A 263,161-nucleotide genomic window follows, 5' to 3' on the forward strand; every position below is an offset into this window, starting at 1 on the left:
GGACGAGGTTGATGGGGAGAAGTGAGCCTCTGAGGAGTAGCTTTCTCTCCTGACTGCGGCCAAAGGAGGCATTTCTTTCTCTTCTTGGCCTTGCAGGAAATAGTGGTGGGGATGAGAGGAGCAGAAAGAAAGGGCCAGGCCTTCTATTATTTTGTTTTTCAGATTGAGAGTCTGTTATTAGCAATTTATGACGACCAGGTCTGCAGCCAAGCACATTCTGTTCTCCACTGTCGGGGGGTGGCGGGGGAGACTCGCAGGGCCATGGCAAGAGGCCGGACAGGAAAGATAACCAGGTCAACACTTTTATGATTGACCGTTCGGTGCCTCGGCCTGTACCAGGGGCAGCTTTAGCACGGGGCCAGTTTGAGCCCAGTCCTGTGTGGGGGTGGCATGGCCTCCCCATGTGAACCCAAATGGCTTCAGTGAGTGGGGTGAGCTCCCCTCCCACATCGTGCCCACTGAGGCTTGGGCTGCAGATTGCTTTCTGTGAAATGGGGTCAGGGCAGTGACTCTCAGAGCAGAGTCACTGTAGAGTTTCTCAAGACGGCAGGGCCTGGGAAGAACCCTACAGAGAAAGAGCAGCTGTGTGGGAGAAGACCCCAGAAGAGGGGGAGTGGGCAAGATGACCACCCTTGTGGAAACAATGGTGCACAAGCAAAACAACCCCCTCTCTGCAAAAGAGCTGAGCTGGTGGAATTTAGCTCGGCGGCTGCGAGATCGGGGCAGTAGATAGAGCTCTGCGGGCGCCTGGGCTCTGTGTGTGCAGGTTGCTGTGTGGGGTCCCGGAAGACGATGGAGAGGGCAGGAGCAGCACCCGCGGCGCCCCCTCCACCAGGCTGGCCTCTACGCTTCCCTGGACTCATCACCAGTCCCCATTCCTGGAAGCAAGCCCCCTTCCTCCATCCACTCCTCATGTAAGTTGGTTTCATTCTTCCCTTGATTTCCCCTCATTCCCCTCCCAACTGTTTGGCTTTGACTAGAAGTAGCTACATTAGCCATTCTTCAAGGGGTCAGCATCCCCCAGGGGGCCAAGGTGCCAAAGGGCAGAGAACTTTGGTCAGTGGAGGGCTTCTCAGTGTTAGGGGCGGTGGTGCCTGATCCCCGGGCCTCTGCTTCATGGCTGGGAGGAGCCCAGGCTGCTTCGGGGAGAGCGAACCACTCAAGTGGCTGTTTCTCGCATCCCAACTATGTCCCCAAGCTTGGTGCGGTTGGATAGTTGTTGAAGGGCAGACTTGCTGGAAGGATAAGAAGCTTTTGTGGGACTCTGGAAAGAGCCAGGGCAGAGAATGTAATGCGTTGGGTAGTGGGGGAGAGGGATGTTGGGCAGTGAGAGAATGGGCCTGGTTTCCAGCTGTGAGGATTGGACTATTATCTTATTATTATCCTCACACAGCTGACAGCCACTCAGTCCTGAGACGGGTTCCTTGTCCTCTGTTCTATGGGTTGACATCCTCTTGCCCGGCCAGCTCAAGGCTCTTGCCAGGGGTTCATGAAAGGATGAACTCTGAGATTTGATCTGGCATGGATAAGTTCATTAGGTGTGTATGGAACACGTACTCTGGGCCCAGCACCAGACTCGGGGCTCCATTAGCAAGCCCCTGTGTCTTGCTAAGACAAATGTCGGTAGGGCTCCTCTGTGCCAGGTGCTGTAAGGAACAACGGGGACTAAGCTACCAGCCGAGAGGCTAAGGAGCCCTGCTGCGGTAGAAAGGGGGGCGGGGGGCATTAGCTTATAGTGCAGTTAGGAAGAGACCTCCAAGGTCAGAGGGAGCCTTGAATGCAGGCCAAGGAGCTAGGACTTTGTTGACAGCGAGGAACCAGAGAGTGTCTCAGAACTTTCAGAATGGGTGGCTCATTCATTCAGGCTGAAACTTCTCTCTCATTATTCTGCAACAAACCTGTGCTTTTTCTTTCCATTCAAAGACATTTTTGCTGCCTTCAGGTCGTGCTGAACCATCTGGTAATCAGACAACTTCCCTTCCCCTGCAGGGCTGCGGCTTCCCAGGGTGTGAGGCCAAGCCTGGCAGCCTGCGGAGGGGAGGTCCCTTTTCCTGGTCTGCCCTGACCCACACTCACCCCGGCTTTGGTCCCGCAGGGGCTCAAGTGAGTGAGTGTGGCCAGCTTTCCTGGGATGTGCCGTTCCTCGATGAATGAGCAAACTTATTTTGTTCAGGATTGATCAATATTAATCTCTGGATGTCTTTTTTAAAGGCAGTGGTTTGATATATATTTTTAACAAATAAGGTATTCAGGGATGAATAAGCTCTACCAATTCCTTATTATGTGAAGGCACTGGGTGAGGCGGGGGGGAGGAGGCCAGACCCTGCCTGCAGGGAAGCTGTAATCTGTCTGGGGAGGTGAGACAGGATCATGGGAAATAGCTGCACTGTGGGAACAAGCCCTTTCAGCTGAGTTGGCCTGGGCACCAGGACTGCTGGAGCTGTTTCTGTCTCCATGGGCTTGGTTTCTGAGGCTAGGTACAAGGTGGAGTCAGACAGATCCCAGTTTGAGTCCTGGCTCTGCTTCTTCTGAGCTGTGAGATTTCTGGCAAATACTAGAACTTTCATAGAGCCTAGTTTTTTCACCTACAAAGTGGGAAAAGATTAATACCTACTTCCCAAGGTTAAAAGGATTCAGTGAAGTGAAGTGATGTATATATTACAGTGCTTAGTTTCGGGGCCTGGAGTATAGGAGACTCCGGTAAGTGGGAGCTGGTATTAGTATCGCGGCCACCGCGGTGGTGGTTGTTAGGGCTTGTGCTGGGGTGGGACAGTGCGGCTCTCCTGGGGCCTGTGTGGATGTGGGGCAGCTCCTCCTTTGGGTCATGGGCATGACCTCTGTGGGATTTGGGAAAGGGGGAGGAGCACCTCTCCCGAGTGTGGTGGGTACAGACTTTGTCGGCTGTGACACCTCTCTCAGCCTCCCACTGTATTCTTCCTTCAGATTTGGCACACACATGTGCTGTGCGACCCTGGCCAAGTTACTTAACTAATCTGTGCTTCAGCTTCCAGAACTGTAAAATGCTGCTGACAATCATACCTGATACTGAGAGGATTAAATAAAAAGGGTTATATGGAAAGTGTTCAGACAGTGTCTGGCACAGGGGTTGTGTCTTATCCAGGCGTTTGCTGCTGTAATTATTGCTGTGGTTATTCTGTTACAGGAGTGACCCATGCACTCAAAGAAGCAAGGGAATGAGCTGCTGCCCCAAGTGTTCCAGGAGCTTGGAGCAGGGGTGGGGGTGTGGGATGGAGGTGGGCCGGGGCGTGGACCCCAGTGTGTGGACCCCGCTGTGCTGGCGCTGGGGAGCAGCCCAGAAAAGGGGGTGAACTCTCTCACACACTAGCTGCAGGCAGGGTGTTGCCAGGTATAGAAGGAATGATATGGCTCAGAGTGCACTGCCTTTTGTCCTTTGCCCAGTGTTGTCCCTTAAACTGGTCACTAAGGGGGACAGTTCTACACCAGATAGAATGGATTTTTGCAGAACTGGTGAAATTCACGTATAAGTTGGGATCGTTTGGAAGCATGAAACCACCACATTCACCAAACCCAGCTGCTGGTGAATTTTAATAATTCATAGTAATAGACAGCCTTTAACTAACCTTTGGACTCTGGGCCCTTGGGAGCTGCCTGCAGGAACCCGGCAGGAAGTGGAGGCTGTCCCCCGGCACCCAGCCCCACAGCCAAGAGGGCTAATTGGGTTGGGAGTGCCTGTGGGGAAGCGGCCTTTTCTCCAAGGTCCTTGTGCTGTGGTTTTGGACTTGGAGTCAGGTGGACCTTCAGTGGGATTTTGCTTCCACCCCTTAGCTTCAGATGCTTCAACTATAAAATGGGTTTTGTTGCTGCCAAAAATATCTGTGAGGCACTTAGCTTGTTGTGCTCACTCGAAAAATGGCAGGTGCTGTCACGATCTTTCTGCTGATTTGGGCTGCAGTCTGAAGGTAGAAACCAGGGGCTTAGCAGCACTTATATTTCTGCAACATCAAAGACCTTGGAACCCCCACCCCCAGCTTAAAATTTTATCTCTGAGAGAAGAGGTAATAATTTATCCCATGTGCAAATGGAAAAACTGAGACCTTGCAAGGTTGGGTGGTGTGTCTCAGGCCCCACAGTGAGTTACAAGCGTCCAAATCCCTTATACTTTTATGGGGCTTTCTAAACCATCAAGTGTATTAAGTGCTTTGACATTTAGAAAATCACTGTGCTGAGGCTCCAAGCAATCTGGTGGGGTGTATTTTGACTCCCAATTTACAGATAGGAAAATTGAGGCTCAGAGAATTAAGACTTGCCCAGGATTGCACCTTGATTTTGTGGCAGAGCTAGGGCTCAAACTCAGACCTTCTGCCTCCAAATCCAGGGCTCATTTCCACTGTGCACTCAGAATTATCACGGGGGTCTGTGTGATCCTCTCTGCAATAACTTTTTCCCTCCATATCCGTAGATCTGCTAGGGTGGATAGTCATGAGCCAGGAGGGAGAGGGTTAAATTCCTTCCTAAGCGAAGGAGCTGGTTTTGAGCTAGGCGCCTCCAGTGACCCCATCATTGACCCTCACCCCCTGGATCAGGGCGACAGGCTGTGGGGGAAGGGAAGCAGAGCAGCTTTAATGGCCCTGTGCGGGCAGAGGGAGGGCCTAGGGAGGCAAGAGCAGGGGAGGGGACACTCATCTCTCTTCTTCTTTGGACAAAGATGGACAGAGATGCCAGTGGCTTTTTTCAGTTTCCATAGAAAATCCCTAAGGTTCTCTTGCAGTAGAAGGCCATCAGCGTGGCCTGAACTCTTAATCAGGCCATGGAGCACAGGCAGCTCTTAGATACTGGAAACGCTGGGATGTGTTCTTGGGTAAGTGGGAACGGGGATAGTTTTTACCGGTAAAGGTACCAGTAATAGAAAACGGAAATATCAAATGAACCTTAGGGCAGGATGGGACTTTGGTCCCAGCCTGTCATTCATTGAAGAGGAAAAGGATGATTCGAGTGGCCCACAGAAACCAGCACCTGTGCAATAAGTGGATGACTCTGAAAACTGGGAAGGCTTCTCCTTTCCCTCCTTCTCTCCCCAAGGTGGCCCCACCCCAGTCACCCCCTCTGTTAGCTCAGACCTCCTGCTTTAGAGTCTCTGTCCTCCCCAAATGGACCTCAAGGAGGTCCAGAGCTGTAGAGTAACTGCCCAGGGTTGTTCAGCAAGTCGGGGGTGGGGAGGTGGGGGGAGAGCTGTTCTGGAAACCAGGCGTCAGCCCAGTGCTTTCCTTGAAACTGCCACCCTAAGAAGGACAATTGAGGCAAGCATTTCCAGGAAAGCCAAGGAACTGACTTAGAGGAAGTGAGCAAAATCTCTTCCTCTATCCCCATCTTCCTGCCCCCAGATCCCTTTCCCTCCCTGCTGAGGAATCCTGAATACACCTGTCTCTGCATGGCAGGTAAAAGCCTTTCATTGTTCCTAGAGGTGAGGGAGGCACTGAAAGGAAGGCCTAGCTGGTGGGGCGGGTCTGGCCTTTTTAGACACTTCAATTAGTTACGTTAATTATGGCTTTGTGAGCAAGGGGCTCTCTAAAGGCAGCCGGTCTCCAACCTGCACGCTCCCTGACCCCTGGCCGGACGTGAGTCCCCAGCCTGTGAGTCTGTGTTACGTTCTCACCTCTGCCTGTCTGCAAGATTAAAGGTGCCATGAAGGTGTAAATTATTAGCAGTTTCATGTTCTCCCTCTTTTTTTTGTGGTAGCATATACAGTAATGAAATGTACCATTTTAATCATTTTTAATTGTACAGTTTGGAGGCATTAAATACATTTACATTGTGCAACTGTCACTACTGTCCATCTCCAGAAGTTTGTGTCATCCCAAACTAAAACTCTGTATCCATTAAAGAATAACTTCCCCTTTGCGCCTCTCCCCAGCCCCTAGTAACCTCTGTTTTACTTTCTGTCTCTATAAATGTAACTATTAAGGACCTCATATAAGCAGAATCAAGAAGTATTAGTCTTTTTATTATTTCACTTAGGCTTACTTCACTTAGCATAATGTTTTCAAGGTTCATCCATATTGTAGCATGTGCCAGAATTTCCTTCCTCCTTAAGGCTGATAATATTCTGTTGTATATGCATACCACATTTTATTTTATCCATTCATTCCTCCATAGGCACTTGGGTTGTTTCCACCTTTTGGCTATTGTGAATAATGCTGTATGAGAACGGGTGAGCAACATCCCTTCAAGGCCCTGCTTTCCCTCCTTTGGGTATACACCCAGAAGGGGAATTGCTGGATCATATGGTTATTCTATGTTTCAGTTTTTGAGACACCACCATATTGTTTTCCACAGCAGCTGTATCGTTTTACATTCCCACCAGCAATTGTCTGCAACCTTGCCAACACTTCCTTTTGCTTTTTCTTTTCTTAAAAATAATAGCCATCATAATGGGTGTGAAGTGGCATCTCATTGTGGTTCTCCAACTTTTTATGGGGAAGTCAGGCCCCGAGAAACGCTGAGACGTGTCCTCCCCATTGCAGAAGCAGTCAGGCCCTGGGCCCACGCTTCCGGGCCTCTGTCACAGCCTCCATATTCCGTCCTGTACTCCTTTTGCTACATACTTGTCCCATCAAGAGGAGGCAGGTGAGGGGAGGGGGTATAAATTAGGAGTTCGGATTAACATATACACACTACTAAATATAAAATAGATAAACAACAAGGACCTACTGTATAGCACAGAGAACTATACTCAATATTCTGTAATAACCTATAAGGGAAAAGAATCTGAAAAAGAATATATATATATATGTATAACTGAATCACTTTGCTGTACACCCAAAACTAACACAACATTGTAAATCAACTATACTTAAATTAAAAATTGGAAAAAAAAAAAAAAGAGGCAGGTGAGGTCCTTCTGCTACCTTGCTCTGTCTGCTGATTGTCAGGGCCCTTTCCTTCCCATCTGTCATAGGAGCAGAATGGCCCTGGCCCACCAGAAGTGTCTGGAGGGTAGATGACCTTGTGGGTGAAGAGGAGGTTTCAGTAATATAAGATTTAAAGAGTTGGATTGTTTTAACCCTCGGCATTGGATAAAGTAAATTATGGTACAGCCACTGAAGAGATGTGCAACCGTTACAAATGACTTCATGAAGAATTTTCTTTTCTTTCTTTTTTTCTTTTTCTTTTTTTTTTTTTTTGGCTGCGCGGCTTGTGGGATTTTAGTTCCCTGACCAGGGATCCAACCTGGGCCCTCGGCAGTGAGAGTGAGGCGTCCTAACCACTGGACTAAAATTCCCTAAAGAATTTTAAATAATTTCCAGTTTTTTTTTTTTTTTTTTTTTAATTAATTTATTTATTTTTGGCTGTGTTGGGTCTTCGTTTCTGTGCGAGGGCTTTCTCTAGTTGCGGCAAGCGTGGGCCACTTTTCATCGCGGTGCGCGGGCCTTTCACTATCGTGGCCTTTCTTGTTGCGGAGCACAGGCTCCAGACGCGCAGGCTCAGTAGTTGTAGGCTCACAGGCCTAGGTGCTCCGCGGCATGTGGGATCTTCCCAGACCAGGGCTCGAACCCGTGTCCCCCGCATTAGCGGGCAGATTCTCAACCACTGCGCCACCAGGGAAGCCCAATAATTTCCAGTTTTTAGTAACATGAAAACTTCCCCTGATATACTATTAAGTGTGTGTGGGGGGGGAATAGTACAAAAGCTTGCTTATGAGCTGAATGATGAAAAAGAAAACGACACACAGGAAAAATATTTGATGGAAAGAGGCCAAATTGTTATCAGTTGCCACCTCTGGATTAATGGGAAGTGAGTGACTTTAATTTCTTTTTGTCTTCTTTATGTTATTCTAAATTTGCAGATTTTCTACAATGAGTACACATTCCTTTTAGAGTCAGAAAAAAATTGATAAGAAAATAAGATGACTGCAACAATAGTTAGGCACATATGTTGGGGGAGCCTATGAAGTGCACAGCTCTGCTCGCTGCTGTTGGTGAGAAGCTAAGGGAGAGAGAGTGGAGGTGTCGGGGTAGAGGGCAAGGAAGGATGGCCAGGAAGCAAAGGAGAGGTGATAGCTTAGGCGGCCCTCCAGTGCTGCCCCGAACTCACTTGGAGGATGCTATGTTAGGACCCTGGCTCTGAGTCATTTGATGTCTGCATGTGGCGTTTGCCTTTGACTTTTCTAACATCAACTGAGCTAGGACCTGCTTGGGTCCCTTGACACCCCGCATCATGAGAGCAGCAGAGGGCCAGCAGAGGTTGGAGTTGAGGGGCAGGTGATTCAGGCTCCAGGTGATGATTTTCCATGGCTCTTGGGACCTCAAACAAGTGGAAGAGAAGCCAGTGTAATCCAGTGCTTGAAAGAAGGGACTCGACAGCCGGTCTCTGGGTCAGTGTCTTGCTCACCACTCACTGGCAGTTGCTTAGCCTCCTTAAGCCTTTGTGTCCTCATCGGTAAAACAGATGATAACAGTAACTATTTCACAGGGCTGGGGAAAGTAGTAAAAGAACTAATGCCTATCCGTGACCCTTAGCTTATTGTGTGCCTGATTCCTGTTGTCTGGTTGAGAGGTGGATTCTGACGCTAGACGGCCCGGGCTCAGATCACCTCTGTGCCTCAGTTTCTCCATCTGTAAAATGGAGATCATAATATCATCTACCTCAGATGGTTATGGTGAAGATCGATTAAAGTGATTCAAACAGTGCTCAGCACATAGTAAATACTCAGAAAATGTTAGCTATGATCAGAGGGGTACACACCAGAGTGGCAACCAGTAGTGTGTGTCTGGCATCTGCCAACTCATCTGATTGTCCCAAGAGTCCCATCTCACTGGTTAGTGCGCATCATTCAGTTGTTAAATACTTTGAATGTCACCATTGTTATTTTATTATTATTACCATTTGGGACTCCAGATGTCAAGATCCCTCCCAGAATCATACCATATCCCACCCCTTTGCCAGATCTGGCTCTTTTCTGCCTCAGTTTCCAAAGGGTGCTGGTGCTGGAAGTTGGGGTCCCAGGCAGACTGGGGTGCAGGCTGGCTGCTTTGGGAATTGTTTGATGAGCATTTTAGATGAAATCAAAGACTATGAAACTGTTCTCCTCCCCTTGCTCCCCTGCCCTTTTGAAAAGGAGCCAAAGCCAAGAAAAAACAACCACTCATAAATAAAGGGGAACATGAAAATAACAAAAAGAAAGAAGAAATCTTTTGTGGCAGGCTTGTGTGCCGATGTGGTAGATAATGGGAGAGGAAACATGGCCTTTGCAGAGAAACAGAACGGAACACTTTGTTCACTGGAAGAATGAACGCTGCTTGAGCAAGAGCTGCTCAATTGGGGTTTCCCATGAGTGAGCTTGTCTTGGGGGAGATGGTGGTGATTAGGTTTTCATAAGGCACAGGTGGCGTCCCGCGCAGAAACCCTGGGATGGGGGAAGGGGAGGCTATGGGGGAAGAAGCAGACCCGAGCAGGATGCCCAAAGGTGAGGCTGATGCATCCCAGTTCAGCCCATGGGCCCCGGCCACCATGACTGCAGTGCTGCCAGCCACCTTGTTCCTCCATTGTCGCCCAAGCTGGGGAGCTGGATGCTCAAGCCCCTCTGGAAGCCCCCAGACCTTCCCTCAAGGTGTATCTTTTATGGAGCCTTAAGGAGGTACATCCCAGGGAGGAGAAGATGAGGCCAAGTGTATTTGCTGATTAATTGCATGCTGAACTTCTGGGTCAAGACCGTGTCCTGTCAACACTTGCCTGGTGGCCTTTCTTGGTGACTGGCATTTATTGACTCCTCTTTCTTGTACCACTCACCTATCTTGATCGCTGCCCCATTTCCCCTGCCCCTGCAGTGGCTGGCTGAGGCAGGAAGAGGGAGAAGAAGTAGGGAAGGGATCAGATACCTTTCCTGAGCCCTCAGAGACCTGAGGATGTGGTGTAAAGGTGCCCACTTTGAGAGGGGGCTGTGGGCTCGCAGATGTGTGGAGGCTGATATTTGAAATACCTTTAAGAAGGGCCTTCACAACGTTCACTGGCTTGGGGCAGAGTGCTCTGGCTGGCAGAAGTTCCCTGCCAGAAGCACAATCATTCATTCATTCGATCACGATAACAACACTAAGTGCCAGTCTGCTTTGTGCCAGGCATTGCACTAAGTATTTTATATACAATACTTACTAATTCTCCAACAACCACGAGAAGTAGCTATTGTTGGCCCCCTTTACAGATAGAGAATCTGAGGTGTGTAGAGGTTAAGTCTCAAGTATTCACTGGGCTCCCTCTTGGAGCAGCGAGGAATTGGCTGACTCTCCACTTCTCAGCCATCGCCCCCAGCTCCAGATTACAATGGTTATACACGTTACAGCTGTTTAGCACGGCTGTGTTCAGGCACTGGCCTTTGCCTGTTATACTGTTTACTCCTCACAACCACACTAGTGGGTATATATTACTGATCACATTTATAAAGAAAGTAGTAGGTTTGGAGAGTTGAATAAGTCGGCCTATCCATGCCACTAGTTAGAGGGCTGCTGGGGTTTGAACTGACTGCGCGTGTCTCCAGAACCTCCATGTCACCATAGACCCTGAAGGCCTAGTCCACATGGCTTGGACTTGTCACCAAGCAGAAGCCAAATGCTGCCTGGCCCACACCAGCCCCAACAAAAGGGATGTCTGCAAAGATGAGACTTTGCTCAGCCTGGTGTTTGCAGGCCATTCCCACTTGTCCTTTTCCGCCTCTGCAGTCATCCTTCTAGTCTCCACCTTCCTGTCCCCTCCTGGGCTTGGCAGGGGATGGCAGGGGTTAATGGAACAACACTTTACCCTCTAGCTCCGGCTCTGGAGGAGATGAGGGAGCTTGTGAGGGTCTGCAGAACTTCAGTGCCATTGGGAAGGGGAGGCACGGGGGGTTGGTCAGGTAGGCCGTGGCACTGAGGATGTGGGTTTCCTGGGCAAATTCAGGTCCTTTCAGCCTGTCTGCGCTGTGCGTGGCCTGGGTGTCTGGCTCAGTGTAGGCACCGGCCAGGGGAGATTTCAGGGTGGTTGGGGACACCGATGGAACATGCAGACAACCTAAGCAGGGTAGTGAAACAGCGCCAAAGAGAGGGGGACCTACAGGGGACAGGCGGAGATGGAAGAAGATGACACTCCCAGTTGTCCTTTGGGTGTGGGTCTTCTGCGTGTTTGGCATGCAGGGGTGGGGGAGGCTTCCCCAAAAGGTGAATGAGAGGGTTCAGTGAGCAAACATTTTTTTTGTTTTTTACAAACATCACATTCAGTCTTCTCAATAATTCTACGAGACAGTTATTATTTGTTCCATTTTAGTGATGGAGAAACTGAAACTTCCCCATAGTCACACAGTAGTATATGGTAGAGCCAGGCTTCAAACACAGGTCTGGGTGACAATAAAGCCCATTTCTTTTAGCCGTATCAGGATGCCTCCCAGCAATGCCAGAGGGTCACACATACCTGCCAGCCTCTGGAAAGCCAGGGCCAGGTAGGGGTAGGTGTCTCACTCTGGGTGGTCTGGGAGTAGGTAGGGAAAGACAGCCTCCTTGCTTTAGGTCTCTCTTCCTCTCTCCTTCCCTGAACATATATTCTGTACCAGATTCTCTAAGCTTGTGATTACCTTCTAATCACAAAGTAGGTATTGGAATTTACATTTTACAATGAAGAAACTAAGGTTTTCAGAGGTTGAATCTTTCCCCCAAGTTTCCAAAGTGGCCTTGGTTTCTTTCGATTAATTCTTCCTTGGCCATGACTCAAGTCAAAAACAACTAGAATCCTGTAAGCAGCAAAGACAGTGGCAGATCTATCTTTGCTGGACCGGATCCTGTTATCTGGGGTAGAGGAAGAGCAGCCAGGGCACCAGCCGACAGATGAAAAGACGTGGGTTTGGGCATCAGTGAGGCCTGAGCTCAGATGGCTCCACTGGGCCTTGGTTGGGTCGGAAAAATGAGTGGCGAGCCCCTCACCCAATGCTCTCAGCCAAGTGGGTGTTCTGTCATTGCAGGCTCTTTTTCCTCCTTTCCCTTTGGTTAATGTTCAGGGCTATCCCAAAAGGGAGGCCTTTGACAAGGCCAGTCGGCCTCAGCTACACCATTTCTGCTGTATGCCTGCTCTGGGCTGGGCACTGCTCGTGTAAAAGGCCAGACACTCCCGAATCCAGGACATAGGCTTGGACCTGCACTGGGAGGTAAGGCCAGAACTGCGGCTGCTTCCTAGCATTGTGGGTGGGCTGCTGATGGGGCTTGGGAGGGGCTGGAGACAGCATCAGGTCCTGAAGGCAGGAGGGCCCCCAGGGAAGGGAATCCTGGAGACACAGTTTACCTCCTCAATCTTACCCAGGCCCGTGGGGCAGGCACCCATCCTGCTGGGAACCTCAACAGTCCTTCCACGCTGCCCTCTCTGTCTCTTCCTGGACTCTCCAGGAAGAGAAGACTCAGATGGGGCTGTGAATGGGAACAGCACAGCTAGTTTCTCCTTGGCTTCTTCAGTCCTGCGTGCCCTTGGGCTGGGGTCAGCTGAATCTTGGCAGCTGCCAAGGCTCTGTCTGGAGCTGGGCTTCTGGGCCAGAGGTGCGGGGGAGGCTGCCTCCTCTTGCTGACTGGGAGGACAGGAGCTCTTGGGGGTTCAGCAAGCCTCAGTCTGGCTGGTCTTAGCTGCTTGATCAGCCCAGAAACAGCCCAGGAACGGGAGGTGTTGGCTGTGGCCTCCGCCTGAGCAGGGCTAGGCCAGGCTGGGCCACGCCATGGATCTGATACCCCAAGGGCCCACAGAGGCTGGAGAGGGTGAGGGGGCCTCTCAGGAAAGCTTTGTTCCAAGCCTGCAGCCAGCCCAGCTCTCAGCTCTGAGTAAACAGCAGAGATAGGATCGGGCGTAGCCAGGAAGGGTGGCAGGGTGCGGCCTGGGAGAAGAATGGCAGGATGTGGCACCGGGGCACCGTTCTGGGCACCCACGCCTTGGGCTATTGTTTAGGGCTGCCTGAGGCTCTCAACTCTCTGGGGCTTTGAAAGGAAGTGACATTCCCCTGGGACTCAGGCCCTGCCCTTCTCTGCCACGTGGTTCTTTCCCTGGCAGTGCCCCTCGGCACCACCTACTCAGGGTCAGCTTGGGAGTGGGAGTCTCAGTAGAGAGGTTAGGTGGGTGCCCGGTGGGGAAGTGTTGTCATTGGCCCTCCTGGGAGGGTCTGCCTGTCTGTTCAGGCTGTCTTCCTGTACCCCTGGGTCTGAGTCACCTGTCATGCTCCGATGACTAGAATTTATCTCTATCTTGATCTGTATCTAGATATTTCTGGGGGGAAAAGGGCTGTCGCTGTGGAGGGAGAAAGGTCTGAGAGCAAGAAGTCCTTTGATTCCAGTCCAGCTGGGCTGTTGTTGGCTGATTGGGAGAGGAAGTGGCTGGTGATTTGTTTGGGGGAGAAAGGGGCTTGGTGTGTGTGCGCCTGGGGTGGGTGGGGGTCAGGGGCTGGGAGAGGGTTGGTTGTGGGGAGGAGAAAAAGGAGATCAGCACCTGTAGTCTGCTTTGTCGCGTAAGAACCGTGCTTTGAGCCATTGGCCCTCTGTGGAGGGCAGGCATCTCTCTATGCCTTGTCCTAGGCGCTGGATTTGGGGGCCCAGGGCCTCACAGACATCAGCTCAGAGACTCAAGACGCTGCGGCATCCAGGTTGAGGCTGGCCAGAGTCCTCTCTCCCTAGGGGCCTTCACCTCCTACAGATGCTCAGGTGAGGTAAGGCCAAGGAGAAGAAGACAGCAGAGGGTCTATGGGTTAGGTTCCCCAGAAGGGAAGGGAAGGCAGAGCAGGAATACTGTTCCGTGTCCCAGCTGGTTGAAGGTCTTCTGACTCTGTATTCCTGAAACAGTACTGCCCAAACAAGCCACGTGAACTTGACCTCTCTGGGCCTCAGTTTCTCCATTTATAAAATATGAGTAAGGCTGGGTGAGAGGGAGGAGATTGGGTACATGGGAGCACTTCCACCTGAGTGAGAGTCCCACTGGAGAGTCCTGTGGGCTTGCGGCCTCTGACCAGGACCTGGGTGGGAACTGGGGGAGTCCAGTAATTCACATCTCCTGTGTACTAAAAGAGTCTTTGACTTCTGGGCATCTGGGGAGAGGGGAGGATGTGGCTGCTTGACCTTAAAACCTCCTGAAAAACCATGTGTATGATTGAAGCATGGAGCATGCTTTGTAGGGAAAGGGTAATAAGGGAATTTTTTTTTTTTCAAGTCTCTGGAAGAGACTTAAGGGAAGACTCCAACAGGGTCTTTAAATTCAAAAGGTGTGGAAAATGTTTCTTACCTGTCCCAAGGTAGGAGCAAAAGGAAATGGACTTGCTTTGCTACTGGGAGATTTGGGTCACTCATAGGAAGAACTTAGATGCAAGGAAGATGCAGCTGCGGATAACTGGGTGTGGGAGGTGGAGATGTGGGAAATAAACCACAGAGAGCAACATCTATCTAATAATGATGATAATAATAGCTGTCACTTATGCATTCAGGTCTGCCTTGTGCTGTGCTGCTGAACTATATTAAACTCTCTGAGTGTTGTACAAGGATTTATTGAGCACCTGTATGTTCCAGGCACTGTGCTAGACTCTGGGGCTACAGTGAAGAGCAAAAACAAGCACATTTCCGCAGTGTGAGGTTGGATGGATTCTCAGGCTACAGGGCGAGTCAGAAATAAAACATGTGAAGGTATCATTACCAGCTGTGAAAAGTACTTTGAAGGCCAAGTTTCAGGGTGCCAAGAGAATGTAAAACAGGCACATCTTATAGGGTCTGGAGTGTTAATGGAAGGCTCATCCCTTCATATTGGGGGGTTTTATTTCCATTTCACTGAGGAGGAAACTGGGGTTTACAGAGGTTATGTCACGTGCCCACCGTTGCACAGCAATTAATTAATCAGAGTTGGGATTCATATGGACTCAGGTAGAGACTTCTCTCTCAACCACCTGGCTCTAGGAGCATCCTGGGCTATATGACAACTTAATGGATGCTCACCCTGTATTATTTAATTTTCATGGACACCTGTGACATATGGATTATTATACCCATTATATGGATTAGGAGATGGAGGCTCAGAGTTAACTTCCCAAAGTCACACAGGTCAGCTGGTGGCAAAGCATGGATTTGAATCCAGATTGTTGAACCCAAAAGCCTGCACTCTGCATCAAGCCTGGGCTGTTGCTTCTCCATAAACCAATGGGTCCAGAGAGGGGACCAACGGAGAGCCAGTGCCAGTGCCTGAAGTAGAGCCAGGCGCCTGTGGGAATGAAAGGCCCTTGTCTGGGCTGCTAGCAGGGTCTGGCAGGGTTATCTGGTGGGTACCACGCCCTGGTGAACAGACTGACACCTCCACGCTACCTTGGCTGGTCACCAGGAGCCATTTTCTTTGTTACCAGGCGCTGTGCCAGAAGCCAGGGTGAGTTGGGAGCTTCAGGAGGCAGACTCCCCAAATAAAGATAATCCCAGTACCCAGGTGGAAGTGCTCTTGGGGGTTAAGTGTGGGTAGAAAAGGCCATCAAGCTTAAAGGGAGGAGATGTCTTGGTGCAGCACGCTCCAACAGAAATATAATGTGAGCCACATATATAATTTTTTTTAAAGACTTTCTTTTAATGTGGACCAGTTTTAAAGCCTTTATTGAACTTGTTACAATATTGCTTCCGTTTTATGTTTTGGTTTTTTTGGCCACAAGGCATGTGGGATCTTAGCTCCCCAACCAGGGATTAAACCCGCACTCCCTGCACTGGAAGGCGAAGTCTTTAACCACTGGACTGCCAGGGAAGTCCTCACATATATACTTTTAATGTTTTCTCGTAGCTACAATAAGAAGTGCAAAAAGAAACAGGTGAAACGAATTTTAACAATTTTATTTAACCCAACAGTATCCAAAGTGTAATTTCAACGTGTAATCAAAAGCCAGTTATTAATGAGCTGTTTTACATTCTGTTTTTGTACTAACCCTTCCAAAGTAGGGATGTAGTTTGTGCTTAGCACGTTTGCATTGGGACCGGCCGTGGTACAGGTGCTCAGGAGCCGCGTGGCAAGTGGCCACGGTACTGGGCAGTGCGGTCCTGGAGTTCATTAGGGCAGATCATCATCTCCTCTGCCTCCGCCTTCAGCTGGGGGGATGCACAGCGGGTCCGCAGCTCTGGGTGGGCGGCTGGCGCTGGGGGCCCAGCCCGGTGTCCGACGCTCCTGTAACTGTGCGCCCTGCGGCTGCCTCCGGGGTCTCTGGGCTGCAGTGGGAAGAAAGGCTTTGAGGTAGGCGCTGGAAGGCCATGAAGTTGGGACCGCCGGGAGGAGAAAGCCCTCAGGACCCCAGCCCCGAGCGAGGAGGCCACCCGGCGGCTTGGCGGGCGCAGTGGCGCTGTGGGTGTGGGCCCGCGGGCGGAGGCGGCCGGGGATCAGAAGCCCACAGGCCCGCATTGTTCGCCTGTCACACTTCCTTTGGCTTTATTGCCTTTGTCCAACACCCTATTGTCTGGTTTCCTTTTGTCCTCATTTCAGCGCTGCTGTCTTTTATTTTCCAGCCAGCCTGGTTGTTTTCATTTCTTTTGTCTGAAGTTCCTGAGAGGAAGGTTTTATTTTCAGCGATTTGATTAATTCACAGCTTGAGCCCCGGGTTTGTTTGTTATGTAATTGCTGCCCTCAGCTTCAGGATAATACCCCTCCCCGACTTCCCCTCCCCCACGCCCAGCCCCCCTGCTCGGGGCCTGGCTCTGCGCCCCTCCCTGTGCCCGGATGGGCCGAGCGCCTGCTTCCTGGCCGCTCTCCGGGTCCCTGGGTGGTAGGAGGGGACCCAGAGCTGCACCCTAAAGCCTCAGGGTGAGCTGGGCTGGGGTGTCTTCTCCTGGGCTGACGTATGCCTCCTCTCCTCATCCTGCAGTGCCCTGTCCTGGGTCCCACGCCAACCCCCAGGGCACCCTGCCCTTTGAAAGTGGCAGGAGAGTTTAGTCTCGTCTGATCTGTAGGATGGCATCAAATCAAACATTCAGTTATTTCATGTAAAATACTGTACATGTATTGTACACAGTGTATACATCTATTGTACATGGCACATTGCATCATTCATTATACATTACAAGAAACATTTTATTATACAGAGTTGATATAATATACAAATATTATACTGCACCTGCAGTTTAATTTAAGGGATGTTTTACTATATATAATTTTTGCCTTACACTCCCCTCCTAAAAATTTAATGCCCATGTAAGCAAAGTTTTAAAAAATTTTTATTTAACAGTGCTTTTCATACTAGGATGTATCAGAATCACCTGGAGGGCTTGTTAAAACAGATCCATGCCCTCACCCACAGAATTTCTGATTTGTGGGTGACCCATGACTTTGTCTTTCAAACAAGCCTCCCACACCCACCCCCCCCAGCTATGTTGAGGCTGCCGTCCTTGTGCTGCATTCCACCCTGCAGTGCTTTAACAAAGGCTACTTCGGTGCTTACCAGTACAAAGCATTATTCTAAACACCTTGTAAATATCAATTCATAGCCCTCACACCACCCATTTTACAGATGAGGAAACAGGTGTGGAAAGGTTAAGTAACTTGCCCAAGGTCACTCAGCAGCTAGTGAAGTAGCTGAGGCAAGACACGTGCCTGCTTGGAACCTGCTGTGTGTCCCCACTGGTCTTGTCTCAGTCACTTTGGAGGGTGAGCAAGTGAGCTCTGGGCAACTGCTACTCTGGCCTTGAACTTGGCATAACCACTGAAAACTTCTCCCAGGATCCTGCTCATCTACGTAGTGATCCCACGCAGTGGGGTGTCAGCAACAGGAGGCAGGGGATGCAGTCTCTGCTTATATTACACCAGGGACTGCAGAGGCCCACAGGGGCCAGACTCTAATTGAGAGACTCTAATATAAAAAAATATTTTTCTGAAAGCTACTCATCTCTCAGCTTACTTCATTCCTCACTTTTGGTAGATAGATACACGGATATAAGAAATTGTTCCAAATAGTTCACTTTTATCTTGCCTCTACTATAAGGAAAACAAAGAATAAGTGTATAGGGTAGTTGATACTTGGTTTCCCTTTTTGGGGAGTAGGAGGGAGTGGTGGAGAGTAAGGCAAACTGGCCTGTTCATAGGCTGCTCAATTCCAGCCAATTATTGCCACAGACCAGCTTCAAGAGAAGTTCAAATCCAGATTTTTATGGGATATCTCTTGATTTTTAAATTTTGATAACTAATTACAAATACGTACATACACAAACATACACGGACACGTACTGTATATATGATCTTGGCTTTATTGGGCTCAGAAGGAGCCAGTTAACAATCTCTAGCCTTCTCAGGGAGACCCATCAGCCCACTAGTTCCAACATTGCAACAGGCAGGGCATGCCAAATGTTGGCCCAGTCTTCTCTAGACCTTTCTGTTAAAAAAAAATAGGCGGGTGGGAGGGGACAAGAATCTTTTCTAGTTTGTCACAGTGAGTTCCAAATGGAAGCTTGCCTTTTGCATGAGTGTACCTGTTTGGGGCTGGGGGAACAGTCACTGCCTTGGGGTTCAGGACTCGCCTCCCTCACTCTGCCCCTCCTCCCTCAGGATGTCCATGAGGAGCCCCGGCTCTGCCCAGCTGGCCTTGGATGACGTTGGCACCATGGTGAACTGTACTGTCAAGTCAGAGGGGAAGAAGGAGCCCTGCCACGAGGCCCCCCAGGGCTTGGCCACCGCAGCTGAACCCCAGCCCGGAGATCCAGCCCGGGCTCCCCAGGATGGTGCTGACCCTCAAGCTCCAGCCCAGGTGCCCAGCACTCTCCTAGGGGCTCCTGGGTCAGTGTCCCCACCCCGCCTCTGTAGCTCCTACGCCTGTGCCCTTCCCTCTAGTGGGTGGAGCAGGCACCCACCAGCCTAGCTGGGCAGAGGGGCAGGCAGAAGCATTCTCCTCTGGGGCAAGACTTAGGTGGGTGGGTGGGTCAGGCTACCTGTCTGAGCAGGACATGGATGCACTTCTGCCCTTACTCACCTGATATTAACTGCTCACCTATGTGTGAGCAGTCCTTACCCTTGAAGACTAGTTGAGAAATAGGATACACACGCTCACAGTCTGGCTTAAAGATAATCTACTAGCTTTTTCATATGTAGGATTCGAGAAAAGCAGCCTTATTAACCAAACCAGAGTTAAATTGTTATTAAAGACAATACAGTTCCTCACCCTTAAAATGAAGGAGCTGAACTACATGAGTGGTGAAGATTCTTTCAGCTCTTAAAAATTCCATGATTCCATGCAAGAGATGTAAAAAGGGAATACCTAATCAAAAGCCAAATGAGTGAAAGTGAGGAGAGTTTTAGGGCTCTGAGGAGGGATCCAGCCAGGAGGAGTATGTGAAGGTGGGCTGAGGGGTAGGGGTGGTGGTCGAGGAAGACTTCCTGGAGAAGTAGGGCTTTAAGCTGGGTCTTAAAGAATGGAGAGGACTCAGATGAGAAGAGGAGAGAGGGGACAATGTCTTAAAGAGGGTGAGGTGGGGGCCTTGAGAGTAACCTGCCGGGCTGGAGTTAGGTGCGTACAAGGGAGTAATAATTAATAGCTGGCTTTTGGCCTCTAAGTCTGCAGTGGCAAACCTCATTCACATGCGTTATCTCCCTTGATCCCAGCAACAATCCTATGGCAGGGGACGTATTAGTATTTCCATTTTCGGAAGAGGGAGGTCAGGTTCAGAGAAGTTCAGGGACTCGTGTGGGCTCAAGCACCTTGTGAATCACTGAGCCCAGGTCTCTTGTCTTTAAACCTTTTGTTCTTTTCACCGAATCTATCAAGCCAAGTCAGAGCAAAGGTCGGGAAGGTGGGAAGGGAGGGAGGGCCCTACTGGAGGGTGGGGCTGGGTAGATTCTGGAGTTCCCCCAGGATACACATCCCCGGGGCACTCAGCCTCCCACAGTGCAGTCTGCCCCCATTCCCTTGGGGGTGACAGTGACATTCAGTGTGTTTTACAGGACAGCAGCTCCCTGGAAAGCAATGGGTCCCCAGAACCCAAGAGACCAGGAGGCTCCGAGGCTGCTTCTGGAAGCCAGGAGAAGCTGGACTTCAACCGAAATTTAAAAGAAGGTAAGACGTCTGCTCTAGTTAGACACGGGGGCCTGGGTGGGGAGGTGTTAGGACAGTTACTCCTTAGCCCTTTGGTATCTTCCAGTCGTGCCGGCCATCGAGAAGCTGCTGTCCAGTGACTGGAAGGAGAGGTTTCTGGGAAGGAGCTGTGTGGAAACCAAAGATGTCAAAGGTGAAGGCCCATGTGGGTGGGCAGGGGACAGATGTTTGAACCCCTTTCCCTTCTCCAGGCCTGGCCCTGCAGTCTAGACCTGTAGGGCAATTTCTGGGGCTCTTGGTGCCTTCACACCCGGCCTGTGCCACTCTGGCTCCTGCCTGGCCCTAGGGGTCTGCACCATCCCTCACCCGGGGGGTGCAAGCACTAGGCTTATTGCCATGCAGCAGAGGCCTGGTGGGAATCAAATCCCCTGGGACCCTTGTGACCTTGGGGATGTCTTTGCCACTTCTCAGATCTCACTATAAAATGAGCCGAACGTTCCCTTTCACTGCTGGAATTTAATTCTAGGCCACCAGGACCTCACTAAGTGAATTAAAGTGTTGTTGCCTCGGTTCATCAGGGTGATAAGTTTCCCAGTGTGGTTGATCACACTCCCAGAGGAATCCTTAAAACAATGCAGATCCCCCGGTTCCACCCCCACCTACTGAATGAGAACCCCAGAGGATGGTGGCCCAGGCATCTGTATTTTTCAAAGGCTCCCCGAGTAATTCTGATGCAAATGGTCTGCATCCTGGTACTCAGGAGTAACTGCTGCATCTGACATGAACTGGATTAGAGACAAGGAAGCACTGACATTGCTAGTTGAGGACCATGTGCCAGATCCGGGACTAAGCTTTACATTCAATACCTTTAACCCTCACAGCAACCCTGTGAAGTGTCAATCGTTGTGCTCATTTATAGATTCAAAAAACTATAAAGTGCAGAGAAGTTGGTAGCTTGCCCAACAGCTCCCAGGAGGGATGAGTTAAAAGGGGAGTTTGAGCCCAGATCTGTCTTGCTCCAAAGCCTAAGCGTGTCACTCTGGGACCTCCTGTGGGTTAGTTATCCACCCTGACCCAGTGGCACTGGGCACTTAAGGACATCCCAGAGGTGGGCCAGGGCTGAGATATGCCCCACCATCAGCACTTCCAGGGCCTGGAATCAGTGACTGATGGTGGGGACCTTCTAGAGCAGCTAGTTGTCAGGTGACAAGATGAGGAGCCGCCTCCAGGGCAAGGACTGTATCTCAGTCGTCTCTGTGGTCCAGCCCCTGACAGGGGCCTGGGGCATAGCAACTGCTCAGTGTCATATGGATGGACTGGTAACAGATGAACAAACAAAAATCCTCAATGGTGCTTGCGTCCGTATGGAGCAGGGACCCAGGAGAGCCTGGCAGAGAAGGAGCTGCAGCTGCTGGTCATGATCCATCAGCTGTCCACCCTGCGGGACCAGCTCCTGACGGCCCACTCGGAGCAGAAGAACATGGCCGCTATGCTCTTTGAGAAGCAGCAGCAGCAGATGGAGCTGGCCCGGCAGCAGCAGGAGCAGGTAGGCCCTGCTTGGTGTCTCAGGGCACAGAGAGGAGCGTGGTGGGGGCAGGCCTAGCTGGTGCAGGCTGAGGCCTGGGGGCAGGCGGGGAGGGGGCCGTGGGCAGGGGCTGGGCGGTCCCACCTCTGGCGGTTCGTCAGCCCTTGTGAGGGGACAGGGCGTGGAGCGGCGCCGCGGGGCTCTGAGTGAAAGCAGCTGGCTGCTTCCTGCCTAGCCTCCATCTCTGGTCTCTGAGGAAGGGGTGAGCTCTCCACAAAAGGAGAATAAATTCTGAGGGTTGGCTGTTCGGCTTCTTGCCCTGTCCAGCTGTCCTCCATGTCCTTGCGCTAGGCATGGGAGGCAGGGTGTGGATGGGGCCACAAAGGCTTGTGGGAGGTGGGATCCTGGGGCCTAAGGTACATGCTCCCATCACCTACTCTTTCCTTCTGCCAGATCGCTAAGCAGCAGCAACAGCTGATTCAGCAGCAGCATAAGATCAACCTCCTTCAGCAGCAGATCCAGGTAAAAAGAGGGGAGGGCTGGATGCTGGGATCCAGGTAAAGGGGCGGGAGGGCTGGGCTCTGGGGGAGCAGGGGCTTGAGGGGTTGACACCAGTGTGGAGAGGTACTGGAGACAGGGAAAGGCAGGGAGTGTGGACTGAGCAGAACCACTCAGGCATGACCCTAAGGAGGGGGGCTCATTTGTGCTCTAGCCCCCTCCCCTGTTTTTGTCCCCTGTTTCAAGGGCAGGGCCCAGAATATCTTCCTCCCAGCTGGGACCTGAGGGCAGGAAGACAGAGACCCACAGAGGGGGCATAGGGTCAGATGGATCCTTTTGAAAACTGGCCCTGCCCCAGGCCTGCGTCTCTCATCCCCAGGTCCACCCTCTGTGTCCAGGGATGACCACAGCTGGGTAGCTGGTTGGGCCCCCCAGGGACTCACACAGGGTTTCTTTGCCCTCAGCAGGTCAACATGCCTTACGTCATGATTCCAGCCTTCCCCCCAAGCCACCAACCTCTACCTGTCACCCCCGACTCCCAGCTGGCTTTGCCCATTCAGCCCATTCCCTGCAAGCCAGGTGAGTGTGGGAGGGGAGGGTTGACCTGAGGTCAGGGAAGGAGCCCAGGAACCACTCTCATCCATTAATGTGCAGTGCGGCCTTTCTGGGCCTCACTTTGGGATCTGTCTAGTCAAAGAATAATCCCTTCTTTCTGAATTTCACTGGGAGAATGAAAAGAAATAGCACATTGAAAACCATAAAGTGCTTTCCAGACATAAGAGGATGTTGCCTATCTAGGTCTAGCCCCCCAGTTGTGGGACATTTCCTGTACCAGAATATTAATGTTGTGAATGTTAGCTGAGATTTACCCATCTCCCAAATTCATGCTCTTACTCTGCCCTGACCGTGGCACTGCTGCCTTCTGCCCTGTCACTGCGACTCAGTGACCACAGATTGAGCAGCAACAAGCGTCAGGTGCTGACTGGTTGTTGGGCAGCCACGAGGGTGATAAAATGTGGACTTTGAGCTCAAGGAATTTACGGTCTGGGGAGGGAGACAGAAGGATACCAGCAGCCGGGGAATCTGGGAAGGCTTCTTGAGGAGGTGGTGCTCGCTTGGGTGCTGGGGGAGTAGACTTGTGAGGGTGAAGCTGGGAGCTGAGGGTGGAGGGCAGGGGCCTGGGTCCTGAGGCAGGAAGCCCAAGGGGGTGTTGGAGTTGAGGGGAGCACATGGCAGCTAGTGGGATATGCCTGGGGCGGGCAGTCGGGGCTGAGCACGGACTTTGGGATTTATTTTCTAGAATGTGGGATGCGCGGGAACATTTCAGCAGAGGATGTGTTGTCACACTGGCTGTGGGTGGTGGGGAACAGAGGGGTACCCACTGGAGGTAAGACGGGGTAGGGGCTGCTGAGGGGATTCTAGAGATGGGGGATGACAGCCTGGACTAGGGCAGTGACAGTGGGATGGAGGCAGAGATGGAATTATTAGGCTACGATCATTGATTCCTTATGAGAGGTCCTGGGGACAGGGCAGAGATGCTGCCCATAATTGATCCAGGAGGGGAAAGGGTTTTAAGTCAACTCCCTCTGGTCAATGCTCCCTGCTCCATGTGAGAGAGAAGGCAGGGGAAATCTAGCCGGGTGAGTTCCTACGGGTCCACCAGCAAGGCCTTTGGGCCGTGGGCACAGTTCATAGGCCAGCACCACTGACTCCTGGGTGGGGGAAGGGAAAACACAAAGGACTGAGAAAGTCAGGCCCTACTTTGAAGGCAGTTTCTCATTTGGGGTGAAGGAGTGGGGACTGGGAATGGGGAGGGGTGAAGGGGGAGGACAGGTTGCACAAAACCATTGCACCTACAGATGTCCATAGAGCCGAGCTGCACGGGTGAGGAGGGCAGGGGCCTAGTTGTGGGGAGGGGGCCACACCTTGCTGGACAAGGGGGGCAGGGGGCAGGAAATAAGTTGTGGAAGACCTGGACTGGCTAGGCTGCCCCCTGCTTTGTTTGCTCCTGAATCCTAGTAAGCAGGAAGCCTGTGGCTGCCAGATGTGCCACCACCTCCCCGACCCTGGCTGAGTATGAGTAACACCTCTCCCAGCTCACAAGCCTTAGGTGGTGCCTGGGTGCCTATAGCATAGGGTCCAAACTCCCGGGCTCAGCCTTCACAGGCCCCGAGCCCTGCTTGCCCATCGAGCGCCAGCCTCATTTCCCACCTCCCGCTTTCCCACCTGCCCGCCTGCCACGCCCGCTCATGCCTCCCCTCCCCCCAGGAAGCCTGCTCCAGTCACCCCAGCTGAACAGAGTTCTCTGGCATGCCACCCATGCAGCCCATATCACCGCCAGCCATGTGGTCAGTGGTTTGTCTACATGGCTTATCTCTCCACCTCAATTGTCAAGTCAGGGATGCTGGTCCTCCTTGAGGGAGAATGAAGCCAGCTAGGTAGCAGAGAGAGAGTGCATATAGGGGGGAAGGATCTAGAGGATGCGGCTGGGTTCAGGTCTCAGATCTCAGTGCTCCCATTTATTAACTATATGGGCACCCATGTAACTTCTCCCAGTCTTCATTATCCATAAAATGGGATGATGTATTGAGTACCTCTTATATGCCACATACTAGGGATGATGTTGAGATAATGCACATGAGGCCGGCTACAAACCAGGCAGCTGCTTTTGTACCCTGCACGTAGTAGGTACAAAACACAAGTACCCGCAGAAAGAGTAGATGGTGTACCTGATCTTGTTTCACCATCGAGCGGGAACTCTGCGGTCAGTGGGTTGGGAAGGGCAGGAACAGGGTGAAGATGCTGAGCAGTGTGCCGGGCAGTGTGGGACGAGGGCATAGGAGGTCCTCAGCAGCGCTTTGGGGCTGGGAGGGCAGTGGTTGGAAGCAAGCTGGGCCAGCTCCGAGCCTCTGCCCACTCTGTGCTGCCGGGACCTCGTCAAGCAGGGCGTCTGCTGTTCTGTGCTCATCCAGGACTTTTCTCCTTGCCGCCTTTTCCGTAGTGGAGTACCCGCTGCAGCTGCTGCACAGCCCCGCCGCCCCAGTGGTGAAGAGGCCTGGGGCCTTGTCTGCCCACCACCCCCTACAGGTACTGCTCCACCCACTGGCGGGGGGCTCCCGCCCTCACCTGTGGTGGCTGGCTGCCCACCTAGGGGACCATGGGGTCCTTTGTTCTTGTTCTGCTTCTTCTGTCTTCCTTTCCTGTCTCCTTGTCTCTTCTGGATATGCTTGTCTCCTCTGTCCCTCTGTCACCCTGTGTCCCCCCAGTCCCTCCGTGGAGGTGTCCTTTGGTGTCTCTAACCCTCTGGGTCTCCCTCAGGAGCCCTCCCAACCCCTGAACCTCACGGCCAAGCCCAAGGCCCCCGAGCTGCCTAATGCCTCCAGCTCCCCGAGCCTGAAGATGAGCAACTGTGGACCCCGTCCTCCCAGCCATGGGGCCCCCACACGGGACCTGCAGGCCAGCCCTCCCAGCCTGCCTTTGGGTAAGCCCCCTACACCTTTCCCTTCAGCCCTCTTCTAGGAGAGAGCTAAGAGGGCAGGATATGACCCTGAGCGTGTCCCTTCCCCTCTGTGGGTTACAGTTTTTATAAAACAAGGGGTTAGACTTGCTCTCTTTGGCCCCTTTTAGTTTCAGCACTCAGTGTCCCTGAAGAAGATCCCCTTCCTGCTCTCCCCACTGTATCTGATTGGGCACGCTGAATCAGGGATTCAGGCCATTCTCATTTCCAGTCTACTGTCACCAGGACTCCAGTGTAAATGGCGCCCCCTTGGGGATGTGCAGTGCAACAGAGGGGAAGAGGGAGCATCACCCCAGGGTGGCAAGACATGAACTGGGTGTACCTCCCTCAATAGCCCCTCCTGTCCCTTCCTTTCCTTCCCCTGTCCCATAGGCTTCCTTGGTGAAGGGGATGCTGTCACCAAAGCCATCCAGGATGCCAGACAGCTGCTGCACGGTCACAGTGGAGCCTTAGAAAGTTCCCCCAACACCTCCTTCCGTAAGGTATGAGCTCCCACTACCCTGCACCTGGGTGGGCAGGGGTGGAAGACACAGTGTCTGAGGCTACCAAAGGGAAGAGCAGGGGAGGGGAGTGGGGTGCTGCAGAGGGGGCTGATGTACAAGTTGTCCTGTCTACCTAGGACCTCATCAGCCTGGACACATCCCCAGCCAAGGAGCGGCTGGAGGAGAGCTGTGTGCACCCACTGGAAGAAGCCATGCTGGGCTGTGATGTGGACGGTGAGGGCTCCGGGTACTGGGCTGATGGGCAGGAGGGCCCACCTCTGCTTCCCACCAGGGCCAGGGTGGGTCAGGTTGTGTCTGTCTCCAATCCCTTCTCTCCCTTAGTCTGTCTGTGGAGTCCCCTTACATATCTGTCCCTTGTCTGTCTCGGGGCCCCTGCTGGTCTTACTCCTGGCCATCCCTGGCCCTGTGGGAGCCTCCCGGCGCCCTCTGGTGGTCAAGTAGGGGATTTTTTTCCTGCCAGCCCTGGAGGACTCTTCCTTACCCCACACTGGCTGCCCTGCCTGGCTGACTCCTCCCCTGCTCCCCAGGCTCCCGCCACTTCCCTGAGTCCCGGAACAGCAGCCACATCAAGAGGCCCATGAATGCCTTCATGGTGTGGGCCAAGGATGAGAGGAGGAAGATCCTCCAGGCCTTCCCAGACATGCACAATTCCAGCATCAGCAAGATCCTTGGTAAGGGCCCAGTGGGCGGGGTGGGGTCTCGGGGGGCTCTAGGGTCTCCAGGAGCCATAGTCCAGCAGGATCTAGTTGCAGGAGTCAGCTGGGTCTAACTGGGGCTTTCTGGGTGATGGTCCACGCCGTGGTGAACTCCAGTGGAATCTGATGGTGCGTGGGAGGCAGGCAGGATGTGGGACAGCTGGGTCCTGGAGTCTTGTACCATTGTAGGGCTCTTCTGCTAGCACCTGCACCGAAGAACTCAGGCGGGAGAGAGTGTGTGTGTACATTCTTTAGCTCCCCCACCCCATCTCTCCCTAACCTGTTCCCCTGTTTGCCCAGACCCTTGGAGCTGGCTCTGGCAGGAGACAGGAGAGACTGGTATTCTTGGGCTATCAGTAGAAAGGTTTTTGAAATTATATGTCCTCTTTGGAGGCCAGGGAGAAATGTGGGGCAGGGCAGGTGGAGCTAGAAGAGGGCAATTGTTTCCAAACCTCAGCTCCTCCAGTTCAGGTCTCTTGTCGACTGAGACACCAGGTATTTTGTCCTCAGCAGGGAGCCTCTGGGGTTTGTTGGGGGCCTGGGTGGCTACTCTTTTGTTTATGCAAAACATGCAGACCAGAGGCCTCCCAGAGTCGCTGTGTAGTTTGGTATGTGAGTGGGTGCTGTGTCTTAAGCTAGCAATTGGATATCCTTATACATGCCAACCTCATTCATTTGCTCAGTATCCATGGAGCACCCACACTGGGCCAGGCACTTGCTGTGTATAGGTGCTTGCACATATATCTAGGGGCCAAAACCTTCTCGGGGCCTCCAGGGTCTGCAGGGGGCTGGGGGTGTCAGCAGAGCCCAGCGCTGACTGCCTGCCCCTGGGGGCTGGGCCAGGCTCCCGCTGGAAGTCCATGACCAACCAGGAGAAGCAGCCTTACTACGAGGAGCAGGCGAGGCTGAGCCGGCAGCACCTGGAGAAGTACCCTGACTACAAGTACAAACCACGGCCCAAGCGCACCTGCATCGTGGAGGGCAAGCGGCTGCGGGTGGGCGAGTACAAGGCTCTGATGAGGACCCGGCGCCAGGATGCCCGCCAGAGCTACACGACCCCGTGAGCAGGCCTCCCCAGTGCCTGAGACTGTGTGTGTGTGTGTGTGTGTGTGTGCGCGCGTGTGTGCAGCTCTTGTGAGTGGCAGGGGTTAGCGTGTGGCCTTAGTGTGGGATTCCAGGGGAGCTGTGTGTGTGCACGCATGTGTGTGCATAGGTTTGTGTGGGCATTATGTGTGTGTGACTGTAGTGGTGATTGTGACTATGGTGAGTCCCTGGTGGCTCAGGATATAGATTTGTGACTGACTGGGGACTAGTGGGTATCTGGAGAAATGTGTCCGTGGGTCCCCTTGACAAACTCAATAAAAATTCAGGGGTACTAAAAATCAAGGTACTAATAATCAGAGGATTATTCCGGAGTTGACCAAAACAAGCATCCTAGTGGATTTCTTTAAATAGGAAGCTCCCTGGGACATATGAAATATACAGTTTCCCAAAACTGGATTTACACACAATCCTCTGGGAATGTCTGGACCCGTGGCCCTGGGGCTGCCCGTGTGTGGGGGCTTGTAGCTGACAGTGAATTTGCCATCAGAAAGCAGCCAGGGAGCAGGGTGTATGTGTCTTGGAGCCAAAAGGGTGGGAGCTCGGAGGACACGACCTGAGGAAGACCGGAGGAGAGCAGGGTCGGGCTTGAAGTGCGGGTGCATCTGTAACCATGCCTTTCTTCTGTCCCGCAGCCCGCAGGCCAGCCAGGTGCAGATGAGCCCCTCAGATGTCCTGTACCCTCGGGTGGCAGGCGTGCCCCTGGCACAGCCCCTGGTGGAGCACTATGTGCCCCGCGGCCTGGACCCAAACATGCCTGTCATCGTCAATACCTGCAGCCTCAGGGAGGAGGGCGAGGGCACAGAGGACAGGCACTCGGTGGCTGATGGCGAGATGTACCGGTACAGCGAGGATGAGGACTCGGAGGCCGAGGAGAAGAGTGACGGGGAGCTGGTGGTACTCACAGACTGATCCCGGCTACATGGGCCTGGCCCTCCTCCCTGAGGAAGACTGGGCCCCACGCCAGCAGGCACAGCCACCCCACCTGGACTACATTGGTACTTGGACTTGGGCACGCCCGGGAGATGGGCACAGCTGTGCATTTGTAGATACATTCATGATGGGAGATGCCCCCTCCCCACCACACCTGTGGGCACACCTGAGGAGCTGATGGCCTGAGTGGGTCCTGCATGGCGGTGATGTGCTGGGCTGGCTGAGCTCCGTGGTGGCCCTTGGGGCTCGTGGCCAGGGGACACTGTATGACCCTCCCCTCCTGCAGGTCTGCCCATCCCAGGGGTATGGCAGCTACAGACCTGTTCCCCTAGGGCCACATGCTTTGTTTCCATTCTTGTCCTGGCTGGACCAGCCACCATGGGACCAACACGCACCCCCCACCACAGTACCCCAGATCGCTCCTCTACCACGAGGATCGCTTTGTACTTTGTGCAAAAAGGTCTGGCTCTCCTCCATGTCTCTATCTTATGCCAAGCCTTTCGTGCCTCTGGCTGGTGTGTGTGTATGTGTGTGTGTGTGTGTGTGCGTGCGCGCGTGTGTACCCATGTGCGCAAGTGCACATGTATTTTCATCTGTTCTTTCATTGCACAAGGTATTTATTGAGTGCCAGGCACTGTCGCTGAGTTCCTGTGGGTGTGTCTCTTGATGCCATTCTTGCTTCTCCGGGGGGCTCTTTCTGTGCTTCTCTTTGTCCCCAAATTGCTACCTCTTTGTCAGTCTGGGTGTCTCAGGTTCTCTGTGTCCTTGGTGCACTTCTCTGTCCTTGTTTCTCTGCAGGGCCTTTTTTTGTGTCTCTCCCTTCCTCCGTGTCTGCCCTTGCCCCTTTAACGCCTGCTGGGTCTCTGTAAGCCCCTGGTCTGCCCTGGGCTCCCCAGCCATCCTGACCTCCCCTGCCTGCTCCTTCACTCCCTCCCTGACTCTGCATGTCAGTTCCCATGGAGCCATTTTTAGCTCCCAGCAGCATGGGAATGTGCTCAGCCTCCAAGGGGCTCCGTCATGGTGCCCCAGCCCCTGGTCCCAACCTGAGTGCCAGGAGGACTGATGGTGACCCCTTCTGTAAGTGACAGAAGCCCTGGAGAGGGGGCTCTTGTGCAGCTGGTCTCCACTCCTCCGTCCTGAGCAGGGGATGGGAGCTCCCCACCCCCACCCTGTCCTTGGAAGGCTTCATCCTCTCCCACCCAGCTCTGCCCCTACACCTGCCCGCTCCTCTCCCCTCCCCCACTCTACACCCGTAACTTGCCTCAGCTCCTGATCCCTTTCACAAGGTCTTTCCCTAAGAAAATGAAATCCCGTTGGCACCTGACTCCAAAGATCCAGAACAGCCCTGGGGCAAGGTGGGAAGGGAACCCCAAATCCTACAGGGACAGATGTGGAGTCTGTGTCCGTTCCCCCATCTTCTCCCCTTCTACTTCCCGGAACCCAACTTCTCTCCAGGCTGTTTCTTTTTTTTTATGACTGTAAACATAGATAGTGCTTTATTTTGTTAATAATAAGATAATGATTAGTAACTTAACCAGCACATTTCTCCTATTTACACTTGGGGGAATTTTTTTGTTTTCTGTTGACATAATAAAGACAGACCATTTCAGAATCTGGCCCTTGCTCGGACGGGATGGGGTGGTGAGGCTGGCCCAAGTCCAGAATTCCTAAATGTGCCATCAGCCCAGGCACCACTGCCCCCGGTGGCAGCTCCATGGAACTTCAGGCATGGAGCCAGGGAGGAAACATCCTAGGCAAGGGAGGCCCAGGCCAGATGCCACCCCCAGAGCCCACACTCGAGTAAGACCCTGCCCCTGCCTCAAGGAGGTGAGCAGACCTCACCGCAAAGTGCCCACGCAGGTCCTAAGAAAGAAGGCAGTGGTTAAGAGTACTGTAATAGGAGTCAGGAAGCTCAGGTTCTCCCCAGAACTAGCCACATGGCCGTTTGTGTGTGTGTGTGTGTGTGTGTGTGTGTGTGTGTCAAGTCTCCCCTTTGGGCCTGATTGTCCTCATCTGAAAACAAAGAGGTTATGCCTTAGCCATGGCTCTTATCCTCTTTCGGAGAAGGAGCCCTTTGAAAATCTAATGAAAGCTGTGGACCCTCATTCCAGAAAAGGGCTCACATGGACACCACGAGCCCATTTATGAGCCCCCCAGCATACTGATTAATGAAGCAGGGTCTCTATTTATGTACTTCAGGGCTCTGTGACCTTACGCTTTGAAATGAGATTTCAAAGACCTACGTGTCACACTAAGAGAAATAACAGTCCCATAGACCTAAAAGAGCTAGGTGACTGAAACTCAAAATGCAACAAGAGTTGATAAAAAGACCAACTCTTGTAGCTGAAAAATTAACCCCATTAATATGGAGTGGGGGCAACAAAGCTGAACAGTACCGTGTCAAAGAGTTGGACTTGGGTTGGATTAACAGAAGCATGTGTTAACAACAAGCAAGGTGATGGGCCATTGTACACCGCACAGTCCCAGGCCCCTCAATAGAAAAGGCCATTCTCACACTGGAGGGGCCCAGAGGCAGGCATCCTGTACAGAGGACTGGAGGGAGCCTAGTGGATGGACATGTCCTTCAAGGAATGGTTGAGAGGGCCAGGGATGTTTAGTCCAGAAAAAGGGAGACTAGGGTAGGGCAGAAAGGACAAGATTGCTTTCTTCAAAGCTGTCAGGTGGGCAACACATAGATATTTGATGTAGCTCATAAGGTAGCACTAGCACTTGGCCTTTTGATGAAAGTCTCAAGGGTCAACATTTTTGGCTTAACAAACTTTTTGACAAAGATGGTCAAAAGTGATAGTGAGCTTCCCAACACAGAAGTATTCAAGCAGAGGCTCTTGAATGCTGGAAAATGGATTTCTAAATAGGAGAGGGTAGTGGTGAGAGAAGGTAGGTATGGTTGATTCCCGGGCCACAAACTTGGTAGTAAAGACACCCCAAGAATTAGCGTCCCGATCTTTTGATCTAGGGAGGATCCTGGCTGCTAGCCTTTGCTGGTTTTTCCCAGCCCAGCCTCCCAGAGCTTTGAGTCTCCTTTTCCTTGCCCTCCCCACCCCAGGTCACTGGCAGGGCAGTGGCAAGCAGCAGAGCCCAGCCTCTTGGGCCCCTTGAGGAAAAGATGAAGGTGATCTTTGGGAAGAGGAGCTTGGCTGACTGTGGCGCCTGCCCCCTAGTGGTCACAGGGGAGAGTTGCTCATTTCAACTTCCCTGTCCATCTCCGCAACCCTCCAGTCCCCACCACCACCCCTCACTATGTTCCAAACCAAATCTGGGCAGTCTGGTCAGGACACTCCTGACCAGGCTCGCCCTCACCCCCTGCCAGTCCTGAGTTCCTCTCACTTCCCTATTCCCAGGTCCTCTGTGGCCTCAGGAGAGCCTGAGGCCACTACTACCCACCTCCTACTCCCTCCAGCAACCCTTGTCCTGTCCTCATTCCAGCTGCTGAGAGAGAGTCATGTGCCCTGCATCCTCCTAGGGTGGGAAAAGCTCTTCGCGGGAACCTGTGGTTGCTGCCCTGGAGCCCCACCCCCCTGGCCCCCGGAGAGGCAGGACCGGGTCAGATGGGTTAAAAGGCCAGGAACAGAGCGTCCTGGACATTACCATTACCGGGAAGGGTGGGGCACGAGCTTGTTCTCTGCCCTCTCTGTGCCTCTCCAGAGGTTAGGGGTGAGAGCCCAGCAGAGATGAAGAGTCCAGGAGTGCTTTGCCCGGAGAGCCTGCTAAGTGTCAAGAAGTGGCCTGAGGGAGTGGAGCCAAGGCCACCCTCGGAGAGTCAAAGGCCTGGTGCTGAGCCCGGTGGGCAGGGGGGCTGGTTAGTGCCGGGTGGCAGTGAAAGGCGAGACGGTGGGCCTCCAGGCCTTGTGTGGGAGGGGTGTGCCTAAACTCCCCTGCCCCCACCCCTGCCCCCACCTGCCCACTCCCCTGGAGAATTGGAGGAATGAGGATACTTTCTCAAAGGCGGTAGTGGGATGGTGCCTGCAGGTCAATTCCTTTGGTGCTGGTGGTGGCCGGGCCGTAGGGGCACAAGATGATACCTGGGGGGCCCTGTCCCAGCCATTCCCTGCTCACCGCTGTACCACCATCTCAGTGCTGTGACATCAAGGCCCCAGGAGGCTGGAAACGAAGTTGCCTTCACAGTGGTTATTTCTGCCCTCAGATCCAGAGGTGGATCTGAGAGGAACAAGGAGGGTGGGCACTGCCATACAGACTTCAGGAAGGTGGTGCCCATGACCACCTGACCCCACAGATGACCTTCAGAGGCCCTACCTGCCCAGCCCTGGCACCCTCCCTATGCCGGGGCAGACCTTTCACCCATGGCCTCCACTAGCACCCTTCCTAGATGTGATACTGCTACCCGTCAGGGGCCTGGCCACCCTGGATCACCATGACCTTGAACAAGGCCCCAACTGCCAGTGCCAGCTCAGCTCCAGTGGTTGCCATGGCACCCTGGTACTTTTGCAGGCAAAAGGCAAACAGGCAGAGTCCACCTGGAAGGCAGCTGCTGCTGTTGTGGTTGCTACCACTAAGGGTGCCAGGCACCTTCTGGGGGCCCTGGGAGTGCAGCCTGGGAAGCTGGGAGGGTGCCCCACTCACCTTCGAGCTTCCGTTCTCCCTCCCTCTGGCTTTCTGAGAAAGTGACATATTGGGTCCGGAAATCACCCTTGCCTGCTCTCAGGCACAGCAACCTCCCGCTCAACTCCCTTAACAGCTTGGGGCCAGTGAGGACCAAGGAAGAAGTCCTGAGCACTTCCATTTGGGGTCTTACTGGTCCATCACCTGGATAGGCCAAGTTCTTGGAATCCACAGTCTAGTTCCCTCGAAGCTGTGCCCTCTCAGGGTCAACTTATTCTAGCAAGATGGTCAAAAGCGGAGGAGCTGTGAAACCACCAGCTCTGCCCAGGTCTACCCCAAATCAGGACCCCAGGCCTTGTGAGCCAGGTAAATGGAGGGCGTGGTGCAAAGTGTGCAGCCCAAAGGGACCCCAGAGAGGAGGGACTGGAGCACCCTGCCACCCCCCCACCGCAGGAGAACTAGTCACACCATCCGAGTCAAACCCTACCAGTGGCACTCAGACACAGAGTGGTCCATAAATGGCCGTTTTAATGCAGAAAACCATGATAATTTACAAATGAATAATTTTATAGGCCAGAGCCGGAAAGGCCTGAGGCTGTGAGGGCAGAAAGGAGGTGGAGGCCACTGGGAGTCGGGGCAACAGCTCCTTCAGCACCTTCACGACCGATCCCACCCAGGCTCCTGCAGGCTGGGCAAGCCCCGGCGGTCCCTGGCCCCTGCCCTTTGACTCCCACTAGTCATTCCCCAGTGGGGAGACCGCGGGTCAACTTCAGGACAGAAGGTGGACATGGAGAGACTGTTCCTTGGAAGTGAGGGCCTGGAGGGCAAGGGAGGGAACAAGGCAGGAGGCTGCTGGCTGTTGTCCAGCCACCCCACTCTTGGCTCCGTCCCCTCTGGCCAAGCCACAGCAGGAAGCAGAGCCAGGCTTTGGTGGCCCATTCCCTTGCCTTCCCTCCCAGCAGGCGGCAGAGGTATAGAACACAAGCCTGGAGCAGAAATGGCACTGGAGGAGAGCACATGTCCTCAGGCTGAGGTTTGGGAAGGGGTTATTTGATTGGATATGGTTTGGAGAAAGGGAGTAATCTCAGATGAGGTGGCTGCTGGGGGAGCCATCAAACCCAATTCTAGACCCCACCCCCCCAAGATATGTACATCCATCTGTCAGAGTTGGCAGGATGCTGGTTTGGGCTCAGCACCTCCCATATGGGGCATGCAGGGGTAGACAGGCTGGAGGCTCAGGGCCCTGGAGGTAGAAAGGAGCCCTCCCACCTTCCCCCTTCCCCAAGCCAGGAAGGTCAAAGACACATCTAAGGCAGCCCAGATGCCAGGATGGCGCGGGGCTGGGAATGCTGGCCTTTCCAGGGTGGTTGTGGTCTGAGCCCTGGCTGGCTGCAGGCACTCCCCACCACCCAGTCTGGCAAGGTGAAGAGGACCCCCAGAGCTGGGGCCTATCAGCCCCTCCAAACAAGAATGGTCACCAGAAGCATCACTGGGGGCTGGCAACAGGGGCAGAGCCTTCTCCTGGGACACCCACCTGTCCCCTCGCCCACCTTGTCCAAAGGTGAAGACCCCAGAGCAGAATGGAGCCCTGGAGAACAGGTCTGGCCAGGCAGATGGGAGGGGAGGGATGGGAACGCTGGTCACTTTGGCATCTCCAAGGCTGACACTTGAGGCTTCACCTTGAAATACTGGTTGAATCGGATCACTGCATACCTGCCAGAAGACAGGAAAGGGAACTGGAGGTGAGAAGGGTAGCCAGGTGAGCCCTGCTGGGGGCACTCACACCATGAGGAAAATTTCTCACCAGCTCAGCCCATCTAGGTCTGGGCAAATGGACCCTAGCCCAGGCTGGGGTTTTTTGTTTTGTTTTGTTTTCACTTCAACTATAATTTTATTTTTCTTCTTAGATTAGACTGGAGCAACCCCTCCCCAAACACATTGGTTTGTTTGTTGAGTCTTTACAGCTCAGTGTGGTCAGTACGTTCACCTTGTTGAGCAACAGATCTCCAGGACTTTTTCATTCTGTAAAACTGGACTCTTATCTCTCCCACACAGCAACTGCCCAGCCCCCAGCACCCATTATTCTACTTTCTGTTTCTATGGATTTGACTACTTTAGTTACCTCATCTAAGTGGGATCATACAGTATTTGTCTTTTTGTGACTGGCTTATTTCACTTAGTACAATGTCCTTAAGGTGCATCCGTGTTGTAGCATGTGACATAATTTCCTTCCTTTTTAAAGGAATAACATTCCCTTGTGTGGAGAGACCACATTTTGTTTATCCATTCACCCATCAATGAACACTTGGGTTGCTTCCACCTCTTGGCTACTGTGAATAATGCTACTATGAACATGGTTGTGCAAATATCTGCTTGAGACCCTGCTTTCAATTCTTTTGGGTATATACCCAGCAGTGAGATTGCTGGATCGTACAGTAATTCTATGTTAACTCTTTGAGGAAGCACCGTATTGTTTCCCACAGAAGTTACACCATTTCACATTCCCAACAGCAGTGCGCAAGGGTTGCCATTTCTCCACCTCCTCACCAACACTTGTTATCTTCTGTTTATTCAAAAGTAGCCATCCTAATGGGGGTGAGGTAGATGTGATTGTGGGTTTGACTTGCATTTCTCTAATTTTTGTGAACACTTTAAAGCCAGCATCCTTTTCAGCTGAGGGTGGGTGGGCAGGACAAAGACAAAGAGACTGGACCAGAACGGAAGACAAAATGATTCCTGGTTTTAGGGACATGTGTATCTCGCGCGACAGGGCCGCCTAAGTAGTCGATACTCAAGTACAGTCTCGGTACAGCCCCTAGTATATCCCTAGGGGCCACTAAAGGAGCAGTTGGGTCTGATACCCCATGCAGGGAGGCAGCATAGTCAGCTAAACCACCAAGGGACCTCAGCCAGTCATCCCCCCTCTGGAACTCTGGCCCCTCTGCTATAAAGTGAGGTTTGGACTCATGATCTTTCAGACTAGTTTCCAGCAGTTCCCTTCAGCACCGGGCTCTGTGGGGAAGAGCACTGGCAGAAGAGCCGGGCAGTGAAGCAGACAGCAGGCTATGATAGGGAAAGAGGAATCAGGAGGCAGGGTGCAAGGGCTTCTGACCACTTCCAGAGAGGTATTCTGGGCACACGCACTTCCCCAGGCATCCCTGGAGCAGTGACCCGCCTCGCGTGGGCTGGCTGGAATGTGGATGGTGAGCAGAGCAGGGCAATGGACCTGGACATTCTGTTTGGGGTGTCCTTTACCCCCACGTACTGGGCTCAAGGCTCTTCCGTTCCTCCACGCCCGCCCCCACCAGCCCACTGACTTTCAACTCGCTCCCTGCACTCACCTGAGGAAATTAAAGTCGATGGTGGAGAACTGGCTCTGGATGAGGGCCCAGAGTGCCCAGAAGAAGTGAGACGCCTGAAAACACATCAGAGAAGATCAGTGTAGTGAGCCCCCCAAAACTGTCATGGACCCCATAGCTGGAGGGACACAGTCACTGTGGAAGACGCAGAACTAAGACACTGGCAGAGACACAGTGGGGTCTCCCCAGCACAGGTGGCAGATATTCCAGAGGTCAAGTCACTGGATGGTATCTGGGGACTCCACTCCTAGAAAAAGGCAAGCAAAGTAGGTTCTACCGCCCTCAGGCTTAAGCAGACTTTCAGCTTGTTCCCCAGCCTAAGCCGGATCTGAACTCCAGCCCTGGCCGCTCCCCTACCCAGGAGAATCTTCAAGCCCAAGGTATCCAGGACAAGAGAAATCCCTAAGGCAGAGCTCAGGCCTGGTTGCCAGTGGAGGGGGTGGCACCCCATCTGCAGTGCCCTGGCCACATGGGCATCAGAGGTCCAGTTGCTGGAAGACCTCTAAAGTGACTTCTTTCACCCCTTACCCTCTCTTCTATCACAAGGTGGGTGAGGTTAGACAGTGAGTGTAGACATGAGCCGGGCTGCTGACCAAGGGTTCAACTGCCTCCCCAGAGCCAGATCCCCCCGGGGCCCAGGCCACCCTAGGCTCAAGAAGCTAGAGCGCCGTGGTTCCTGCTGCTCCAGTGACCCCAGGCCAGGGCCCCCACTCCTGTGGCTCTCCTGCCCCACCCCAAGTCCTGCTCACTCTGGGGTTGGCTCTATAGTACCTCCCCCCATTTTATTCTCTTTTCACGACTTAAAAGGAGCAGAGATCAATTAGCAAGTGGGAATGGTTACTAAAAATTTAGCAAGAGGAAGGCATAGGTGGAACAGTTAAGAGGAAGAACCTGAAAAAGAATCACTTGGTTGTACAGCAGAAATTAACATAACATTGTAAATCAACTATACTTCAATAAGTATTTTTAAAAAAAGGAAGAACCTGATAAGAATCAGTTTTACACCAATGAGGAAAATAGACTAGGCAATTTAAAATTACAGGTAATTAAAGATTTTATTTAAGTTCTCTGATGTATTGTGAAATTCAGGGCAGCTGACTTGTCTTCTTGCTTATGCATGGCTGACATTAGTAAGACTAGTTAGCAATCCCCTTGGTGCATACCAGTGGAGACCTGGCATGAACCATGTACCTTGGATAATCAGCACTCAAAATCAAGAACTGACAGTACAGTAATTTGAGAAGAAAGAGCCTGATGGGAAAGGCTTACACAGAGTTCTGAGTGAGTCAGTGGAGATAGTTAACAAGGAGGATTAGAACTGACATTCTCTATCTTCTCCAAAGACAAAAAAAAAAAAAAACAACACAAAACTTAAGGGATGTATTTAACTGTAGCATGAAAGGCTAAGGTTAGACACTGGAAAGAACTTGTCCAAATGAGAGACTTGCTAAAATAGGAAGCTGGGATCTTTCCTGGAAGTAGTTCTCTAGGAAGGAGAGAACCTGGACTTGATGGAATGGGAGGAAAGCAGGGAATAGGGTGTCAGTATTAAGAGGATGCCCAAGATGGCTCTTCCCAGACCCCCCCTCTGGGTTGGGGTTCAGGAGCATATGATGGGACTCCCCCAGGACCTCACCCCTGACCCTGGGCTCTGCTTCCTCCTCCACCACAAGGCTGTGAGAAGGCAGGAGCTGGGGGTGGGCCCTGAGTCCCTCCCCCCAGCTCTCCTTCCCCCACCCCTTCCAGTCACAAGCACTCACCAGGGCAAACTTGTTGACTTGCACATAGAGCCTCTCCACCTCCCTGGGGGTCACAGCCATCCCCTTCTGTGCCTGCAGGTAGTAGCGCAGCCACTGCAGCTGGGTCTCCCGCGCTGGGTACCGGCAGTAATCGACCTCATTCACACCTGATGGGGAGGCAGCCGCACAGAAGTTGCTGGGAGATGGGCCTACCTGGGGGTCTCCTCCAGCTCAGTAGGTGTTCCCTGATCCCCTCAAAACTTCCATGTCCTGTGCCCTGTGGGGCTGTGCAAAGAATGCAGCTTCTTTGACCACCAAACTCTAATGTGTGGAGGGTCGACCCCCATCCCAGCTGGGGGCACTGCTTTCAGTGGGCTGAGCTGGAGGAAAGCACAGAGAGAGGCAGACTCGTTGAGGGGCAAGGCACAGTCCTGGAAGTGATGGGGACCCCCTAAGACAGCACTACTGTGTCCCTGAGCCCTACACAAAACCACGGCACATTGGAGGTGCTGGGTCAAAGCCCTGAATCAGGAGCCTAGTTGTCTTAGATCTGATGCTAACCTCCAGTTAACTTCGGGCAAGCCCTTTCCTTTCACTGGCCAAAATCTCATTTGTAAAGCAAGGGCTGGACGTAGTGCACCTCAGATACTGCTTCCTGAAGCAGTGTTGAGGTGGTTAACCTAAAAACATCGCCTGGAGTGCTTGGCGAAAATACAGATTGCCAGGCACCCACCCATGTCCAACTCTCCAGATGATTCGGAAACACAGCCAGGCTTGGAACCCCTAAGATAAATGGCCTTGACTCCTTCTAGTCCCACCCTTCCTCGAGTCCTCAAACTGCCAGCCCCGTATGCACCAGCACATCTTGGGCATGATGGCAGAGAGCCTAGATTCAGAGTTGGTACAGAAAGACACAGTTTATTAACGACAGGACCAGGACTGGGCCACCTTGTCTGGTCTCTTCCTCCCTCTTCTTTTCTTCCTATCTTTCCCAAGCTTCCCTTATGTCCCTGGAGAAACACACTCAGTCTTCTGGGCCCCCAAGAGTATGGCTGGAGAACAAGGTCCTGGCACGGATGTAGACACTAAGGCCCAGATAGAAGAAAGCTGTTCAAGGTCACACAGCCAGTTAGAAGCTGGTTTTAGCTCCCAGGTTCCTCCTCCTTCATTCTCAACTTGGAAGCAGGATGTAATCTGCCCCCTTGGAGAAATTCCAGCTGGACTGGGTGAGAAGGACTTAAAATGCTTAAAAATTATCCCTTTTGGAAAGGCCAGTGGGTCTGGCAGCTGAGCAGTCACAGGCCCAGTGCCGTGCGGGTGCCAGCCTCTGCTCCAGGCCACACCCCACAGCTCAGCTGCTCTGCCCAGCTGAGGCCCCATCTGTCCCTTGGGTTCCTAGATGCAGCTGGTGGCCACCCTGGGGAGTCATACCTTCAGGTACAAGCAGTGCTTTACAGCCCTGGTCACCTGGGGTTCCAGAAGGGAGAGGGTTGGCCTGTATTGGCCTGGGGAGTGCCTCAGGCTGGCCCAGGTGCCGGCTCTACAGTTGGTCTGGGCGTGCCTCACCTATCCTAAGCCATAGAGACTGGCCACATCACGCCGAGCACCCCACACTGCTAGCCTGGGGATGTCCCTCCAGCCCCAGTGTCCACCTCCATCCACCAGTTGCCTCTTTAGCCCCATCGAATTGTTTAACAATTAAGCCCTCGAGCTGGAAAAACCTGCCCTGCTTCCTTTACACAAATGATTCTATTGTACACACCTACCTTTATGGAAGGACGGCCTACGCCAGGACACACCCCAAATCCAACCTCTTCCATGGCTGCTCCAGCCTCCCTCGGAGGCAGAAAAGCTCCCCTGCCTCTGACATCAGCAGTAAATACCAACGTGGAGCTTAGTATGTGCCACACTGGTGTGTGTATCGCATATCAATACTATGAAGTAGGCACTATTATCATCTCCATTTTACAGAGGCACAGAGAAGGTAAGTAACCTGCCCCAAGCGTCATGCAGCTAGTAAGCAATAAAGCCAGGATGTGAAGTAGGGGAGTCAAGTTGCAAAGTACACACTTTTAACTAGTTCCACCATGATTAATCTCATCAGGCCACCAGGCAAATAGCTACTTGCAGCTTGTTCTGCCCCTTATCTGCCTGCAGGACCCCTATTTACGACTGCACGGGTTGACTGGGCATAAAGGAGCTTGGACAGGGGGTGAGTGGAGGCCGACATCAAGCTGAGCTGGGCCAGCTGGCGTGGGCTGTGTCTGCCCAGCGGAAGGAAGGGGTCTCTTTAGAATTCACATGCCAAGCCGAATGTCCTCAGGGATCCTAAAGAGGGCACATTTTCCTAATTTGTACCAAAGTGCCATATGGGCTAGCAGGGGCTTGCTCTGTGTACGTGCGTCTGCCCCGGCCCACCCCACCCGCCCCATGAGACCTGGAGCTTTCTCAAGGCAGGCTGTGCCTGGCCCCTCCCTCAAGCTGTGATATCTTGAGGACAGGGGTGTCCACCCTCCATTCCCCATGCACAGAACCCCCTCCAACCCTTCCCCTGGACCTGGCCCTCCATCACAAGGAGGATATAGGCCAAAGAGTAATGACCTTCTCACCTGCAAACTCATTGAAATGGTTGCCAATGTCAAAAGCTTGGTAGTTATAGCCGGCATATTCATAGTCAATGAACCGTACATGACCTGTGAGGTGAGGAAAGGCAGTGAGGGTTGGCCCCAGATCTGGATATAGGGCTTGGTCAAGCTTCCACAGACCTCAGGAATGCACCCACTGACTCTCACTGGCCTCTGCAGCAACCCAGCCTAACCCAACTTCTCAGTGGCAACTTTCTTCTAAGTTGCTTCCTTCCATCTTTCCACCTGTCTGTCTGCCCTTTCCCCAGCTCCAGCTGTCCCTCTCACACAGCTGGGTCCTCAGACTCTCCCCAACTAAAGACATCTGTCCTCAGCATGGCTGAGGACCAGAAAATAAAGCCAAGTACTCCATGGGGGTGAAGCTATCATCAGGAACACAGGGAAGGCTCAGAGCAGCCAAGACTCCTCATTGTCAGGGGAATGGCTCCACAAACCATGATTTTGAGTTCTTTCTTGGCAAAGATTTTTCTAAGTAGGAATTTGTTTCTTTTTCATTTCTCTCCTACAAATTAACTTGAGACCTACACCAGAAGGTCTCACTTTGCTTGTCCAAGTACCAGCCTGAGGAGGAGAACCCCAACGCCAGCTGATCCAGCAGCCTGAGCCCTGCTGCTGCCTGGCCAGGGCTGGGGAAGCCGTACCTTTGGTGCTGTCGTAGATGATGTTCTTACAGAGCAGGTCATTGTGGCAAAACACCACGGGGGAGTCCAACTGGGGCAGGTGCTCCTTCAGCCAGGCCAGCTCCCGCTCCAACACCTCGACCTCAGGGACATCTGCAGAAAGACTGGGCAGTGGCAAGAAAGGTGGCCGGTGGAGGGAGGGCTGACGGCAGACAGGCACATGCTTGCCCTCAAAAGCCCTGGGCTCTGGCCCCATCACTACCTCTTATTGCAGAGGGACCTTGGACAAATGGCTGACCTTTCAGACCCTCACTTTTGTCACTTGTAAAATGGCCTTTCCTATCCTTCTGACTTCCTGTGGTTATTCTAAGAAGCTGATTAAAACATGGGCATAAAAGCATTTTGCAAAGCATAAAAGTCCCTGACCGAACAATGTCCTGATACTTCGTGAAAGGGAGAGGGAAATAAGGATGGAGGCACAAGGAGGTGTCAGGGGAGGGAGAATGAATGTCCAAACTCAATTATTCCAGAAAGAACAAGGGCAGCAGGGGAGGGATGCAAACAGACCTGCTCTTGGGACGTGCAGAACAATTCCTAGGGGGAGGTGAAGCTCTCTAAAACAAGACCCCAGAGCTCCTCCAGTGGAAGAGTGACAGTGCCCTGGCAGTGGCGGCAGCACTGGCGCCCTCTTGAGGAGACAGAGGGATGTTCCTGTGTGTCTCCCTCCTGCTCTGGTGGCTGGCGTCATGGTTGGAAAGGACTAGAGATCATCTAGACTAGCTTCCCATCGCACAGCAAGACCACTCAGGTCTACAGAAGAAAGCAGAACAAATTGCTTCTTGGGCCCACTCCTCCAAGGCCAAGGGGATACGAGGGCCTTTCAATTGAAAAGCACTTGCTCTGTTGCGGCTCAATAACTCACCTCTTCCCCCTTGAACTATGGGTGTGTTTCCCTGCCCCGGCCCCCTGCTTGTGTAGGAACAAAGATGCATGAAGGCCACCTGTCCCTCGGCCCACCCCATCCTGTGGCCCATGGCAGGCATTTCTGCTAAAAGTACATGTTGAGGAATGAATGAACAGGTCAGTCAGTGATGTTCTCAGAGGTCATGGGGAAGTTGGTGAGGGTGCACTGTGCTCCAATGCTCTGAACTTTGATCCCAGGAAGCACACAGTTCTGTGTGTGCTGAAAAACCAAATAGTTAGCAGAGCCCTTAAAACCCTAGCCTCCCTCCTCCCCTCCACCCATTGGTGGTTCCGGGCTTTTATCTCCATTCACATGACTCCTGTTTGCTTTCTTGCCCAGGGCAGTGAGGGTACATGCGGGAGGATGTGAATGAGACATGTCCTCTCTGACCCTCCCCCAGGACGCCCCATTGCCCCTCACCCAGCCCAGAAGCCAGAACACAGGAAAGAGTAGTCAGCGACTAAGGCATCCCCATGTTCCCCTGGAAAAGGATGAGCGGCGGGCTCCCTCCAGGCTCTGAGAAGGTCAAAGCTAAAGAGGATCTTAGGTCTCCAGTCTAACCCCATGGGGAATCGGAGGCTCAGGGGAGGGCAGAGACTTCCTCCTGCCTCCAGATGTGTCTTACACAGCTGGATACTCTACTCCCTCACCTAAGGAAAGCAGTCCTCAGCCTATCCAAGAATCCAAAATCAAGCTGAGCCTCTGAACTGAGGGGGCCTCAGTGCCCCTCAGGGGCTCTGCACAGGCCACTCTGAGTCTAGGGGTCTATTAGGGGTGGGATGGGGGAGGCATCCCCTCACCCTCGTTGGAATTTATCTGTGTTGACAGGTCTGCATAAGATACATTTTAATCTGGGCTTTTCTTAAGAAGCTACCTTTTCCTTTAAGATTCTTTTTTTCCCCCTTGGACTGAGACCATCCAAAGATAAGAATTAGGAGGCTTCCTTTGGTTTGCCCAGGTCTTAGCCTGAAAAACATGTCTTTGACATCCAAGATGCCTGCTGCCCAGGCCCTGACCTCTGTCTGACCCCTACCCTACCCACCCCAAGGCCACACAGCTGGTTACTGTGGGAACAGTCCAGGCCTTCTACCTCCCTGGGCAGCCCTGCTTCCCTCCCCTGAGCGCTTGAAACGTCACCAGCTTTGCTACCTTCAGCCCTGACATCACTCGACTCTCTCAAGGCTGTGGGGATGGCAGAATAGTAACCACCACTGCATCACAGAAACTTCCACATCCCAGGTGAAGGGGCTGGGGGCCCTACTCAGGGAAGCCTGAGGGTTCCCCTGAAGGGACTGCTGCCTGGCAAGTGTCCACTCGGCATTCAGGATCTGGGCGGGGGGAGGGGGAGGAAGTACCTTCTCCCCACAGGGAAAGGACTTTCTAAGTGTTCAAACTTACTGACTCATCACCTTTGCCCTCATACCAATCAACCCATCCAAAGCTCCTCTTGATGCCCCTTAAGCAGTTATCAACCCCACCTTCCCCAGCCATGCTGGGCTCCTCCATGTCCCACCCAACACCAAGACTATCAAATCTGTTTCCACAAGATCTGACTCATCCCCCTATTCTCCATCCCTCCATGAAGCTTCCCTAGGGCAATGTTCCTCAGAGCATGGTTCCTTGATCACCTGCCTCAGAATCACCTGGGGAGCCTGTCAAAATGCAGATTCCTAGGGTCTAATGCAAGACCTCCCAATCAATCTCCAGGGTTAGGCTCAGAATCTGTACTTAGCAAGCACACAGGGGAATCTCATGCTCCAATTTGGGAACCCTAGTCCTAGATGTTGCCCACTGAATCACAAGACTCCCCCAGCTGGCCTCCCTGCCTCGAAGCCCCCAACTCCCACCCAAATCTGTCCTTTACAATGAACCCCTGGCTCCAACACCTTTACAATGACTCTCCACTGCCTGATAAATTAATCTAGGCTCCTTAACCTGGCACTGAAGGCCCCTCACAGTCTAGCTCCAACTCACCTCTGCAGCCCCATCTCCCACGACCCATCCCCAATCCCTCCTGAAGATCTGCTCCAGCCAGGCCCTCATCTACTCAGCATCCACAAGCAAGCTGTGCTCATGCTGTCTCCTCCAGCTGGAGGCCTCCCTTCTCATCTCTGCCATACTACCTCTGCCAAGAAGACTTTCCCTGGTGCTCCCACCCCTGCATACATCACACACACTGCATAGCTAGGTCCTATTTACACGGACGGTTTCTAAGCTCCTTGAGGGCAGGGCCCATGTCACCTTCAAGTTTTTTGCTGTTTTAAATCCCAATCAATCAGTGTTTGTGAAATGAAGGACTGACTAAATCAGGGTTATTAGGCAATGACTGGAGCTCAAGTGCTTCACCCCATCCGAGTGATTGCTCATCGCTGCCCTGCTTGCGGCAGGTTAGACAGTTTAAGGCAGACATCATCCCCTCAAGAGGCTCAATTTAAGCAAATTGATTTGCCTAAGGTCAAAGGTGAGACAAGAGAAAAGGAAGTTGGCCAGCTCTTCCTCAGGGCACACTCCCCTCCCAACAAGGTCACACCCCGAGGTTACACAGTGACAGTACAGTCAAAAGAAGCTGCAGTAACAAGGGTCATGCCCGCGCATCAGGCCTGGACTCTAGTCCTTGAATTGCCACTGATCAGTATAACCTTGGGCAAGTCCCATCCTTCCTCTGGGCCTCAGTTTTTCCATCTGTCAAACGAAAGTGGTGGGCTGGATGATCAGAGGGTCTTGCTCTCCATGTGCTGTTCTAGTCCTAAGGGGGGAAGCAGTCCTTGTCCCAGAGCCATTTGACACAGAAGGTCTGAACAAAGGCCGTCCTAGACAAGTAGTCTCAAAGCGGTGCTTAATAATCTCTGAGAGGGAGGATCTAGATAAAGTCATGTGTGCGTGCATGTGACAGGGACACACGATCGGGATGGTTAATTATTACCATCTTAGAGGGAGAAGGAAATACCCTTCCTCCAAACCTCTTCTGTGCCCTGCTCCCACAAACATCTGGAGAAGAGTGATGCTCAGCCCCAGTGGGGAACATGGAGGAATCGGAGACCCCCTGTGGCCTTTTCTGGGGGAGGCAGGGATGATGACCTCCGTCCTTCCTCCACGCCACCATCCTTTTCTCAGCGCTCAAGGGTATGCTGGGGAGTCAGGCATCGGAAGGCTAGAAGGACTCTCAGGCTGCCGGCGAGAGCATAAGGATAGGTCCAGGGAACTGCGTCTTACCTGGGGGAAGGCAATGTCAGGATGGGTAGAGTGCACCCCTCCCTGGGAAGAGCAGTGAGGAAGCAGCGAGCTGTCAGCTTGAACAAGGTGAGGAACCGGGGCCCCAGAGCCATGTGGGGACAAGAGGTGCCCAGGCAAGTAGCAGGAATCTTGAAGTCCAAGGGCTTGTCAGCTGATGAGCTGAGTTCTTCTGACTGACTCTGAACTCAACCCCACCCCATTCTCAAGAAGGCCGGTCCCTCCCTTCTCATTGCTCAGAAGCCAGCTCAGGTAGAAAGGGCCCTGTGTGGAAACAGAAGCCCTGCCTCTGACTAGTCCTGTGACACTGGGCAAAGCTTAGTCTCTGAGCTCAGTATCCTTCAAGTGAAATGGGGAGATGCTGACCCTAGTCCCCGCCACAACCAGAAAACTGAAGAAGAAATAAGCACATAGGTATAAAACTGCGGAAACAAGTTCCTGAGATTTCGTCAATCAGCCCAACTCTGCTTGGAGACAGAGGCTCAGGAATCAGGACTGAAGCCACTAAACCTTCTGTCGGGGCGGGCTGGGGAAGGGAGGTCATATTAAGGCAGCAGAGACAGTGGTAGCCTTGAACCCTCTCAGATCTTTGTACCTGGGGTTGATCTCGTTCTTCACAAGGGTGAAGTAATTGTGCATCTTGTGCCAGAGGATGGGCTTGGGTAGGCTGCCGTTGGCGTGGATGGTGTGAATCTTTGCCATTTCTAAGGCAATTAGCCTACAGCAGAAAACAGAAGAGTAGAGTATGAGTGTGGGGCAGGCCCTCCCCAGCTCAGCCACTCCTGAGCATAAAGAAATGGCCCTACAAGGTCCACTGGGGCCAAGTGTAGGACTATTACAAATCTGTTAGGAGCTCTTGGTCCTGCAGAAGGAAGGTCTCAGCAGAAGATGTGAAAATGAGATAAGGCCTTCAGCTCAGCAGCTCCCCTTCCAGAACCAGAGCCAGCGGGGCTTCAGGGAGCGAAAGGGCACAGCAGTGGGCCGTTGGCCACAGGTCAATGACCCTGCCCCACCCCAAGGTTGAGTGCCTACAGCAACCCCTGAGGACAGAGGGGTCACCTGGGGAGGGGGGCGGAACCCCTCCCACCCCCCACCCCAGCCCCGCCCCCTTGGACTCAGACCCACGCCCTCAGGGGGAGGTAAATGCAGGGCACCAAGGAATCAGGGGGTGGTAATGCCACGCAGGGAAGAAATGCTTGTCTCTTATCAGCCTGGCCAAGGTGGGGAGGGAAGCAGGCTGGCCCAGGGCAGCCCCTTCCTCTGTGGCAGGGAGTTGATGCTGGCGGCTGGGTGCCAAGGACGCAAAACAAACCAGCGTTCTATTTTCAAGTTCTCCTGTGGACATTATCCAAGGTCCCGGGAGAGAAGGAGGGGGCGGTGGGGAGGGGAGAAAGCAGAGCTGGGGAAGGTTGCTGGGAGAGGGCGGGGGTGGATGGAGGACTGACCGGGCAGAGAGGGAAGGCCTTGATAAGGACCCCAGCGTCTGAGGCCCTGTGTCCCAGCTGGGCTCCCCCAGTCCTCTGCCTGCTCTCCCTTCTGGAGCCCCACCCCCCACTCAGCTGCCAAGCCTCCAGCATTCAAGCTTCCTTCGCCTCTGCCTGTTGCTCGAATAATAATCACTGGGAAAGACAACAAAGGCATTGGCTGTCTGAAACCTTGTTACTGAGCTGTTCCAGGGACACCCCCTCCCCTGGCCGGGTCCTTGGAAGGGACAGCCATCGCCCAACAGGATAGCAGGGCAGACTAGGGGCTCCTCCAGAAGCCCCCAAGGCTCCCACCTCCTAAAAGGTAGAGGGGGCAGGGGGCGTGGCAGCGACCGAGTGGGTGAGAGATGAAGGCTGTGCTTTCAGAGGCGAGAGGCCTTGGGGCAGGAGGGTGCCCGCCAGGGCTTGGGCAAGGCAGGGAAGCAGCCCCTGAGACCCGGGGTTCCCTTACCCAAAGGAAGATTCGGAAAAGAGCCTAAACAGAGTGTTTCCTTGAATATCAATAGGGCTGTTGTCTGGAATAGCAATGAAAGTAACCTCAACAGTCAGCGTTTTTATGCTGCAAAGCCTCGGCAGGAGGCGGAGGTCCGGCGGAGGTCCGGAGGTGAGGTTCAGGGGAACCTGGGGCGGTGGCTCCTGAGGCCTCTTCCTCCCTGCCTTTCCCTCAGAGATCCACCTTCATCCCAGAAGGATAATGGTCTATCCTGGGAAAATCATCAAGGAAGGGTCTACCTCCCATACTTATCCCAATTTCTGGCTCTCCCCCAAATGTAAAGTTCTTCTTATTATCAAACCTAAATCCATCTTCAATCTTCCTGACAATGGTAATTGTTTCCATGAAAGAATGAGTGACAGCATCAGATTCCCAGAGGTGGCGGGAGACTGGGAGTGGTGAGGACCTGACAATATCTGAGCTTTTTGGCACAAGACTGAGGGAGAGCTGGGAGGGGTACTGTGGGAGAAGTCAGGACATAGTTCCCCCAGCCCCGCTCTGACCTCACATCTCTAGCTGGGTGCATTTTGAACTATCACCTGGAGCCTGAGAAGACCCTCGCACAGGGCTGCATGTCCCACCCCCACCCCAGATACACACACATACAGCTACAACATACAACTCCACATGAATATCCTGAGGCTCAACCAGCCCGAGAGGCAGTGCTCTCAGATTTCCTTCTTCTAAGTCCCTAGAGGGCCTGCTAGGGGTTCACTGCAAATAGGGCCAGGCGCACTAGCTTGAGGTCAGCTGGGTAGCAGGTGACAGCTAAGAAGCTTCTTGGTCTACTCCCTGCATGGGCTTTCCTGTTTCCCTTCAAGATTTGAAAGGCTCCTTCCCCTTAGGTGGGACAGGACAGATCCCAAGGGTCTCAAGCAGACCCCCATGCCGTTGTTCCCGGTGTCAGGGGTAAATTTCGGTTTGCCTCAAGCCTCACTACAGTCTGAGTGCCCTGCACATGGGCGTGGCATTGTGGGGAGGAAGAAGGATCCTGCCTGACATCCCTGCTCAGCATGGTCAGAGGAGAGCATAATATGGGCTCTTCTTTGGTTCTCCCCCTTCCAGACCCCCAACAGTGGCATCCACAGGGCTTAACGGTTAAGTCCAGTTCCTGGGTCCTACACATCCAGGCACTTAATAGGAGCAGCTCCCTGGGGGCCATGGGTCCTTGTGAGCCTCTGGAAGGAAGCCTCAGCAGTTCCCCAAACCTGGGCTCCTACCTTGTCAGGAAGCCCAGAAGGAGCTCAGACTGGGGTGGGGAGGCATCTCTCTGGGTTGGTACAACCACACTCACCCCGGATAAGGCCCATTTTCCAGGAATGCCTGAGCCCTCGGCAGGAGGGGAGGAGCAGGAAACCCTGAGCACTCTGGGGATTTCACTTCCAAGGCCCTGAGATGTTTCCAGGTCAGACTTGGGATGGGTGGAGGACTGAGGCATGGGCCAGGAGGCAGATCCCCCTTTGGTCCCATGTTCACCAAAATTCTCACTTGCCTACCCAAGAACACATCCTTTCAGCAGACCCCACTGAAAATCTACACAAAACTATAGCTCCTCTCCGCAGAGCAAGGCACATAAACACACACACATTTTTCATGCAATTTCAGGGAGCTCACAGATCTTAAGAGTCTCTTTCATGGACGCCACTCCACCAGGGAAGCTGGCCAACGATTTCAAAGCCCAAGGCCTGTGGAATCATGGAGATGAATGATACACTGGGCACCCTCCTCACCTGAAGAGCCGGGGCTCACGGATGTGCTCTGGCCCCAGGGCCATGCCCCTCATGTACTCGTAGCACAGCCCATTCTGGAAGGTGCAGTAGAGTTTGGGGGCGCAGCCATGTGCTCGCAGCAGCTGGAAGTTCCTGACCTCACTCTCCCGGTCCACCAGCAGCTCCGTCCGCTCCCCGTACACCCGGACCAGCACACAGTCCCGCATGTCCTCCTCCACGTAGCAGGCCACCAGCTTGTTGGTAATGCCATCAGTGAAGCGCTGGCATGGGGGAGAGGGCAGCACAGGGACGTGTGGGGCAGGGACTCTGCTCTTGCCCCGTGGTGACCTAGCTCCAGCACAGGGTGCTCGTTTGAATGCTGAGCACAGTCGCACAGAACCCCCGTCCTTTAGCCCTCTCACTTAGTAAAGAGCTCAGCACTGCTCCTAACCCTCCACCCTCTCCCAATGCTTGAGGTAGACCAGAGAGTTCAAGAAAAAAATGGCAGCTTGGGCTCAGCCCAGGCATGCTTCTCCTGGGTCTGCCTCTAGTGGATGGGATTTGGCGGTGGAGGAATTTTCACACCACTTACCCCCCCCACACACTTTTCACTCTCCCATCAGGCCCTGAAAGAAACCTCCGTGGACCAGGATGCGGCAGAGGGCGGGGAGTCACCTAGGATGGGTACAGCCTGACCCAACTTGCCTCTCACCACCTGCCAGGCAGAGGGCTCCTTGCTGTCCCTCTTGCCCCACGCAGCGGCAGAGGTACAGGAGGATACTGAGGTTGGCACCCACCCCAGGGCCAGGTGGTCAGAGCTCCTTAGGGCCAGAAGAGACAGAGACAGTAGATCCTGGGCAGGTTCTCTGGGTAGGGTGACAAGGAGGAATGAACCATGGAATTTATGGGGCACGGTGTGAGAGAGCTGGAAGGGGCCTTAGGGGACATTCGAAGTAATAAAAGGTGGGGAAACTGAGGCCCAGAGAGGGGAGGGACTGGAAGACAGCATGTTAGGCCAGTGCTGGAATTAACCTCAGGCCTGCTTGATGCCCTGACGGTTTTACACCAAAGTTGTCTTTTATTTTGAAAATGTTACCCACTCACCCCTCCCCCAAAAGGGGTCTGTCAACCTTCACCATGGTCCTGAACCTCACTTTTCCCCACCCAGAAGGCCCAGCAGCATGGAGTCCCTACCACTCCAGCACAAGCTGCAGGTGCCCACTCGGGGCAGCATCCTCCACAGGCAGCTCCCAGAGGGAACGGGACAGCTGAAGACTCTTTACAGAGGAGGCAGGTCTGCTGGGAAGTCAGCCTGAGGCTCCTGAGGGGGAGGCTCTGCCCACGTCTGTCCCTGCCAATGTGCCCAGCAGAGCGAGGAGGTGCCCTGTGTAGGGGGAGCTGAGGCAGAGCTAGGGGCGATGGTGAGGCTTTCCACGCAGCTCAGGGCTCGGGGCTAGCTGGAATTCCTCAGGGACCAGCAGGAGCAGCTCGGAGCCCGGAGGCTTTGCTCCCACTACGGGGTGTTTGAGTGTGGGGGGTGCCCTTAAAAGTTCCTGCCTCCGCAGGCTTCTGAGCCGGATGGCTACTTGCTTCTGGGCAGCGAGGGGCACCGGCGCACAGCGACAGGGGGTGGGGCCCCCACGCACAACGTGCTGACAGTGGGCAGGTGGATCTCCCGCGTGCCCGAGAGCCCCAGGAGGAGGGGTGTGTGTGGAGGGCCGAGGGAGGCGGGAGCCTAGCTTTGCTTAGGGACCAAAATAGATGGAGAAAGAAATACATACGCAAACCACCATTTCAACCCTCTTCTGGGCAGCAGCCGCGCACCCCTGGGACCGACACCCGGAAGGATGCACGAACACACGTCCACGCATCCCCGTTCCAGCCCCGGCGGGGCCCCATCCCCTGCCCCGCGCCCGCTCGGCTACCTTAGTCCGAACTTGCTGGGGCTTCCAATGCGGCCGCAGCTCCCGGATGAGGCGCAGGGCGCCGGGGAGGATGTCGTCCTGGTCCACGGATATGCCGAAGCACGGGACGGCGGCGGCCCTCGGGGGGCCCGGCGGTTCCCGGCAGCCTGCGCCGGCCGCAGCCTTCTCCTCCATGCCCCATGAGCACTGCGGGCAAGGCGCCTGCCTCCTCAGGTAAAAGGGAGAGCACGGCAGGGGAGCCGAAGGGGGCACAGCCATTCCCTGCAGCCCCACCCCCTCGGAGCCGCCGCGCGGACGCTAGCCCCCGCGGGGGGGCCCGGCGCGGGAGTGGGAGTGGTAGAGGAGGGGCCAGGGGAAGTCCATGACTCAGGAGCCAGCAGCCCGCTTCAATCGCCGCCTCGCAGCCGGGCGCCCGAAGCCGACCCGGGAACGCCGAGGCCCGCCGCGATTGTGACATCACGGGCCGCGGGGCGGGGGCCGCGGGAATGCCCCCACCCCACCCCGCCCCGCCCCGGCCCGCTGGCCGCGGGGGTGCGCTGCCTGCCACCGCGGGCGGCCGCGGCCACAGTTACCTGGAGAGCCTGGCGGGGTGACGCCCCCGGAGAGGCCGTGACGCAGGGGGCGGGGCCGGGGTGGGCCCGGTGGGCCCGCCCCAACCCGGGTCTCAGGCCCGGTATCCCCCGGTTCGCTCCCCCCGCTTCCGTGGCAGCGAAGTGGCCTCCTCCTTCCCACCTCGGCTGGGGCCGCTCTCCCTGTGTAACCTGGGGCAGGGCCGGGGGAAGCCTCTTCCCGCCCCCCACTGCATCCTGGAGTGTGGAGATACCGCTGCTCCCAAGAGATCAGCTTAGGCTAGACCACCTGTCCCCCAGCTTCCTGCCCCCAATCCCTGGACTCCTGGAAGAGGCTCCGCGGGAAAAGGCCTTTTCCGATGGCAAGGGGACTTTGGGGGATGCATTTTGGGGGTGGGTGTGCCAATGGGGACCTCACTAGTCACCTGGCCGCGTGGGAGAGCTCTCACTGCACCACTCAGAAAAGTGCCTCTTTACCCACGTTGCCCCTTTCACCTATTCAGGAACCTCTCAACCACAAGCCTCCTGTCCTGATTGCTGTCCAGAATCCAGCTCTGCCCAGTGGAACTTCTGCGATGATGGACATGTCCTATATCTGTTGTGTCCAGTGCAGTGGCCACCAGCCACATGTGACTATCCAGCAATTGAAATGCGGCTAGTGTGACATTTAATTTAATTTTATGTTTAATGTAAATAGCCATATATGGCTGTCTTATTGAACAGGGTAGGAGATGATTGGGGGGCCTGCCTACTTAAGGTCATGGGGCCCCAGTATGTTGAGCTGGAAACGACACTGACTCCAACCCTTCCTGCAAACAGTGAGGAAATAAACCTAAGCAGGCAAGAAAACTCAGAGAATTGTGCTCTTGGCTCTGCACTGGGATGCTGGCAGATGTGGGAATGCTGCCCTAGAGAGGTCCTGGTGTTCTATACAACTCAAGAGCCTGTAATTCTAGAGGTATGAGCTTTGCTGGGGCCTGGGTGGGCCACTCAGTGCTTCACCCTCTTCAGTCAAAAGAAGGGTGAGCAGCTGTCATGAAGAGGGACAGTGTCAGTGGCTTCATTCAGGTAGATGCTGCCTCTCATTCCCCAAGCTACACATCTCCTGCAGATTGTCCAAGGGGTCAGAGTTGGAGAAGACATCAGCCTGAGTCCCAAGTCTTGTGAGACGGAGGACAGCAGTGCATACATCTGTGTGCTTGTGCACCTGGCCCCATACCAGGGTGGGTGAAGCTCTGAACCTGTGAAGGTACAACTGTATGTGGTAAGGTGGGAACCCCCAGACCTGAGTCAGACGGGCAGCTAGAAGGCTAGTCTGGATTTTTCACACTTCACTGAGCACTCTTGGCCAAATGCTTTCATTCTCTGAGCCTCAGTTTCTCCACATGTAAAAAGGGAGCATCGGTCGGATCTCTGGTGTTCTATGTTTTTAGGTGTTGGTGCTTTAGACTGCATGGGTAAATGGCTATGTGGGGTGGGGGGTTGCAGTGCCTGAGCGCAGAGCCTGAGCTTGAGGCTGGCTTCCATGAGTTGGGACCATCTTTCTGGCCCACAGTCCGCTGCCACAGTGCTAGCCCTGGTCCTCAAGGGGCTGGCTCTCTGCAAACTTCCCACCCAAGGTTGTGTAAACCTTCAACTCCACTCGAACCCCGCTGATGTCAGATGGATGGCATCCTCCCTGCACGCAGGAACCTGTGCTTGTGAGTGAACATATAGTTTGTCATTCTGTCACGTTCCTGTCTGCACATGATCTCTTGGTTGTGCTTCCCTCTGTTTCAAACCCTAGTGAACCCAGGTACAGTGGGGTTGTGAACATGAAGTCTTTATTCTGTTTGTCCTCAAAGTAGGGAAGAGCTGGTGCTGGGGGCAGGGCGCACATCCAGGAGGTGCTCCATGCCCCTGAGTGAGGGCACAAGCACAGGCAGCGGTTGGAGAGTCCCAGAGAGTGCTCTAGCTCTGGGCTAGAGCTGAGGGCAGGACCGGCAGGGCAGCAGAGGGCCTCAGCGGGCCAGGGCAAAGCCAATGCGATTGTTACGCCGATCAAACTCCGTGTAGAACTTGCGGATGAAGCTGGCACCCAGGACCCAGACTGGCCCCGTGGGCGGTGGGACATCCAGACCATGGAGGGCCAGTGTACACAGATCATCACTATTGTAGGGGTCCTGGCAGGAAACAAGAGGGTTTCCCCACTGCCCAGCTGATAACCACGTTGCCTGACTCCAGCAGCCATCCTCAGCAACATGCCCCCACCAGTCCCCCATCCACACCGGGCCTCCATCACATCCTGGCCCTTTGAACCATCATGGATCGCACCCCTCCGAGATGCAGGCACTAAGCTGGATGCTGCTAACAATGCGTCAGGCACAGTGCTGCCTTCAGGAGCTTACAGTCTGGCAGAGCTTCTGGTCCTAGACGAGGCATTTAACACCTCTAAACCCACTGAATATAAAAAGCAGGTAAGAGTATAGGAGCATAATATTACCGGGGGCATTTGATGAGAATGGAGATCAGGAGATGAGCACAGTGATCCCCAAATTTGGCTGCAAGTTGGAATCCCCTGGGGAGTTTTGAAAACACTGATGCCCAGGTACCACCCCCAGAGGTATCAATAGGTATGGGATGTGGCTTATTATGGGGATTTTTAAAAGCTCCCAGGTGACCCTAATGTGCAGCCAAGTTTGAGAACAACTGGTCTAGCAGGTAATCTGTGCATAACGACTTGTCTCTTTTTGAGGGCCCCTGCCCACCTTTCCTCCCTGTTGCCGAGGGGCAGACTAGAGCCTCACCTGTAATACATAGTCCGCACTGGTGAGCGTGTAGGCTCTGCCTCCGAGGTGGAAGGAGATGTCAGGGAGTGCGGGCACTTGGTTACAGTTCACGACGTACTGGTGGCGGGGAGGGTCAAGGGAGCCCCTTTGAGCGTGGGAGGTCCCCCAGCAGACACAGCCCTGTGCTTGTGGCCTGGCCCTTCTCCTGGAGAGGGCTGGGCACAGTCCCCAAGTCCCCAGTCCCCTCTCCCAGGGACCAAGCCACATATGGGAAGAGTGTGAGAGGCAGGAGAGGAAGGCCTGAAATGGTCTCATTTGGGACCGAATGTTTCCTAGGGTCATTTGGGGGCCTGGACCAGGTGATGCTCCCCCCACCCCTAGCGCCCTCCCTCCCAGCTCCTTACTTCATCTGTGCTCAGCTCCTTGGCCCCCAGGGTCTCCATGAGCAGCCTTAAGGAGCTGGTGGGACCCGAAATGTAAGATGCACCGGTATCCACCACTACCATGCAGCCCTCCTCACAGAGCAAAGTGGTCGACCTCACAGACACCCTGGGGGAGGCCACACAGTCAGACAGACAGATGGACAGCAGGCTGATGGGGCACCACCAGGCTGCATGGCTTTCCTGAGTGAGGGCAGATGATGGGAGGGAGTGCTGGCGGTCCTGTGATGCAGTGAAGGAGGGGTAATGCGTGAGCTGGAAGAAGAAAGGTGCTGCCTGTCCCTCAGCATGTGGCTTAGTGACCCTCCGCTTCCTCTCAGTGGGCCCCCTCCCCTCTGAACCATATATCTCAGTGTTGCCCATCCCTGGACGAAGCAGGCAGAGAGCAAATGTTGGCTGGACCTTAAGAAGCGGCTGCATTAGGAGAGAGGGCAGGATGGTAACCCTGCCCCTTCCAGACCCCACCCACAGCAGCAGCAGCATTTTTAGAGAGTGAGGAGGGCTGAGGATTCCTGACCCTTTCATTCTGATCTGCCAGGAGCCAGTCTTGCTGACGCTCACGTAGTGGAAATTCTCTTGGTAATACTGGGGATCGCTGCCTCCCAGCACGATCTCTCCCCCCAGCAAGTGGGAATTCCTAAAGGGAAGATCAGAGGCTCTTGGAGACCCACAACCTCGAGACTCAGTAACCCCAGGAACAAGGGAAGTTGGGCACAGGTGCAGGGTGGGGCAGAGGAAGGCGGGGCGGACGGCAAGGCTAGGGAGCTGCAGAACATGCCGCTTCTCCACCTTTCTTGCCCCTTCCCAAGCCCAGTCAGAGGTGGTTCCAGGATAGTCTGGCTGCGCCCAATAAAGCACCCCCAGAGAGGTCACAGAGAAGGAACAGGCACAAGGACAGTGAGTAGAGTGCAAACAAGACACAAATCAGCCCCACCCTCACTTGGGTTCGGGTAGCTGTGTGCTGCGCAGGGGCACGGGACACGGGATGGGCCTCTGGGAGCTGTCGGGTGGGGGTGGGCAGGGACATGAGGAGAGCAGGAAGGAGGAGCAGAGAACTTGGGCATCCAGCGGAGCCTGGGCCTGCTGAGGTGAGTTTTGGGCAGGTGGCATGTGTGATTCTGGGCCAGGTGCTCTGGAGGGTCAGGGCCAAGTGGGGGGGTTTCCATCTCCTTACTTGGAATTTCTGCAGAGAAAGAGACACAGCAGAAAGGAAGACTTTGTTTCAGGTGAGCCCCACCAGCCTGTTGTTTGGCAGGGTGGGTATTACGCACTCTTTTTACCCTACAGACAATGGAGTCACCAGGAGGTGAAGTCACTTGCCTGAAGTCACTTGCCTGAGTGGGGGACTGGAGCCAGGGCTCCTGGTGCCCAATCCGAAGTTGATGCCCCTTGCTTTCCTCTCCTCCAGGTGGCATGATGCCTCCCAAAGCTCAGGGCCTACCTTAGGGCTGGTTTCCTCTATGTGTGTGTGTGTGTGAGAGAGAGAGACAGAGACAGAGACAGAGACAGAGAGACAAAGAGAGAGAGAGAGATGGGATTTTCCAGCTTTCATAGTAGAAGGCAAGTGTGCATGCACATGGGTGCATAGCGTGTAGGTTGCACGTTATTGGTGCAAGTGCAATTAATTGCATTTTTATAAATCCAGTACATATGCATATGTGCTAGCACAATTTCCCTCTGCCTCTCTCCCAACACTTCAAGATCTCTCTGGATGTTCCCTCCTTCTCATCCCAGTGTAAAGGAAGAGGCAGGCCCTCTCCTCAACAAGGCCCGCCTTCCTCCTGTTTGCTGGGATCCTACTCCCTTCCATGGCCTCCAGGCTCCTATACCCTCAGTTATCTCCTCTTTTTTTACACATTTTCAACCTCTCACTTTCCACTGGCTTCTTCCTCCACCTGCAAGCATACTCAGGCATCCTCCAGCATTTAAAAACACCCACCCTTCTTTTCCCTGCTTCTCTGTGCAGCTCTGTCTGCACCCCACCTGGCATTCCCTCCCCTGACGAATTTCTCAGGGCAGCCTACACCTGCCTTTGCCTTCCTGACACACATCCACCTCTTCACTGCTTGCCATCTGCCCTTGCCTGGCCTCTAAAACACCTCTTCCCAAGACTGCCCCTGACAGCCAATTGGTGGCCTTTTCTCAATCCCTCCCTTTCTCTCACCAAACCAGACACTCCTTTTCATTTCATCTCTGTGATTTCTCTGGACACTGACCCTCCCCTCTGTCCTCACTGCTACTGGCCTCCTGTTCTCACCCTTCTGATCTCTTGTCTCCAGCTCATACCCAGCAGCTGAGAGCAGATCACATTTCTGCTCAACAGCTGATAGCAGCTTCTCCAAGATTGGCTGAACTGTACATAAGCTCAGCCTAGAGTTGAAAGCACGGGGTTTCAGCCTCATGGCCCCTGTTGTTGCCCATCACGTTGTAATGTTTCTTGTCTTCCCTGCCGGACTGTAAGCTCTGTGAGGGCAGGGACTCTGTCTTGTACACCGTGTTCATGGCTGTACCCCCAGAGCCTCGCACAATGCTTGTCATATCAGTGCCCAATATTTGTTGAATCAGTGAATGAGCAGATAAATGAAGGGATTAATGAATGAATGAAGTCAGCTGTCTATGTGAGAGGAGCCAGGGCCCTTACAGGGAGGTCCGCCAGTCACGACAATGCCTTACTTCCCATCATCCCCACCCTGCATTCTCCTCTTGTTCTAGAGCAGTGCTGAACTGAACAGAAAGTAAAAGAACTTTCCACAAAGATGGAAATGTGCTGCACCTGTACTATCCAAAGTGGTAGCCACTAGTCACTGTGGCTGCTGAGTACTTGAAATATGTAGTGTGACTAAGGATTTGAATGCCTAATTTTAATTAATTTTAATTTAAGCATTGGCTTCCATATTGGATAGTGTAGCTCTAGATATGGATTGAATACCACCTGATCCTGAATACATCAAAATCCTGGCCCAGAACTCTCTTCCTACTCTCCCAGCTCTCCTGCCTCCTTCCCTCTCCTCGCCTCTGCCCCTGGAGTCCAGGCCTACCTGCTGTAGTAGACAGAGAAGACGTCCTCCTTCAGCACCCTTTGGGAGAGGATGTGGTCAAAGACAGGGGTGACCCCCTCAATGGCCTGTGCAGGGAAGCCCATGCCCAGAACACCATCAAACTTGGCCAGCATGAAAGGTATCAGGGGCAGCTCCGTGACCTCTCCAAACGTCTGTGTGACTGTGATTCCACCCACCTGTTGGAGGAAGGACCAGAGGAGACCAAGCCCACGGCCTGTATCCTGGCCAGGGTCTGGTCTAGGCTTCCACACTGGGGCCCCCGGGCACACACAGGCCCTAGGGTGTGACGATCTGGGGTAAGACCATTTCATCAACACTGCATGCATATCACCTCTCCTAATACACATGTAGGCGGTAGAGTCCAGAGGGACTGGAAGGGGAAGAGGCTGAGAAGGTGGTACTGCCAAGCAGTCGTAAAAGAGATGCCAGGAGCTCCCCAGTGGCCCAGCTTTCACATCGGTAGGGCTGGGTTTTGGTCCCCTACCTCCATGATGGGCCGAGGATTTCTCCAGCACAGCCAGGCCTGCCCTTCATGCTCCTTTTTCCCTAATTTCACGGACAAGGGGGAGTAAGGGCTCACACTGATTTCCTCTCAGTTCCATTAGTACCCTTCCCCTAACTCTGTCAGAGCAGTAGCTGGAGAAACCCAGAAATGGAGGAGGATCAGACACAGGCCAAGTGACAATGAAAACCAGGACTGACCTTAATCCCAAACTCTAAACTCAACTATGACCTTAAAACCTAAGCCTGACTCCAAAAGTGATGCTGACCATAAGGATGACAATACCCCTGACCCTGACTCTGACTCTGGATTTCAGTCCAGGGTCTAGTTAAGAGCCCAGTCAGAGCTGGGTGACCTCAGGCAGGTTACTTGACTGCAGGCTGTGGGGCTCAGGACAAACCCTATGAGTGCATTAGATGTAAAGGCCTCCACAAATCACCCAGGTTGAGCCAGGAGCTCAGGTCTGCTCTGCCCCAGTGCTTTGCAGCTCTGGAGAGAAGTAGCAGGGGAGGGTGCTCTTCAGCTCTCCAGGCTCCACGGTGGATTGGCCTGCACCTTCCCCAACCACAGGCCCTAGGGTGGCAGGAGACGTCTAGGGACAAGAAGGGCAGGAGGTCAGATGACCTGGGACAGCCTCACTTACAGTCACCAGGTCCTGGCTCAGGAAGCCTTTGACCTTCCCAGATCCATAGTGGATGGTGAATTCCGTCCCATTCTCCACATAGCTGGAGGATTCCGAGGAGTCGTAGAGGCTGTGAATCTCTGGCAGGGAGACATAGGCTCAGGGCCAAGGGAGGCCCAGGCAGGGGGCTCGGGGGCAGGCGCTGGGTATGGCCCATGTATTGAGGCCTGAGTGCAGAGACAGGGTGGCCCTGAGCTTGGAGGCTTGGAAAATGTGTTTCATCAATCAAGGACTGTGTACCTTGGGCCCCTGTAATGTGCTCATATCTCTGAGAATTTTGTCTCAAATGAAGTATTTTAAAGTAATTGCTAACACTAGGGTGGGGAGAAGATTCTGGTCACGGTAAGCATTCAGTAAGTTCACTGAGGGTAAGGACGGCAAAGCCCAGGAGCCTGGAATGGGTCTGAGAATTCAGTCCTCTCCCAATCTCAGGAGGAGTGAGAAAGTGGCTTTCTGGGTGGGCTGGGGGCTCCTGGAGCCTGCTTTTTTTACCTTGGTGGCCATATAAGAAAAATGGGGGACATTTTCTTCTTCTCTCTTCTCAGGGGCAGTGGGAGCAGAGGCGGGGAGGAAGCAGCTCAAGTGGTAGCAGGAGGGATTTAACTGGGTGTGAGGTGGGACTGCCCAAGCATGACAGGGCAGGGGCTTTGAGGAGGCACCCCAGGTCCCGGGTCTCACCACAGGCCGTGTAGAGAGGGCTGCACTTGGTGGAGGGCACCCAGAGGTTGGCTGAGCCCGTGTCAAAGATGACTTTGAAGGTCTGTGGTGGGGTGCCAATGCCGATCTCGCCATAGTACTGGGTCTGCAGGGATGAAAAGAAAGAGGTGGCTTGAGGGGCTCGGGGAGCCTTGGGCCTTGGGGTCTTGCCTGATACCCCCTTGGGCACTTGGGGCCAGATGAGGCAGATCATGCAGCCTCTCTGGGCTTCCATTTTCCAGCAGGGATGGGGTGGGAGGCTTAGCACTGTCTTATGACTTCCCAGGAAGTGGGAGGCTCGGTGAGACAAGAGGGCAAAATAAAAGTACTGCAAATGAAGCAGGAAGGTGCCCCAAGCCTTAAGGAACCACTGATGCAGTAAGTAGTCAAGCTGCACTGAACCTGGTCACAGAAACCTGCATCTGAGGTCATACACCCCTCCTGCCCACCCCTGACACCTGGGCTTGGGGCCCAGAGCCTGGATTCCTGAGTGCCAAACCTGACCCTGCCTCTGGGCTCCTTCCTGCCCTCTGTGCCTCAGGCTTTCCAGCTGTGAAATGGGAATTTTGTGAGGTGCTCAAAAAGGGCAAAGAAAGCCTTAGGCCCAAGAGAAAAAGGAGAGGGCAGGTGGTGGGGGCCAAGGGACCGAGCTGGGCACTCACATCCAGGTAGTTGGTGAGCACCACGGGGGAGGTGCGGTTGCCAAAGGAGAGTGTCTTGGTGAGCTGGCTCCACTCAGCACCCAGCCTGGCCACGTCCACGCCTCGCTCCTTCAGGCTTTCCCAGACGGAGGGCATTTTCTTGAGGAAGATCCTGGCCCATGACGGAGTAAGAAAAAGTAGAAGGGCTCTGTCCTGCCCCATAATAATGGTAGAGTTCCGGAAGCTTCTGATACAACTACCCCTAACCTTAGCCCAGGCACCTAAGAATCACTCTTGAGCCCTTAGGCCTCTAAAGGAGAATTTACAAACCTCCATGGTCACCTACGCTGGTATTAAATAACCCTCAACTAACTCCTCCTGTTGTCTAATTTTGATCCTTATCACTGCAAGGCCATTTGTTCATTCATTCATTCCATAATCACAGGTTGAACACCTACTCTGTGCCTGCACCGTGCTGGATACTAGAGATATAAAGATCATCACTGCCTTCAAGGAGCTCCAGCAGGCCAGGAGACAGAGGAGGAAACAGCACTGACTTCCCCTCTAAGGAGGTGAAGGCTGGGAGTGCCCCTCTCAAGGCTGGGCAGGAGGGGGCAGTGCCACACGGGGCCTGCAGGTGGCAGCAGACACCCTCAGTGGCCTGTGGGGGCTGTGGGATGCTGCGGGCAGGCGCCCAGCCGGGACTGTGGGGTGCAGTGGACGGAATGAACTGGGTGCGGTGGGGGAGAGGTGGGCTTCTCCAGAGTGCCTGTGCAGCCTGTCCTTGGAAAGATGTGCCTTCTGGAGCCTCAGTGCCAGTCCCTCGGCTTCTTGTCCTGACACTTTCCTATCACCTTTGGGAGGCAGAATTAGACCTGGGAAACTCACAGCATACTGAGCTGCCACCACATGAGTGCCAAACACTGTGCACGCCACCCCACCCACGTAACCCTCATGACAACTCTGCAAGCTGGCTGTCGTTATCCTCACTTTATGATAAGGAGTGAGGTGCCTCAGAAGCGATGGAGCAGACATTCAAAGCGGTGTGATCGGCCCCGTTTCCCATATAGGGTCCCCTGGGCTCTGACATGAAGGCTGTGTGCCAGAGGCTGGAGGATGTCCTGAGCTGTTGGTGGGGGGTCCCAGGGTTGCAGCCCTCTTTCTTTTTCTGTACTTGCACTATCCTTTCCTTCTCACACCCCGTGTATTCTGTGTACCCCGTTATGCCCACAAACATGAAGGCAACTTTCATGCCTGTCGGTATAATATTTTAACGGAAATGACTTGTCAAATTCATAACATAGTCTGCTCTTCAACAAAGTATTTTCACAATTATGATCTTCTTTGATTCTCAGCCATCTCATGAGCTGGGTAATTTTACAGATGGGAAAATGGAGGGGCAGAGAAGGCTTGACCCCAAGGAGGGCTCATTTTCCACTATTTACTATGAACAACCTCCTCTCTGGACCTTTACTTTTACCTTTCTCCTTTTAGAAAGTCCCTTCCTTCTCCCCTTCCCCTTCCCTCCCCACACCCCAGCACGTTCATCCTTCGAAGCCTAGCATGCACCCCCGTCCCCAGGAAGCTCGCCCCATGAACTCCCTCCACAGTGGCCTCACCTTTGCTCGGGCTCCTGCTCCGTTTTCGCCGGATGCTCACAGCCAGCACTGCACAGCCTCATGCTGCCTGGTGCTGAGGGCATAGTGGTTGTGGGGACATGCTTGAATCCCTTCCTACCAGCGTGATTCTGAGCAATTTACCTAACCTCTCTGGGCCTTTTCTGAGCCCCCATTAACTCCTCTATAACAATGGACTGAATGGTAGTACCTACCACGGAGAAGCACTTTGCAGATTAAGCAAGCTGCCCACTGCTCGGTAAGTAAAAGGCACTTGTGTATGTAAAGGCAATGACACACCTTGAGAATGGGGTCTGCTGTTTGGATCTCCCAAAGAGCCTTGCATCATGCCCTGCACATGGCAGGTAGCAAAATTCCTGTAAGTATGTTTTGAAAGCCTGACTCCCTCTTCACCTTGGCCCAATTCCATTCTTCTTCTCTTTCTGAAGAGAACAAGGGAGAATGTTTCTACCTTTCCCTGCCTTTATCCTGGGGGTGGGGCCGCGCTCAGGCACACGCTGCTGCTGGGAAGCCCCCCGCTCTCTCACACCATGCCCCCACCCCAGCAGCTACTCTCCATGAGCCTTGGAGCAGGGGAAACCAGCTTTGGAAACAAAAGGCCCAGTGTGTGCCCAGGCTCAGCCTCTTACTTGTGACCTCCGGGAGCCTCAGTGTCCCCAGCTGCAAAATGGGACTGCTGAGTTGTTTGGAGGATGATTTGAGATGAGATATGGGACACGATCCTGTGAATTCCTCAGCATTTTACAGACTTAGCAACTATTACTGTTATTAAAACCTGCCCTCTTACCTTCAGGTCTTCTGGTCCCATCTGCACTCCCCAACCTGAAACCCTTTCTCCACAGGCCCCCCACCCCCCTGCCTCTCCCCTTCTGCAGGCTTCAAGAATTGCTTGTTCCCACAGGGCCTGGAACCAAACATGGATGTTAGGTCTCTCTCCTCCCACCTTCGGACTGCCTTAAGCCTTTCTTTTAACATTTGTGATAATCCACCCTGGAGTATAACAGCTGGGTTTTTACAGCGTTCCTGCACCAGGCTGAGGGATTTACATGCAGTATCTCATTCAGTCTTCAAAGCAGCTCTGTAAAATAGGTGTTTTAAAAATGGTAAACTGAGACCTGGAAAGGTTCAGCGTCTTGCCCGTGGTTCCAGAGCTAGTTGGCTCTGCTAGTGGAGCAGAATTTAAACCAAGACTACCCAATCCTGGAAGCCTTGCATTTAACCACTATGTTGTGCTGCTTCCCTGGTAGACTTAACCGTACTGTGCCCTTCTTAGTAATTAGGCTGTGAGCTCCTGAGGGGCAGGGAGTATGTCTCAATCCTCTCTGGGTGCCCCCACTGCCTAGCACGGTGATCTATGCAGGAAGTGAAAGCTCTGGTCGGGGATCAAAAGACACTGCTTCCAGGCTTGACTAGTGCCACTGCTGGCTGTGTGATATTGGGCGAGTCACCTGACCTCTCTGAATGGAACCATAAACTTTGCTGCCCTGCTGGTCGTGAGGACTGGGTGACATCACATATATGAAAGCCTAGGTGTTAGGAAAATGAGGATCCCTTCTCCCCCGCCACCCTCTCTCCCAGTTACCGTCTGAAGGCGCCAGTGTCTGCGGGGAGACCGAAGGTGCAGGAGCCCCAGAGCACCAGCAGGAGTCCCCAGCGAGGCATTCTGCTCCACTGGTCCACGCTTCCCCTGGGTCCACGCTTTGCCTGTGTCCCAGCTCTCTCTGGGATCCACTGAAGAACCCTTCTCCTTTTGTATGCTCCACACTTGGGATGGCTGCGATTCTGCTCTGCCCTAATTTATTACCGTGGGGCAGATGGCAGGGCAGCCAGTAATAAATCCCTCCGTGGGACTGAGCTAAGTGGGTGAAGGGTGATCAGGCTTCTGACGCGGAGCAGGGGAGCCAGAGGAAGGAAGGTTGTGGGAAAGCAAGGCTGTGCCCAGTGACGCCGGTAGCCCTGTCTCGGCCTGGCCCTGTGACCCCTCAGGGAAGACAGAGGCTGATGAGAAACAGCACTGCTAGGGGACAAGGTCAGGGCTGGGACAAGCATGGAACCCAGGTTTCCAGTCCCTCAGCCAGTCTCCGTCACCCCTTGCCTTTGTAGCTCTGTCTTCTGGGTTAACCTTGGCTGTGCCCCTGACTAGCTTCTCCTAGGCTGCATCTCAATGTTCCCATCCGGAACATGGGTGACCCCTCCTGGCTCGTTCCCTGACAGAGCCAGACCCAGGGGCCTCGATGCTGCCTCCCTCCAAGCCTCGGTCGGCAGTGGCTGTTTATGGGAAAGTGCAGCACAGCCCTTCCTCTGGAAGTAGGGACCTGGGGGCAGGGGGCATGTGTCCTTCCTCAGTTGACCTAGTATTGGTGGAAGGGAAGGGCAGCCCTGGGGGTGTGGGGAGGCTGCTGCCAAAGAGCGAGGTGGGGCAGCTGGTCTTCCAACCCCTCCTCCTCCTTCTGCTTGGCCTTAACTCCTTTCTGGGCTCTGTCTCTGCCCCCTTCCCTTTTTCTTGTAGTTTACAAGCAGTCAGGGGCAGCTCACCACACACTCACCTGGCCCCTAAATGCCAGGATGGGTACTATTTATTCAGCCTAGGATGTCCTCTCCTGGCTTCTCCCTGCTCGCTCTTAGGGCCCACTTCAAATATCACTATCTCCTCCGTGAAGCAGGCGCGGATTCAGCCTGGAATTGACTGTCTCTGCTGGGGTCTCCCACAGTGCGGACACGAGCCTTCTGTGAGAGCACAGACCTCAACTGTCCTGTCTCGGAATTATTTCTGTGTGTGTATATCTGCCTCTCGCCCAGAGTGGTGCTTAGTACTCATCAGATGAGTGCCCAGTGAGCCGTGATAAGCAGTGCAAGGAGCCCTGGCATCGCTGTCAGGGACCTGGCTTCTAGTTCTGACTCTTATCACCAACTTGCTGTGTGGCGTGGGAACCCCCTCCCCTCTCTGGGCTTCAGTTCTCCAATCTGGAAGATGAAGTAGATGCTGGGTGGCCCCAGGGCACCCTCCTGGGTAGACAGTCTGGTATCCAAGTCCTGTGTATTCAGGGCACTGCTCTCTGCACCGACTGTGGGCAGTAAGAACTTAACCAGAGGAGCTAATCTCTGTTACCAACGTGTGGTCTAATTAATGCATTTGGATCTCTGAAATTATAACACCCTTACCAAGTGATGGGAGAATTTGGTGTTTCTTGGTATAAACTCTCACTGGAGAATTTTCAGGCCCTGTGGTTGGCATTGGGGGAAGCATTTGAGGGCAGGGGAGAACTTTTAAGAACCCCTCAAAGTGGGAACATCTGTCTTGTCAGATTGAATAAATATTTATTAAGCATCCCTGTACGTCTCGGTGCTCTTTCATTTATTAGCAAGTATCCACTGAGCATTTCTTATATATTAGACACTTTTCTAGATGCTGGAGTTACAAAGGTGACGGAAACGAACACCATTCCTTCTGCACAGCTCTGTGAAGTGGGGACCCTCGTCCCCACTGCTCAGACAGGAAGCTGAGGCTTCAGAGAACTTAGGGAAAGACAAGCTGAGTGCTTTGCCTTGTGACTCCGGGCCCCTCTCTGGGGCTGTGTGTGTCACAGATGACCGGCAGAGCCAATGGGATGCGAAGGAGAGGGGTGCTGGGCTGTGGCTGAGTCTGCCAAGCCCACAGAGCTTTCTGTGGGGGAGAGGGAGCTCTGTAAAGCCCCGGCCTCACTGCAGTTTAGATGCCCGGCACAGTGCAGCAGGACCCTCACCTGTATTTCAGGTCAGTACTCAGGACTCTTCTATGGCAAAGGCAGGGCTGGGGGTCCCAACAGCCGGCCAAGCCCTCTGGGGCCCCAGGCACTCTCCAACCAAAAATGCCCTTCCTGCCCACATCCCTGTCTCCTGCCAGTGGGTACAGCACATGTGAGTACTGACCCTGGGACCAGCAGTGGGTACAAGTGTGAATAAGAAGAGTGAATAACTTCCCCAGGAAAGACACAACTGTCAAACTATAGACCAGAGTTGCAGGGACCAGAGGAGAGGAAATCAGCCCCTGGGAGGGTAGCAGGGCCCAGAAACGATGGTATCTTGTCTCTCCTGATGACTCCAGCTCAGAGGCTGGGAGGGGCAGCCGCTCCTTGCTCTTCTCACACGCTGCTCTCAGCCCACCGCCTCAACTCCTGTGGGGCTCAGATCCTGAGACAGGACAGTGGGTACCACATCCCAGCAAGACTGTGGCCTGGAGTCAGAATGAGCAGGGATCCTGAAATCAAGCCGTGAAGCTTCGTGGAGGGCAGCTCTGCAGAAGCTTAGCTGGGAGAGAGAAGCCCCAGGGATCTTAAAGCCCTTGAAGTTTCTTCCACAGAAATTGGAGTCAGACCCGTTTGTACAGCCTCATCGTACAGAGCTGAGGCCCTTAAAGGGTGGCAGGGAGAAAGAATCCGGTTTTAGTTCCGTTCTAAGGAAGAACTGTCGAGCAGTCAGCACTGCCCAGTGAGAGCGAATGCCCTGCGTGGGGTCACCTCCGACCCTGGGACAGTCAGCTCCAGTATTTTTTAGGATTCTATGTGTCCTGACTCCCTGCCAGGTGGCCCAGCCTGTTACTCCCCGTTTTCCCTGTCGGGTGAGGATGATTGGAAGGTGGGTGGAACTCCATGAGAATCTCCCTCTGAACTTGGGCCTGCCAGTGCCCTGCGCTGTGGGAGGGACGGCACATGGGTAGGGACCCTTCCCAGGTTATCTCGCAGGCCCCATCAGCCCAGGGGTCCAGTGTTTCTCACAGAAGCCCCCCAGGATCCCACGTCGAGGCCCCAGGCTGCGTCACCTGAGGTCGGGGGAAGCGGAGCTGGAGGCAGAGGGAAGGGCTGGGCCGCACCTGCCCTTTCCCCTGGGGCAGACCCATGACGTGAGAACCAGTCCGGAGAAGCATAAATCCCGCCTGGGTCCTGTCCTCTCCTCTCTCTTCAGATCCCACGCTGGGTGTGCAGAGTGGGGGGCAGGGGCATTCAGAGGGGTGATGGGGCTCTGGGAATCTCTCAGGAGGCAAGTGGTGCTCAGGGTTTCTCTAAAAATGCCCCCAAATCCCACTTTGCTCCAGGATAATCATCCCAAGGAGATTTGGGATTGTGATCAAGACTGGGAGGGACCAACGGAGCTGAAGTGTGGAGGGAGAGAAGGCTGTGTGGTACCAAGAGCCTGATTTCTGCTACTTTGAAAGGAGCATGGATTTATTTCCACCAGCATTAGTTTAGTGGAAAGCTCTTGCCATGGCCACTGCCCTGGGAAGGTGGCAAAGAGGTCAGACTCACTGAGGCTTGGAATTGGGGAGCTAAATATCTCTGGGCCGGTACTGCTTCTGTTCATAAAAAGCAAACGAGAAAGCAGGAGAAAAGATAAAAATGGACACGTCTTTTCTTCACCTGTATTCCTCCCCATGTCACACTTAACTCCCCAACCCCGGAGGGCCCAGCTGCTTCCTGGGAGGAATTTTTCAATCAGATGGGAGCACTGAGCTTGCAGAGATGAGCAGCTGGGGCCTTGAGATGAAAAAACAGACCCGGAACAGAGTTTAATAACCAGCCAGGGCAGCCTTGTGTGGGTGGACCCTCGAGAGGGAATAATTACTTGGAAGGCATTGGGGCTGGGACCGGGAGCACCTTGGAGCTGCAGGGAACCAAGTGTCCTTAGCTGTTTGTTCTGAGGGCCTTGGAGGAACAGGAATTCAGCCACAGGGTTGGGGTGATCCCAACCTGAGGCCTGCTCAAGTGGTGGCCCAGGAAAATTGAAGGCAGGTCACCCAGGTCTTGGGAACTACAAGCGCCTGGGAGGAGGACAGGATTGGCAAGGGGGCGGGGGGCTTGGTGGGAGAGCTTGGTCGAAGGAGTACTCCTGAAATGAGATGCACCCAATGTAGTGGGACCAGACACCGTATCCTGAGGCATGAAAGCTAGAAACATAATAAACTGCTTTTCCCCAAATGGCACTGGTGGTCTGTTTCATCATCAAACAAAGCTTAAACTGGAAGGTCCCTTTTCCAGAGGAGGAGTAACGGTGGAGCAGCTCAGTGGAGCATGTGTGTGTCTGTGCTGTGCGAGGGGTGGTGATGCAGGGGCGGGGGTTCTGATGCGAGGGTGCTAGCAGTTTGTGCGCTAGAGTGTCACCAACAGAAGTATAGGGAAGTGGTGGTATCCCGAGAACATTTCCTAGAAAATGGACCCCTTTCTTCCTTTCTTCTCGCTTTCCTTTTTTATCAGAAAAATAAATACTCTCGGGGTTTTCTTTTTGAATTTTATTTTATTTATTTTTTTATACAGCAGGTTCTTATTAGTTATCCATTTGATACATATTCGTGTATATATGTGGTGGTGGTGTGATGAACTGGGAGATTGGGATTGACATATATAAATACTCTAGTTTTAAAATCCAGTAGAACTCAGAGGCTTTTAAGGATAACCAGCATCTCCAGTCCTGCTCTACAGAGGCAACGCCTTTCAACTCTCTCAGCAATTTTGCTACTGATGGTTGTCCATATTCCTAAAGGTTATGCTTAAACTGCCATTTCTTAATTTTTCAATTTTATTCATTATTTCTTCTTCTTTTATGGTAATTAAGGATTTCTCTCTCTTATGCTCCGTCCCTCCAACTTTGGCAAAATCAAAAGCCAGTACTTAGATTATTATAATTAAATTAACATTCATGGTGTATTACAATGACATTTCCTTGTGTAATTTTTTGCTTTTCGTTAAGTTCATCATTGCTCCCGCCCCTTTCCCACTCCTTGTTTTTCTGTGCCCAGCTGCTCCACAACCCCTTTCGCCTGGTGTGATGCCCAGGTAATGCACCAGTGGGATTTTCTCCTGGGGGCTCGGTGCTCCTGGGTCTCCTGCACACCAGGAGCTCAGTGCTCGGTGCTCCTGGGGGATCTCTTTGCTGCTCTCCTCTGTGGCTTCCTATGTCCAGGTTCTGGGGTTTTCCTCTTTCTCAGGTGACACTTGTATTTAAGTGGAAGATGTGTTCCAAAGCTTGCTGAGAAAGGGTGCAGGAGAAGTAAACACTTCGAGTCCTGGCAGGTCTAGAAATGTTTCCATTCAACCCTTACTCTTTAGAGTTTGAGTGTGAATAGAATGCTAGGTTGAAACTTATTTCCCCTCTGAAATTAGAAGTTGTTTTTCCAATATCTTCTGATTTTAACAAGTATGGTGCAACTCTGATTCCAGACTCTTCTATGGTTTGATCTCTAGTGGGTTTCACCACCTTTCCTTACCCCTGGCATGGGTCTTTTTCCATTCATGTGCTTCATCCACTCAATGGATGCCCTCAACCTGGCAATTCGTGTCCTTCCGTTCTGGGAAATCGTCCTGCATTAATTCTTTGGTCATTTCTTCCCTTCCATTTTCTCTTTTTCTCTCTTCTGGAACTCATATTAGTAGGATATTGCAACTTCTGTTTGTTTTCTAAGTTTCTTGTATTTTATCTCCTGATTTTTTTTGTTGTTGTTCTACCTTCTATGAGATTTCTTTAACTTGACGTTCCAACTCTTTTATTTCTTAAAAAAAATATATCCTCCTGTAATTTTAACCTCTGAAGGCCCTTTCTTATTCTTTGATTATTCCTATGTTTATTGCATCCACTACTTGTTTTATGAGTGCAAAATTTTCTCTTATGCCCTCTGAGGATATTAATTACAGACTAATTTTTTTCATGGTGTCTCTGGTTTCTCTGTGTTGTTTGCTTTGGTCTTCTCTTCCAAACTAGAGGTTTTATTCAGGCTCCTGGGACAACTTGGCTCTCCATTCAGGGTTAAGACAGACAGGTGGAGGGGCCTAGAAACTCGGTGTGCAGGGGCAAGGCTCACAGCTGGTGTACCCCACTCTAGATGGGGGCTTTGAGCAGATTTTCCCTGGAGCACTGCCATAGACTGAATGTTTGTGCCCCCCAAAATCATATGCTGAAATTCTAACCTTCCATGTGATATTAGGAAGTGGGGGGCCTTCATGGGTGATTAGGTCATGAGGGTGGAGCCCTCACGAATAGGATTAGTAGCCCATATAAAAGAGACCCCTGAGAGCTCCCTGCTCCTTTCTGTCATGTGAGGATACAACAAAAGCATAGCCATCTATGAACCAGAAAGCGGGCCCTCACCAGGCACTGAATCCGGGGTCCCTTGATTTTGGACTTCCCAGCCTCCAGAACTGTGAGAAATAAATTTCTGTTGTTTATAAGCCACCCAGTATGTGGTACTTAGTTAAAGCAGCCCAAACGGACAAAGGTAGGTACCCTTCAATGTCAGTATCTGTCGGTCTTTTCTTTGGGGCTTTCTCTCTCCCATTTGGGGAGGTGGTCCTTGTGCCCTGCATTCTGGGAAGAAACTGGGAAAGGGCTCACCCAGGCAGACTTTCACACAGTCCACTCTCTTTTTTCCCTCTTTTCAGACACTCTCTTTATCCCCACCCTCATTGTGCTTGTGACCCCCTGACTAGAGGTCTCTACTGAATCCTCGAGAGAGAAAGCCTCTAGCTTCTTCCTCATGGGGGAGCAGGGTAGCCTGCTGTGTTAGCTGGAGATAGGGGACTCAGGAAGTCTAACTTCTCCATGTAGAGATTTCCAGCCAGTCCCCTGTTTTCAGTCTAGAAATTGTCCCAGGTAGCTCCAAGTACCGAGACTTGGTCCTCGGGGTGAATCAGTTATGGCCCTTCAGTAGACCTTTTTGCTGGCTTTGAGGTTGTAGCTTCCTTCATTCTGCCAAGCCCTCCATCTAATTTCCATCTTCAATATCTGGTTGTCATTTCTCATCTGCTGTGGTTTCTGTTCCCTTCTCTTTGTCCTTGGGAGTTTATTCCTTTCTTGTTCCTTTGCTATCTTTTAGGGGGCTTAGGGTGTGAGCAGACATGAATGTGTCAAAAGTGGTACCTTTAAACATTTTGTGAAGGTAACATGCAGATGAGACTGCTGTTAAGACTCTGTTGGACAGATAATAGAGAAAATATAGGTAAGCAAAACCCGCGAAGAGGATGAAACTGGGGGCTCTTTGTTCTGCTCTGGCTTTCCCAACAACCAAAACCAGTCCTGCTGGCCTCCAGGCTCCCTGCTCTGAGCTGAGTATGGAAGCCTGTTGGGCTCTGATGTTTTAAAATGGAAGAAGGGCGAGGAAGGGCATACTAACTCCCCTGGGACTTGACATCTTTTGCCTCCCTATGACCAAGTCTGGACCTGGGGAAGCTGCTTCCAGAGAAAGGAGACAGACAGGGGCAAAAGTCAGATGCCTGACCCCAAACAGGAGGTTTGAGGGGAAGAGACCTGCTCTGGGGATTGGTAACCTCACCTGTGTTGTCATTAAAGAAGTTGGAGAGGCATCGGGATAGAGTTACATTGGCTGCCAGAGACCTGCTACCCAAGACAAATCATTCAGGAAGAGGGTTGGCTCTGCCACACAGCAGGGCCAGAGAAAAAGGAAAGACTGTAGTGTATAGGAAGATTATGATACTTGGAATTAGAATGTGAGAGTCTCACTCTGGGCTCTCTAACTTGCCAGCCAACCTTGGGCACACTACTTGACTTCTCCAAGAATACTGCCCACCTCTTGCAGTTGTTGTGAGGTTGAAATGGAGTAGCCCTGTGCTTGGCACACTACAGGACTAAAAAATTGCTTGTTAATATATTACTAGTGATACTAGAGGCATAAATCCCCCTGCATCCCTCCCACCCCCGCCCCCCATATTCCTTTGCTTAGGGGCATGAGACCACTTCCCTACTAGTGCAACAGACTTACCAAAAGGAAAGGAATATGGAAAGAGATGCTCTTACCTCCCATTCCCCAGGGAAGGATGCCCAGGTCCTCCTGGTTTCTTGCCCCTTGGGGACTGTCTAGAGTTCCCAGGAAGGAGAGGGTTTGAGAGCCCCTAGGCAGCCCTACCTCCAAGTCTTTGGGCTCTGGTGCCCTAGCTCTCTAAGCCCACCCAGAAGTCTTGGGAGGTAGATGGGAGTCCCTGGGGCCCCTCACAGCCTGTACCTTCCCTCCAATCAGTTCAGAGTCAGGCTGGGAGCCTCATGAAACCAAAAAATCCCTTCATCCCATGGAGATCCCCATCCCTTCACAGCATATGGGGCCAAGAACTGCAAAGCCTGGAGTCTCACAGGCACAGTCCTGGGCAAGAAGACCAGGACAGGTGGATCCAGCTCTTCTCCTGCTACCCACTGAAGCAGCTGAACACAGATCCTGGAGAGCACTTGGGTTGCAGTGGGAGCTAGTAAGGCCTGAAATGTAGTTAGAGGGGCCACACCACACACAGCATCACACAGACACATGTATGTTTCTCACATTTACTCTTCTTACACATACCTTCTCACACACAGGCCTGCTTCTTATACCAGAGAACACATTTCACTCTCCTGCCCCTGAAGCAACATACACACACACACACCCCTGCCTTCTATCTGCCTAAACTTGAGGTCACGAGGAGAAGTTAGGGGGGATCACAGGAAATTTTGTAAAATTAGGTTGGCTAAGAGCAGATTTTAGAGATCCATTAGCTTCTTCCTACGCATAGACTTCATCAGAGAAAGGTTTGGTCCATGGAATAGGAGAATAACTCACTTAACAGAATAGCTGTTGAGTTTATGATTCCTCTCCCAGAGGTACAGAGACACACCCCAGGCCGTTTGGGGGATGAAATATCAACAGCATCACCCTGTCATGCATGCTAGGACATGAGCTCACAGCAGTACCAATAATTTGAGAGATCCTGGAGGACGGTTTCAGAGTAGAGATGGGGGTAGGGCAGGTTGTCGTGTTCCCATAGCAGCCTATCTCATTGCCATAGCAACAAGATTCTGCCTCCATTCTATGGAGTCCTGGTTTCTGTAATGGGTGGAACACTGGTGTTCCATGGAGTGGTGGTGGACCACACAATCCTTCTAGGAAAGAACATCTCCATTCTAAACCAAGCAAGGTAGGGACTTCCCTGATGGTCCAGGGGCTAAGAATCTGTCTTCCAATGCAGGGGACATGGGTTCGATCCCTGGTTGGGGAACTAAGTTCCCAATGCCGCAGGGCAACTAAGCATGTGCGCTGCAACTAGAGAGAAGCCCGTGCTGCAACGAAGAGCCAGCGCAGCCAAAACCAAGCAGGGTACGTGTAGCGTGAGGCTGTCAAATAGGGCTGGGTTTTCTTGTGGGCTTAGAAGCCTAGATTTCCTGGAGTTTCCCAACTGACAAGCTCTACTCCTTCCTACAGCAGTTTAAACTCCCCAGCTATTGGGGGCCCCCAGGAACGTCCCCACAAGGCAGATTGACCATTCCTGATGTTCACCACAGCTGACTCAGATGGAAACCCTGCCACGTCAGAGAGGTGTGACAGTGCAATGGGGAAGCCAGGAGCCTGAAATGGCTTGCCACTCATTGGCTGTGTGCCTTGAGTGAGATATTTATCTTTCTGAACCTCAGGATTCTCACTTGTGAAAATGGGGTTGATACATGCTCAGCCCCCTGGGTGGTTCAAAGGATGTAGAGAAGCGATGAACATAAAGCACTGGACCCATCCAGGGTTTCCGGGGCAGGGGGAGGGGGGGTTGGCAGATGGATGGCCCAGCGCACTGCTGACACTCCTTGCGCATGGAGTGGGGCTTCATTGTGGTTGTGGCCAAGCACCCCAGTGGAGGTCTGACTGGGGAACTAAGGTGTTATTTAAACCTCAGTGGATGGGGCAATGGTTGGCATCATCTTCCAGATCAGGCTGTCCGACTGGCTAAAAACTTCCCTGGGAAAGGGGAAGGTACTTAAGCCATCTGCCTTCCCCTGCCCTAGATCAGTGCTACTCAAAGTGTGGGTGTCGGCTCATGGCCCTCTGAAAAATGTTGGTTTACCCATCTGCAGTGACATAGGTCTAGGAATTAAGAGAACATCTTCAGAAATTTTTATAGCTATTTGATATTGCTGTAACACCACCCAAGCAGCATCCAATTTGGGCTTCTTTTTAGTTATTTTTAAAAGTCTTATAGAGATTCAGTGTGTGTGTGTGTGTGTGTGTGTGTGTGTGTGTGTGTGTTTAAAAGTACCGACGATCTGCCCCGAATTGGGGGAAAAAACAACTTGGTCCTTTACCTCTAGTTTGAAAATCATTGACCTTGATAACACTAAAGCCATCTTAAAACCAGCTAAGGATCCAACCGAGAGAGAAGGGGAACAATCTCATCCACGCCGCTTGCAAAAATTCGCCACAGATCACCAGCTGGTGAGACGCCAGCATTTCCTTTATTGCTTCAGGAAACAAGCTGCAGGCCCCTCCCACTGCCCCGCCCCCAGCCCCGGCCCCGAGCCACGCTCGGATCCGCGTCCGGGATTGGAAGGTCTAAGGCCGCACCTCCGCGCTCAGCCCTGCCCGGCGCCTCGGCCGCGGCTGCCGGGCGGCGCCGCCTGCCTCTTTCCGTAACGTAGGCCGAAGGAGTTCCAGTTGTAGGCGGACAGGTCCTTCTCCCGCTGCACCAGCACGCCGCCGCGCGGGGCGGGGATCAGGCGACTGCGGGGGGCGCACAGGCCCGGCAGCTGGGACCCAGCGGAGCTCTCGGGAGGAGGGCACAGCGAGGCCCCCCGAGGGCCCGGCCCGGCAGCGGCGGGCTTCCTCTCCGCGCACCGCGGGCTCTGCGCCCCGGAGGCCAGGAGCGCCGGGGGTCTGAGCCGCGGGCCTAGGACAGAGCCACAGGGAGAGGCGGACGTGAGGCCGGGGCCCGGGAAAGACGGCTTTGGAACACCTACTCACATCCCCATCCTCTGCTTCTCTTTTGTTCCTTGACCCCTAGGAAGCTCAGAGCTCAAAGCTCAGCAGCCTCTTAGCTTGTGTGGTGTGACCATTTGCTCCTCCTTCCTTCAACATAGCTTTGATTTCAAATGTTTTACAGAATTGTCTTGAATGTCTTTTATATTGAATTACTTTTTTTTTTGTTTTTAGGAAGCAAGCAGGGTAGAGCTTGGAAATAAAGAAAACTCAAGTATTTGCTGGACACCCAGCTTTGCTCCTCTTCGTGGCTCTCTGGCTGGCCCGCCCCTGCATCAGGCTCCCACTAGACAGAGCTCCTTGGGGCGGTTAGGGCCGTGTTCATTCATCTCTGAGCCTCTCAGAGTCTTGAAAACAGTGCCTTGCACATACTAGGGCCTCAAAAATGCTTGTTAAATATATAAAAGCTAATGAAAAGCTTGTAGTTACAGAAATGAAGAAAGTGAAGCTAAGACCTTTGTGCCTCCACACGCCCAACAAGTGTGAACCCTGAAAGGCTATATAAGGACTTCAACAAAAAAGGGAAATTATCTGGGTCACCTCAACCAGCTCACCTCCCCCGCTCCAGGTATAATCTTTCCCCTTCATACTGAGGGTTAATGAGGCTAATTTGGAAGGCACTTCACATGCAAGGCTCATTAAGTGCACTATACTTTTTAGCAGTAAAGTAGTGCAACTAGCTCTCAGCAGACAATGACCCCAGCGAATTGTGGCAGGAGATGAGTGGAAATGAGGTCTGGGGTGTGAGTGGGTGTGTGTTGGGTGGAGGGTAGTTGGCTTTGAGCCCTGCTCTTCAATGCCGTGGCATACTCTGGAGAAGAGTGGGCATGGTCCAGAGTTAGTTATAATCTTCCTAGGAGGGCCCTGGGCCTGGCTGAGATGGGAGGGACGATGACTTCCTTTCTAGATACAGCCACCATCCCAGCAGTAGGATCACTGCTTAGGCTATTGTTTTTAGCATCACCTAAAAGCTTTTGCCAAAAAGAGCCAAGAGCTCAATGTCCCCAGGGCAGTGATGATGTTATTCTCTGGGGGATCCTCCCTCACCCAGAAAGAACACCCGATCCCAGGAGAGAAGACACACTTGGCAAAGGACACCCAGGGCCATGTTCTCTTTGCTTTGGGATAGCTTATGGGCACAATGATATCTTGTGTATAGAGAGAATGCTGCAAGTTCCATAGCTAGAGGAACTGAGGTCCCCAGAGGCCAAGCTGACCACCCAGCAGTGTTAAACCCCCCTCCTGACTTGGGGATGAGCACCGTCCTAGCTCATGCCCTGTAGAGGGCACTCTTGGGGAGCTCAGTGCCTGCTGGGTTTCTGCAGCATTGGATTGAGTGACTTTGGGAACGTTTCTTTACCTCTTTGGGCCTCAGTTTCTCCAGGTCATCAGTTTCACAATGAACTCATAATGTTGACAGATATTAAGGATCTGTCCTTTTGTGTAGGTTATTATTTTTTTTTTTCAAATTTCCCATAAAGGAACTGAGGTCACTGATAAGACAAACTTGCATAGTAAATTCCTTCCTAGCAGATCTGCACAGAGAGGTGGTTGGCAGAGAGCAGAGAGAAAACCATGCAGGAGCTCGGTGGTTAACAAGCACCTGAACCTGGGTGAGCCTCCTGATGTCCGTAACAGTGGCAAGACATTCCTTGCTTGCAAAGTTAGTGAGGCCCCTAAATGTGTTGCATGTATCAGTCTTAGGTTTCCATTAAATGCAGCTTTAAATTCACGTCAAGAGACTAGCCATATCTGAAAAATATGGCAACTCTCATTTTGCGACAACTCACTTGCTCCCTCCCACCCTCCTTCCCAGACAACACATACCTGTGGCTCTAGGATTCTCCATGGGCGCCGCCTTTTCTAAGGTCTCCCTGAAGGAGACGGCACAAAGGAAAAGCATCAGCTGCCAAGAAACCAGTGAGTTCATTCTGGTCCTGGAAGTGCCCTGAGACCAAGACAGAGAGAGGGAGGAGGGACTAGGTTAGGCACGCCCTCTGGGCTGGGTGGTGGGGCAGATCCCAGTGTGCAGTGGGACCCCTGGAAGGGAGGAGACAGCCCCTGCCCTTGGAGGCCCCCAGTGGAGGGATGAGGCTGAACAGACACAGCATGGAAATGGGACTGAGACCACTTGCACCGTATAGTCCAAGCTGAACTCATGCTAGGTGAGGATCATAAGGGAGGGCTTCCTGCAGGTGAGGCCAGTAAGGTTAGGAAGGAAGGAGAGGAGGAAAGAAGGAAGGGAGGGAGGGAGGAAAGATTCATATCAGTGGAAGGGGCAGGACTGCTTGGGTTGGAAAATGGCCAGGATTCTGAATCTCAGGTTTGCTTGAGAGGAATGTTGGAGAAACAAGGAATGAGATGCAGTGTGGCAGTGAGCAGGGAAAGGTGAAGTGAAGTGGGGCAAGGAGTTCCACTGAATGGAGGACACCGAGCTCCCAACCTGCTCTCTGGAGCCTGGGAGCAGGCGCTTCTTCCTTCCATGCTGGGCTCTGCATAAATGACAACTTTCTGTGCTCCACTCTCCCCGCTAGAATGTGCCTTCCTGAACCTGGCCCAGTTCCCTCCTGCTGTAATGGGAACTTAATTCCTTTCCTTTTTCAAGAAAAAGGAAGAAAGAGGCAATCATCTTGCTCCCTCTCATAACCCTTCATAGCCTTGAAAACCGTCATTAAATTGTCTTATTGCCTGTAATTCAGGAAAGAGAAAAAAACTTTCCCTGATTTATCAGGTCACTGTCTCCATATTCTATTCCCTGTGGTCTGTGAGAGGATATGAATTTAATTGACTTCATGATTTTGGCTGTTGAGGTGGGAGCTGTGTACTCTGACCCCCTCTTCATCCCCCTTCCCCTCTCATCCCCACCCCCCCCCAGTTCTTCCAGCTCCCAAGTCTGATTTCTCTTTGAAAAAGTCATCAGGCACTTTGAGACTGTCCAAACGTGATTAAAGACAAATTGGTGGAGAGCCAGGCAACACTGCAGGCTGAGCAGAGGGAGTGGGTGCCAGATCTAAAGGCTCGAGCCTCCCTCTGTGGTCGAGGGGTAAGTGGGCAGGGCAGGCGGACTATCATTTGTGCCCATCAGCTCCTAACGGTGGCTCAGCCCCATCCATCCCTCTGTTGTTGCCCCCACTCCCCTCTCCTCTCCCTGCTCCCACCAGGATGCAGGCATGGGGTAGAGTAAGAGTGGCATCAGGAGGACTCAAATCTAGCCACAACTCCACCCTCCCTCCCTGTGAGACAAGAGCAAGTCACCTCCCATCTCTAGGCCTTATTGCTCCGTGTATAAAATAAGAGCATTGAGTCAGACTGGCCACAGACTGTCCTCTCAGATGGTCACTTATCCTTGCAGACTTTGACTCTGTGACACCCTGAAACCCAGACCATGGCTTTCTGCACCTGCCTTAAAGGCCTGGGGCGGGGCATGGAGTAGAGAGAGGATCAGTCCACTAGAGAGAACAGTGTAAAACCATTTCTTTTGTGGCTTCAGACCATGGATGCACAGGGTCCAGGTTAGTTCAGAAATCATTCCTGATCGCAGCACCTGGTTGGTGCTATGGGTGCACAGGTGTGCTAAGACACGGGGTTGCTTCCCCCAGGCCCTCACCTGAGATCTAGCACAAGAAATTGAGTCGTAATCAGAATCATCTCAAAATAACATGGTAAATGATAGGCTGGGGGCACGTGAGTACAGGGTGGGTGGGGAGGCCTGGTGGTGTGTCAGAGCCCATGGGAGCCTGATCTGGAGGGTCCAGGCAGGTTTTCTGCAGGGGGTGGCGCCTGAGCTGAGTTTCTGAGCACTGAAGGCAGTCCCAGCAAGGGAGCTGAAGCTGGGTGTGGAGGGAAGTGCAGGCCCTCCAGCCTGCCAGGAGGGTGAGACTTTGCTGGAGAGAGAGTGAGTGATGAGGCTGGGGAAGGGGCCACCAGGGGCCTCATCCCGGAGCGGTGTGAGCCAGAGGGGAATGTGTGTAGATTAGCGTTTCAGATGGAGCATTCAGGCTGCTCTTCAGAGGCAGGACGGTGAGTGAGGAAGGGGGCAGAGGGCAGGCTGTATGGTTAGAAGGTAGCGTTCCTTCTTTATGCTCCTCTCACCCATATTGCATCCTCCCCCTCCCATCATAGGTGGCACTTACCATGAGAACTTTGGTTTTCCCCCACTACCTGTCCCCAACACACACCTACACCCCTCCCCCAACTCTTGGTTCACTGCCCAGCACAGGGGCTTTTAACACATGTGGTAGAATTGAGTTGTTTGGAAAAGAACCATCAGCTTCCAAGGGGCCACTAGTGGCTGCCCTGCTGTGGGCATTTTTGTGGTCTCCCTGTCCCAGGGGTTTTGTACCTAGAGAGTAACAGGAATTCCAGGCTTGGTTGGAAAGCTTTTGGGGTGGGGCAGCTCCCTTCTGGGGTGATCCCATCTCTTAGTGCCAGGGCTGGCAGGGTACACAGGGGCTCTTTGTTTAGGTCTGTGTTTGCCATCCACACATCAGGGAACTGCCCAGAGGAGTCCTATTGAGCCTGTGAGCCCCAGGAGTTCCCCAGCTCCCTCCAAAAGCTTCTGTGGCCTCTCATCCCAGCCAGAGAGTTCATTCACTGTACTCATTCTTTCTACAGAAAAGAATCCCCAAGGTCCTGGTTTCATAAAGTGCAAGTCAATGTTATTTACCCGGACGTCCCAGAATAATCTGGCCAGCCGAGTAATCAGGGAAGATCGGCACCCCCTTGGCCTGCCTGGGACCCCTCTGTCAGTCTTGGAACTGAATTCCTGCTCCCAGCTTGGGAGCCTCCCTGTGTCCGGCCAGACCCCTCCCCTGGTGTGGGTGCTGCAGCGCACCTACCTTGCCTTGGCTCCGTCCTGAGGGGTCTCCGAGGTGATGACACTGCTTGGGTGAGTGAACACCTGGAGGGAGGGGAGATGGGCTCCTGGGCTCGCTGTCACCAGCTCCCTGGTCACGTCCCTTTTATAAAGCCCATGGTGACGTCTCCAGGCATAGGCGCACCTCTGCCTCCCCCTCCCTCCTCCTCAGACCCCCTCAGAGAGCACGGGGGATGACGGCTGACTCCCGCCTCCTGGTTCTCATGACTGACATCAGCCTTTTCCTGCCCCTCCAGAAGCCTTCCAAGGCTGGCTTTCTGATTGCCACTAGTTCTTTCCAGCCTTCTCACCGCTTCTCCCCAGACCCACTCCAAGACCCATTCTGCCCCAAACAACATGGAAGTGGACTGTTTGGGGGGGCAGAGTGTCGGCGTGCAATGTTCCCCCTCCAGACAAGTGAGCAGGATGCAAGGGAGGAATGGGGAGGAGACGGCACAGTCTGCCCCGGGGGCTCCTTGCTCCCCGTGTGCTCCCAGCTCTGGCAGCTCAGTTGGGGTCTCAGACCAGAAGGCGGCTCCTGGGCTGGGATCTGGGATCTGGGACTGGGTGGGGGGATTGTCTCTTTTTTTTTCTTCCTTCCTTCCTCCCTTCTTTCCCCAAGCAATTCCTGAGCATGTGCTCAGCACAGGGTTTGGAGATGAACATGCCGTGGTCCAATGGGCGGGACAGGTATGTGAGCAGCTGGCTAAGAAAGCAGCACCTTTGCAGCTCTAGAAGGTGGGCGTACCTGGGAAGCACTAAGGGAACTTGGAGGAGTGCCTTCCAGCTGCAGTGTGTCCGGAGGTGCTGCTCCTGGAGCCCCACAGTCATGTCCTGTGGCACCTCGATCACACCGTTTTGGAATTGCTGTGAGCCTTGCTTTGAAGTGGGGCAGGTCTCCTTCCCTTTGCACCCTCAGCACCCGCTCCTTTGCTCCGTACAGACACAGGGGCCCTCACAGAGACTTACTAAATGTACGCATTGCGGGGGACTCCTGTCTCTTTCTTGGGCCTGCAAGGATGCGCTTTACCCTTCAATGAAGTGCTTCCCAGGACAGAGACTGGGGCCCTTGGAAGGTAAGGGCTATGTCTCTACCTCAGCACAGAGGCTACCTGGTGAGTGAGCTGTGCAGACATCCACCTAATTAATGGTTGAGAAGCACTTCCCACCACGATGGGGATTAATACCCATCACTTGTTTAATACCTCCTGCTAACAGGGGCTTGCAAACATATTATCTCACTCATTAGGACTAATAAACACGAGGGTAAGAATGATAGGTCATGAGAGCAGGCCTGCTTCTTGCCATGTGTGTGGGCCTGCCCTGAGTCAGAGAACGGACTTCATGGGCTAGAGACACTGACTTTGAGTCTCAGGCACATTTACAGCTTGGGGATTTAATCTTTGCTTTTCCTCTGATAAATACAGGGTGGGGTGTGATCCCATTCAATCTCCATGGGAGGGACCCGGATCTCTGCTTCCAACAGTCCTGACAGCTTCTTGCGTTGACTTGGGGATTTGAGGTCAGTCACTCGGCTCCATCCTTCCTTCTGGACTTGGAGAGGTCCAGGTATGATGGGGAGATGAGTCATTGCGGGGTGGGGGCCTGAGGGGGTGGCCCCCATTTCCTTTCCAGCCCCTTCAACCAATGATCCAAGTTCAAGCAGCTTATCTCTGCTGTTCAGACCATTGAGCTGGTGCCTTGAAGCCTCTGGAACAGCTGTGGGAGCCAAGAATCATTACTCCAGACAAAGAGTGCAGAGCAGACTCAATATCTAGGTTATTACGAAGCTGGCCTTGAGAGCTGGGAGCAGTGCCAGGCGCAGATATGGAGAGGGGACAGCGGGGGTGTGTCCGGGGGCAGGCATGTCAAAGTGCTGGCTTAGAGCCTCTCTGGGCTTCTCAGAGAGCTTGTATTCTGTCAGGTGCTTCAGAGAAAGGGAGGGGCAGGGGCTAGGGACCACTGCCCCATGCCTGCCCCAAGGAGAGGACAGAATCTGCCACCTGCTTTTCCTGTTGTCACTGGCTGTCACACATCCTCTCTCTGCCTGGGGCCCAGACTCAGCCCGCTCTCCAGAAGTCTGGCACTTTCTGGCTGGGTCACCTAGACTCCCTAAGGCTCCGTTTCTTTGGCTCTAATAGGGAGCTACTGACAAACACCGTTCTCTACACCCACACCTTTGGCACAACTGCTCACACCCCTCATCTCATCTGCTGTTGTCAAATGGAGAAGGTACAGGGAGGGGAAGAGGAGCTGAGGCTGGCCCACCTGGGGAAGGGGCTTTGAGGGGAGATGGGGAGGTGTCCACTGCACCTGGGGCAGCTGTTTTACTAAGTCCGTGCGCTTCCCCCACCCCAAGGCACCGCCACCAAGCCACACGCATAATCCACTTACCATGCTCAGGAAGGGGATGTTGGAGGTATTGCCCAAGAAGCCAAAGGCGACAGAGAAAAAGCCCCTAGGAGCAGAGAGGTGGAGGGAGTGGTCAGTGATGGCCCCAGAGGGGAGGATGAGGGCAGCGAGGCTGAGGTCCCCCCAAAGGCTCCAGCTTTGGCTCCCAAGAGAATGGGCCCCTGGGCACTGGGGGCGGGCGTGGTTCTGCACCCCTGTTTTTTGAGAGGCAGCCAAGTGGAGTAGTTAAGAATGAAGGCCCTGAGGTCAGACTCCCTGGGTTCAAATCTTGGCTCTACCACTCACTGGCGCTGTATAAACTTAGGCAAATTTCTTCACTTCTCTGAATCTATTTCCACCTGTAAAATGGGGTTAATAATAATAGTATCTACATCATAGGGCCTTCCACAAAGAAATGCTTGGGAAATGTTTATTATTGTTACTGTCTTCTCCTCCCTAGACTGGGTGTGTACCGCCTGCCGCAGGTTTCCTGGGCTCCAGGCATGGATCGCCATTGGAGGCTGTGCTCACTTTATTCTCCCCCATGCCTCGGTGCCCCATTCTTACCACACACCCCTTGGCATGGATGGGTGATCCCCCAAAGGGCTTGGAGGCACGGAGGTTGGTGTGGGAAGGGAAGCAGAAATCTGAATTCTGGCTGAGCTACTTCCTTTCCTTGGGCCTCAGGTCCCTGAGGTTCGCTTGTGTCTCTGAGGTCTCTTATAGCTCTGAGTTTTGTGGGGTTTTTTTGCCCCTTCAGTGCTGCTGCAGGGTGTCTTTCTCAAGGTTTACTTTTGGTTAGAACTACTGAGTCTGCAGTGGCCCCACTCACACTTCCAAGTCTTCAATAAATGGTAACTAGTGTCAGAGTTAGTCTTCCTCACTAAACTGCAAGCTCCGCAGGAAGTTTCTCCTCGTTTAGTGCCATATCCCCACACCTAGCCCTGTATTTGGCACATAGTAGGTACTTTTTATATACCTGACTATTTGAATGAATGACTGTTTGAATAATGACATCGTTGAAAAATAATGGATGGCAGAACACATGTGAGAGAATTTCATTTCCTGCAACCACACTACATGATGTCTCTGAAGTCTAGGGCATCGGGCCGATCAGGTGTTTTCAAGGCTACACTGAGCAAGCTGATGGTTCTGATTAGCCTAGGGTTCCTGGTCCACAGCTCCTTCCCATGAGTCCATAAGCCATGATTCTTCTAGCCCACATCATCCCCATCCCACCCCTGTTCTCTCCACAGTGCCCCAGAGATGGTCTTCCTCAGTATCCTTTTCTTTCTTCTTCTTAAGGACCCTTCAGTCTTCTCTGAGACCCTACCCACCACTCAAGGCCTGTCTCAGGTCCTGCTTCCTCTGGGACACCTCCCTGGCCCTGATGGAGGCCATACACCTTCGCTGAGTTCCGCCGTGTCTTTCACCAGGCCCAGGCTGACACTGGACGGGCCGAGGGATATGGGAACATGAGCCAGAGACACCTGGGTCAAGTTCAGATCCTTTGCATACTACTTGTGAGAGCTCGGGCAGGGGCAGCCTCTCTGAGCATTGGTTTCCTTATCTGCAAGTAGAGGACAGTCCTACAATGGGTTGTGGAGATGACAAAATGAGAGGATGCTTGTGAGCATGCTTGGTGCATGTGAGGGGCTTAGTAGATTTTAGTTCACTGCCCTTCCTCCCTATCTGGATTGCTAGACTTGAGGGCAGGTCCTGTGTCTCCTCCCTGGTGACAGGCACAGTGATGGGTACACAGCAGGTGCTCCGTGCTTACTGATGGATGGGCTGATTCCCCCAACTTATCCTTCAGCCTACGGTTGGTGTCCACCTGATGCTCCTCCCCGTTTTCAACCCTTCCGAGGCTCCCGTCTCTTGCAGGATAAAGTCCAGCTTCTGTATGCACTGCTGGTCACGCTGCCCAAACCTGATCTCAGCCGTTCAGAGGCCCTGGTGGGCCCATCCAGGGGAAGGGGACCTGCACTCACTTGAAGAGGTTAAAGAAGCCATAGGTTTCCAGGAGCATGCCCAGGAGGGGCCAGCGCAGGAGCACAATGACCACGCCCCCCAGGAAGAAGCTGGTCCCCTTGAGCTTGTGCCTCTGGAAGAAGAAGGAAAACGTCTTCCTCAGGCCGATGATGAGGGAGAGGCCGGTCAGGAACAGCAGCTGTGGGAGAGGGAGGGGGTGGGTGTGAGAACAAACACACTGGCTCCCTCTGCTCCCTCGGGAGTCAGGGGCCAGGCCTGGAGCTGCGCCTCAGGCATGGGGCAGGACTTGCTAACTCTTCAAGGAGGGATAATATTGGAGAGGGTGAGTAATTTGAACTGCTTAGGAACAGAAGTGCCCAGAGGCAGGGTGGACCGGGAGACCTTTGAAGGTCTCTGCCTTGTCACCCAATTCGACCCAATTTCTTGGATCCCAAGCACTTCTTCTTATATGATATCATTTCTCATCACACCTCCTAAGTAAGATGGGAAAGACAGTGAGATTCTCTCCATTTTACGAAGGTGAAGGCTGAAGCCTAAATAGGTTAGGCAGCCACACCCAGTGTCACAGGGAAGTGTCAGGGCTCCTGCCTGTGGCAGCATTCTCCAGGCCCTCCACTCTATGGCCCTGTCACCACCTTCAGCTTGGCTCCTAACGATCCCTTAAGAGTGCCTGGCCTCCTGTCAAACTTAACTCTCTGGCTTTCTTCCGGCATGTTCCATGCTTTCCCTCCCCTTCTCCATACCTCTTCTCTTGTTGTTCCATCCACCTGGAAGTGCTTTATCCTCCCCACACTCATTTATTTTTCTAAATTGTTTTTCATCCTTCTCCCACAGGGCGTGCTCTCTTTTCTCCAAGCACCTTGTTTCATATTAGCTGTGTTTATCTTACAGTGACTTTACCACTGCCCCTGCCTTCCTCTCCAGTCGTGTATGTTGATGTGACATTCCTGTCCCTAGGTGGTGGGATTCTGACGGGCATCTGATTCATCTTGGTACCCTCAGGGCCTTGTCCGGAGACTGGCATGAGAATCCAGGTCCTTAGATTCTCTGTGCCCCATAGGCCTCACCATCCATCCCCAGCCACCCGTTGCCTGCCTGGGCTTGGTGGTGCCCAGCACCTGGATGGGCACGATCTGAATAAACTCAGGGCTGACCCTCCCGGCAACGGAGACCTCAGGTGTGTTCACAGGGCTTGGGGACTCACGTTTCCGAAGGCCAGGAGCACTGAATCAAAGTACAGGAGCATTCCAAAGAGGATAAAGAAGATGCCGAAGCCGGTGGTGCCCACACCAATCTCTGCAATGGGCAAGGAGGTTGTGGTGGGATGGGCTTTGGGGAGCAGCTTGGGATGCTGGAACTTCCCCCCATTGCCGCTGGACAGGTGCCCTCTGGGGGGCGGGGGTGGGGTGGCTCCGCTGCCATCCAGGAATCTTGGCTTCTGTACTCTCAGGGAATGACAGGAGGGGAAGGGAAGGATGGGCACGAATCGATGTTTAGCACCTGGAAACTGCTGGTCAGTTCTATATACTCTGGCGTCCTGTCCTCACAACGTCTAGTAGCTAGTGATACTCTCACCACTTTCTATTTTCAGTTTCCTCTTGTCTTCAAATGCCACGTCATCTAGATCATTATCAGGGTTGGGTCTCTGGCTGAACACAACTCTCTGCCTACTCTGTTCCTGGCCTCTGCTTTTGGGAGCCGCTTGATGCCCAACTCACACCAGGGCCGAAGGGTACCACTGAAAACTCACAGCCATATCCCCAAAGTGTCTCAGAACTGCCCAGCTGGCCTGCCCTATTTCTCAGGAGGCTTGCCCTCCTGAACAGTTCTTCACAGTGTCTCCTTCCTTCTCTAAACCGCCCCAGTTCCCAGCCTTCTGATGACCTCTCACACTTGACTGGGAAAGAGAAGTCATTGACCGGAAATGTGCTCATCACCTCGGAGTCTACACCCCAGCCAGCACCGTGGCTGCCCTGCCACACACCCCTCGGAACCCTAACTTCAACCACAGGTGGGCCCCAGCAACAGCGTGTCTTTTGCTTTGTGTCTCCTCGTTCTTTGAACTACAGGAGTTGGCTCAGAGCCAGGGAGCCCAGCACAGATACGCAGGCTATTTAGGATATGAAGTTCCCTTTCTCTTAAACCCTCTCCATCTCACAGAATTGTTAATTTTACTTTATCTGTGCCACTCTGGTAGTCAACAAATGACAATTCATTGTGTTGCTTCATTTTTAAATTGAATCAAGTTGAAAATTTTAAATTACAATAAAATACAAATAAAATATATCATCTTAACCATTTTTAGGTATACAGTTCAGTGGTACTAAGTACATTCACCTTGTTGTGCTATCACCACCACCCACATCCGGAACTCTTTTCATCTTGCAAAACTGAAACTCTATACCCTCTAAACAACTCCCTGTTCCCCACTCTCTCTGGTAACCACCATTCTACTTTCTATGATTCTAACTAGTCTAGGTACCTCATATGATTGGAATCATACAGTACTTGTCTCTGTGTGACTGCCTTATTTCACTCAGCATAATGTCTTCAAGGTTTATCCATGTTGTAGCATGTGTCAGAATTTCCTTCCTTTTTAAGGCTGAATAATATTCCATTGTATGCATATACTACATTTTGTTTATCTAGTCATCTGTGGATGGACGTGGGTTGCTTCCACCTTTTGGCTATTGTAAATAATGCTACTGTGAGCACGGGTGAACAATTTCTCTCCGAGACTCTACTTTCACTTCTTTTGGGTATATACCCAGAAGTGGAATTGCTGGGTCATATGGTAGTTCTATTTTTAAGTTTTTGAGAAACCACCATACTGCTTCCCACAGAAGTTACACCACTATACATTCCCGGTAGTGGTGTACAAGGGGTTCCAACTTCTCTACATCCTCACCAACACTTGTTACTTTCTGTTTTTTTGCTTTGTTTTGTTTTTGATAGCATCCATCCTAAGGGGTGTGAGGTGGTATCTCATTGAGGTTTTGATTTGCATTTCCTTGATGATTAGTGGTGTTGAGTATCTTTCATGTGCTTGTTGGTCATTTGTATATCTTCTTTGGAGAAGTGTCTATTCAAGTCCTTTGCCCATTTTTAAAACAGGTTGTTTGGGGTTTTTTGTTGTTCAGTTGTAGGAGTTCTTTGTATCTTCTGTATAGTAACCCCTTATCAGATACAAGATTTGCCAGTATTTTCTCCTATTCTGTAGGTTGCCTTTTCACTCTGTTGATTGTGTCCTTTGATGCACAGAAGTTTTAAATTTTCATATAGTCCAGTGTATCTATTTTTTTCTTTAGTTGCCTGTGCTTTTGGTATCACACCCAAGAAATAATGGTCAAATTCAGCATCATGAAGCTTTTCTCCTATGTTTTCTTCTAAGAGTTTGTTTTAGATCTTACTTAGAGCTAAAATGAACTTTGAGTTAATTTTTACATATGGTGTAAGGTATGGGTCCGATTTCATTCTTTTGCCTGTGAATATCCAGTTTTCCCAACATCATTTGTTGGAAAGACTGTCTTTTCTCCATTGAATGGTCTTGGCACCCTTGTTGAAAACCATGTGGCCATATATGCCAGGGTTTATTTCTGGGCTCTCTTTTATATTCCATTGGTCTCTATGTCTGTCTTTATGCCAGTCCCACACTGTTTTGATTACTGTAGGTTAGTAATAAGTTTTGAAATCAGGAAGTTTGAAACCTCCAACTTTGTTCTTCTTTTTCAAGATTGCTTTGGCTATTCAAGATCCCTTGAGATTCCATGTGAATTTTAGGATGGATTTTTCTATTTCTGCAAAAAACGCCATTGGGATTTTGATACATTATTGCATTGAATCTGTAGACTGCCTTCTGTAGTATTGACATCTTAACAATATTAAGTCTTCCAATCCATGAATATGGGTCTTTCTACCTATTTGTGTCTTTTAAAATTTCTTTCAGCAACAGTTTGTAGTTTCCAGGGTACAAGCCTTTTGCCTCCTTAGTTAGGTTTATTCCTAAGTATTTTATTCTTTTTGATGCTATGGTAAATGGAACTGTGTTGCTTCCTTTTAAAAAATTACTGATGAGGTACAACTTTAAGTTTATATTGTATATACAGTTTTGCAACTTGCTTTATTTACTTAATATAGCTAAAATGCCTTATTTTCTTTTTGTTGTAAATTATATGGTGAATAGGGTTAGGGCAAGAGTGTCTTTTTAAACTACAACATGTATAACTTTATTAAAAATGGCTTAACTTTTACAAAGAAAACACAGGTAATTTTTAAAGAGTAAAATTTTACTGGGCTTGTTAACTAACATCTTAGAATTGATCCTTACAATCTCTATGAAATTGGTATTATTGCTATGTTTCTACAGAGAGTTGTAAAAAGTTGTTAAAAGTCTGGCTGTTAAGAGGCAGAACTGTAAAAACAAAACAAAACAAAAACAAAATTATGAAGATTAGGCTTACCGGCTAAGTTATATTTACAACTGAAAGAAAAAATGAAACACAATCGTCTTTCAGGTAGGTAGTTAATCTTTCCTAACCTGTTACCATACAGATCTTAAGAGGATTAGGATCAGTTCCAGTATAGAAATAAGGCCAAAGGACTTCTTTAAAAGATCATTAAAAATACAGAGATGAGATTTATTGTTCAAATTATGGATTGAAACCTCGTGCAACTCATATTCTAGAAAAATGCCAGTCTAATTGGGTCTCCCTTTTGGCAGAGCTGGATTTGCTAGGAACCAGTACAACATAATTTCTCTCAGTATATCCCCCCGCTGCCCAGAATCCATCTGCTACTAATGGCGATTCCTCCTGTTTCTGACAAATCTCCGTAATCTATTCAAGTTTGTTTCCTATTTCCACCTCCTAGAATGCCTGCCTGAATTAAATCTCTTAGAACCCAAGACACTGGGCAGAGTACAACCCCCTTGGTCATTATGAAGGTTGTGTTCTGTCTTTCCATGTTGCATGATTTTTCTACCCTCAGAGACAATAAGTTGAGGGTCTAGAAGTACATCTATCTTGTCATGATAGTTTTACACGGGCCAGGGTACTGTGGAGGAAGACCACAACCATATTTCTTTAATCTGAATGACAAAGGTATTTTAAGTTTTTATGCCTGTTATAAAAATCTCTTATTAGCTTACACTCACCATAAAAATAGGTCAGTTCTGACAATATACCCTTCCGCTCTATCTCCCTTAGTAGATATTTTTGTGTGGAAACATAACATGGGCATTTTATTGGGTTTTCATTTTGTTTTGTTAAAATATCCACATGCCCATCCTGTAAACACTTTACAGCCTCTTACTCTTTTTGTAGAAATAGCATACATTTCTCAAATTCATATTTCATGTCTTCTCTCCTATATTATACTTTTTTCTGCAACAATGATTTGCTGGCTTATATGGTTATTACTTTTCCAACTTGTTCCACACTGCCCTTCAAGGGCTGGTGCATTTCCAGAATTTTTCTGCAATGGAGTCAGCCTTCTTTATGGGCCACAATTAGTGCTTCCAGCGTTCAGTGGAGAAACTGCACCATGAACACAAAACCCCATAGAAAAGGGTCAGAAACTGTGTTTCTCACACACAAGCCTCAGACCTTGCTCTGCCTCTCTCACCTGTGGAGTTGCTGAGGGATTTCAGTCAAATTACCAGCCAGGGGCTGCTCCTGAAGTTCTTCTTGGGGCAGAAAGCATGGCAGAGAGGGTGGGGGTGGGACACGTCACCAGGAGTGACAGAAGCGCCTGCAGCCCACCGTCCCCAGGATGCAGACAGTTGGGGCAGCACACCCCTTGCTGGAGGTCACCCAGTCTCCAGGCTCTGGGGCAGAGAACAGCTGGGAGACTGACGGAACTCGCCAGAGAGGCCTGGCTCTCCAGGGCACCGCCTGGTGAGAAGTGGGGCCCTCCCCAGACTGCAGAGAACAACCGGGCTGATGGCTGCTCCGAAGTCCTGTTTAGACCCCGCCCTGCAGCGCTAACTGAGGCCAGGTTCAATGTCTTTCTTGCTTCCAGAAAGCAGCTACAGCTCCAAGGAAAGCGATATCCCCTGGAGCAGGCGGATGGGTCCCTCTGGTCTGAGGCTGTGCAAGGGAGCCTCAGACACCATTCACTTTCTCTCTCCCTCTTTTTTTTTTTTTTTTTTTAATTTATGTATTTATTTATTTATTTGGCTGTGTTGGGTCTTCATTGCTGCTTTCTCTAGTTGCGGCGAGCGGGGGCTACTCTCCGTTGTGGTGCATGGGCTTCTCATTGCCGTGGCTTCTCTTGTTGCAGAGCACAGGCTCTAGGCACACAGGCTTCAGTAGTTGTGGCACGCGGGCTCAGTAGTTGTGGCGCACGGGCTTAGTTGCTCCGCGGCATGTGGGATCTTCCTGGACCAGGGCTCGAACCTGTGTCCCCTGCATTGGCAGGCAGATTCTTCTGTATTTATTTATTTATTTATTTATTTACTTACTTATTTTTGGCTGCGTTGGGTCTTCATTGCTGCACACAGGCTTTCTCTAGTTGCAGCAAGCGGGGGCTACTCTTCGTTGCGGTGTGCGGGCTTCTCATTGTGGTGGCTTCTCTTGTTGCAGAGCAGGGCTCTAGGTGTATGGGCTTCAGTAGTTGTGGCACACAGGCCCAGTAGTTGTGGCTTTCAGGCTCTAGAGTGCAGGCTCAGTAGTTGTGGCGCACGGGCTTAGTTGCTCCGCGGCATGTAGGATCTTCTCTGAACATGGCTCAAACCCGTGTCTCCTGCATTGGCAGGTGGATTCTTAACCACTGCACCACCAGGGAAGCCCGGCAGGCGGATTCTTAACCACCGCCAGGGAAGTCCCTCTCCCTCTTTTTTTAAAATCAATATCAAATGGACATAAAAGTTGCAAGTACAGTACAAAGAATTTTTTTCCTGAACCATTTGAAAGCAGTTGCCACCGGCTATCTCATCGCCCCTGAATACTTGGCTGTGGTTTCCTTTATTCTCCTTTACAGCCAGGACACAACGTCAAAGTCAGGAGATTAACACTGATACATTACTACCATCCAACCCTCAGACCCCATTCAGGTTTCATCAGTTGTCCCAGTCATATCATTCACGGCAAAAAGATCCAGTTCAGAATCACATGTGGCATGTGGTTGCCATGTCTCTTCAGGCTGTTTTGTCTGAAACAGTTCCTCAGTCTCCCCTTGACATGACCTTGACACTTACGAAGATTTGGGCCAGTTATCCTGTAGCTGTCCCTCTGTTTGGGTTTGTCTGATGTTTCCTCATGACTAGATTCAGGTTATGCAGAGATATCAACAAGAGGTGATGCTGTGTTCTTCTCACTGCATCTATTAGGTGATGCATAGTTCCAATTTGACCTGTTACTGAATGACGTTTCTTTAAGTACTTCATCAAGGCGGAGTCTGCAGGCCCCTCCACCATAAAGTTACTCTCCTGTTTCCACCCCAACCCTGCCAGGATGCCCCCCTCCCCCTGGCCTGGCACCAGGCAAACCCCAGTGTGAACCCACCAGCCTGGCGAGGGCCCTGACACCCGCCCTGGGCACCGCCCCCCTGCTACCTCATGGCTTTAGGACTGAATTGTTCAGGAAGAGGAAGGAGGCAAAGGGGAAGAGAAAGAGCCTTGTTTCTCTTTTCAAAATTAACAACAGTGATTAATAGTAATAATTGTTAACACTAATGAACACATGGTGCCAGGCAGTCTAAGCACTTTATGTGTATTAACTCGTTTAATTTTCATAACTGCCTATGAGGTAGGTATGCTTTAGCCCCATTTCACAAACAGAACGGAAACACTGAGAGGTCTTAACCTGTGCCCAGGGGTGCACAGCCGGCAGCTGGCAGAACCAGGGTGTGAACCCAGTAGACTGGCTCTAGAAAAAGTGCCTTTAACCAGCCCTGTCCGGTCCACTTCTGCCCCCACCCCCTCCACAGAGAGGCTCTTGCTTGGGCCTCCCATGACGTCCATGTTCCCAGATCCAAAGGAGAGGGGTCGGTCCTCATCTGTCAGCAGTTGGCCACTCCCTTCTTGAAATATCCTGTGGTTGCTTCCGTGACACCATATTCTTGATTTCTTCCTGCTGTTCTGGCCACTCTTTCCCAGGCTTCTTTGCCAGCTCCCACTTCTTTCTCTTCTCTTGGGGTTTGAATTGCTCAGGGCTTCAGCTCCAGGTCATTTCTCTTCTCATTCTAGTTTCACATGAATGTCCACATCTTTAAGTATCTCTTGTGTGCTGACAATGTTGATATTTATCTTTCTAGTCCATGCCTCCTTTGAGCTTCCAAACTCCTATCCAGCTGCTTACTTGGCATATCTGCATGTTTTTCTCTCTCCAAGGCATCTTGAACTCAACAGGTCCAAACTGAGCTATTGATTTTCCTTCCTTAAAGCTGCACCTGGCACAGTTTTCCCCAAATGAATGAAATGTCATCACCACCCACTCAGCAGCTCGAGGCAGAAGCCCAAGAGCCATCACTGAGTCTCCCTCACTGTTCCTACCACCCCTCCTCCATTCAATCCACAGCTAAGTTTTATTGCTTCTTCCTCCTAAATGTATCTTGAAAGACGTCCACTTCTCTCCACTCTTACCACTTAATTCTAAGCCACCATTATCTCTTTCCTGGACTCCTGCGACATCCCCCAGTTAGTCTCCTGCTTCATTCCTGCCACCCTCTTATCCCTTCTCCGCACAGCAGTCAGGGGCCTTGGAAAACATGTAATCCGCTCATATTAGCACAGCGTACAATCCGTCATGGCTTCCCACTGGCTTAGAACGCAAGAGTCCTCCCACCCATGCCTTGGCTTACAGGCCCTGCATGATGGGGCCTAGGCTTGCTTGTCCAGCTTCATCTTCCGCCCTTGCCTGCCATACTCCAAACACATCATTGTTTCCATGACGAGCCTTCCTGCCTCGGGGTCTTTGTACACGCGGTTTCTCCCCACTTGCTATCTGCCCAACACACACTCCTTCAGGTCTCAACGCAAATGTCAGTTTCTCAGGGAAACCTGGTCCACTATCTGTTCCTGACTTAATCTGGTTCCCTCATTTTTTTTCTGTTTGTAGGACTTAGCACATTCTTCATAGAACTTAGCACATTTTGGTTTAATGTTGGCTTGCCCCTGGGCTCAGGCCTCAGCCCTCTTCTATTTTTTCCCCTAAGTCAGTGTTTCTCAACTTGGGGTGGAGGGGTGGGTGCTGATGGGTAGGTTGGCAATTTTGTTCCCCTGGGGACATTTGGTAACATAAGAAGACATTTTGATGGTCACAATTGGGAGTGAGAGTGTGCTACTGCCATCTAGTGGCTAGAGGCCAGGGATGCTGCTAAAATCCTACAATGGACAGGCCTGATCCCCCTCCCCCCACAACAAAGAACTACTCTGCCCCCAAATGTCAGTAGTGGGGAGGCTGAGAAACTGTGCCCAGGCGATCTCATGGTTTTACATACCATCCGTACGCTGGCAACTCCCAAATTTCTCTCCATTGCAGACTAATATACCTGACTACCTACTTGACATCAAACTCAACATGTCTAAAACCCAACTCCTGCCTTCCCCACTACTCAACCCTTCTAATTGTTCAGGCTGAAAATATTGGAGGCATACTTGAACTCTTTCTCTCACAACCCACATCCAGTCCATCAGCAAATCCTTTCAGCAATTTCCTCAGCGCAGATCCAGCACTGACTACTCCCCACCAGTTTGCTGCTACCACCCTGGTCTCCTCCACTGCCTCTCACCTCAGAACTGGTTTCCTCCATCACCTCTTACCTCGGAACTGGTCTCCTTCACCACCTCTTGCCTCAAAACTGGTCTGTTGCTGACCCCACCCCTCCACAGTCTGTCTATTCTCAATCCAGCACCCAGAGTGATCTTTTAAAAAATATAAGCAGATCATATCACTCCTCTGCACAAAACCTTCTAATGGATTCCCATCTTATGGAGATAAAACCAAAATTCTTATACAGCCTGGCCTCTGAGTGACCTCCCTGACTATCCTCCTACTGCTCTCCCCTCTCCTCACTTTGTTCCACCCACACCAGCCTCCTTGTTTTTCAAACACACCAAAGTATGCTAATGCCTCAGGGCCTTTGCACTGGCGGTCCCCTCTTCCTAGAACATTTCCCCCCCTCCCCCCAGACAGCTGCGTGGCTTTGCTCCCTCACTTCCTATGGGCCTCTGTATAAAAGTACCTTCCCAGGTAAGCTTAGTGACCACTCTATACAAAACAGTAACCCCTCCTACCCCACACTCCCAAGCCTCTTTACCCTGTTTTACTTTTGTCCAGAGGGAGGTATCACCATCTGACATGCTACGTACTGACTTCATCTGCTAATTAACCTGTTTCCTCATTCTGGAACATAAGCAGGGAATATGTCTGTTCCATTCACTGTTGCATACCCTGTGCCCAAAACAGTGCTTGGCGCATAAAGGAGACAAATTTGTTCAGTGACTGAATGAGTATTATCTCCAGTTCACAGATAAGACACTGGCTTTAAGTAACTCACCCAAATGAAACTTACAGAGCCACAGTTTTCACCACTTCTCCTGGACCTTGGGACTACCTCCCTGCCCTCTTCCCTGAATAAAGGGGAAAGATATTTAGGAGTGATTTGGGGAGGGGATCTGAGTTTAGTTTCTGATAAGAAGGGGCCGGGGCCACAGGATACCCTAAGACTTTGTGGGGGAAAGATGTCTCAATAGGCAGAGGCCTTCTAGGTCCACCCTTGTAGTATCCCATGTTTAAGAATCCTGAATGGGGAAGGGACCAGCCTGAGTGGTGAACTTGCCAGTTCCTCCAGGCACCAGCCTCTGGCTACCTGGGGGCCCTGGGCAACCCCCCACCCCCTGGAAGGCAGGGAGCCACACCCGGCCCTGGCCCTGCTGCCTGAAGGATGCCAACAGGGCAGCTCCCAGCCACTAGCTCCAGAGGTCGCCTTGCAGGTTCCCCAGAGAAAGATCCCGGCTGGGAGGGGCTGCATCTTCACCTACCCTAGCCGGTCCAGCCCAGCCCCCTCGACAGCACCGGCCCCTCGCACTCACTCTGCCATTCGGTGATGGAGATCATGCTGCAGGCTGCCTGGGGGACCTTCCGGGTGGAAGCTGGCAAGGGGTGAGGAGCCCAGAGGACCGAATTTGTACATGCTCAAGGGAAGCTGACCCTTGGTAAGTTGTGAAATGAGCCTCTGGTAAATCATTAACTTCCCCTAGACACACACACACACACACACACACACACACACACACACACACACACACACGGCTGCTTAAAGTCAGAAGTCTCCCTCCGGGTTCTTCCCAGAGGGCACTGCTCCCTCCCACGCGCTCCGCCCACTCGGAGAAGGCCACGCCCATCTGACCCCTGTATTCCCCACCACCCCATGCCCTGAGGCTGAGTTCAGCTGTTTCCATCTCTTTTGCAAAATTTGGACTCTTTATGGAAGAATTGGGATTTAGGAGTACCTGGATTCCTTACTGGCTTGGTGGAAGGTGTGGGAAGAGGTGGGATCTGTTTCTCTTCGGAAAAGTACTAAATTCATCTTGTAAGTAGTTTGCTCGCTTTGTGCCAGTACCCACGCTAGACGCTAGGGGCGACAAACAACTGAGTAAAACCTGTTGCTGGCAGCCTTAGGAGAGCGCCAGATTCGGTTGAATCTAGGACAAAAACGTCCCAAGGGAGTTAGACACGGAGGGCTTCGATCTCCTTTCCTCCAGCAGTGTCCAACTTTGGACTGTGAAGTTGAGCTATGGAAAATGAAAGATGAATTTAGGCTTAGGGTAGGGCTGGACAACGATTCAGGAAACCTGGTTCGAATCCACCCACCAGTTGTGTAGATGTGGCTGCATCCTTTCCACCCTCTGTGGGCCTGAAAAAAAGAGAGGCTGGACAGTTCCTAACATCCTTTCTCTCATTGTAGAGCAGTGGTTCTCAATCCCACTAGAGCCAGCATTCCCTCTGTAATGTCCCCTCTGTCCTGCAGTGCAATTCATAGATGATATGACCAGTCTACATACATCATTAAAAAAACCCTCAAAGCTAATTATAATAAAGAAGAAAAAATTATAATAAAACACAATGTCTCTCAGTATATAAATGTTCAGGCAAAACTTAACAGAAGACATAAGTAAAGTAGGCAGATTGCTTGCACCTACTTGTAATAAGTTTGAACTTAAGAGAAATAGACCACCATTATATACCACCACCCCTCCAAAAAAACCCAAATAACCATTCTCTCCATAAAAGAAAATGAAAGAGCGGTAGGGAGTGAATACCAGAATAAAAACTAACGTTAGCTAAGTAAAAAGAGACCAGAGGTCCTTGCATATAAAAAAAGAGGGAAATAAACTTCACTGAAGTAGAGATAACATAGCAAAGCAAGTTAGAGATGGCAAGGTGGAGACATTGAGGAAACACCATGTGAATGCAAACAAACAGTTTGAGGGAGTTCCCTGGTGGTCCAGTGGTTAGGATTCAGGGCTTTCACTGCCATGGCCCGGATTCAATCCCTGGTCAGGGAACTGAGATCCTGCCAGCCAAAAAACAAAAAAACAAACCAAAAACTGCGTTTGTTGTGTGTGTTGTTTAAATAGCTCCCCACGTTACCACATGGGATGGGGTAGTGGCGACATGTCATAGACACATAGATCTGTATTTTGAAACGCCATCATGTGTTGAGGCAAAATTCAGTCTGTGGGACCTTAAAAGGCCTTGGAGATCATATATTTCCAATAGGCAATGGGGAAGAGAGGATGGACTGGAAAGAGAAGTGGTGATATAAGCCGTTTAGAGAAATTGAATGTGGACCCCTGGGACAGTATCAGAGAAAAATAGAAAAACAACGGGCAATTCCCCAAAACATTTCCACATATAATTGTTACAACATAGGTGTTCGTCTTTGGGCTGTAAAAAAACTTAAAAGATATAAAGGAGGCAATAATATGAAATAATTTCTAAAAACATTTCTTGAGGAGATCCAAGGAGACCCCTTGCATTTCAAGTGTCTTTGCTCTAATGATGTTTGGTTCTCTCAGAGCTCCTCTGTTAACTGTTTTCAGTCAGCCTCTTTGCTTATTCAGTAAGACCCTACTGCATTGGAACCAAATATACAGTAGTTGCAATGTTAGAATACATTGTGTAGACAATGAGTGGAGCAGATTATTCAACAATTTTGAGACAATGTCTTTATTCCACTTAAGAGCCTTCTCCATAATAACCATCTCCTAACTTACTGAGTTATTCATAGAACTTATTTTTAAAAAAACTTAGCTTATAAAAACTTGTTAGGACTATTATGAATTCCAGTATGACTGACATACTGGTAGTGGGTTTAGTCCATTTGTACATTTTAAAGTCGTGCAGGACAGAAAGCAATTATTTATTTTGGAAACCTGCCCTGTGCATTGCAGCCACTAAATGCCAGTAAGAGTTTTGCCCCCTTAGCACTGAGACAACTTAAGCTCCCCTGAAAATTTCCAAAATCACCCCTAGGAGGCAGTATCATCCCCATTGAAACTGGTAGGTTAAGAGCTCAGGCTATAAAATCAGAACACCCTGGGCTTCATCCTAGCTCCATGAGACAGATATTTTATTCAGCCTTTCTGTGCTTCAGTTCCTTTGATAATAATAGTGCCTATCACGTAAAGATATAATGAGAATTAGTGAGTAAACGCATGTGAGGTGCATAGAACCCGGTACCTGGCTCATAGTAAATAACGAGTCACTGTTCTTATTATTCTAGTATAGTTATGATAATTACTGTGTTATTAATATTACTATTATTCGTGCACTGTTAAATGCTGTTATGTGAAAGACTTCTGATCTCCTCTTAATTGTGGTTTTAAACTGCTCCCACAGGAGTATAAAATAGCAGCTAACAATACCTCCCCTAACAATGGAGCCCACCTGTAAGCTCAGAACTGAACCCTCCTGAAGCTGGGCCCTCTTCACCTGGTTCTCAGATTACAGCACTGGGCACCAGAATTGGGCCCCAAGGGGTTTGTCTATAGCCCATCTTCCTGGAGAGGGGCCCACTTCATGGGGGGCAACCCCAGGGAGGAGGACGTAGGCCCTGGAAAGCCTGTCCTGATCACTGTGGAGAAGGGCTGGGATAGTGCAGCTGCTCACTGGGGCTGGAGGAATAGAAGTGGGCAGGGGGAGGACACCTCAGATGGCTGAACAACAGGGGCCCTGCTGACGTCCTCCAGCGAAGGCTATGGAGCCAGCAAAGGGGAGACCTTGGGAAACATTTTCCCTCTTCCCTCATCATGCCCCTAAAGGCAGCCAAGGGGCCAACACAGTGTCACCACCATCTCCTCTCATTTGTAAATGAATTTGAGTTTTCAAAGGGTTTTTCATCCATTTTTTCATTTGACTTTCTTGAGAGCTCCATAAGATGGCAATTAATATCCCCATTTCGCAGATGAGGAAACTGAGACTCAAGAATTTTAGTGACTTGTCCAAATCTTCATGCAGCTAGCAAGGAGCGGAGCCAGGAGTTGAGCATGGCATCTCCTTTCCTCCATCATTCTCAGCAATGGGGTGAGCCAGTTCTGCACTGGAGGCTTAGGGATAAGGGGGCATGTGGCATGGCCCCCATTCCCTGGCAGCAGCAGGGTCTGAAGCCTGGCTGCCGCCTGACCCTAGCATGCCTCTCTTCAAGAATAAATACACAACCACACAGTTACAGAGCACTACTCCTTAAAGGGCATTCTGCTAGTTGCTTTTTCATTTATAGTTCCTGACTACTGCCCCCTTTTGCAACCCCAGCCTGGCTTGATTGAAGGGCTGATCTGGGCCAGAGGGTGGAGCGGGCAGGGACCTGTGAGCATCATGCTTGGAAAGAGGCGCCCAGCAGTGCCCTGTGTTCGCACATTCCACCTCCTCTCCAGGTCAATGGCTTTGGCCTAGAGGGGGAGCTGCAGACAGAGAGGCAGGTCCTGGAAATTGACAATTTCTCCAGTATACCTCCTCCAGCTCTAAAGGTCTGTCTTGAGCCTGTATCTGGTCCCAATTCTCCCTGATTCACAAAGGACATCAAGGTTTATAGCTCTCCCAGGGATGTTACAAAATCCAGTCATTTTACTTATTTTTAAAAGTATAGATAGATAGATGATAGATACAAAATACATACTCCACTAGCCTTTTAAAGATGAGAAGAGGTGTCCAGAATTCAAAATCAGTCATTAGAACCAGGCTGAGGCTAATCAGGAATTACAAGAAGCTTGCCTTCCTATATCCTCTTTCTTGAACCATTAATGCTTCCTCCTCTCCCCAGACATCCTGCAGAAGCCCAGGGAAGCCTGCCGCTGTCCTGGTCTCCCATTCTCTCTCCACCCCCCCGCACTATAGAATTCACAGGGCTTCTTGACTCTCACTCCTCACAAACACTTCAAATTGAGCAGCTCTGGTAAAGTCCTTCACACTGAGTGTCAATAAGGGATAACCACTGAGTATCTGCCAAGAGAAATGACCCCAAAACACTGAGGCTAGATGAAAAGAATTTGGGCAACCTTTCTGATACCACCCCCCCACCCCTGCTTTCAGTGGAAGCTTCCAGGGCCTGAAGAATCTGATATTTCCATTGTACAGGACCTTGGGACAAACGTTGATCTGGGATCACCTGGATCAAAAAGATGACAGTGGTGTTGACAACAAACCATCATTCCCTAGTTCATGGGGAGGTGGCACGCTTCTGAGAACTCCAGGATCCCTGCCTGGGGAGGCTGAGATGGACAGCCCAAGGCATGGGGGGAATGGGGGGTGCATATGCTCTGAACCCAGTTCTCTTAGGGAAGGATGGCCCCAGATACCCCTCCCCTCTTCTGCCAAGCACGTAAACACTCATGGACCCCAAGGCCAGCCACAGGCAGACACGGACACAGAGTGCCAGAGACACACCACTTGTACAAACCATTTATTCCCTGCATTGGGTTTATACAAACTTGCAAGATACAAATGCAGAACTCACTGGGTGCTTCAGTACCTATATCTAAAAAGAATGCTGCTGAGAGGGAAGCCAACTCCCGCCTGTCACTCAGGACAGCCCCTCCCTGGGGAAGGGTTCGTCGGCTAGAAAGATGCTAAGGGGCTGGTACGGCTGTTTGGTCCCCTGACAGAGATGCCCTCTGTTTATCTAAACTTAACTCTTCTTCTAAGGTCACTTTTATACTAAATAAAGACACTGAGTCATAAATTTCCTTGTATGGTTTATTGTCTAATACTAGCAAATCAAATTGGCCCCAATATGTGCATAAATAGATATATGTGTATATATATATATGTATATTTCATATTTTCCTTAGTTTGAAGAGCTGCCAGGTTGTCGGGGGATACCTAAAGGGAAAGGAATTAATTCTGTCTTGCTATAGTCAGCCCTGCTCCAAGAGCATCCCTCTCACCAAGGAAGGCGAGCAAGTGCGCACAGCTTGCAACCTCAGAAAAACTCTAAAGTGACAGTATTAGTATTTGATTACAGCCTCTTGGTTATTGATGAGGGAGGTAATGTGCTAATTGGGAAGGCCCTAGATTAGTAACCAGGGCTGTCACCAGGTTGGTTACTTTGCCCTGGGCCTCCATCTAGGCCCCCTTCATTCATAGCGAGATGCTTTAGGCTGGGAATAGGGTGCCAGCAAATGTCAAAGTGGGAAGCCAGGCTTCAAATGCTGGCCAGGAGCTCTGTGCTAGACTCCAAAACCCTTGATTCCAGATCTGGACAAAAGACATCCATTCTGCCCAAATTCTTGCAAGGCAAGAGCCCCTTGCCCACTTCAATAGTCGATAAGCAGTTTGGAAGGCTGAGCTGGCTTAGTTCAGAGCCCCAGCAGCAAGAAAGTCCTTGGCAAGTCTGAGATGTACCTTGTCCGTGGGACCCTCTGGGCTGACTTCGCAGTCTGGATGCCAGACTGGGGTACCATCCCCTTAACAATGGCCCCCAGAAGAAAGGTCACAGAGGGAGACAGATGCCATAGGTGTCACCCGGACCAGTGAGGGATCAAGTGAAAAGGAGTGTGAGAAGCCCAAGGAACTTGAATGTATCTGCCCCGAAGGACCCGTGATGCCAAACCGTTTCCTTTGGCCGTTGCGAAATATTCTAGGTCCATCAAAGAATAGACTGACATTCTCAGTGCTGTTTGGCGTAGGCTGCCCTTTCCAGCAGGGTGATAAAGGAGGTGGTCCAGGAGCACATCTGGGGGGTGTGTGCCTGCGAGGCTGTACTTTTGTGCACACAACTGTAAACATTTCCTTGAAGAGGGTTCACACCCAATAACCCTAGAGGGTCATCAAAAGTTGACAGTGTAATCAAATCCTTAGACCAGGACTTGCAAGAGAATGTCCTGCCCTGGCAAGATCCTCTCCGGGTGAGCTCTGGGGACCAGCCCTTTGCAGACTGGGGAATGGGAGGAAGGAAGCTGCCGAGGAGGAGGGAAGGGTGGAGGGTTGGACCTAGAGGCAGCCGTCCCAGTCTCCTCATATCATTTGCCAATTCCATTCAGACATTGCACATTTTGAAAATAGATTTGCTTTTATAACAAAAGCGTAAAATAGATCTGTCTTAAAATAAGTCTTTCCTCTCCCCTTCTTTGGATCAAAAGGCATGGGGTATGGCCGCAGTATGCTAGGAATGATGTGGAAAGTAAAGGAGAGAAAATGGGCCTGGGCAGGAGTTCTAGTAAAGGATCAGACATCCAAACAAATATATATATATATATATTACATATACATCTATAATATGTATAATCTTCATAAAACATATATTAAGGCATGTAAAGCAACATAAAGAGCCAGCTTTATGAAATAAGAGGTGAGAGAGAGGTGGCAGAGGGGCAGACATTAATCCTTGGTATTTTACATGTATTTCTAAAAATATCACTTAAAAAAAAAGGAGAGACAGACAAAGAAAGGGGAAGGCATGGAAGGCCCTGAAAAATCTGTCTCTTATGGATGGATAAGGTGTGGGAGAAGATGGAGAAGGGAGAGACGGTTGCCTGGGAGCCAATCCCACCTGCCAGTCTGGGGGGGCGCGGGGAAGGGACAGGTTTGGGGTGCTTGAGCTGTGCTGAAGATGGGAACTGCAGCCAAGGGTCATGTTCAAAAAACCTGCTAGAAGTGAAGGTAAGTGGAATCCCGTCTGTAAACCCTCAGAAGCATGAGAATATCCTAAGCACCTAGAACAGTGCCTGGTACATAAAAGGTGCTCAGTAAATATTTGTTGAGTGAATTGTCAACTTTACTTGCATATGAACCATAACTGTCCCAGCCACGAAGGAGTGGAGAGGAATTGTTGGAAGGTGAAGTAATCATTCTTGGGGCCGCTGGAGGTCAGACTGAAGTCTCTGGGCAGCAACTCTGGCAAAGAGAAGGCCTAGGGGCCAAGGTTTTTCAGCTTCACTCTCTCTCCTCCATCCTCTCTGGCTACATTCATCTGAAGGTGGGTGGAGCATACGGAGAATGGGCTTTGCTTCTGTCTCTCCACTACTGGCTCCCTGGGTAGGTGGGTTGTGAGTGAGCCAAGCTAGAAGGGAGACCTTCCATACAGCCTCAACTTGTCCTCATCTGGGATGCCTGCAATGCCTGGGATGCCAGGGTAGGGCCCCAGAATCCGGCCTACAGACTAAGGCCACATTCCCTCTTTCCAGGGCACACGCTCAGCTGGCCCACAGCACATTTCAGGGGGAAGGGAGACAAGATAATGTCACAGAAATGTTTAGGAAAGGCCCCAAGGCTGACCACACCCTCTGTAAGACAGGTCCTTCTCTCTGCTCCTGACCCCAGAACCAGGCCCAGACCTAGAAAGAGCCATCTCCCAGACTGCTGCTGCCCGGCCCCTCAGCTCACACCTCCATACCCACAGCAGTATGCTCCATGGCAGGTCCTCGGTCTGGCAGCCCCGCTGATCCTGGGGACGAGGTGGGAGAAGCAGAGCCAACAGCTGGCACTATACTTGGCACTAACCTAAGGTTCCACCCTGGGGAAACCAATCCCTTACCCCTTCTCATCTCCGTCCTCCTCCTCCTACTTGCGCATGAGTCCTGCTGCTTCCCTTTCCTCCCACTCTCCTGAGACCTCTCCCTCTCTCTCTGCTACCCTTCTCAACCTGCCCTCAGACACTGCACAGACCTGCTGCTCTCTATCCACAGCCAGCACTGTCTTCTGGGAGCCGAGGAGCCTCTCCCCATCTCTCATCATCTTGTCTTTGGCTCAGGCAGGGTGGTCAGCCTCCACTGGACCCCAAAGGAGCACCCATAAGCAGAGATGTGCCAAGACCCTGGGCACAGCTGGGGCAGGACGGCAGGGGTGATGGGGGAAGAGGGTGATGGTGGGTGCTGTTCTCGGTGTCAAGAGAGGAGTCCTAACCTAAGATAGCCCAGGGCGCATTCCCCACCAGGGCATCTTCTCCATCAGGGAATGTTCCAGTAGGGCCATCACAACCCCAGCCAGAGCCAGACCTAGGCTCCCTGTGCCGTGGGCATCAGATAGGATGGCGCTCCTCACCCCACCATCTCACGCCCTGGCCTAGGACCACCGTCTGAGCAGCGAGGACTTCAGGGCCGGGCGCCGTGGGTATGTGGACACTGAGGCATCCGTGCTCCTCTCGGCAGAACCCCGGCCCCCAGCCTGGCTCTCTGTGGCATTCCCATGGGAGCACAGGGGCGGGGGGCCAGGGGGCCAGGATGGGCAGAGGCGGGCTTCAGAACGTGGCTCTGTGGAGCTTCACCGCGTTGGCCTCGGCCAGGGCTTGCACTGGAGGAGAGAGACGCGGGTGAGAAAAGCGTTGCACAGAGGGGCAGACCCTCCAGCCCACCCTCCCCAGAGAGAAGTCTTGCCTTGCAAAAACCTGTGGAAACCCACCCACCCCCTCAACCCTGAGAGAGGGGAACAAACGAGTAGAAGTCAATTCTTGTTCACTTGCCTGATATTGAGCAGCTGCGTGCTAGGGGGAAAGAAGGGACACAGCCTTTGCCTAGAATCTCCCAGTGCTATTTTAATTTACAGTAAGATCTGGGAGTGATCTGGGAGAAATAAGATCTGGGACAAGCAGCTTCTGGGGGCTTCTGAGGCAGGACTGCTGTGTATCTCCACAGATGGCAGGCTTCTTGGCCGACAGGAAGTGCAGGGGTGGGAGTCAGGGCAGTCCCTCAGACAGCGGACAGGAGAGGCCTCAGCTCTGTTCCCGTCTGCTTCTGGAGAAGCAAAGCCACTGGCACTGCAGCATCCAAGAAGCGGCCCTGCCAGCCGGCTCTAGCCCGACACTGCGTGGGGATGCTTGCGGGCTCAAGCAGATGGATGGAAGGGGAAGAGCGGCAAGGGGCACTGGGGTGAGGGGAGAAGCAGTGCCGGGCGGAACAAGAGGGTGCAGATGGCTCAACGGGGGTGAGGGAGGGGGTCCCGCTCCCTGGGCTGGATGAAATACAGTAGAAAAGTGCTTACGTCAGAGCTCAGACCCGCATGGCATGGCTGCTGTCGGCGCCCCGTGGGGATTCAGACGATAGGGGGTTGGCTGGTGGAGCCGGGGAGGCAGGGGAGGTGGGAGGGCTTGGGGTGGCACATTGCACTGGAAACAGAAATGAACAGGGAAGTGAATAGGGGCGGCCGGGGGTGGGAGGAGGTAGGTTGGGCACCCAGAGCAAGCGAGGCCCCCCTCCGTGCGGTGCGCGGGAGCAAGGCAGGAGGCAAGCAGAAGGAGAGCTGAGTTTGGGAACTTGTTCAAGTTGAGGCAGAGCTGGCCTGGTTCCAGGGGTGCCATGGAGGAGAGCATGGGGCCCCAGAGGAGCCCTGGCCCAATCCAGGCTCTGCTGAGAACCAGTGTGACTGTGGGCGAGGCCCAGCCCCTCTGAGCCCAGGGCTCCCCTTCCATCCCTGCAACCGGGAGATACACGTACCTTTCCACGACTGTGGAACAGAATGAGGGATGGCACCTCATAGGCAGTGATATCGCTAGTGATAATGATTAATAGTGCAGTAAAATCACACTAATCCAAATCATCAGGCCCTCATTCAATGACTCAATCCAAGTGATCACCGTGTTTATCAATTCCATGCAAACAGAGGTTTCTGACAGGCTTCAAGCCAGTCGGTTAACTTAGGCTGGAGGGTTCAGAAACGATTCCCCACAGTCACTTACTATCTCTTTTCATCAATCCAGGAAAGGCAAATTCCAATCCACCCCTAAACAGATCATTAAAGGCCTTAAAGTGCTGCCATTCGAATTAATGAGATTTTACTCTATTATCATTATTATTTCATGTTGAGAACAGCAAAATGAAGGACAAGGAAAGGGGAGTCGTATTGTTAGGAACAAGCTCTGCACCGTCTCCAGACCCTGGTGCACCCTTGGTGCAGCTGTGAGAGAGCATCCTCACTCAGGCTCAGAGAAGAACCAGACCTCAGCCAGGGTCACACTGTGCTTCCCCCAAGAGAGGGATCCTGGCATTGAACTTCCCAGTCCCTTGCTCCCACCCGACCCTGGACCTCATCACCTTCCCTGGCCTCTGCACAAGAGAAAGGGCCAATGCAGCCCCACGCATATCTACACTCGCCGACATACATACATAAGACACGCAGTGCTCTCCCCGACGGGAAGTGATCCACAGTCTGTGCATGGGATCCAGCAATACCAAACCTTTCTACTCAGCACACATAATTCAGATGTGTGTGTATGGGCACTTCTGAACCTGTGCCTTGCACATGACCCAACACACTTGTAACTTGCCATACAAACACATACACAAACTCTTTCAAAACACACATTTGTGTGCATTGTCCGTATCACAGATAATGGTTAGTTGTCTGGCAACTTCAACTTTTAAAAGAGTCAAAAAATCAAAACCTAAGCAAGGAAGATCTCAAGGAAGCCAAATAGATGTTACAATGTACATGCAGTGAAGCTCTTACAAATTTATTCATTGAAGAGCTCCTTGGAGTCCAGTTACACTTATTTACACACAATTCTGATATATGTTGACTTGCTGAGTTTCTAGCCCATGAGAGATTAGAAACAGGAAAATCAGGAGCGAGAGAGAGGAATTGAGAGGCCCACTGACATCTATATAAGGCACAACTGAAGAGAGAAAATCTTCTGTAAAAAGTAGACATAATAATTTTAAAGCATTTCACCAAAGAAGACATACAGATGGCCAAGAGGCACATGAAAAGATGCTCAACATCACTAATTATTAGAAAAATGCAAATCAAAACTACAATGAGGGGACTTCCCTGGTGGCACAGTGGTTAAGAATCCGCCTGCCAATCCAGGGGACACGGGCTCAAGCCCTGGTCCGGGAAGATCCCACATGTCACGGAGCAACTAAGCCCGTGCGCCACAACTACTGAAGCCCATGCGCCTAGAGCCCGTGCTCTGCAACAAGAGAAGCCACAGCAACGAGAAGCCCACGCACCGCAACAAAGAGTGGCCGCTGCTCACGGTAACTGGACAAAGCCCGCGCACAGCAACGAAGACCCAACGCAGACAAAAATAAATAAATAAAATAAATAAATTTATTAAAAAAAAAAAAACTACAATGAGGTGTCACCTCACACTGGTCAGAATGGCCATTATCAAAAAATCTAGAAACAATAAATGCTGGAAAGGGTGTGGTGAAAAGGGAACCCTCCTGCACTGTTGGTGGGAATGTAAATTGATAATAGCCACTATGGAGAACAGTATGGAGGTTCCTTAAAAAACTAAAAATAGAACTACCATATGACCCAGCAATCCCACTACTGGGCATATACCCTGGGAAAACCATAATTCAGAAAGAGTCATGTACCACAATGTTCACTGCAGCACTGTTTACAATAGCCAGGACATGGAAGCAACCTAAGTGTCCATCAACAGATGAATGGAAAAAGAAGATGTGGCACATATATACAGTGGAATATTAGCCATAAAAAGAAATGAAATTGAGTCATTTGTAATGAGGTGGATGGACCTAGAGTCTGTCATGCACAGTGAAGACAGAAAGAAAACCAAATACTGTATGCTAATGCATATATATGAAATCTAAAAAAACCCAAAAAACTGGTACTGACAAACCTAGTGGCAGGGCAGGAATAAAGACGTAGACATAGAGAACGGGCTTGAGGACACGGGGTGGGAGGGGGAAGCTGGGGCAAAGTGAGAGTAGCATCGACGTATATACACTACCAAATGTAAAATAGTTAGCTAGTGGGAAGCAGCAGCATAGCACAGGGAGATCAGCTCAGTGCTTTGTGACGACCTAGAGGGGTGGGATAGGGAGAGTGGGAGGGAGCCGCAAGAGGGAGGAGATATGGGGATATATGTATGCATATGGCTGATTCACTTTGTTGTGCAACACAAATTAACACAGTATTGTGAAGCAATTATACTCTAATAAAGATGTATTACCAAAAAAAAGTGTAACAGTTTGGTAGCATTTAGCAGGGCTACAAACAGATCTGTATGGATTACAGCCCCCAAGGGCATCTCTTCCACAGAGGTCAGCAAAATAAGGATGTTTATAATTATACTAAATGAGCGAGAGCAAGAAAGATTGATTGCTAAATATAACCTCTTTAAGAAGTCAGAAAAATACTAAACACATTAGGAATATATCCATCAAAATAAATTCACATATGCAGTGGATAGGCAGTGGACAGATGTGCTATTACAGTTGTGTGTTCACAAGTGCTACCACATCTGCAGGCATAATCGGTCACATGTACTCACATTCATGAGGCTGTGCTCTCTCCATCCTGCACAGACAGGTGTGTGTTCACAAATGTGCAGTACATACACTGTGCGCAACATATACACAAATACTCTTTATCATTCCTCATACTGCAAAGAAAGCCTATCACACGTAAATATGCGCATTCATAAGCACTACCTCCACCCACGTATTGTACACTCACGTCAACAGCTTCCCAAACACCATCTGTACTCATAAATAATGGGTCTCCGCACAACACCCATAGACGTTTTGCACACACAGACACACTCCTATATTTGTACTCACACTTTCCCTCCACCCACACATAACATGCGTGCATACGCACCCATACATATGTGTCTACAACCATTACCCAATACAGACACTGCAATGACATCACGCCACACATACAAACTGAAAATTGCCGCATCTTCCCAGATACTGCACACCAGGTATACCAACAACTGCTACAAGCTCGCCACCGACCACAGCATCCACGCCACACACCCCCACTCAGGCACTAACTACGTCCCTTGCCCGCTGCACTGTCCTCATGCCCCCTGTGCCCAGCGCTCCCCCCCTCCCCCACAGCGCCTGCTGTGCCTGGCAGAACTGCGGCTCTGGGAATCTGGGCCATAGGCCAGGGGTGGTGGGGACAGTGGGCTAAGTCTGAGGTCTGGCCCTGCCACAGCCATTTTTTAAATAGTTGGGGTCTTGGCAAAAGCAAGGTGACCATTTGCTTTCAGCACACTGACCCTGAAATATAAGCCCATGTGTATCAAGGGGGAATCTGAAGAGCCAGGGTGGGTTTTGTTTTCATGGCACCTTTGGCGGGGGAGCTATAGAAGAGAGAGCCAGGGGCTGGGACAGGGGAAGGGGCAGAGGGAAGTTTTAACAGTGCTGTATGCTCTAACCCTTGAAATAGGAAGTTGACTTTTGCCCAGAGCATGTGGAATTTGACCTTTGGAAGCTTCGAGGGCGGTTGACAGAAGCCTCCTTGTAGCCAAACTGGTTCTGCTGCTTTCTGGTTCTGGCTGCAAGATGGGGCTCTCTGAAGCCCATCCCTTCTCTTGCCCTCAACTTCTGACCAACTGAAAGCCTGTTTCTGAAGTATCTCCAAGGGCTTTCCCTGGCCACCCATTCTAATGTCCATTTATATGCCAACTGCTAGTAGGTTCTTCCTTAACGCTTACTTAAATCCCCTTTGCTGTAGCCTAAAACCCTCTGGTTTCTGAAAATATCCATATTTAAAATAGCTAGAAAACCCACAAAACATTTCTCTTTCTACTTTAGCTATTGCTGTTTCAACTAATACTACCACCAGCACCAGCACTACCTCTACTACAGCCGGCTAGCATTTATTGAGCAGTTACTGGGTGACAGACACGGTGCTAGGTGCTTAGCACACCTTGTTTCCATCCTCACACCGCCAGACAGGTATTTTTATTTGAATTTTACAGATGAGGAAATGGAGCCTCAAAGAGCAAAAATTGAAACCCTCCGAGTCACCAACACGAAACGCCATTCCTTCCTCTGTGCGTCCAGCCACGATTCTAATCTGACACTTGCCCAGGCTACCATAACTCTGGCCGGCACAACCTGTCTCTGCCCCCTCAACCAAAGTCATCACAAGCCTGGCATCCATCCAGGGCATTCGTCTGGACTGGTCTTCAGAACCCTCCCTCTCTCTCTCCCTCCTAAGCACCTTTCGTGTTCAGGAGGAGGGAATATTGTCTCCCATGCTTAATTACTTAACCACTGTCCTTCCTCCACCTCAAAGCCTCCCATTCATAGGGTCTCTTCTATTCTTCCCAATTACATTCTCCTCTATTCCGGGGTGCTTCTCCTCAAGCTGAGGGGAAGTGAATCCTATTGGCTGCAACCCCATAGTGTCCACTAAGACCCACTAGCCTTTGTATCAGTGTGAAGTCAGTTCCTTGTACTCATCTTTTCTTAGCAGAAAAGTGGGTTTGGGTCAGTAGCCAAGGCGGTGACTGTATTGGCTGCTTGTACCATCTTCCCTTTTCATTCCTGCTGTTTGCATGCAGCACGAATGGGAAGTCAGAGAATACCCTGGAATACCTGGCCCTCACTCCACCACTGGTACATACTTGCATCTTTTCCAATCAAGCTCAGTTATCGCCTCTTCTCTGGGCCTTTCCTGGACCTGCCCAGGTAGAATGGCTCCCTGCGCTCCCCGCATGGCCTCTGGCCATTCCTCTATCCAGCAGCTAGGCGGGTCATCCTGGCTCTGAGCTCCCAGATGTCGGCAACTCTGGCCCCTTTGCACCCCCTGAGACTAGCACAGCCCCTGGCGCTCAATAAGTGCTCATTCTGACCTCAAGGAACATCTCCCTGTTCTGTCCCTGGCCCCCTGCCACACTGCACTACCTCCCCTATGCCTGGTCAGCCGGTCTCCCTGGAGGAGCGAGGCCCAGCCCCTCTCACCAGACAGCATGCGGCCCCTGCGGGAGGCCTCGGTCGCCAGGGCACAGGAGATTTCAATCCGCTTCTCCTGCTCCTGCAGCTGGCTCTCTGAGTCCTGGGGCACGTCCACAAGTTCCCCCTCGCCGACGGGCACCACGTTCTGCATACTAAAGAGGCACAGACACACAGAAATGGAGGGCGGGACAGGATGGTCCGACTGGCTTGGGGGCCTGCAGATTGAGGTTGGCAGGGATCCAGGGGCCTGTGAATGTGCAGGCTCCGGTTCCCAGCAAGCCTGTCTCCTGGGGTGAGTGGGACCCTAGCAAAATGTGTGTTGGGACCCCTACCTGCACCGTTTAGAAATGAATTAGAAGGGTCAAGTGAACATTTAGGGCACGCTTGACAGGGAAAAGAAGTCACCAGAGAGCAACCCATCAGTTTGTCTTGATGACAGCACGTGCACGAGCCCAGTAGGTCTTCTTGGCACCGATGGCAGCGTCACCAACCCTGCCATGTGCCTGGGCCCGGTCCGCTGCCTGGAACCACTGCTTCCATTTGCTCTCTGCTGAGGAGGCTCGGGAACCCCAACCTCATGAGTCCGGACACTGGATTCCGTGGCACTAGTGCCCCAGGTGCCCCAGGAGCCAGGGTGGGTAGAGGAAGTGGAGGTTCACCGAAGGCCTGTTACCTGGACTTGGCAATGAGCGTCTTGATCCTCTCCACCTTCTTCTGCTTCTCCTTCAACTCCTCTGGGCTCAGGGGAGTGTCAGGCTCCAGGTCAATGTACCGCTCAGGGATGAGGACTTTGTCCGGGGTGGAGAGCTGTGGAGGGGCCGAGGTCACCGCCTCTATCCCTTCCTGGGGTTGCCCCCGCCCGGCCCCTCTTGGACTCTGCTCACCTCCTTACTGATATCCACATCATAGTGCTGGGGCTCCAGCTCCATTTTGCGGAGCCGGGCAATCTCCTCCCGTGGTGTCTCGTAGGCCTGCCCACCAGGCTCCTCTGCCCGCAGAGCTGCCTCCAGGTTGCAGATGTCCACCTCGTGGATGCTGCGGTGACGGCGCACCTAGGCGGCAGCACCGTCGTGACCACGCAGGGCCTCTGTCCCACTGCCAGCAGCACCTCCACTGCTACCCACGCCTCCACGCAGCCCTAACCATGCCCGTGTCCTCACTGTCCCTGCCTAGCGTGCCTGACCTGGCCACCCCCCACTGCTGAGCTATCCTTCTTCCATGCTGCTGTCCAAAGCCTGCTCACCTGCAAGGGCCCCAAGGTGAAATCTCATCACTGTCTTCTGCCCCCATGCTGCTGTACCTGTGTTCACATCCTGGGCCATATATAATATTTTGGGCAACTGAATCAGTGTGTCTTATATTGATCTCTAATTTTTTCATATGTTAGAAGTTCCAGTCCACCAATTAGAATGTAAAGTGTTTGAGGGCAGGACTCATGGGCCATAATTTTTCTTGTATTTCTGAAATTTAATGGAAAGAAAAATTAGGCCAATAGTTTGGGCTACTCCCAGCTCTGCACTTAATAGCTGTGTGGCCCAGAGATCCCTTAATTTCTCATGACTTTGTTTCCCTATCTCTAAAACGGGGGTAATACTTTCTAATCCAGCATCCTTGAAATGACTAAATGAAATAACATGAAAGGGATTGTGAGTTGTATTGTGCCATGTGATGGTGAGCTATGATGATTAGCTTCAGTAACCCCCAGCCCAATGTTAAGCACATAGGAAATACTCTAGAAACAAGTGACGGCTACTTCTAGGTTACAGATTTTGTACTATCCTCTGTTAACTGAATTTTGTATAATTCACTTCAGCCAAAATAATCAAGGCATTCCTTTTTGTGAGTTATTTTTCTTTAAACACAAAAAAAGGAAACACTTGTTGTAGTATCTCTTCTGCCCAGTGGGGGACAAGCGTCCCCCAGGTCTCCCAGGCACCCAGCTTGGGTCCTTCCTGGTCTCTCCCTGACTAAGACCTCCTCCTTCCCTGCAACCCCTCCAGGCCAGGCTGGTGGGGACCTGGGCGTGGGCAGTGTTGGCAGATGCCAGGCCATGCCTGTGGGGGCTGGGAGGACGTTACCACTTTGTAGGCAGGCCGGGCACTGGGGTCGGGGGCCGGGCTGGCCGGGAGCTGCAGGCTCCTCCGCTTATCCTTCATAGAGCCGCTCTGGTGCCGCCGCATGCGGTCAATCTGCTCCTCCACGCTCATCTTGACCTTGCCCTCACCAGGGAACACAGCACTCTTGGGGCGCTCCTGCTGTAGTGGGAGAACGGGGCTCTGACTGGTGCCTCACCCCCCCACCCAGATTTTTCATCTGCCCTAATCCCTTAAAATTTCCCTTCTCTGGGAAGCCTGCCTGTAATGGGTTGAAGAGTGGACCCCAAAAGATATATCCAAGTCCTAACCACAGTACCTGTGAATGTGACCTTATTTGGAAATAGGGTCTTTGCAGATGTAATCAAGTTAAGGAGCTCAAGATGAGATCATCTCCAATTAGGGTGAGCCCTAAATCGAATAATGGGTGTCCTTATAAGAAACAGAAAAAAAGAAGACACATAGAGTAGAAGGTGATGTGAAGGTGGAGACAGCAGTTGGTGGTGGTGGTGGGGGGATGCGTCTACAAGCCAAAGATTGCCAGCAACAGCCAGAGCCAGGAGCATGGAATGGAGGCTCCCTCAAGCCTCCAGAAGGAACCAACCCTGCGGACACGTTGATTCTGGACTGCTGGCCTCTGCAACGGTGAGGGAATAAGCTTCTATTGTCTTAAGTCACCAAGTTTGTGGTGTTTTGTTAACTTCCTAGCAACCCCAGGAAACTAACACGGTGCCTCTGGTCAGCACATTTGACTCTGACCACTGACTTTTGCATTTGTATTTCATCACTGGCACATTACAATAATTTTGTTAAATATTCTTATATCTTTATTATGCATAGCTTCCTTGTCCCGTGACATCTCCCTGAAGGAGAACTCCTCCGCTTGCCTTCTTCCTTCTTGTTCTACCTTCCTCCTCTAGCCCTGGGTGTCTTGAACAGTGACAGATAGCTGGACACACGGAGGCCCCTGGGCTCCCAGCCCAGCTCAGGCCTGCACAAGCTCTCGGGGCCTGCGGGCGTGCACTCACCCGGGAGGAGAGTCCATTGGTGAGCCCGCTGGCACTCCTCCTCACCACCCTTGATGGGGTCACTTCTTCATCAGTGGGTGACTTTGTCCGAGGGGGCACAATGCCAACTGCAGGGAGACACAGTAGCCAGTGGGTCCCATAAAAAGGGACACAGGGCAGCCTGCTTCTCAGAGAGGCTCAGTCCCGCCCTCCATGGAGGTGAGAGGCCCAGGTGGGGAAGCACCTCCTTGGATGTGAGCACCTCTCTGGGCTCTTCTCTGACCCTTAGCCTCACTTCCAGGGGAGGATGGAACAGGAAGTACCTTTGTTGAGAGCTGCCTGCTTCTCTGCTTCCACCTCTTGCCTGGTGGGCACAAGGCCGATGTCTCTAGTAGTGTCCAGGGGTGATGTCTGGTGGGGGTCTTTCTTGCTTTGCTCATAGCTTGCCTTGGGCTAGGGAGAAGGGATAAGAAGATGGATGGATGGTGCTAGAGTGACCACTGAGAATTTGGTCCCTGGTGGTGTTTCTTTGTTTTGCAGTGGTGGGAGTGCAAACCTTTGAAAAAACATGGGGCAGGGAAACTGTGTGTGCCAGCTGGGAAGTGGGCAAGGATGCACTGGAGCCTCCCACCCATGCCACCTTAAGACTGGCCAATGTGTGGTCCTCTTGGGGAATGAGGGCTCAGGGCCTCCAAGAGGGCCTCCGTTGAGGCCCATCAGGGAGATCCCTCAGCCCAACCAGTCCTCCTGGCAAACACGAAAAGCACAGACTTGCTGTGAGCCTGAGGAGGAATGGTTGGAGGAGGGGGCTACAAGGCCAAGGATACCTGTGGATTCTGTTGGGATCCCACCCAAGACTTGAGCAAAAGAACAAGATGAGCTTTGTGGGAAGGAAAAGGGCATTTAGGTGGTGGTCTCACAGAATCATGTGACTAGAAAGGACCTCAGACATCATCTGAGCCATCCCCTCCCACGGGGATGAAGAATCTAAGTCTCAGTGAGGGGAGTACAGAGAGACTAGACCAGAGGTCAGAAACTCCAGCTCTGGCCCAACTACAGAGCATGGGTAAGTCCTACCACCTTTCTTTGTCCGTAACACCAAGGCAATGATACCTGCTCTGCCCACCTCACTAGGCAGACCCTCAAGGGTTGTGCATATTACCAGTAAGTAGCTGAGCCTATTTTAGGAGTCTTTCTACTCACCATGCAACCTCTTCCAAGCCTAACTGCATATTTCTCCTGGATCTTGGCTAGGGATCCAGGTGAGAGAAGGAGCCAGAACAGGGGAGAAAAGGGTCTGTATCCTTACACTTCAGGGGCTGATGAGACTCAGAGGACATAGACAAGGCAGAGACACAGGCAAGGGGAGAGGGAGAGCATGGGAGGATTGGGGTCTGAGGTGGACAATGGCAGGAAGGGACTGGAATGGCACCAGTGGGGGGTGGGGGGGGTGTCACTGGATTTCCATCGTCTGGTCATGCTGGTAGGGAGCGGGGCATAACCACCACCTACAGCCATGGGCTGCCATGGGGTAGGGCAGCAACTCATTTTTTATTGTCCACAGGAAGCAAAAAGGGGAAACAGGACCAGTATGAGGATCTCAACCATCCCTTTGCTTATCCCAGAGTCTGACAGAGGGCCAGTAGAAGCTGAGCTGTGGGAAAATTAATACTGGAAAGGGGACAATGACTTGGTCTCCTGCCGGGCCCCGTTCCCTCCGTCCCTGCCCTCCAGGACCCAAGGGTGTTGGGTACCTGACCCCTGGCTGTCTCGCCACTGCGATGCCAGGAAGGGGAGTTGGGGTATGGCCAGAGGCGGCTCTCACTAGGGAGTGGAGGCACGGTGGGAGGAGACTCCAGGGGGACGTAGGCTTTGGGGAGGGGAGGCCGCGGGGGGCCAGGCTCCTGAGGCAGAGAGAAGCCAGAGCATTAGGAGGAACAAGAGCAGCCACTGTGAGAGCAGAAGAAAAGAGCATTAGCAGAGGCAGACGACAACATTGCTGGAGCCTGGGGCGGGGCCCTGGACCACCAAACTCCCGCCCGTCGCCTGGATGGAGTGCCACCTCCAGAGCTAACCCTGCCTGGCCTACAAGGCCCTCCTCTGCTGAGCCCCCACCTGTGCACTGGTCCCCCATTTTCTCTGAAGCTCTCTCCTCATTGTCTCCCTATCACATCGGGCACACCCCTCCCCTGTACCTTTGCTTCTGCCAGCTCTCCAGCCTGTAATGCCTTTCCCTTGTTCCTCTACCTGTCCCAATGCTTCATGGCCCAGTTTAAGTTCCACCCTCTCTTTGGAACATCAGAACATTTACAATCTGAACCACGTGGCTCAGTATTGAGACATATGCCACCACGTTCCAGAGGAGGGTTATTCACTGTGAATGGGTCTTGGTCCCCATTGGATGCTGGGTGGGGTGAAGGCCCTCAGGCATCTTTCTGAGAGGGTCTCATACCGTCGCTTGCCCAGAGTAGAGCCTCAGAAAACACTTGCTGATTGACTGACTAGGCAAATGCCCCCCACACCAACCCTCAGCCCTCTCACCCGCAGAACAATCCTAGATTTAAATTCCTATTAAGTGTTTGGTGTCTCTGCTAACCATCCTGGTGCTCAAGAAGACTTCCCTGAAAGGCAACTAAAGATGACAGTTGGAGATGAGAACAAGTAAAGGAGAAGTCTGGAGGGAGGGTCACCAAACTGGGTGTGAGAATGACTATCTTAGACAGAGATGAAGCACTAGGACTGCAGGCCTCTGGGGAAGAGATGGGCACAGAATTGGTACAATTTCAGGCAAATGAGGACCTAGTCCTCCCTCCCCCACCCACCTTCTTCTCCGTGATCTCAGCTTACCTCATTGGACCCGGGCTTAGTGGGGGACCCCTGAGAGCCAGACACCAATGAAAAAGGGCTCAGGGGGCTGGTGAGGCTGGTGGAGCTGAGAGGGCTGGCGGGGCTGTTGGAGCTGTAGGTGCCTGAGGGGCCAAGTCCTCCTTTGGGGAAACAGAAGAGGAGAGAGATGAGGGAAGGGGTAGGGGTGTGGCCTGGAGTGTGGCTGGGCTCTGTAGGTGGAGAAGGCAGGGGAGGATTTAGGGTCTCAGGGCCACCTGGGCCTGCTGAAGGGACTTATAACGGGCTGGCTCACAGGCTGGCTGTTGAGAGGCGAGCTGGGCAGGAAAAGATAATGGATGGAAATGACACCACTACCTCAAAGGTGTCACAGAAAGCCAGCCCAAGGTCCCTGGGCTGAAGGAAGACATTAAGGTAATGGTCTCAGATCACCAATGGGCCCATGGGCTTAGGGGCTGGGAAGGTGCAGGTGCTCTGTGACCTGTTCTGGGGAGGAATCTAGAGTATCAGGGCAACAGCATCTCTGACTGGTACATCTGGTCTATTCTGGGAGGGGGGAAATTTCTGGAGCCCTGAGAAGGCCCTGACTGGCTCTGAGCACAGTGTGAGGGCCTGGAGAGGTATGAGTTGGCAGGTATGGGATGGAGACCAGAGACACTGGAGGTTTTTCTGGTGAGGCCAGGAGCCAGGAGGCCGGTGGAGAGAGCGCCTACCTCTGTGCTTGGCTGTGTCTGTGCCCCGGGATGGGTTATTCTTCCTCAGCCCCTCCATCACATCCTGGATCCTCCAGATCTCCTTCTGGATTTGTCGGTTGAGCACCTCATTCTGAAACAGCCAGAGAGCAGGTCAAAGGAAGTGGCTACCAAGGAGTGTCCCGGCGGGAGCTTTCACGCGCTCATGTACACACACACATCCCTCTAGCACACTCATCTTTCTCACGGGCAGTTTTTGCCTCTTCCGCTTCCGGAATTGCGGGAGGAGAGGGCTCTGCCGTCACAGCAAAGAGCACTTTTAGGTGAACATGTGGCCTCAGAACGAAGAGAGTGAGAACCTGTCCCTCTGATTCTGCCCCCCACCCAGGGGAGCTCAGGGTGGTCTTGGAGTGAACGCCCCTCTAGGTGGACACTTGATGGTGGCCTGTTTTCCAGGGGCAAGAGCTTCTGGTTTACTGTCTTGTTTCACATACTGTGGGACTGTTTGATACGCATGAATTCTACTCAATTACAGTGCCCACTCTTTGAAAAATAATAGCTACCTTTTATTTAACATTCCATGCCCCGCTGCCCCCCACCCCACCCTGCCCGCCTATACCAGGCACTGTGCTGAGTGCTTTGCACACATGAACTCACTGCGGCTGCACAACACCTCTACGAGGCAAGGACAGCAGTTGTCTCCACTTCAGAGGCGAAGAGGCTCACGCCCAAGACCATCTGTTAGTAAGCAGTGTGGCCACCATCTGAATCTGGGCTCAAGAGCTGGTGCTCCTGACCACGATGCTATCTTACCTCCCAAAATGTTTGCGTTGAAAGTGAGGCTTGCCCACAGAACATGGTGGCATTTGGGGCCTCTGGCCCAGAGGCCCCTAACCTCACCCACCTAACAAGCTGCAAGGTTGGGTGGGTAAGTTTTGTTACCAGGAGGGAAACAGGAGGAAAATGGGGGAAACCAGGGTGTTAACTGCATCAGAGAGACAGGGCTTGCAAAGCGAGCTAGAGAAGGGGCAGAGCCTGGGAAGAGAAAAGACAGAGGAAGGAAAAGAAGACGAATGCCCCAGGAATGTCCATCCTCCTGCCTCCAAGCAGAGTGTTTTTGACCCATCCCAGAAAGAAAGGCCTCTTTCCCGCCTAAAAATTCCCTGGTGGATGGCTCCCACACTGCGTACTCTTCCGATGTCATGAGAGAGATTTGTATTTATCATGATCTTGTTTACATTCATATATCTGTTAAAGTCTCCCATGCTTCAGCTTTTCTTCTTCCCCCATGATTTGATGGAACTAAAGAACGATCCCACATTATCTTCACCCTGAAACTCAGAGTCTGTTTTAAGAGGCCCTGAACCTTGCCTTTCATCTCAGGACCAACTCCTGGTCATAAGTCTCTGAAATTTCTAAAGCAAGAAAGGAAGCCAGCGTGGTCTCTTTTGGCCAAAATGACAAAGGAGGGCCTGAAGCACACAGCAGCCCCGCCTGCCTGTGGGCCTCTTCACCTGAAGGTCCAAGCTGAGCTGCTCCCAGAGCTCGTCGTGCAGGGCAGAGACCTCTGCCTCCAGGCCCTCGTACTCCATGGTGCTGTTCGCCAGGGCCTGCAAGGGGAGGGCTTACTGAGAAGCTGCAATTGCCAAACCTCCCCTCCTTGTCCTGCCTCAGGGCCTGGGGCCCGGCAGATCAGGGAGGAGGATGCAGAGGGACGGGAGAGGGCACAGGGCTGAGACATTCTGATGACAGCCAAACACTGGCCTTTTAGGAGGTGCAACAGCCCAGCCTACTGCATGCCCACACAGAGGGAAAACGGAATCCTCTCTGGATGGCAGGCAGGCCAAAAGGGGCTAATCTCACTCTCACACCCCTCCTGTTCTCCCCAGATTGGGTGATAGAGAGTAGAGGGCAAAAAGGAAAGAGCTGGGGGTGCCTGTTCTCTGGAGGTTAGAGACCTTCCTCCCTCTGGGCCACAATTTCCTCGGGCTTTTGCTGCTGCTCTCTGTGTCAGAGGGTCTGCCCTGTGTCTACTGGGAAGTAACCAGGGTGGCATGTTGCCGGTATCCTGGTTCTCCAGGGGAGAGGAAAAGGTGGGCAGCAAAGCTGTTAGAGCAGCCAAGGAAATAAGTGGCCCTCAACTTCACTTTGTGCTGAACGAATCCTGGTGCAGATGTGGCTTGTGGGAAACAAGCCAGTCTCCCTGGTGGAGACTCAATGGGATGAGCAGGCCGGCACACTTGCTGCCTCTTTGTAAGGCAGTGTTAAGGTCTTTGTTTATGCCCCTCGCAGACAGCACCCTGCTCCTGCCGTCAGAGGAGAACAGGAATTAGAGGAGCACAGGCTGGGAGGTGGCTCCCCTGCCCAGGCGCTGACCGGGGTGGGAGCACACACCCAGCTCCCACCTTACCGTGGTTGCCTGAGACAGCTCCACCCGGGTGTTGATGAGCTGGTTCTGCAGCGACTCCTTCTTGTGCAGCAGCTTCTCCGGGTAGGCAGGCTGGCTTCCAAACATCTCCAGCTCCTGATGGGTCCCCATCAAGGCACTTTCCAGGCTCTCCTGAAGAAAGGCAGGGGAATGGCTGTGAGCAGCCTTGATATCTCCTCTCCCGGGCTTTCAGCAGCAAGAGGCCTGAGCCCTAGGGGTTCAACCAGGCAGCTTAGTGGAGGTTTCCCTCCCACTGGCTAAGGTCCCCAGAAGAGCTTCAGCAGGTCTGATTAAGGGCAGGACAGAAGTTTAAGGAGGGGCAAAGCTTCATCAGCTTGGTCAGGATGGAGATAGCAACCCACACCTTCTCTGGGCCAGCCCCCCATCTGCCCCACTCAGGGCCACCCCACGGCTCTCACCTTCTCAGCTCGGAGCTGCTGCACCAGCCGTTCCTGCTCCCTCACCACCTTGTTCTGCTCACACAACTTGCCCAGCAGCTTCTGGGGTCCCCAAGGGGGAAGGGAGGGAGAAAGAAGGGAGTGAAGGACACGGTTTGATGGGGACCTGGGAACTGGGTTGGCAGGGCCTGGCCTCTGGATACCACCTCCTCTCCCCTGCCAAGGAACCCTGGGCCTTCACCTTGACCTTGGAGGCTCCTGGGAACGGGAAGATGGTCTTCACCTTGGGGGACTCTCCAAAGACCCATTGGGAGGGGAGACAAATTTATTCTCTGAGGAAGCGAGTCAGCTTGAGAGAGGAGAGGGCTGAGAGCCAAATGTTAAGCTTCTGCACTCCCGTCCTCTTGGGGTTCCAATTCACAAGGGGTTGAGGAGATAACACGGCCTCGCCTCCTAGGCCTCCAGGTGTGTATGAATTAGAGGCGTAGGCCGGTTTCTGAACAACAGTCTTAGCAAAACCGCTGAACAATGTAAACTGGTTCCCTAGTCCCACAGGACCCTGATCTCCCCTCCTCCTTCCAGAGTCTCAGGATGGCTGACGGTGGCTCCCTCTGAGGTCTGGTCCTTGCCTGTACAGAGCGTCTCCCCTGCCTGTTGGGCAGATCTGTTACCCAGGCAAGGCAGGTTAGGCCAAACTTGTCTTCTGGGAAGACCTGTGCTTTCCTGCGTCCACACCTTTATCCACGCCACTCCTCAAATACCCCCTTGGCTATTTCTAGTGGGCCAAATCTTGTCCTCTGGGCCCTTTACTTCAAGGCCCAGCTCACGTGCCACCTGTTTTGTCCCCGGCCTCCACCAGCCCACGTGGTCCCCCTGCCCTGCACTCCTGCAGACCCTGTTACCGTCCGCTCAGCATATGAATCCTGTGCTGCCACCTGCTGCTACCTGGGCCTCCCACTGCCCAGAAGCTCCCTGAGGGTGGAGCCAGGCCTCGTTCTTCTTTCCAGGCACCTGGGGACTACATGCTCTACCTCCTAACAAAGTCTGTGCTCCTGAAATAAGCACATGCCACCGCTGTAGATAAGAGGGCCTCGAACTCAGTGGAGAAACACACACAGCCATGGTGGGAGGTAGGGGTGGGTGGTAAGAACGAGAGGAGGCTCAGGCAGAATGTTGTCTTTGCGGTGAGAGAGGACAGGAATCAAATGTATGAAGGGCCACAGAAGATGAGAGATGGACGGAGGAAAAGCCCCCACGGAGGAGAGTGAGGATGAGGAGGGCAGTGGGGGGGGGGGGGCTGGAGTGGACAGAGGGAGCGGGCGAGCTGCTCTTACATCTGTGTCTTGCTCATTTAGCTTGTAGGTGTGGAGGCTGTCCCGGAACACTTCTGGGTATGGAGGGACCTGCAGGAACAGGAGGCCGGTTACCACAGCAGAGGACAGCCAGGGCCGGGCACGTAGGGACGGGAGAGCTGACGATCCTGCCTCGTTCCTGCCTCGTTCCTGCCACCGACCACGGTTCCATCACCTCAGGTAGCATCTGTTCTGGGGACCTGGGCTGAGCTAGTGCTCTGCCCCCTGGCAGGAAAGCGTGGGACAGCCCGGCCTAAGCTCCGTCCCAACTGTCCTGGGCTGATTCTGGAGGTAGAGATGCTGCTCACTCGTGCTCTGTATCTCCTCTCCTCTAAGGTCTAGAATCTACTGCCAAGAGGGACTCCAGGGCTGTGTAGCTCCCAAATGGCTTATTGGTAACAACCATGAGAACAGCAGTTAAGTCTTGGCTGTTTTTGGTAAGGATAAGACCTGGGAGAACAGAATGAGCATTGGAAGAATTTGAGAACGACCACCCTACTAGATTGAACGCCAGCCCCAGGGCTTGCGCTTAAACCAGAAGCGTCTCTCAGTCTAGCAAAGGCGCCTGCCCTTGGTGACACATGCAGCAACCATAGCACATTCTACACAACTCTGTCACTGGATGGTTCCATATCACACCCCTCATGCCCTTCACCCCAACAACTGTTAAGAAGGTACCAAACATGAAAGAGAAGTCCCGAAGATTAAAAAGCAGCTTTGCGATCCCTGGCATGGCATGAGATGTCAGTGCTGCCTATTTTGATGGTCTGGGAAATGGGCCTGGGTTCACCCATGAGCGTGAAGAATGGAGGAGACACAGTGAAAATAAAGGAGGGAGGCCAGGCTGAGCCTGGGAGATGAGGCCTGGCAGGTGAGCAGGCGGAGTGGACTCATCCCTGATGGGTGGACCGACCATGCACAAGCAGCTGAAAAATGGTGTTGACGGGGACCATGCTGCCAGGCAGAGGTCTTACTTGCATGAAGAGTTGGGCCCTGGGGGAGGAGTTCTCCACCATGCGGTTCACCATACTGATGAGAGTCTCACTCTCACTCATCTGCAGCAGAGGAAGGAACAGACGATTCAAACTCAGACCCACAGAGAGACGTCTCCCCACGCCCGCCTGTGCTTGCTTTCCAGGAAACAGGAAAGGACAGCTCCTTCTGTGGCCTCCAGCATCCTCTGCCTGGCCTTGCCCATCACTCACCCTTTGTGAACTCCGTCTCAGGACCCACACTGAAGTTGCCCTTGAGGAAAGCCCACAGAAGGGAGCTGGGAGGCCACTGTGCCCTCGCTTGTGGCTCTGAAGAGGCCCCAGCCCAGTGACACCTCCCCAGGGTGCCTGAGTGTGGTGGGTCTCATCCCATTGGACCAGCTCTCATTTCTCACACTGGTTTGGTCAAAGACCACACAGGCAGTTGGAAAGTCCGATCTCCCAAAATCTGAACTAAATGAAACCACTTTAAAGAAAATGTGACCTGCTCTTTGGATGGGCCGTCACATTGGGAAGGCACACATCTCTCTCCCCAAACCCTGCCCACCTCTGCTCTAGAGTACAAAGGATTGCTAAACACGGTTTCCAGAGCTGGGCTGGTAGCATCCATGCCAATCTGGGATGGCGCCAGGGAGCAAACAAGGAGGCCAAAGCACGTAAGCCACGTTAAAGGGACACCAGAGATTGGAACACTGCTCTCCCAACACGTTATCCTTATGCTTCAAGGATCATCAGGAACATGGAGGGGGAAAGACTATTTGCCAGATGAAAAAGAAAGGGAGAGAGGAAGGGTGAGGGAGAGGGACAGGGAGGGAGGGAGGACGAGCCAACCAAATCAACCAGGAATGCCATCATTTCCCCCACTGGTTCCAGTGTGATAGCATCAAATGTAAACATATTAGGGAGTGTCCTTGGCTATGTCCCTTTAACTCAATTGATCTCCAGGAGAAGGCAGCAGAAGACAGAGAGGAGTTGTGCAGGAAAAGCTTCTTGGGGAGGGGCAGTGAGTAAGGGAAGGGACGGAGCCACCTTAGGGCAGATCTTCTCAGGTCACGGTTCAGGGAACCCCCACGTTTTTTGCCCTTGTCTTCCCAATCTTTGCTGGACCCATACATATTTCCCTCTTGCCCTGTGTAGACGGCAGCCCCAAAGCAGCCTTGCTTCTGCACGCTGTAGACAGGGCGAGGGGCACCCCTCCAACCCCATTCACAGGCTCTAGAGCATTTTAAAAGGCTTTCCTAGGATCTGATTCTGCTACTTCTTTAGCCCAGTTGGGAATTTTTTCTATGATATAAAGTGTGATTTAAAAGGCTTTTAAAAGAGCAATTGTAATATGAGGTTGAGTCTTTGCAAAATGGTTAAAAGTCAACAGGACATCAACCGCATTTTCTGTAAGGATCTGAACTCAAGTCAGCCCTTATCTTCTTAGAGGCTGTGCATGCACATGTGCGTGTGTGTGTGTGTGTGTGTGTGTGTGTGTGTGTGTGAATGAGATTGTGTTTGTTGTGTACGGGGTGTGCCAGTGTGGTGTATGTGTGATTGTATGTGGTATGTGTATGTTTATGTTTGCTGCCTGTGTGTTATACCTGTGTCCCGTGTGTGGTGTTTATGTGTATGTGTGTAGGACAAGGCAGATCTACCAACACATCAGGCTTTGAGAGGGCAAGGGAGGCCCAGGCTCTTCTTGGTCACCCACAGACCTCATTCCTTCCCCAACCAGTAGATCTAAAACAATAAAGGAAGCGGGGGTCTTCTCACCCTGGCCTGCTCCCACACATGCTGTGGCGTTCAGGATCGTTCGGCCCATGTGGGCCTTGCCTCTAGGAGGATTCCTGTGTGTCACCTTCTGTCTCTCCAAAATGTTGGAGAAATTTTGTGAGAAAGCACCTAACCCAGTACCTTATATATAGCACTGGGGTCAAGGATGGTCAATTAATATTTTTGAGTTTTGGAAGAAAAAGAACAATAAAATAATCATAGTAGCAATCACTAGCCCTCATCAATGCCTGCCAAAGTGCTCTCATATACATTCTCACTTGACTCTCCCAATAACTCTGTGAGGCAGAAAGGGCAGGTCCTACAATGTCCGTCTCATGATTGAGAAAACAAAGACCCAGAGAGACCAAGGTTTAAAAAAAAAAATCCCTGTAAATGGCACAGCTGGAACTAGAGTGCCGTGTCTGGCTACGTTCTGGACTCTTCTTATCATACAAGACTGCCTTTTAAGAGTATTATCATTTATCTAGGAAGAGGTCCTCTGAAAGGTTATTTCTGAAGCCCCCAGCCCCTCTGTGAGGGCAGAAGGCCCCAGGAAGGGGCCCTGCCATCTGCACTGAATGCTTGGAAAGCCAGCGGTGTGGATGGGCTGCGGGGAGAAAGGCCTGCTGGGAGTCATCCCCACATAGACTAGAATGCTTATGGTGTCAACACCACATGCTCCTTCTGGGACTAAAATGCAATGTTCTTGAGGGCTAGGAGCCATCACTGCTGATTAAAATGTGTATATCATGCTTCCCAGTACCCAAGGGCTCCCATGAGGACGAGCTCACTGAGACACCGAGACCGTGTGAGATGACGGTCACATGGCTCGCGACTAGAACCACCAGCAGTTGCAGCCATGTCCTCTGATATCAAGTTTATGGTTCTCTCTGCAATGTTAAGAGCACAAAAGCATCCTGATGAGGTTCAACCCCAGCTTCTTCACATGATAGATGTTTCCTCAGCTGTAAACTGAGTCAAAAGCTCAGAGTCATATCCAAGCTCTGTTGTTCACTGGTTGTGTGTCCTTGGAATGTTATTTGATCTCTCTGGGCTTTAGTTTCATCATATCCCCTACGAAATGGGGATAATAACAATACCTACGTTGCAGAGTTGTTATAAAGGTTAGGATCTGTAAAATGCGTAGAATAGTGCAGGGCATGGAGGAAGCATCCAATTATGGTAACTGCTGCCACTGTTATTATTATTATTACTAACATTATTATTTCCACCACCCCAGGCTGCCTCCACCTGGATCTGGTACACATCCAGGTCCCCCATGATTTGTAGCACAGATCTTAATATGAGTATGTGCTCATATAAATTGCCCAGCATATTGACCCCTGGCCTGTCTAAACCCAGTATCACAGCCTCCATAGTCTCAAAAGGCAAGGTAGCCAAAGGTGAGAACCCAGGCAGCCGATTGCTTTCATCACAAGGGGACACTCATTGCCTCTTCAGGATGCTCATCTGTAACACTGGATTGATAACATTCCCTCTGCCTACAGCACTGAATTCTCAGGAAAACATGAGCCATGTATGCAAAAGAACTTTGCAGAGGAACTAACATATATACTGAATTACCATAATTTAAAAAATCATTGGAGGGCAGGTCTGTGGTCCTTCGCTTACAAAATGTGGAGTTTAACCACAACCTGTGGAATAGGCTAGGCTAACTCCCCAGATTCAGGCTGAACTAAATCCTCAGCCTCTTAGGCCCCAGCACAGAGCTCCTCCCTGTCTCTGCAACTCTATCCAGCAAAAATGCAAATTCCCGCCTGCCCCCTGGGGGCAGTTCCATCTGGGTCGAACAAATAGGCGGTGACATTAATTATTCATGTGGTAATTTACAATTCTCCTTTCCCCAGGAAACTCCCAGCTGCCCTAAAGGGCTTTGCAGAGAAGGGGTGTGAAGGTGCAAACCAAATATAAGCCACTTTGTTGTGTCCTGGTTTTGCCAACAAAGGTTGTCAAATGGATGGAGGATGAGAAGGCGGGGAGGAGCAGGGAGACGTGAAGGGAGGGCAGGGGGATGGTAAGGGGCACCAGCTCTGCCTACCTGCTGATCCAAATACTCTAGGTTTCTTTGCAATTGAAGGTCTAAAAGTTCATCCTACCCGGAGCCCAACAGCAACACAAACAAACAGGAACAGGACAAAAGAAAACAATAAAAAGGAAGCAAAGCAGTTAAGAGTTAGCTGGGCAGCGACAAAGAGAGGCCTCTCTGGCCTTGAGGAGTTTAGGGAAGGGAGGGGGGAAGGGTGCGGGCAGCCACAGAGGTTGTCTGCTGGACAAGCCCAGCAAGAGAAGGGACACACTCCGAGGCTCCTGGGTCGGCGTGGCCCTGCCCTGGGAGAGGGAAGCACCACTGAAGCCATCTAGTCAGCACTTCCTGGAGCTTTTTCTGAGTTTTCTGGAAAATCCACTGTTTATGGATGGGTGCATTTGCTGTGTGTCTTGGCTATAGAGTTTGGACACCAGCAGAGGAGACTCAGAGAGAGGGGTCAGTAACAGGCCGTCGGGGACAAGGATTCTGCCGGTTGGTTCCAGTGGCTCTCCCCAACTCCCCAGGTGGAGCATCTGCTTCGAGTTCTCCAGGTGGAGGCAAAAATTCTCAGGAGAACAAATTCCCGGAAGCGACACAAGTAGAAAGGGGAGAGAAAGTAGGAGGAGACACAGTATGGAAAATCTTTTCTTCCTCAATCCGACTTCTAGTCTCTTTCCCCCCGAAGTGACATTCCAGGCAAGGACAAGCTTGAAGCAAGTACGCTTAGGGGGAAGAAGACTAGAAGATCATGCCTGTTTTGGGAGCTCTAGCTTAACTTTTCTTCCCAGCCCACAGCCTAAGCCCCCTGTCCAGGCCCCTCTGCATGCTGGAGGAGTTGTTCTGAGATTGAGAGAATGGGGACATTTCACGCTTCCACATCTTGTCCCTGCTCCTCTGCCCTGTGTCACAGAGGAGGAGGGGTAACAGGCACCACTCTCTATATTGGGGCTAGAGTCCAGGCCGGAGGGAGGAGGTATCCAGAGACTGCTAAAGACCAAACGGCCCAGGCATTGGGCACAGAGCATCCCTGCGTCTGCCCTAGTTTGGCCCCGCCCTGGGAGGAGAGGTCCTGAGGGGAAGTGGTGTGGGAGGAGAGGACGTACCATCTTATCGTGGACCGTGGGGGATGGTGGGTAGTTGTAGGGGAACAGTCCTGCAGGGACTGGCCGCCTGTCTCCCAGGTAATCATACTGGAAGAGAAAGGGGATTGGAGAGGTGAGGGGGTCCGGCTGGGATATGGACTTCCCCACCAACTGAAGTTCAAGGTTAGGGATGTTTGTAACCTGTCCCAGAGCAGATTTCAAACTAAAATGGACAGCCTTTAACCACTGCAATATCCTTGCAATGATCTGTCCAGGTCCTCAAGATTTGAAAAGATAGAACCCTCTCTGTCCTCTTATATAGAATTAGGGCTCCTGGTACAGCCTGGGGATGGGCACAGAGAGCAGTGTTCCTACCCAGGGGCAAGGCAAAGCCCCCAAGGCTGCTCTCCTATGGATAGAACCGCAGGGCCAGTGGCTCCCCCTGGGCAGCATCCCTGGTCCTGGTGACACAGCCCAGTGACCCCATGTCCCCAGATGCCCTTGCATCTCCACCTCTTCTCAGCAGATCGTGTTAGGCTTCTGGGGGATCTCAGGGGCTGAGGAAGGAGGGGAAGGCTGGTGGCTCACCTTGGGGGAGCTGATGGACCGCCTCATCACATAGGCAGCAGGGTCAGCATAGATGTCTTCACTGCGAGGCGGCAGCCGCTCGAAACGGGCACTGGGTGAGCGGACGGGGGAGTAAATGCGGGCGCGGCTGTAGGACCCCTGGCTTGGCGAGCGGGGCACAGAGTGGGAACGGGGCTGCAAGGACAGGCAGCGCAGGGAGCCGGAGGCGGCATCCAGTTCATCGTAATAGACAGGCTGCCGGGAGGGGCTGGGGATCCAGGTGGTGCCATCCTGCCGCCCATAGCCGGCAGGCTCCTTCCACTCCCGCAGCTGGAAGGCGGGGCCGCCTCCATTCCGGAAGGAGTGCCGCTTGTCCTCCAGGGCCCAGGGTGGGCTGATCCGATCGTAGGCCGGCATGGAGCAGATGCTATCCGGCCGTACCCCTGGCGGGTAGTACTGGTAATCATCAGGGTACTGGGAGGAGTAGGGGCTGTAATACTCAGGGACCCTACGGGACACAGGGTAGAACCTAGAGGGACTGACACAGAGAGGACTTTGTAAGGAAGCCAGACAAAATGGGCACGCCCCCAGCCCCCTGCCCGTGCCCCAGCCCCTCCTCCTTGTCCTCCAGCCTAGAGTGGGGTCTGACTAGGTGAACGGTGCCCTAGGCTGACCTTGCGAGCATACAGGGGCGCCCACTGCCCAGGCACGGAGGCTGTTTCCAGAAGTGCAAGGAAAGACCTGTCCTCAAAGCTCTCCCCCTCAACCAGTTCCCTGAGGCCAGAAATTTCACCATTCAGAGCTTCCACCTTTGTCTCTTTGTCTCCCTGGGGAGAAACTTTAAGCCGTATTAGCCATCTCTATCTCAGCATGAACCAATTTATCAGATTCTTTCCAGAGAGGCTAAGGGCAGAAGGAGCACCCGTGCACCAGGCACCTGGGGGGGGGGACAACGGAGGAGGGACGCCTTCGCTGATTTTATGATTCTGTCAAGGACCCAACCAGTCCGTTCCTGGGACTCAACCCTAGTGAGGCGCTCTCCCCAGGGCAGGGCAGACCACCCTGAGCTGCCCTCCCAGACCCCCAGGGAAGGAGCGGCAGACCCACTTGCCCTGATCAACACAATCAGGTCCAATAAATGTCTTCAAATATTTGAAAGCCAGTCACTAGATAAAGAAGTAAATTGGTCTATTGGGAAGAACTAGGGCCAATGAGTGGCAACGTTTTTCTTTTTAAAAAACTGCTTATAAATAATGGCTTGCAAACAGTTAGAGCTTCAAAAACGGAGTGAGTTGCCTTGGCAGTTAGTGAGTCTCACATTGGTAGAAACACTGGATGCTGTACAAGGGTGGGAAGCACGGACAGATGTCTGGCTGGAACAGCTTTAAAGGCCCCTCGCTGTGACTGCCTGCATGTTTCAGGCCGCCCAATGTCCTGTGAGAGGCACTGGGTGCTCTGTCCCTTCCTCTGAAGGAAGTAGGCAGAGGGAGCAAGAATCAGGGGCAGGGGGCAAACTCTACAGATGGAACCATGGGGTTAGTAAGCATCTGGGCAAGCAGGGAATCCTGGGGTTCTCTTGGTTTCCCAATTCAGCCTGGCTTCCAGAAGGTTTCCAACAGAGGGTGCCTCCATGTCACTCCCCCAGCCCCAGCCCCCAGCCGGAACACCATCCCCACTCCACCCCACCCCACCAGGTCTCACCTCCGAAGATCCTCAGGAGGGGGCACCCCTCGGCGCAGGTTCACCCACTGTTGAAGCTGGTTCATGGAGCTCTTGCGCTGGGCGATTTTGTCGGGGTTGGCACGTGGCGGGAAGCTCTGCCGGTGCCCCCCACTCTCTGAGTCCTGAGGTGGGAAAGCTGTGCTCCCCGGCCTGCTTGGGGAGCTATACTGCCAGCCATTGGGCTGGGTGGGCCGCTCCCCACCTCCTGGGACCCTTGGGCCCTCAGGGTAAGGGCTGCCCGGGTCTGGGGCTGGTTCTGGTCCAGCGTGGACACCATTGGCTTTCACCAGAGGCTCGCTCTTGACTTCAGGCCTCTCAGGCCTCCTCTCCACCTTCTCGCAGCCTCGGCCATCACCCTCTCCTCGAGTCTTGGCCTCTGGTTCAGGCTTGGGAAGGCTGTTTTGGGGGGGTTGGTGGTGGTGTTTGCTGGGTGGGATGTTCTCAGAGTCTGGCTTCTCGTGGCTGTGGGATGCCAAGGGAGATGTTGTAAGGGACTCCAGCCCAGCATGGAGTTCAGGTTGGGGGAAACTGGGAAGGAGAAAAGGAGTGCAGAAGGATGGACAGGAAGGCAGTGATGGAAACAGGATTCAATGAATTCCAATTCTGTTTCCTAAATCCTACCATTTTATATTCTTGCTCCAGCCTGGGCAATTATAAAGCATAATCCAAGCTTGCCTGTGCATATGTGCTCGTCTTGCCCTCCTGGTCCTCCTCGTGTGTCACCCTCCGCTCCCTTCTGCTGAAACGCTTTGAGTCCAGCCTCCTAGCTATGGCCGAGACTAACCTCACCCAGACTAGGTCTCTCCTGTAGTCTGTCCCTGATCCAGCCCCCCTCACTTGGTGTGCACTATACACTACACATAATCGGAACCATCCTTGATGTCTCAGCTGCAGAGGTTTGTGACAGGTCAGCCCTCTCTCCTTTAGAAAGTTACTTAACTTCCACGAGTCTTGGGCTCCTCGTTGGCAGGGTGGGTAGGACTGTGTGAGATCAAACATGGCAGGCGCACCAGGGGCTGAAGCTGCTGCCTCAAACTTCACAGGCATAGAAAGAGGCTAGTTCCCCTCTCCCAAACAAGCATCTTCCAGGACTTTCTATTAGAGTATAAGCTCCATGAGGTAGGGGCTTATCAGACTTTTCCTACCTTGTTTTCCTAGCACCCTATACACATTTCTATTTACAGTAAATATTTATGAAAAGAATGAGTGAAGTTCTGGAATTCCACCCCTTGGTCAAAGCAAAGATGGAATCTCATGACAATGTTTTCCCTACACCTTCCCCAATTCAACATAGTCAAGCATCCTTGTTGAGACACTGCTTGGTAAACATTTTCAAGACATGTACACAGACTTGGAGTCTATACTGTAAAACTTCCTTCTGCCGGATCCCTGTTAACATCTAACTTAAGACTCAATGCCCAGTTCAAGTAGAGACAGGTGCTGAGACTCCGGGTGATGACAGGATGAAGTGACAGGAGCAGTCACATACTGAGTGCTTGCTGCATGTCAAGCATTTTACCTATACTATTGAGTCCTCACAACAACCCTATGAGGTAGGATTATGATTATTGTCTCTGAGGGTCAGAGGTTAAGTAACTTACACTTAGGTCACACAGTGGGCAAGTGGCCAAGTTGGGATTCAAACCTGAGTCCCACAAAGTCTGTATGCATAACAAGACGAGCAAATGACCCTGGTCTTTGGCTCCTGGCCAGGCCCGGATGGAACCTGGCTTCTCTCTTGGCCTCCACCAGCTCAGAGAGAAGAGGAGGAGCTGGCCAGGGGAAAAGAGACTACAGGCTCTGAAATCACTTAGCCAGGCACCCTGCTGGGAGGCAAGGAGTTGGTTCACATGTTCTCAGAGGTTCAAGTCCACATGCTGGGCTCAGCAAGGGCATAGAGATGGGCGCCTCTTCACCCCTCCTCTCTCTCTCTAATAGCAGTCCTCACGCCTATGCCCAGTCCCCGGCACTCACTTGTGACGTGCAGCTTGGGGCACCGACTTCTGGGCTGGGGGGATCTGTACTCGGGCAGCCTCCCCCATGGCCTGGATCCAGGCCTCCTGCTCCTCGGGGCTCTCGGCACTGAAGAAGTAGGTGCGGACCCCGGCGTGCTCAGCCTGTGGGGAGAGGCAGTGCGTGGAACTGTCCCCAGCCTCGTTCACCCAGCACACAGTCACCTGTGGGGAGAAGACACCCACGCCCACAGGACAGGTGGTCAGGCAGGTCGTTCCCCTGACCTGCAGCTCTTCGCCCCATATGGAGCTCAGGGCAATGTGAGGAGGCCCACAGCTGTCCCAAGTGCTCCAGCTGGCATCCAAGTATCTGCCTTGACTAGCTCTCTGGACACCACTAGGCAGCTCAATAGCCAGGTAAGCTGACCTGCCCCACCTGAGGGACAATTACCTCGCCCGCTCTCCCGTCAAATTCCATGTTTGATTTGAAGGGCAATTACCCCATGCCCGGGAGAGATGCCCCCCTACCACAACCACATGCCAGTCTCGGCCCCAGCTCAGCCTCTGAGAAGCTGGCACTCTTCCGCGCAGCGGGACAGCGCGGGCACACGGGGGGCATGCACAGACAGTCAGAGCACGCTACCTAGTTGGCGGCTGCAAGCAGGCGCAGCAGGCGGTAACCCAGAAGCCAGCTCCTGTCCAGAGGAGGGGTCCTCACGCGGCCAGAAGGAGGAGAAGCAGAGAACAGGTCAACCGAACACCAGAGGGAGAGACAGGAGACGTGACAGGAACGTTGAGGAGCAGAGGGAAGTGGGGAGCTATTCAGACTAGTCCCTTCTACTCAGTGTCACCACTGGGACCACAGCACCCAGCAAGGCTCAGGTCAGCCCACCAGGAGTCGGGGTGGAGAGCTCGCACCCGGCTAACCTGGGTTGCTTGAGGAGAGAAGGCAGGGCAGCCCAGTGCTAATCCTAGCTCTGTTCCCGACCAGCCCTGCAACTGTAAACAACTCGAGATTTTGCTCTGGACTTAACTGATGTATCTGTTTGATGGGGAGGGTCCACGAGGAAAAGACGCTCCAGTGCTAGATTCTTTCTGGGGTCTCAGAACACGTCCTAGGTGAGACCAATCTCCCAGAAAAAGCAGCTAGCCTTGGTTCACCCCATTCAACATGAGAGATCCAAAAGTGTTTAAGAGTCTCAGATGTGGACTTCACTTTGGCCTATGACCCCTTGGGTGCTAAATCCTGGGTCTCTGGGGGTTGGAAGGAGAGAAGACAGGGCTCCTCTGACCAAGCCCCAGGGTTCTCCTAAGCAACAGTGTCAAATCCACACCCTTCGAGTGCTTTCCCAGCTGGACCTTCACTTTTCCTCAGCACCTTCCCCAGCACATGATGTCTTTCCACAGGACCCATTACCCAGTGAGGGAGCATCCTACTTCTCTAAGGACAGAGGTGGGCCTCCTTCCTCTGGATCCGGCCAGTCCCCACCCTCCAGCAGGGCTGACCAGCAGGTAGGCAGACAGGGAGGTGCTCACGAAAAGCCAGTGAAGTTGTAAGGAGGCATCTGGGGGTTGAAACTGCACAGGGATATGGAGAGCAGGGGCCCAGGCAAGCCCTCTGGGGTGGAGAACACAGGGTTACTGTAGAGGAGAGAGACACACAGGTGGGACGAGTGGGTGTGTCCTGGGCTGGTAGGAGTGGCAGCAAATAATTTGCTAAGCATCCCGTGAGCATCCTGTGTGTGCAGAGCTCTGCCCTGGGTGCCAGTCACAGGGAAAGCAAAGACACGCTCTTAGCACTTGAAGAGCTCACGGTCAAGCTGGAGGACAAAACATACCCACGGGGAAACAAGGAGAGAGCAAAGGCGCGGGAACAACAGCTTGTGACAGGAGAAGGCAGAGGGCCTGGGAAAAGACAGGGTGATTGATGGGGAGCCAGGAGGGGGCACCAGCCTGGAAGCATGAAAGGGGACCAGAGAATTGAGGGAGGTGCCCCCATGGATGAGCCCACAGAGCCCCCACGGGGCTTTGCAGGGACAGAGGAAGGCCATTCAGCAGCAGGCTGGGTGGGAACAGTGCTGGCTCATTACTGGCCATCTGAGGGTTTCGCTTGGTGGCCCCAGCAGGACAAGCCTCCCATCTGTCTCATCTCCCCTCCCTTCCCTGGAGAAAGGCCACTGAATAGCCACAATCCGAACCTTTTGTGGGCCACTGAGCACAGCCCTCAGAGTTGGGTTTTAAAGAGGCAGTGCACTCCTCAGGGGAAAAGGAAGGAGGAGAGGGGCTGATGGGCACAGAGATCTGGGGTTTATGGAGGGGTGTGTCAGTCAGTGGGACGTTGTTCTAATGCGGCTGCCGGCAGAGCCCCCTAGCTGGAGTGTGTGTGTGTGTGTGTGTGTGTGTGTGTGCGCGCGCAGGTCTGGAGGGGAAGGGTAAGACAGGCTGTCTGACTGTGTGGGTGTGTGTGCGTGTCTGTGTATAGCAGGCCTGTTTGTTGTTGGTTAAACAGCCTGTTCCTATTTCCCCAGCTAAAATCCGGCTCCCTGGAGCCAGTGTTTTATTGATTATTCGTTCTGCAGACAGGACCCTTGGAGGCTGGAAACTAATTATATGCCTAAGAAGTCCCTCTTTGTTCCCCGGAGCTGCATCTATGTGTCTGCCCACCTCTCTGTGGCCAGGTGACCAGAGCTGAAGGACAGAAAGGGCAGAGTCTCTGGGCCCCCAGGAACTCGGATGCTGCCCTCGAGTAACCTGTGGGTTTTCAGGGTCTTGGACAGCAGTTCTCAACTGGGGGAGAGAGGGCTTTGTACTAAGAAAATACATGGTTGATATCATAATTTTATATATGGAAATTGAAAAAGAACCTATGATCTTTGCATCATAAAATACGAAAAGGGCATGGAATTTTCACTGTTCTTATTGGGCCATGAATTTTTAAATGTGGAAAAATACTGGCCTAGGATGAGACAGCTGCAGTCCCGTCTTTGATGGGTGGATCCCCCAGGGGTTCCGAGGAGTGACGCTGAGCAGGCAGGTGAGGTCCATCTCCCTGGGCCCTTATTCCCTCAAATTGTGTCTCTGTGAGGTTTGTAGCTTTCAATTATAATGAAACTCAATTCCTAACTTTCTGCAAAGATTTTTTTTTTTTTTTTTAATTAGAGCATGTCATTTATGGAAACTACAAAACACAGGCCTACCAAACCCATTTTCCAAGGTGGCAAAAATACTAGGGTGCTGGCCCGTGACAAGGGCTGAAGAGGGGACAGGGTGCAGGCAGCAGGGCTGAAGGGCAAAGGGAAAAAAGGAAAGTGAGGACAAATGACAAATTGAGGGCCCTTACATGGGCCAGTGGGAACGTGCTGTACACAAAATAGTAGTGAACAACTTACATCTGAGACCCTTTGAGTAAGTTTGATTGGGGGTCTAGTTCCCTGGGCCTAAAGTGGGGAGGAAGACTTTCCAGAATGGATCTTAGAAACCCACCCGCCCACAGTTCCTGCCTCTGCTGTGAAGGATTTCCTAGGTGCCAGGCCACCAGGCAGAGGGTCCATGGCCTCAGCACATAACTAATTCTCCCCCAGGAAAGACTGTGGTACCACTGAAGCTCATCTCTACAGGCTCACCCTGGGGAGAGAAGAGGAAGGGGTCCCGGCGCAGCCTCACGTGAGCCTTACAACAGCTTGTACTGAGCCCGGGGACCACTGCCTGCTGCCCCCAGTACTACCACTTGGGATTCCTAAGGAGGTGGCTCTCGACGCTGCTCCATTCTTGTGTGCTCTAGAAGAGCCGGCCTCCCTCCCCTGCCTGACCTGGGAGAGGAAGGCCAACTGACCTTAAAGGTATGTTTTCGGCTGATGTTGTCTGAGGGCTGCACCGCAGCCACCCGGAAGCTCAGGAGGGGGATGCTGCCCAGGATGCTCTCCTCCTTCTCATCTGTCGCGAAAATAGAGGCACAGTGAGATGTACGTGTGCGGGGGGGAGGGGGGCGGAGTGGATCAGCCCTATTAGGATAAATACCAACAAATATCTGTTACTCATCTACTATTTGTCAGGCACTTGGGGCCACCACGCAACCGCACGGGGCGCGCTCTGCACAGCAAGAGGCACACTCCCTGGAGCTGCGGAGCGTGGCAGCCCTCCAGGCACTGTTCTAGACTTGGGGACTGTAGAGGTGAATGCGAGAGTAGTAGCGCCCACCCTTGGGGAGCTCACATTCCAGTACGCAAGCAAACAAGCACAGAAGAGCCAACATTTTGGAGTGCTTGCTATATGTCAGGCACTGTTCTAAGTTAAAGGCTTAACGGATTTAACCTGCCCAACAATCCTATGAATGGGTACTCTTATGATCTCCATTTTATATAGGTAAGGAGGTTGAGACACAGAAAGATTAAATAACTTGTCCAAGGTTACTTAAGTAGAAAGTGGTGGATTAGTCTTTAACCCAAGAAGTCTAACTTTCGAGCTACCATTCTTAACCTCCCTCCCATCCACAGTGCCTCTCCAAACAAGGTGATTCCAACAGTGACACACGGAACAGGATATAATGGGATGCGGCGCGGTAGAGTGGACGCTCGAATCTTCGGCTCTGGCTCTTCTGGGTAACTGTCTCTAAGGTTCTCCCAGGCACCTGGCAGCTTGCTTTGTCTTCTCCTGACTTTACAGTCCCCATGTATGCACAGGAGACACGCCCCTGCGTGGCCCCCTGATCCCCAGGAGCAGGCTAACAATCAGGCTGCTGCATAATTCATCCCGAATCTCCAAAGGAGCCTGATGGATTAGCTAGCCAGGCCCCCAGCTATCAGCAGGAGACCGAAAGGGTAGGGGTGCTGTGTGGGAACCATGAGTTTGGGGCTAACTATGAGGCCATGGCAAGACCCTCCCCACTTCCCTGGGATAGCTCTTTATTCCTGGGGCTGGAGACCCTGTAAAACCCTCAGCTAGGGTTCAGAAGAAATCTCACAGGGGTTACAGACTCCACTAGTTCCCCTTCTCCCCTTACTCATCACTTGCACAAGATACTTAGCCCAAGGTCCAGTTTCCTGGGCAGACCTCGGCATGGTACCCAGAGGATGGACTAAGCCAAAGGAACAGGAGGGCTGGGAACCCAGAGCTTCTTCAGGAAGGCAGAGGCCATCAACCCCAGGAGGAGGTGGGCCCCCTGCCTGGCTGAGTCCTGGCCAGTGTTTAGGGGTCTCCTGAGAGCATCTCTCAGTGCATAGTGACCCCCCATCTCCATGTCCCTTGAGTTCAGAGTTTCATAAGTTTCTCCCCTCACACCAGGCCCAGAGTGCCTTCCCTGCAGAGACCCTGGCTTTCCCTCCAGCTTCCGTTATACTCTGGCTCCTGTGCGGCCCTACATCCCGGGGCCCAGCCTGAGCAGATTCTTCTCCCTCAATCTTGGGGTTTCCTCTGTGACTAGACCCTGGACGTGCATCCCCTTCCTGGTCTCTCTCCTTGGGATGCAGGTGCCTCAGGGCACAGGGACAGCAGTGTTCTAAGGGCGGGGGGGCGGTCACTGGGTACAACCTTTGTTTGCCAAAGTTAATGAGTCAGTGAATTGCTCCCAGGAGACCTGGAGAAATCAGAGCTCTGCCATTCCCAGGGCATGCAGGAAAAGGAAACAGCCACTCCTGCTGCTACATCATTTTATCCTCTCCTCAGTGCCCAGGCCTCCTTGCGCGGCATCAGTGTGACAGAACCATCACTGTCATCAACCCTCCCTAGTTCCTCCCTGCCCTGCTTGCCATATTGTTGCTGTACATACTTTAAAAATAACTTCCTAGAGGCTGCTGCACCAAAGTTATAAGAGTTTTGCCCTCCTTTCTGTGGGGGAGGAAAGGGAGTGAATGTTGGGGTGGGTGAAGAGGGCAGAAGCTGGGGGATAATCATTTACTCCACATTGATTGAGCACCTACTATGTGCCAGGTGCTGTTTTCAGTGCTGTGGATACAGCAGTGAACAAAACTGACCAAAAAATCCTGCCTACACAGATCGGATCATACATTCCAGTGGGATGGGGGAAGCTCAACATACAAGGTCCAATTAGCAGGTGACCTGCTAGTGATGACCAGGGACCCTCCTCTTCTTCCTCCTTTTCTTCTCCCACCCACGCCCTCCCCCGGACTTCATCCTCTGTCATCTGACTGTCTTGTTCATCCACCACACCACCCACCAGGGCCTAGGACTCTGCCTGAAATCTAGTAGGCACTCGGTAAATATTGTCGAATGTGAAATGAGTGAGTGAATGAGTGAGCAAGTGAGCTTTGTCTTTATCCCCTGTCACGTGCCACTGGTGCCGGAGACCACAGGGGGGATATGTGCCCCCCCACCCCCAACATCCATCAGAAACCGAGCCCTGTGACAGGGCAGAATGAGAAAGAGGGGGGCCCTGGCTTCCCACAGCCCCTGCCAGTGCCAGGCGCAAGCTCACCTTTATAGTAGAAGAGGCAGCGATCCACCAGAACGAACCAGCGCTTATTCCACTGCTTAACCCCAGAGCTGGCCTGCAGGAGAAGTGGGGAATAGACAGGATAGTCTGTGACCTGGGCCTGGGGAGGTGGGTGTGTGCAGTGGAAAGAGTGCTGCACTCATTATAAGGACATCCTGCCTCTGCTTGCAGCTCTGCCACTAACAAGTGGCAGCAACCCCCAAGAGCCCTTAGAGGCAGGGAATGACATTACATTATTGCCTGTGACCTTCCACTTCTGTCATTCTGGGCCTCAGTGTCTCCCCCAGGGAAGATAAACGGTACAGCGATGAGCCAGAAAGAGTGAGCAGAAGGTCAGGCAGGGATAGTGGCCAGGTCAACGAGGAGAACTGGACCCCTAGACTTAGAGGAGACATCCCCCTCCCTTCATAGCAAGAGGGCCCTGCCGACTGAGCCACTGGGTTGCTCTGATAGGATTGATGACAGCGTATTTCAAAGTCATTGCATCTGCCCATCAGGAGACCTGGCTGAATTCCCAAATATAACACTAATTTCTCTCTGTGATTTTGGGAAGATACTCAACCTCTCTGAGACTTTATAAAATTAGGAGATTTCACAGAGATATACCAAAATAGGACCTGGAAGGACATAGCAAAATATACATGGGCTGTTATAACTACAGAGGAATTACGGCGCTATGAGGAGAAAGCAGGGATGCGGTGGGCAGAATGGAATAGGAGGCCTCACCTGCTTGAAAAGCCAGCCTGCCTTGGTGACAGGAGCACTGGGGTTCCGCTTCATGGAGTGCGAGCGCTTGCCGAAAGCGATGGCCTTGCGGGACGTCCGGGTGGCCTAGGGATGCAGAGAGCAGCCGGCTTAACTCTTCCTCTCCTCCTTCCTGTTCCACCCGCAAGGGGAGCTGCCCTTGGTGGGAGCTATCCCTCTCCAGGGCCCTGGGGGCCCTCACGTTAAGAGGCCCAGGTGAGAAGCTTGGATCTCTTACTAACTCAAGGGCACAGCCTTTCAATTCTTCGGCTCTTTTTCTTATCTCTAAAATTGGGCTCAAAATTATAGTCCTACCTGTCTCACAGCGATGTGTGTTTTTTGTTTTTTCTTAAGGAGAAAATAAGATATTTCATTTCACTCCTGGCCTATCCTTCTCTACTGGCCTTACTCCTTACCTCTTTCATAATGCTTTCTCAGACCCACTCAGCTTCAAGTAAATTCCCTACGTCATCATCTTCTCCAAGCCCAATTCATTCTTTTTTTTTTTTATAAATGTATTTATTTTATTTATTTATTTTTGGTTGTGTTGGGTCTTCGTTGAGGTGTGCAGGCTTCTCATTGCAGTGGCTTCTCCTGTTGCAGAGCACAGGCTCTAGGCGTGTGTCAGTAGTTGTGGCACGTGGGCTCAGTAGTTGTGGCTCGAGGGCTCTAGAGCGCAGGCTCAGGAGTTGTGGCGCACGGACTTAGTTGCTCCGTGGCACGTGGGATCTTCCCGGACCAGGGCTCGAACCCGTGTCCCCGGCATTGGCAGGCGGATTCTTAATCACTGCGCCACCAGGGAAGTCCCCTATTCATTCCTGAATGTCCAACACACCACAGAGCAGGGAGGATGTACGGGTGTTCTCCTAGCTCCTTATTGCCACAGGGAGTTCCCCACATTCTGGCAACAATCTCTCTTTCTCGAAGTATCAGTGATCTTTCACTGTTTAGCCCTTCTCACCACTATCAGCTTCTAGATCATTTTTTCAGAGTCTGAGGATTTTGATATCAGTCATCCTCTCCATTCTAAGTCTTGCCATCACTGTGGACAATTTCATTGCTCCACAGTGAGAGGGAGGATGACCCATCCAGTGGCCTAACTTTAAACTACCTTGATGTCCTCAAGTCCAAAATCCTCCACTTCCACCCCAGCAACTCACTCCCATGGCAACACCTTAGACCTGGCCAGCTCCCAAGCCCCTTCACCACCAGCATTGTCAATTCTCATATCCCCATCTTCTGATCACAGCATCCCATCCTCTGGGCTGTCTCACGCCATCCCTCAACGACACCAGCTTTTCTACTCCACTGCGATCCCCAACTCCTCAATCCTTGCCTTTTTCTCCTGGATCCATGAGCTATCTCCTGGTGTTAGTTGTTTCCCTACAAAGCCTAGGCCCCCTGGTGGAATAGATCAACCGCACTCTCCAACACCAACACCCTATCCAGTGCCTTTCTGCTTGACCTTCTCTGAAACTCTAAATCCCAGATTAATCAAATTATCCACCCTCCCTGCACTCACAGCCAGATTATGGCGCTGCTGGAGAACAATCACACCACAGTACAGACGAGGCCACCGTGACCCCTCGGTCCCTGGTGCTCCGCTGCACACCCTCACCTCTCTCCCGAGCCCAGCGACCTGCCTGCCTCTGCCTTCCCCGCAGTGGCTTGGATCCTCCCCCACAGAGAAAATTGAGGTTGTCAGACAGGCGCTTCCTCAATTTCACACCCTTTTACCCAGAAAATTACTGCCCTTACCACTCTCCTTGTCTCTTTCCCTTCAATGTCAGAAGAAGAGGCGTTTTCCTCCTTTCCAAGGCTATTGGGTCCAGCCTGCTGTCTCCTCTGAGACTTGCTTCGTTGATAACCTCTCAAATCTGTCTTCATTTTTTCCTCCTCCACTGGCTGCTTCTCCCAAGCAAACATGCTCAGGTCTCTTCATCTTAAAGCATCCCTCTGTCTGTCTCTCTCTCTGTCTCTGTTTCTCTCTCTCAATCTCTCTCTCTCCTCTCTCTCACTGTCTGTCTCTGTCTCTCTCAATCGTTCTCTCTCCTCCTCCTCATTGGCCCTCACGCACCCACACACACCTGACTGCCCCCTCCACCCTCCACCAACTGTCCCCGTCAGGTAACACCTTCCCTCCCTTCCCTCTCTTTCTCCTCAGAGATAGGCTGCTGGGAAGAGTCCTGACTTACTCTCCTCCCTTTACTCCTAAACCTCCTCCACCTCTTTTCAGAAATGGTCCCTGCGATGTCAACTCAGGCCACTCAGTCCCTGACATTCTTAAGCACCGACAATGTGAACCTTTCTGTCCTTCCTGAAACTCTTCTTTTGGTTTCTGGGGCACTATTCCTTACTTTTCAATATCTGTGTCTGTGGCCAGTCCTTCTCAATCTCCACCTCCACTCTAAGTGTTGATAGACCTCAAACTTACTCTTTTATTCTCGTCATACATTGTGCCTGTGTAATGTCATCCATACCCATTGTCTCAGCTGCCAGCAATACGCTGAAAACTCCCTAATCCAGATCTAGATTCATTTGCTAGAATGAATCTAGATATAGATTCATTTGTCCCAGTCCATTTGCTCACTAGTTGTCCAGCTAGGATTAAATAAGCGCAAAACCAAACTCATCCTCTTTCTAACCAAACTTGTTCTACCGTATTTCTCATCTCTGTGACTGGGCCACAATCTACCCAGTGGCCCAAACCAGAACTCTGAACAAGCTCACACCGTCCCCTCCTCCCTCCATTCCTCCACACCATCATTTACGCAGGGCTGACAAGTCTGTCTTCTTAATGGATCTCAAGCCTGTCCTTTCTTCTCCAATGCCGCTGTTGGTGCCTCACGGGTTGTCATCTCTTCTGGCTGTCTACCCTCTGTATTGAACTAAGGTTATCTTTCTAAAATACTTTATTAATTACACTACTCTCTTGCTTAAAATTTCTCACTACCTCTCATCACTTAGGAGAGAATTCCAATCCTCAGCACAGCACACAAGGACAGGTCTACAAGATCTGGCTGGGCCACCACCCACTTTCTGCCACTCTGCCAGAAAGGCACCACCGTTGGTCATGCCAAACTCCGAGTGGTTCTCTCCCATCTCCCTAGGGCTTTGCTCACCATGGGAGGCGGGGGAACCCCACTTCCCTTGTCCACTACCAAATCCCAACTCATCCTTCACAGCCTAGTGCAGGCCCCCCATGTCCACGAAACCTCCCTGTTCTCCCAGAGTAGTTGCTGCTCCCTCTTCTCAGAATCTTCTCATAGTCTAGAATCTGTCACACTGCAACAGAACTGTGGACTTTCTGCCTCCCGTACGAGACTGTGAGCTCTTTGTAGGGAAAAACTTTTGTTTTGTTCATCTCTTTATCACCAGAGCCTAGCAAGGTGTCCAGCAATCAATAAGCACTTAGTAAATACTTGTAGAAGGAAGGAAAGAAGAAACTGGGGTTTATCATAAAGTACCTCCCAAACTGGGAAATGAAATTATTTTCTGTACTTTACTTGAAAAAACCCACATGTAATGTGGAGATCAGCCATCTGAAGAAGTCATCCACCACCCTCAGAATATGTAAATCCTAAAATCTTTCCCTTTTCTCTCAGTCCGTCATCTGTCATAGTTTCACCTGCTCTCTGCAGCCTAAAATCTGCTCCTTGCCACTTCAGCCATTCCCCTGCCAACCCCACAGTAATACTCTAGCCTCCTTATCTTTCTGCCACAGCTTCCCAGCAATCCTCAACCTTAGGTCAATGCAACCATCTGCCAGGCCATAGCATTGCTGGAGAAAAACCACACACACCTGTGGATCAGAGCCACACAGATTCAGTCTACGACCTCAGATGACCCTTCAGTATTATTGGGCAATATTCCAAATGTTCCTTGTTGACCACTGACCCTTGGGCTTATTCTGAAGCCCCCCGCCCCCCAACGCCTCTCTATCCACCCCACTCTTCTCAGCAGAAAACCCTACCTCCTACTTTCCTGCAAAAGTTGAAAACATCAGGTGGGAGTGTCTCGAACTTCCTAGCCCCACCGCCACGTTTCACATACCTTTCTTATGCAGCTTCAGGAAAAGGGCCCCTCCCCTATCCAGGCTGACAGCAAATTGGCACCTGACTCCTGTCTCTACACAAACATGACTCATTGGCTATGCCCTTTCTCCTGAAACTACCTACTGGGTCATTCCCCTCCTGCCCTTAACACCTTGAAACGAAACAAAGTGAACAAAGAAAACCTCCTTGCATCTTGCATATCTCCTAGCTGCCACCCTCCACCCCTCATTTCCCTTCATGGTCAAGTTTCTTTAAAAATTTTTTTTTGGAAATATTTCAAACATTTCAGAAAAGTAGGGACTAAGTCACCACTGCATGTTGTTTTCTTTCCCTAATAAAACATGACAAATAGAGCTGAAACTCCCTTTGAGTCCCTCCCCAATCTCATTACCTTTTCTTCCTCCCTAGAGGTAACCACTGACCACAAATTAGTATGCCTGTCCATGGTTATATGCTTGTACTGCAAGCTTATCTATAAAAACGCTGAATTAATTTTCATGTTTGTACATTTTACATAAATGATACCATATTTTTCATATCCTACAACTTGCTTTTTCCTCAGCATTATGTTTTTAAGATTTATCCTTGTTATACATCTCGCTCCAGTCCATTTTTAATTTTCGGAGAGTCCTCCATTGTATGACTACACTACCGTTTACTATCTAGTTTCTTAGAAGAGCAGTTTTCTACTTTTCAGTGTCCTGTATCTGCCCTCCCATCTCCTCTTAAGCCCTCTCCAGCTTGTCTTTGTCTTCTGCCCTCCTCACACCACTGAACTGCTCTTATCAGGGTCTCCAATTACCACGATGTTGCTAAACCCCATGGATACTTTTAGCCCTTATCTTACTGGACCTCTTTGCAACATTCTTCTCTGATTACTTCTTCCCCCTGACAGTCTTTTCCTTCCTCCTCCCTTTCTGAGCGCCCAATTGCCATGTCCTTCATGAGTTATTCTTCTTTCGCTGTCCCCCTAGATCAGTGGTTCTCAGTGAGGGTGGGGCAATTTCGTCCCACAGGGGGCATTTGACAATGTCTGGAGACATTTTTGGTTGTCACAGGGTGGGGGCTACTGGCATCTAGTGGGTAGAGGCCAGGGCTGCTGCTCAACATACTACAGAGAAAGAATGGTCCCACACCACAAAGAATTATCCAGCCCCCAATGCTAATAGTGCTAAGGTTGAGAACCTCTGGTCTAGATTTTGGTCTTCTGTATGGTTCTGGTCTGAGTCCTCTTTCCTCCCCACTCTCCACTTCCTGCATCACGTCACCTGCTCTTTGGAACCTGCAGAAAAAAGTAAGCAGCCTAATACGTTTCCTAGGATTCCTCCCCAACAGCTTGCGTGGGGGACCGGACTTACCCGGACACTGGGCCGCTCTGGAGGGACCTCGGACACCATGTTGTGGTTGGATAGGTCACTGTTGGTGGTAGTTGGGCGTTTCCCACCTGCTTTATTGGACATGTCCAAGGTCGATCTGATTTCAGGTTGACCAAAAAAGAAGTGACTAGTGAGACCAAGAAACAATGGGTGCCACCCATCCCTTTTCCCAACCCTGCATTCACTGTTCCAGCATTCAGCACAAATTAGGTCCCCTCAGCGCTCCCAAGGGGTCCTCTCAGCGGCTCCCGCTGCTTTTCCGAGATTATATACCAGTAACCCTGGACAGTCTCCTCTTTTTTTCCTGCAAATTTATCTTAAAAACCTAGACCCTAGGACTCTGGAACTTGGACTATGAGAGTCATTTAATTATCTTTTTTTCCTTTCATTTACTGAGCCAAGACCAGAGGAACTAGCATTTGGCTCTCGTGGTCATAGCAGATTCCCTCACTACTCTCCTCAGAGGCCCTGGGTGATTGATATGCCAGCCTCAGACATGTCTCACTCCTTTAGCTCAGCCCATGGGATACACCAACCTGGGACCTGCAAGATTCCAGAAAAAAGTGGTTGAGGGTATCAAGCCAGATGGGTCTCAGAAGTTTCCAGTCCTCAGAACTGAGGTGAGCAACCCAAAACCTCTCCCGCTCTCCTTTCTGACCCCCACTCCCTTCCTCTTCCTAGCTACGCAGAGGCAGCGGGATGATGGTGGTTAAGGACGGAAAGGCCAAACAGCAAGTAAGGGGTAAACGTACATTTTCAAGTCAAACTTTTTGTTTTCCTCTGGGACCTGGCCGGTCAGTGGGTGTAGAAATGTGTTCCGTCTTTCATTATGGCTGTGGAGGCAAAAGAGAGAGAGAGAAGCTGTGGTCAAGACGAAGAAGGCAGAGACACAGGCTATAGGGTGGACAGGCCCTCGGCAGTGACAGGGATGGTGACCACACAGGAGCTTGTTGCTCTGTCCTCCAGTGGGACCGTAAGCAGCAAGACAGAGGGCTGGGCTGTAGAAGGTCGTCTGGGGAGGGGAGGGGAGGGAAAGGGAGGGGAGGAGAGGGAAAGGGAGGGGAGGGGAGGGGGGTGGGAAGATGTCTTTCTGACAGTGTTAATTACTTACTAGAGATCCCCAGGCTGGAAAGAAACCCCACTTAACCCTTTCAGTGGCCATCCTGGGCATGTATGTGGGGGGCAGGGAGGGGCCCCAATAGTCAAGACTTGGTGTTTGGCTGGTTCCCTCCCAGGGACAACTCCTGCCAGGGCTCCACATAAAAACCGCTCACTCATTATTTGCTAAAAGAATTCTCTTGCAACCTTGGACTCCTTCCTCTCCTGCTCTATCTCTTTCTTCAAATGAAATGAGACATCCAGAAATTCCATCCTTGAGCTTGGGCTGGGCCCCACTCACACCCCAAGTCCAGGGCCTCCCCGTCTAGGGGCTACCTGACTAGCCGACACCTCAGGAGCTGTCCAGCATTGAGGTGAGTGCTGGCTCTCAGTCAGATCTAATTAAGGGATGCTGTGGCCAGGGAGGGTAGTGCGGACAGCCTGCCAGGAAACAGGGGCGAACATGGGCCAGGGCCGGGGTCTGTGCAGAGGCAGATGGGAGGCTCCCTTGGGAGCTGTGGCTCTTCTGGCTGGCTGGCTGCCAGGCTAGCTCCCGGTGGCTCTGCAGGGAGGTAAGGGAGGAAGGGCAGCAGACAGAGCTTAGGGAGGGGCTGGTGCAGAGGGTCTAAGCCATAAATGGCAGCAGTTTGAGATGGATTCTGCAAGCAGAGGGCCACCTGGCAAGAAAGCTGTGGGAGATTCAAGCGTGCAGCCAGTGGGGGGCTGGAACAATTTTAAGGTCCTCTTCACCTACCCCTCTTGGGAGATACTGTGAGAGCCCAGAGCATGCTCAGTCCACCCCCAGAAGCTGGTGCCTGCACAGAGCCTACCAAGGCTGCACGGCGGCTTGTGGGTCTTAATACCAGGCCACCACGCACTCCCACAGCAAAGGGCCAGCGCTCTGCTTGGCAAGTGGCAGGTTAGCTAGCACCAGGGGAAAACAGACCTCAGCGTGATCCCTTCAGCTGCATGAGAGAAGTAAAATAACCTTTTGGAGAGCACCTTTCCATAGCCGAGGATGCTTCCCAGCCCTTAAGATGTCTGCTGAAGCTAAAGATCATATCAGAGGGTATTTTTTTCAGCTTCCAAACCAGTCATGTTCAGATCGAATCCAAAAACATGTGGAAGTTAGAAGCCCAGTGGGCAGTGGCCACAGCCTCTGTGGAAATCTGGTTTTGCAGCCAGGACCCTAAATCTGGCCAGTGTCTATTCGGCCTGGGTTCTAACTCTAGCACATTGATAACCCGCTCCCTGCTTCTCAAACTCTACTCCTCCCTTCTTCCCAGGTCCAGTAAGGATGCTCTCCTCAACTTAACCACAGGGGATCTTTGCAAGGAACAGTAGCTGTTTCCAGTCACCCTCATCCCTGGCTCTGCCTCATCTAGGGGTGGGGGCAGGCAGTCTGTGACAGCTAAGATCCTTGAGGCACCAAGGTCTCTGCTGTTTCCCAGTGGCACAGATCACCTGCCCCCCTGACACCCCTCCACCCATTCCGTCCCCTTCGGCCCATTCTGCTGTACACGTTCCCTCTGCTAACTCTGCTGGAACCTCTCCTGCAGGCACTGATGGATAGATGGACGGAGAGACAGACACACACAGAGGCACACTCACAGTCTGCTGTCAGCTGGTACCAGTCTTTCAGAGGACACCAAATTTCTTCCTGCCCCAGACTCTCCTACCCAGCAACCCCTACAAATGACGTCCTTGCTCCATCCCGGCGCTACCAATTTCAAAACAGCTTCCCCTTCACAAGCACTGCAATGCAGCAACCATTGACCTAACTACTCTCCCTTCTCCAGGTCACATCGGGCAGGCCCCTCGCTCTGACGTCCCCGGATCCAGTGACCTGCCAACTCAGCTCTCACTTCACTTGGTTCACAGTCCACTGAAGAAATCCCTACCTGACCCGTCGATCAGCTCGAAACTTCAACATCTTTTTGGCAGCTTTGTCCCCTGTTTGGCAGCCTCAGAGGACCCACCAGCCACCCTGCTCGTACCATCCCTCTGAGAAGTAAGTCCTCCGGTCCGGCTCACAGGGCCGTGGCTGAGCTCCAGGCGCACGTGGCAGCGGCAGGCGCTGCTTGTTCCCCTCCTCCTGGCTCCAGCACCAGGAAGGGGGAGGGCCTCTCCCTGGGTGGTGGTAGGGGTGCCCAGGTGCCCTAGAGGGTCTGCAGCTTCCCAGCATTCAGACAGAACACTGCCCGGCAGAGTGCCAGAGGCAGAATAAGTGAGCAGGGGATGACATCTTCTCAGTTCAGGTGCCCAAGGAGTAAATGCAAAAATGGAGAGACGGAGTACAGGGAGCAGGTGTACAACTTCCAGGTAGTCTGACCTCGCCGAGCTAAGGACGCAGAGTAGCTGGGCAGACGGAGGAGTCTGGGGCTGCATTCCCATCTGCACGGCAGAAACCCATGCCAGCCCAACCTGCAGGAAGACAGCCCTCCCTGCCTCCTCAACTCCTAGCCCAGAACGCAGGCCCTTGGGCTGAAATCCACTTGCTTCAGAGAGACCCTTCCGACCCAGTGGGCACAAGGGTTAAATGAGGCTCCAGATTCACGTGCTGCTATTGTTGTTGCTGCCGAAGCCGGGAAGCTCTCTCTCCTCCCAGCCTGCCCAGCCTTCGGTACGGACGGGAGCAGAATGAACACGAAGCTTGTCTGCAGCATCCCCCTACACACTCCCTTTAGACACAGACCCAGGTTGCTTGCCCTGCGCTTGGGGCGGCCCAGCAGATGAGGGAGCAAGTGAAGCACATGGGCGTGGGTGTCATGGAGCCAGAGCTGGTGGTGAGGACTGGCTTCTTTGCTTGGGTGAAATGGAAGAAAAGCTTCTTCCCAAATCTTATGAGGAAGAGGGTAGCAAATGAGGCTCAGAGGGGGTCACCATGTGTTTATTTTTGTAAATCTGCCCAGATGCAATATAATAAATTCCAGCTGGAAACTGTCAGATCTGCTTGGGGCAGGGAGGTTTGCATCGTTGTTAGCTACTCTGAACTCTCCAGAGATCGAAGATGGTCACATCTCCCCTTTTCCTAATGTCCTCTGTGTCTTAGGGCCCTCCATGCAAGGGGCTTCTGAAGGTCATCTCTTCCAAGCCCTTGCCTCCAGGCAAGCCTGCTCTCCAATCAGTCTCAGTAAGTGCCTTGTTTGTTTGTGAAGGGTTCCAGGAAAGGAAGCTCCAGACCCACTGTTATCTTATACTGCTGAGATGTTCTTTTTTGATATCAAATTTCAGTTCCTCTGGCTTTTGATATCATTCCATTTTTATCTTTGGATGACAGAATCCTTTCTGGCCAATGTGGTTCCTTTCAGCAGCACCAGGCATTCTGTTGACATCATAGTCTGTTGTTATGGCAATTATGTGATGTCAACAGACACTGAAAGGGAGGAGCTAATCTAATTTTTTGGATTGAGGACAGAACTCGGTCAGAGAACAAAGCAATCAGTGAATGGAAAAGGACAACATAATTATTTAACCCGTGATGAGACAAGCTGGGTGGATATAGCTGGGGTCAACAGCTGCTGATATTTAAGCAACTAATCCTAAATCCAAAAGGTCAATATATTCAGCCATTTAGTGGTACTTCTGCAAATGCTTTATCCTGATGACAAGTGGCTTCACTTTCCAGATCCCACCTCTCCCTATCCCTAATCCAGTTATTGGAGCCCTGCTGTGGTTATGGAGAGCTGGGCCCTCTCCTGATGCCTGCTTGGGGTCTCTGCCTGTGCACAGTAGGTACCCAATAAATATTTGTTGAATGAATAAGTGAATGAATGAACAAAAGAAACTCCATATGCTCTGATTTAATTTTTAGCCACCTGCATTTGGAGTTTGACATTCTATTACCAAGGGCTTCCCTATCTTTGCTCTCTCTTAAAATTAATTACTTCCTTTCCATGAGAGCAGCTCTGTTTCCGTCCCCTCACCCCTTCACTTAGCTCCCCTGCCTGGCTCCCCCTTGAATATATAGCTTGGCTTTGATCCATCTTCATTAGGAGGGGAAGAAAATTAAGCTCATCTGCAGAGGAGGAGGGGTGGAGGTGCATTGGGAAATGAGTTTTCTTCCTCTAGAAGGCAAAAATATCCCTTTTCCCTTCAATTTGAGCTCAGGGGCCTCCCACAGCCTTTGCTTAAATTGCAAGTTAAATTACTTCTCCCATGCCCACTGAAGATAGCACAGGAGGAGGAAGGAAGGCTCAAGGGTTTCCCCTGCTTGTTGAGGGCTCTGAAATCCTCAGGATTAAGTGAGCACACAGAATGCCTGGCTGGAGTTTTTTTCCTTTGCCACTAAGCTTCACAGATGACAGGTTTTCATTAGGTTAGACACCAGGAAGAACTTACCAGGTACGGAACATTAAAAAAGGGAAACAGGGACAGGTAATCAGTTTTTTTTTTTTCTCTCCTCTTCCCTTTCTTTTGGGATGTCAAAGGCCTCCATTACTCAAGAACAAATGGTTATGAATCCATCTCCAAATGGACTTCTTGAATTCCACCCAAGGGAAGGGGGAATCTCAAGCAATAAAGGAGATTTTGCTATGAAGGCTGGAGCATCCCTAAACTCCCGAGTTGCCCACTAGGTGTTCCCCTATCCACGGTACCTACGAAGGTGGCCCCAATGGCAGTGCCGTCAGTGAGAAGAGAATTGGCAACACCAGGCTTTCAGTCCAAGGTCCAACATGAGGGTGACTTGACTTCTTTGGCCCTTAGTTTTCTCACATGCAAATGAGGTACTTTCTAATTCTATGAAACAATAACTGGAAACTTTCAAAATGTGAAATATTTTATGCACAAGAGATAATGGCTATGATTATTCTGTTTAAAAGCAAATCAAGAGGGACTTCCCTGGTAGAGCAGTCGATAAAACTCCACACTCCCAATGCAGGTGACCTGGGTTAGGGAACTAGATCCTACATGCATGCTGCAACTAAGAGTTCACATGCCGCAACTAAGGAGCCCACCTGCCACAACTAAGGCCTGCCGCAACTAAGACCCAGCTTAACCAGATAAATAAATAAATAAATAAATAAATAAATAAATAAATAAATAAATAAATATTTTAAAAAAACAAATCAAGAAATACACTAGGTACTGGAGCTAGAAAATGAAAAACACACAGTCTCAGGCTTAAGATGGCAGTGGATGGAGCAGGAGCTGGGAATGCGGGGACTGGCATTCCAGAAGTGCCAAAACCAATAAATTACAAAGAAAAGAGGTAGATCCTCTCCATTTCCCAAGCATTTGTCCTCCATCTAGTTTGGGCTTTTCTACAGTTCTACAGACACCTGCAGCCTCTAACTGCAGGCGCTAGTGACAGCCTCACTACGAAGGTAACTGTGTACTGATTCATCTCCAAACATCCTCCCCAAGAATCGGTATCTATCTGGAGTGACACCTGGCACTACGCAGTCAAAAGCAGCAAAATCAACCCGGGTCTTCGTGACTCTTTGCAGGCATGCATGTCCACACGTGTGTGCACACACACGCATCACACACTCAGGATGGACACCCAGAGGTCCCTCCGTGATAAATACAGAATGACTACAGAGATACATTCAACTCCTTCCACCCTGGGCCCCTCTTGGTTATCTGCAGGACACCAAGCTGCGGCGTCCCCAGAGCTCCTGAGAATTAGCCCCGCCAGGCTTTCCCATCCAGACGAGGCCTTGGCTTCTGGCATTATCGCTCATTAGATGGAGAGAGGACTGCGAGGCGAGTGGGAAGGAGGGCTGCTATGGCCCGTCCCTCCCACTTCCTTCTCCCGCAGCTAGCAAATTCCAAGCTCAGACTGTCCACACACCAGGGAGGATTTCTGCAGCCGACAAAGGAGGCGAAGGGGGGGAGACTTCTGGCTCCTGCTTTCCACCTCCCCTCTGGATCTCATCATCATTTTCAAGGAGCTTTATGTGTTCTACCTTTCTCTCCCAATGAAAAACCAACTTGGTTTACATTCTCAACAATCCTGATGTGCCTGATTCCTTAGACTCCCACCAACCCCCATCATTCCTGGGAAAAAATACACTTCCTAGCCAAGTTCTCCCCACCCAAATCCCTCTGCAGCCACACAAAGAGGAGGCCGAAAGGGGTCGGCCCTGGTGGCACCTCTAGGTATTTGCAAGCGGGAAAGGCCCCTCTACCTGACACTGTCTTTTTTCCAAATGCTGCCAACAGATCAAAATACCAGTCCTGCAGGCTCTAGGAACACAGCTGTCAGCCCTGTACTTGCATTTACTCTCTTCTCTCCTCCCTGCCCTCACTCCAGCCCTCGCTCCAGCCCTCCTCTTGTGCCACAGTCATTTCCAAACTGGCAAGATTAGAGTGTCTTCTCCAAGTAAGCTTGGAACATCCAAAAATGCTGGCTACTGGGCTGAGTGCCTAGGAGATAAGGCTCAGGCTGCTCTCTTTCCTGTTAAACTCTGCCTGTCCTCACAGCCCCTTCCCTGCCCCAAAGGGTCAAAACACCTTTTCCTCCCCTGCTATGACCAATCATGGAACACTCGGGGAATTTCACCTGAGTTTGGCCCCTACCTCAGGTAGAAAGCAGAAAAGCTGGCTCAGTAGCCAAGGGATGGAAATTACAAATCAGGGATCCAGATCCAGGCTTCCTCCCTTCCATCCTATGTGGATGTCCTCTAGTCTCTCACTATATAATCGCCTGAGCCTGGACATTCAAGCTTACAACTGCAGGTAAGGGTATGAGGGCCTTGTGTACTCTTTAGTCAGGGTAATGCTTCATTGTGTGTATGTGAGTGCGTGCATGTGTGTTTATGCGTGTGTGTGTGTGTCTGGTGAGGGGGAGAGTACAAATATCACTCAGGGGAAGTTCGTGGGGAATCTTCATGCTGATCTTCTACCCAAACTTGGATTATCTTATCTTCAAACTGATTATTTTACATTATGGAACTCCATTTGTCTTCTGAAAAATAAAGATAAACAGGGTGGATATTCGGCATAACCATGCCAGTTATTAAAATGCTGAAGTTCTTCCATATTGGTTGGTAAAGGGCTACTCTTCCAATAAGGAAGAATTTCAATATTTTAATAACTGGCCCTCCCCTCCTCTATGTGATCCAGAGACACCTTGGGGCCCTCCAGGATTCCAAGCCAGTGTCCTTTCTGGTTGATAAATTACTGAGTGTCATTGCTGGGATGACCATTCCTTAACTATCTGAACACCGACGGCCCTTCCAGGTGTTAAGAACTGTGATTCTGGGCACAGAAGTCATCTCAGGCAGGTCGGGAGGCATTTCCCCCCTCACATCCTGACCCAACTTGGAAAACTGGGGCAACCCAGCTCCCTGGGGGTCCTCATGCTCCTCGTCCTATGCCTCTGTGTTGTCCCTGCTAAGGGGAAAAGGAAATGAAAGGAGAAACGGGAGCTCTCTACGGCTCCAGCTCCACATTTTCCTTCTCTCATCCTTCCCCTGAGTGGCCCCCATCTAAGCCAGATAGAAGCAGAGGGAAAAGGGCTCCAGTCCCCTCCCCTCAGCCTCCAAGCTGCTTTCTCCTGACAGTCAGCAACTGGAAAGAGGCCCAAGAGGTAACGGGCAGAGCAATAATTAATTACCACCACCCCCCGCCACACACACCCCCGCGCCAAGCTCTGAGCCAAATCCCAAACCCCTACCCTTCAGAGACTGAGGAAGCCCAGCTGTCTGCTTCTAGGCCTATGGAAGGTCACTGGAACCAGCCTTCCTCATTCCTAGCTCAGCAGATTTGGTCCTGGTGTCCCACAGAGAGCAGTCTCCCCACCCACCCCAAGGGAACGAATTGTACAAAGTAAGTGTTTGGAGAGTAATGCAGCTGGGCTGGTGCCCCTCCTTCCACACCCTCAAAAGCTACAAATGCTTTCTTGGTTCCCAATCCAGCAATCTGCGGGCGTCAAGCTCTTCCATGCCTCAGTTTCCTCGTTTTAAGAATGAAACAGTAGTAATAAGTGGTGACCTGTTTAGAAGACAACACACATTTCCTACCAGACTAGACGGCAGAGGAAGAAAGGTGATGCTGCTCTGAAGGGGTAAAACAGGGAAAACATTAAACTCACGTGGTCTCTGGCCCTTGCTCTGGGAGGAAGGCAAAGCCCATTCCAGAGGCAGGGGAGCCGAGATTCACTGCCCCAGCTCTAGCGACAAGAGAGACAAGACAAAGTTCCTGTCTCCTTGGTTGTCCCCAGTCCCTGCTGCTTCTCCAGCCTGAGCTCCTCATCTCCAGGAGAGAAGAGAGCCTCATGGTTCAGGGGGGAGACTACAGCTCCACAAGGCCTGCTGCAAGAACACAGGGGTGAAAGTCACAAACCCTCTTGCTGCTAACCCCCATGGGCTACAGGTCTGGGCACTGTGTGAGATGTAGGGTGGGAGGTACCCAGAAATGTTAGTCCGACCACACCTGCCTGGGCGCAGAGGTGTGGGGGGGCAGCCACACACAGACTGCTTACAACCTGGACCTTCTGTGTCACTGTGCCTGGCCGGCACCTCACACCCAGGAACTGAATGGCTGTCTGGTGGAGTGGCTTAGAGGCAGGCCAGTGGTCTGACCACAGTGGGAGGAGGGAACATGTGCTGTTCTGCTCTGGGATGTTGAATTGCTAGTGCGAGGCAGGAGAGCTCAGCCTTGAATCCTCTCACAAGGGAATCCAGTGGGTGGGTTCCATCTGCTCCACGGCCCCTCCTCTCCCCTCTCACTTCCTACTGGCCAGCCGGACTCTGATAAGAGTCTACTGAGCAGAGGCTTTGTCTGGGGGAGAAGAGAGCAATAAATCAATGGGAGCAGGAGGGCAGGAGCCTTGGTGACTGCTTTGGGAGAAGGAGGCCCCCACCTCAGAGGGCTGCATGGGGTGTGGATGCAAAGGCAGGTGGGATGGCAGCAAAGGTCTAGTGTGAGCACTGCTTCTCACCTGCCCCCTGGAGGGCTCAGCTTCTTGTCTCTCCTAGATTGGGAGTAACGGGTGAGCAGGGATGCAGATGGATTGTGGGAAATTTTGAACGCCTCCTTCTGCAGGGAGTGAGGAATCTGGAATTTCCCATGTACTCAGGGAGCTTGCTAAGGGCTCGAAGGGCAGAGGAATCTCCCCGGATTGCTGTCTGCTGTAGAAAAGATCCAAAAAGAGCTTGGGGACAAGGGCCACCAGTGCAACCAGCCAGGAAATGACTGTGTCTGGAGAGAGACGTTGTTGCCTCCACCTCTGTGTGCTGAGAAAAATCACTGTGAGCTCCCCTGACATCCCAGAGAGGGAAAGTGAGACCTGGAAGGGAAAGGACTTGGAGAACTTTTGAAGAGAGCTGTAACATGAAAACAAAGAATGGCTGGCGCATGGCTGTGGCTGAGCAGTACTGACCTCTTTACTTTTCTGGGCCTCAGTTTCCCCATCTGTAACATGGAATGATACCGCATTGCTGGGAGGGTTAAACAAGATCACATACTTAAAGCACCTAGGAGAACGCTTGGCACCTAACAGTTGCTCAGTCAGTGGCTGATGTCATAATCATTTATAAGATAAAGGAATGAAATAAAACAAGGAGCACAATTCCATCTAATTTAGTAGCTGCTAGTCATATGTGGCTATTTACATTTTCATTAATTAAAACTAAATAAAATTAAAATTTCAGTTTCTTCGTCACGCTAGCCACAGCTCAAGAGCCACCATGGCTAGAGGCCACCAAACTGGACAGGACAGTTGTAGCATGTTCCACCATTGTGGAGTATTCTATCGGACAGCACTGGGCTAGGTGTTCTCTAAGCCGCCTTCCAGTTCTAATATTTTTGGACTCTATAAAACACATAACTCCAAAGCAGTCTGTCCTTCTGCCAGCTGATATGTGCTCAGTGTCCTCAGGAAATGCAAGTTCTCTTACAGTCCTCAGCTAAACAAACAAACAAAAAAAAAAGGAAATCTGCTACCAACAACAATAACAAAAAAGTTAAAAATCTAAAATCAAATGATACATTCCAAAGTCCAATCAAAATTAATTTGGATAATACATCATTTTAAAATATATGCATTAAGACTCCCCTCCAGGGCTTGAAAATATTGTTACTAACAGCCCTACTGGGGGCAGGCCCTGGGGGAGGCAACTGGGAAAGGTTACAGAGAGGATCATGGAGGTTGGAAAAGGGGAAAGAACAAGGAACTGTCTCTCCTTCCTGCCTCATTTTCCTTCTTGGATTGGCCAACTTCTGGTGAGGCTGGAGGGAGGAAGAGCAGACAGGTCGGCTGCGTGGTCTGCAGGGTCCTGCGGTCCACAGTGGGAGGAGCCAGCACAGAGGGGAAGAGAGGCGAAGAGGAACTGCCACCGAGGACAGCAGGCTCAGGAGTCTTCCTTCCCTTGCACTTCCCCTGTCCCCACCCCGGCCCCCACCCAGCCAGGAGTCTGTGGTAATCACAGGGGTCCAATCTGTTCCTAAACAAATAGCACATGAAGCAGGTGCCAGAGTGTGTCTATTGATAACTGTGGCTTAGAGAGGGGAGGGGAGACGATCTCAGAGGAATGGAAGAGGCGCTCCCAGACCTAGACCCTGCCTGGAGCCCAGGTAAGGGAAAGAAGAACTTGTGGAGAAAAGGAAAGTGGGGGGGGAATCAGGTAAGGGACACTGCTGGCCCCTCCCCTGTCCCCCTGCCACGCAGTAGCCTTGAAGGAAGACTAGGCAGGGTTGCTAAGACAAGAAGAAACAGACGCTTTGGGAGGAGAGTAGAGAGGAAGAAAGGGAAAGGGATGCTGTACTGGTCCCGGTCAGGACAGAAGCCATTCTTGGTAAGTGACACCTGATTAACAGGTGAGTTTGCCTATGCCTGTTGGAGCATAGGAACACCATCCTGCTGCTGCCCCTTGTGGCTGGCCTGGGAATAGCGCCGGCTATATACTTCGCAGGGTCCAGAGCAAAATAAAAACGCAGGGCTCCTTGCTCAAAAATTAAGAAGTTCAGGATGGCGACAGAAGAGCATTAAACCAAACCCTTCTGAGGACACAGGGCAACTGTGCAGGTTGTATGCCCACGAAGCCCTCCCTGCCCGGGAATACCGATTCCTCTGGGCTGCTTCTCCTGGGAGTGTGAGGACAGAGGGTGGCTAGTCTTATGTGTGGCTAACTCTTGGTACAAGGCAGAACACGGAAAGTGGCCTGGCTCCTCCCCCAGTCCCGACTTCCCCCTCTTTGTTGGCTCACACGCCCAGAAGCTTGGCTGCATTTGCTCCTGTCCCACTGGGTCTGGTGGCTGGCACCTCCCCCTTACCGTGCCGGGTTTCTGTCTGCCTGTGGGCAGCTTAGCCGGAGGAAGCACCACAGCTGAAAGCCACGGGGGTTGGGTTTGCCTTATCTCTCAAACCTGCCTTCAAGACTGGCACAGGGCGCACTCTGTTCCTACCCAACAGACCCTCCAGGGCCGCCTGCCATTATCATTCTGTCATCGAACCTTTTTCCTCCCGAGAAAGAGGCAGGGGGACAAAAGGGCTCCTGGCTAAGAGGGGGTAAAGTCAACATTTCTGCTTTGGAGACAAATCAGGCTTTCATTTTTTTGTGCACGCATGAGTACGTACACACACACACACACACACACACACACACACACACACACACAGAATCAGCTGAGAAAATTCTGTCTTAGCACCTCCTCCAACGAAGCCAAGAAACTCTTGTCCACGTTCCCTGCACAAGTCTGACTTGTCATGAGAAGGTGCCTGGGTCAAAGAGGCCCAATATTTGGAGGGAATGAGGGTCCTGAATGGGCAGTTGGGGGCAAGGGGACAACAGACATCTAAACCGAAAAGACTGGTTCTCTCTCTTCCTGGATTTGTTTTGCTCCCAAATGACAAACTTTATCTTCTAACACGTTGAGTCCCCGCCAACTCTCTGCTCCACCCCCATCCCTTGCATCCTGCCTCCTACCTCTCCACACCTGACTTGAAGTAAAAAGAATAAAAGGCAAGGCACAGTTATGCCCATCTCCTTTGGCTGTGCCCTCCCTGCCTTCCTTCCGGGCTGGTCCCAGCAAACGGCTGTGAAGAGGCGGATGGTGCTTCTGCCCAGGGCTCCTGAGCCCCTCTCCGGAGACAATGGCTCAGGGAGAGGGGAAGAGCAGGGCTCCAGCTTTGTGTGCAAGGTGGCCACACCAAACCATTGTCTCTGCGTCAGGACAGACAATGATGTGTATTTCCGGCTTCTGTGCCAAGTAGTTCACACCCCTTAGACTAAGACAACCCTAAAGATTTCCTTCCAATAAATAGGAATGATACCGAAATCTGGCCCCAAGCTGAGAATTTGTATCCGGTTGTAACAAAAGCCCACTCTAGCTGATGGAATGGGAATATTGGTGCTCTCTTACCTGCTCCAGAGCCACCCAGACAAATATATAGCAGACAGATAACCTCTCACTCACCGGCTCTTCTCTGTGGTCCCCTCTGCTCTCGCCCTGACTCCTTTCACACTCAGGAATAGGGAAAAGGTTCTCCTTTAACACTCACCAGGTCCCTGGTGGGTAGCAATCATTAACAGCCACACATGCTGACTGGCCTTAACCCCTTCAGTGCTGGTTGCCTCCAGTTGGCTGATGGACAGCCCTGTCCCCTCTTCCCAGCTCTGAGAAAGTGGCAAGTCCCACCTTGATGCCATCCACCTGAGTAATGCTGCTGCCTCCCATGTGGAAAGCAGGAGCCCTCTAGTCCCACCCAGGCTGCCCCGCCTGATTGGAGCACGCTGGCAACCTGAGGTGCTCGGCTCTGGCATGATGCCCAATTGGATGAGCCCACATTATGAAATATTTGCCTAGCAGGCCAATAGAGGAGCCAGGATTGGGGGGAGGGGATGATATTTTTATTTATTCCTGGAGGAGGGAGAACAGACAAAGGTAGTCATAGCATCCCTAGCCCTGGGCCAGGAAACAGTGGGAAGGTGGTCTTCAGGTCAATGTATGTGCCTCTAGCCTCTCTGTCTAGGTACAGGGCACAGTCCTGGAAGGCTTCTAAGCAATTTCAGCTCCTGGTTGTTTAGCTACAGGGTTTCTTTGCCTTAATAATTCCCTGACTCACCCAGGAGGTTGGAGCTAGGAATTGTAATAGAAACGAAGATGGACAATAACTTGACAGGCAAAGGATTGCTTGTAACTGCACAAACTGTGTGTCACGGGTGGTCTTCTTTATATTTCAAAGTTGCAGAAATAATTTTGCATCTTTGGAGGATGCAGAAGAAAGGTGAGCAGGAATGAGTAGAGTCAAATCACCTCTTTATCCCTTTAAAAATAGGCAACTGATTTGGGGAAATCTAAATCCAGCATAGAAGTATCTACATGTAGGACACATGCAAATCTATGCAGATATGTGCAAATGAGCAGCTCCAGACTTTTCAGAGTAAGTCCTTGCCAGGATTTTTCTAGTTTGAGCAAAAAATCAGGTAGTCTCCAAATCCAATAACAAAGTATCTCATGACAGCATAAGGATATCAGTAGAGGGAGCATATAGAGGTTAATAAACATATTTATGGAACATTTACTACATAGAAAGCCTTGAAGTACAGTCTAGTAGCGTTTTTAAACCATGATCATAAACATGATAGGCTATACAGGAGAATGCAAGTGCCCTCTTTCTCCACACCCACAGTTAATATCCCCTTCTCCTTTCAGGCCCCAGTGGGTGGTCAGGCTGCTCCACTTCGTGCCAGTCTGAGTCTAGTAGCTGCACCTCCTCTCATCACCCCTGGTTCCTGTTTGTCAGTAGTCCAGTCACTGTGGCTCAAGACCCTGGCTTAAACCTGCCAGGGGGCCTTATCTTATCTCCTGGGCTGCCTTCCCAGCGGCCTGATGGCTGGTTGGCCCTGATCTCTTAAAGGGGCTGCATGCATTCCCACCTGCTCCATTCACCCTCAAGAATACCCCAGAAATCTAGGGCTGCACTGCCTGTGGAGGGTCAGGTTCACCATACCACCCCCTCCTCTCACATCTGGCTGCAGGGCTGCTACAGTATGATTTATTAACTTAAAATGGGCAAAGATGCTGATGTTTTTACATGCTTTTAAATGCTTATCATATCATGTAAAAGCCCTGCATCTCAGTATTTACAGGTTCCTGCTCTGTAAAATTGAGTTTTAAAGGGGGAGAGGGGCTCAGGATAAAAAGTCAATATAGAAAAATCAGTTGTATCTCTATATACTAGCAGCAAACAATGAAAAATTGAAATTTTTAAAAGACTACTTACAATAGGGTAAAAAATATGAAATATTTAGGAATAAATTTGACAACAGATGTGCAAGACCTATATACTGAAAACTGTAAAACACTAGCGAGAGAAATTAAATAAAATATAAATAAAAGGAGAAATATACTCTTTGTATGGAAAAGGAAATTGTTAAAATATCAATTCTCCACTTACTTTCCTATAGAGTCAATACAATCTCAATAGGTTCTTTGTAAAAATTGACAAAGTGATTCTGAAATTCATATAGAAATGAAAAGGACCTATAATAACCCCAAAAAATTTAAAAAAAAAGAATAAGGTTAGAAGAATAAAGAATAAAGTTAGAAGTCTTAGATTACCTGACTTCAAGATTATAAATCTACAGTAGTCAAGACAATGTGGTATCAGCATAAAGATACATGTACAGATAAATGTAACAGAATAGAGAGTCCAGGAATTGACCAAATGACCATGTATATATGGTCAATTGGTTTTCCACAGAGGTATAAAGGCAATTCAATGTGGGAATGACAGCTTTTTCAGTACATGGTGATGGAAAACTAGAGGTCCATATACCCAAAACAAAAACAAAACCCCTTGACCCTACCATTAAAAATGAACTCAAAATGGACTAAGGCCTAAAATGTAAGAGCTTAAACTATAAGATTTCTAGAAGAAAACACAGGAGAAAATCTTAGTGATTTTTGGTTTGGCAAATTTCTTAAATATGACACAAACGCACCAACTTTAAACAAAATATCAAGAAATCAAACTTCAGGGACTTCTCTGGTGGTGCAGTGGTTGGGAATCTGCCTGCCAATGCAGGGGACACAGGTTCAAGCCCTGGTCCGGGAAGTTCCCACATGCCGTGGAGCAACTAAGACCATGCGCCACAACTACTGAGCCGGCTCTCTAGAGCCCATGAACCACAACTACTGAAGCCCATGCACCTAGAGCCCATGCTCCGCAACAAGAGAAGCCACCACAATGAGAAGCCACCACAATGAGAAGCCTGTGCACCGCAACGAAGAGTAACCCCCGCATACCGCAACTAGAGAAAGCCCACGCGCAGAAATGAAGATCCAACACAGCCAAAAAGAAAAAGAAATAGAACTTCATTGAAATAAAAAACTTTACTTCTCAAATGATGTTGTTACAAAAATAAAAAGGTAAGCCATAAACTGGAGAAAATATTTGCAAAACATGTGTCATAAAACTTTCATCTAGAATATATAAAAAACTCTTACAACTAAATATTAAGACAGCAAACACAATAATAAAAAAAAGGTGGGCAAAAGATTTAAACCGACACTCCACCAAAGAGGATATACTATGTCAAATAAAACACATGAAAACATGTTCAACATCATTAGTCATTAGGGAAATGCAAATTGAATCCATAATAACACTACACACACCCACCAGAACTGCTAAAATTAGGACTAATCATACCAAATATTGACAAAAATGTAAATGACCTGGAAGTCATACCCTGCTGATGAGACTATAAATGGTACGTCCACTTTAACTTTTTAAGAAACTGCCAAACTTTTTCGTACAGTTCAACATACAACCCATTGATTCCTAGGTATTTACCTAAAAGAAATGTAAGCATATGTCCACACAAAGACTTGAACAAAAATATTCATAGCAGCTTGTTTGTAAGAGCCCCAAACTGCAAAAAACTCAAATGTCCATGAATAGGTGAACACAATATGTGTTACATCCATAAAGTGGAATATGACTCAGCAATAAAAAGAAATGAATTATTGATATACATAACAACATGGATGCAGCTCAAAATAATTGTGCTGAATGAAAGAAGCCAGACCCCTTCCCCCCAAATAAAAAATCTATTCTGTATGATTCCATTATACAAAACCCTTACAAACATAAAACGAATTTATAGTGGCAGAAAGCAGATCAGAAGTTGCATGGACATAGGGTAGACAGAGGGATTTCAAAAAGGCAGGAAGAAACTTTGAGGAGTGATGGATATATGTGCATTATCTTAATTGTAGTTATGGTTTCAAAAAATGCATCAAATTTTACCCTTTAAATAGTTTATCATAAATCAATTATACCTCTTATAGAGGTATATTATATGAGACATTAAAAAAAAACGCAGCACCTACTCCTGGGCCTCACCCACTATGTTTTATACTGTGATGAATGTGGGCAAGTGAAGGCGGGGTGGGCACGGATTCCAGCTTTTCATAGTGATCCGCTTTAGTCTGCTGGTTAAAGACAGGAATGGACATGGCCTTGAATCAGCCTGGACTCCTCTCCTGGATTTAGGTCAAATAATGTGGCAGACCTGAATGTGGCCTTTATAAAAATAAAGAATTATTTGTTTTATGACAGAAGGGAAAATATCAGGTAAAACCCTGTACAGTTCACAAAGCCCTCTCATCATTATCTCACTTGATTCTTTTACGGTCTTATGAGGTAAGCAGAAAAATATTAACACTCTCATTTTACAAAAAACAAACAAACAAACAAACATAAAACCTGAGGCTCAAAGAGGTAAAGGGTCTTGACTAAGATAACCCACCACCTCCTACATGGGAGGCAAGGCTAAACCCAGAGTCTCTTAACCTCAGTCTGGAGCTCTTTCCTGTTAACACGCGGTCTGCCCACAGCCTGGCTGACACGCCCGCCTGTCCCTCAGCCCTGGCTCCGCTCCCAGAGCTGTGGAACGTGAACCAGCATCGTGGTGCTCACCCCACTCTGGGTGGATGCTTTTCTACAGCACAAGTGACAGACCCAGAAGGGGCCCCAGGATGGATGAAAACAGGGGCAGATCTAGGGTCAGAATAGGCTCAACTAAGGGGAACCATGCAGTGTTAAGACAGGGGAGACTGGGAGAGATGAGGGTATCTAAGGATCTAGTCAGATCACACATCTGATGAGAAAAGAGGGGGGAAAAACCAACCAAACACCACTCCCAAGGCAGGAAGTCTGGTGGGTGTGGAAGCAGCTGGAAGCTGTTAGAGGGCTCCAGGCCTCTGCACCCTTCCTCTCCCTCCTCCTCTGTCCCCCACCCTCCCTCCTCCTCCACTCTGGCCAGGGCCAGGGCTGGCTGGGAGCCCCACCTCTCTCTCTCCCTTGTTCTGAGGACGGGATGACAGGAGGGAGGAAACCCACTCTGCAGGGCATGGGGGCACAAAATGTAAGAGGCATCTAAAAAGTCAATGATCGAGATTGATAATATTTTAATGTAATATTTTTTGGAATAAAAATTAGTGCAAAAAAAATCCATGATGAATGAAATATCATTTTAAATAAAGACCAGATCAGTATTACTCAATTTCCCTTTAGCCTGAGGCTCCAACATTGCTTGGAATGACACTGTTACTTATCCTGTTGTTATTGAAAATGTTGATATTTTTGTTCTTCATGAAATTTTTGCACTGATTTTGATTTTTGAAAATATCGCATTAAATGTTATTTATCTTGATTACTGAGTTTTTTGGCATCCTCTTAAATTTTGTGCCTAAGGAGAGTGCCTCAGTCACCTCACCCAAGTCAGCCCTGCTCAGGGATGAGACTGGGGGGACTGGGAGGGAAATGGGGAGACTGGACAAGGCCCAGAAAGGGCCAGAGAGAGGCCTGCACTCTTCAAAAACCTCCGTGCATGAGAAACAAAGAAAGGCTGAGGAATTATTCCAGATTAAAGAGGAGTAGAGACATGCTCCTGGATTAGATTCCAATGACATTACTAGAGCAACTGGTGACTGTCTATTAGATAATAGTATTGTATCAATGTTAAGCTTCCTGAATTTGTTGATTGTACTGTGTTTATGCAAGAGAATATCCTTGTTTTTAAAAGAAAGAAAAGATAATGAAGTAATAAGGGTCAGAGGGTGACAGCTGCCTGAGAGCTACATTAAGCCAAATGCCCCTCTCTCTCCAGCCTGTCTTTCCTCCAATTCCAGGCAGTCCCGAGAGGGACCAATGGTGATGGCAGGAAGTCTTGTCCAGAAGACTAGGTATTGGAGGGCTGGTTGGACATTTTCTTCCCGAAACAAGAATTAACCTTGACAACTGGCACAGAAAAGAAAGGAAATTAACACCTACCCAAGGCATGACACTAGCACATTCTCTGCTGAACCTCCCGAGATACGTACTGCTGTCCTGCAACTATGGAGGAGGAACCTGAGAGGTCAGGTAAGCAGCCCAAGGCTACACGGTTCGGAAGTGGGAAAGCTGGGATTAGAGCCCAGGACACAGCCCAAAGCCAGTCTTTTCCCACTTCAAGTTCGTTGTGCAACTTGAAATTCCCTTCTCGTGCATCATCCTACAAACTAATCCTTTAGTTTATTTTTGCTGAGTTGAATCTGCATTGGCCTTGAGATTTTTGGCTCTGGAGTCAGACTGTCCCAGTTCCAATTCTGACTCTACCAGTTACTACCTAAGGGGCTCTGAGTGAGTGACTTAACCTCTCTGTGCTTTCATTCCCCTATCTGTAAACAGGGATAATATAAACTCCTACCTCAAGGGTCTGTCATAGGATTAAATGAGATTATACAAGCAGAGAATTCAAGAGAGATCCTGGCACCTAGTCATGTTCAGTAAATGCCAGTAATCATTATTAACTGTCTGCCTCTGTCTCAGATCATTCACTCATGGGAACCAATGGCCTAATTTTTGACTACAAAACCCCTTAGCACTTTGACACGTGAAGATGAATGCTTAATAATTGCTCCTAAAGAAGTTATCCATCAAGATGGCACTTTAGATATTCCTCAATCTAGTTTGTAATGCCTTTAAGCCACCACCCACCTCAGATCACTTGTGATCATCTGAGGCAGACCCCTTACCCTTAGGAGCCAGAATAATCAACACCTAAGAATCTCAAAGAGGAGGGAGGTCTGCCCTATCATACTCTGAACTAGGAGGGAGATTCTGTTTTTCTGTGTCATGTCACACTTGGAAGTTAAAAAGCAAGTCAATTCTAGGGACTACATCACTGGGCTGAAGGAGTTGTCTGGGAAGACCCAAGTTCTAGTGCTTGTACTGCACCCATCCAGCTGTATAATGTGGGCAAGTGCTTGCCCCTTGGGGCCCACTGGGCCTGAGCAGGGAATTACCTTGCGCATAGAGTGATTGAGAGGACAAAAGAGGCTACCAAGTCCTGAGCACTTCAGGTTCCTTGAGAAAGCTCCTCTGGAGCTCTCTCCCTATTTTACAGTTTGGGTCCAGCTGAGGAGGACCCACAGCATGAGAAGGAAAACAAACCAACAGATTATGCATCTAGGGGGCTGAAGAGGGGCAGACCAAGGGCAGGGTGCCCAAAGGTCAAGCAGCGGTCAGATTTAGCCAAGATGGCCCCTCTGTGACAAAGGCAGAGCTGGAGCAGGGCAATTTTCTAACTATAAACAGAAACTCAAGAAGCCCCAGGCCACACACAGGCATGTGTGAGGATGAGGGTAAAGCATGGAGGACACCGGGTATTGTACGTAGAAGAAAGGGCTTGTGAAGTGGCAGCAAGGGAAGGAAGGAGGGTGAGTGAAGGTGGGTGCATGAGAATGGAGGGGCAGAGCCAGGTCTGTGGGGCCTGAAGCTTATACAATTTGGGCAGTTCTTATGAAGAAAAAGACTACAAGTACAAGTTAGAGGGAGCCTTGGAAGGCGCTGGTGCGAGTGGGAGGCTGAAGCTAAGCTGCACCGCTTCCCGGTAAACTCGCCGCCACGTCTGTCCGTCCGTACCTCTGAACTCAGGCACAGCTCACACACCTGTGTTTGTCTGAGCCTCCCAGCCCCTGCCTCAGCACTGTTTCTCTTTCCCATCACACAGTGCTTTGCCTGACCTGATTTATTTTTCATGACAGAGAGCACGAAATAGAGCCCCCATACCCTGGAATTAAATTTCTCTCCACCTCAGCGCAATGGGTATTTGGATTTTGTGCCACTCCCCAAACCCCCTCCAATGCATTGCACCATCACCATCGCCACTGGGGCCACATCTCTCCCTACCCCACATACTTTGCTATGGGTAGCCCCACCTTCCCCAAAGGGCAAGGCAGGGGCCCTCCAAGCTGCCAAGAGGGGTAAAACCGCAGCTCCCCCGGCCGCCTGGCCCCTGCATTCCAGCCCTGCGCCCAGAGTTTGACCTTCTCTGTGGCTGCTGCAGATGTGTTCTGTGTTCCAGAAATAGCTCAGCTCCTGGGTCCCTGCAGGCCCTCCCTCTCCTCCACCCAGAGACACCCCCACCTCACAGGCTCCCGCGGAGTCAGGCAAGAGCAGAGGGAAGGGCTCAGTTCTGCCCTCCCGCCCCGCCCGGAGCAGAGCCAAGTGGGGCCTGCCTCCTCAGCGCCTCCTCCTTCCAGCCCCAGCACTTCTGGCCGTGTCTGCCATTACAGTGGATGGAGGTGAGAGTTTGGGCAGAGGAAGGCGTGAAGGAGGGACAGCTCCATGAAAGGCTTAGACAACTTGACCCCTCAATGTGTTTCTCTTCTCTGGAGTTCATCTGGATGAAGGGCAGCAGCCAGCCAGAAACGGTTCCAAATCCCATATACCCTGGCCCAAATCCCTGTCTTCTCATGCAAGGGGATGATTTCATAGTCACTGATTCGATCCTAACCTAAACAAGATGGCGGGCATCGGTCCTCCTCACAAGCCCGAGATGGAATGGGGGACAGTGGACTCAATAACATTATGAAAGACTGAATTTAGAGACAGTGACGCGCTTTTAGGCATGAGGCTTTTAGATCTTGACTCCCTAGTGTCTGATGGAACGATAAAATCTTTCCTGAAGGACTTTACTAAAAGGCTAGAGTGATAACTCTGGGTAGGCTGGGGGCCTGAATGGCCTTCAAGATTCGGGTTCCATGCCTTTTCCACCCACGGGGAGCGGCAAGGACTCCGCAGCCATGCCCTGGCTCCTTCAGTCACACTGCCGTGCTACCTACTAGGACTTGCCAGCCCCCATAGCCAGGCGGGAAAAGAGCTGAACAAAAGAGGCCAGGGGTGTGTGAACTCTCCAAGCCAAACTCCTCTAGGCTTGGAGGTCCAGGAAAGGCTAATGGTGATAGAAAGTACCCATCCCTTTCTAGAAACTGCCCCTCCACCTTGATACCCACATAGTTCCGGTGGTAACAGCCATGATCCTAAAACCTGACACTACTCTCTTGGTTATAGGTAGCCACCTGACCCCAGCTCAGCCAAAACACCTTTCCAGGGATGGGAATTGGGATTGAGAGAAAAAAAGAGATCGTTCCTTCTCCAGGTAACAGGTACACGAGGGAGTTGCTGGAAGCCATCTTTTCCACCCTGTAGGCTGACCACGGAGCTGGAAGGGCTCTGCAGGGAGAAGAAACTGAAGCCAGCACATGGAGAGGAACAAAGGGCAAGACCATACTTGCAGCATTTAGCTTCTTGGTTCTAGTTTGTTCCTGTGGTCCAGCCGTTTCTCTGGCCCTTACAATAAAATCCCCTTTGGGGTTTAAGGTGCTTTGAGCAGTTCCAGTAACGTACTCAAAAGTCCTAACTAATACCAGGAAGAAGAACAAGATGACTTCTGGAGGACCCAACGTCTCAACTCTGCAGATGTGGCTGGCATGAGGAAGAAAAGGAAGGTAAAAGGAAGAGGAAGGAAAAGGACCAGAGAGTTTGCCCAAGGGTAGCAGAAAACAGTGCTGGAAGACCTTGACTGGCCTAGAAGTCAGGCTGTCTGAGAGGACAGGGTGGAGGTAAGAGTCAGAGAAAGCAGATAAGTTTGTTACTACCCAGTTTAGAAACGCTCCCAGGATGTTTAGGGGGAGTGGGCAACAGGAGAAGTGGGGGCTATATGGGTGAACTAAGATCCCTAACGAAGGTGGCAGACCAGCCCTGCTGATGGATGGGCCAGGGTGCTCAGAGCCCACAGGCTAACAGAGCTTTGAGACACGTTCCCAGAGGACATCCGTTATTTGGGGGAGAAGAAAATCTTATATCCTCCCTCTTGCACTTTCCAAAGCAAATGAGGGTCCTTTGCCACCTTAGAGGCTCACAGTTGTCTCAGACCAAGGGTTCTGATCTGCCCCTCAGGTCTTCTTTAGAGAAATCTACTTTCCAGGCAGCAACTCCATGAGCTAATGGTCCCTTTAAGAATATCTTCCCCCACTCTGTTCTCTAGTTGTCTGGAGCAGATGTTCCTTGTTCCTATGGCAACGAACCTACCACCCTTCCTAATGGGTAGAAGGACACACACAGCACAGACCACTCCCCAACCAGAGCAGCTGGCCCGAGTGCTGCTTAGAGTTCACTGACAGCAGGACAGCACAGGACACTGTGGACTCCTGTGTGCCTGCATAGTAAGAGTTCAAATCTTAGCTGACCTACAGATGACCCAGAAATGGCAGCCACCATCTGACAGCACTTAGAAGGTAGGGGGAGGGGGTTACCTATGTCACTGCCCAGACAACAGACCAACGTCCATCTTTCCAATGAAGTGTTAAAAAGCATGCAGTGTATCTTCAACAAATTGAATTAGCTCTTCCTTTGACCTTGTTTCACATCACTAATGAAGACCAGTGAGACCCCCCCCTCCAACTGAATTCTCCTTATTTCGAGCTGCACACCACCCTCACCCTCATCTGGAGTTTGTTACCCTCCCAGACAGTCCTTCTCTCAAGATGGGTCCCTACTCAAGGCAAGCCTTCTACAGCAGGTGGTGGGCGGGGAAGCAGGAAGCACTGTGCATTCCACTGGTTCTGCACGGGGTTGTTTCCACTGCAGATGATGCTTCTCTCACTAAATCCAATTTGACCCCATTTGTTCTTGGCTCTCACAGCCCCCACGAAGCCAGCTGGATTCTTCTTGTAAGCCACAAAGTTGACTGAACTTTAGCTTCCTCTCTTCTGAGACTTTAGCTTACTGGGATCCCAGAAGTCAAGGTATGAATAAGAACAAGCCAATAAATGATCCCTATCAGATGTGCAGGAAGGGCCTTCCTAATCAGGGAAGATGCCGAAGTCAGAGCTCCCCACCCCCACCCTCAACTCTCCTTCAGTCACTCCTAAAGGTAAAGTGCATCATACCTCGGAGGAAAAAGCCTGGCTCTGGAGACGGACAGACCTGGATTGGAATCACAGCTCAGCTCTGTGATGGAATCCACTTATCAGCCGAATGGCATTAGACAAGTTACTGATGCTCTCTGAGCCCTAGCTTCCTCACCTGTAAAATGGGAACGCTAATTCCACCTGGTAGGATTATGTGAGGCAATATAGAACTGCGATGCCTTAATAGCAGTCCCAAATCCACAAATATCTGAAAATCAAAAGTTTTTTCCTAAGTCAACAGAACCCAACCTGACTTGAACCTAGTTAGTAGCAAAGCATGACCTGAACTGGCATGAGACTCTTTTTAGCCTTTATTTATCCCACTTGTATGACTTTTTAGATATATCTTGCTGCAGAAATATTAGTATGTGTGATTTCGGAGCTGCTCCAGACCCTGCTGGAGGTTCTTATGTAATACACAGGGTGTGCGTCATGTCACCATTCTGAAATCCACAGGCCCCAGGCATTCCAGATGATGAGTTGTAGAGCTGCCTGAGCTCCTCCTCCAGCCCCTGAAGTCAGGGGTTTCAGGAAGCCACTAGAGTTATTTAAACTAAAGATGTTGACAAACATTTAAAGCATTTGCCTCATCACAATCTGAATCTCTCCCGGGTCCCTGGGTTCCTGCAGCCTGGAGCCAGCAACCTGAGACACAAGTTGGCATGGGGTAGGGGAGAGGATCCAAAGACCAGCCCTTCAGCCTGTACGAATCTGCTGCTTTTCCACCCGAACAGAGCTAGCAGAGGCAGTGTGTTGTTCTTATTTGATTGGACTTCAGGTACAGACATGCCTGAATATTCCAAACATGCCTCCAACTCCCCACCTCACTGGGCTTCCAGCGCTCTCCCCACTCTACCACCGTCCCACAGCTTCATCTCTGCTACCTACTCCCTGGAGGCATTCCCAGGGGAAGAAATGACAGTGCCTCGGGGAATACTAAGGGGTAGAGGGGGCCAAAGTGTGTGGGGAATTGGGCTAAAGGAAGGAAAAGATGCTGAGTGTGAGGGAGATGATGAAGATGGACACTCTGGATGAGAAACAAATATCTGACACACAGTGGAACAGGTTTGGCATGTTTCTCCTGATGCTGTTTCACGGCCCCAGGAGGCTTTTAAAATAGGAAAGCAGCCCTGGCCCATAACTGTGAGCAATATTGAGCAACTGTTATTCTCAGCTCCCTTGGCTCTAGCCGTCCATTACAGGACTTACTGATGACTGTGAAGGACTTGACCTGTCCCAATGCACTGTCGTCCAAGTGGGCATCTCAGTTCTGACCCTGGATCTGCTGTCTTGAAAATACCCATCTCATCCTGCCACCTCAAGCCACTTTTCCAACAGACATGCAATTGCTGGACAGCAGACCTGCAGCTCTGAGAAAGGCACGAGACTCTCCTCTTGGAGTGATAAGGTCTACCTATTGGTCAAATGGAGAGTTGAGGCATGGAGAGTTGAATAGGATGGTGGCAATCAAATTCAACCCCCTCGCTTCACAGATGGGAAATCTGAGGCCCAGAGAGGGACTGAATTACCCAAGATCATGCAGCCGATTGAAGACAAAGGTGGCCCTGGAGTCCGGATATTGTTTTCCACTGCCTCACCGTGACAAGGATGGGAACATCTTTGAGGTCCCAGTCATGTTCTCGTTGACCTTTACAGTCAGAAAAAGGCATGCTGAATGGTTCTCACCCTCTGCCCTTTCGTCTTGAACATCTCAGAAGAGATCCTAATTTCTAAGAATTTCATGGTACTCCTTGACTCTGTGTCCCAATTTACCCAAAGTTAGGACAAAATCCTTATGAAAGCCCCCTTGGGGAAAGCCACTGTCGCTGGTGACCAGAGATGAGCTAAGAGAATCACTGCCTTGACACATGATTCACTTGTCCCAAACCTAGGTGGAGCCATCAGAGGGTCTGTGGAGGGGTCTCCCGTGCAGGAGCACCTCGGGTGGCGGAGATCTTTCATCTGCACTTCTTGGATTCTTTTTCACTTTGTCTTTCCCCCTCCACTGATTTGAATAAGTCTGTGGTGTCTGCCATCATTCACGGGTTTAGGCTTTTCTGTAGCACTGTTCTTAGGGGTTGTGCTGCTCTACTGCCCCATCACCATCCAGAAACCTTTGGGAGAGGAGAATTTAATGCACCTAGGCTTGGTCTTCGAGCTCAGAGGCTAAGGCTTCCCTGTTGCCTTTAGTAGTTTGTCCTACTTCTCTCTCTGTCCCAGGAAAGCTTCAGGTAAGGGTCTGCTACCCACTCCCACAAACTCAACAGCCCAGGTAGGATCTCCACTGCTTTCCCAGGCTAGGAGGGCTCTTGTTTCAGAACATAAAATTGGGGTGGAAAATCAGAAAATTCTCTCCTACTAAGAGGCCTCTGGACTTTCAGGAAAAAAGGGTCCTAGAACAAATCTCAAAAAGAGCATCTAGTTAAATTTCCAGGGTGATTTCAAACTGACTTTCCTCTAAACGCTTTCTCTCCTACAAGTCTGCACACATGTGCACACCCAACCACATGTCTCAGTCTGGCAGCTGGGGCTGCCTGGGGATTCCCACATATTTGTTGCTATTCCAGGCCTGACTCTCCAGAAGGTAGAAGACCCAGACACTCTAAGGCCTCCAGGAGCCTCCAGATTTAGAAAAGCTCCAGCTGATATTCTTGAGAGCTCAAGAAGGTCCACCATTTCAAAAAGTGATGGCAAGATCTTTTGAATACCCGTGTTTCCAAATGATTAACACTGGATGCCAAGACCTCAAATGTAAAATATACCTCATGCTGCCCCCATATTTCAAACTACAAATCCTCTCTGTCTTTTCCAAGCATAAGAGATGACTTCCATCATTTCCCAAAAATGACTATAGGACTAGGAACCAGCAAGGCCTGATCCCAGAGCCCCTCAGAGAAGGGAGAGTCTCAGACTTCCTGACAAAGAGGACGAGGAAGTGAGAACACATTCCTCTGCCAGTGACCTTAGCCTGGAGGCAGAAACCTTCCACAGTGTAAAAATGAGGAAACTGAGACCCCGTGTGAGTTTATCATGGTCCAAGGACCCACAGGGAAAGAACAGTGGTGACAAGATCAGAATCCAAGTTTTCAGAAATCTGCCCCAAAGAGCCCTTATCAGGGAGATAGAGTCTCATCTGTTTGAAGAAGATCCTGCCGGGAGGCAAGATTTTTTGATTTCATAGACCAGTTAAATTTCAAAAAATGAAATGTAAGGAACCGCTGTAAAGTTGCCAACTCTTTATTTTGCCAAATAAGGACATTAAAAAAGCCTAGCTACCATCTACTCTCATCATCAGCTCATGAAAAGAATAAGCAAGCCATAACCTCAGAATAAATATTTGAGTACATCTCCTGCCCCCAAAAGTAATCCTTTAAACTGAATACATTTTGCTTCCTGAAAAAAAATTCAGTATGCTTTCCCTTTTTTTCTCATTTCATTTCAGACTGGTGAAAACTCTGTCACAGACCAAAATTTGATAATCACTGGGACAGATGACCTCTCTATGTCCCTTTTAGCTTAAGCCTAAAAATGAAGAGAACAATCCTAAGCTTTGGTGATTCAGACCCTTCCAGGAAACCTGAGCTGGCAAATGTGGAAGGGAGGGGGAATTGACAAGCATACTGTTCTTTGCTCATGTGAGCACACTCTGTCAACTACAAAGAACTAAGCAGTGTTCATTAGTTTATAAATCTAGTGTTCAGTGAGCATCCACCCCCATGTGGAGCCTCCCAGGTTTCCGTGAGCCCCTGGATTTTACAGTCCCCTTATCTGTTCAGATAATCCAGGGAGAAGAAGGAGGAAGACAATCTGCCCCAAGTCAAGAATTATCTAAGAGATAAAGGCGGCCACTGGTGAGTGGTAGAGAGCATCAGATCAGCAGCTAACATAGATGCAGACCCACTGATGCCGTTTCAGTTGCACAAGTAGGAGCCCAGAGAGGACTGACTCCATTCCAGGGAGCAGTTTTTCCGGGCTGCCTTCCACAGATGATTGCTTCTTGCTCATTACTCTGACGGAGACAGTGTGGGGGGTGAAGAGGCGGAGGGAAGTCGAGACAGTACTGTGGCATAGGGGAAACACAAAAGAGCACTGGATTAGGAGTTGGATCTTGATCCTAATCCCTGTCCTTCTGCCGACTAACCATGAGTCCTTTAGCACCTTTTGGCTCCAGTTTCCTCATCTATATTGTGGGAATGATATTCTGTCTTCCTGACAGGACTGCAGTTAGACTGTGAGATCCTTGAGGGCAGAAACAGGTCTCATCTGTGTCTATATACCCAATCTCTAACACAGTACCTAGGAGAGAATAGGGCTTGGTAAACATCTGCTGAATTGAACCGATGTTTCAATATATTGAATCTGCAGAAGAGAGTGTCTCTGAAAGCACACTCCAAGCTGGAAAACCGTACACAACTGAATAAAATGAAAGGTTATTATTATCCGTTGGCCAAACTGATGCATTGCATCAGTATACTTGCATTGCAAGTATACAAAGACACTGGAATTCTATTTGGAAGTAGCAGGTGATGCAAGTAAAAAATAATTTTTTAAAATGCCCATAGTTTCAAAAGTGACCAGACTATACAACCTACTAATTATATTGCCTAATAAATAACTGTGTGATTGCCTCCTAGACTCTACTGCATTATATAATTTCTCGGGCTGAAAATGTGTTTCTACTGTGCTTGCCCAGCCCACATCACCTCTCATCCATCTATCTCATTATATTCAGAAGTCGGTAGGTAAACCCTGGTTCTCTCACCTACTTCAGGTTGCACCTATGTTGACAGCTGAGGTCCCTGCTGGCTGCAGCCTGGGACTGTATCAGAACCTAAGACTCCCTGGTCCCCTCTCCTGGGTACTTTCCATCCACTCCATGTTCTGCCTCCAGCGGACTCCACCACTCCCCTCTTCCAATGCTTACCGCACTGCCCCAAATCTGCTTCTCAAAAGCCGCCTCCGGGCCCTTGCCAAGTCACATTCGGCCTGGCCCATCCGCCATTCCTGCCGGATCCTGCCTCACCGCATGTGCTGCCCACTGGGCACGACTGCACAGACAGGTCTTGGCAGCGAGGCCAGGCTGCCCGCCCACCGGCCCTGGTACGAGGTAGGTCTCTGAACTCTGCTCCTGCCACTGAGAAACACCACACAAGCCCTGGGAAGACAGAACCACATTCAGCCAGCCTGACTCACCAATCACCACCCCATCCAAATTTGTGCTTTCGGGAAGAGCGCCAAGCCCCCACCCCACGCCCACCCCAGGCATTGGCCTCCATCCTGCCCAATTCCGAGCCTCTGAGAAGAAAGTGCTCCTGGCACTTGTCTCACAGCTTTGATCTTGTTCAGCTGGTTCAAGCTAATTCCACACGGAGACCATGCTGGAATCTATAGTGGTTACACCTTCCCACCACGCCGCAGACTTACAGTTAGCTTTACCAGGAGTGTTTCCAAATGCCTGCAAAAACCAGGGCCGGTTCTAGGGACATTAGTCCTCTGGACACATACCTCCATGTCACTAAGTTCCCTCTGCAGCCCCCTACCCCCAAATGAGGAACTATTCACATTCTAGAAGCCAGAAATTTTCTCTAACTTTATGATTGGAGACCCTCAAGGAAGATGGACGTTCTTGGGACAGTCTTATTTGATAGGAGATAAAGAGGGGATAAATAAAGAGAAAGTGTTAAAAGAAGATTTGTTTTCCAAATACAATAGCAATGCTCCCAACACACACACACACACACACACACACACACACACACACACTCCCTCCCTTCCCCCCTCTCCCTCCTACACAGACACACCTCCCTCCCTCCCTCCCTCCCTCTCTTTCTCCTTCCCTCTCTCTCTCTCTCTCTCTCTCTCTCGCTCGCGCTCTCTCTCTCTCTCTCTCTCTCTCGCTCGCGCTCTCTCTCTCTCTCTCCCTCATCGCTCTTATTGTGAATTATTCCTCTTTGCCCAGCATGTGCATCCTTCCCCCCGGTCCTCCCCACTGAAGTTTGGGTAGCCCCAGTTCTTCCTAGCCCATGTGCCCAGGACCCCAGATATTACCTTCCATGCTGGAAGTCAGATCCCAACTGGAAGACGCAGACTGATGATTGGGAAGGAATCCTAACAATACTCCAGACCCAAGAAAATTGCTAAGAGTGGCTGCTGCAGCTCCCATGAGAAGGAAGGAGACAAGGAGAGGGACCAGGAATCCAAAATTTCCCCAGCCTTCCAGGAAGGTTCTGGTGTCAGCTCGCTCCCTGCTCTAGCATTGACTGAAACCCAGGGAAAATTCTCCTGATAAAGCGGAGTCTGAAATCTGAAACTGCAGGTTGGCTGAGTCCTATATAAATACACTCACACCCCCGGCTCCTTGGGTCTGATGGCTTACCCGCCCTCGCACTCCCCTCCCTCCCCACCCAGGCTGCAACTTGGTAACATCAGACAGCCCTCTAGCTGCAGCTCCTCCAGAAAGCCCGAGAGAGGAGAGCAGAGTGGAGCCATGCAGGCCCAGAGAGAGACCTGTCAGGCGCTGTCCACAGTCTCTCCCAGCCCCAGCCCCTCCAGCTGTTCAAGTCCAGGTGCTTAAGTGACGCTCAGGGTCATGGCATTGACGGTGATGGGTAAGTTCAGTTTAGGAGCAAAGATTTCTAGAGTCTCCCTCCATATCAAGGAATAATATTCTCCTAAGGATCAGTTTCCAGATAACTGGTCTGGTATATACTCATTGCTAACCACACCTTCCTCTCCTCTTCCAAGTTTCTGCATCCGGCTCTTGTAGCGCCACCCCTTCCCTTATGTTTCACCTGTAACAGAATCAGGCCAGGTGAGAGTGGGAAGGGAAATCTGATGACAACTGGCTCATTTTGCAGATGAGGGAGATGAGGCCAGGAAGATGAAATGGCTTGTCAAAGCTAGGCCGTGACTCCCAGCCAGATTTGGCATCTTGGGTAGTAGAATGGAAAGAGAAGGCTTTAGAAGTCAGATGGAATATGCTTTAACACAACTAGGTTCTCACTTGAACCACTGATTGTGAGAAAAATCACTTAACCTCTCTGAGCCTCAATTTCCTCATTTGTAAAATGAGGCAAATGATTCTACATGAGAGAGTAACAATTATCAATACATAGGTAACAGGCATAAAGCAGTAGGCACATAATAGGCATTCAGTAAAGATCCACTGTGCACCCCTCTGTCCACGACTGCACACTAGCTTTTGTTGGCTGGCTTCGGACTCAAGAAGGTAGCTCTAAATTGCCTTTAGTACTTACTGTTCCTCCAGGTGTTGGTTTAATGTTTCCAGTTCATTGTCTTTATGTCAACCTATTAGCATTCAGAGCTTACTTTGAACAGTGCTCAGAATGCAATGCTTCATTTCTATAAAGGAAAATCTTTGATCTACAGGCCAAGGTCATAGATTCACATCGAAGCCCTCCTTGCAGATGTCCCTCACATCTCCACCTCCAGGCTCCAAGTTTCAGTCCCACGAGCACAACCACACACTGAGCATTTCCCCAAGGGTAACTGTTCTTGGCCTTAAACTCACATATCTAAAATCAAATTAAGACTCACCACCCACTGACCACCTATATTATAGTACTGATATGGAACAGTCTCCAAGATATAGTAAATGAAGATAGTGAGGGGCAGAGCAATTAACTTCATATACTACCATTTGGGTTAAGAAATGATTTGTAACTACCTATATATATTTGTCTAGAGCAAGGTCAGCAAATTTTTTACGTAAACAGTTAGATGGTAAATATCAATATTTTCTGCTTCGTGGGCCTTATAGTCTCTGTTGCAGCTACTCAATTCCGCCTTTGTAGCACAAAAGCAGCCACAGAGAATATGCAAAGAAATGAGCGTAAACAAATGATCATAGCTGTATTACAATAAAACTGTACTTGTGGACACACTTAAATTTCATACAACTTTAATGCATCACAAACCACTTTCTTCTTCTTATTTTTTTAGCCCTTTAAACATAAACACAATTGCTGGCTCATACAAAATTAGGTGGGGGGCCAGATTTGGCTCATGGGTCATAGCCTAGACTGCCTTAGAGCATCTCAGGAAGGACATACCAGACACTGGTAACAGTGATCACCTTCAAGGAGGGAGCTGAGGCTAAATCTGAGAGGGGGCAGGAGGGAAACTTTTCACTGAATACTATTCTGTACCATTTGAATACTGTAACCTATGCATGTTAAAAAACAGTCAATTATTAACGGGCTCCCCATCTAAGTTCTCTTACTTCTGTCAATGTCAACATTAACTGTCCCAGGCAACAAGGCTTATAACTACAAGGTCAGCTTTGACTCTCTCCCACCCCTGTCTCTCACTCCAACAGTAATCAGTGTCCAAAATCCATTGGCCCAGTTCACCAAGTGCCTCAGCCCAGAACTAGCTATCTGCTTCTCTCACACACACCCCTACTATTGTCTTTACCACTCAGCTGTTGTCTCATACAGCCTTGTACCCTTAACTGACTTTTTACTTGTGTAAAGCTTATTTCCAAAGAGAGACTGAAGCTTTTTAAGGACTGGGACAATTCCTTGCCTTCCCCCTTAGCTCCTACACCAGTGCCTTGCACCTAGTAGGAACACCATAAATGGTTGCTTGATTGTTAATCTCCCATCCTGCTAGAGATGGTTTGGAATACACGGAAAAGACCCACCCAGAATAGAAGCTGGTTCTGAGACATGCGGCAAGGCAAGAGTGCACACAAGCCTTTGATGGTAGTAAAGAACATATAGGGAGAGGAAAGATGTTAGAGTCAAGGCTTGATCCAAATGAGAGGGGCTGTGCTTTGGAGAAGGCTGTCAGGAAGCTCCAGGGGAAATTTCCCCTAATTCTGATCTCTCATGCATTCGCATGGTAGTGTAGGGAAACCCCCTGTCCTCAACTGGGGAATTTTGGTGACCCCAGAACCAGAACCTCCCACATTTAGGAGAAGCGATCTCAGCACAAAGCAGTCTTCCCTCCCACCCAATGCAGGAAAAGCTCTCTCCAACACTTGGAAAGATGAAGGTGCCACGTGAACTCCTGCAAGGGCAAGACGCTCACTACCTTTGAAGGTGGCCTATCCCACTATTGAAGAGTGCCATCATCACACTTTCTGCCTCCACCCATTGTTTCCAGTTCTGAACTAAACAGTTAAAGACTTCCTGAGTGGGTTACAAAAAGAAAACTAATGATAATTGCCAAATATAATAGAGTTTTCGAATATTTCTTCCTTCCAAGATGTTCAAAGGGTTTTTAAAGACATAAAATCATTGACTCTTTGGAACTGGAAATACCTTTGCTCAAAAATGTTTATGGGACTTCCCTGGTGGCGCAGTGGTTGGGAATCCGCCTGCCAATGCGGGGGACACGGGTTCGAGCCCTGGTCTGGGAAGATCCCACATGCCATGGAGCAACTGGGCCCGTGCGCCACAACTACTGAAGCCCGCACACCTAGAGCTCGTGCTCCGCAACGAGAGAAGCCACCGCAATGAGAAGCCCACGCACTGCAACGAAGACCCAACACGGCCAAAAATAAATAAATAAATAAATTTATTTAAAAAAAAAAATGTTTATGGGGCTTCCCTGGTGGCGCAGTGGTTAAGAATCCGCCTGCCAATGCAGGGGACACGGGTTCGAGCCCTGGTCCAGGAAAATCCCACATGCCGCAGAGCAACTAAGCCCGTGTGCCACAACTACTGAGCCTGCGCTCTAGAGCCTGTGAGTCACAAATGCTGAAGCCTGCACACCTAGAACCCGTGCTGCACAACAAGAGAAGCCACCGCAATGAGAAGCTCGTGCACCGCAACAAAGAGTAGCCCCCGCTCGCCGCAACTAGAGAAAGCCCGTGCACAGCAACGAAGGCCCAACGCAGCCAAAAATAAATACATAAAATAAAATAAATTTAAAAAAATGTTTATGGAATGAAATTGAATATAGTCCCTGCTTCCCAACAGGAAAGCATTCAGGGTTATGCTTTATCTAATCTGTAGAATAGATTGGTTTATTTCATTATGGGAGGAATGATCACAATCACCCATGGCAATGTGGGTCCTGAAATCCCATTTTAGGCCACAGCAAACTCTGATTAGAGGAGTTAGTTAACCGGCCCCAAGACGCACAGCTAGTAAGCAGTAAGGCCAAAATTCAAAGCTAGGTCTGCCCAGCTTCAAAATTCAGTCTTCCCTACAGCCCAAAGTTTCCATGACACTAGATCATCTCTGCTAACCCCACCCCGTCTTTGAAATGGGCAGAAATGATTACTTCCATCATGACCATCAGAAACATACAGCCATCCTGCAGTCCCTCAACGGATTCCATACTCCTGAGACACTCGGGCCTTCCTGGGATGGAGGAAAGGAGACCAAGGACAATCCAATGCCAGGATGCCAGCATCCCAGAGATACCCAGGGGCAGAATGGGAATGGCATCTCTCTGTCTCACACACGGTGCACAGTCCCGTGCTTCCCTACAGTCAGCCTTCACAGGGGCCTGGCTCAGGGAGCTGTGGCATTCGGGAGCCCATGAAGCATGGCATTGTTTGGGCAGTACAAACACAACATTTACCTGGATCCTGGCACCTTTCCTCTGCAGCCCTGCTTTTGGTAAATATTTGGCTGGCTCACCCAGGAGAGGGCTGGGGCCTCTTTGTCCCACATCCCAACAACCACAGTTCTAGGAAGATGAGCTGGAGAGGGCTGAGGATAGGCAAGAAGGATCACAAACACTTACATCCAGCCAGTCCCCCCGTCATCAGCAGATAATTACCAGCATCAGTTTGCCTCTAGCACACCCTCTGAGCAGCTCTGAAATATTTGCGGCTAAGCTCTTAGTCCATTATCAAAACTCAGCTTCAGATCCCAGAATGGTTCCTAATTGTCCATTTGGAGTTCATAGCGCTGAGTGATGCCCTCCTCCAGGCAATCGTCAGAGCTCCCTACCCGGCTCTTTCCAACCTAACGTGCAGGTGCCTGGAAAAACACCGGTTTGTTCTGCACCTCAGAGCACCTACCTCCAGAAACATGCACCTTGGGCTCATCTGGCATCAGTGACTACCTGGACACAGGGGATGACCCTCCCCATTTCTCAAGAGGGCAAACCACAGCCAGGAGTTTGGAGCCCACACAGGATGTTAAGACTGGAGACAGAAACAGGCCCCGAGCCCTGCATCTCTCCTCAGTCCCTGGAGAGAAAGCACCCACTCTCTCTGATGCTCTGTAGTCCATACTGGCCCAAGGAAATGCCAGGAGGTTCTACCTCCCTCGCCCCCATTCTCAGGTGGTTGTCCTTGAGACCTCCACCTGGCCTCTGAAGCCACCCACCCCTTTATCTATCATCTCCCTGGGAGACATGGTCATTAGCAGAGAGCACTATGTAGGTGTCTAATTAAGCAATCAGTGGCAAATGCAAAAACCTGTTTAAGTCACCCCACAGACCATCCAGCGGGGATCCTCTTACAGGCAACTCCCTCCCCCGAGCTTCCTGGAAGGTCCCTATTGTTTGCCTGGAACAGAAAAGTGTCTGATTCTGCCCTCCTCCTTATCTGCTGGCACTGACTTTCCGGCCTTGGCACAGCTTGGGGGTGCCATTCACACGGAGCACAGTGTGAATGGTGCCCCCAGAACTGTGGGACACAGCAGCCCCAGGTGGGTGGGAAAGTACAGGTCCCCAGGTGCGAAGGACAGGGTCTTCTGAGAGGGTGTCTGCCTACCTGGCCTCTTTAGGTGTCCCAGAGCCATATCCTATTTTGGGGTCTGGGCTCAGGAAGCAAGGGGCCCTCCAGCAGTTGGGTAGGAAGGTGGCAGAGGTGGAGGTGGGCAGCGTGAGTGGCTCAGCTGCACCCCTCTCACCTGTCTCTGAGTCCTCCCTCTTTTCTGCACTGTACGCTCACCTGTTCCTGTTTCACCCTTTAAATGGAATGTTCCACTTGCCCTGAAAGCCCAGGGGGAGGGGGTTGGAGTCCCTGTTCAGGAAAAGCTTTCTTTTTTAGAGATTGGCATCTCTGGGATTCCACCAGATACTGCTGCAGACGGCAGGTGGAGGAAGGGGGCGAGGGCAACAGCCGAGGAGGACCCTCGGAGGACAAGACAGACTCAAACTCGAGCCCGCTCCCCTGAGCCTGGGGTTGGTTTAAGCTGGAGACTGGAGGTGGGCAGACACCGCAGCTTCCTCCCTCCTAGCAGAGCCTCTTCTCAGGTGTCCGATGGGCACCCCGACAAGCAGGGGTGAGACACCCCCCAACCTCTTCTCCTGTGCCCATCGCTGAATCATACCTTGTTCTTCTTCTATGCCCTTCTCTCCCGGCTTAGAGACCTTTATCAGCCTCATTTCTCTTACCTTCACAACGGAGCAGGAGGGTAGAGGGGCCAGTCTTGATGCCCGCAAGCTTTTCCAAGGGGCAGTTCGTATGCTGGTACTGGGGGCGGGGAGGCACAACAGCACCAAAGAGACAAATCCAGGGCTTCTAATCCCATGGGGGCTCTGATGACTCTAACCCACACCCCTGGAGGTGGGCACCTATATCAGTGCCGGCCGCAGTGCCCTCCTGTGCCCCGGGGCTCTGCCGGCTTGGCCCAGGACCCTGGCGCACATACTTGTTCCACCAAGATATGCGGGTTCTCGTCTGACAGAAATGGGAGAAGGACTTTTCTTTCTGTCCAGGTGTTTTCCAACTCCTAGGAGACAAACTGTACTTTGCAGCAAGAAAGATTTAGGTTAGACACCAAGAAGCACTTGGAATGAGTGATCAGAGGAAGTTTAGGACTCTGCCTTTGTGCTTTAAAAATACAGCCAATTTCCTCCCTGTAGGGTATGGTTTAATGCCTGTTTTCATCATGTTACTCTCTTGCTCAGAAATTTCCAGTGGCTGCCCCCTCCCCTGCCTGCTACATAAAGGCCTAACACCTTGTCTTGGCACCTAAGGCTCACCACAGTTCATCCCCAGTCATCTTTCAAACATCCTATTCCACTGTTCCACATAAAAAATTTCTAATCCAGCCAGAGCTTCCCAATATTTCCCCCAAAAAGCCTTAGGGATCTCTGCTTTTGGCCATGCCCCACCTCCCACCAGGATGCCCCACTCCTCTCCAGTCACCCGAGCAAGCCAACGTTTAAGGTAACAGATCTCAACCAAACTGATTGTTTGAGAACCTGAGGAATTTCTCTAAAAAACGGATTCCCAGATTGCCTGTTGAATCCAAATCTCCCAGGGGAGGCAGGTGGACACTGCTTTAAGGCTGAACTCCAATGCCACCGTTTCCAGAAAGCCTCTGCCAAGCACCCCCAACCCACAGAAAGCCCCTCCCCCATGCATATATGGCCATTCATTACATGGACATCCTGTGCACCCACAGTGCTAGAGACTAAGATGAGAGGGGGTCCCTGTGCTCAAGGAACACCCAACCTAGTACTGGACACGGACAAACCAAACCCACCAAACTGCCCTCCCCTCAAAGACAGCCCGTGATGAGGGCAGTATGAAGGCAGAGTCGGGAGATGGTCAGGGAGGCATCCGCATGGAGACAGCAGCTCCTGAGAGACCCAGGGCAGGCATCCCAGAAAGAGAGCCACAGAAAAGAGGTGGGGCAGACCGGCCCCTGGACTAGGTCAGGGGTCACCCCGGGAGGAAAGAATAGCGATAGGAACTAACATGTACTGTCTTCACTATTGAGTTTACTGCTCCATATTTATGACCTCGTTTACCCCTCATAACTAACTAGAGCCGGGGGAGTGTTGGGGGCCAGGCTGTGAACCCCAGCAGGCACAAAGTGGCTCCTGCTCAATAAATATGTTCTTACTGATCGATAGATAAAATGATCTTTGAAGGCTCACTCCCAGCAACAGGAAGCCGGGCTCCTTCAGGAGCAACCACAGCTCTGAAAAATATTTTCCTAACTTTTTAGACTACTAAAAGCACCACCGGGACAGATGAGGGGAGACGAGGCACTGGCTGGGTGAGGGGCTGGCTTTCCTGACACAGGATGTGGGAGTGGGTGTGAGAGCACAGTCCCCACCAGAAACCCGAGCAAGGCCCGGGAGACAGCTGCCCTGAAAGACAGCTGTAGGGCGCTCAGGATAGGGACCCGGGAGAAATGCTCCCGGCAGGCCCGTCTAGTGGTCCCAACATCCCCAGCAGTCCCTCGTCCCTAAGGCCGGTGCCGGACCTGTGGGGCAGGGCTCCCCAGAGCTGGCAGGGCCTCCTGAGCTGATCTTGTCCTTCCTCCTGCTCCAGAGGGCGGTGGCTCCGCTGACCTGTTCCAGAGAGACGGAGGTCCCTTCTAAAAGGTCACAGCTTCCCCTGGCTTCCACCTTCTCTAGCCTCCCAGTCTTTGGGTACCTTTATCTGACTGGCTGGGATTTAAGCCGATCCCCCCCTGGTGAAGTCAGTACAGATATCAAACTCACCCTGATAAGAATGACACCACAGGCAGACGGAAGCTGAGCACGGCCTATTCCTCGTGCCTCCGGCCTCCACGTAGAGTACCCAGGGGCGGGCGGCGCTCTGCTATATTTCACCGGGGGCAACTGGGGCTGAAGCACAGAGGAGCCAGGTGATGAACCCCAGGTGGGTGAAACAGCCTCTGTGTATCCACTTCCTTAAATATCTCCATGATTGACACTCAATCACACCACCGACCGTATAATCTGCAGCTGAAATCACTGGAACCAGAAGCCCGAAGCCTGCATTCTAGGCTTCCCTGAGCCCTGGCAGAACCATTGAACAAACCTGAGGCCAAAAGAGAGGCTGAACCTGACTCTCTTCCTTCACCTGTGGAATGGAATGGAACCTACACTCAATTTAGCTCTTGTGAGCATAAAGTAACTTGATAAATATAAGAGTTTCAAAAGTTAAACCTAGGGCTTCCCTGGTGGCGCAGTGGTTGAGAATCTGCCTGCTGATGCAGGAGACAGGGGTTCGAGCCCTGGTCTGGGAAGATCCCACATGCCACAGAGCAACTGGGCCCGTGAGCCACAACTACTGAGCCTGCGCGACTGGAGCCTGTGCTCCGCAACAAGAGAGGCCACGATAGTGAGAGGCCCACGCACCACGATGAAGAGTGGCCCCCGCTTGCCACAACTAGAGAAAGCCCTCGCACAGAAACGAAGACCCAACACAGCCAAAAATAAATAAATAAATAAATAAATAAATAAATAATTCCTAAAAAAAAAAAAAGTTAAACTTAAAAGCAAGACACAGGGTACTGTTGATAGAACACCAATCTGCTCGTGACGAGGCCCAGGTACCTCAAACCCTCAGCAGTTAGGCCCGCATCCTGGGCTCCAGGTTGGGATGCCTTTCCCTGATCTGAGTCTGGGAAGGGATAAGATAACAAGAGCGACATCCTGAGCCCTGCTCCAGCCACCTCCAAGGGTCAGAGCACATTCTCTTGAGAGCCCCCATCTGGAAGCCACAAGGCCCTTTCCCAGTCTCAGAGCCCCAGCGCTCCCAGCAAGAGCTCCACCACTTCTAGACAAAGGCCTCACGAAGCTGCCATGTCTTTGTCCTTCTTCCCCTCAGAAGTTTCCCCTCATTACCCTCCTCTCTTTCTGAGTAGACTCTGTAGGACAGTGACTTTCATGATGTTAATTTTCGACTCATCAGCAGGTTGTGAAATCAACTGAGTAAATCAAGATCAGCACTTTTAAAATTTAATGGAACAGAATAGAAAATATCAGTGTGCACTTGGTAAGGGTATTATTTTGTGATACTTTTCAAACCCATAACACACACACACAGTGTTAGAGTATTGACTCAGTCACTTGTCTTTCTATGTTTCAGTGTGTTCATCTTTAAAAAGAGGACCCTGGGGCTTCCCTGGTGGCGCAGTGGTTAAGAATCCGCCTGCCAAGGCAGGGGACACGGGTTCGAGCCCTGGTCTGGGAAGATCCCACATGCCGCGGAGCAACTAAGCCCGTGAGCCACAACTACTGAGCCTGCGCGTCTGGAGCCTGTGCTCCGCAACAAGAGAGGCCGCGACAGTGAGAGGCCCGTGCACCGTGATGAAGAGTGGCCCCCGCTCTCCGCAACTGGAGAAGGCCCTCGTACAGAAACGAAGACCCAACACAGCCAAAAATAAATAAATAAATAAATAAATAATAAAATAAAATAAAATGAGGACCCTGACAGTGTCCAGCTCATAAGGCTGTTGTGAGCATTACATTAGTTAATATACATAAAGCGTTTGGAAAGGTGTTTGGCACAAGTGCTATATAAAAGTGTAATTTCTGTATTTATGCATACGTGTGTGTGTGTGTGTGTGTGTGTGTGTGTGTGCTTACATGGTAAATATCTTTCTGTAGTGTGGAGGGAAAGACTGAAATCCAGTGCTGTGGGAAAAGCTAAGAAGTGTCTCTCCAAAGACAATACATGCTAAGAGTCAGATTCCCAAGTCTCATAGGTTTCATGAGTGTTTGCACACATAGCTTTAGGGAAAGAGGCTTAGGTAATCTGAGGAACAAGAGCCTGAGCAGGGTGAGTACAAGCGTCTGAGAGCACTATGCTAAGTGCTTTCCAGATTAACTCATTTAATTCAATACAATCTATGGGGGAGGTATTACTGCTCCTGTCTTACAAGCGAGGAAACAGCACAGAGAGGTTAACGTGCCCCACAGCTCATCAGTAGTGGAGCCGGGATTTGAGCTCTACCTCCCAAGTCTGGACTTTTACCCACTATACTACACTGTCTGCTTCACTTTGATGCCACCTTCTCACAAGTGAAAGGGAAGCCAGACCTAAAAAGTTTCTGCCACCGAGGAGGCTGCCCCGTTCGTGAGAGGGGTGCTTCATCTGCACTCACCTCAAGGCTAAGCAATTTAATTTTCTAATGGCTTGAGTTCAGGAAACAGTACCCCCAGGGTCCCATCATAGAGTCCAGAGAGTCCTACTACAATAGTTGGAGGAAATGAAGTTGGTTAACAGGGCTCGTAACCATATGTGTTAAGTACTCAATCTGAGCAGTTTATCTCTGGAACCAACCATGGGCTTCATCAAACCCAGCTGATACTTCTGGTGGGAAGAAAGAGGAGAGACAAAAGAACACAACACGACTGTAATTTTGAATGAAGCCTCTTCTTTCCCGGGATCCGCCCACGGTCCTCCACAGAGCCAGAGGAGGAGCGGCCACTTCTCTCCCACCAGCTTCATGGACCATTTCCTCTGAAATTCCCAGCATCCTTGTTCACCATCCTCTCCAGTGAGAATTGGCTAACATTGCCTCCTACTAGGCCAAACCCATGATTTTGTTTGTGTCTTTTCATTCTGTAGTAAGCCTCAAACACTCTAAACAAACAAACAAACAAAAAAATAGGAAAACTGAGATCCAGAGATGTTAAGGGACTTGCTCCTGGTCACAGACTTTGTGAATATAAGTGAGGGCAGGTCCCAGCAAGGCCAGGCTCCTTTTGGAACTGGTAGGAACTGCTCTTCCTCCAGCAATCCCCCATTCCCAGCCCAACAGAAGTGACTGCTCCCTGTCCTGCACAGGCATTTCTGAGCCACGACTTCATCCCATATTGCGATGATCTGTTTACGTATCTGTCTCCCCCAGTTCCCCGAGGGCAGTGACCATGCCTTATTCATCTTCGTGTCCCTGGTATCTGGCATGTAGTGATTTCTCAATAAACGTCTGGGGAGGAAAGGGCGGGAAGGCAGGGAAAGTGGAATGGATAAAGAGGGAGGGGGGAGAAGAGAGAAATGGAAGGGGGAGGGAGGGCTGAGGAGGGAGAAAGGAAAGACGGGGGAGCAAGCAGGAAGCCAGGCAGGAGTGAGGGGGGAAGGATGGGTGAGCAGGTACCAGGAGATAATGTCTCCTCAAGCCAGTGGGACTGGACCATGGCACATGGCCCTCGGCTGATCTAAGTCTCACGGGGACGCACAGACACAGGCTGCACCCCCCAGAGCCTGTCCAGGACATAATTAAGGAGCACTTATAAGGGGGTGGCCTTCAGCTGCCAGGGAGGCCCGACAGTTTCCCAGGACACCACTGTCCTTCCTTCTCACCTCCAGAAAGTGAAGCAGAGCCTCCAGAAAGTGAGCAGAGCCTCCAGAAAGTGAAGCAGAGCCTCCAGAAAGGGAGCAGAGCCTCCAGAAAGGGAGCAGAGCCTCCAAAAAGTGAGCAGAGCCTCCAGAAAGTGAAGCAGAGCCTCCAGAAAGTGAGCAGAGCCTCCAGAAAGGGAGCAGAGCCTCCAGAAAGGGAGCAGAGCCTCCAGAAAGTGAAGCAGAGCCTCCAGAAAGGGAGCAGAGCCTCCAGAAAGTGAGCAGAGCCTCCAGAAAGTGAGCAGAGCCTCCAGACAGTGAAGCAGAGCCTCCAGAAAGGGAGCAGAGCCTCCAGAAAGGGAGCAGAGCCTCCAGAAAGTGAAGCAGAGCCTCCAGAAAGGGAGCAGAGCCTCCAGAAAGGGAGCAGAGCCCGTTGCCGCTTCTTCTCGGATGCTCCCACGCTGCGCTGCCTCCCGTGCCTTGTCCTTCCTGCCTGTTACATGGGGGCTCATTCCTGTCCTGGTTGATGGGGATGGATCCAGGGGAATGGGGACCTGCAACATAGGCTGGGGAGGCCCCTCCACTGGACGCCCAGCCCCAGAAGTGGGGTGAGCTTTTGGGGATGCTCCCCAGGTGAGGAGCTGGTGCCACAGGAACCTGAGGAAGAAGCCACATTCCTCCAGCTGGATTCCCCACAAACACCCACCCCACCTCCCTGAGGCAGGAGGGAGGGGCGGCTTCTGTGGGAAGGGGGCTCCTGAACAGGCTTGGCTCCTGCATGACTCAGGAAAACAACTGGAAACCATAACTTAACAAGCTGGCTTCTCTCTGGAATTTCCCTGGGGTGAGGAGATAAGGAGACTTTTTGCTCAGCCTGAGCTCCTGTGAGGCCCCCACTGCTCCTCCTCCTCCTTTTCTGGAAAGTACCAGGTCCCCAGCCCCTTCCCATGTGGTCCATTGCTCACTCCATATGTGTTTGTGGAGACCTCCTATCTGCAAGGCACACTGGCCCTGAAGGCAAACTCTGGGGACTAGATCTCTAGAATAGGTAGGGGCAGGTGAGGGCAGAAGGGGTTCTTGGCTTTCTCCAAAAAATCCTGAATGAAGCCATCACACTCCGCAAATCCTGCCCAATCTCTTTTGAAAAACAAGTCCTCAAGCCAAATCTGGCACGTGCCAGCCAGCCAGGCACCTGGAAATGAAGCAGGAAGGTATTCCAGCGGATCTTGTGGCTTCTCCTTTGTGCCAGAGAACTGGGCGGGGGAGGGAGGTCCGGGCTCAATCGCACCGGGCTCTCTGAATGGACAAGGCAGAATGTTGCATAGTGTTAGCTGGAGGCCACGGCTGCCCTGATGGTCCTCGGGAGCATCCACAACGACAGTCCACTACATAAAGCAACAGCTAGTGGAAGCCAAGGCACTGAGCTCTCATTCTGACCCTACAGCTAATGTGCTGTGTGCTCTCAGGCAGGCCACAAGCCTCTCTGATCCTCAGGCAACTCATCTGTGCAGGGCCATAAGGACAGGGGCAAGGAGAAAAGAGGAAGCAAACTGTGATTCATGCCTGCTCAGACCCTTAAAGGATTAAACCCACTCTCCTGGGTAGAGCTGCCAAAGCTCTTCACAAGCCACATCACCTTCTGGCCTCCTACCCTGAGATTCCTGAAATGTTCTCTGTGCTTCGGCCCCAACCATGCTGATGTATTTCCAGTTCCCATGCTGCCTCGTGAATCTCAACCTCCAGGCATGCTCTTCCTTCTGCCTGAGCTGCACCCCTTCCACCCACACACCCATACTTTAAGGTGGAGCCCAAACCTGCCCCCTACAGCCTCTCCTGACTTCCGTTCAGGCCGCCTTCATTCCTCTGTGTTTGCTAAGTCCTCTGTGCATCTAGTCTTATTTTTCTCAGTTCTTTGTTTATAAGTCTGTCTCCCCTGATAGACTTTGAACTTTAAAGGACCGTGTCAAATTCACCTTCCATCCAACAAACATTTAGTAAATGTCTGCCCTGTGCCAGGCACTGTGAGGTACCAGGATACAGAGGAGAGAAAGGCAGTCTCACGGCTGGTGTCCCCAGTGCATAGGACAGTGCAGGCACAGAGCCCAGCCTACAGCAGAGTCAGGAAAAGCAGGTGCCAGGAGCTGCCCCTGGGGCTCTGCAGTACCTGCTCTGCCTCCTCTCCCTTAGCAGGAGACGAAAGGATATTGGGAAGAAGACACTAAAAACGTAAACCATGACCACTTCCTGAGAACTTTACTGCATACTACTATGTAGTGAAGCTCTCGGTACTTTAGACACAATTTTTTATAATCCTCAAATTAACTCTCTGACGAAGGCCTTTGTAGATGAGAAAAGTGGTGCCCAGAGAGGCTGAGAAACCTGCTTGAGGTCACACAGCAGGCAGCAGAGCTTAGGCAGGACCTCCGGTTGGTCTGACCATCACTTGCCCTTAGTCTCATGCCACCCAGTTTAAATATGTGAACAAATGAGCACCTGGGTGTGCCCAGACTTCTTTTTTAAAAAGGAGGAAATAATGATGTATTAACTCAAGGCTCTAAACTGTATGACTTTAGTCCTAGCTGCCCAGGCAGCCTCCGAAGTTCTCTATTCCCTTCCTTTCCCATTGCAACAGAAGTTCCCAAAACTAAAAAGCCAGGCCAGCTCCCCACTCTGCCTGGGAGAAGCCAGTGAAATTGCATGGCAGAGGGCTGCCATCCAGTTTTTGCCATCTTCAAAGTGTCATTAGCAGCTGCTTGGCAGGTGGTCCCAGGCCCCTGCAGCCCCAACCATTGTCCCTGTTATCCAGAGCTATCAACCACTGGGATTCTGTCCTTAACGGGGAAACAGCAGATAACGGGCCTCCTGTGGTCTGCTCCCGCACCAGCCACAATCAACTTCTCAAACGTGCTCTTCCACATTCCCCTACCAAAATTTTTCTCTCTCAAAACCCAGCTGTGGCTACTGCCTATGCAAACTCCTCTGCCTGGGCTTCAAGGGCTCTTCCCCAGCACCCTTTTACAACACTCCTTTTAATCCTTTCTTCTGTGACCACCCCCCCCCCCCACCAACTCAAACCAAGCTAACTGGCCCTGGGGACTTTGCAAATGCCCTTCCTGTCTCATGGAGTGTCATTTTACTGATGCAAGTTCTTCTCCTTCTTCCCATCCTAAATCTAAATCATCTCTTCCAGGATGGTCCCAATAGGTTGAAAAACCTGCTCAAGTCACACAGTAGGCAGCAGAGCTTAGACAGGACCTCAGGTCGGTCTGACCACCCCTCGCCCTAAGTCTCATGCTGCCCAGTTTAAATATGCAAATAAATGAGCACCTGTGTGTGCCCAGACTTCCTTTTTTTTTAAGGAGTTAATAATGATGTACTAACTCAAGGCTCTAAATTGTATGACTTTAGTCCTGGCATTGTCCTGATAGACCACACCCAACACTGATCTTGACTTCGCTTTGCATTTCCTCAGAACTTAATATCCTCCCTGCAACTACATTGGACAGAGCAATTCGTTATAGTCGTTCGTTTGACAAACATTTACTAAAGGCCTACAACTATGTGCCAGGTATTTATTGTGTGTCTACTATGTGCCAAGCACTCTGCTAGGCACTGGACATTCAGTGCCCTCAAGGAGCTTCTTGCACTCATGTTAATTACCTTCAGGCCCTTTCCTGGGGGAGGCCCACCTCCGCACTTAGATTGGGAGTTCTCTGGAAACTGTTCCCTCTTTGTCATCCTAGCACCTGTCATTTACAAAGAACTTTACTTTTGCAAGGTGCTTTTGCATCCATTATCTCATTTTATCGGCACAGCACCCATACAAGGTAAGGCTGGAAGACGTTATTATTCCATTTGAAAGATGGGGACACTGAAGCCCAGGAAGATGAAGTGACCTGTTCAAGGTCACTTGGATGATATGACCTGGTTACCAGCCAGGTCTTTAACAGAATTCAGGTCCTTTGACTCCCAAGGAGAGTGACCTATGCACAAAACCCTGCCCCACACCATGCAGACTAGGGTCATCAAGAGCTAGATGGGACCTGAGTGATGACCCATTTCTCAACCTCAGTTGCAGTTGCTGCCAATAGATCCTGAGGAAGAAAGAGGCTAAAGCAAAAATAGATGGCCTTAGAAAATGCTCGTGTAACAGGAAACTTTGAACAAGTTTATCCTTGTATTCCTGGTACATAATAGGCACTCAATACATATTTGTCAAATGAATGAACAACTTACTAGAGAGGCAAATGGCAGAGGGTATGAGCTAGCTAATAATAATAGCTATTTGAGTGCATACTTTGTGTCAGGCATAATCCTAAATGCAACTCACTTCATCTTCACAGCAATCTTTTGAGATGGCTATTATCATCTCCCTTTTACAGATGAGACAAAATGAGGTTAAATACCCAGAGTGGCAGGACTTGGATGGAACATGGGCAGACTGACTCCAGAGCTGTGCTCTTGACCACGTTAGCCAAGTGCAGGTCATATGCTCCTGCCATCCATTATAATCACTCAATTCCCATTACAAGCACACTGAATGAGTGTTCTGATGAGTGCTGAGTGAAGACTGAAGTCACACTTCTGCCCTGGGCCCCAAGGTTCCGCATGAGTCACCCCTGGCTGTAATGAAGTGTAATGAAAATCCAGCCCGGGGCAGGGGCGGGTGCGGGGAGCGGGGGTGTTTCAGCTGCACAAGGACTTCATGAGTTCTCTCCAGTGTCTACTTCCCAGAGTCCTGCCGTGACCCGGGGGCCTGTCCCCAAAAGAGCAGCTCTCCTCTCTGACTTGATTGTCAAACAGGCCTGGTAAGAGTCAGGGCTATGAATTGTGAAGAACAGAGGACAGAAGGAAATTTCTAGCATTTCAACCAAGGCTGAAGGAGAGGGCAGGGTTAAGGAGGGTAGAGCAGTGTCTGTCACTGGGACAAAGACATGTTGGAAAGATTTATAAATAGGATAGAGAGAGGGGCCTCAGTGAATAACCCCTTTATGGGAGGGGATGGGAAGGACGGGGCTAGGCAACTCCAGCTCTGGCTATTTTTGGCCCCCATCAGAAAGGAGGCTGACACTTAGACAGGAAAAGTCTCACCACCAACAAGACAGGGACAGGGGCCAAAGATAGAGAATGTAGAAATAATCTTCTCTGAGGCCGAGTTTCTCTGACGAAATCTTAACTGGGAGGGATACGATTCAGAAGAATTGATTTGAAGCAGGAGAGACTATTGCAGAAATCACAAAAGCTGAAGATTTGTGCCTAAAGGTGCTGAATTATACGTTGATTCTGATCTTAGTGCTTCTGTGTGATCTTGGGCCAAAAGCTTATTAAACCTTCCATAGACTTCAGCTTCTCCAGTTATTAAGAGAGTATTGTGTCACCTGTACATGTCTTCATCCTTTGGCCTAGGGACCATGTTAGGGTACAGAAGACCAGGGATCAGAGGATGCTTGAAGTTATTTAGAGGAGAAGAGATGCAGAAACGTGAGATCTGGTCAGAGCTCTTGGCGACAGACAGGCAGGAGCCACCTCCAGGCTGTGCTTCAGTTGCTCCAGTTGCAGAGAGAGGAGCAACTATTCTGATCGTCTTAAAGCTCCTGAGAAATGGGGATGAAGTGCCTCATGCACCTTGGGTAGGTGACATCTCTGCCCAGTTATCTGTGCCTTCAGATCTCTAGGATCAGCCCACAGAAGCTGAATGGCGGGAAGAAATGTTCCCCGTGATTTAAGCAATGCAGAGAAATGCAAACCGGGGTTAGAGGGCTGGCACAGAGAATCCCCAGGGATTGGTGGCCAACTGTTCCAGTTTGCCCAACAAAAAAGGGTTCCCAGAATGCAGGACTTCTGGTGCTAAAACATAGACATATCGGGACAACTGGTCACCCTAAAGAAGGGCTCACATGTTTAAAAAGCCTCTGGTTTGGCACCCCATGGAATTCTGATGCTCAGAAATATTGAGAGCTTGGGTCCCAGGGTTGCACTTGGCACCAAGTGCCCAGATGCCTCCCAGGGATCCTTTGGGCACATGCTGGCCTCGCTGGGTCTTAGTTCCTCTAGAAGATCTGGATAAGTTTGCCTTCTAAACTTGAGGACAAAATCTGCTAGAAAATGACTGAGGTTGCTCAGGACCCTGAGGCCTGAAAAAGTTCCTTCTTGGTGATTTCTTAGGGTAGCCTGCAAGAAAACCCAGGAGGATGCCATAGAGCAGGACTCTGCTTCCTAGCTTTCCCCAGAGGTCACTTCATCCTACAAAGATCTCAGTGGCCAGGGCAAGCAAGAGATTCAAGAATGGGCATGGGGAGAGGCAATAACAGCCATTTTCAGGCTGCCAATGCCAAGTACAGCTGAGCTGTCATTAACTTACAGACTGGACAGAGCACAAAAAAGGGCAGCGCTCCCCGTTCCTCACCCTGCCCAGTGCCCTACCTAATGAGTCCAGTGCTGTGAGCTGAGCTTCCCCTGGCTTGAATCCATTTAATTTTCTCCTAAGCTGCTTTGTAGGACAGGCTGCTGAGCACTCGACGTGTCCAGTCCTGCTGTAGCCGACTTTCTCTAGGGCCGAGGGCAGGCTCCAGTTCCATGCCCTTTCTGCCAGCTGAAACAGAGCCCAGGCTCAAACTGGGCCCCTGAGTTCATGGAGACCAGAGGGCATGATTGGATACTTACCTCCTCTGTCCCTTAAAGGCAGTCTGCCCCATTATAAGGCCGGGAAGAAGGAACAGGGCCTAAGAAGTTAGGATGGAGAAGGCGTCTCCCTCCTGCCTCTGCCAACTTAGTATTTCTTTATTCAGCAAATGTCCTATCAGTACCCACTATGTGCAAAGCACTGGGAAAGAAACAGGCAATTGAGACCCAGACTCAGAACCCAAGGAGGGATGGAGGACTCAGGGAGCTGAAAGCTACAGATTTTTCCCAGCTCTCACTCTAAGGTTCTAAGTATGGCTGTCCCACTCTGTGTCCCCACGGACCCACCCAAGTGAGCACATGCGGAGACGTGGAGATAAAAGGGAAAGAAGAAAGCCCAAATCTTGGTTAATTCACAAAGCAGTGCTCTGTGGGATAGATAATCAAGCTTTGCCCCGATTTACAACACATTCCCAACAAACAACCATTTTGAGACCTAAGTCCAAACCCTAAGGATCAAGCTAGAGAATTTTTAAAGGGTCTAAGGAGAAATGTAGTCAAACCCCTTTTCCTTCTCCTTAACTGGTCCATTCATTCATTTATTCATCCACTCATTCACTCAATTCATATTTCATGAGTGCCTTCTGTGTACCAGCACAGAGTTAGGCATTAGGACTCTGGGGGAAAGTTTAATCCGACCTCACTCAGTGTCCACTGGCCCCCAGCATCCTCATTCCAGCTATATGATCCAAATGTTCATGGCTCTGTGCCCTTGAACTCTGCTTACTGCCCAGACCCTGGGGCCCTCTGCTTAGAGTTGGTCCAGGCAGAAGCCAGCTCCAAACAGCAGCCTCTGTAGTCTGAAATTATGGACAAAGCAGCTACTTGGGTTTCTGCCTTGCCCCCGTCTCTCCCTTCCCCCTTTCTCTTCTGCCTGGGATGGAAACTCTGCCACTCTCTGCTCACATGCTTGAGTCACAAGACTGAGCTCCCAGCAAAAGAACTAGCTCAAGGATATAATAGGCAGGAGCCAGTGAAACAGAAATGTAATAATTTATTTTGTTCATTAAGTTCCAGTCTTCCTTTTTTGATGCCTAAGAAAGCAGTGCAATGCTTACTGTTTGCCCAGCCTTCCTACCTGTCCTTCCCATTGAGGCCTCACTTCCTATTCATCTCAGCTCCATTCCTTTCTCTGTCTCTCTCAAGGCCCACAAATGGTGTCCTATTGTCTATACTGCCCAGCACTTGAAGAGTTATAGGAACCAGCCAGTGATAAAGAGCTCATACAGAGCAAAGGAGCTTGGTGCCTGCCAGTCTCCTCTCTTTCCATGAGCCCCATTGCCAGAGCCCTTCTCGGCCTGGAGTCTCTGGCCCACTTAGGCCAAGGAGAGCACTGGAAGTCCCACACTTGATTGGCACCTCGTAAGTAGGCTTCCTCCTCTGCCCAGGCAAGTTGTTGTGTCTAATTGTCTAACTGCAGATTTCCATCTCTGATCTGCATGGGCAGATGGGCAAGCAGCTGTGCCAGGCCCCAGGGGACTGCAAGCTCCCGGGGAGGAGGAGCGTCCACCTGGCTCTCTAGGCCCAAGGCCTCAGGGGGCCTCCTCAAGGGCAAGAAACAGCCAGGCCTCCAAAAGGGAAAAATACAAGAGCAAGTCTAAGCCAAACCCCACGGCCTCCCACTCCCTCCCTGCTTGCTCCCATTCCTAAGGAAGGGACAGAGCAGGTATCAGGGAGCCAGGGTGGCTGGATTGTTTTCCCCATTTGAGGCACGTGTTTCTGAGAGCAAGGTCCCTGATTTCTCTGGATACAACTTCATCATCCTTAAAATTTTGGCTGAAGCCCTGGGCCACTTTCTGATGACTCTGGCTAAGCTGAAAAGAAACGAAACTGCTATCAAATGCTGCTTGGACCTCCTTATCGGTGGCTCCTGGAACAGCTAGCATACAATCCTACATCTGTGATATACGGTCAGCTTTCAGTTGTCTGCTGCTGCTCTGTTCTTGTACAGTGTCTGCAGATCTCACAGCTAGATACTGGATTGCTCTGAGCAGATCATTCAAAATAACAATGGCTAACACTTACTGAGCACCTACTATGTGTCGGGCACTGTGCTAAGCTCTTTGTTTACATCATCTCATTTAATATCCATAACTACCCTGTAAGGTAGGTGGAGACACTGATGCAGAGAGAAGTTAGCTAATTTGCCCAAGGCCAAGCAGTTAGAAAGTTGGATCAAAATCCACACTCAAGCAAGCTGACCTCAACGCCTCCATCTCGTGTGTGTGTGTGTGTGTGTGTGTGTGTGTGTGTGTGTGTGTGCTTTGCAAACTATCAACTATTATACAAATATAAAGAGTTATCAGGTATGAGTAGTAGTATGTAGATAGTAGTATGAGCTAGGGGGTGGGTATAGGAGATAGTCAGGGAAGGTTTGTGTCTGAGCATTAATCTGATTCAATATGGCTGAACTGTAAATCAAAGCTAATTGGAAAAATTATTCGGAGTATCCCGGGCTTTCACTCCCTCCGTCAAAACAAAAACCTGAAATCCGACTGAACACTGTAGAGATGCAAAGGACTCTTTCCAAGACTCCCAACCTGGCCTTTATGAGACACCTGCCTTACCAATCCACAGAGACACCAGAACGGGTGGGAGTGGGCCACCCTGTTGCCATGTGGTCTCAGCCTCCACAGCAACACCTCCCAAAGAAGGAGGCTTCTTTCCAAAGTAAGAGATCACGTACTGTGGGATGTAAGAAGCAAGGTCTAATTAGAGAGAGTCATTAATAGGCAATTAGCCTGTAATGAATGAATGGATCTAGGCAATGATCATCAAGGCTGCTAATATCACAAAAGGGGAGAGAACCAGACACTGTGTGTCTCCTGACAGATGTACACACCACAACCAAGGGATCCTTGCCCCTCCAATAAATAAATTAAAGGAACCTGAGTTTGACCAAGCCCTAACATGTTCCAGGTTTGGAACATGTTAAATGACATGATGAGGATGCAGTCAGCCAAATCGAGAATGTGAGAAATTCTACAAGACCAATGACCCAGTTTCCTCAGCAAAACATTGCAAGAGAAAGAAAAAGAATACCTATAGATTAAGAGTGACTTAAGAGCTGTAGCAATCAATCACAATACATGGACTTATTCGGAGCCAAATTAAAAAGAAAACTAGAAAATAAATTTTTACAATAATCAGAGAAATATTAATACTAATTGGATATTTCATTATATTAAGGAATTGTTCATTTTGTTTAGGTGTGATAATGATGTTTTTAAAGAATCCCTATGTTTAGAGATGAAATGATAAGCTGTCTAGAATTCGCTTCAAAATAATCAGAGGGTAGAAAGGATTGGGAGTGTACCTAAGACAAGATGGGCCATGAGATGACTTCAAAACTACTGAAGCTTAAAAGAAACAAAACAAAACTACTGAAGCTTGAGTGCATGAGGGCTACTACACTATTCTATTTTTGTCTATGTTTGCAGTTTTCTATGATAAAAAAGTTTTTTTTAAGTAAAAATCAGACTCTCCATGATCATCACTGTGGTGATATAAGCACAGTGCAATAAACTCCTCCAAAGTGGCCAGGCCACTGGCTCTGGCCTCTGTTCTCCCACCCTTAAGAACATGATGGGAGAGGACGCCCCAGACTGCCTTCCCCTTTCCAGTACTAGCACTGCAACAACTTACACCTCACTTTCTACAGCTGGATCCCCTCAGGCCTTTGACAGAGGTAGAGCTAGTGCTACAGAAGAGAAAGCAACCCTCCCAAGGTCCCACCACGAGACAGCAGTGGAGCCAAATCAAATCTTTGGAGGCGGAATGCCACACTCCGGCTTTCCCTCAGACCATCCTGACTCAGAGCTGAAAACGAAGAGCTTTCCCAGCTTTCCCAGTCCCATACTGAATTTAGCCTCTCACTACCCTGGGGGTTGAAAAAGAACTGGCATCCCTCGAAGGAGCATCTGCAGCGGCCGGATCAAATGCTGAGCTGCCTTTCCGCTTCCATTATGCGGAAGCAGAGGACGGAGAAGGCAGAAGGAGTGGGAAGGACAGGCCGCAGCAGAGCTGAGCGCCCAAGCCCACACTCTGGCCCGGCCCAGGGACCCAGGCTGTGGCCAACCCCACCCTGGGCAAACAGCTGGCACCGCCCAGGCTGGTCCTCCCCTACCACTTCCTGCTGCTGCAGCTCGCAGAGCTCCTGGGAGAGGAGACAAGACTGAGGGAGAGGGGACGCAGAATTCAGAAGGGAAAGGAACTGCACAGGTACGACGGGGTGTCTGCAGAAGCCTTTAGAAGGGAGGAAGTAGAGGGGTGAGCACCAGAACTGGCACATTCCAGAGCTCAGATCTGCCAAGGAAATAACTGAGTACAAGGGAGAGAAGAGAAGAAGAGAGCAAGGGAGAAAGAAAGCAGCGGTAAAGAGGGAGGCGAGAGAGATGGGGTGGGGAAGGTTCCAGAGGCCCCCAGGACCACATAACCAGAGCCATGGGTCAGCCAACTGCCCACCCCACTCCCACAGCCCTGGCCTCCAGGGTCCCAGCGGCCATTCCCAGCCCAATTTGCTCAGAGAGAGCTCCCGGCCTCACTGGCCCAGGACGGGCGTGCAGGAGCCAGCTCTCGGACACACCTCGTGGCCCCAGGGTCCTCTCCTACCTCCTGGTAGCCTGCTCCTGGAGAGAGACAGCGGACTGACCCACCTGCCTCCTGAGGGGAGGAGTGCCAGGGGCCGGCTCCACCTCAGGCCAAGTGGCCAATCAAGGGAGTCTGCCAGAGCCTGCCCTTTTGGGACACACTGCTGAAGGGGACATGGGATTAACCTAGTGTTCATCCAAGGTGCCTGTTCCATATTCATGCCCATGCTGGGCGGTCACAAGATGACCGCCTCCTACCTCCTCATGCTCACTGACCTTCAGGGACCACAAGACCCAAGGTTACCTTGGAGTCAACCTCCACCAAAGCCAGGAGAGCAGCCATCCATCCTCACCCTTTAGGCCCTGAGCAAGTGGACCACAAATTCCCCAACTGAGAGTCGAGGGACCTTGCAACTAACCCTAGAGGCAGCGCCGACTCTGAAACTCAAATCCTGGCTCTGCCACTTGCTGGCTGCGACCTAAGGCAAGTCACTGAACAGCTCCAAGCCTTCGTCATAAAGTTACCGTGATCCTTTTGCTCAGCCCGTGCCTGCAGAGCGATGGGAGCGAGCGCTGAAGGACAAGAGCTCTGGACTTCTAGAGGGAGCCACGCTCTATAAATGCGACGTATCATTACCATAAACAAAGTTCTTGCCACACCTAGGATGGAGGAAGCAGGTTTCTGTCAGGCTCTGCAGCTCCATCCCAAAGAAGGATAAGGCAAATGACAAACCAAGTCAGAGAACACTGAGGCCTCCAGGCCTCAGCACCTTACGCAGGAGAGCAGAGGTCCCCCAGCCCCATCAGAGGGAAACTGCAGGCACAGGAGAGTCAGGAAGGATGGCAAGTAAGGGATGGGGCAGGGTAGCATGATCTGGCCCTGGGACTGGTATTTGTGGGTTGACCAGGGTTTCTCTAACCATCAGGCTTGAGCTAAAGCACGGTGGCTTGGAGGAGCAGGCAATTCATACCCCAAGGGTCGCTTCTCCTTTACTCCTCCAGGGAGAAAGCTGTGGGCTGCAGGAACTTCCACGGGGAACTGGGGCTCAAACCCAGGACTCCAAGAGTTCTCTGCCTCTCCTAAGAATAATGCTATAAATAATCATCTCTGACGTTTGCACATTGCTCTTTATATACACAGACTGTTTCCCATTGCAGCTTCACAGAACCCAAAGGAGGGAAGCCTTACATTGTTATCCCTATTCCTCAGCTGATTAAACAATTGGGGCTCAGAGGGGATAGTGAGTAATCTTAAGTTACACATCTTAGGGAAATGCCAAAGGCAGGACAGGAACCCCTTCTCTGTCTCTCAGAGCTGTTTCTCTCCCCTCAGGCAGCCCAGGGCCTGGACCTCAGGAGGCAGGATAAACACTAAATGCGGAGGACAGGTCCTGCTCTCTGGGTGGGGGAGCCCTGGTCCTGCTCTTCAGCCGCTCTGGGAAGAGCTCCTTTGAAGGGCTACCTCAGCCAAGAGTTAGCAACCTACTTCCAGATCGGGCAAGTTCAGGGGCCTCAGGGGTTAAATGCAGGCTGTTCTATGGCAAGTTCAGGGTTTCACTGGCAATAAATTCCCTTAAAAATTTAAGAAATGTCCACTCATCTAGCTCCTGATCGACAACAAATTCTTCCTCAGCCTATTCAAATTACAAAGTCCTTCTGAGGTTTTGAGTTCTGAGAGGTCCAGCCTTGAGCCATTTCTCCCCAGCATTCGAACATAAATGGGCAAGAGTCATATGATGCTGATCGTGGCAGAGGTGGAGGAAGATGAGAATCCCCCGTCTCTAGAGCCTTCCCTGGGAGCAGGCTCTATGCACTAGACATGCTTCAGCCCAGGTGCCAGAGAAAGCTCTCATGAGGCAATCATGCATCTGGGCAGGGGAATAAGACAAACAGCATAGCTCCCCCCATCTCAGAGGGAGAAGCCAAGTGGGGGAGGCAATAAGGTGAGTTGTAAGCAAAGTCCCCTTTGCATCCTGTTCAATGAAATCTTAAATCTTTGAGCTAAAAGAAAGAGTCAATAAAAGCTCCCGACCATCCAAACAACTTTTCTAATTATCCCTGAAATATATTTGCACTCCCCGTAAAGTCACCATTGGAGGAAGGCTCTGGGCCTGCCATTCTAGACTTGGTCTGATGAGATCACCTGTCTAGGAAACAGACAGAGACACATTCCTCCTGGACTCTTTCATTCCCCTTGGCCGCCAGAGGGTTAACCAACAGACAACTCCCACAACCCCCACCCCCTTCCCAGCCAGGCAGGGAAAGCAGGATGGCTATGGAAGGCTGGGGCAGCTGGTGGGGCTGGGGGTGTGTTGAGCTTGGCCTCAGCCCAGCACTGCAGACAGCTCTACTCAATGTATAGACACCCAGGCTGGGCCCCTTGGACCAAACTCCTCCCTTCCTTCCCCACCAAAGAAAGGCTCTAGAGAAGGCCCCTCTTGGGGGAGGAAGTGGGGAGAGGGAGGCTGTTTTTCAGGATTAGAGTCTGAAGGAGGATTCCATCTCTCAAATGGTTGCATCTTTGAGGCTGCGGTGGGCAGCTACACCCTTCTCTGCTCTCTGCCAGAGAAACCAGATTAAGGCAAGAAGACACTCAGGAAACACTGGGTAGCCCCAGTTTGAGGGATGGCAGTGCCAGAAAGATGGTGCCAGTTTTGATGAGCAGAGACAAAAGTGACCTTGGAAGAAAGCTGACAGACAAGGAATCATGTTACTCCCCCACTTCCCCTCTTCTGTGTGGGCAGGAAGGGGGGATGGAAGGGCCAGCTGTTCTTAGCCATGCAGGGGGAACGATGGTACATATGTGACGTGGGCATATCTGCACCTTCTTTTCAATCTCCCACACCCCCAAGCCACTGCTCTGCCACAGTCCCCTGTCACCTCACCTCAATTACTTTGATGGCCAGCAAACAATTCTGCTGGGTCACTTTAAGAGGTGCTTCTAAGCTGTTCCAGAGGGACACCTGATCCCTCCCCTGAGAGCTCACCTTTCCTGAGTCCTACTGTTCTAACAAACGACTAGCACCCAGAGCACAGGGCAAAATCTCCTACACGTGGGGATGCAAACCTCTCTAGTGTCAGAGGAGCTTTCCAAGGGGTCCTGTACCTAATCTCCCATCTGGTCCCATATGCCCTAACCCTAACCTTAACCCTAACCCTCCTGCCTCCACTCACCAATTCAAATTTATCCTAAGACTTGGATTTCCAACCTCACCCCCTAAGCCCCTGAAATAGCTCTCGGTTTGTCATCAGAAACTTCCATCACCAACCAATCTTTCCTGTCCATGATGTTGTCTTTAAACTACAGACTTAAACATGACCCAGGGACCCACCTGAACTATGTAATCCCCAGTTCCATTGCCCTGGAGATGAAAGAGTGCTTCTGAATCTGGTCTCCCCCACTTCCACCCCCAACTCCCCCGCTTCCCCTCTTCAAATGATAATTCAGTCATGCCCTGGCTCATAAACCTTCAATGTATCTCTACTGACTACAGGATAGAAGCTAAACTTCTTAGCTCGAGATGCAAGGTCTTATATAATCCAGCCCCAATTTGTCCAATATGATCTTCTACTTCCACCCTACAACCAAAAGCATAAATCTCCTGTAAGTGTTACAAGTCACTGTGCCAGAGGAATCCAGTGGAAGGAGAGATCACTTCTGGCTAAGGCCATCAGGCCAGACTTCATGGAAAGTGTTTGTGTGTGTGTGTGTGTGTGTGTGTGTGGTGGGAAGTAGTATTCAGAATCATGCACTGGACCAGCTTGTAACTGGTCTGCTCTCCTCCTCCTTACTTCACCTCCCATCATGAGTTGGTAAGCATAAAGGACATACATGTGGATGCAGGAAATGCTTTTTTTGCACTTGAAGATCTGTCAAACTCCAGGCATCCAGGAACAGAATCAGACTGGAACAGAATCACAAAAACTAGCAACTGCCTGTGACAAGCCTCCTGCTACTGCTGGCCCAGAGTGATAAAGACAGCAGGGTCTAGAGAGGTCTCCTCCATGGCTCCTGCAGGGTGGTTTGCTAACAGGGCTTCCATTTCCCCTCTCCTCAGCCCTGTGGCCCTACCAAATACCTAGCATCATGAGGAAAAAAGAACCTGAGGCAGGGAGGAAAGAATTTTAAGTAACTCCCGTCTCTCTGTACTCCCAGCCTTTTCAGTTTGGATCTTTGGAGGGAGGGGTATGAGAAGAGTTAAGAAAAAATAAATCCAACCTTCTCTGCCATCTGCGATTCTGGCAACTCAATGCTATCTATCAGTGGCCAGGCAGGGGAGTGGGAGATGAAACTGAGCTTGGAATGAAGGGACAGAAGACCAAACCAGACTAGTGGACGCCTGGACTAGCCAGCTCCTCCCTTCCCAGGCAGCATCGCCAGCCAGAGAATGATGAGGCAATCTCCTTTCAAGTCTATATAATAATTCACCCAGTGAAACATCACCACTGTATAATCATCCTGAATGGGGTACTTGTATGTGATGAGACAGAGAGAGACCAAAAACTGGAAACAGGGCAGAGAGGTGAAGAGAACACGTGAGCATGAGGATAAGGAAAAAGAAAGAGAACTAAGGAGCTCTTGTTGGAATTAATTTTCAAAGACCAAACAAAAGCAATTAATGTGGAAGAGTGGAATCCCCAGGCTCAGCTGCTCTAGGGGAAGCCACCTGGGTGACTGGAGCCCTGGCTGTCGGCACTATGTTTACAAAGAAGGTGGGAGGGTGCGCACCAGAGGAAAATCCAGGGGAAATGACTCCCAAGTGCTCCAGGGGGAGGGGAGGAGTAATTGGGAAGCATGTTCCAGAGCAGTTATGTATGTGCTGGCGAACAATGCACACACACAAAGATGTTAACAGGGCAGGTCCATCCACTACACCGCTAGCCATAAAGGCATCCCAAATGTACCGAGTGCTTGTCAAACCCTCCCAAACAAGAAGTCATGGATGACAGGCAACATGGAGTGAATGCCTGCTCTACACCAAGCACTGGATATTCGGCATGTCTTATCTCCTTTCATCCAAACAACCCTATGAGGTAAGTGTTATCCTCCCTGTTTTATAGATAAATTAAGGTTCCAAGAGGTTAAGTGTACAGGAGAGGACATTTGCCCCAAGTTCCCAAAGACCTAGGCTCTACAATTTTCTACCTCCGTGACCCAGTGATTGTCACCTTGGACATATTATTTAACATTTCTAAACCTCAGCTTTACCATCTGTAAAATAGGGATATCACTACATACTTCCCAGGTTGTTGTAAAAATTAAAGAAGATAATTCATATAAAGCTCCACATACTAAGTTCAGTAAATGTTTGTCCTCTTCCCCTACCCCTGCTTTCATTAAGATAAATAACTCATTCATTCAACAGACAATGGAGTGTCCAATGTATGAAAAGGGGGAAGGGAATGGAATTTTGGAAGCCCTTTTTCCATGCCAGGCATGGAAAAAGGGCTTCCAAAATTCCATTCCCTTCCCCCTTTTCACTAGGTCTTTAGGGTAGGGTGTGGAGGTTAATAAGAAGAATGGGACAGGAGTTTACAACCTAACAAGCCAGGCCCATAAATAACTGAATGCTATGATGTGTGATAAGAGCTGTGTAAGACAAGGGCAGACACAGATACAGAGCCTTGGGAGTTTAGAAAGGGAAGAGAGGAGGGACCAGGAAGAGAGATATGGCCTTTGGGGCCACCAGGGAAGGCTCTGAGGAGAGATCACACGACTTCTAAGCCTGAGAATGGGCAGGATTCAGAGTGGAAACCAAGGGGCCAGGTCTCTCACATGGCCTTTCCGAAGGCAGAAGCTAATAGGATTCATAGGATACTAATCAGTACATGCTTTCCGTCTTTAAGAATAGAGATCAAAGATGGCTACAAATTGAAGGATAGAGACTGCTCCACCTCCCCTTGCATCTGGGTGCACCCATGACTCAGTCTGACCAATAAAATGTAATAGAAGTGACGTTGTGTGACTTCTGAGGTTAGGGCATAAGAAGCCTTAAAGTTTCCACTTGGGTCTCTTGGAATACTCTGTCTTGAGACATTCCTTCTGGGAACCAACTGCCACACTGAGGGAAGCCCAGGTCACATGGAGAGGCCACATGTCGGTACTCAGGTTGACAGCCCCAGCTGAGCTCCCAGAGGACAGCCATGTGAGGAGTCACCTTGGCTGTCTGGCCCAGTGCAGCCCTCAGATGACTGCAAGGACAGGAGACAACCCAAGCAAGCACCTAGCTGAGCCTGGGGAACCCAGAGAACCCTAAGGGAGCAATCACTGTTGTGCTAAGCCACTACCCTTTGGGGTGGTCTACTCCGCAGCACTTCTTGCCAGAGCATTAAGTCTCCACCTCACTAACCTGGGCTGTTACTAGGGAAGTTGGAGCAAGAATCCTACTAGAAATGGATGGGAAAAGAGGTGAGAAGAGAGGGAGAGGGAGGGGAGGGAATCGGTTAAACTCTCCCAGTAGCCTCCAGCTCCCCACTCCCCTCAACTCTTCCCAACATGATGCCAGATCAATATAACTCATAATTCAATTTACCCCCTGGGAAATAACCAGGAGAAAAAATCAGTAACATATAAAGATGTTTATAGCAGAGCTATTCATAATAGCAACCAACTGGAAACAGCCCAGATTCCCAGTAATAAGAGAAAAGCAATACAGTAATGGAATAACATGACAGAATTATTTACAGCTATCTAAAATGAAAAATTTACAGACCATCATCATACCTGGACGTGTTTGGATAAAATAACATTAAACAAAAAAATACATGGCACAGGACAATAGCTACACACTAATTATAACTATGTTAAAATATTAACAAAGATCAGAAGGGCCCATGGAATAAAGCACATAGTTTAGTATTTACTTACCCTTGTTTTAGGCAAAGTTGATTAAGGTACTACTTTCTAAAAAGCACCAATTCAACCTTACAAATCCTAAAAATAGGGTCATGACTGCATGGGAATTAGGAAATGATATTTTGGAAGATGTTACCCAGGGGATGTGGGTAAAACCCTGGGGGGAGGGGTGGGGGCTAGATGACAGGAATGGAGCGAGTGGGATGGAGCTGTGGCATCTCTCCAGTAGGGGAGCTGAATGTTAGGAAACAAACCCTCCGTGTTTGCTAACACAGTGCAAGGAGAAGGACTCCCACAAAAGACACCCATTATCCCATAATTATTGTCTCTCTTGTGCCTGCAATTAACGGCTGTCTGAGAGGCGCTGCCGGGGTAAATAAATGTTCACCCGCATTAGAGTCAATCAGCCAGCTGAAGCGCCAATTAACAAGCCCACTGCAGAGACACTCCCTGTATCCAGCCGTGGTACCCAGCAGTGACCGTGGGGAGGAAGGGGATGGGAAAAGATGACACAGATCTTGGGCACGCTCCTACCCCAGAAGCAGTGAAGGGATCCTCAAAGCAACATCTTGAGCCCCAGGGTAGAGGCCAGTCTTGCCCCAAATAAGCCAAGCTAGGCAAGCCAGTGCTTTGACCCCCAGTGCCAAGTCAGAGGAGTCTGCACGCATCCACGTGTTGCCAGCAAGATTCCCGGGAGCTGCCACAGCTCCAACTTGGGGTGGTTTTTGGCCTGTGGGAGCCCATGAAGGGAAAGATCTGTAAGAGAAGGCCTCAGAGGTGCTGTCACCTCCTGAGTTACAGGGGGACATAAAGAGAGGACAAAGAGAGGAATCAGACAGGGAGCCATCTTGTCCAGCTGATGCTGAAACTGACTTACACTGGCCTTTGGCTATTTTTCTTAAGCAGCAAGCTCCGAAACACAGGAAAGTAGCTAATGTCAGAGAAGTCAAAGATAATTCTTTTGTCCAGAGGAGAAGGGCAGGAGAGCGAGTGGCTGATACGAGGCATCTCAAGTCCTCTCCCAGGGATTTGGGGAAGACAAGGGTACCCTACGGTTCTGCATGGCCTGCCCAGCACCTGGCCACCGTGCTACACCAGCACCCCAAGCCGTCTCTCCTACCACAGACCCAGCCAGTATTGCTCAGGCTGTGGGACCAGAGGCCCCAGAAGATGCCTATCAGGCTGCCAGGGAGCCTCTGAGATCGGAGTGGCAGATCATGCAGTTAGAGATATCTGGTCCAGGCGTTCTCAATACTGGATTCACACGAGAATTACCTAGAGAGCTTTTTAAAAATACATTAGTATCTGGGTACCACCAGAGACCAACTGAATCAGGATCTCTGGGGGAGAGGGAAGGAGGCCCAGGCACATGTATTTCTTTAAGGCACCTCAGGGATCCTGATGACTACTCCAATTTCCTCAATTACAGATGAAGAAACAGGAGTCTGGGACGGTAATACCCTGCCAAAGGTGACAAAAGCAGCAGGGAGCAGAGCCAGAGCTCAAACCAACTCATCTGACTGCAGGATGCAGCTCTTGCTCTCAGTAAGGCTGGCTGAATGAATGAATGAGCACTACAGGGGTCTGTTCAAGATCCTGCTGTGTTCCACGGTTTCATCCACAAATTGCATAAAGACTCAGAAGGCAAGGCTACCAGATTTGCTCCTGACAAGGCCAGGAGGGATGGCTAACAAATATATGGCAGAATCAAGACTCCACATACTGAAATACTGGCCTAACACTGACAAAAATGAAATATTTGGTTGGCCAAAAAGTGCCTTTGGTTTTTAAGTCAAAATACAAGACACATTTTTCATTTTCACCCAGAACTTTATTGAACAACGTATTCACCCTCTTGTTCCACTACCTTCTGCCATTTTTCAGGCAACTTCATAATTCCATCTTCCCAAAACTTTTTATCTTTTTGAGCAAAGAACTGTTCCAGGTGCCTTTTACAGTCTTCCAGAGAATTGAAATTGTTTCCATTAAGAGAATTTTGTAAAGACAGAAATAAGTGGAGATCTGAAGGTGCAATGTCTGGCAAATACGGCGGAAGAATCAGAACTTCCCAGCCAAGATGTAACAGTTTTTGCATAGTCATCAAAGAAATATGCGGTCTTGTGTTATCCTGATGGAAGATTATACGTTTTCTGTTGACTGATTCCGGACACTTTTCGTCAAGTGCTGCTTTCAGTTGGTCTAATTGGGAGCAGTACTTGTTGGAATTAATCATTTGGTTGTCCAGAAGGAGCTCATAATAGAGGACTCCCTTCCAATCCCACCATATACACAACATCACCTTCTTTGGATGAAGACTGGCCTTTGGTGTGGTTGGTGGCGGTTCATTTCACTTGCCCCACGATCTCTTCCGTTCCACATTATTGTACAGTATCCACTTTTCATCACCCGTGACAATTTGTTTTAAAAAACGGAATGTTTTCATTACGTGTAAGTAGAGAATCGCATGTGGAAATACAGTCGAGGTTTTTTTCACTTAACTTATGTGGAACCCAAACACCAAAGAGATGAACATAACCAAGCTGGTGCAAATGATTTTCAATGCTTGATTTGGATATTTTGAGTATGTCAGCTATCTCCCACATGGTATAACGTTGATTGTTCTCAATTAATGTCTTGATTTGATCTCTATCAACTTCAACTGGTCTACCTGCCCGTGGAACATCATCCCGTGAGAAATCTCCAGCACAAAGCTTCGCAAACCACTTTTGACACGTTTGATCAGTAACAGCACCTTCTCCATACACCGCACAAATCTTTTTTTGCGTTTCAGTTGCGTTTCTACCTTTCTTGAAATAATAAAGCATAACGTGCCAAAAATGTTGCTTTTTTCTTTCCATCTTCAATATTAAAATGGCTATACAAAAATTCACCAATTTTGATGTCTTTTTTTTTTTTTTTTGATGTCTTCTTTTTAAATGCACGTTGATATGACAGCTGTCACATACAATCTAACAAATTGAAGTTAGAGACAACTAAGTGCTACTAGAGCCATCTTACGGAAAAAACTGAATGAACCTTTTGGCCAACGCAATATATCATAAATGTAAAACCCTACACTTATCATTTAAAAGATTCCAATTGTACATATAATTCAAAGCTTTGAAATATGCTCAACAGCTTGTTACTAATAAAATGGGGAAACACAAATACAATCTATATATTTTTTAAAATGCATGAGTGTTTTATAAAAACCCTATTATTGGCAGTCCAAGAAGCAAACAGGGCATGTAGACAGTTAATGATCAAATATTCTGGAAATAGTTTCATTCCTGTCCCTAGAAGCCTCGTCAGTAAGACTGATTTCAAGATCTTGGAAGACAGAATTCTCCCCACCTCACCCTCATTCCTACCCCAAGTTGAATAATGTAGACCAGTACCTCTCAAATTTTAACGTGCATATGAAACTCCTAGGGGATCTTGTTAAATTCAGATTCTGATTGTGTAGGTCAGGAGTGAGGCCTGAGATTCTGTATTTCTAACAAGCTCCCAGATGATGTAGAGGCAGCTGGCCTATAAAGAGTAAGGATTTACAGGGTCTCAAAGGTTTACCTGTGAAACCAGGCACTCTGAATACGTTTGGGGCATCTGTGTCCCTTCCCCTATAGCCCGGGAACCCTGAGAAGTGGAGGAGCTGAATTTGGAGGTTAGGAAGTTCCAACAGTACTTGCTCAGCTCAGCTCACTTGAAAAGCAAGTCTGCATCAGATGAGCAGAGAAGAGTGAAAGAGACCCACTGAGAGAGAAAAGACCCATGGTGGGGGTGGGGTGGGGACTTTATTTCAGACCAGTGTGGGTCAAGGTATTTTCCAAATAGAACACCAGATATAGAGTAGCATTATAAAAATGACCAGACTGCATCAATGAGGGTTCATGTGTGTGTGGAACAAATGTGAAGGGACGCTCTGGGCTCCCCTTGACACTGGCCTTCCCTCTAAAGCAGATCACATCTTTTATGTAGAAGAGGGGAGATCTAAACCTAACAGCGGTCCACGGGAAAATAACCTGAGGATTTCAGCCCAATGAGCCCAATTTAAAAACCGGTGATTTACAAACTGAGTCTGATATAATAGAAAGAGATGGTAAAGCAGAGGGCATCAGAGTCCCGCTGAACAGACCACATCTGGAATACTGTGTTCAATTCTAGACAATTTATTTTAAGAGAAGATAAAAAGCTACCATGCACGGAGTGGCCTGTAGCTGCCAGGCCCTGTTCTAAGCCTTTTACATGTGTTAATTCATTTAGTCCTCTCAACAACCCTATGAGGTAAGTACCATCATTATCCACATTTTACAGATGGATGAACTGAGGCTCGGAGAGGTTAGGATTATAACCAGGGTCACAGAGCTGATGAGTGTGAAGCCAGGTGCAAACTCAGGCAGATGAATCCTGGAGCTTATGTTTTCCCACTGTGTCATATTGTCTCTTAACACTGGTCTGACTCTTGAAATGATGACAAACAAGTGAGCTCAGAAAAGAATGATCAGGATGGCCAGGATGCTGAACTAGAACCAAAGGGTGGATGGTAGAGAAGAAAAGTTTGAGTTCAGCATCAAGGAAGGATGTGAGTTGAAGCTGTCCAACAGTAGAAAAAGCTGCTTCACAGAGCAGTGCTCCTAGTCACTGGGGGTTCAAGCGGTGCTGGCTGATCACAAGTCTGGGGTGCTGCTATTTGGAGGAAGTTTGGACCAAATGAAAGGTTGCTTCCAAGCCTGAGACTCTAGGTCCCTCTCCTGTCTTGGTCCCTCCATCTGGAAAAACAGGCTCTGACATCCGAGCACAGCGTTTATAATGAGCTACATTTAGCCCAGACTTGCCCACAGAGATTCTGGTGTATGTGATGGAGAGAAAGTGACAGCTATGCCCAGACTACAACTTGCCTAGGATGCCTGTAAACTGAGCCAAAGGAAGGATTATGGCAAATATGCAAATGAGCTCCTGCTGACACCTCCTTCCCCTGACCTGTTACCATCTCAGGAGGTTCTTTTGGGAGTGATAAACTCTTCTAAACTGGCTGAAAATAGCTCACTCCTTCTCAAAGAGATAATTAAGAATATAGAGAGTCATCATAAAAAGTATGAAAGAGGTCAGTGTTTCCTAACCCAAATTATACTTTGGGCCAGCACCTTATCTATATTATCCAAGTACCCCAGAAGTGAGTGATGAAGCCACGTCTCCAAGAGGAAAGGCAGAGAAGGATGGATGAAATGCGATCAAACTCCACCCTGCAAATCCTTCAGCCAATAACTGGCTCTAAACCAGAAGGAAGAGAAATCACCTGAAATCTCAGTCCACAAAAGGACCTGGGCTGAGAGCATCTTCATATCTTACTCTCTTGCATGTTGCCCCATCCCAAGGATAATGCCCAGGGAAAGTGGGGGAAGGTATGTATCAAGCACCTACTATTTCAAGACACTATGCTAATTACTGTGGGGAAATACAAATTTATCAGAAAGACATATGTGAAAGAAAATATTTCAGAGCAACTTCTATTTCCAACTGGCTGTTTCAGCCAATGAAAGGACACTTTTGAAAATATAACTTAATAAGTACACAAGTGTTGATGGCTTGGCCTTGGTTCTGACAACACCAGATTTGGAAGATGCTGGGCCCGATCAGGATGTTTTCCGTTTAGATTCAAGAAAGTCCTTTCTGGGGTCTAGACACTCTCTAAGTCGCCACACTCTGCCACTCCGCCTCCAGAACAGCTGACCAGAGGCAGCCCATCAACACGTGTCTGAGCCTGGCCCTGTCCATGCCGATCCAGGCTTCCTTTCTCAGACCTCGGCCCCACTCCCGTCAAGGCTTCCCTCCACTGGGAACCTTCTCCACACTCCCCATCACCACTGTGCCGGAGGTCTCAGTTTCTCCCTCTTCTGCCTACTTGCTTCACATCTGGGATCTGCTGCCATGAGGCAGGTCTGTGGGATCTACATCTTGGTCCCCCTCAGAACCCATGTGCATGCTGCCCTGGGTATAGCCTCATCCACAGCACAAGTCCTAGAGAGCTGACGGACGTGGCTGGTGTGACAAGCGTCACCCTGAACAGGACAGCAGCATCAACCATGACCCCTCCTGTTCCCTCTTCTCCCACCCCATGCCCTGCTCCCTGCCCCTGCGGCAGGTTCCCTACACAAACCCTCCTTTCTGGGATGAATCACTTGACCTTAATAGTGGGATCAGAGGCATTAGGAAAAGTAAGCTCACCCAACTTCCCCCATCTCTCTCCACACTCACATTTACACACACACACACACACACACACACACACACACACACACGGAAAGAAACTACAATGATGGGGATGTTGGGGAAGGGCAGAAACACCTGGGAGTGGAGTACAGGGGAAAGAAGAGAAGGAGCTAAGCCCGCCCTGCCGGCTGCCACCAGAGGGTTAAGTTGGTTTAAATGAGGACATTGGTTTCTGGATTCAGAGAAGGCCCGCACTGCTAAAGGAGGCTATGGCTCCTGGAGGAGCTGCTGCCTGGTTAGATAATGCCCTCCTCCAGCTCTGTGTGGGCCAAGGGGGCTGTAAGGACCAGCACCGCATGTGGTCCCTGATTCCCCCTGCAGCTCAGCTCCGCCTTCAAGCCTTCTCCTCAGCATCTCTGTGACTTTCTTTCTACATGGTCTGAAGGGCTGCCAGCAGCTGACAGCCCCTTCCTACATGCACATGAACCTGTAAGTAACACATGCACACACCCTCACTCCTCCAGAGGAAGCAGCATCTACCTCCTGCCCCTCCCAGGACACAGGGTCTGGGCACCTGGAGAAGGCCAGCGGGGCAGCCCTGAGAGGCCGAAAATGAGCCGTGACTGTTGGGGGTGTCATAACAAAGTAGGGGAAAATAATCACATCTTCCCTCCCCTCACTCCCACCTCCATTATCTCACTATCTCTGGCTAATATGCATGCATTCAAACTTGGGTCACATGAGGGGCAGAAAACCATAAATCCCAATTCTGATTCCTCCTCCACATCTCAACGTGGTCTTGGATGAGTGGCCCATCATCTCAGAAATATTAGATTCTTCATAAGTAAAAAGGGTTAATCAAGTCGCCCTGGACAAGCTAGTATAGAGCATACTGGGCATACACAGAATACACGGATGCAGAGATAAGGGGTCCCTACAAGACACACGTCCATCCAGCTCCCACGTGAATCAGTTCATCTTACAAGACACGTGTCCATCCAGCTCCCACGTGAATCAGTTCATCTTACAAGACACGTCCATCCAACTCCCACGTGAATCAGTTCATCTTACAAGACACATGTCCATCCAGCTCCCACGTGAATCAGTTCATCTTACAAGACACATGTCCATCCAACTCCCACGTGAATCAGTTCATCTTACAAGACACGTCCATCCAACTCCCACGTGAATCAGTTCATCTTACAAGACACGTCCATCCAGCTCCCACGTGAATCAGTTCATCTTACAAGACACATGTCCATCCAGCTCCCACGTGAATCAGTTCATCTTACAAGACACATGTCCATCCAGCTCCCACGTGAATCAGTTCATCTTACAAGACACGTCCATCCAGCTCCCACGTGAATCAGTTCATCTTACAAGACACATGTCCATCCAACTCCCACGTGAATCAGTTCATCTTCAAGCACTGCACACAGTCTCCTTGTATGATCCCAAGGCATCAGTTCTCCTGACTGGAAACCCACCATCTCTCAGCCTCTATTCACCCAGCCTCAGAAAGAAACACACCCCCGCTTGAGCCCCAGCAGAATTCCTGGTCACATACCCACTGCCCTGGCCCAAGGCCCTGAATCCAGCAGCCTGGCCACGAGGGGTCGGGGTCGTGGATGCTTATCACGTTGGCCACCGAGTCAGACAGCATGAAGCCTAGAGGACCAGGACAGAGGCTTGAAGCCGGCCCTCTCCTCCCACAGCTGCAGCCCCACCACTGCTCCCCAGGCCTCCGTTCAACACCAGGCAGCCTGTGCAGGAGGGGCTGCGTAGACGCTGCAAAGGGAACACACCCAAACGGAAACGAAGCGCCTCAGGTGTGAGCACCTTGCTCTGCTGTTTGCAAAGGGCAGAGTCCACGCCGGAAGAGGGGGACCGGCCCGTCTCCAGGACGGGAGACACAGGTCCTGGGACACGGAAAGACGGGCACGTTCTCACAGCACAGCTGGAAACGGAACCGAGCCTTGTGAACTCCTCCACACACTCTGATTCTTACTCTGGGCCTGATCTTGAATCTGTCACAAGTAATCACAGGGGCAGCCTTCTGTCCGGGGCCGTGCTCCTGGGGGTCAACACTCCTCACCTCTGGGTACTAAGCGCTCCCCGACCTGAGCCTACTCTGTGGTCAAGGCCGTACCTGAGCGGCCTCCTGCCATTACTTCCTTCGTCACACTGGAGATGGACAATTAAAAACTGGCTTTTCCTGGGCCTCGCTTAAGGCTTTCCTATCAGAAAATCTCCCAGGAGCCTGGGCCTGTAGGCAGCCCCAGGACCCTGACGCAGGCTCAGCGCCCAGGAAAGCTCGTGAGGGGCGGCTTAGTGCAGCCAGGCCCACCGCCCTCCTCGCCCCTTCTCCCTCACAGGCTCAGAGGGAGCACCCAGACCGCTTCAGGCTCGGCCTCATCTTTCACAGCACCCTCGGCATCTAGCAGACAAGAGGGACGGAGGCCTAGGCTCAGCTCTAGGCCCTCATTTGGGATCTTTAGAGCCTGGTTTCTCTGTTTGTAGAGGAATCCTCCAATTCCTCTTGCAGCAAGAATGAAAATGGGCAACAGATTCAGCACAAAGACCCCCTTTCAAGCCTTGCCTCTGTGACCCTGGGCCAATCGTATGACCTCTGATCTGCGACCCTGGGCAGGTCATATGATCTCTGAGCCTCAGTTACCTCGCGGATTGCAATTGTAAGGATCCAACCAGACAACCTCACACATGGAAGGTGGGAGAAGCCCGAGGTCCTATACATGCCTGAGGAGCTTTAGTTAGGATTCTCTCCCAGTGTTTCTCAAACTGAAGGCAGTGACCCAAAAGTGGGTTATGAAATCCAGCCGAAGGGTCAAGATATCTTTTTTTAAAACAAATAGACCAGACTAGACTCAAATATGACACGAAGCATGCACCACACACAGTAAGAGTATCGCACACGTGTTTGCTGGGTTGTGATGAAAAATGTTTTTCTGCTGGTGGCAGTCAAAAATTTCGATTAGGTCCTACTTTGAAAATTTTCTTGCAAATGTTCCCACCTGTATAAACTTGCTTCCTGCCCTCAGAAGATTGGGATGGTAAACTCCTTGAGGCTGAGAGCCAGGTCTCTGGATTCTCAAGAATTCCAACCCTCCCACCCCCTCCCCCCATTGTGCTGGGCTCGGACTAGGGTGGGCCTCCAATACAAGCTGTTCACAGGCTGGAAAGCATCCAATGAATAGAAAATCAGCGAGGAAGGTGAGGGGGGAACCATCATTGACAGTGCCAGGCACTGTCCCAAACAATGTCCCTGAAGGTCTGTGTTAACATTTTACAGATGAGGAAACTGGAGTTCAAACAAGTTAAGTTGTCCGGGGGTGGGGTGACCAGGATGGAGACCTAGGTTTGGACAGTCCATGGCTCCCTCTCTGGACCTCGCTGCCTTTGTCACGGCCTGAGAGAGCTCCTGCGCTGCCCTATCAAATCTTCCAAACGTCCTGCATTGCCCAAGATGACTCATACCACAAAATACACATATACACATGGCAGGAAACAACACAACATCCTTTCCTACCTGCCTTTCTCTGGCTTTCCCAGTCCCACGAGGGAGAGATAAGAAGGCTATGCTGGGGGCATCTGGGATTTCTCTTCCTCTTGGTCCCACCCTTGTCCTTCTCTGCCTCTTTTGAGGCTGATTCTCCCTAGCTCACCATCCCCCTCCCCCCATACTAGCTAACTGGTTACCAGGGCAACCCAGCTGGGAGGCTGCCAGTTACCATGGCAACCCAGCATGGTCGCCAGGCTGCCTTGCTTAGGAAGGTCGGGGACCAGGCGGGCGACAGAGCCACTAGGATGTTGCCTGCAGGAATGGCCCAGACTGAGGGGCCTACATGCCTGAGGGAATTAAGTTCCTGCTGTAGGGGGCTACTTCTTAGTTTCCCATGAGACAGCCTCCCCCAGCTGGGGGCAAGAGCTATAACCAACCTACCCAATTCTGTCACTCAAGCCTGGTAGCCTCCAAACTTTACAGCAGAATTCTGGTCACCTCACCTTGAGGAAGGTTTCTCAGAATGAGCAGCAACTGGCTATCACCCAGCCTAACCCTGGGCCCCCTCACCCTCCTCCCTTTCTGAGCATATCCGGGAATCAGCATGCATGCAACATGTGTGTGTCAGCGTGCAGACGTAGTCTCTCCATGATATATGCTGGTAATAATAACAAGGAAGAGCTACTATTTTCTAGTACTTACTATGTGCCAAGCATGTTCCAGGTACCTTGCCTGAAGTCTCTCCATCGATCCAGGTAACAAACTTGTTATCCCCACTTGGTAGACATAGTAACTGAGACTTGGAGAAGTTAAGGAACCTGTTCAAGGTCACACAGGTATTAACTTGCAGAGCTAAAATGAAGCTGTACAAATCAGCTTCTGAAATTCCTTGAGCCCCTGGCTAGTGTACCTCCTCCAAGTACCCAACCCGGCTTCAAGAAAACATTTTTAACATTTATTAAAAGATTATTTGGTGCCAGATGTTTTATTCACATTATTTTATTTCATTTCATCCTTACCTCCATAAACGAGGTTTTAGTCTCCTCACACAATAGCTTAGGAAACTGAGACTCAAGGATGTTAAGCAACTTTCCCAAACTGATGAGACCCAGCTTCAGGCCCTTCCTCAGGAATCCTTTCCTGACTCTCCAGGGAGACTCTATTGCTCTTTCTTGGCCACCAACAAATGCAACATATGTCTCTATCATATACAGGACAATCATCTGCACACACATCTGCTCCCTTACTAGACTGTGAATTTAAAAATTCATTTTCACAACCTAGTACCTGGTCCATAATGAGCATACAGTAAATGTTTGCCAAAAGAAAGTAATGGGGCTGGGATTCCAAGTCCTGTTCATCTGTCTTAATTCCATGCTCTCTCTACCACATTACCCTGTCTCATTCATTCATTCAGTCAGTCAAAAAGCAGTTATCAAACAACTGCTATGTGCCTGGCTCTGTGTGGAACATCACAAAAGCAAAAACAAATAAGACTATCTCTTGCCTTGAAACAGCCCAGTGTAGTGGAGTGGGGGGGGTATGCCTGAGGAGGACAGGAAATAAATGCCCCCCACCAATGCCATCAAAGGCTTTCTCATGACTGTTTCCCCATTGTCTATTCCTTGGGCCAAACTCCTTCCCCTCCAAATCTTTATATATCCAACCAACATTTATCGAGCACCTGATATGTGCCACTGCCTTCAAATCACCCATGGTTTGGGGGAGAGTGAACAAGATAAGAAGACAATGGAATCAGGAATTATGGGACATCATGAGAAGTGACCAGGAACTAGTGTCCAGGGACACTGGGACCATTTGTCTAATTCTAAAGAACTTCCACATTTGATGTGATAAAGCAATTTCATGTTGCTTTACATTCACACCCACTTCCTACATTAACTCATTTGAACCTCAGTGATGCAGGCAGGGCAGGAATTATTACTCCCATTTTAGAGATGTGGAAACTGAGGCTCAGAAGCGGAAGAACATTGGATTAGAATGAAGGAACCTGGGTTCTGGACCTCACTTGTGATTCCAACAAGGATACCTACAATTCCATTAGGACACTCCCACCCCACCTTCCCACCCCACCATCCCTCCTAACCAAAAGCAGATTTTCCTTCCCTGCTATGACCTCTTCAATTCCCCAGCTAGGCAGCTGCACTTTCAGGTGAGGCAAGCGGGCTGGCCTGCAGTCTGTGGATAGCCCATTGATGCTAATGAGGATCCAGGAACCAAGCAAAATCAGAAAAATGACCTCACCACCAGAGGCCAGGTTGAATTTAACAAGCTAATTGCAAGCATTAGGCTAATTAAAAGCAAATTGGCACCTGCAATTATAGACTCGGGTTCTCAGGTAATGATGAGCCAGACTGAGTGGACGTGGTGATGTCAGAGCTAGGGAGGGACCTCACCCCCCGCACGGAGGGGGTTCCCAAGCCCTGCAGGAGGAAGGCCTCAGCATCCATCCATGTTTGTCAGATCAGTGTTGACTTGCCCAGCCCTATATCCTGGGTTCACACAATAAGGACCAACCCTTTACAGAGACTAAATGACCTGGGAGGATTTGACAGTCACCCTGGATACCATCTGCCCTAAACATATTTCCTACTAACCCACCTCGGCACCTGTCTGACCTTTGAGTTAAAGCATTGCCTTCTGATATACATTGTTCAAATACCATGTCTAATAATAACTGACATTTGTGTAATTATTTGCAGTTTACAAATCACTTTCATATGTATTACTCATCTAGCTAGTAACTACGTAAGCAGGTAGTGATACTAACCCCATTTTTCAGACCAAGAAACAAAAGCTCAGCGAGATTAAGCAATTTGCTACAAATCATACAGTTGCTAATTTGGACCAGGATTTGAATCCATGTCTTCAAATTCCAGCTGGGCGTTCTCTCTACACCCCAGCAGGCAGTGCACTGACTCTCTCTTATTAACACATGGACCAGAATTAGTTTATCAGATCAGCTAGTGCTACTTTGGAAAGTGCAAAGAAGGCTCAAAGGAATGGGGAACAGTCTGGGTAGGTTTGAGGGATCAAGAGAGGATGTGCACCTGGCAGCGTGTGAGGGGTTGGGCAGGGGGACTGGGCAGCTGGAGAAGGGGAGCCACAAGACACCAGAGGAGCCAAACTCCCTTGTCCAGGCACCTGCTAGAAGAAGCTACAGAGTGTGACATTCCAGGGGATTACCCTGGGAATGGGGAGTGGCTGTCTCACTATGCTCTGTGCTGGTGAGACCAAACCTGGGGTGAAGTACCAGGAGAGCATGAGGAAGGGGGTGGTGGTCACTGGAGGCATCTAGCCTCAAACACGGAGACTTGGGGGATTTGGGGGGAGGGGAATCATGATACTGGCTTCAGATATATGTTTCTCATGCAAATCAACAATAGTAAGATAATAACAAACACATTAATCACTTACTCTGCTCAGCATGATTCTATGTGGTTTACATACGTGACCTCATTTATCTTCACAAGAAGTCTATGAGATAAGGTACATTATTATCTTCATTTTACAGATGGAGAAACTGAGGCACAGCGAGATTAAATCACGGTCAAGCTCATATCCCTGGTAAGTGGCAGAGCCCAGATTCAACCTGAGTTTGGCCCCATAACTGCGATCTTGACAACTGCACTAAATTGTTTTTTAAAAAAAGGCAAAGACTTGAACGAACAAATGACAACAGATGGGCCCTTCATACTTTAAAACCTCTTTTTAAAATTTTAAAACTCACTACTAATCAAACAAATGGATTAAAACAATGAAGAAACAATGAATTAAAACAGTGAAAAATTTATAACTGTCAATGTTGATGCTCATGCAAAAAAAGGCATTCTTATACGCAGCTGCTGGGAATGGAAATTAGTACTTTCGAACAAGGAAGTGGCAAAATATGTCAAAATATTTTAAAACGTAGGAATTCCACGTCTGGAAATGTAACCTAAGGAAAAAAATCATAGATACGTGTATAGATTCAGATATTTATATGTTCATTGTAGCATTGTTTATAAAAATGACAAACTGGAAACACATAGTTTAACATAGGGGCCAATTAAACAAACAAATAAATAGAATAGGTATATAATGAAACACCAGACAGTCACTTAAAAATGATGTTGTAAAAGAATACTTAATGACGTGGAAAAATGCTTTTTATTTAAGTGAAAAAAATATATACTTGTTCCAAAATTTTAACAGTATTTTGATAATAAATATAGTCATATGTCTGTGTATGAATTCATAAAAACATATATACACCAAAATGTTAAAATTATACACTAAATCTCTGAGAGAATTACACATAATTTAATCTTTTCTTTATGGGTTTTTCTACATTTTTAATGACTATGTACTACTTTCATACTCACAGAATAGTAATTTTTTAAATGTATACCCTCCATCACATTAATTCTATGTCTTGGGATTTATTCTAAGGAAATAATCCAAAATACAGGAAAAGCCTCATGCACAAAAATGATCATGTTGTGTTATTTGTAAAAGGAAAATAAGGGTAACCACCTAAATGTCCGATACAAATATGATTACATAAAATACATTACATCCAAAGGCTATTATACACTATTTTAAATATGAAGAAAACCATCTTTATCACTGTGGGAAAGAGAGCTGACTTGCTCTGTGCTGCTTCAAAGAATCAAAACCAAAGGGCAGAACACAGAAGCGGGCAGATTTTGATTCCGTATAGAATGTTCTAACCTTGGAGCAGGCAGCCTGGTGAGGTAATGAACTCCCCGTCGCTGGAATTATCCAGGCGAGGATGGTGTTCCCCTCAGGGAGGCCACAGAGGGCTGGTCTGGGCTTGGAGGGCATCTGGAGCTGTGGGCGCAGAGCAGGAGCTCACCTGGACTGAGTGATTGCCAAGGAAAGGGTCCCACTCAGCCTATCCTCAACGCGCTTCCTGTTTATTTTAAATGTTTCCCAAAGTGTGTTCTTTCCTCACTAAATATGTGGGCTTTTTTTTAACTGGTTGGAGACTGGCCTGCCAAAGTCATCTCACTAATGCACTGATGTCCAAGCACCTCAGCCCAGAGCTCAGCACACCGTGGGAAACCTCTCAAAGCCAGGACCCACTGCTATGGCCGCAGCCCCCGCTGCCCAGCAAGCTCTCCCCCACGCCCCGCTGCAAGCTCACTCCTCCTGACCCTCCTCTGGGGGGCCCACAGGCTCAGTGCCAAGGCCTCAGGGGACCCACAGCAGGCCAGGGAGGAAGACAGAGGAAACGGGCCTGAGCCCCATCAGGCCGGGTGTCAGCCCAGGCCACGCGGCTGCCTGTTCACTGACTTCCTCGGTAATTACTTCATTTCCACCGAGCAGGAAGAATCCAACTCAATAATCCAGGCAGACACGTTAAAAGTAATTATCTGTGTAATGCGTCCTGCACCATCACCTTCCTGTGAAGAAGGAAAAAAAGCCAAACCCGGCAAAAGAAAAAAAAAAAAAAGGCCCCCATTGTCTCGAGCCTGTGCAGCCGCAGCCAGGATTAATTACACAGCCGCGCTAACACATTTAGCACCTCGCCGCTGATAGGAAAGCCAAGGACTTTTAATAATTCATATCTGCAGCCTAGCACTCTGTGCCCTGGTGAGGACACAGAGAGCGCTTGTTTTCTGTCAGGCAAGCACCACGGCAGTGCCAGGCTCGCCCCTCGGCCGCCCCACCTGGAGATGGCTCCAGCCTCGGGCCGCTGTCTGGCTCCTCCAGGGAGGCCTCGCCTGTGCGCCTGTGCGGGGGAGAGGCTGGGCCTCTGTGGGGCCTCCCTCCCACCTGCGCTCCACCAGCGCCAGCGGAATCTGCTCATCTCCTGCCCTCTGAGGTGGGAGCCCACAGGATCCCCCAAGCTCCGTGCTCCTGCAGAGGAGCCTGGAAGCCAGAATTCAAGGGATTCGTAGGGCAGGTGCCTGCGATGTCCCTATGGCCGTCTGGACAGCAGGCTCAGGCAGAGACAGTCCAACCAGGGCTCCCACCCCCACGTGCAGGAGGCCCTCAGGGGAGCCAGACTGTGGGCCAGGGGCCTATAGGGATTGGGGAGGTGCTGCCAAGCCTTGAAGGCCGTGACCCCCTTTGACTCTGAGTCCATCCTCGTCCCACCACCTTCCCCCCAGTCGCTCAGACCGCCCCAGCCCTGCGCCCTAGGGCTGGCTCCCTCGTTCCTGGCTCTGCCATCCCTGACCCTCCCAGGTTCCAGCCCCCTCTCTTCCCTTCCGCGCTTGCCTGTGGTTGCAAGGAGCATCTCCCCTATGGAGGTGCCTATAGCCTCTCCTCCCTTCTTCTCCCTCCACCGTTCCCGTCTAACTCTCCCCTCAGCGCCCCCACTCTACCTCTCAACACCCCACCCTGCCACTTCCTCAACCTTTGCCCAGAGCCTCACACAATAAGCCCGAGGCTCTGCTAGCTGCCGCCTGGCCCTACCGTTATAAACCCATGCCCCCATCCCCCCATGCTCACATATCCGGCTCCAGCTCCTCAGGTGCTCCCGGCTAAACCCGAGACCCCAGAGGTCAGACGCCTCCTAGGAATTCAAGAGCCTCAGCAGCCCCAAGCCCCAACCTCTGACCCATAAAAGACACACACTGACCCCTCCCACACTGAGGAGGTGGGTCCCTGGGGCTGACCTGAGCCTGACCCCCAGACCACACCCCCATCTCTCCTTCCTGCTGGCCTTAAACTCACTGTTCTGGCAAGATTAGAAGCAGGGTGGGGCTGGCCTCTTTGCTCTAGCCAGGCTGGGGGCCCCAGCTGAACCCTAGGAAGCTGGCAGCCCCAAAGCTGGCCTCACTCAGGAGATGCGGTTCAAATGTGATAAATTCAGACAACATTATCCCTCACTGGGGGTTCTGGAGGTGGGGGTGGGGGCACAGAGAGGGCTATAATTAACATTCTCAGCATCCATGATCCCTAAGTATCACTGCCAAGAATGAGGGATGCGGAAGGCAGTGGCTCCGCGGTGCCAGCAGCCCAGACTCACACGGCGGCGGGCGGGCTGCCAGCCCTGACCAGAGCCCAGCCTTCCTCCTCCCACCTCATCTATATGGTGCATCAAGACAGACTCACCGGCTTCTGAGGTGTGAGCCCCGCGCTGAAAAGCTGCAACTCTCCGAGCCCTCAGGCGCCCCTCCCCCCAGCTCAGGCCGGCTGGGGTCCTCCTCCCCACCCCTGGGGCCCCCTTCTGAGCAGCAGGGCTCGGATCTGATGTGGTCTAATCAGTCATCTCTCCAGCTGGCAGGTCCCTGGCGCAGGGAGAGGATGCTGTTGTGGTGACTGCAGAATCCAGTGTCTTTCCCAGGCAGAAGCAGCTGGGCATGCTCCATCGTCTCCCGAGGGGATTTCAGGGCCACGTGACTCTCCCTCCCCGAGCTGTCACTTAGGATCAGGAGTAAATAGTCCCCAGAAAGCTTTAACTCCATCCACACCAGCGACAAGCTGTTAACCACCCATGCTGCCTGCCTGAGTGAGAACAGAGTACCTCAGCACAGCCTTCCCGGCCTTCCACCACTGCGACGAGGCTGCCCCCCAAAGGGGATCTGGGCCACCGTCTGTGTAAGCTGCATTTCGCAGTCCTCCCACCAGAGCGCAGGGAGCCAGAAGTTGCCCAGGGGGCTGGCATCTGGGGCCTCACCAGGCCTGCCTGTGGTTGTCTTTTGTCTCCATGGCTGTCTGCCCAAGAGATGGGCACGTCTCTGGGTGTCAGGAGGCCTTGGCCAGAGGCCTAGTGCCCTCACATCCCCCCACCCCACACAGCGAATTTAAAGAAATCATGTTTGGAGCTGACTGGAGTCTGTTACAAGATGTCAGGACCTTCTAGGTCCTCAGCCCAAATTGGTCTCCAATGACCTTGGGCAAGGATGCTGGGGGTACCTGTGTTTTGCATTATTGAGGGTCAGAGGCAGAAAGGAGGGCTTCAGATAATAGGATTTCAGCCCTGTTTCTGCTGTAGAAAAGCGCATGCCATTCAGAGATCTCTTTCTCTCCCTTATTCTCTCCCTTCCCCCTGCCCCCTCTCTCTCTCTGCCTCAGTTTCCTTCTCTTCACATTTCTGTGGATGCTGGAAAGATTCTCTGTGACAATAACTAAGTGCAGGAGAAACACTGAGTTTCACAGCCAGGATCAGAAAGATGGAAAGAAAATGGAGTATTCCCACGGGAGCGTCCAGGCAGGCTCACCGGATCTCAGTCCTACCTGCCCCTGAGACCCAGAAGCTGGAGACCCCAGTGAGTTCCTGGGGTCACTTCTGAACAAAGAAATATTTCAGTAAGCAGGGGCTAGATAAGGGCAGCTGCCAGCACCCACCCACCTGATTATTAGATCTTTCCTGAATGTTTATTTGAATGAACTTGATTTTTAAAAAATAAGCCTCTCTTCACTTAAATACAACTATTTCCCTTCTCCCTGGGTCTCTTTTAATGTGATCTGAGTGTAAGCATCATTTTCACCAACTGAAGCCTTTATCTTTAAAAAGAATGTACTATGGAAGGTGCAGGAGCACAGAGTTCCTCCCAGGGTCCAGGAGGAGCGAGGGAAGGGGAGTGTTAAGGGGATCTGATCTACACCCCTCTCCCACACACCCCAGAGAGAGCTACTGGAATGACCATCCTTCCCACCCTAGAGCAGGCCAGGCTGGAGCTGGGGATCCCAGGTTAGAGTAGCATGCAATTGCCTGCAGCTGTAGTGGGGAGGGGGATCCCTAGGTCACACCCCACCACGCTGAGATGCTGAGTTCAACCCAGCTGAAGGGGCAGAGAAGTCCTGGAGGCAGGCGCAGTGCAGGCAGCACCGATTAAGCCTAACCCACCTGCCCCAGCTCTCCAGGACTTGGCAAGGCTGCCCAGTACAGGCCGGGGGAGCGCTGGCTCCCAGCCAGACAAAGATATGGGGCTCTGGGGGATCTCTGGCCTCGAAGAGCCAATGGAGTGAAGTAAGGCTGGGGCAAGAGAGTACAGCATCCAGGAGGGGACAGAGAAGGTGGGAAAGGGGACAAGGACCCCAGCCTCCATCCCACAAAATCTTCAGACAGCTGGAAAGGGCAGGAGACAGACAGACGGGCCTACGGGGAGGGTTTTCTCTCTGGCAGACAGAGGGCAAGGGCTGAAGACGAGTCCCTTGGATCCTCCGAGAGGCCAGAGCCAGAAGTGTTGATGCTTCTGGGAGAGCCGGTGGCTGTGGGGGCATGAGAGGCCGAGGGAAGATGGCTGTGGGAGCAGAGCCTTCGCTTTGGGGAGCGAGGCGGGGGAGATGCTGCAGCAGGAGAGTCTTAGAGGTCCAACAAGGATGGGTGAGGTGAAGCTGAGAAAATAGTTTACCTTCGCCAAATCTAAATTCTCTTTCTGTTAACCCAGCAGAGGAGAAGCGAGACTTATCTGAGAGACTCAGGTGGGGAGGGTGTGAGGAGCGGGTGTGAGGGAGAATATTCCAAGGAAAGTGCCTCTATGACTCTGTCCATTCTCTGCTCTGGAATCCATGGCCTCCAGCGCTTGGAAAAGAAAGCGCAAAACTCTCAGTCAGGGATTCACAGTCTCTAAACACTCGGGTCGGGTCCGCCCTGCCTTTCAAGTGTCATCGCCACCCCTCACCACACAGTCTTGGTGGCCACTAAATTGATTGATTCGTTACCCCTCAAATATGCCCTGCCCTTTCCTCACTGGCCACGTCCAGATGGCTCTCTTCCTGCAAGAAGGTACCAGTTGGGGAGCAGAAAAAGGAGCCCCATATGATGAGTTATCTTTCAGGACCTACCTGAGTTTGAGCCCTAGCTCCATCCCCTACCAGCTGAGGGAGTTTGAACAAGCTACCTGACTGTTGAGCCTCAGTTTTCCTCATCTGCAAATGGGGCTTCTCTGCCCTGAGCCACATACCATGCACCACCTTTCTCTTCATCTGTCTCATGCTTTACTGTTCTGGGGTATTATTTGCCTTTCTGAAAGCAGAGCCAGTCGGGTCACTAATTAGTAAATTTACTGCCCTGGGACCTCTCTCCTTTGTCTTGTCTGCCCTTTGGAGACAACAGGACAGCTCTTGAACCTCCACCGTACTTCCTGGGACACTGCCTCCTTTCGGGTCCTACGGGTTGGGGTCTATATTGATGACTCACGGTGACCCAGCCCTCGAGTCCTGGGGGCAGAGCCCTGGGCTCCTGCACGCCTACCCCCCACAGACCCTGGCAAAGCACTGAACCACTCCCGACTGAGCGGAGGCACAGGTGCAGAGAACCCATTCTGGCCCCTTCTTGGAGGAAGTATTCAGACAAGAACAAGGAAGTGACAGCGGCGGGGTGGGACTCCCTGAGATGGAGGAGGTGCCAGGCCAGGCTGGCATGGCCCATGGGGGCACCGTACCAGTGGGGAGGAGCAGTGGGGCCCAGATTGGGAACAAGGGTTATCAGGGGTGTGGTTCTGCAGAAAGCGTCCCTGCCTTATCACTCCCTTTGCCAACTGAAGAGAAACGCACTCTTGGAGACAGAATTGGCAAGCTCCGTAGCTGGCTGCTTTAGCAGGAAGCAGGGGAAGGAGTCAGGGGCCAGAGAAAATCAGGGATGGGTGTTACATAGCCAGATCTTTAAGCATCAGAAAGAAGTCTACCAGACCCATAGTGGTTGAGATGTGGCAGAGGATGGTCAAGATGGCCCTATCGGCTCTGGAAGGTCCCACCCAATCAGCCTGAGGAGTCACCACTGAGCCGACCCTTTAGAGGCCTTAGTGGGGCCAGTCATGTGTGCTTTGGTGTCCTCTAGTGGACATATGTGGTACATGCATACAGGCTTGCAATGGGTTTTACCCACATTTTAACCCTTTGCTTTTTCTCTTCTTCCTGCACCACCCTTTCTGGTAAAGGATCCCTTTAAAACTGCAGGCAGGCTTGAGCAATGACATCAGTTGTGGAAACATGAGAATCACCTCCCAAGCACTATGAAGGAAAGAGTTTATCGACACACAATTATCATACTTGTCTGATCCCAGGCAAATATCAGTATTTGCTCATTGAAATTTGACTCAACCACACAAGAAGGAGAAGGAGAAGGAGGAGAAGGAGAAGGAGAAGGAGGAGAAGGAGAAGGAGAAGAAGAAGAAGGAGAAAACCAGCTTCCCAAGTTATATATCTGACTTTTATTATTACCTCTTGGGATCCATGTCTGAGGTCCTCAGTTTCTAACTCACCCACCAACCAAATGTCATAAACCTTTGTAAGGAATTGATTGTGCAGGGAACTGTGAAAATACGGAGAGTGGGCCAGAATCATTCATTCATTCACTCACTCACTCATTCCGTCAGGGATTATTGATGCCCCCCTTGTCCAAGCAAGGCACCGAGGATGCTGGATGCAGCTGTGGCATTATGCTAAGAGCCCAGCCTATGAAATCAGGCAGACGTGAGGCTGAATCCCAGCTTTGCTTTCTATAAGCTTCATGACATTGAACAAGTATTTACTCAGTTTCGGTTTTTTCCTTACTTTCTCAAACAGTTAGAGATGACAGTACCTCCCTCATAAAGCCGTTCGAGGATTGAATGAGTTGTAAATGTAGTAAAGCACTCAGCTCTGAGAGTGGCCACAGCTGCACCTGGTGTACAGAGTGGCCACCAAATCTGGGAATGATGCGAATGTATGATAGGATAGCTGACATTTCATCACAATACAAAATGAAATCATACTGTCTATGTTTCCGGACCTAACAGCTACCTTATGTCACCTCTGCCCTTGATGAGTTTTCATTCTAGACCAGTAGTTCTCAAAGTGTGGTCCCCAGAGCAGCAGCAGCAGCGTAACCTGGGAACCTGTTAGAGATGCAAAGTCTCAGACCCTCTGAATCAGAAACTCAATGGCTGAGGCCAAGCAATCTGTTTTGACAAGCCCTCCAGGTGATTTTGATGCACACTTAAGTTTGTGAACCACTGATCTAGGGAAAATGACACATGTGTAAACAAACAATTACAATACAGGTGGGCTCTCCTGAACAAGTGACACAATGAGCAGAGTCTTGAAGGAAGAGCAAGTGTTCACAGGTGGACACAAGCCATATTAGAGGAGGGATTCCACTAAGAAAGGCTGGGGGCATGGAATGGAGGTGTGTGTTAAGGGAACCACAAGCGATTTAGTCTATCAAAATGGGGTGTCAGGGGAGGCTGGAGAAGGGGGGCCGGAGCCAGATTACAAAGCCCTTTCAAGTGCCTGAGTAAGGAATTTAGATTTTATCCTATAACTGATGGGAAGCATGAAAGGTGTCTAAAGGAGAATGATATGACCAAATTTGCATTGTAGAAAAAAGCACTGTTGGGATTTCCCTGGTGGTCCAGTGGGTAAGACTTCGCGGTCCCGATGCAGGGTGCCTGGGTTTCATCCCTGGTCAGGGAACTAGATACCTCATGCATGCCGAAACTAACACCTGGTGCAGCCAAAATGAAAGAAAGAAAGAGAGAGAGAGAGAGAGGGAGATGGGGGGCGGGGGAGAGAGGAGAGAGAGAGAAATAAAGAGCGAGAGAAAAAGAAAGAGAAAGAAAGAAAGAAAGAAAGAAAGAGAGAAAAAGAAAGAAAAAAGCACTCTGGCAAGCAATATGGCCTGGAGGCAGGAAGATGAGTTGGAAAGCTGCAGAATGATCCAGGTGAGAGCCCATGTGGGCATGAACTTGGGTGGTGGCCATGGGGATGATGAGAAGTGGGTGGGTTGAGAGATATTTAGGAGGAAAATTGACAGGACCTATGGGGGAGGGGCCTGAAGGTTCTGCTTTGGTGGCACTTCTGACAAAGATGGAACCGGTGTTGGTGATGGGAAGGCAATGAGTTCAGGACTGGAAAGGGTGAATTGGGGGTGCTGAGGAGAATGCTCTGGGCTGGTGGAGAGGAATTAATTATGCCTCTATTGTTTATCTCCCAACATTTTTCATTTATTCATTCATTGCACCAAATATTGGGTTCCTATCTTGTGCCAGAAAGGTTCCAGGACAGAGTAGAACACAAAATATCCAGAATCTGCTCTCAGGGCTGACACAGCAGTGGGGGACACCAACAATAAAATAAGTAAAGGAATACATAAACAAAAACCTTTCAGGTAGCGGTAGGTGCTATGAAGAAAAATAAGGGGGACTAAGGAGGAGCAGGAGGGAACTTCAGAAGGGTCATCAGGAAAGGTCCGCTGAGAAGATGACACGAGCTCAATGTTAAGTAGGAGCCAGATGTACAAAATAGGATGAGAGTGCACCCAGGCAGAGGGAACAGCAAATGCAATGGTCCTGAGGTAAAAGTGAGTTTGGCCTAATGGAGAAGAAAAATGAAAGTCAGCACAGCTGCCCAGTTGTGGGAGATGAGGGCAGTGAGGGGAGCAAGGCCAGACCATAGTAGTTTTTAAAGACTGATGAGATGAGGTAATACATGTGAAAGTTCAGGACTTCCTGGCAGTCCAGTGGTTAAGACTCCGTGCTTCCACTGCAGGGGGCATGGGTTCCATCCCTGGTCGGGGAATTAAGATCCTGCATGACATGCAGCCAAAAAAAAAAATACATGTGAAAGTGCTTCATAAGGGACTTCCCCGGTGGCGCAGTGGTTAAAAATCCGCCTGCCAGGGGAGGGGACACGGGTTTGAGCCCTGGTCCAGGAAGATCCCACATGTCGCGGAGCAACTAAGCCCATGCGCCACAACTACTGAGCCTGAGCTCTAGAGCCTGCGAGCCACAACTACTGAAGTCCGCGTGCCACAACTACTGAACCACAATTACGGAAGCTCACGCGCCTAGAGCCCGTGCTCTGCAACAAGAGAAGCCACCACAATGAGAAGCCCGTGTACTGCAACGAACTGTAGCCCCCGCTCACCACAGCTAGAGAAAGCCCGCACGCAGCAACAAAGACCTAACACAGCCATAAATAAATAAATAAATAAATAAATAAGAAAGTGCTTCATAAATGATCTCAAGAACCAGGCATACATAAAGGAATACTAAGGTGGTATCTTCAAGGAGAAGAGAAGTAAGTCTTAACTGAAGCAAGGAGTTGGCTCAATTTCAGGAAAAGCCCAGGCTATAAGAGCCATGTCATATCAAAACAACTTCCAAAATGGATAATTTGTCCATTTTTGTTGTTGTTTTTGTTTAAGAATATGGTTAACAGCCGAGTTGATGTAAGTGCTGGCTGGTCTTGAGGTGGGAGATGGAAAGAGGACCTCTCATAGCACAGACAAGGAAGGCGAGGAGGAAGGGAGGGCGGGAAGGAGGTTCTCCCTCGCTGGCTGGGTGAGGGCTCCCTCTGCCGGCCCCAGTGTTTGTGCAGCTGCTCTCCACCAGCCCTGCGGGCCTGAGCACGCCTGCCTCACCCGTGGGAGCAAAGCCAGGGCCCAGCCCGGTGGGAGGGTGGAGAGACCCAGGCCAAGGCAGAGGGAAGTAAGTCCAGCTGGGTAGATGTGGAGCACCCCAGCCCAAAGAGCTGCCTTCTGCTTCCACGGTTACATCCAGGCAGCTTTCCCAGGTGCACCTTAAGTTGCTGAGAACACGAGCTACCCCAGCCAACAGAGGGCTCTGACCAAACCCCGAGGGGAACACAGAGCCCAGACACACACCCGCCACCCCCAGGATGGCAAATGCCCCCATCCAGGAGGGCAAGAGTGACGTTGTCCACCTTGCCACCACCTGACCTGCCCGGCTCACACCTTCCCTCCAACCAGTTCCACTTCCCACCTCTCATGACACACCGTGCTTCATCTCCTTCCTCTAAACTTTTGTCCTGAGTGTCTAGAACAGCCTCTTTCTTCTACTCTGTCCCTCCCACCCACACTGCCCAGCCCAGAGCTCCACTCACCCCTCCCCACCCCACCCCATCTCAGAAAAATTCCCATGACTGACACTGGCTCTCTTGGACGAACATACACACACACACACACACACACACACACACACACACACACACACACCCTGGGCTTTATCTGCAGTGCTCACTTGGAAGCTTTGACATCTCCTGGCCATTCACAGACCCCAGCAAGGCCTCCAGCAAGACCCTTTAACTATCTCCCCGCCCAAGGAGGCATCAGGTACAAGGACAAAAGTAGAACCAACAGCAAGACCAGAAAGAAACTCCATTTTACTCACTTGATGAAATACACAGCTCCTTCCTGGGTGGAATCCATCTCCCAGCCCTTGGGCAAACCTGTGAGGAAGCAAGATCACAAAATCACCCTCTCTTCCACAAGCCCAATCTGCACTCTGGAAGGATGGGGGCCAGGAGAACTAGGAAAATTCATAGATAAGCCAGCAGTGTTCAAACCAACAATTTCACCCTTTTCCGTCCACTATTTCTATCAGTCTGTGTTTCCAGCAAATAAGATGGCAGTGGAGGAGACATCCCCCATCAATGAGCAGTAAAGTGACCAAAGAGATCACTGCTTTGCAGGCTTTGCTCATTCATTCAACAAACTTTTATTGAGCTTCTACTCTGTGCCAGGCCCTGTGCTGGCCCCCAGGGATATAGCAGTGAATGCATAGATGATTGCCCTGGAAGGGTCCTCAGGATCACCCCTGCTAATATCACAGAAACGGAAGCTGGAGCCAAGGGTGGGTCACTTGCCCCAGACCTTATGGATAATTAGCACCCAAGATTAGACCAGGACTCGAGTCTTCAAATCCCAGACCAGTGTTATTACCTCCAGATTCTGCTGCTTCTGGACAAGACACCAAGGACCAGAAAATCAGTCCCAGAAAAAATGAAGAGACTTTAAAAATATTTTTCTTAATACTACCTCCGAAAAAATTTATCCATGAAAATGCTCAGAATGGAGAATCACTGACTTGCAAAACAAGAGAGGACTGAGTAGCCAAAGAATCTGACCTTGGCTCGGAAGCGCCTAGGCAGTCCTCCAGGTGGGCGCAGCCCCTGCTGGACAGCTCCAGAGAGACACAGCCCCTCCTTCTCCAAAGAGCACGCTGTTAGCCTCCACCTCTGCCCACCCTCCCAAGACAGCCACCCTGGCAGAGTCCTGCCTCCCTGGCAAACCCGAGGGAGAGGAGGAGGGGTCTTCTGAGAAACCCGAGAGAATCCATTGTCAGAGGTGGGGACAGGCAGGGTACTGGTAGAGATCGTTCCTTTGGGGGTGCAAAAGCCCTGTGGCTGACACATTACAAAACAGGTGCGGATTCTCTCAACAATCACTGCCACTTTTCTGATCAGTTCAAACGTTTACCTTGTGTACGAGGTTTTATAAAATACGGCTATTCACTGCTGGTCTGAATCTCTCCTGCCATGTTATCAGCTGCCTTAGGGTACAAGCTGCTGGAAAGCAGGGCTTGGGCTCTACAGAGTGGTGGGCCCAGTTTTTGTTCACTCATTTCACTCACCCCTATGTATCAAGGGTATGTATTTCCATACTTGCTGCTGCTGCTTCAATGCAGCAGGGCAGCCAGCGGGCCCACCTCCCTCTCAGGACTTGGTCCATAGAGATCATAACACCAGCTGTCACTTAGTGAGAGCTTCCTTCCTCTAAGGTACACATTTCACCACTACTAGCATATTTAATCTGCACAGCAACATTATGCAATAGGCATCAGCCCAAACATTTTTACAGATGAGGAAACTGAGACCCAGAGAGGTCAATCAACTTGCTTAAGGTCACACAGGAAGTGTCTGGGCCAGGATGTGAGTCTGGTCTGCTGCCTCCAAAGCTCACATTCTTTCCTCTGTGCTGCCCCATAAATGCTACTTGTTCCCCTCTGTGCGAGGATGTTCCCATTCAGAAGGGCGTGGGTTGGCAGCCTCCCCAAATAGAGGGATCCCCACTGGGTCAGAACCATAAATAATCCTGCCAGTGTGATGTGCCTGGGAAAGAGGCCAGCGTGGATTATGTCCCCTGCCGTTTCCAGCAACTTCCCTCCACACTGCCCTCTCTGCCCGGGCAACACCAAGAGTGCTTATATTCCTGTCCAGGCGGAGTGCCCGCTAAGGCAGCTGCCCTCCCAGCAAGCTTCAGGGGCATCTTAACCCCTTCCCAGCCTTGGACAACCAGTTAGCTGCAGGCAAAAATGAAAGAATTGGCTCACAGACTTGCATGCATCCTCTAGCCTTACCTAGGGTCATGGTGAGCTGGAAGCACTCAAACTGCAAACAGCCAACACCAACCCAGAAGAAGAAAACAGCCCCAGCCCTGGGGTCAGGAATTCACTTCAAGTCAAAAATACAATAGTGACAATAACAATAGCAGTCACCACTGCTGACAGTGACTCTGTTGCCTAGTCTGTGCTACAACCTTTTGAGATTCATAATCCTATCCCCATTTTACGGATTAAGAAGCTGAGTCCCAGAGTTAAACCACTTGCTCAAGACCACACTAATAGAAAGTTGAGCCAAGATTTGAGCTCAGGTCTCTCTGTCTCTAGAACTTACGCATTTAACCCCAACGCTGCTTTGCTTATTAACTGAGTGGCCTTGAGCCAGGCACTTGCTCTCTGCTCTTCCATTTCCCTACCTTTAAAATGAAGGAGTCAGACTCCATGATCCCTGAAGTCCCTTCTGGCTCTAGAACCACAATGATTCTAGTTCCGAATCTAAAAGAAAGTAGGCTCTGGGCAAGTCAACACCTTGACCCAGCGTGTCCATGAGTGACCGGGACTCTGTGTGGTTGGGTGAAGGGCTGGAAAGCCAGAGGGGTAGGGGGTTTCCAACGCTGTCGCTCCCACCCCTCCCCTTATTGGTCTATAGTGGCATCCCGAAGAGAAGGATGGATTGTTCACTTGAAGTACCGCAGGCCTTCTGACTCTTGGTGTCTCCACCTCTTCAATTTAGAATGAAATCATCTTTGCCTGGAGGGGTCCTATCTTCCCCACTAGGCTGGGAGGTCCCTGAAGGCTAGTAATGGAGTCTTCTTCATAGTAAACAATCAATGTTGGCCCTGTCCCCTTTTCTTTCATGTTCCCCTCAATGTGAAGCAGTCCCTGCTAGTCATGTGGGGTTATTTAAAGTTAATTTAATTTAAATAAAAAATTCAGTTCCTAGGTCACACTAATCACATTTCAATTGCTCAGTAACCCCATGTGGCTCATGGCGACTGTACTGGGCAGCAGAGAAAGAGAACATTTCCATCATGGCATAAAGTTCTATGGTACCGCACTGGGGGCTAGGGTTCTGCCCAGTTCGGGAGCTCTCAGGATGGAAGGGATTTTCTGAATGGGCAGGGGGATGAGAGAGGAGTAAACTCTTTCTCCTCAAAGGTCAGTGCCAGATACTAGTCATGGGGCTGGAAGTTTGCAAAGACCTCAAGGTGAGCATCAACCCTCCTGCAAAATCCCCCACGTGGTGGGCCAAATGCTCAGCTGAGTCTGTTCATGGAGAAAGGAAAAGTCAGAAGCAAAGTCAGGGTAGGGGGTTCCCACAGCCACCTCAAGCCATTGCTCCTCATGGATTGCAAAGGCAGGGACAGATGAGATCCTTACCTGGGCTGGAGGAGTGTCCACTCTGGATGGGTGATTCTGTACCAGGGTGCACCCAGCTGGTTGACTTTTCCTCATCACTAGAGAAGACCAGAAAGAACATGTCAGATACAAAAGAGGCTTCCCTGAGGAGGACACCCATCTCCACATTCACATCAGTACTGACTGTCCGATCCCAGACACCTGACATGGGGGCACCCAGGCTGCCTTCATTCACTCGCATTCACAGAGCATTTACTGAGCAGACTCTGGGGATTCAGAGATGTATAATCCTGGATCCCTGACCTCAAAGAACATCTAACTCACTGGGGAAACAGACAGGTAAAAAGATATTTGGAATATGATGTGATAGGAGCTATATAATCCCTACTATAGCTATGCAGAGAGAGCATTTCACCATCAGAGAAGGGAGTACTCCCTGGATGGAGTTAAGGAAGGGGAACAGCATGAAGGCTTCAAGAAGGAGGTGACATTAAAGGTGAATGGTGAAGCCATGTGGGATGTACACGGAAGGTCCTTAACTGGCAGCTTCTCAATGGATAAGAGAAGAGGAGGCTGGGTGAATTGACAGTCCCTGAGTGTCTGCAGGGCTGTATACCATCATTCACAATGGTCCCTCACATTAGGAACATTACAGATTATGAATCTGAGGTTCAGAGAGGTTAAGTAATTTGCCCAAATTCATATAATCAATAAGTGATGAAGCCAGGATTCAGACCTAGATGTGCCCCCCTTAAAACCCAAGCTCTTTTTAACATCTCACTCCCAGCAAGGTGGGTTCCCCAGCAGTGCAGATCCTCTGGGCTCTAGATGCCATGGCAGATGAGTCCATTGACCTTTCCCACCAACCAAGGACACAAATATTCCCTGAGCCAGATGTATGTGGAGGAGAGGACTCCCAGATCACCTGTATCACTCAGGCTTTAGGCTGGGGCCTTGGGGTCCAGGACAGGACTCCACTCAATAATTAATACCTTAATTAATATAATAAACTCCACTAAGAAGCGTGCCACTAAATTTCTACTAAAGTAAGATATACACTAAACTGCACATATTTAAAGTGTACAATTTAATAAGTTTTGACATCATAGCTGTACACCTGTGAAACTATCACCAAAATCAAGATGTGAACCCTCCAGATTTTCTTTGCGCTCCTTTGTAATTCCTGTCTCCTACCCTGCCGGCTCCTATCCTCCCCCACCCCCCGGCAGCAACTGATCTGTTTCCTGTTACTATAGATTCGTTTGCATTTTCTAGAGTTCTTAGAGGTTCATATACGTGGAATCATACAAACTAGGCTTCTTTGTCTGACTCCTTTCCTTCTTTTCTTTCTTCCGTGTGCTAGCACATGTCAGTAGTTCATTCCCTTGCAGGATATACCACATGTGCTCATCCCCTCACCTGCTGATGGACATTTGGGTTGTTTTCAGTTTGGGCCATTACAAATAAAGCTGCTTTGAACACTCGGGTCCAAGTCTTTGTGTGGATTTATGCTTTCTTTTCCCTTGACTCCACTAATTTTCCTCTGAGTTTGAACACCTGCTGCAGGAAGAGCGCTCCCAGATGACCCACCCCTCTGATGAAGAGAGAATAAACAAAGTCACAGGGCTCTGGAGCCATGTGCACCACTGGAGATGACCTGTGGTCTGGGCTTTGGTCCTGGGAGGCAGGGGAAGAGGGAGCCAAGGAAGGGGGCACCTCCTTACACCTCCTCTTCAGCTGCCCTGAGATTTCTGGCCCTGACCCCTTCTTCCTCTCACACTATCGGCTCCTTCAGACTTCACATCTATCTCCACCCCGCCTGGACATCACCGACAATCACAGGGTCACAGAGGTGGGCACAACCCACCATTCCCTCAACTTCCTCTCCCCCAACCTTCCCCCACCCTCCAGTCGTCAGCCCCTGGTGAAAAACAATACAGTCACAGACCATCTCCACTCTAGCTTTGGGCTGGTGGGGAAATTGTGGAACCGGGAGGACTGGGATCATTGCAAATCCACCAGCTATAATCTTCTTCAGGGGCCCCAATCAGTTGCCATTTGCCAAGTGTTCTAAGGCTTTCCCACCAACCTCAAGTCCCAAGCCTGCCTCTCCTCCCCTCCCTCTCACCCATTCTCAGTAGATAATCTCATCTCGTAACTCAAGAGAAATAGAAACCATTAGGCAGGTTTCTACCCAATACACTCAACCTCCCCCTCAAACTTATCCATATTTCCAACAATCCTTTAATGCTTGTCTCTACATTTGAGAAAAGGTGGCCTTCTCCCACTGAAGGCTAGGCCCTTTGCGTGGGTCACAGTCTCCATCATCTCCCGTCTTTTCTAGACCCTTTTTCTACTGAGCATCGCAGATTTGCATCTTCAACTTCTCCTCCCTCTCGGGTCCATCACTTTAGCCCCCACTCCTGTTCGTGTGTTCCAGTCTGAATCCTCTATCTCTCTCTTAATGCCGTCCCCCCTTCTAGCTTTCTTCTCATGTTCCTCTTCTTACTGACCAAACATCCCTGTTAGAAACTAGTTCCTTCTAACTGTCCCCATTTCCTGGCCTCCCATTCGCCAATCCTCTGCAATCTGGTTTCTGTTCCCAGCCTTCCCCTGAAACCACTTCCCTAGCAGTCATTAAACACCCCCAGTTCCTAAACCCAGTAAACACTTTCCAGTCTTAAGCTCATTTGGCTTTTCCACGGTTGACCATCCCTTCCTTCTTAACATCTCTCTTCCTTGCCATCTGGGGGGCACGCTACCCTGGCCGTGGTGCTGCCCACCTCCGCACCCTGGTCTCCTCCAGCCTGGCCTCTCTTCCTCTATCCTTTCCTTTAATGCGGTGCTGCCTGGGGACCCTCCTGTCTTCTCCCTCACACACTCCGGGGTGGTCCCAGCTCTACCTGAAGACTCTCCAGCCCAGGCCTCTCTCTTCAACCTCTATCCTGTACACCCAGCCGCCTGTGGGACATCACTTCCTGAATGTCCCATGGGGACCTCAAAATCAATATTTCCCGGCTGGACCTGTACTTTCCCTAAAGTCTGTTCCTCTTCCCATACTCCTGATTTCTATCAAACTCAAGTTAAAAATTTTAAGATTTATCTTCAGCTCTTCCCCCTCTCACCCCTCGTTCCCCAACATTCAGGGAGTAAATGGAAACTCTCAATTCTACGCCTAAAGATTTCTCCCACATCTCCCCGCCCTTCCCCTCTATTCTCACTGCTTTAATTCAAGTCTTTTGGACTTTGGTGATTGCCTCCTAACTGCTTTCCATACCTCAAGTTTTTCCCCTTGCCTCCCTACTCAGCCCTCAAATCATCGTCCATGCAGCTGCCAGAGAGCTCCTTCTAAAACACAGGTCTAACTATGTCACTCCTCTGTTTAAAATCTCCTTTGGTTTCCCATCACCTACGGGATCAAGTTCGAACGCCTTAGTCTAACACACAAGGCCTCTCCGAAGGTGCCCACTTCCTACCTGTTTTGCCTCACCTTCTGCAGCACCCCAGCCACCTCCCCTCCACCTCTGCTGAACCTCTCAGTGTTCTAGATAACCTGGGCTCCGGCAACCACCAGTGCCCTCCATCCCACAGGCCTCTGCCTCAAGGCCCCTTTCACTCTAGTCTCTCTCCTCCAGAATCAGCTCAAATGTTTCCCCCTCAACTCCTCAGAGCATTAGTTCCTTCTTCCTTATGTTCCTATAGCATCATGCAAATACCTCTGGAATGTATCTTATTATTTCATAAGTATTTATTTGCGCTTTCTCTCTACCACCTTCAAGGAAAAACCTGTATCTTATTGTTTTTTATCCCAATACCTAACACTGCAGCAGACAAAGAGCGGATACTCAATAAATGTCTGTGGAATGAAAGACAAAAAGAAGCTGGAAGGCAAGCGAGAGATTGAGAAGAAAGATGAGAAAAGCCAAATTAACTACTTCGTCAGAATGCCCGAGGAGCTTGTGGAAATCCAGATTCCAAGGCCCACCCCAGATCTTCTAACTCGGACAGAATCTTTGGAGGCAGGGCTTGGGAATCAGCCTTTTTAACTAAGTTCCTTGGGTGATTCTTATGGATTCTAAAGTCTCAAACCACTGACCAAAGGGACTCCAGTTTAAATCCTGGAGAAGTTCTGTTATTTAAGAATCTGACGTAGGGTCAAGAACTTTAGTGGACTTAATTTCTAAGATAGTATAATTACAACATCAATTTTGATCACAGTAATGATAACTACAGGAGAAAGGCCTACAGCAAATGTGGAAACAGTAACACCAACAAGAAACCACTGGCTGCCTGCACTCCTGCAAAGGCACTTTGGTACAGGGGGGAAAGCAATGCACTCAATTCAGCGGGGCCCGGGCTTGGTCGGAGCTCTGATTAACAAGTGCTTTTATCTCAGAAAAGTACTCTCAATCTCTGCAGACCTCGCTTCCCGTCTGAAACATGAGGGGGTTGCATCCAAGCCTCCTTTCAGCTCTAATGTTCTGTGAGTGGCTATCTTGAGAAAGGGAAAACCCATCATGTGTGGGTAACAGTTCAAATGCTGTGCTTCTAGACTTGCTATATTATCGGGAAATTTCTATCCTGGCAGAGGAAGCCTATAGTAGAAGCAGGCCAAAATAGCACCAGCGGAGCCACTCTGTTATAATGAGATTATGCCAGAGCCATTTTGGTATATGAAATTAATATAACAGTGCTAATATATTACTGAGAGCAGCAAAGCCTCCCTCTCTCTAAAGAATACTAAATGTACTGTGGGCATCTTCTTCCCCTTGACCACAGCCCCATAAAGATGCAGGAGGGAGAGGGGTTGCCATCTAGGGAACCCTGAGTCCTGGGGTGAGGGACTGCAGGGAAGCGGGCGGTGGAGGCAGAGTCTCCTGGGATGTTGTCCCTTAGGCCAAGTCTTCCCGTAGGAAATGGTGGGGGAGTGGACACAAGAAAGAAAGGACTCACCCCTGTCCCTGTCAATGGCCAAAGCCGAAAGGAAGGAACTGCAGGCTGGGCACCGGCTCTAGTCATTCTCCTCAGGGTTCCCATCCTGCCTGTGACCAGGGGAGAGGGGAAGGTCTGCACCTGCCCTGCCCTGCCTTTCTAGGTGCAGGGAAGGCTGAGCCTCTGCTGGACTTTGACCCACTGGGGAGAAGACGGGAGACACATTCAAACAGGCATCGTGATAAACTTATTAGTCATGCCTGCTGTTCCAGCCACCGCTTACCCCGACCCTCTCCTGTCGGCCCCCAGCCCCGCTGCCTTTCAAGTCAGACAACTTTAAAGAAAAGAGAGAGAGGGAGAGAAGATGAGACAGAGACCCACATACTTGATGAAGAAGACTCTCCCCCCGCGGTCAACTCCATAGGTCCACCGGCCGGGCAAGTCCAGCCAGTCAATCTCATCGGCCATCTCGGTGTCCCGCAGCCCCTCTCGCTCTCTGCCCACCCGGACGCCGGGCTGGGGGGCGGGGGCCTACCGCGCACCCCCGACTTTCTGCTCCTCCTCCAGGCGGTGATGGGGGAGGGGGTCCGATGCGGTCCAGCCCGGCCCGCGGCGTACCTCCCGGGTGCCTGGCAGGGACTCTGGCCTCTCGCTGAAGGCAGCTGGCCGCCAGCCGGGCAGCAGCGAGCGGAAGACTTAACCCTGGCCGGGCTGAACGAGCTCGGCGTGCGCGGCGGAGCCGGCCCCAGACACCTCCTGCCTCTGGAGTCTGCGCTCCCCTCCGTCTCCTTAACTTAATGACGGGCAATTAGCGCATGAGTAATTCTGCCACTCCTCTCGCCGGGACTGCTAACGAGCAGCGCCGAGGGTTCAGTCCCCTCTGCTCCCCGCGGCCGGGCAGCTGGCGGGGCCGAGCGAGCGGGAGCGCGAGCCGGAGGATCCCTCCCCGAAGGGAGCAGGTTGCCGTGTGCGAGCGAGGGTGTTGCCTCCCGCTCCCAGCTCTGAGCCCGCTCTCAACCTCCGGCCGGGCGAGCGGAAGGCGGAGCCCAGCGCCGCTCCAAGGGGACTTCAAAGCCGCGGCCCGGCGGCTCCCCGAGTCCTGACAGAGGGCGCGGGGGAACCAGTTTGGCTGAAAGAGCTTTGAATCACGAACCTAAGGGACATGTCCAGCCACTGACCGAAAAAGGGGAAGTGATCAAACCTGGTTCTACTTGGCGGGAGGTTAGTAGAGGAGCACAGGTCAAATGCAGGGAAGGGTGCACGGGTGTGAGTCGCAAGGGGCCCATTTTTGCTAAGATGTCAAACTAATGAGTCAAGCCAGTCCTCACCTTTCTTTCTGAGCACTTCCTCCAAGAAGCCTACCATGACTAAGTAGAATCAGAGTGAGATCTTAGAAACACACTCAGAAACCAACAGCTTTTATTTATATCCCTTCCCCCTAATTTGCACCAGAAAAGGAAAGGAAAAGGGAAAAAGGAAAGGAAAAAAGAGAGAGCGAGAGCGAGAGAGAGAAAGACAGAGAGAGACAGAGAGAGAGAGAGGAGGGAATGTGTTCTGTGGTACAGGTTGCAAGCATTCAATACTAGCAGATCAAAAACGGTGTTGCTGGAGCCCACAGTTCTGCTGTCTCTGGTCTGAATCAAAGTTGGACTCCAGTCAGCTTTCCCAGCTTACTCAGGACCTGCCCTCTGGGGTTCCAATTAGATGCATACTGTCTTAATCCATGTGTGAGACCCAAGGGAATAATTAGACAATGGGAGAGACACCTGTCTTTAGAGGATGCAATGTGTCACATGGCAGCTGGCAAGTCTCTGTCGAGTGAGCATACTTACTGTGGGCATTCTAGGGATTGGACGCCTGTTCTACCTACGTAATTCCTACTCATCCCTTTGGTGTCTACCCATGTGTCGCCGCCTCCAGAAAGCCATTCTTGATTCCACCCCAGGCAGATTTATTTATATGTCCATCCTCTATGTGTCATGGAGCCTTATTAATAACCCTGTAGTGGAGCTTATCATACTGTAAGGCAATCCTGTCTCCTTCATTGGGCTGTGTGCCCCTCGGGGCGGGGACTCCATTTGATTCATCTTTATAGCCCCAGCACCTACCTGGGGCACCGAATTTATATCTGATGAACAACTGATACTGTCCTAACTAGAAATGGCTCTTAACTCTAACCACAGTCCTGTACTTTTGGACCCTATTTAGGGGCGTGATAAACATAACCAGCAGCACATCAGGGTGTGTGCGGGGAGAGTTTTCTGGAAAAAGAAACAACCAGTGAGCCTTCCCAGGAAACTCAAATGCTCAACCTAGGTGTAATGTGTATACATCTGATAGATACTGAAGCCAGAAGATGCCTCAGAGAACATCTCATCCAAGGTTCTTGTTTTAAATATGGGAAACAGAAGAGCGAAGAAGGGAAGGGAAGCTTCAGGTCACTGAGCAAGGATCTGCCCACCAATGTCCAGGCCAAAGCTCTTCCCATTACATCATTCTACCTCCAACACTGGAAATTCACTCTGCCAACAGATACAGGCTGATTCCTGGTGCCAGGTTTAAGTTGAGTCCATTCTCCAGATGCAAAAAGGAGCAAAACCCCATAATACCCAACTCTTTTCTCCCTTCTTAGATCCTACATGTTTCTAGTAAAGAAAGCTGCTTTGGACAGTAAGGCAGAGCTGCACCTGAGAAGCATAGATGAGGATCCGTGCCCCTTTGTAGTTCCTGAATTGGGGAGGGTGGGAGGGTCAAAGGGTCAGACTCCTCACCAGACCCCCTTCCCCAGCCTTGTGAAACACCTGTAAGCCTCATCCCTCTGATAAAGCACTGAGCCACCTGCCCACCCCTGTGATATCAGAGGATCTGAACCACCAGAATTGCCGCTAAGATGCCTCCAGGGAAAATACCAGCAACCAGTGCACTCCCAGTCCAACCTGAGCAACCAGTAAGGGTGGCTTCTTGGGCTGAAGGTGGGTGGATATAGGGGACAAAATGACATATTTTTGAAAACATGTATTACACCGCTGTCTTCTTTGAGGAGTAAGGGCTCCTGCTGATTTCTTCACAAGGTTTTTTTCTTGTTTATCTCTAATCTAGCCTGGGGCTCCTTGGAACATTTACCTACACACACACACAAAAAGCGAGTGGTTGAGATTTTTTACTCATTTGAAATAAGAAAAGAAATCAAGTTTGAAAATACTTTTTTAACTGTGGTGTATTCTCGCCAGTGACTCTTCACATTCTAGTTCTTGTTTATCAATTATGATCAGGATTGATACTGCTAATAAAGACATTTTAGCAAAGAAACTAAAGACAATGCAGAAAGGGAGTAGAAAACTCAAATAAAAATAGCTATTGGTTCAACAATTACCTGAAAGAGGGCAGGAGGGTGATATGTTGAAATGAAAACCTTACATGCTTTGCAATCAAGTCAGAAATTTAGTTGTTTGTTCTTCCCTTACAGCAAATTTTGTTTTATCTCTTTAAAAGGCAACAAAGCATGTGGATAAAATATATCAGCAAAATTTAGAAATGATTCTGATTCTCTCATACGTTTTGAAAGCTTAAATCAGTCACTTGAATGTTATTATGCTTCTGGCTTGGTTCCAGTGGTAGGCTGAAAAACAGCCCCCCAAAAGCTGTCCATATAAAATCCCTGGAGCCCATGAATGTGACCTTACTTGGATGTAATTAAGACAAGGATCTGGAGATGAGGAGATTATCCTGGATTATTTGGGTGGGCCCTAAATTCAATGACACATGTCCTTATAAGAGAAAGGCAGGGGGAGATTTGAGACAGACAGAAAAGGAGGAAGCAATGTGACCCCAGAGGCAGAGGTTGAAGTGATGCCACCACAAATCAAGGAATGTCGACAGTCACCAGAAGCTAGAAGAGGCAAAGAAGGAATTCTCCCCCAGAGCCTCCAGAGGGAGTGTGGCCCTGTCAACACCTCAGTTTCAGTCTTATGGACGCCAGAACTGTGAGAAAATAATTTTTTGTTGTTTCAAGCCAGCCAGTTTGAGGTAATTTGTTATAGCAACATGGGAAATTAACACAGTATCTATAAGAAAATCATAAGTTAATGAGGACTGAAACAAATGTCCATTATTTTTACTTGTCCAATATTCAATCTCCGTTCTTCTGTTAATAGTCCCCTGAGTTTCCTTTTGGCATCTACCCTTCTGCCACTGTCCGTCCACGTGGGTTGATGGGCTGCCTCCACCCCCACCCCAGGTCCATTGGTTCAGGAAAGGACACATGACTCAGCCCAGACCAATGAGATTCAGTTTTAAAAAGATCCCAGAATTCTTGGGAAGAAGCCCATTATCTCTTGGATTTGGAGCTGGCAGGTATCATTTTGGTGCTGCTGGGGTCTTTATGTAGGGAAAGCTTGCTGAAAGTGAAGCCAATACAGGAGAAAGTGGAGTCAGAAGATGAAGACAGACTGGGTCCTCATATCCTATGAGCCCTAGGACCCAGCTTGCCAGAAGAGGCTCTACCCCTGGAATTTCAACTTGCAGGTGCCAATAAACACACTTATTTGCTTCAGCCAGTTGGAGTTGGGTTTCTGACCTTAACAACTGAAAAAATCCTAACCAGTACAAAGGTCACAGTGTCTTGTGTCCCTGTTTCTTTGTTGTAACCAATGTTTCTTTGGGAAAGCCAGTGAGATAACCACCTGCATTTCTCGTGACTTGAGAATGCAGACTCTTCTTTTTCAATAGATGGTCTTAGTGACCATCCAGTCAAAGCCCACACTTTCCCCCTAGAGGGTATTGGAGAACTAAGGAGAAGTACCCAGAGTTGTGGTGATTCCACAGGAGAGTTAGGACCACAACTCAGGTCTCCTGAAAACCTGATCAGTAGAAAGCTGTATTTCAACACATTTGCTTTATCATTTAAACACATTTGGCCAAGAGACTCACAATTACAAGAAGATTATAACCGATACCTCTGCTCTACTAAAGAATAACCACAACAGTAATTTTTATTGAGTGCTGGTGTTTAATAGCTATGCTAACCAGCAGGCTCGGTCACCAGCCACTGTTGATAATTTTACAGGAACTAAGAAGCAAAGGAAACGAAGGCAAGGCCCTCTCTGTTGGGATTAGATATACGATTATGTAAACATGCAAGAGCCCAGACAAACTAGTTGCTTGATTAAAGTCGTGACTTGATAAGGGTTTGAGAGAGGCGGTTTTTGTTATAAAAAACTGCTGAACTGGTTCTGGTAACCAGAGGATTGTGGACTCCTGAAGTTTCCCTACAGCCAGTTGAACTGAATTACATTTGTTTCGCAGATATTTATCGAGTACCTTCTGTGACCCCAGTATTCTTCTAGGTACAGGGGATCCAGGAGTGAATAAAACAGAATGTCCTCGCTCTCGCAGAATTTACATTTAATAAATACATAGTCTCGGAGGACGATGAGTCTATGGAGAAAATGGAAAGAGTAAAAGAATAGGAGAGCAGTGGATGCTGCTATCTTATATTCCATAGATTTCATATAGGGTTGGCAGGAAAGACCTCATTAAGAAGAAGGACATTTGAACAGAGGCTTGAAGGAATTGAGACAGTAAACCATGTGACATTGGGGAAACATGTTCTAGGCAAAGGAAGTAATAAGTGTAAAGGCCCTGAGGCAGGAATATCCTTGGAGTGTTTGTGAAATAAGGAGGCCAGCGTTGCTGAAGCACAGTGAATGAGGGAAAGAGTAGTAGGAGAAGAGGACTAGTGGGGGGCAGGGTGGGGGGGAGTGAGGAAAGCCAGATCATTCCAGGCCACTGTAAGAAGATCAGCTGTTATCTAAATGAGATGGGAAACTACTGGAGGCTTGAGTGTAGGAGCAATATGATCATTGTGACTTAACTTTTTTAGAGGATCATTCTGGCTGCTATTTGGACTAGGGCAGAAACAGATTCCAGTTAGGAGGCTACTGCAATAATCCAAGCAAGACATGATGATGGCTTGGTTCATGGTGTTGGGGGGTAGAAGCAGTGAGAAATTGTCAGATTCTGGGTATCTTTTAAAGGTAGAACTAATAGGATTTGCCTACAGATTGTAATTGGGCTATGAGAGAAAGAGAATGAAGCATGATTTGCACATTCCTTTTCCTCGTGAGTGATGAGAATACACTCAAGGCTGACTTCCAAGGCTCCCTAGTACCTGATTACAAGGTATTTGGCCTGAGCACCTGGAAAGACAGAGTTGCCACTGACTGAGATGGGAATAGGCTGCAGGAAGAGCAGGCGTGGCAGGGGAGAGTGGGGAAACCAGTTCAACTCTGAGCACGTTACGCTGGAGTTGCCTATGAGATTCCCAAGTAGAGATGCCAAGGAGGTGACTGGGTATATGAGATTAGAGTCTGTCTCAGGAGTAGAGATATTTGTTATTTTTTCAGCGATTAGATGGTATTAATGCCATGAAGCAGGTTGAGATAACAAAGGAAATGAGTGTAGGGAGGGAGGAGGCAGAGACCAAGGGCTGAGAACCAGGACACTCTACCTTTTAGAGGTCGTGTTAATGAAAAGGAACCTGCACAGAAGACTGAATAACAAGTGACTAGTGAAGCAGGAGGAGAACAAGAGAGAATACTATCCTGGAAGTGAGCCTTGAGTGCATTCACATCACTCACAAGGAGGAGGAATGAGCAGATGGTGCCTGTGTTCTAGAAGGGCTGAGGTTAGGGTGGGTTCTGTCTGAGCAGGAAGAGACTTGTACTCCTGTGTGCCAGGGTGGAGAGACAGCTCAGGTTATTTTTAAGTTGGTCTGAGAAGGGCCCTGGGAAGATGATCATTTTAGCTAATGAGCCCTCGCTCACCCTAGAGAGGAGAGCCTGAAATGTGCTTCCTTCAGCTGCATCTCTCATGGTCTCTGCGCTGGCTTCTCCTGGGAATGAGGCCAGCCCAAGATGGCTGTCTGACTTCTGCCAGGACTGTGTCATGGAGCAAAGAACTGGCACTGGCAGCTTCCCTGAGGGGGAGGGGTGGAATGAAATAGTCAATCATCAGCTCAAGGCAAGATATGCAGGCTGGGTGGAGCCTGGAGAAATGGTCCAGTAGTCATTGCTGATATTTCTTCTCTGGGTCTCTTCTTGAATCTACAGCTTAGGCAGTGCTCTTTCTGTTCTGACTTTAATGTCTGATCTGGGGTTTTTCTAAAAAATGGCAGCTGTGCTGACTTTGGCATTTCCTGGAATTAACACAGCACTTTGGTTCAGTTTAGTTCAATAAACTTGTAAAGCACCATTATGCCTCTATCTCTGAATAGAGATACTGAAACTGTTCCAGCCTTTAGCCAACCAGTTTCTTCTCCTCCTGTCTCTGCCACCCACCAACCTGCTGGTCAGTCCCCTACATTGTTTTTTGGTTCAGCATCATCCTCTCCATCCCTTATCTCCCTCTCACTTTGGGTAACTTCAGTGCTGATGTGAATAAACTATCCAATGTCCTAACCTCACAGTACCTTAATCTCTGCAACTCCAGGGACATTCACCTCCACTCCAATAAGTTACTCACACCCAAGGCTGTTCCTTAGACTTTCTCACAACTCAGATTTACTCCAATTTGGAAAACATAAACTCTAATATCCTACTTTCTGACCACAGTTTTGGTCCTTTTAATACCCTCATTCCTTTCTTCCCTGTACACCTATTCCTTGCCTTCCTACTGTACCTTTAGCCTCATGAGTTTCCTCTTAATCTATCAGTGAAAACCTTGTTTCACTTCCTGCACTGTTCAGCCCAGACTCATGGCCTGTCACTTCACCCCTTCACTAACCAGTATTCTAGTCCACGTGTCCTCAGCTGTACCCACACTGAAAACTCCACTCTGGGTTAATCTGCCCACCTTTTTCTGCTCCAATGCCCAGAAAAATATCATATCAAGCAATTGTAGGAATTAAATAAATTGATGCCCCTATCATTCACACTCTCCAGCCTTCCACAGGTCTCTTGCTGTGTCTATAGTCACTCTATAGTCAGCAGCAGACCATCATTATTCCAAGAGAAAATAAAGGTCATAAGAAAGGCACAGCCCTAACCTAGAACACCTTCACTGCAGTCTCCCTATGCCCACTGTTACCACCTTATCTATATTTCTACCCATCTGTCTCTCTTTCCTCCTATCCAAAGCTAAACTTCCATGTTCTCATTCTTACAAGTGCCCATCCCTTACCAGATCCTCAGAAATCTTACTCAACATCAGTTATCTCCTTTCCCCTATATTTTCAAGCTTCCCCCTCTTCCAGTTCTTTCCCGAAAACCTATAACGAAGTTCAAGATTTCTACCATTAAAAAAACCACAGCGGGCTTCCCTGGTGGCGCAGTGGTTGAGAATCTGCCTGCCAATGCAGGGGACACGGGTTTGAGCCCTGGTCTGGGAAGATCCCACATGCCACGGAGCAACTAAGCCCGTGATCCACAACTACTGAGCCTGCGCGTCTGGAGCCTGTGCTCCGCAACAAGAGAGGCCGTGATAGTGAGAGGCCCGCGCACAGCGATGAAGAGTGGCCCCCGCTTGCCACAACTAGAGAAAGCCCTAGCACAGAAACGAAAACCCAACACAGCCATAAATAAATTAATTAATTAATTAAAAAACAAAAAAACAAAGAAAACAACAACAAAAAAAACCACAGCAAAACCCAGCTCCATGCCCACACCCCACCCCAACTACTTTATCACCCATTCTCTCCTTCCTTTCCCTTCAAGTTTCCTAAAGGAATGACCTATATGCTTGGTAATTGCCTAATTCCTTACCTCCCAGTTATTCACAGTCTGGTTTCTGTCCCCACAGCTCCTTGAAAATGGCTAAAATTCTCTGACAAAAATAAACACTTACTGGACTTCCCTGGTAGCACAGTTGTTAAGAATCCGCCTGCCAGTGCAGGGGACACCGGTTCGAGCCCTGGTCCGGGAAGATCCCACATGCCGTGGAGCAACTAAGCCTGTGCGCCACAACTACTGAGCCCCTGTGCTGCAACTACTGAAGCCCGCGTGCCTAGAGCCTGTGCTCTGTAACAAGAGAAACCACCCCACACACCTCAACGAAGGGTAGCCCCCGCTCGCCGCAACTAGAGAAAGCCTGCGCACAGCAACAAAAACCCAACGCAGCCAAAAATAAAAAATATAAATAAATAAATAAATAAATGTATTAAAAAAATAAAAAATAAAATCAACACTTACTTCCAGGTTGCCAAATCCAACAGACCCTTTTCTTTCTCACCATAGGTGACACTTCTGATGTGTTTGACAGCTCTGGCCCTCCCACCTCCCTGTACTGGGTGCCCCATTTGTTTTCCGCCTCTTCACTCCAGCCATCCTGAACCCTTACAGTTGACTATCATTTGTGCCTGTGGCCCTCTCATGCTGAAGAACTCTTCTCTGTTTTCTCCTTCAAAACGCAGCCCAGGAAGGAGCCCTCTGCACTGGCTGGGTATCCTGTGTTTATCGCTGTTACAGCACTCATCGTGTATGGGATTTCACTCTCCTGTTTCCCTATAGACGGAAACTCCCTGGGAACAGGGACTCTCTTTTAAATCTACATTTTTGTCTTCATTTTACATAGCAGCATTTGAAACAGTTGGCCACCACAACCTTCCTGAAGTTCTTTTTTTCTCCAGGCTTTCATGACACCATGGTTTATCTCCCACTTCACTGGTTATTCCTTCTTCATTTCTTGGGTAACCACTGGTTTATCTCCCACTTCACTGGCTATTCCTTCTTCATTTCTTGGGTAACCACTTCTCCTTTGTTTAACCTCAAAATGTTGGAGTATCCAAACTCTACTCTGGCCTGCTTTTGTACTCTCTCTACATACTCTCCCTAGGCAATCTCCAGCATGCTGCTGGTTCCCAAATTTCTATCTGAGTCTGACCTCTCCCTTGAGCTTCAGATACAGTATCCAATTGCCTACTCCTTGTAGGTAGGACATGATGAAGCTTGGACCAGGTGGCAGTGGAGGTGGAAAGAGGGTATATCTGGAAGGAGGGATATCCAACTGATTGGATATAGAATGTGAGGAATAGAAGGAAATCTAGGGTGACTTCTAGGTTAGGATGACCAACCATCTCGGTTTGCCTGAGATGGAGGAGTTTCCCGGGACATGGGGTTTTCAGGGCTAAAAGCAGGACAAGTCCCATGCAAACCAGGACAGTTGGTCACACTATTCCCTAAGTTTTTTGGGCCAAGCAATGGGGTGATTGTTGATTTTGCTATATTCTGAGATAAAGAGGACTCAGGGAAAACTGATTTGAAGGTGTAAATCATGAGTTCTGTTTTGGCCAATTGAGTTTAAGATGCTTATTAAACATCACCTTCCTCCTTGTCACCAAGCATAGTAAAGCTGTCCCATTGTAATTTCTCCTTCTCCTTCATCTGACCAGCCACTGAGTCCTGTCAGCTGGTCATGACTCCCCCTTTCCAGTCTAGCCATCTCTCTGGTTGAGCTCATTACTTCATACCTATACTTGTATAAGAACATTCTACTTGATCTCTCTATTCTAGTTCAATCCATCTGCCAAATGACCCAAGAGCTATTCCAAAAGAACCAGTCTGACCATGTCACTGCCTTGATGGCTTGACGCTTTATGTAGAATGAAACAGACCAAATCTCTTAGCATGGCCTTCAAAGTACTCTATCATTCAGACCCTGCATAATAAATCTTATCCTCCATCCCATAGAAACTATACCCAGCCTGACCAGCCTATTATTCATTTCTCCAACATGCTTTCTATATTCTTCCATTTCTACCTTTTCTCTAAACCTATTTTTTCTACTTGAAATGTCCTTTACCTCCCTATCCTTTAACTTCCCTCTTTCCCCAACATTCACTTGATCAAGAGTACTTATTTTTCAAAGTCCAACTCTATTTCTATTAATATTTACTAAGAGAATGAGTGAAGAATTATAGTTAAAGGTATGGACTCTGGAACCAATCTGGGTTTAACTCCCAGTTTTCTGCCATTCCCTAGTTGTATAACCTTGGGTAGGTTACTATGTGTCATCTGTAAACTGGGAGATATATACATATATCACATAGTACACGCGATGTGAGTGTTTGGTATTATTATGATGTGTGAAATGCGGTACTAAGAGCTTTTCATACATTTAGTCCTCCCAACTGCTCTGAGAGGTATTATTATTCAAATTTTAGGTATGACCCCCCTAAAATTCAAGTAATTTACTCAAGGGCACGCAGCTGGTGGAAATGGAAAACCGGAATTCAAGCCCAACTCTGTCTGGACCAATGCCTAGGTTCTCTTCATAACACTGGAAAGAGCCCTGGGAAGGAAACCAGACAGGACTGATCCTTCAAACTTGCTATGAGATGGAGTAGGCAAAGAAGAGTGTGTGCTCTGGGAAAGAGTACAGAGAAACATAGAATCATGAGGAAGTAACATTAGGATCAGCGTCAAAGGCAGATGATAAGCCAGTATGTTAACCCCTCAAGTAAAAAGAAATGACTAGATAAATTACACATGATTATGATCCCAATAGCAATACCAGGTTATATTCCCAATAGCAATATCAGAATTGTTACTGGGAAAAGGTAAACTGAAACTGTTAACTTGAGGAGACAAATGCTATATCTAACATTTTTTTTTTTTTTTTTTGGCTGTGTTGGGTCTTCGTTGCTGCACGCCGGCTTTCTCTAGTTGCGGTGAGCGGGGTCTACTCTTCATTGCAGTGCGCAGGCTTCTCATTGCGGTGGCTTCTCTTGTTGCAGAGCATGGGCTCTAGGCGTGCAGGCTTCATTAGTTGTGGCACATGGGCTCAGTAGTTGTGGCTCGCAGGCTCTAGAGCGCAAGCTCAGTAGTTGTGGCACACAGGCTTAGTTGCTCCACGGCATGTGGGATCTTCCCAGACCAGGGCTCGAACCTGTGTCCCCTGCATTAGTAGGCAGATTCTTAACCACTGTGCCACCAGGGAAGTCCCCTACATCTAACATTTTTAACTCCAAGGGACCTAGCACAAAATCAGGAACTCAAAGAGTTTAAGAGCTAGATGAGACAATTTTCAATCTCCTTAAAATATGACTGACCATTTAAAGCAAAAATAATAGCAATGCACTACAGGTTTATAGCCTTCATATAAGATAAAGGTATTACAACAGTAGCATAAGGGACAGGAGGGAAGAAATGAAAGCACACTTCGTCAGGTGTGTGTGTGTGTGTACACATGAAATGGTATAATATTATTTAAAGGTCTACTCTGATGGGTTAACCTATATATTTAAACATTACAATAGCCACAAAAATGAATCAAATAAAGAGGTATAACTAACAGGTCAATAGTGAAGATAAAATGGAATCACAAGGGGCTTCCCTGGTGGCTCAGTGGTTGAGAATCTGCCTGCTAATGCAGGCGACACGGGTTCGAGCCCTGGTCTGGGAAGACCCCACATGCCGCGGAGCAACTAGGCCCGTGAGCCATAACTACTGAGCCTGTGCGTCTGGAGCCTGTGCTCCGCAACAAGAGAGGCCACGATAGTGAGAGGCCCACGCACCACGATGAAGAGTGGCCCCCGCTTGCCACAGCTAGAGGAAGCCCTCGCACAGAAACGAAGACCCAACACAGCCCAAAATAAATAAATAAATAATAATTTTAAAAAAAATGGAATCACAAAAAAATACTCAACCCAAAAGAAGGCAAGAAAAGAGAGAGAAAGGAATGAAATCAGATGGGACATATAGAAAACAAAACATTAAATATAAGTGGTCTAAATACTCCCAATTAAAAGGCAGACATAATCATATTGGATTTAAAAAATCCAACTATACACTGTCTACAAGAAACCTATTTTAAATACAAAGACAGATAAGTTAAAAGTAAAAGGATGGTCAGACTTACAGCTATGGTGGCATGAAGAGATTGTCAAATCCCCGCCACCAAAAGCAAACATAAAACTGGACAAAATTGCCAAAAAGAAATACCTCAGGGCTCTGGAAATGAACCAAAGCAGACCCTGCCCCCCAAAATGAGAAGTGTTTATTCTTGAAAAACTGCTAGAGCTTTGGGTATAAAGTATTAAAGAAAGTGTGTTTCTCAACCTCAGAACATAACATTTGGGGCTGGATAAAGCTTTGTTGCAAGGGATGTCCCAGGCATTGTAGGACATTTAGCAACATCCCTACTTCTACCCACTAGATGCCAGCAGCATCTCCGTAGTTGCAACAACCAATAATGTCTCCAGACTTTTCCAAATGTCCCATAGGGAGTAAAATCAGGAATATAAACAATTATGAATTTGTATGCACCTAGCAAAGGGCCCCAAAACACATGAATCAAAAACTGACAATAGTGGGGGCTTCCATGATGGCGCAGTGGTTAGGAATCTGCCTGCCAATGCAGGGGACGCAGTTTTAATCCCTAGTTTGGAAGGATCCCACATGCCATGGAGCAACTAAGCCCGTGCACCACAACTACTGAGCCTGCACTCTAGAGCCCGCAAGCCACAACTACTGAGCCCATGCACCACAACTATTGAAGCCTGTGCACCTAGAGCCTGTGCTCTGCAACAAGAGAAGCCACCGCAATGAGAAGCCCACGCACTGCAATGAAGAGTAGCTCTCGCTCACTGCAACTAGAGAAAGCTCGCACGCAGCAACGAAGACCCAACACAGCCAAAAAAAAAAAAAAAAAGAATAATGTTGCTGTTCCAAAGTGGGCAGCCTTTTAACCCATTAGATAAAGAGCAACCTTAAAAAAAAAAAAAAAGGGCATTGGTTCAAGATGGCAGAGTAGAAGGACATGCACTCACTCCCTCTTGAGAGAGCACCGGAATCACAACTACCAGCTGAACAATCATCAACAGGAAGACACTGGAACTCACCAAAAAAGATACCCCACATCCAAAGACAAAGGAGAAGCTGCAGTGAGATGGTAGGAGGGGTGCAATCACAATAAAATCAAATCCCATAATGGCTGGGTGGGTGACTCACAAACTGGAGAACACTTATACCAGAGAAGTTCACCCACTGCAATGAAGGTTCTGAGCCCCAAGTCAGGTTTCCTAACCTGGGGGTCCAGCAACAGGAGGAGGAATTCCTAAAGAATCAGACTTTGAAGGCTATTGGGATTTGATTGCAGGACTTTGAAAGGACTGGGGGAAACAGAGATTCCACTCCTGGAGGGCACACACAAAGTAGTGTGCACATCGGGACCCAGGGGAAGAAGCAGTGACCCCATAGGAGACTGAAACAGACCTACCTGCTAGTGTTGGAAGGTCTCCTGCAGAGGTGGGGGGTGGCTGTGGCTCACTGTGGGGACGAGTACACTGGCAGCAGAAGTTCTGGGAAGTACCCCTTGGTGTGAGCCCTCTCAGAGTCTGCCATTAGCCCCACCAAAGAGCCAGGTAGTCTCCAGTGCTGGGTCACCTCAGGCCAAACAACCAACAGGGAGGGAACCCAGCCCCACCCATCAGCAGACAAGTGGATTAAAGTTTTACTGAGCCCTGCCCACCAGAGCAACACACAGCTCTACCCACCACCAGTCCCTCCTATCAGGAAGCTTGCACAAGCCTCTTAGTTAGCCTCATCCACCAGAGGGCAGACAGCGGAAGCAAGAAGAACTACAATTCTGCAGCCTATGGAAGGAAAACCACATTCACAGAAAGATAGACAAGATGAAAAGGCAGAGAGCTATGTACCAGATGAAGGAACAAGATAAAACCCCAGAAAAACAGCTAAATGAAGTGGAGATAGGCAACCTTCCAGAAAAAGAATTCAGAATAATGATAGTGAAGATGATCCAGGACCTCAGAAAAAGAATGGAGGCAAAGATCAAGAAGATGGAAGAAATGTTCAACAAAGACCTAGAAGAATTAAAGAACAAGCACCTAGAAGAATGAAAGAACAAACAAACAGAGATGAAGAGTACAATAACTGAAATGAAAAATACACTAGAAGGAATCAATAGCAGAATAACTGAGGCAGAAGAACAGATAAGGGACCTGGAAGACAGAATGGTGGAATTCACTGCTGCGGAACAGAATAAAGAAAAAAGAATGAAAAGAAATGAAGACAGCCTGAGACACCTCTGGGACAACATTAAACGCACCAACATTCGCATTATAGGGGTCCCAGAAGGAGAAGAGAGAGAGAAAGGACCCGAGAAAATACTTGAAAAGATTATAGTCAAAAACTTCCCTAATATGGGGAAGGAAATAGCCACCCAAGTCCAGGAAGCACAGAGAGTTGCAGGCAGGATAAACCCAAGGAGAAACATGCTGAGACACATAGGAATCAGACTGACAAAAACTAAAGACAAAGAAAAATTATTGAAAGCAGCAAGGGAAAAATGACAAATAACATACAAGGGAACTCCCATAAGGTTAACAGCTGATTTCTCAGCAGAAACTCTACAAGCCAGAAGGGAGTGGCACTATATATTTAAAGTGATGAAAGGGAAGAACCTACAACCAAGATTACTCTACCCAGCAAGGATCTCATTCAGATTCAGTGGAGAAATCAAAAGCTTTGCAGACAAGCAAAAGCCAACAGAATTCAGCACCACCAAACCAGCTCTGCAAGAAATGCTAAATGGGGCTTCCTTGGTGGCACAGTGGTTGAGAATCTGCCTGCCAATGCAGGGGACACGGGTTCGAGCCCTGGTCTGGGAAGATCCCACATGCCGCGGAGCAACTAAGCCCGTGAGCCACAATTACTGAGCCTGCGCGTCTGGAGCCTGTGCTCCGAAACAAGAGAGGCCGCGATAGTGAGAGGCCCGCGCACCACGATGAAGAGAGGCCCCCGCTTGCCGCAACTGGAGAAAGCCCTCACACAGAAACGAAGACCCAACACAGCCAAAAATAAATAAATAAAGTGTAAAATTTAAAAAAAAAAAAAGAAATGCTAAATGAACTTCCTTAAGTGGGAAACACAAGAGAAGAAAAGGACCTACAAAAACAAACCCATAACAATTAAGAAAATGGTAATAGGAACACATATATTGATAATTACCTTAAATGTGAAAGGATTAAATGCTCCAACCAAAAGACACAGGCTTGCTGAATGGATACAAAAACAAGACCCATATATATGCTGTCTACAGGAGACCCACTTCAAACCTAGGGACACATACAGACTGAAAGTGAGGGGATGGAAAAAGATATTCCATGCAAATGGAAATCGAGAGAAAGCTTGAGTAGCAATACTCATATCAGATAATACAGACTTTAAAATAAAGAATGTTACAAGAGACAAGGAAGGATACTACATAATGATCAAGGGGTCAATCCAAGAAGAAGATATAACAATTATAAATATATATGCACTCAACACAGGAGCACCTCAATACATAAGGCAACTGCTAACAGCTATAAAAGAGGAAATCAGCAGTAACACAATAATACTGGGGGCTTTAACACCTCACTTACACCAATGGACAGATCATCCAAACAGAAAATTAATAAGGAAACACAAGCTTTAAATGACGCAATAGACCAGATAGATTTAATTGATATTTATAGGACATTCTATCCAAAACAGCAGATTACACTTTCTTCTCAAGTGCACACGGAACATTCTCCAAGATAGATCACATCCTGAGTCACAAATCAAGCCTCAGTAAATTTAAGAAAATTGAAATCATATCAAGCATCTTTTCCGACCACAACGCTACGAGATTAGAAATCAATTACAGGGGAAAAAAAGTAAAAAAACCAAACACATGGAGGCTAAACAATACGTTACTAAATAACCAAGAGATCACTGAAGAAATCAAAGAGGAAATCAAAAAATCCCTAGAGACAAATGACAACGAAAACACAATGCTCCAAAACCTATGGGATGCAGCAAAAGCAGTTCTAAGAGGGAAGTTTATAGGAATATGATCCTACCCCAAGAAAGAAGAAAAATCTCAAATAAACAATCTAACCTTATACCTAAAGGAACTAGAGAAAGAAGAACAAACAAAACTCAAAGTTAGTAGAAGGAAAGAAATCATAAAGATCAGAGCAGAAATAAATGAAATAGAAACAAAGAAAACAATAGCAAAGATCAATAAAACTAAAAGCTCGTTCTTTGAGAAGATAAACAAAATTGATAAACCTTTAACCAGACTCATCAAGAAAGAGAGGGAGAGGACTCAAATCAATAAAATTAGAAATGAAAAAGGAGAAGTTACAATGGATACCGCAGAAATACAAAGCATCATAAGAGACTACTACAAGCAACTGTATGCCAATAAAATCGACAACCTGGAAGAAATGGACAAATTCTTAGAAAGGTATAACCTTCCAAGACTGAACCAGGAAGAAATAGAAAATATGAACAGACCAATCACAAGTAATAAAACTGAAACTGTGATTAAAAATCTTCCAACAGGCTAAGGTCAAGATGATGGAGGAGTAAGAAGTGGAGATCACCTTCCTCCCCACAGATACATCAGAAATACATCTACATGTGGAACAACTCCTGCAGAACACCTACCGAACACTGGCAGAAGACCTCAAACTTCCCAAAAGGCAAGAAACTCCCCACGTCCCTGGGTAGGGCAAAAGAAAAAAGAAAAAACAGACAAAAGAATAGGGACGGGACCTGCACCTCTGGGAGGGAGCTGTGAAGGAGGAAAAGTTTCCACAAACTAGGAAGCCCCTTCACTGGCAGAGATGGTGGGGGGAGGGGGGTGGAAGGGGGGAAGCTTCAGAGCCATGGAGAAGAGCGCAGCAACAGGGGTGCAGAGGGCAAAGTGGAAAGATTCCTGCACAGAGGATCGGTGCCAAGCAGCACTCACCAGCCTGAGAGGCTTCTCTGCCCACCCACTGGGGCTGGTGGGGGCTGGGAGCTGAGGCTCGGGCTTCAGAGGTCAGGTCCCCGGGAGAGGACTGGGGTTGGCTGCATGAACACAGCCTGAAGGGGGATAGTGCACCACAGCTAGCCGGGATGGAGTCCGGGAAAAAGTCTGGAACTGCCGAAGAGCCAAGAGACAATTGTTTCGGGGTGCGCGAGGAGAGGGGATTCCTTCCCTGTCTGCCCACAGAAGGAAGAGCACCACCTAAATGACCTCCAGAGACGGACACCAGCCGCGGCTGTCAGCACGGACCCCAGAGATGGGCATGAGACGCTAAGGCTGCTGCTGCTGCCACCAAGAAGCCTGTGTGCGAGCACAGGTCACTCTCCACACCTTCCTTCTTGGGAGCCTGTGCAGCCCGCCACTGCCAGGGTCCCATGATCCAGGGACAACTTCCCCGGGAGAACACACGGCGCATCTCAGGCTGGTGCAATGTCACGCCGGCCTCTGCCGCCACAGGCTCGCCCCGCACTCCATATCCCTCTCTCCCCCCGGCCTGAGTGAGCCAGAGCCCCCGAAGCAGCTGCTCCTTTAACCCCATCCTGTCTGAGCGAAGAACAGACGCCCTCAGGTGACCTACACACAGAGGCGGGACCACATCCAAAGCTGAACCCCAGGAGCTGTGCGAACAAAGAAGAGAAAGGGAAATCTCTCCCAGCAGCCTCAGGAGCAGCAGATTAAATCTCCACAATCAACTTGATGTACCCAGCATCTGTGGAATACCTGAATAGACAATGAATCATCCCAAATTGAGGAGGTGGACTTTGTGATTTTGTCTGTATAGTTTTGATTTTACCATTTGTCCTAGGGTTCTGTTTGTCCGTTGTTTGTTTGGTTTTTTTTTAATAGTTTTTAGCACTTGTTATCATTGGCAGATTTGTTTTTTGGTTTGGTTGCTCTCTTCTTTCTTTCTTTTTTTTATTACTTTTTAATTTTTTTATTTTTAATAATTAAAAAACATTTTTATTTTGTAATAACTTTATTTTATTTTTTCCTTTCTTTCTTTTTTTAATTCTCCCTTTTCTTCTAAGCTGTGTGGCTGACAGGGTCTTGGTGCGCCGGCTGGGTGTCAGGCCTGTGCCTCTGAGGTGGGAGAGCCGAGTTCAGGACATTGGCCTGCCAGAGACCTCCCGGTCCCATGTAATATCAAACGGCGAAAGCTCTCCCAGAGATCTTCATCTCAACGCTAAGACCCAGCTCCACTCAACGACCAGCAAGCTACAGTGCTGGACACCCTATGCCAAACAACTAGCAAGACAGGAACACAACCCCACCCATTAGCAGAGAGGCTGCCTAAAATCATAAGAAGTTCACAGACACCCCAAAACACACCACCGGACAAGGTTCTGCCCACCAGAAAGACAATATCCTGCCTCATCCACCAGAACACAGGCACCAGTCCCCACCACAAGGAGGCCTACACAACCCACTGAAACAACCTTACCCACGGGGGCAGACACCAAAAACAATGGGAACTACGAACTGGCAGCCTGCGAAAAGGAGACACCAAACATAGTAAGTTAAGCAAAATGAGAAGACAGAGAAACACACAGCAGATGAAGGAGCAAGGTAAAAACCCACCAGACCAAACAAACGAAGAGGAAATAGGCAGTCTATCTGAAAAAGAATTCAGAGTAATGTTAGTAAAGATGATCCAAAATCTTGGAAACAGAATGGAGAAAATACAAGAAACGTTTAACAAGGACCTAGAAGAACTAAAGAGCAAACAAACAATGATGAACAACACAATAAATGAAATTTAAAATTCTCTAGAAGGAATCAATAGCAAAGTAACTGAGGCAGAAGAACGGATAAGTGACCTGGAAGATAAAATAGTGGAAATAACTACCGCAAAGCAGAATAAAGAAAAAAGAATGAAAAGAATTTAGGACAGTCTCAGAGACTTCTGGGACAACATTAAACGCACCAACATTCGAATTATAGGGGTCCCAGAAGAAGAGAAAAAGAAAGGGACTGAGAAAATATTTGAAACGATTATAGTTGAAAACTTCCCTAATATGGGAAAGGAAATAGTCAGTCAAGCCCAGGAAGCGCAGAGAGTCCCATACAGGATAAATCCAAGGAGAAACATGCCAAGACACATATTAATCAAACTATCAAAAATTAAATACAAAGAAAAAATATTAAAAGCAGCAAGGAAAAACAACAAATAACATACAAGGGAATCCCCATAAGGTTAACAGCTGATCTTTCAGCAGAAACTCTGCAAGCCAGAAGGGAGTGGCAAGACACATTTAAAGTGATGAAAGGGAAAAACCTACAACCAAGATTACTCTACCCAGCAAGGATCTCATTCAGATTTGATGGAGAAATTAAAAACTTTACAGACAAGCAAAAGCTAAGAGAATGCAGCACCACCAAACCAGCTTTACAACAAATGCTAAAGGGATTTCTCTAGGCAGGAAACACAATAGAAGGAAAAGACCTACAATAACAAACCCAAAACAATTAAGAAAATGGTAATAGGAACATACATTTCGATAACTACCTTAAATGTAAGTGGATTAAATGCTCCAACCAAAAGACATAGACTGGCTGAATGGATACAAAAACAAGACCCATATATATGCTGTCTACAAGAGACCCATTTCAGACCTAGGGACACATACAGACTGAAAGTGAGGGGATGGAAAAAGATATTCCTTGCAAATGGAAATCAAAAGAAAGCTGGAGTAGCAATTCTCATATCAGACAAATAGACTTTAAAATAAAGACTATTACAAGACACAAAGAAGGACACTACATAATGATCAAGGGATCAATCCAAGAAGAAAATATAACAATTGTAAATCTTTATGCAGCCAACATAGGAGCACTTCAATACATAAGGCAAATACTAACAGCCATAAAAGGGGAAATCGACAGTAACACAATCATAGTAGCGGACTTTAACACCTCACTTACACCAATGGACAGATCATCCAAAATGAAATTAAATAAGGAAACACAAGCTTTAAATGACACATTAAACAAGATGGACTTAATTGATATTTATAGGACATTCCATCCAAAAACAACAGAATATACTTTCTTCTCAAGTGCTCATGAAACATTCTCCAGGATAGGTCATATCTTGGGTCACAAATCAAGCCTTGGTAAATTTAAGAAAATTGAAATCATATCAAGTATCTTTTCCGACCACAACGTTATGAGACTAGATATCAATTACAGGAAAAAATATGTAAAAAATACAACCACATGGAGGCTAAACAATACACTACTAAATAACCAAGAGATCACTGAAGAAATCAAAGAGGAAATCAAAAAATACCCAGAAACAAATGACAATGAAAACACGATGACCCAGAACCTATGGGATGCAGCAAAAGCAGTTCTAAGAGGGAAGTTTATAGCAATACAATCCTACCTCAAGAAACAACAAACATCTCAAATAAACAACCTAACCTTACACCTAAAGCAATTAGAGAAAGAAGAACAAAAAAACCCCAAAGTTAGCAGAAGGAAAGAAATCATAAGGATCAGATCAGAAATAAATGAAAAAGAAATGAAGGAAACAATAGTAAAGATCAATAAAACTAAAAGCTGGTTCTTTGAGAAGATAAACAAAATTGATAAACCATTAGCCAGACTCATCAAGAGAAAAAGGGAGAAGACTCAAATCAATAGAATTAGAAATGAAAAAGGAGAAGTAACCACTGACACTGCAGAAATACAAAGGATCATGAGAGATTACTACTAGCAACTCTACGCCAATAAAATGGACAACCTGGAAGAAATGGACAGATTCTTAGAAATGCACAAACTGCCGAGACTGAACCAGGAAGAAATAGAAAATATGAACAGACCAATCACAAGCACTGAAATTGAAACTGTGATTAAAAACCTTCCAACAAACAAAAGCCCAGGACCAGATGGCTTCACAGGTGAATTCTATCAAACATTTAGAGAAGAGCTAACACCTATCCTTCTCAAACTCTTCCAAAATATTGCAGAGGGAGGAACACTCCCCAACTCATTCTACGAGGCCACCATCACCCTGATACCAAAACCAGACAAAGATGTCACAAAGAAAGAAAACTACAGGCCAATATTACTGATGAACATAGATGCAAAAATCCTCAACAAAATACTAGCAAACAGAATCCAACAGCACATTAAAAGGATCATACACCATGATCAAGTGGGGTTTATCCCAGGAATGCAAGGATTCTTCAATATACGCAAATCAATCAATGTGATACACCATATTAACAAATTGAAGGAGAAAAACCATATGATCATCTCAATAGATGCAGAGAAAGCTTTCGACAAAATTCAACACCCATTTATGATAAAAGCCCTGCAGAAAGTAGGCATAGAGGGAACTTTCCTCAACATAATAAAGGCCATATATGACAAACCCACAGCCAACATTGTCCTCAATGGTGAAAAACTGAAACCATTTCCACTAAGATCAGGAACAAGACAAGGTTGCCCACTCTCACCACTATTATTCAACATAGTTTTGGAAGTGTTAGCCACAGCAATCAGAGAAGAAAAAGAAATAAAAGGAATCCAAATCGGAAAAGAAGAAGTAAAGCTGTCACTGTTTGCAGATGACATGATACTATACATAGAGAATCCTAAAGATGCTACCAGAAAACTCCTAGAGCTAATCAATGAATTTGGTAAAGTAGCAGGATACAAAATTAATGCACAGAAATCTCTTGCATTTCTATACACTAATGACGAAAAATCGGAAAGTGAAATTAAGAAAACACTCCCGTTTACCATTGCAACAAAAAGAATAAAATATCTAGGAATAAACCCACCTAAGGAGACAAAAGACCTGTATGCAGAAAATTATAAGACACTGATGAAAGAAATTAAAGATGATACAAATAGATGGAAAGATATACCATGTTCCTGGATTGGAAGAATCAACATTGTGAAAATGACTCTACTACCCAAAGCAATCTACAGATTCAATGCAATCCCTATCAAACTACCACTGGCATTTTTCACAGAACTAGAACAAAAAATTTCACAATTTGTATGGAAACACAAAAGACCCCGAATAGCCAAAGCAATCTTGAGAACGAAAAATGGAGCTGGGGGAATCAGGCTCCCTGACTTCAGACTATATTACAAAGCTACAGTAATCAAGACAGTTTGGTACTGGCACAAAAACAGAAATATTGATCAATGGAACAGGATAGAAAGCCCAGAGATAAACCCATGCACATATGGTCACCTTATCTTTGATAAAGGAGGCAAGCATATACAGTGGAGAAAAGACAGCCTCTTCAATAAGTGGTGCTGGGAAAATTGGACAGATACATGTAAAAGTATGAAATTAGAACACTCCCTGACACCATGCACAAAAATAAACTCAAAATGGATTAAAGACCTAAGTGTAAGGCCAGACACTATCAAACTCTTAGAGGAAAACATAGGCAGAACACTCTATGACATACATCACAGCAAGATTCTTTTTGACCCAGCTCCCAGAGAAATGGAAATAAGAACACAAATAAACAAATGGGACCTAATGAAACTTAAAAGCTTTTGCACAGCAAAGGAAACCATAAACAAGACCAAAAGACAACCATCAGAATGGGAGAAAATATTTGCAAATGAAGCAACTGACAAAGGATTAATCTCCAAGATTTACAAGCAGCTCATGCAGCTCAATAACAAAAAAACGAACAACCCAATCCAAAAATGGGCAGAAGACCTAAATAGACATTTCTCCAAAGAAGATATACAGATGGCCTACAGACACATGAAAGAATGCTCAACATCATTAATCATTAGAGAAATGCAAATCAAAACTACAATGAGATATCATCTCACACCGGTCAGAATGGCCATCATCAAAAAATCTAGAAACAATAAATGCTGGAGAGGGTGTGGAGGAAAGGGAACTCTCTTGCACTGTTGGTGGGAATGTAAATTGATACAGCCACTATGGAGAACAGTATGGAGGTTCCTTAAAAAACTACAAATAGAACTACCATACGATCCAGCAATCCCACTACTGGGCATATACCCTGAGAAAACCATAGTTCAAAAAGAGTCATGTACCAAAATGTTCATTGCAGCTCTATTTACAATAGCCAGGACATGGAAGCAACCTAAATGTCCATCGACAGATGAATGGATAAAGAAGATGTGGCACATATATACAATGGAATATTACTCAGCCATAAGAAGAAATGAAATGGAGGTATTTGTAATGAGGTGGATGGAGTTAGAGTCTGTCATACAGAGTGAAGTAAGTCAGAAAGAGAAAAACAAATACAGTATGCTAACACATATATAAGGAATCTAAGGAAAAAAAAAGCCATGAAGAACCTAGTGGCAAGACGGGAATAAAGACACAGACCTACTAGAGAATGGACTTGAGGATATGGGGAGGGGGTGGGGTGAGATGTGACAGGGTGAGAGAGAGTCATGGACATATATACACTACCAAATGTAAAATAGATAGCTAGTGGGAAGCAGCCGCATAGCACAGGGAGATCAGCTCGGTGCTTTGTGACCACCTAGAGGGGTGGGATGGGGAGGGTGGGAGGGAGGGAGATGCAAGAGGGAAGAGATATGGGAACATATTGTATATGTATAACTGATTAACTTTGTTATAAAGCAGAAGCTAACACACCATTGTAAGGCAATTATACTTCAATAAAGATGTTTAAAAAAAAAAAAAAAAGTCTTCCAGCAAACAAAAGTCCAGGACCAGATGGCATCTCAGGCACATTCTATCAAACGTTTAGAGAAGAGCTAACACCTATCCTTCTCAAACTCTTCCAAAATATGGCAGACGAAAGAACACTCCCCAATTCATTCTACGAGGCCACCATCACCCTGATACCAAAACCAGACAAAGAAGTCAGAAAGAAAGAAAACTACAGGCCAATATCACTGATGAATACAGGTGCAAAAAACCTCAACAAAATACTAGCAAACAGAATCCAACAGCACATTAAAGGATCATACACCATGATCAAGTGGGGTTTATCCCAGGAATGTAAGGATTCTTCAATATATGCAAATCAATCAATGTGATACACCATATTAACAAATTGAAGGAGAAAAACCATATGATCATCTCAATAGATGCAGAAAAAGCTTTTGACAAAATTCAACACCCATTTATGGTAAAAAACCCTCCAGAAAGTAGGCATAGAGGGAACTTACCTCAACATAATAAAGGCCATATATGACAAACCCACAGCTAACATCATTCTCAGTGGTGAAAAACTGAAACCATTTCCTCTAAGATCAGGAATAAGACAAGGCTGTCCCTCTCACCACTATTATTCAACATAGTTTTGGAAGTTTTAGCCACAGCAATCAGAGAAGAAAAAGAAATAAAAGGAATACAAATTGGAAAAGAAGAAGTAAAACTGTCACTGTTTGCAGATGACATGATCCTATACATAGAGAATCCTAAATATGCTACCAGAAAACTACTATAGCTAATACAGGATAACAGCAGGATACAAAATTAATGCACAGAAATCTCTTGCATTCCTATACACTAATGATGAAAAATCTGAAAGAGAAATTAAGGAAACAATCCCATTTACCATTGCAGCAAAAAGAATAAAATGGGCTTCCCTGGTGGCGCAGTGGTTGAGAATCTGCCTGCCAATGCATGGGACACGGGTTCGAGCCCTGGTCTGGGAAGATTCCACATGCCGCGGAGCAACTAGGCCCATGATCCACAACTACTGAGCCTGTGCGTCTGGAGCCTGTGGTCTGCAACGAGAGAGGCTGTGATAGTGAGAGGCCCATGCACCATGA

The 263,161-nt window shown here is 50.2% G+C and overlaps 6 protein-coding genes across 31 annotated transcripts; 1 reads left to right on the forward strand and 5 right to left on the reverse strand.

Moving 5' to 3' along the window:
• The first annotated feature begins 731 nt into the window (after window positions 1-731).
• Window positions 732-30,293, forward strand: SOX13 (SRY-box transcription factor 13). Of its 2 annotated transcripts, none has more exons than XM_059939646.1 (14): window positions 732-914; window positions 18,508-18,706; window positions 19,897-20,008; window positions 20,094-20,180; window positions 21,361-21,533; window positions 21,966-22,034; window positions 22,475-22,589; window positions 25,012-25,097; window positions 25,329-25,491; window positions 25,900-26,009; window positions 26,147-26,243; window positions 26,558-26,701; window positions 27,569-27,785; window positions 28,462-30,293. In XM_059939646.1, exons 1-14 carry the CDS (start codon window positions 793-795, stop codon window positions 28,736-28,738), a joined length of 1,971 nt encoding a protein of 656 aa, XP_059795629.1. In that variant the 5' UTR covers window positions 732-792; the 3' UTR covers window positions 28,739-30,293. The 2 variants fall into 2 exon arrangements, with proteins under 2 accessions (XP_059795629.1, XP_059795640.1); XM_059939657.1 differs by having other exon boundaries at window positions 22,478-22,589.
• Window positions 30,294-33,851: 3,558 nt separating this feature from the next.
• Window positions 33,852-52,002, reverse strand: ETNK2 (ethanolamine kinase 2). Its single transcript, XM_059904625.1, has 8 exons — window positions 51,510-52,002; window positions 49,606-49,865; window positions 46,494-46,616; window positions 41,725-41,867; window positions 41,048-41,131; window positions 38,460-38,605; window positions 36,682-36,755; window positions 33,852-35,053 (listed from the first exon to the last, which is right to left on the reverse strand). The coding sequence occupies exons 1-8, from the start codon at window positions 51,765-51,767 to the stop codon at window positions 34,981-34,983; spliced, it is 1,161 nt and encodes a 386-aa protein (XP_059760608.1). The 5' UTR covers window positions 51,768-52,002; the 3' UTR covers window positions 33,852-34,980.
• Window positions 52,003-53,884: 1,882 nt separating this feature from the next.
• On the reverse strand, window positions 53,885-64,245 carry REN (renin). Of its 2 annotated transcripts, XM_059939731.1 has the most exons (10): window positions 64,086-64,163; window positions 62,486-62,558; window positions 60,888-61,038; window positions 60,208-60,331; window positions 59,491-59,609; window positions 58,325-58,521; window positions 55,804-55,923; window positions 55,251-55,395; window positions 54,865-54,963; window positions 53,885-54,240 (listed from the first exon to the last, which is right to left on the reverse strand). In XM_059939731.1, the coding sequence occupies exons 2-10, from the start codon at window positions 62,545-62,547 to the stop codon at window positions 54,079-54,081; spliced, it is 1,179 nt and encodes a 392-aa protein (XP_059795714.1). In that variant the 5' UTR covers window positions 62,548-62,558; window positions 64,086-64,163; the 3' UTR covers window positions 53,885-54,078. The 2 variants fall into 2 exon arrangements, with proteins under 2 accessions (XP_059795714.1, XP_059795704.1); XM_059939721.1 differs by lacking the exon at window positions 62,486-62,558 and having other exon boundaries at window positions 64,086-64,245.
• Window positions 64,246-74,821: 10,576 nt separating this feature from the next.
• Window positions 74,822-77,175, reverse strand: KISS1 (KiSS-1 metastasis suppressor). The gene is made up of 2 exons (XM_059904637.1): window positions 77,073-77,175; window positions 74,822-75,156 (listed from the first exon to the last, which is right to left on the reverse strand). Exons 1-2 carry the CDS (start codon window positions 77,173-77,175, stop codon window positions 74,843-74,845), a joined length of 417 nt encoding a protein of 138 aa, XP_059760620.1. The 3' UTR covers window positions 74,822-74,842.
• Window positions 77,176-81,476: 4,301 nt separating this feature from the next.
• On the reverse strand, window positions 81,477-95,709 carry GOLT1A (golgi transport 1A). Of its 2 annotated transcripts, none has more exons than XM_059904650.1 (5): window positions 95,516-95,709; window positions 85,688-85,779; window positions 84,483-84,661; window positions 82,495-82,558; window positions 81,477-81,819 (listed from the first exon to the last, which is right to left on the reverse strand). In XM_059904650.1, exons 1-5 carry the CDS (start codon window positions 95,538-95,540, stop codon window positions 81,781-81,783), a joined length of 399 nt encoding a protein of 132 aa, XP_059760633.1. In that variant the 5' UTR covers window positions 95,541-95,709; the 3' UTR covers window positions 81,477-81,780. The 2 variants fall into 2 exon arrangements, with proteins under 2 accessions (XP_059760633.1, XP_059760641.1); XM_059904658.1 differs by lacking the exon at window positions 95,516-95,709 and adding an exon at window positions 95,465-95,510.
• Window positions 95,710-100,665: 4,956 nt separating this feature from the next.
• Window positions 100,666-221,419, reverse strand: PLEKHA6 (pleckstrin homology domain containing A6). 23 transcript variants are annotated; one of them, XM_059939766.1, is made up of 25 exons: window positions 147,141-147,202; window positions 144,894-144,974; window positions 144,124-144,238; window positions 138,693-138,797; window positions 137,949-138,021; window positions 135,351-135,451; window positions 131,541-131,743; window positions 129,546-130,028; window positions 127,866-128,382; window positions 127,299-127,385; window positions 122,373-122,453; window positions 121,381-121,449; window positions 120,068-120,148; window positions 119,631-119,780; window positions 118,735-118,830; window positions 117,242-117,353; window positions 116,532-116,671; window positions 114,008-114,137; window positions 113,706-113,812; window positions 112,663-112,836; window positions 111,469-111,636; window positions 111,258-111,391; window positions 110,591-110,736; window positions 104,901-105,024; window positions 100,666-104,213 (listed from the first exon to the last, which is right to left on the reverse strand). In XM_059939766.1, the coding sequence occupies exons 1-24, from the start codon at window positions 147,170-147,172 to the stop codon at window positions 104,909-104,911; spliced, it is 3,501 nt and encodes a 1,166-aa protein (XP_059795749.1). In that variant the 5' UTR covers window positions 147,173-147,202; the 3' UTR covers window positions 100,666-104,213; window positions 104,901-104,908. The 23 variants fall into 23 exon arrangements, with proteins under 23 accessions (XP_059795749.1, XP_059795923.1, XP_059795739.1 ...); XM_059939940.1 differs by having other exon boundaries at window positions 112,663-112,839; window positions 131,541-131,683; window positions 147,141-147,201; XM_059939756.1 differs by having other exon boundaries at window positions 112,663-112,839; window positions 147,141-147,201.
• Between the last annotated feature and the right edge of the window lie 41,742 nt (window positions 221,420-263,161).

The sequence above is a fragment of the Balaenoptera ricei genome, chromosome 1 (assembly GCF_028023285.1).
Source record: "Balaenoptera ricei isolate mBalRic1 chromosome 1, mBalRic1.hap2, whole genome shotgun sequence".
NCBI classification, from domain to species: Eukaryota; Metazoa; Chordata; class Mammalia; order Artiodactyla; family Balaenopteridae; genus Balaenoptera; species Balaenoptera ricei.

Coding starts and splice junctions, on each gene's coding strand:
- SOX13 (XM_059939646.1), top strand. CDS start 793: ATGGAGAGGGCAGGAGCAGCACCCGCGGCGCCCCCTCCACCAGGCTGG. Junction 22,035..22,474: donor TCCTTCAGCAGCAGATCCAG/GTAAAAAGAGGG, acceptor CTTTGCCCTCAG/CAGGTCAACATGCCTTACGT. Junction 25,098..25,328: donor CTGCCCACCACCCCCTACAG/GTACTGCTCCAC, acceptor GGTCTCCCTCAG/GAGCCCTCCCAACCCCTGAA.
- ETNK2 (XM_059904625.1), bottom strand. CDS start 51,767: ATGGCTGTGCCCCCTTCGGCTCCCCTGCCGTGCTCTCCCTTTTACCTG. Junction 49,866..51,509: donor CCCAGCAAGTTCGGACTAAG/GTAGCCGAGCGG, acceptor CCCCCATGCCAG/CGCTTCACTGATGGCATTAC. Junction 38,606..41,047: donor CCATTTCAATGAGTTTGCAG/GTGAGAAGGTCA, acceptor CCTCCCCATCAG/GTGTGAATGAGGTCGATTAC.
- REN (XM_059939721.1), bottom strand. CDS start 64,165: ATGCCTCGCTGGGGACTCCTGCTGGTGCTCTGGGGCTCCTGCACCTTC. Junction 61,039..64,085: donor GACACTGGCGCCTTCAGACG/GTAACTGGGAGA, acceptor GTCATGGGCCAG/GATCTTCCTCAAGAAAATGC. Junction 55,396..55,803: donor TGGCAGATCAGAATGAAAGG/GTCAGGAATCCT, acceptor GGCCTCCCCCAG/GGTGTCTGTGAGGTCGACCA.
- KISS1 (XM_059904637.1), bottom strand. CDS start 77,175: ATGAACTCACTGGTTTCTTGGCAGCTGATGCTTTTCCTTTGTGCCGTC. Junction 75,157..77,072: donor GGAGAATCCTAGAGCCACAG/GTATGTGTTGTC, acceptor GCTCTGTCCTAG/GCCCGCGGCTCAGACCCCCG.
- GOLT1A (XM_059904650.1), bottom strand. CDS start 95,540: ATGATCTCCATCACCGAATGGCAGA. Junction 82,559..84,482: donor GGCTTCTTTAACCTCTTCAA/GTGAGTGCAGGT, acceptor CTCTGCTCCTAG/GGGCTTTTTCTCTGTCGCCT. Junction 81,820..82,494: donor ACATCCCCTTCCTGAGCATG/GTAAGTGGATTA, acceptor TGGCTCCCACAG/CTGTTCCAGAGGCTTCAAGG.
- PLEKHA6 (XM_059939745.1), bottom strand. CDS start 147,172: ATGTTGAAGTTTCGAGCTGATCGACGGGTCAG. Junction 120,149..121,380: donor TAAATGAGCAAGACACAGAT/GTAAGAGCAGCT, acceptor TGGGGACCCCAG/AAGCTGCTGGGCAAGTTGTG. Junction 118,831..119,630: donor AGCTGTCTCAGGCAACCACG/GTAAGGTGGGAG, acceptor CTCCCCTTGCAG/GCCCTGGCGAACAGCACCAT.